Source organism: Lynx rufus, unplaced genomic scaffold (genome assembly GCF_022079265.1).
Source record: "Lynx rufus isolate CCGP_SWC_20201006 ecotype Redwood Valley unplaced genomic scaffold, mLynRuf1.p SCAF_9, whole genome shotgun sequence".
Taxonomy (NCBI): domain Eukaryota; kingdom Metazoa; phylum Chordata; class Mammalia; order Carnivora; family Felidae; genus Lynx; species Lynx rufus.
The window spans coordinates 73,065,444-73,327,705 of record NW_025814897.1 but is presented as its reverse complement, the minus strand read 5'-3'; the positions used below and the strand labels follow the sequence as shown (position 1 = coordinate 73,327,705).

Below are 262,262 nucleotides of genomic sequence, written 5' to 3'. Positions count from 1 at the left end.
TTGGAATCCCTAGGTAGCTATGCAGATGTTGGGTATTGATGGTTCTGGACCAAAAACTAGTTAATAGTAGGTGGGACATTTGATGTTTCAAAGCATGTATAGATTTCATTCCTTTTTTTGTTGTTGTTAACATTTATTTTTGAGAGAGCATGAGCAGGGGAGGGGCAGAGAAAGAAGGAGACACAGAATCCTAAGCAGGCTCCAGGCTCTGAGCTGTCAGCACTGCCCATCGCGGGGCTTGAACTCACAAACTGTAAGATCATGACCTAGGTCGAAGTCCGACACAATGAGCCACCCAGGTGCCCCTAGGTTTCTTTCTAATTGTAAGAAGTACTTGTGTATTTGTGATTCTTGCCATCAAGCCAACAATTAACTACAACTTTCTTTAAGGTTTTTATTTTTTGAGAGCACAAGCAGGAGGGGGCGGAGAGAGGATCCAAAATAGGCTCCATGCTGTCTGTCAGTGCAGAGCCCAACACCGGGCTCAATCCCACAAACAGCGAGATCATGACCTGAGCCGAATCAAGAGTTGGAAATTTAACCAGATGAGCCACCAAGGCACCCCCAGAATTACTGCAAATACAACTGCAAGTAGGAGGTTTTTAATGTCTTAAAAAATGAGTTTATTTGATATAGTAAAATGTAAAAACATCTGCAATTCTTTTAAATTGTGAGCAGAGGGCTCAAACTTGGTCTTCAGCAACAGCTCTGCCACTTAAAGGCTATGGGGGTAAAATCTAAAGAATATTGGGGCACCTGGGTGGCTCAGTTGGTTGTCCCACTTTGGCTTGGGTCATGATCTCATGGTTTGTGTGTTCAAGCCCCACATCAGGCTCTGCGCTGACCATGTGGAGCCTGCCTGGGATTCTCTGCCCCTCCCCAGCTTTGCTTGTGTGTGCTCTCTCAAAAAACTAAATAAATCTCTAAATTACTGTGAGGATTATATGAAGTTAATATGTAGCAGTAGTTGAGTCATTCAGAGAACTTTAGCAATTGATGTGGTGAACATCCCTCCAGGTAGCTACCTGTTAAGATACTCCAGAGACTTTTGTACATGGGCATCTTACTACATAGATCATCTCATCATTTTCGCTGGTTATGTCTTGATTTTGGTATTCCATGGTGCTGTGTACTATAATTTGCCTTGTTATCTTGAGATAAATCCCAGGAATGGGAACTTTGGCATGTATGTTTTATATTTTGCCAAACTGCATTTCAAAAGTCTGATAAAATTATCAAAAAGTCCATGAGTGTCATTTCTTCAGGTACCTTTCAAAAAAAAATTTTTTTTTTAATTTTTTAATTTTAGAGAGGGTGAGCAGGGGAGAGGGGCAGAGGGAAAGAATCCCAAGCAGGCTCCAAGCTCAGTGTGGACTCAATCCCATAACAGATATGACCTGAGCCGAAATCAAGACTTGGACACTTGACCAACTGAGCCACCCAGGCTCAAAACTTGTTTTTTGTTTAAAAAGGATATTCTGTTTTTTGTTTTATTCTGTTTTACTTATTTGATTAATGAATATTTAATCTTTCCTTTTTGTGAATTGCCTCTTCATGCCCTATAAAGTCTGTCTCTTTTGGAACATTGTTAGTCTTTTTTTCTTTTTTTTTTTTTTTTAATGTTTATTTTTGAGAAAGACCGAGTACGAGTGGGGAGGGGTAGAGAGAGAGGGAGACACAATCCGAAGCAGGCGCAGGCTCCAGGCTCTGAGCTAACAGCACAGAGCCTGACACAGGGCTTGAACCCACAAACCATGAGGTCATGACCTGAGCGGAAATTGGATGCTCAACCAATTGAGCCACCCTGGTGCCCCTGGAACATTGTTCTTAATCCTACCTATAACATGTATTACAAATATTTTCCCCAATGTTTTCTGTCTTTCCATCTTGTTTGTGGTATTTTTGCTGTAGAAGTTTAAGAATTTTATAATCCCTAATGATTTTTCTTTATGATCTCTTTTTAAAAAAATAGATCAGTCTAATAAATTGTTTTTTCTGCTTCCCCTTCTGTTTAATATGGTCTTCATCCATCTTTCAGACTTAGACATTTCTTCCTTTTTATTTTTTTTATTTTTTATTTAAAAAAAAATTTTTTTTTTTCAACGTTTATTTTTGGGACAGAGAGAGACAGAGCATGAACGGGCGAGGGGCAGAGAGAGAGGGAGACACAGAATCGGAAACAGGCTCCAGGCTCTGAGCCATCAGCCCAGAGCCCGACGCGGGGCTCGAACTCACGGACCGCGAGATTGTGACCTGGCTGAAGTCGGACGCTTAACCGACTGCGCCACCCAGGTGCCCCCATTTCTTCCTTTTTAAACGAAACTTTCTGACACAGTTGGAATCAGCATGTACATGTTATTTGTCCAAATCTATCCATATGTGAGCAGCTAGGGTTTGAAGGTTTCCTTCAACAACTGTTCTCTTCATTTAAAAATCATCTTTTCTGGGACACCAGGGTGGTTCAGTTGGTTGAGTGTCTGACTTTGGCTCAGGTCATGATTTCATGGTGGCTTGTTGGTTGAGCGTTCAACTTTGGCTCAGGTCATGATCTCCCAGTTCGTGAGTTCAAGCCCCCGTGTCAGGCTCTGTGCTGACAGCTCAGAGCCTGGAGCCTGCTTTGAATTCTGTGTCTCCCTTTCTCTCTCTGCCACCTTCTCCACTTGTGCTCTCTCTCTTGCTGTCAAAAATAAATTTAAAAAAAAAAATTAAAAACATGCTTTTAAAAAATAAAAGTATTTTTACCAGACAACTAAAAACAATCTTCCCTTTCATAGTCTGAAGTCTAGAGAAACTACTTTAAACTCAGCTGTTTTTTTTCTAACATATAATGCTTTCTTCTTTTTTTTTTTTTCTTTACTGTTTGTTTATTTTGAGAGCACAAGCTGGGGAGGGGCAGAGAGGAGAGGAAATCCCAAGCAGACAGGGATGCTGGGCTTGATCCCTTGATGAACTGTAAGATCCACAAGATTATGACCTGAGTTGAAATCAAGAGTCAGATGTTCAACTGACTGAGCCACCCAGGCACCCCTATGCCTTCTTATTTTTAAACAACATTCCTTTTAAAAAAAAAAAAAAAAAGAGGGATGCCTGGGTGGCTCAGCCAGTTAGGTGTCTTGATTTTGGCTCAGATCATGATCTCACAATTTGTGGGTTTGAGCCCCACATCGGGCTCTGTGCTTTGGGCACAGATTCTGCTTGGGATTCTCTCTCCCTCTCTCTGCCTCTCCCCTGTTGCTCTCTTGCTCATTCTCTCTCAAAAAAGTAAATTAATTAAAAAAAAAATTGAGGTGAAATTTACATAACATAAAATTCATCATTTTAAAGTGAATAGTTCAGTGGTGGTTAGTATATTTATAATGTGCAAAAATCACCCTGTCTAGTTCCAAAATATTTTTATCACCCCAAAATGAAACCACACTCAAAGCAGTTACTCTGGGGCACCTGGGTGGCTGAGTCAGTTAAGCCTATGGTTTGCTCTTAATTTTGGCTCAGGTCATGATCTTCATGGTTGGTAAGATTGAGCCCCACGTTGAGCTTTTCACTGACATAGGGGAGCCTGCTTGGAATTCTCTCTGTCCCTCCCCAGCTTGCACATGTGTACGCTCTCTCAAATAATATACATACATACATACATAGAAACATACATACAGTTATTCCTCATTCTCCCCACCTCACTCTGCCCTTGGCAACCACCAATCTGCTTTCTGTTTTGGATATTTCAAATAAATGGAATTCATGTAACATGTGATCTATTATGTCTGGCTTTCACTTAGCATCATGTTTTGGGGGTTCATTCACGTAGCATGTCGGTACGTTTATAGCTGAGTAATGTTCCACTGCATATAAGCATAATTTATGCATTCACTCGAAAGATATTTGGGCTTCCACCTTTTGGCTATTTCAAATAGTGCTGCTACAAACATTCATGTACATGTACTTGTTTTGAGCCCTTGTTTTCCATTCTTTGGGGATACATGCAAGTGTGGAGTTCCTCTAACATTTTTATACTAGGATTTTTTGCATTTTATTTTATACCTCTTCCCTTGGAATCCTCGTAATTATAGTTTTTGGTTAAATCAGTATTTTAGGTTTACATTTCTGTGGCTTTTATATAACAGATGCTTATATATAGTATGTGTAATTCTGTGCTTAATATTTCATGTAAATATGTTTACCTAAAATGTGTTAGTAGTTACCTTGTATGTTCAAGCATGTTTACTTCCTTTCTTTTTCTTGGTGATATCCCTCCCAGGGCCTGTAACTTCTAGCTCCAATTCAGACAGGTTACTCTTTAAAAAAAAATTTTTTAATGTTTATTCATTTTTGAGAGATGGAGACAGAGCATGAGTGGGGGAAGGGCAGACAGGGAGACACAAAATCTGAAGCAGGAGGCTCCGAGCTGTCAGCACAGAGCCCGATGCAGGGCTTGAACCCACGGACTGCGAGATGAAGTTGGACGCCCAAACAACTGAGCCACCCAGGCGCCCCAGACAGGTTACTCTTAAGACCCACAGGTCTGGGATCCCCTTTCTTCATCAATATGGGGATTCTTCCAGCCTCTAGTGTCAGATTCCTGTACTCACATGTCTTCTTTCTTGGTTTTCTCCTTCCTTTTGGTGAACCATCCTCTGGTAGCTCCCAAAGAAAAGGCTCACTCCTTGGAACTCATTTCTTTTCTGTTTATATCATCTCCTAGGTAATTTCATCTGGTCTTCCCTGAACTCCAGCCTTAGGTATGCATTGGCTTATTCAACATCCCCACTTGGATCCCTAATAAACACCTAGACTTTTGTTTAATCCCAAACAGAACTCCTGATTTTTGCAGCCCAGACCTGCTCTCTCCCCAGACATCTCCATCTCAGTGAATGGCATCTCATCCTCAGACCAAAAAGCCTGAGTCAACCTGGACTTTTTTTTTCTCTTACACCTTACAGGTACTTGATTACCAAATCCTCTTGGCTCTACCTTTACAACATATGCCCACAGTTGAACCCTTATGGCCTTTCCTACAACCACCCTAGCCCAAAGTCGCTTTCTACCCTTACTAGTGTAAAAGCCCCCTAAACTGTTCTGTTTCTACCTGTGAGCTCCACCGAGGTCTTTTCAACATCCAGCATGTAGAGTGATCTAAAATGTAAGTCACACGATGTCCCCTAGGCTCAAAAACCTCCAGTGTCTTCCCATCTCCTTCAGAATTCAATCTAAAATCCTTATCTTAGCCTATAAAGGAGTGTTAGGATCCTGGCAGAAAACAGACAGATGTCACACTCACATTGAGGAATTAGGCGAGAATCTACTAAAGGAACAGTTTACAAAGATGTGAGTGGGGTTTAGGGAAGCCACGGGGCATACTGTGTGCTAGTTCCTGGAGCTAGCAACCGTGGGGAGATATTAGGCGTTTCCACCCCCAGTCTGAAGAGTGCAGGTGAACTAAGGAGGGTCACCTGACAGAAGCTGTGGCCCTCAGTAAAGACTCCTGCCTTCTGATTTATTGCAGGTACCTTCCATTGGCCGAATCCCACAGGAAGCCAGAGGTCAAGGGAGCCTGTTGATGTGGTCCATGAACATCAGGTTCCCAGGCAGCAGAGAAGGTGGAGAGTGGGTCTGGAGGGACAAGAGGAAAATATCCAGTACAAAGGGCCCCCATGACTTGGCCTCCTCCAGCCACCTCCGTGTTCGCCTCCCGCCACCCTTTCTAGTCCCTGTGGCCTGGTTTCACAGACACTCTTCCCAGAGCCACTGGCCTTGTTGATTCCTCTGCAGGGAAGGCTCTTACCCCAGCTATCTACATGGCTTCATTCCTTCCCTTAGGTCTATTCAACTGTAACTTCACAGGCACTGTGTAAAAGAGGGCCCCCTCTCACTCAGCACTCCTTCCGTTCAATCCTGCTATTCTTCAGAGTGCTGATTACTACCTGACATGTTCATATTTTCAGATTAGAAGAGCCATTTGAACAAGGACCTTGTTTGTTCACTGCTCTGTCTCTGGTTTTTAGAATAATGTCTGGCATGTAGGGGGTTCTCAGTATTAATGCACATAAATGTTAAATGGATGCACATAAGAGTTGAAAAAAGTTTCTAAGATCTTGGAAAATGTCTTTTTCAACTCTCACTGCTGATTGGCAGAGAATTTGGGAATAGGGTCTAGGTTGGAAATCATTGTTCCTAAACATTTTTAGCACTTACTGTTTCTAAACTGCTGTTGAGAAGTCAGTTATCATTCTGATTGATTGCCCCTCCTTTGTCACCTGTTTCTTTTCTTTGTTTTTGACTTGATGTTCTTAGGATCATCTCTTTATTGCTTAGTGTTCTGAGATTTGCGATAATACCTGGGTTTTATTTTATTTTTTTTCATTTGTTCTGCAAGGTAACCTATTTCAGTCTCAAAATTGTCTTGCAGTTCCTGAAGATTTTCTTGAATTATTCCTTTAATGTTTCTTTCACATTATTTTCTATGTTCTCTTTCTGAAGCTCATTATTTGCTCAGACTTTCTGGACTGATCCTCTAATTTTTTCATCTTTTACCAACTATTGTCCATCTCTTTTCCTACTTTCTGGGAAGTCTCTGCTTTATCTTCTAATTTTACTTAGTGTTTCATTAATACCTTCTTATGTTTAATTTCCCAGAGTCAGTGGTATGTTGGTAAGTGTTATATGCATGTTGTTGTATGAATACACACGTGTGTGTAAATACACATATATGTTGTGGGTATACACACGTGTACATTGTTCACATGCATATGTATTGTGTGTTGGTATGTTGGCAAATGTTTAACTTTTGGCGGGGGATGACAACACTGATTTGTAGTGTTTACCTATTTCTGTGGTGTAAAAACTCCCGCTATGGCTGATTTCAAGCTCCCAATGTGATGTCACATGGAGTTGGGAAAAGATGCTTGGTAGTAGACCATCATATAGGATTGTGTAGGATTTCTCCTATACAGAAACAGTAAACATAAGTGATTTCAAGATTATGAATGATAGTAAAACTATAAAACAATCCAGAAGTGATGAGTTTTGAGTATTTACTAATGTTTATTTTTGAGAGACAGGGCATGAGTGGGGGAGGGGCAGAGAGAGAGGGAGACACAGAATCCGAAGCAGGCTGCAGGCTCCGAGTTGTCAGCACAGAGTCTGATGTGGGCCTTGAACCCACGAACCATGAGATCAAGACCTGAGCCAAAGTCAGATGCTTAACAGACTGAGCCACTCATTAATGCAGGTGCCCCTCATTAATGATAATCTTAAACTTTTTCTGCCTCTCATTTTCTGTTTTAGCTTGTTTGTCATTTACATTGGAGGCCTTCCTCAAATGTCCAGTAGTCCTTGCAAGAATTTGAATTGTTTGAATTGTATCCAGATGCAATTACTCTTTTTCATTACTAGGTGGCGTATATTGTGTTGTTGCTGATGCTTCTAACACTACCATATACCTGCAGCTTCTTATATAATTTAAATGTGCTCTCATATTTATTATTTTTTTGATTTTTCACAACTTTGAAAAAAGTTGACTGCAGATATTCTTGGAAGGAGGCTTGGCATAAATTCAAAAAATATATATATCCCATTTTGAAAATGAGGAAATTATGGTTCAGAAAAGGTAACTCAAACCAAGAGCATTAGGATGTCTGGTGTTCCTATCACTATACCTGGATGCCTCTCACAATCTTTCTTTCAAGGCTTTTTTTTTTTTTTTTTTTTTTAAAGTGAGGAGTGCAAATAATAAAGACTCATGTTCAGGGTACCTGGCTGGCTTAGTCATTATTGCACACAACTCTTGATATAGGGGTCAAACACCCATGTTCTTCTAGACAAATCAACTTAAAAATTATTAACAGTAACATTTTAGCTAAGTTCTAGTATGAAAATATATCCATTAGAGCAATCATATTTTTTTTTTTTAATTTTTTTTCAACGTTTATTTATTTTTGGGACAGAGAGAGACAGAGCATGAACGGGGGAGGGGCAGAGAGAGAGGGAGACACAGAGGGAAACAGGCTCCAGGCTCTGAGCCATCAGCCCAGAGCCTGACGCGGGGCTCGAACTCCCGGACCGCGAGATCGTGACCTGGCTGAAGTCCGACGCCCAACCGACTGCACCACCCAGGCGCCCCGAGCAATCATATTTTTAAATCTCCAGAAATGTAAGTGAACTTAGGCATTGCTTTTTTATAGTTTCTCTCTAATGTTGTTACCTGTAAGTAAAAATTCAGATTCTCCCAAGCTAAGGATAAAAGAGTCGCCTTTCAGCTCCAAGCAAGCGCTGTTGCCACATCCCAGCCTTACCTGCAGTCATACTGCTGCTCACACTATTATGTGTTGCTGTGGCTGGTAGTAGTAGTTTGGGACTGATAAACCCCCATATCAGGATAGTGTGCCTCTCCAGCTGGGAGGAGGTGAGCAGGGTTGGGCGGGGCTATGCAGTTTCACCTGTGTCTGTAATGCTTTCTTGTCTAAGCTAGGTGGTGGGTACAAAGGGTTTTTGTTTATAGTCTCTGTGTCTCTCTGTATGTCCAACATAACTCATTTCAAAAAGTCTCTGTGAGGTCTATAATTATAAACTCAGTTTGTTCACTCGGCAGATATTTATTGAGCACTTTTGGGAAAAATACTACTTCTTCTATACAAGCTGTGAACAGCAGTTCAGGGTCTGGATTCATCACTAATTCATTCAACACACATTCACTGAGCTCCTGCTGTGGGCACGGTGTCATGCCAGATGCTAATAAGATGACTCACACCTGATCCTGCCCTTTAAAAGACTCGCAGTGTGGGGAGGGGCACATTATCCAGTAATTATACAAACCTTGCAAGACAGAAATTAGCTTCAGAAGAGAGAGAGGTGTAGAGAAAGTGTTAGGGACGAATCACAGAATTTGGGAGGACTTCACAGAGGAGATGGCAGTTAAGCTGGATCACGTTGGGCAAGTGGGGAGGGGGCAAACCACAAGCAAAGAGCCTTCTGGGCAGAGGGAACAGCATGAGCAAAGTATGAAGGTGGGAGAGTGTGCAGCTTGAGGCTCTAGAGACTATTTTAGTTTGATTGGTGAACTCAGTGGTAAAGTTTGGGAAAGGAGTTAGGTCAACTCCCAGGGGGCCCAGGTCCAGGCCAAGCTGCTAGAATATTCTGTAGGAAACACAGAACTATTTGCTGTTCGTAAGGGGAACGGAGCCTGGGTGGGAACACAGGACCTGCCAGAACAGGAGCAGGTGGGAGACGGGTCAGAGTAGTCGAGTCCACAGAACCTGGCAGCTGTTTGAGTTTAGGTTGGGAGTGCTCTTCACAAGTGGTTTTTCAGTGTCTGCTTGAACTCCTCCAGGGATGGAAGGTCACCACTCAAAAGGATTTTGATAGCAAGTAGTCCCTCATTTGTGTACTAGGTCTCACATGGAACTCTACTGCACAGGAGTGTGGTAAGGGGGAAGGAGGTAGAAAAGGAGGAACTTGGACAAACAGAAAGCATGCTATCTCTGCAAGGGACTGTCCTCTCTGGTTTTGGTAGTCAGTGTGCCTAAGGGTGAGCCCAGCTGGAGTTTCTGAAGTGGGGGAGGCTGCTTTGGGGCTGTGTTCCTTCAGGCATTGACCAACAGGCTGGAGGTTGGGGTTCCTGGATTGTCTTTGTGGTCCCCATATGGGGATGCCATGGTGCTGGGATTGGAATGCCATACCTATGGGGGGGGGGGGCTTGGGACAGAGAGACTGTCTAGTGCTTCAGGTAAGGGGTGGTCTTTTGTCATCCTGGAGGTTCTGCTCTGCTGGCATTTCCTCTTCTAGTTTCAACTGATCTGAGATCCTCTCAGCAAGAGCCATCACATTGGCTCTCACACCCCACCAATATGGCTTTAGGTTCAAAGATTGGGTCAAGACTGGTCTTCCAAGAAAGACTGATTAGGTACTCTTTGGGTGTTATTAGAGCCCCTCCCCATTGCCCTCAGATCTCTCCAGCTAATTTATCTCCATCACTGGAGAGGCACATACATTTCCTAGAGGGTCTGACAGATTATTTGACAGCCTACTCTAATACGGTTATTTATTAACAAATTCACAAAGATTTGAAAGGGTGCAGCTTTTGTAACTTGTAAAGTCCTACGCTAAGTGTCATTATTTATGTGAATCATCCCTGAGCACTTCTGATTCAGGATCAGGGAGTTATGGAATACAAACCCTTTTGTCCCATAGTTTCTTTGGAGCTTTTTTTAAAGTGTTTATTTTTGAGAAAGAGAGACAGAGCACAAGCAGGGGAGGGGTAGAGAGAGAGGGAGACACAGATTCTGAAGCAGGCTCCAGGCTCTCAGCTGTCAGCACAGAGCCCAACATGGAGCTCAAACTCACGAGCCATGAGATCATGACCTGAGCCAAAGTCAGACCTTTAACTGACTGAGCCACCCAAGTGCCCCTGGAGCTTTTTTTTTTTTTTAATGTTTATTTATTTATTTTGAGAAAGAGTGTGTGCATGCACTTGAGAGCAGGGGAAGGGCAGAGAGAGAGAGAGAGAGAGAGAGAGAGAGAAAATCCCAAGAGAGAGAGAGAGAGAAAATCCCAAGCAGTGTGCACTGTCAGTGCAGAGCCCGATGTGGGGTTTGATCCTGTGACTGTGAGATCATGACCTGAGTTGAAATCAAGAGTCAGATGCCTAACTGTCTAAGCCACCCGGGCCCCCCTTTCTTTGGTTATAGCAACCCTGTGCTGCAAAAATGATTAAACTTCTCTTTGCCTCAGTTTCCTCCTATCAACTGGATGTAAAGTATCTTGCCCAAGGTCACATGACCAATATGAGGCCACAAAGACTGGACATTAGATTTTAGAAATGGAGGGCTTATTTCTTCCTCTTTTATCAAAGCAGCCTGAGGTGTGACACTCCCAACCCTGTTGAAGGACAGTTCTCTGACTTTTAAAAACAAGGTGAGGAGTGGGTGGGGAAAAAGAAGGGGAGACCCAGGCATTGTGGCTGGGTGTGTCAAGGCACCTGGAGTTCATGGCAGGAAGTCCCTGAAGAAGTTGAGCTGGGATTTTGGGGTGTGGCAGTTAGCCATTCAGGTGATGAAACTTAGGTCCCACTACCCCAGGGGGAAGAGCCTGGGATGGAGAGTCTGTAAATAGCATCGTCAGGATGGACCCCTGGTCTGTCAGTGTCTGAGGCTTGTTTTCTCTGTCCCTGCACAGCCTCCCAGTGGCCAACTCTCACTGTCTGGCTGGTCCTTGTGTGGAAAAGAAGGACATGGATCAGGTAGGCATGTTAAGTTCTGGAAGCAGGTACAAGTATTCAAGTCTCCAATACTTCCAGGAGACAGGCCCTGGGGCAAGGAGATGAGTGTTTCCAGTCCCAACGGAATCACTTTTTCCTGCATCCTAACAGATTCCTTTCTGGCCTCGTGCCTGCCTGAAGGGTGGAAAATTAGGTGTATTGTGAGTCATCTCCTGGGTTCTGCTCAACCTGCCCATTTATTCATTCCACAAACATTCTCTAAATGCTTACAACGGGCCTGGCACCTCTCCTCCCCTCTCTCATCCATCCATCTATCCATCCATCCATCCATCCATCCATCCAACCAACAATTATTAACTATGTGTCAGGGGCTGTTTTAGACTTTGGGATATAATAGTGAGCAAAGCCAGACATGACCCCTACCCTTGTGGAGCCTGCAGGGTTGAGGAGGAGAGTGATACTCCAACAATCACCATACAAATGTAGATGCCAACTGTAACATACACTACAAAGGAGACTGCCTAGTGCTATAAGACCCTACCAAGGTTGGGTGGGTGGATCTCACCAGGCAGGCAGAGAAGGCTTCCTAGAGGAGGTGGATTCTTGAGCTGTTATCTGCAGGAAGGGGGAGCAAAGTGGGAGGGGGTAAGGGCATTCCAGGCAGAGGAATATAAAGGCCTTGTGGCAGAAGGGAGTGATGGTGTGTGTGTGTGTTGGGGTGGAGAATGGGGTTAATGAGGACGGAGGGAGGCAGGACTTTGTATGCCTTTTAAAAGATGTCTTTTCTATTTACTTATTTAAAATTTTTTTTTTTTATTTTTGAGAGAGAGAGAGTGCAAGTGGGGGAGGGGCAGAGAGAGACAGAGAGGGAGACTGAGGATCTGAAGCAGGCTCTATGCTGACAGCAGACAGCCTGACACGGGGCTCAAACTCACAAACTGTGAGATCATAACCTGAGTTCCAGCCGGATGTTTAACTGACTGAGCCACCCAGGTGCCCCATGATCTGCCTTTTCTTTAGAACAACAGGGATAAAGGTTTTTCATCAGGCAGAGTGACATGAACAGCTTTACATTCTGAAACCATCCTGTCAGCTTGCTGTGTGAAGAATGCATGTGGGTGGATAGAAGGGCAACTGCGACTAGTGAATTTGCGAGACCAGCAAGGAGGCCAGAGTCCAAAGGAGAGATGATTATAGGTTGGAGTGGGTATTAGGGTAGACATGGAGAAGAGTGGAAAAATTTAGAGAAACATCTAGAAAGTGAATTTGTCAAGGCTTGGGTTGGGTGGGATATGGGGAGTGAGACAGAGAGCGAGGTATGAAAGAAGACTGCCAGACCTTTGACATGGGCGAGAGAAGGGTGGTGATCCATTCCTGCAGGTAGGGGACACCAAGCAAGGGGCAGAGGCGTGGGCAGCACATTATAAGTTCAGTTTTGGAGATGTTGGGTTTGAACTGTCTTTAAGATATCCACATAGAGGGGTGCCTGGGTGGCTCACTCTGTTAAGTGTCTGACTTCGGCTCAGGTCATGATCTCACAGTTCATGGGTTCAAGCCCCACATCAGGCTCTCTGCTGTCAGTGCAAAGCCCACTTAGATCCTCTGTCCCCATCTCTCTCTGCCCCTCCTTTGCTCATGTGCATACTCTCTCAAAAAAAAAAAAAAGACTCTATCAACTATATTCCTGATTAAAAAAAAAAAAAGATATCCACATAGAGATGTCATCTAATAGCTACCACTTACTGGGCACTTACATGTGTTAGGCATAAGGTGGAGAGTATCAATGTCTCCATTGTTCACAAGAACACACTGAGACACTGAAAGGAAAAGTAGGCGGGCAAGTAGACAACTGATCTGAAACTCAGAAGAAAGCTCTGGGTCGGGGATATGGAGTCATCAGAGAGTAGAAACCAAAGCCATGGTCAAATGGAATTGCCCACGGAATGGGGCAAAAAGGAGTCCAGCTCCTTTCCCTTCTTACCTCTGCCCCACCTCTCACTGGACCCCACTCAGGCCTGCCCTCCCATGCCGGGCAGTAAATGGGGTGCTGGATCCACCCCGGATGTGGTAAATTGTGTCAAAGATGGCCACAGCAAAAACTCCTGTCGCACTTGTCTTCTTGGAACCTTACCATTCTCCAATCTAGATGTGGTGTCTAATCATCCTCCACCTCAATCTGGCAGGCCTGTGGCTTACTTATAACTAATAAATTCTGAGCAGTGACACTTCAGGACTTCTGTAGTGAAGGCAGAAAAGGCCTTGTTACCAGGACGCTCATGCTTGGGGTCCTGAGCTGCCATGTAGGGCAGCTGGGACCCTGAGGCCTCCACGGTGAGAGCCTAGGCCACACGCAGAGGCCACACATAGGTGCTCTGGAAAACTGCCGCAGTTGTGGCCCAGGCAATAGCCAGTACTTACCTTGGGGCATGTGGGTGAAGATACTTCCACGTGACTCCTGCTCTCAGCCCTGGAGTCACCCCCAGTCACTGACCTCCCCAGCTGAGGTCCTGGACATTTTGGAGAAAAGACAAGCCATTCCTGCCATGCCCTCTGATTTCTTGACCTACAGAATCCTGAGCAAACTAAAATGGTGGTTTTGAGGCATTGAGTATTGGGATGATTTGTTTCACAGCAAAAATAACTGGAACTTTTTACTGAGGAGGGGAAGGCCCAGTTTCTACAGCTTCATGGATGCTGGAGGGACAGGGCAATGGTTTCCCTGCCTCTCGCCATTTTCCACGACTTACACTTCTCACCTCGTCTCACCCTGATTGGAATTACACATAGACATGTTTGTCTGCCCTGTCAGACTGGCTGGGAGCCCCGTGGGGAAAGGATGGCAGGGCTGTACTGGTGGCCGTATATCCCCAGCGCCCAGTGCAGAGCCTGACAAGAAGAGAATCAGTAAATGCTTGCTGGGGACATGCATGCCTGCAGTTGGCCTTATGTTTATTTCACCAGGGGTGGAGACCTCAAACTTCTCTCAAGCTCACAGGGGAGGTGGATGGAAGCTCTTGCTGGCTGCCTCACACAGATATGATTGGACGGAAAGCAGTTTTTCTGAAGGCATTCTCATGAATACAGCATTTTGATTGAAACAATGATTTGGTTGAAAAGAAATATTCCCCAGTTGTTTTTTTTTTTCTATAGTATCAGCTATTTTCATGCTTCAGAAGGCACTTTTCAACTAAGAGTTTTGAAGCATTTTTGTTCATTTTCAGAACTTTTTCAGAGCTTTCCCTCCTATTTGTAATCTGTTTTAGTCCACTTTTACTGCTTTTAAATATTTGTAGTGATTGAAAGTTGGAATAGTCTAAGGGTCTAATTGACTGCTTGGGACCACTGACTTAGAATCTCAGAGGAGGAACGCCAGATGGGGCGCTTTACTGGGGTACTCTTTTGTGTGTATGATACGTTGAGACTCCAAGAAGTAAGGGGCTTGCCCAGAGTCACACAGTGAGTTGACAGTGAGGACTAGAATCCAGTGTCCTGGTTCCTGGCCCAGTACCCTTTCCCCTCTGTTCCTGCTCTAGATGTGAGCAGAAACGGTATCTAGGTGAGATTGTTTAAATCTTTTTCATGTCTCTATTTTCTGATGTTTCTGACGGAGTATAAATTGCCTTTGGCACAAGATAAAACACAAAGAGTAAAAGAAAGAATAAAAAAATTCTAGCAAAGACATTTCACCTTAAGTACCCGCAGCCCCCACCTCTCTACCACACACACACATACAGACGGGGTAGTACTACTGCCCTCCCATACAGCACTGCTTCTGTTAAGACAGTGGCCTTTAGGGACATTCTGGCTCAGACTTTCGATCACACACATCCCAGCTCTGAGCCAGGGGTCCAGGAAGAGCCAGTATATTCTGGGTACACATTCCCTGGGGCGTACCCACCCAAGATGGAGTAGATGCCAATTGGGGAGAAGCAGGCCCTAACGAAGAGGGACGTGAGCCCCAAGGAGGCCCACCAGAGGGCAGCAGGGAGCTGGCTCACAGATTCCTATCAATTTCCCACCCTTCTAAGAATATCACTGGGGGGCTGGAGGCTTCATGGAGGAGAATTTAGGTTCTGAGGGAAAGGAGTGGGAAAGCTAGTTTAGGTTTGTGTATGGGGATGGCCTGTGTAAGCCTGGAGAGACAGGAATTAAGACAAAATTGGCAGAGGTGAGGTTGGGGATGAAAAGCTCTGTGCAGGCTGGGAGGGAGTGTGTCTTAGAACTGTGCTTAGAATACAATATGAATGAAAGTAAAATTTGTTAATCAAATGCACAAATGGAGATACTGTTGGGTGGGGGCAGGGAGGGAAGGAAAGGGATGGCAAATTTTTTTTTTTAAAGGGATCTTAGTAAGTTCTTAGTTTTTTTTTTTTTTAATGTGTTACTTATTTTTGAAAGAGAGCATGCAAGCAGGGCAGGGGCAGAGAGAGAGGGACAGAGGATCCAAAGCAGGCTCTGCGCTGACAGCAGTGAACCCGATGTGGGACTTGAACTGCAAGATCATGACCTGAGCCGAAGTCTGACCCTCAACCAACTGAGCCATGGCAAATGAGTGGAAGACAAAAAAGAAAGGAATTTTTACTTGTTGATTACCTATTTGTTGGGAAACATGCCAACAAAAAGCTCTTTATTTTACTTTTTTAATTGTATTTTTTTAATGCTTATTCATTTTTGAGAGACAGAGTGCAAGTGGGAAGGGGGGAGACACAGAACCTGAAGCAGGCTCCAGGCTCTGAGCTGTCAGCACAGAGCCTGACACAGGGCTCAAACTCACAAGCTCACGGATCATGACCTGAGCCGAAGTTGGACACTCAACTGACTGAGCCACCCAGTAAGAAGGTGCCCCACTAAAAAGCTCTTTAAATTCATTACCTCTTTTTTTCAAGTTAGTTTTTAAATTGAAAAATAGTACAGTAAAACCTTGGTAGTTCTCCGGAAACATGCTTGTAATCCAAGCACTTGTATATCAAAGCAAATTTCAAGAACCATTGGCTCAGTTGTGATCATGTGACATTTAGCGTCATATACTACTCGTATTGCAAGACATTGCTTGTTTATCAAGTTAGAATTTTATTAGAAATGTTTGCTCGTCTTGTGGAACACTCGAAGAACACGTTACTTTTAATCCAAGGTTTTACTGTACTGTATTATTACAAAATAAAACAAAAATTAAAAAATAAGTCTCCCTCTCATACCAGACCCTCAAAACTTTCCCAGAGGCTAATAGTGTCTGTTTGTTGGTTTGTTTGTTGGTTTGTTTGTGCATATCTTTGTAGAATTGTATATGCATTTCCTTTGAGGATTAACTGCTTCCTGCTGCATCTCTCTGAACCTCGGACTGAAATTGGAGTGGCATTTCTCAAAGTGTGGTGTGGGACCACCTTCAACAGAATCACCTGGTAGGGATATCACTTATTAAAATGCAGAATTTGAGGCTTCACATAGACCACCATAATCAGGGTAAGGGGATCCCTGATTTTAACTGCTGTGGGCGTTTCCTTTTTTTTCTTTCTTTTTTTATGTTTATTTTTGAGAGAGAGAGAGCGCGCGCGCCTGAGCACAGTGGGGGAGGGACAGAGAGGGAGGGAGACACAGAATCTGAAGCAGGCTCCAAGCTCTGAGCTGTCAACACAGAGCCCGACCGGGAGCTTGAACTCATGAATTGTGAGATCATGACCTAAGCCAGTCAGATGCTGAACTTTAACAGACTGAGCCGCCCAGGTGCCCCTAACTCCTTTTTTTTTTTTTAATGCTTATTTACTTTTAAGAGAAAGAGGGAGAGAGAAACAAAGTGCAAGCGGTGGAGGGACAGAGAGAGAGGGAGACACAGAATCTGAAGCAGGCTTCAGGCTCTGAGCTGTCAGCACAGAGCCTGATGCGCGAACTCGGCCCGAACTCACTGACCATGATCATGACTTGAGCTGAAGCTGGATGCTTAACTGACTGAGCCAAAAATTTCTTTTTCTCTTTCTTCCTTCCTTCCTTTCTCTTTCTTTTCTTTCTTCCTTCCTTCCTCTTTCTTTCTTTCTTTCTTTCCTTTCAGCCCTCTGGTCTTTCTTCCTCTTCATACAAGGACACCAGTTCTAATGGATTAGGGCCTTACCCTATGACCTCATTTAATATTAATTACTTCTTTTTTTTTTTTTTTTCCCAACGTTTATTTATTATTTTTGGGAGAGAGACAGAGCATGAACGGGGGAGGGGCAGAGAGAGAGGGAGACACAGAATCGGAAACAGGCTCCAGGCTCCGAGCCATCAGCCCAGAGCCCGACGTGGGGCTCGAACTCACGGACCGCGAGATCGTGACCTGGCTGAAGTCGGACGCTTAACCGACTGCGCCACCCAGGCGCCCCTAATTACTTCTTTAAAGGGCTGATCTCTAAATAGTCACATTAGGGATTAGGGTTTCAATATACAAATTTTGGGGGTACATAATTCAGTCCATAGGATCTCTTATTCTTATCCTCCCCCACCCCCAATTTGATAGCTTCCTCCTCAAGGCATGTCTCTCCCATTTATTCAGGTTTTATAAACCTTAGTAATGTATAAGGGATTTCTCTGTATTAAACTTTCACATTTCTCATTAGTTTATTGCTAAATATTTTAATATTTAATATTTGTTTTTTTTTAACTTTTCTACCCCACCTTTTTATTTGGAAAATGTTCCAATCTATAGAAAAGTTGCAAGATACACAATGAGTATCCATATTTCTAGATTCACCAATTGTTAACCTAAACCGTTTTCCTAAACTGATATCTTCAGGCTCCTGCGATGCTGCCCTAGCTGCTCCAGAGCAGCTCTGTTCTTCTGGCATTTATAGGACACACTTCTCCCACATCCTGAGAATTCTTGAGGGAAGGGACCATGGTGTGTGCTCCATTGCAGCTCTAGGAGTTTATACTGTCTACTGCCAGTAGATGTTCAGTAAATGAGAGAAGTGGCATGCCCAGGATGCACAGCTTAGTGAGGGCCAGCACCTGGAGTCACCTGCAGGTCTGACACCTCCAGAGTCCATGCTCTTCCATCATGCCACACTGTCTCCTTGAGAGTAATGCAAAGCTTTTACAGGAATATAGTGCATTATTAGTTACCTGGAAGCTAAAAATTTGGGGGCATTGTTTGGTTGACTGAATCACATTTTGATTCATCTTTGAGCATGAACTATTTTGCACTTAAGATGTTGGCTTAGTGCCACGTACATCAGCAGAGCTATCTAGTATAAGCTGAAGTCCTTTACTAGGGCTGATTAAGGGAAAGAGCCTCTGGACAAAAGCCCCTTTTATCATAGGTGGTAGTGATTTGTCCAAGGATAAATCAATTGGAAATGGAGGGCCTTGGACAGGTGTCAAAAGGTGTTTTCCAGTCTAGGCTGTGTTATGTACCGAGTCACACAATCTTAGGCAACCTACTTGCCCTCCTTGGGTGGGCCTCAGTGTCTTCCTCTAAAAATGGGGATAAAAACGCCCTGCCCACCTCCTAGAGATGCTGTGATCAGAAAGAGAAGACAGCACACAAACCTCTGTGTTTTAAATCCATCATAAATTCCATCCACTCAGAACCAGCTCAAATATTAGTAACTGTGCTCCAAGAATCATGTAAAACTTTAAAAAAAGAATCAATTACTGTACTTTGTTTTTATAAACTGAAAATTCTGCCACGATCACACCATAGGCTGGGAAAAATTCACATCTTGTTTTGATCAATCACAGGAGGTATCCATCCAGAATGGAACCAGCACCACATCTGTGCTCTCAGATTCAAATGTTACTTCTTAGCCTGTCAAGTACCTTTCTTAATTGTATGAAATGATAAATGTGAAAAAGGATTCTTCAGAGCTTGATAGCCCGAAGCCAATAGTGGTGATTATTAACCTTGGGAGTACATTAGAATCACCTAGGGAGAATCAAGATCATACCAATACTACCAACACCAATTGTATTTCTTAGGGTACAGCCCAGCCTTTTTTGTTTTTAAAGCTCACAAGTAATTTTAATGGGCAGTAAGGTCTTTAGGGTACATGAAAGTGTGAAATGAAAAAGCTCTAACAGTGCTGTCCAACCGAAATATAATGTGAGCCACAAAGGTGAGCAAATATATGTAACGTAAAATTTTGTAGTAACTACTATTTTAATAATATATTTTACATGACGCAATACATCCAAAATATTATTTCAACATGTAATCAACACAACTGTGAATGAGATATTTTACATATTTTATACTAAATCTTCAAAATCTGCTGTGCTTTTTATATTTAGAACACATAGCAATTCAGACAATACAGACTAGCCATAATTCATGGGGCCAATGTACTGCTTTGAGGAGTACAGAACTAGAATATATAACATAAATATTTTGGCTTATAATTCATTGGATGATATTACTAGTAATTGCAAGAATTTCTAAATCTTACCAAGACCCTTAGAATGCAGGCATTGCTTTTATTTATTTATTTGTTTTACATTTACATGTTTAAATTTGAAATAAAATTGTTATAACACTATTTTTCAGTAAAGCTTTTCAGTTTTGATCATATAGGTTTTACACATATATGTTTTGCATATGTTTTTTCATTAGGTTTATTCCTAAATTGTTTATATATTTGCTACTACTATAAAGGAGAAGAGTTCAGTGACTGCTTATCAAAGTATTGATTTTGTGGTATTATCTTGGTCCTGAATTCCCATATTAATTCTAAGAGTTTGAGGTTGTTTTCCACATTTAAAAGATCATTCCATATTGTCTACCAATAAGATAATTTTATTTCCTTCCCAATACTTAAATCTTTCACTTCTGTTTTGGATCTTATTATATTGGTAAAAACTTATTTTTATTAAAAAACTTTCTTTAACATTTATTTATTTTGAAAGAGAAAGAGAGAGTGTGAGCAGAGGCAGGGCAGAGAGAGAGGGAGACACAAAATCCAAAGCAGGCTTCAGGCTCTGAGCTGTCAGCATGGGGCCCGACGCGAGGCTCGGACTCACGAACCATGAGATCATGACCTGAGCCAAAGTTGGATGCTTAACCAACTGAGCCACCCAGGCGCCTCTGCAAAAACTTCTAAAACAGCATTAAATAATAGCTTCACTATAGGTATGCTTGTTTTTTTTTTTTTTAGTTTTATTTTATTTTATTATTTTTTTAATGTTTATTTATTTATTTTGACAGAGAGCATGTGTGTGTGCACAAATGGGGGTGTAGGGCAGAGAGAGGAGAGAGAGAGAGAATCCCAAGCAGGCTCTGGTCTGAAAACCCCTGACTCAGGGCTCAATCTCATGAACCTGATATCATGACTTGAGTGGAAATCAAGAGTCCAAGCTTAACAGACTGAGCCACCCAGGCGCCCCTTTTCTTATTTTAATGAGAATGTCTTTAAATGTTTTATTGTTAAAGAATGTTTCTATATACCTGAGAGAGAGAGACTCTCAAAAGAAATATTTGGTTATTTGTAGTTTTCTAATACTTTTTAAAAATTTCTTATTTTGAGATAATTATAGATTCACAGAATTTTGCAAAGACAGTAGAGAGGTATCTGTTTACTTTTCACCCAATTCCCCGATGGTGACATCTTATGTAACTACAGGACAATAGCAAAAGCAGAAAACTGACATTGGTACAATGTGTGTGTCTACTTCTATAGTCATTTGATCCACTTGTGTAGCCACCATTGCAAGCAAGATACAGAACTGTTTCTTCACCACAAAGACCTTCCCCATTCCATTCCTTTATGGTCACCTTTCCCCTTTCCAGTACCATCCCTAACCCCTGGCAACCACTGATCAGTTCTCCGTCTCTCTTTCTATTTTTGTTTGTTTGTTTATGTTTTTATTTTATTTTTGAGAGAGAGAGAGAGAGAGCATAAGTGGGTAAGGGGCAGAGAGAGAGGGAGACACAGAACCTGAAGCAGGCTGCAGGCTCTGAGCTGTCAGCACAGAGCCTGATGTGGGGCTTGAACTCATGGTTGGTGAGATCGTGACCTGAGCCAAAGTCGGAGGCTTAACTGGTTGAGCCACCCAGGCGCCCCTCTCTGTATTTTTTTATTTTGAAAATATGGTAGTATCAAATAATATGTAACCTTTTCAAATTGGCTCTTTCAGCATATTGCCTGGAGGTCCATTCAAGTTGGTGTATCAATAGTTTGTTCCTTTTTATTACCAGGTGGTATTCCATAGTACAGATGTACCAACTTTTGTTTTGTTTTGTGTTGTTTTTATTTATTTATTTATTTATTTATTTATTTATTTATTTATTTATTTTAAACGTTTATTTATTTTTGAGACAGAGAGAGACAGAGCATGAATGGGGGAGGGTCAGAGAGAGAGGAAGACACAGAATCCGAAGCAGGCTCCAGGCTCTGAGCTGTCAGCACAGAGCCCCACACGGGGCTTTAACTCACAGACCGCGAGATCATGACCTGAGCCGAAATCGGACGCTTAACCGACTGAGCCACCCAGGCGCCCCTTGCGTTGTTTTTTAAATATGGAAGACTTTATGAATTTGCAAGCCTCCTTGTGCAGGGACCATGTTAATCTTCTCTGTATTGTTCCCATTTTAGTATATGTGCTGCCGAAGTGAGCACTGTACCACAGTTTTTTAAACCAGTCACCTATTATAGAACATTTTGTTTCCAGTTTTTGTCTATTACAAAAACCTGCTCTTACCAATCATGCAGAAGCTTTTACAAGGATATATGCTTCATTTCTCTGAGATAAATGTCCAGGAATAGGATTGCTGGGTCATACTGGTAACCATGTATGGTTACCATGCTGGTTAAGTGAATGTTTATTTTTTAAAGAAATTCGCAAATTATTTTCCAGGATGCAGTTTCTCTGTATATTCACTAGCATTTGATATTGTCACTGTTTTTAATTTTAGATTCTAACATAATTTTTTAAATAGTGATAGTTTTATCAAATACATCTTTTGGCATTTATTGAAATAATTTCATGGTATTTCTTATTGGTTTTCTTGATGAATTATATTATTTTATCCTTAAATATACATATATTTTTTTCCCTTCAATGTTGCATTTTACTTTTGGTGGGGGTAGATAATAGGAGAAGGAAGAAGAGGGGGAAACAGGGTCTCACTGGAATCTCCAAAGTGTATGAGACTGGTAATATAAAGATGGGAGGAGATGGCCAGGCAGATTGGATGGGAGGCCTCAAGATTCTTTTTTCTACTGATTTCTATACTCTAATGAAAATGATATGACATATATGTAAATGCCTAAAACATGGTATTTGGTAAATGTCAGTTGCTTTTCCTAGCAGAGTTCTCCACAGGCTAGGTTGTACCTAGATGTCATCATCCTTCTCCATCCAGGGAAAGAAGCTCACCTAGAAAACCAGGTCACTAAAAGTACAGTAGTTCGGACGATGCATTTGGCTAATGGGCTCAGTGCAGGGTCTCACTGTCATCCCATCCTCCCCACTCCACTCTGCCAGGGATGGGCTGAGAGTAGTTTCCCAAATGGCTTCCCTGGGGCCTTGTCAGCTTTTCCCCAGAAGATTCCAAGTGGAGGGCTGTGGGTTGCAACTCTCCAGTGTATAGTCCTCTCCTTCACTTGTACAGAGAGAAGCAGACACGTGCTGATTTTGCTGGCTGTCTTCAGGATCTCAACAGCCTTGCTGTGCTCAATATCTTAGAAATCCACATCATTCACAGCTAGGGTTTGGTCTCTTTTCTGAAGTCCTGTTCAGTGTGCATCAAGGTCAGGAATCATCTTGAAAAGAAGTCACCTAGCTGGGAGGCCCTTCCTCTTTGGATGTTAAGTCCCAGCTGAGCTCCAGGGGGCTTTGTCAGTGTGAGGACTGGGGGCAGAAACTGTGTCTCAGCTCATCGCTGTAGTGTGTATGGTGTACTATCTTCTGAGGAGGAATTCATGCTGGGGGATTCTCACAGGCATGTAGGAAAACCGCCAGGTAGTCATCATGAAGAATCTGGCTGTCCATCTCCAAAGCCCCATCAGCAGGCCTCAGCCACTTCAAGCTCTGCTCACTGCCAATTCTACATATATGTTTTAATGGTAAAAATATCAAACAGTTCAAAAAGGGACACAAGGAAAAGTAAGTCTCTTCCCATTGCTATCACTGAAACAATCACCTTACCTGTTCTTGTGTTTTCATCTAGGGACTATACATATTTGTATTTATATATTAGTTTTATTTAGATAAAGTTGACAGAGTAAGTTTAACAAGTATAACGTGTTGATTTCATACTTAGGTATTGTGAAATGATTACTACAGTAGTATTAGTGAACAGCTCTGTCACCTTACATAATTACTTTTTTGTGGTGAGAACATTTAAGATCTAGTCTCTTAGCAACTTTCAACTATATAATACAGAATTGTTAACTATAACCACCATGCTGTATATTAGATCCCCACAACTTAAAACTGGATGTTTGTACCCTTTGATAAACATCTCCCCGTATCCCCCACCCTCTGGCATTTAGCATTCTACTCTCTGTTTCTATGAGTTATGAGTTTATATTCTGCATATAAGTGATATCACACAGTATTTATTTTTCTCTGACTTATTTCACTTAGCATAATGCCCTCAGGGTATATCCTTGTTGTCATAAGTGGCAGGATTTCTTTCTCCTGCATGACTAAATATTATTCTTATTTGTATGAGATATATATATATATATATATATAAATAAATATATATATAAATATATATATAATATACATTATTCTTATTTGTAGGAGATATATGTATATATACACATATATGTACACATATATACATATGTACACAGACATACTTACATATACGTACACACATATACATATGTATATACATATATATGCATATACATGTGTATATATATGTATATATCTCATATATCACTATATATGAAAATATATATATATTCTCATATAGATATGCATACCTGTATCTATAGATATCTCAAAACTTCTTTATTCACTCATCTATTGATGTGTTTTCTTGTTACTAATTAGTATCCTTTCATTTCAGTTTAAAGGACTCCTTTCAGCATTTCTTATAAGGCAGGTCTTCCTTAGCTTTTGTTTTTCTGGAAAATTCTTTATTTCTTCTTCATTTCTGAAGGATAACTTTGCCAAATAGAGTACTCTTGGTTGGCAGGTTTTTTTCTTTTAGCAGTTTGAATATATCATCTCATTCTCTCTGAGGCTGTGAGGTTTCTGCTGAGATTCTGACTGCCTTATGGGGGAGGTTCCTTATATGTTATAAGCTTCTTTTCTCTTCCTGCTTTAAAATTTTTTTTTTCCAACGTTTATTTATTTTTGGGACAGAGAGAGACAGAGCATAAACGGGGGAGGGGCAGAGAGAGAGGGAGACACTGAATCGGAAACAGGCTCCAGGCTCTGAGCCATCAGCCCAGAGCCTGACGCGGGAATCGAACTCACGGAGCGCGAGACCGTGACCGGGCTGAAGTCGGACGCTTCACCGACTGCGCCACCCAGGCGCCCCCCTCTCTTCCTGCTTTTAAGATTCCTTTTTTAACTTTGATTTTTGACAATTTTATTAGAATATGTCTTGGAGAGGATCTCTTTGAGTTCATTTGGTGACCTATGAGCTTCTTGAACTTGGATATCCAAATCTTTCACCAGATTTGGGCAGTTCTCAGCTATTATTTCTTTTCTATTTTTTTTAAGTTTATTTATTTATTTTGAGAGAGAAAGAGAGCACAAGCACAGGAGAGAGGGAGAAAGAGAGAATCCCAAGCAGGCTCTGTGCTGTCAGTGAAGAGCCCAACTCAGGGCTTGAACTCACGAGCCCTGAGATCATGACCTGAGCCAAAATCAAGAGGCAAACACTTAACCAACTGAGCCACCCAGGCGCCCCAGCCATTATTTCTTTAAATAACCTTTCTTCTCCCTTCTCACTCTGGAACTCCAGAATTCATAAATTATTTCTTTTGATGGTTTGCCATAATTCATGTAGGCTATCTTCACTCCTTTTCATCTTTTTTATTTTGTTCTCCTCTGACTACATAATTTCAAAGTTCCTATCTTCTAACAGATTCTCTCTTCTCAATCCATCCTGCCGTTGATGTGTCTATTGCAGTTTTCATTTCATTCATTGTATTCTCCAGCTCTAGAATTTTTTGTTTGGTTCTTTTTTGTGATTTCTATCTCTTTGTTAAACTTCTCATTTTGTTCATGTACTGTTTTCTTGATTTCATCAAATTGCCTTTCTGTGTTTTCCTGTAGCTCATTGAGTTTCCCTAAAACAGGTATTTCAAATTATCTGTTGGGTAAATTGCAGGTCTCCATGTTGGGACTGAAAGATGATTGTGACTGATGATTGAGACTGAAAGACCCCCATGTCGAGACTGGTTATTGAAAGATGATTGTGATCCATGTTTCACATTCCTTGAAGTTTTATATTGCTCTCTCCATCTTTGAAAGAGCACTCACCTCCTCTAGTCTTTAATAGCTGCCTTTCCAATGCATTTAAACTTGTGTTTTTCCTCCAGCTGTACGCTAGAACTTCTTTGCTGGAAACCTGGACTTCTACAATAAGACCCTCTCAGCCATAAGTGATTGTATAAGATGCTGTTTTCCAGGGGCTCCTGGACTGTGGCTGAGAGGGGAGGGAGTTGATTCACGGGCCACTGCAGGGTCCACACTGGGACCAACGTGTGTGAGCCTATTGCCCAATGCAACATGTGGATGAGACTTTTCCCAGGTCCACTGGCCTATGGTGCTGGATCCCACAGCTCCCACAAGAGCACTTTTGTCCATGGATAGATGCTAAATTATTGTTGTTGGGGGGGGGCACAAACAAGGGATATCTTATTCAACCATGATGCTCCCTATATATTAATAGTAGTATACCATATACTCAGTTCTGCATCTTGTGTTCCCCTTAATGTCTTGGAGACCATTCCATATCAGTACATAACATCTAGCTCATTCTTTTTAACAGCTGTATAGCATCCCATTGTAAGAGTATAATATAATTAAAAAAATTTTTTTTAACTTTTATTTTATTTTTGAGAGACAGAGAGAGAGAGAGAGAGAGAGACAGACCATGAGCAGAGGAGGGGCAGAGAGAGGGAGACACAGAATCCGAAGCAGGCTCCAGGCTCTGAGCTGTCAGCACAGAGCCTGATGCGGGGCTCAAACCCACAAACCCTGAGATCATGACCGGAGCCAAAGTCGGACGCTCAACTGACTGAGCCATCCAGGCGCCCCAAGTATGACATAATTTAATTTATCTATTCTTTTGTATTTAAATTGAGGCATAATTGACACATGACATTGTATTAGTTTCATGTATACAACAGAATGATTCAATATCTGTATATGTTGCAAAATACCACCATGATGTCTAGTTAACATCCATCACCACATGAACTTGTTCTTTTTTGATAGACATTTAGGTTGTATCCAGTCTTTTGTAACTATTGACAATGCTGCAGTGAATACTCTGGTACACAGGTCTTTGTGTCTCTGTGTGAGTACTAATGTAAGATAAATTTCTAGCAGTGGAATTGCTAGGTCAAAAGATATATGCATTTAAATTGTAATAGCTGTCGCCAAATTGCCTTCAAAGAGACAACCATTTTGTGGTCCCACCAACAAAGAATATGAATGTCTTTCTCTACAATGCACATTTTTGCCAACCTGATATCTAAAAAAAATACTATCTTGGGGTGCCTGGGTGTCTCAGTTGGTTAAACGTCCAGCTCTTGATTTTGGCTCAGGTCATGATTTCATGGTTTGTGAGACTGAGCCCTACGTCGGGCTCTGTGCTGTCAGCACAAAGCCTGCTTAGGATTCTCTCTCTCTGACCCTCCCCCACTCATTGTCTCCCCCCCCTCAAATAAGTAAACATTAAAAAAAATAGTATCTCAGTTTAATTTTAATCTGCATTTCTCCTATTACGAGATGTTTGAGTATCTTTCATTTGTTTAAAAGACACTTGTATTACTTTTCTGTGAACTGTGTTCATATCTTTTGTCTATTTCGTTATTATCTTAAATTAACATTTAAGAATAAAAACACAACTGGGGTACCTGGGTGACTGAAGTGTCTGACTCTTGACCTTGGCTCAATGATCTTGCATTTTGTGAGTTCGAGTCCTGCATCAGACTCTGCGCTGATGGTGTGGAGCCTGCTTGGGATTGTGTCTCTCCTTCTCTGCCCCTCACCTGTTTGTGCTCTATCTCAAAATAAATAAATAAACTTAAAAGAAAGGAATAAAAACACAACTTTCTTATTGTCATTTGCTCAAGCACCTCCTCAAAGGCAAGAGGTCCTTTCAGACAGGTGTTTAGTGTTCTCCACAATCACACCAACCCTTTCTTTCTTCCGAGATTTTGAAAAAATTTTATTTATTTAAGCATTTTCTAAATTTTTTTTAACGTTTATTCATTTTTGAGACAGAGAGAGACAGAGCACGAATGGGGGAAGGTCAGAGAGAGAGGGAGACACAGAATCTGAAACAGGCTCCAGGCTCTGAGCTGTCAGCACAGAGCCCGATGTGGAGCTTGAACTCACGGACCGCGAGATCATGACCTGAGCCGAAGTCGGACGCCCAACCGACTGAGCCACCCAGGCGCCCCATATTTAAGCATTTTCTATACTCATCGTGGGGCTCAAACCCATGACCCTGAGGTCAAGAGCCACACATTCCACAGACTGAGCCAGCTAGGTGTCCCCCTGCCCCCACCCACCCCCCCACTTATAACTCATACCAACCTCCTTCCCCAATACCACTGTTTGTCTCAAGGAAGGGAACCTTTATGGTCTCTTCAACATCGCATACCCTTCCCATGAGCCTGTGTTTGCTCTCCCATCCTTCTCCTCTGGGGTGCTCTCTTCTCAGTCAAACCTGAGCAGTCCTTCTGGGCCCAACTGATTTTCACCTGTCTGGGGTGCTTTTCTGAATAACAGTGCCCATACTACCTACAGTTTCCTCTTTCCACTAACTACAGCCTATGCCGCTTGAAGGTTCGGCTTGACCTCTCCCAGAGCCCAGCTTCCTTTCTGTTCATGCTCAGCGTACAGGGGTGTCAGTGCGGAAAGGGTTGTATGCACTTTTTCAGCATTTATTGAATGCACACAGGAGCCAGGCACTGTTCTAAGCACTGGGAATATGGCAGTATATGGGACAGAGCAAGGTCCCTCTTATCATGCAGCAGACATTTTAGTGTGTGTGTGGGAGGGAGGGGCTGATATACAACATACAAGGCAATAAACACACACACATGCATAAGAATATCAATTAAGTGCACACAAGTAATGGGATGGTGAAGGGAGGAGGAGAAGGGTCTCTTTTGGACAAAGGGGTCAGGGGACGGATCCCCCAGGAGCTGAGTTCCCAGCATAGGCCTGACTATGAGAAGGCTGCAGCCATGTAAAGAACTTCCCAGAGCCCCCACTAAAGGCCCGGACTGTAGGGTCTGCTCTTCTAAAGACAGACAGATGCAGCCAGGTCCACAGCGTCTCTTTCTGTCACTTGACAGGAATTAAAGGCAGAAGAAGCCTACAATCCCGGTAACTTCAGGGCTGTGTGTGTGTGTGTGTGTGAGGTGTGTGAGGAGAGAACCTGCCGTCTCCTGCTTCATATCCCAGCTGAAAACTTGGGAAAATGAAATCACGCTTGACCTGGCATTAATAGAGCACCTGCTGGGGGCCAGGGGCCAATCACTCTACACCATAGAAACTTCATAGAATCTACCCAACGATCTCTTGTGGTACTTACTATTGACTTTATTTTACAGAGGAAGGCACACACCGAGGCTCGGAATATGGATGGAACCTGTTTAGGTTTGCATGGTTCAGAGAGAACTCCAGAAGTTCCTGGAGGCACATTTGTCGTGGAAGTCGGGTGGGGCTTACTGGAGCGTTCGGGGTGCACCTAGTTTCCGGAGTTTGCCCGAGGCGCCCCAACAGCGGCCCTCGGCCCCGCCCGGGTCTCGGGGCCTCGGGGCCTCAGGGGCCAAGGGGCGCGCGGCGGGCGCGCCCGGGCCGGCCGGCGGGGGGCGGGGAAGGCGCGGGGACAAAGGCCGCGGCCACCGCGCTCGGGTCGGCCGGTGCGGCGAACTCCCGCGGCCGCGCCGTAACTGGGGACTGCCGGGACGTCGCCGCGCGCCGCGATGGAGCGCCCCGGGTCGCCGCCCGGGCCGGCGCAGGCCGAGCCCGCCGGCCCGCCGCCCGCGCCGCCCCCTCCCCCGCCTCCGCCCCCGCCCCCTCTCCCCCGCCCCGCGGCGGCCGCGGCGGCTCGGCGCTCGGCGAACATGGCGGCGGCGGCGGTCGGGCGGGACACTTTACCTGAGCACTGGTCCTACGGCGTGTGCCGGGACGGCCGCGTCTTCTTCATCAAGTGCGGCGCGGGCAAGCGGGCACGCGGGCACGCGGGCGGGGGCGCGGGCCGGGAGGGGTGCGGGGCCGGGCGGGCGCCCCCAGAGCGGCGGCGGCGCTAACAGGTGCACCTCTCTCCCGCAGTGACGAGCTCCGCCGCACGACCTGGCTGCACCCGCGCACCGGGGAGCCCGTCAACTCGGGCCACATGATCCGCTCAGGTAGGCGCGGGGCAGGCGGGGTGGGGGGCGGCACTCGGGGGGCGCGCGCCCGGGCGGCCCAAGTTTGACCTGACTCTTTTTGGCATTTCCGCAGACCTGCCCCGCGGCTGGGAGGAGGGCTTCACGGAGGAGGGCGCCAGCTACTTCATCGAGTGAGTGACCGGGGCGCCGCGCTGGGCTCGCACCTGTGCAGCGGGGCCCGACCGGTTCCCGCCGTGCGCCCCCGCCTCCCGCCTCCCGCCTCCCGCGCGGGTCCCGGGCGAGTTGGCGCGCACAGCGCCGCGGCCGCTCTCTTGTGGGGTTTTGTGTGCTGGAGTTGTGTGGCGGGCACGGGGAGGGGGTCGGTGGGGTCCGTATCTCCGCGGGGGGCCGGAATCCGGCCGGCAGAGGGGACGGGGGCCGCAAACTACCCGCTGGTCCTGTAGTTGGGAGGGATTCGGGCCCGGGTGTGAGGGCCCGGACACGCCTCCCCTCTGGGGTCTCGGGCCGCACGGAGCCGGGAGGTGCCCCACCGGGGTGGGGGGTTGCGCCTGGGGTCCGAGTACTGGGGGCTGGGGAGTGGGGAGTAGAGAGGGAGGGGAGCGGGGAGTAGAGAGGACGCTTTGGTTTCGACCTCGTTCTCTGGGACGGTGGCGGAGAGTCGGAACCTCGGCCCTCTCCCCATCCTGAGCGCGGGCCTGCGGGGGAGGGGTGAGCGTAGGGAGGGAACCCATCAGCCAATAATATTCCTCGAGCACTGTGCGTCTCTGAAAGCCGGCGCTCCACAGGGACAGTCACTCCTGTCTCCGCTAGTCAAGCGGTAGCTGTTCCGAAAAAGCCCGCGAGCGTTGTGCCACTAGCCAGGTTACCCTAGACCTGGGTCTGTAGAGATGAAATCCGGGGAGTCGTAAGCTAGGGCGCGGTGCAGCCGCGAGCACCAGTGTGGCCCTTACTTTCCCACTCTGGGCGTGTACCCGTGTTGCCCCGTTTCTCTCTAACCGTCTGCGTGCTCGCCGGTCAGCTCCATGAGGTCAGGAGCAGCTTTTGATCCTTTGCCCAGTGCCTGGCACAGAGTAGGCACTCGGTAAATCTTTGTTTACTGAATTAACTAGCCAAGGTCTGGACGGTGGTCTGACTCTTACTTTTGGAGGCCTGTGAGTCAGAATTCCTTTCTTCAACTCGGAGCACTGCTAGTCGGTAGCGGAGCAGCATAGTCGAAGCTAAGGTGGTCACAGAAAATCCCGGATCCTCCTATCCTGGTTTGGGCTCTTGCAGGATGTTTGAAATTCTGGTGGATGAGATTTATACAAGTGAACACTGGGACTGGCTGGGGTCCTGCTGTCCTGCCTCACCTCTGTGTTTGAGAGAGAAGTTGAGGAGCTGGCTGGAACCTTAGAACCTCCCAGTTAGTGGGCCTGTGTGGCTCATACTGCATTTTATTGATCTTTATTAGATTTCTCCTTATGTGTTCCTCATTGTTCTAGGCACTGGAAGTGCAGAAATGAATGAGGCAGACAAGATCTGGATGCTCATGGAGCTTGAAGTCTAGTGGGGAGAGGGAGCAGACAATAAGGAAAAAAAAACAAAACAAAAAAACTAAACAACTCCTCCCCCACCCAAACAAGAATAATGTCAGTGGTAACTACTGTGCAGAAAATGAAAATAGCATCATGTGATATCAAGTGACTGGGTGGTATGGTTGGATTGAGAGATCAGTGCTGTTTCTGAATAGGTGACATTTAAGGTAAAGTTTGGATGACAGGAAAGAGCCATCCTTGTGTTGATGAGGTGGCAAAGCATTTCCAGAAGAGAACAGCCAATTCTGTTTTTTTTTAATTGTTTTTAACGTTTATTTGTTTTTGAGAGACAGAGACAGACAGCACGAGCAGGGGAGGGGCAGAGAGAGAGGGAGACACAGAATATGAAGTGGGCTTCAGGCTGTGAGCTGTCAGCACAGAGCCTGATGTGAGGCTTGAACCCACAAACCGTGAGATCATGACCTGAGCTGAAGTTGGACGCTTAACCAACTGAGCCACCCAGGCGCCCCATAGAACAGTCAGTTCTATTAAAGTAAGGGCTGTAAAGCTTCAAGTTCAAGTTCGAAGAGTGGAGAGGCTAGTGTGGCTGGAATGTGGTGAACAAAGGAGAAAGTAGCAACAGAAGAGGTTACAGATAGGAAAGAGCTAAATGGTGTAGAGCCAGAGGAAGGGGCTTTAAACTTTATTTTAAGCCCAGCGAGAAATTATTGGAGGGTTTGAAGCAGGGGAGCAATGTGATTTGATTTGCATTTTTCGAAAGACCATTCTACCTGCCGTAGAGTGGACTGTATGTAGGTGGGCAACTGGTAGGGGCAGGATAGTAGTAGCAGGCTGTTGCTGTAGTCCAGGCAAGAGTTAATGATGATTTGAATGAGGGTGTAATACTGGAGAGAAAGAGAAGTAGTCAGATTCAGACTTGATGATTTGGATGCAGTCTGTGAGAGAAAGAGAAAAGTCAAAGATGACTCCCAGAGGCTTAAGTACCTGAGCGGATGGTACTCATATCATTGAGATGGGAGGACTGTGGGGAGGAGTGTTTGGAGTGGAGGAGAGCATGAGATCTTGTTTTGACATTTGAGATACGAATATGTCAACTAGTCAGATGCTCAGGAGAGAGAGGATTGAAGAGGTATATTTAAGTATTATAGCTGGTATTCAAGGCCACAAGATTAATTGAACTCACCTTGAATGAGAGTGTAGACAGAAAAGATGACCTAAGCCTTGGGACATAGCAGCATTTAGAGGTTGGGGAAAAGAGGTGGATCCAGCAAAGGAAACAGAAGCTAGGAGAAAACCCAGTAGAATGAGTGGGTCACAGAAGCTTAAAGGACAATACTTGACTGGAGTAGGTGGAAGAGAAAACAGGGGTATGGAAGTGGAAGAGAAAACAGGGGTATGGAAGTGGAGTCCATAAGTATAGATGAATCTTTCAGGCAGTTTGGTTATGAAGTGGGGTTGAGACATTAGCTGAGGATTAGAGGGGTTGTGGGTTTGAGGTGGGGGGGGTCTGTTTTTTTAGTGAGAGATGATAGAGCATGTTGTGTTTTTCTGGGAATGATCCAGGAGAGAGGGAGAAGTGGATGATGTAGGAAAGAGATGGGACAGTTGCTGGAGCAGTGTTTCTGAGGGGATGAATGGGAAGGGATCCGGAGCTTAAGTCTCACTGGTCCCAGCTGGGAATAGGGTCTTTCACCCATTTTACGGGAGGAAGGACTGTCCATGCCAGAGCCCATGCTGGGAGGTTGATAGGTTCAGTGAGGGGAGAGGTAGGTGTTCCTGTCTGATGGTATCTGTCTTTTCCATGAAGTACTAGGCTAAGTCTTGAGTTGGGGGACTTGAGGGCTGGGTAGGACTCTATCAGCCGTTACCACAGCCTCCCGAACTTCATCTCTTCTGCTGACTCTTCTGTGGTAACTCTGTGAAGTTCCCAGTGATTATCCTTTAGCAAGTCCTGGCTCCCCACCCCAAGGGTCCTCCCAGGCCTAGGGGAAAGCAGTATCTGTCTGGTCCCCTACCTTCAAAGGCCAGCCATATGGGAGGCTGGGACACTGTGGCAGCTGACTGTATTTCCTATCTCCTTTTGAGACAACTTCTTGAGAGAGATTTAAGGGCTTGGGAGTAATTGTTTTCCTTTTCCTCACATAAAAATGCTTTGCTTTAGTCAGTCAGCTTTCTTAGATTTGCCATGATCACTTCTGAATGCTCTTTTTTTTTTTTTGTATCCTTCTCTAATATGGCTCAGTGAGAGGGAGCATTGGAACAGCTGGGGTCCCCCCCACCCCCAATGGATCCTTGGTCTGGAAAGTTGTGTGAGGTTTTCAGGATCCATCAGTTGCTCCTGATATTTAGCAGATGTTTGATACCCTCCAGAGTACATTGCTGCTTCTTTTTTTTTTTTTTAATTTTTTTTTTCAACGTTTATTTTTTTTATTTTTTTTTGGGACAGAGAGAGACATAGCATGAACGGGGGAGGGGCAGAGAGAGAGGGAGACACAGAATCCAAAACAGCATCCAGGCTCCGAGCTGTCAGCATAGAGTCCGACACGGGGCTCGAGCCCATGAGCCGTGAGATCATGACCTGAGCCAAAGTCAGATGCTTAACTGACTGAGCCACCCAGGTGCCCCCACAGAACATTTCTTAAGCCATAAAAACTTGAGCTAAGGCAGGTACATTTTGGTTTTGGTTTCTGCACTTTGGGTTCACTTTTGGATTAGAGGCAAAACATAAGAGGAATCTACTCCTGGTTCCCCCAGTTCTAGACTTGGTGATGCTACTATCCCTTTTAAGAAGGCTTCTTGTTCTCTAAAACTTTTCTACTTTCCCATGAGTCTTTCATCCAGGTAGCAAGATATAATATTAATGGAGATAATAGTGTCATTAACAGCAACAGCAACAATAGTAGTAGCAATTATGTAATAGCCTCTTCTTTTCAAGTCTGAAAAATTCCAAGAACTGTTTTATAACTATTATGTGATTAAATTTCACAACAATTTGTTGAGGTAGGAGCTGTTACTAGTCCCAGTTTACTGATGTGGAAACTCATAGTAATCTTGGCATTCCAAAAGCAAAGGGCAGGTGGTTTTTTTCTGGTACCTTTTCTTACTTGATGCCTGTAGCAGCAGAAGAGCAGAGATTATCCTGTTCTTCAGATGATGAAACTCAGGTCCATGAGGGTTCAGTGACTTGGCTGGAGTGCTTAGACCTGGGACCAAAAGTAGGTCTTCAGTCTCTAATATAGTAACCACAGCAGTAGTGGTAGCTCTGACCCCAGGTCACAGGTGAGAGCCACCACTGATACTTGAAGGAGCCTGTGCCAGGTGCCATTGCTCTAAGTCAGGCTGTTCAAGGCTCACAGGGCCAGAGTTCTTCTTTGCTTTTGCTGAGGATTGAGGCACCTGAGAAAGGCAGCAGCTCTTGGTTTCCTGAGCTGATTGGTAGTGGTGCAAGTGTCTGATTAGTAAGCAATGGAAATTAATTATTAATTAGTAAAAGCAGTTTGGCAGGCACAGCCTTTTCAAACGTGAGACCCCAGAGAGTAAAGTTCTAGAACAGGCCTTGAATGCAAGAATGTTACACTGGGCTGGTCTTTGGGGGTTTTGTGGCACCCTGTGGGTTGGCTTCTCCTTACAGCAGTCTTTGAATAGGTCCTGAGTTGATAAAGAGAATGAATGGCAGAGAGGAGGGGTCTTGGCGACCCTGCCTGTGCCAAGATTGCTCCTTGAAGGCTGGTATCCTGTTCTGCATCTCTGAGACTTTGGTACCGAGCCCAGCTTTGGGCTCTGAGTAGGCACTTGGTATTTATTGAAGCAGTAATGTTTTGAGGGACTCAGTGAGTTTAGTAAATATTCCAGGTCTTGCAAAACTCCTTGTTGGAGAAGAGATCAGGGGTTTGGGGGGGGGACTGGGCAAGGTAAAAGATGCGAAGCAGCCCAGAAATATGCCTGTTACATCTGGTGCCTGGATCCCAGGCTTCTCGGATGTAGATGCTTGTTGTCAAGAACAGTGCTTGTAGGATCTGGCCTCCTCTGGCTTCTTCACCTCTAACCTCATGCTCTGCATCTGGAGAGTGGGATATCTGTTGGTGTTCCCTTGCTGGTTGTCTCCCTCCCTGGTTGCCAGGCCCTGGTGTCCTCTTCTAGCTTTAGGTTCCTCAGTTTTAGTTTTGGAGCTTTGCAGGGCCAGCCTATGTAGGTGCCATTCTCCTTGTGGGTGCCCATCCCCAAGTGAGACCGGTGAGGCTAATGGGAAAAACATTGCTGAGGCTTGAAGCAAGACCGACTTTCCCCTCCCCAGCCCTTTGGACTGCAGCAGGTCCTGGCTGCATGATTTGCAGGACTCCGTGCAAAATGAAAGTGCAGGGCCACTTGTTCAAAAAGCCAGAAAAAGGTGCCTTTAAATGTATTAAAGTATAAAACTTTTTCCTTTCTTCTGTAGTTTTTCCCTCAACTTGTCATGGTGTTTTTTTATTGGCTATTCAATGTCATACTAAGTAAAAACAGATAATAAAAATTTAAATTATTATCATGACTCTCAGGTTTATCTCTATATTGTGGAATACCATGTTTTGAATGCAAATATGAGGGTAATGACCTTGTACACTGAGCCACCACCACCATGCCCACTCTGACCCACCACAGGGCAAGAGTGCTGGTGGTCAGGCTCTCCTGGACAGGAATGAGGAGCAGGACGGCTGGGTGGGGCTTGGGGCTCTAGGTGGCTGGGAATTAAGAACATGTCCCAGGGAAGCAGGGAGTGGGGATCAGGCCTGAGCCAAGGCCTTAAGCTAAACTCCTTCAGAAGAGTTATTCTTCTAGAGATAATGCTAAATATCTAGAGTGTCTTTTTGTATTCGGCAAACCCATTTTCTCTGAAATTTAAAAAAAATTAATGTTTATTTTTGAGAGAGAGAGAGAGAGAGAGAGCGAGCATGAGCAGGGAAGGACAGCAAGAGAGGGAGACACAGAATCCGAAGTAGGCTCCAGGCTCCGAGCTGTCAGCACAGAGCCTGATGGTTCGAATTCACAAACCGTGAAATCATGACCTGAACTGAAGTTGAGACACTTAACCTTAACCGACTGAGCCACCCAGCCGCTCCTTCTCTGAAAGTTAGAGAGGAGTTGGGGAATGAAGGCTGAACCAGGGATGACAGAATATCAGCCCACCCTCAGTGGGCTGTAAGGCACCGAGTATAGAAGGCCCTTTGGAAAAGTCTGTGAATACTGGAAGGGCCAGGCAGCTGCCCTCTTGAGATTTAATTATGCCATCACGCAAGGGACAGTTTTCAAGGCCCCTCTGGGAAGAAGTCTATCTTGTCTGCCACATTTTTCTCCCCAGACAAATGTTGGACTTCATGTTAGTAAAATTTGTCTTATACAGTGCCAACCTGTTGGTTCATTTATATGCCATCTTTCTCATTTGTCATCTTTCTCATCGCTGGGAACAGTAGTCCCAGAAACTTTATTTCAAACCAGAAAGCAACAATCGTGTAAAGAATTTCTGTGAAACTGCAGCATACATCTACTTAAACTGGAAATTCTGAAGCCTCTTGTTGAAAGTTAAGAAAAGGCTCTCCCAGCTTGGCAAGTTTTGCCATAACCCCACACTTTACGTTTCGTTTCCTGGTTATTTTATCAAGAGTGAAAACTGGCGCAGGGATTGAAACGTTAGGTCCTGTGTATAAGGAACAACGGTGGTGTTGTGCAGAAAGCAGAAGGAAGGATTAAGAGCTGTGATTTGTATCACGCTCTCAAAACCATCCCAGAAAAGATCTGGGAAAACCTCTTTAAGAAAAACAGTTGCAAGTTGCTTCTTTATTAAGGCTCTTTACCCTTGGGAGGGATGTGTTTCAGAGAAAGGACAGGGATGGATGGTGGGAGAGGTGCTACTCCGGATTTACAGTGCTGTGTGTGTGAAGAGGGTGGGTGTAGGTTTCAGGTGCATTGATGTAACTTTGTCCATTCTCTCGATATTTATGGGAGTAAACTGTGGGCTTCTTAAAATAGGGCTTCAGAAAAAGGAGCCTCTTTGAGAAAGCACATCACAATGTGGATTATTTTGTGATTTAATGAGGTGTTGGCTCCCGTTTTCCTGTCTCTTCAGAAGAGAGCATGGGTTTGAATCTCTCTGCTCAGTAAACTGGCATGGTGTCTTGCATAAATATTGGCAGAGGGAGAAACGCGGAGGAATATGGTTTTATTTGCCTGTTGTTTTCAAGTGGCTGTCAAAACATTTGTTTCAATTTTCTGAAACGAGAAGTGTTTTGGGTTAATGTTTCATTGTTTACAGAGTGCTTCATGAATGTTATCTGGTTGGAGGCTCACAATTATTGCATTTTTTTTGTGCAGAAAAGTGGGCTCAGAGAGGTAAAATGACTTCCTAAAGCTGCATGCTGTGTTAGGTTAGCCTTTTCAGGGTTCAGAGAAGAGGTGGACAATTCGTTGTCTCAGACAAGGGCTTCTCAGATTTTTCAACCACAGACAAATGACAGAAGAGGATGAAGGCCAACTTGCCTGGGAGATTGGATGGTAGTAAACGTCCTCAAAATGTGGGTACTATCCAAAACTCCATGTAGACTTTACCCTCAATTTAACTTACTATAAAATTCCTTCCTGTATTTTCCATTAAGATCAGGATGCATCATGTTTGTTGTATGGCTTTGTGGTTTCCTAAACAGAAACATATACTCTTGGGTACACCAATTCCCCTGTTCAGTCTTAAGGGACAGGGAAGTGTAGGGAGACTGCTCATTGGCCTTCCAGTCTCTCTGAGTGATGCGTCTCCGAAGAGGAATGTACAGGCCCCAAGGAAGACAACATCAGCAGCTGTTGTGATCTCAGGTCATCTTTTGCCTGAACTGAGTTGTGCTAGACCACCCCTCTGTCTCCCATCTAGCCTACTCCCGGTCACCTGGATGCTGGCCAGGTTTTTCTGGAAGCCAAAGCATAGCACAACTTAATCATGAAGAAAAATGTATAGGGGTTGTATATGTGGTGGGAGTGTGTTTAAAGAGGCAGTGGGTACGTGCATGGGCAGGTGCATGGGCTCCAGATTCCCAGATTCTAATTCCAATCCCACCAGTTACAGCTCCCTGTCCTTGGTAAGTTACCTACTCCTTTCAAGCCTTTTCTCCTCACCAATGAAATAGGGATAAATGTGGGGATTGCGTGAATTAATTGATGTAAAGGGTTTTGCAAGTGCCTGGCACCTAGTAAATGCCCAATAAATGTGAGCCCCTCTTTGTACATGTACACAGCTATGAGGTAGGGTAGAAATGTGCATTCTAAGTACTAATTACATTCAGCTGCTGATGGAGAAATCTGGTGTCCTCAAACTGGGGTTGCCTGGGTTAGGATCATGCAAACTATAGGACTCAACTCAGAACTTGGACTAATAAAAACTGCATAACCATTATGGTTATTAAAAGGTTGTCTTCATTTTTGGGAAATACTGAAGTATTTGCTCTTAAGTGGCTGAGAAAAAACTGTGTGTGTGTGTGTGTGTGTGTGTGTGTGTGTGTGTGTGTTGAGGGGAGTGGATGATAGAACAAATGGCACAACATGTTAACAATGGGTGAGACTGGGTGAGGGGTATGTGGAGGTTCCTTGTGCTATTCTTGCAGCTCTAAGTTTAAAATGATTTCCAAATTCAAAGTTAGTTAAAAACAACAACACTACGTAACCTTGACCATCAGGGCTATGCAGTCCCAAGGCCACAGGTACCTTGTCCAGGCTGCAGGGACCTGGGAACCAAGAGCCCAGGGTAATGAGGTGTGAAATGCTCCTGGATTGGCTGTTTCCTGGGCATTTAGAAGGCTGCACAGATGTCTGCTCCTTAATCTGGGTGGCCACCTGGCTATCGGCTCTGACTGCTGAAAGACAGACTTATTGTCTGATGCTGCCTGGCCCACAGATGTCAACAGTAATAATCTTCATGGTGCTCTATAGTTGAAAAATATATACATTCCTTTTAGAAGCAGTTATTTTTATTATCCTCATTTTACAGATCAAGTAGTGGAGACTGGGGGAGGGACAGGAGTTCAAAGATCTTCCTGATGCCAGAGCATCAGTAGGGGAGCTGGGACTTGAACCAGAGTCATCTTGGCTCCAAGTTTGTGTGCTGTTTCTACCATGGTGTCTTCTGACCCCCATAGCCACTCGCTCTGTACTGAATCCTCCTGTAGAGTTATCCCCCCCAAATTGGTCATCTGTACCTTCCCCGATAACCCAGAGGCAGAATTCCTCTTGGGCCTCCTTCAGAAAGTCCCCTGCAGAGTAGATGAGTGATCAGTGGGTTGGATGGTCCCAAGGCAGAGCCAGTGGGCAGGTCCCTTAGTGCTCTGGGAGAGCAGACTCTTACCCCCCACCCTCCCCAGATGTCAGCTGACCACAGCTTAGGGGCTGATGAGCCTCTTAAGCCTGCTTAGAGCCAGGCTGTCTCTTTCAGGTTCTGCCAGAAGAGTGTTTCCAGCGTCACAGTCAGCGTTCTCAGGGTTTCTCAGGGGCTTTTTCTGCCAAGGCAGAGCCCTCACCCTCTTGAGGTCTGACAGCTTGGAGTTAGCATGCAATCTCTTCCAGGGCTGCTGGCTGCCTCTTGTGCTCCCCTGGAACAGTCTACAGGGCAGGTGGGGTGCAGTGTGCTCGGGGATAGAGGGGACAGAGGGCCCTTTCAAGGCCTCTACCCTAGGTACCTGGCTGCACAGCCTCCGGCATTCTCTCCCTGTGGGTGAAGGGGGAGGTGAGACAGTCTCCTTCCTAGCAGCAGTGGAGCCAGAGCAATGTTGTACATCAATGCAGTAACCTTTGCAATAATCATATCCTCTTCAGTTGCAAACTGAGTTGTCTGTGCATGTCCACAGATGGAACCAGTGGGCCACCTTGAGGAGTGGTGAGCACCTTACTAGAGGAGCAGTTTAATCAGACTCGATGGCTTTTGGTCCAGGATTCATCAGTTGAGTCACCAGACTCTGATGAGCCATCTCCTGATTGCCAGTCTCCACACTGGGTGCTGTGGAGAAAAATAGATGTCATCTCTGCCCTCCAGGAGTGCCCAGTCCAGGAGCGGGGGAGGGACCTTGGACAATTTCAGTATGGGTGACTGGGGCTGGGGTCCCTGAGGACAGGGCCCTGGGGAGATTCAGAGGTTGAGTATGAGGAAGGCCAGGTAGCAGTGGGCAGTCCAAGGCAAGAGAGGCCAGTGGAAGAAATTGGAAAGAGCTAGGGGGTGGGAGTGAAGGTGACGTATGTGTGTGCCTGTCTGCATCTTGAAGAGCCTGGTGCTAAGTTGAGGCATAGGGACTGGTCCTAGATAACACCCTTCACTAGTAGCTTGGCTTTAGCAGAGTGGAGTAATTGGAGATATTGTCCTAGGGGTTCCCCAAAATCCTGTTGCCATGTCAGGGGTTATCCAACATGAATTCTGGAGTCTGCATACCAGGGTTGAAATCTTGCCTCTGCTGCCAGCTTGGACAGATCACTTAAACCTCTGTGTCTTCAGATGTTTCTTCATCTATAGAATGGGATACAGCTGTACTGTTGACTTAGTGCCTGGCAAGCCACATGTGCTGTGTAAGAATTAACTATTATTCTTACTCCTAGAAAGGAAGCCCCTTCCCGTGGTGAAGTGTGACACAGTCAGCAGAGGAACTATAACTTGTTCTCTTTGGAGAAATTTCCTAAGATCAGGCTAGCAGGAGGGAGAATTGTATTTCCTTGTTGAGACTTGTCTTTAAAAGGAAGCTGGGCACTAAATGGTGCTAAATATCAAAGAAATGATTCTTCATCTTTGAAGCCCTGTGTGGCTGTGTCCAACCAGAGAGAAAATGAATAGCTTTCTCGTACTTACAATCAGCACATTTTCCAAATGGCAGTTTTGATATACTACCCTTTCATCCCCCACCCCCACCTCCTGGTGAGAGGGTTCCCAGATGTTAGTATTTGTGTTTGCATTGCCTGGTAGGGCATCTAGCTCTTTTTTTTTTTTTTTTTGAGGTAATAACCCTGGTTCTCTACTAGAGCATTTGATGAAGGAGTAGTGAGGGTAGACATGAAGTAGAAACTGTTCCAGAATGCTGAGTCAGAACTTTGGGGTGGGGGACTGGGAATCAGCCTCATTACAATTTCCATGGGGATTCTATGGACACTGAAAATGAAAACGCCTCAGAGCTTCAGCTTCCCCACAATGATGATATTGTACAACAATGATAATGCTGCTTTCCTTAGCATGATTGAGAATTTATTGAGAATCTAATGTGATGGCCTGTCTGCAGCTCTTGCAGCACATGGTAGGTGCTCAGGTTGTGAGCCCTTTCATTTACTGGAGGCCCTCTGTTGGAACTGATTGGATGAAGCTGGGGGAAGGACCTTGAGAAGGTGTCAGTAGGTACTGCTGTCTGTTAGTGCCCACGCTCTTGCCCAGAGTAGGTCACTGGCCCCTGGTGGGCCTCTGGTTTCCTCCATGGAGGTTGGGAATGTGCTGCTGTTCCCCTCTGCCCAGACGATGCTGGTGGTCCTAGAGGTAGGAGGTAGGGCTGGTCTTGCGGGTGACCACTGAGTGGCGACTACATCTGCTTGGGGTGAGGGTGGGTTGGCATATCCACATCTCAGAACCCCGTGACCACTTAGAGATCCTTCTGAGGGCAGAGGAAGGCCTGGAGTAAGGGGTGAGTTGTTCTGAGTGATTGACATTGAAAGCCAGAGCAGGCAAGCAGGCTGCAATTAAGTTGAGAAATGGGAATGCTGCTTTGGGTGGGAGAACAAATGTGTCCCAGCAGACAGTAGTGATGATGAGGAAGTTGTAGGGGTGTCTGGTGTTGCAGTCTTCCCTGAGCTGGTCTTGGGGGAGATGGAGTAGGGGCAAGATTGTGACTCAGTGTCATGAATAGCTTGCCGGCTCTTTGGGAACAGCGTCAGGCACAGAGCCAATACTCGACCAAATTGGTGTGGGTTGGTTGATCTGACATTTGGCATGACCTTCTTGACACTGGCAGACATACAAAGGAGAGAGGGTTGATTGGAGCTGGGAGTAAATTGGGGTTGGAAACGGACCACAAAATCCGTGATCACGGTCCCTGGGAGGGGAAAAGGTTTCCTTCCCTGCCCATGAAATTGTTCAGAGACATTTTTTTTTCTCAACACAATTTGACCCGAGAATAACAAAGATAGCCCCTGACTTATACTCAACACAATTTAAAAAAAATAGATGAATGCTGTGAAGCTAAATATCTATAATCACTGCACCCATTAACGCATTTCTAAATGGAATTGGTGGTACCTGAAATTACATCCATTTACCGAAGCTTTGAATAATTACATTTTTTTAAGCCCTGGTGTGTGGGCAGGAGCTGGAGTGCACTCAGTCAGCTTCTCTTAGCCCTCCTCACCTGAAAACGTGTAGACGTGTTTGTGTGTTTGGCACCAGATGGTTTATAAAACTCAGAGGGGATATTAATTCTTTGGGGGAGAGGAAAGTAATTGGCTTCCTATTCTGTGAATAGATAGATATTTAAATTAGAATCCAAAGCACACTTTTTATTTCAAAAGCTCCATGTGTCTTAGGAGCCTAGTGATTTAAGATGTAATAACTGTGTTGTGCAATGATCTTGCTGGGCCTTTCAAGGCTGCTCCTAGGGGCTAGGAGGACTGATTGGTGCTGATTGCCTTCTTGAGTCCATGGAAAGGTTTGAGCATTTGGTTTTTCTTTAAGGTCTATGTTGAATTTGGCTTAGGTTTGGGGGTTCAGTAAGCTGAGTGCTAGGACAGAGGGACTGTCACACTGAGAAGCCAGTTGCTTTTGTTGAGTCCTTATTTGCTTATTTTACAAATGTTTAGTTTTTACCACATGCATTGTTTTAAGGGCTTAACAGACATGGGCTCATTTAATTCTATCAACCCTATGAGGTAGGTATTATCTTATCTGATCCTCATTTTACTCATGAGGAATATGAGGTTCAGGCAGGTCAGGGAATACACAACACAGGTGTTAGGCGACAGGGCAGGCATCATTCCCTGCTGTCCTTAATTGGGAGTCCTGATGATCCCTCTGAGCCCCGCTTGGCCTTTTTCTACCATGCTTCATGATGGGCTGTGCTGAGGTAGGTAAGGGAAATACAGGGTTGAAGTTGAGCACGTAGGCTTGGCAATCAACTTTGTGGATGTGGAACTCAGGCGAGTTAACCTCTACACAAAATGGAACAAATGCTAATATTTGCCCTGTAGGTCTTTTGTAGTGGTTAAATGAGAATAACAAAGATAGCCCCTGACTTATACTGATTCAACTTGTGATTTTTTCACATTACCATGGTGGGAAAGTGATACGCATTCCATAGACACCATACTTTGAATTTTGAGTTTTGATCTTTTCCCCGGGCTAGCAATAGGCATTGCAACACTCCCTGGTGATGCTGGGCAGCTCCTAGTCAGCCACGAGATCATGAGGATAAACAACTGATAGACTTACAACCATTCTGTACTCATAGATCCATTTGTGTGTGTGTGTGTGTGTGTGTGTGTGTGTGTGTGTGTGTGTGTGTGTTTTACTTTTGACATAGTATTCAATACATTACATGAGATATTCAGCACTTTGTTATAAAATAGGCTTTATTATAAAATAGGTGTCAGATGATTTTGCCCAACTGTAGGCTAACATAAGTGTTGTGAGTACATTCAAGTTAGGCTAGGCTAAGCTATGGCTTTAGATATGTTAGGTGTATTAAATGCATTTTTGACTTCGATATTTTCAATTTATGAGTTTATCAGGACATAACTCCATTGTAGGTTGAGGAAGTATGGACATGTTAAATACTCAATTCCCAGAGCATAATATAGTTCAGTAAATTTTAGCAAGTATTTCCATGAACACTTTCCTCTGCAATGGCTGACTGGTCCAAGCATATTTGGGTAATTCCTTGACTTACATCCCACAGAGACTTCTACAGAAGGTAGTTGTGTACTGACCAACTTAGATTCTCGGTTACAGGCATTTTCTATAGAGGGCATTGAACATCCTGATGCAGTAAAAAAAATTTTTTTTAATGTTTATTTATTTTTGAGAGAGAGAGAAAGAGAGCGAGTGAGCATGAACGGAGCAGGGGCAGAGAGAGAGGGAGACCCAGAATCTGAATCAGGCTCCAGGTTCTGAGCTGTCAGCACAGAGCCCTATTTGGGGCTCGAACTCATGAGCCATGAGATCATGACCTGAGCCTAAGTTGGTTGCTTAGCCGACTAAGCCACCTAGGTCCCCCCGATGCATTTTTTTAATGTTTATTTTATTTTTAAGAGAGAGAAAGAGGTAGTGGGGGAGGGGCAGAGAGAGGGAGACAGAGGATCTGAAGTGGGTTTTGCGCTGACAGTAGAGAGCCCATTGTGGACCTCGAACTCACCATGAAATCATGACCTGAGGCGAAGTCGGATGCTTAACCAGCTGAGCCACCCAGGTGCCCCCCTGATACATGCATTTTGGTGAGGGTTAAAAAATGTCCACCTCTACTTGCTGTTTTTAACCACAGCTGTATCCTAGTTATGACCTTGGCTGTTACAGCTGATGGTTTAGGCAATTTGGATATAGTTGCAGCAAAGATTGTGTCAGACCCAAGCTCTGACTTGCTTCTCCTGGGCAAGGGGAGAAATAACTCTGGTGATAATGGGAAAATGGAGAGGGGAGTCTGGATTCAGTTTAACGTTTGTGTATCCATTTTTGCCTTGTACTGGCACCATATTTGTTCTACTCTGGGGGACGTCAGGAAGCCCAGGGGGCTGGTGAAGCAAGATATCTGCACAGCTTTATGTGATAGGATGGTCAAGTGGTATGTCATTAAGTGTCAGGTAAATAGTGTGGGGGCAGCATGGAGAGGAATGTCCAGGAGGACCCAATTCAGGGGTTGGAAGAGTCAGGGAAGACGTGGGGGGTTTTGTGAATTGGGATTAGGTGGGGACAAGATGGGGAGTGGGTGCCTCAGGGGAACTAGCATTTGTCATTCAAGGGTCCCTTCATTTAGCAGACTTTTCCTGAGCACTGTATGTGTGCCAAGCACTGGCCTGGACACCGTATACCAAATAAGTAAGGCAGAGTAGAGAAAATAGTATTGAGAGGTTCTGGCCCAGGTTTGGGAGCATGGTCTTGTACAGAATTGCCTGGGTTTGAATCCCAGCCCTGCCACTTACTAGCTTGTGGATTCTGAGCAAGTTATGTAATCTGGAGTGTCGGTTTCCTCGTCTATAAAGTGGAGATGATGATAATTGTGCTGGAGATTAAGTAAGTTCATGTAAAGTAGTCGGAATAGTCTTGAACGTAGAAAGTATTATCCTGTGTTGGCTATTATTATCAGTAGAATATGACCTCAATGAGGGCAGGAATTTTCTGTTGTGTTCACTGCTATATTGCTGGGTGTCAGAAGGTATCTGGTACATAGTAAGCATTCAATTAATGAATCAAAGTGCCATTGGTGTCCTCCAGGAACCTGGGAGCCTGATCTCTGGTGGGAACAATGGTTAGAGGTTACTGTACAAATGATTTGATAAGAAAAGCATGGGGACTGGAGGGGCACAGAGGAGGGGTGGCCAGGGAAGACTTTCTGGTGGGGAAGGGGAGCCTGAGCTAGACCTTGAAAAACAAGCAGGGATTTGTTGACAAGAGAGAGTCTGACATTCAAGGGAGAGGAGAAGCAGCATGGGCAGAGCTGTAAGAGAACATGACATGTTCAAGACATGAGAGGGGGAGAAAGGAGGTGCAGAAAAGGCTGCTCAGAGGAGCTGGGGCTTTGTCCTGAGGACAGTGTGGATCCAGGGTATAAGCAGGGGTGTGACTAGGGCCCCACCATGGTTGTGGGGCAGGAGGGTGGGATATACTGGGGGTGCTGGGCATCCACTGTGGTGGGGCTGGAGAAAGTAGGTTGGAGCCTCTGAGGGATCCCACCCAGCAGGTGAGGGGTTGGCCTCCAAAAGAGGAGAAGGCAGGTAACCCATACCACTGCCTGGCAGCACTCCTGCCTTAAAATAGAAAGAGATAGAGATAAAGAGTGGGTGGTGTGAGTCTCTGAGGGGTGACCTAGTTAAAACCTGACCCCCTGGAAGGGCAAGAGTCACCCTCACCCTCACACTGCTTATCTGGTCCCTCCTCAGCTCTGGGCAACGTGCAGAAGCCCTGTCCTGGGTGACCTCAGCCCCACCCAGCTTACGGGAAGTCTGGTTCCCAGGCTGCGTACTCAGTCTTCTGGGGGAAAGGGGTGGGCGTGGGGGTGCTGTAAGGGGCAGTAAGGGGAAGAAGCTAGAGTCAAGTTAGTAGAACCTATGTATTTAGCAAGTCCGATTGAAGAAGACTTGGAGGAAAAACTCTTTATATAGGTTTTTGTTCCTTATAAAGTGTCATAATTTCTCATAGACACAATTATCTGACAGATAGTAACACCCTTCCCCTCCCTTATCTCCCCACCCTGATTCCTGACTTCCCTAAATGCCACCCAGAGATAATGGGAAAAAGTAAAAGTGGTGGCTTTCACTTTCTTAGGCCCACTGCCTTATTTTCCTTTGGTCTGTCTGATTTCTCTGAGGCCTTTAGGACTTATTTCTGTAGCAGATAATTTCCATGCAGGATCTGCTGAAGGTCCTTGTGCAGGACTTTTAAACATATCCTGGGGTTGTGGTGTGCCTGGGTAGTTCAGTCGATTGAGCAGCAACTTAGGCTCAGGTCATGATCTCGCAGTCCGTGAGTTTGAGCCCTGCATCAGGCTCTGTGCTGACAGCTCAGAGCCTGAAGCCTACTTTGGATTTTGTGTCTCCCTCATTCTCTGCCCCTCCCCTGTTCATGCTCGCTCTCTCTCTCTCTCTCTCTCTCTCTCTCAAAAATAAAGTAAAAATAAAAAAAATTAAAATATCCTGGGGTTGTGAGTCTGACAAACTGTGAAGATGGCATGTGCTTGCTTGTGAACTGCAACTCTCTAGCCATTGCGCCTCATGGTGTTTTTGGCTTGCAATCTGATGTTAGGGGGTGCCTCATGCTTGTTTCTGTAATTATGTAACCACCACTTATTCAGCACCTTCTGTGTGCTTGCTGACCCTTCATGATGGCCCTGTGAGGCCGGTGCCACCAGCAGAGAGATCCCCTGGACATGAGGCAGCAGAAGCTGCCACAGAGGACCCATAGGTGCTGGTTGTTTCTAGTGAGCTGGAGCCTGAGGCCATGTGTAAGATGGCTGGGAAATCTTGCTCGGCCTGTAGGAGTGGGCTTCTGGTACTGAGCCTGACAGGAGGGAAGAGTGTGAGCTGGGGGTCTTCCTGATGGCTCAGCTTCCTCTCCTAGTGGGCAGGTAGGAAGGGTGGGGTGGGGCGAGGTGATGGCATGGAAGAGGTTCAATAGAATCAGATCAAATATCACCAACATTTTTCACACATCATTTGCTTTAATCTTCGTGGTAGCCCCAAAGGGGTATTATTCCCCTCATTTTTTTAAATTTATTTTTTATTTTTAAAAAATGTTTTTATTTTTGAGAGAGAGAGAGAGGGAGACAGAGGATCAGAAGCGGCTCTGTGCGCTGACAGCCTGACAGCAGTGAGCCCCATGTGGGGCTCCATCTCATGAACCATGAGCTCCTGACCTGAGCTGAAGTTGAAGTCAGATGCTCAACCGACTGAGCCACCCAGGCACCCCCCCACCTCATTTTATAGATGACAACCCAGAGGCCCAGACAGACTCTACGTGCAAGATCACACAACTAGGAGTGGTTGGTGTATTCTGATTCGGCTGTTGGCCAGCTTTTGTGTAGTACTCATTTAAACCTGATTTAAATGATTCTCATTTGCACATGTGGCTCTGAGACCCAGACTCAAGTGACTTACCTAGAGTTACACAGCAGGAGGTGCTGGATCTAGAAAGTGGACCCAGATCACCAAACTGCCTCACTGGCTTCCTTGTGAAGTTGCTCTCCTTCCATCTTGAGAAGCCAGGACCAGTTTGCCCATGAGCCACCCAGCCCTTCAGAGGCTGGAGGGGAAGGTGAGGGGCTGGGGGCAGGGGTGAAAGGTGGTGAGTCCTGTGAGGAGAGACCCCTCTCTTCACACACAAACCCAGAGTCACAGCTCTGCAGTGGTGCAGGTTCCCCACGTGTATGCTTACGCTGGGGGCTCTGGAGACCAAATTCAGTTTGTCTTTTGGTTTACTCAGTACAAGCAGCTGGTAATGCCCAGGACTAATTGGCATCAGGCACATTTCCAGAGAACTTTTTTTTAATATTTTATTTCTACTTATTTTTGAGAGAGAGACAGAGCGCAAGCAGGGGAAGGGCAGAGAGAGAGGGAGACACAGAATCTGAAGTAGGCTTCAGGCTCTGAGCCGTCAGCACGGTGCCCAATGTGGGGCTCAAGCTCACAAAGCGTGAGGTCATGACCTGAGCTGAAGTTGGATGCTTAACCAACTGAGCCACCCAGGCGCCCCTCCAGGAATCTTTTAAAATCCTGCCATCTCTACTTTGAAAGATATCTAGAATCAGATTGCACCCGTGACCTATTACCACCTTAGTCTGCTCCATTGTCGTGTTGCAATGCCCTCCTGACTTGTCCCTGGGCTTTTGTCCACCTCCCCCAGTACAGCAGCCAGAGACTGTTCCACAGTGGAATTTGGATTATATCACCCTCTCAAACCACCTACGGGCTCCCATCTTACACACAGCAGAATCCAGGTCCTCACAGTGGCCCTTGAGGCTCTGTGTCATCTGTTCCCACCCCGCTACCTCTATGACCTCATTTCTTCCCGCTCTCCTGCTGCTCTGCTCTAATCATGTTGGCCTCCTTGCTATTCCTCAAACATGTGAGCATAAACAGCCTTTGGGCCTTTGCACTCGCTGTACTCTTTTCTTTTTTTTTTTTTTAATTTTTTTAAAAGTTTATTTACTTTGAGAGAGAACACGTGAGTGGGATAGGGATAGAGAGTGAGAGAGAGAATCCCAAGGAAGCTCCACACTGTTAGCACAGAGCCCGATGTGGAACTAGAACCTACGCACTGCGAGATCATGCCCTCAGCCAAAATCAAGAGTTAGACACTTAACTGAGCTACTCAGATGCCCCTTAAAAAATTTTTTTTTTAATGTTTATTTTTGAAAGAGAGACAGGGCATGAGTCAGGGAGGGGTAGAAAGAGAGGGAGACACAGAATCCAAAGCAGGCTCCAGGCTCCAAGCTGTCAGCACAGAGCCCGACGCAGGGGCTGGAACCCACAAACCTTGAGATCATAACCTGAGCTGAAGTTGGTCGCTTAACTGGCTGAGACACCCGGGCGCCCCTGAAAATAAATATATTCTATCATGCTTATCCACAATAACCACAGCAAATTAAAATGTGTTGGCTTACCAGCTAACCATCAGGAGTATTTGAATGCTCGTTGAGTTCTCAAAGCCATACAGATACTTGTGGTGGCCAGAGGAGATACCATCCAATACCTTGAGGTTTTCATGCAGAGTTGGATTTGAGCCATGCCCAGGACAACAGTGTGATTCAGAGCTGAGGGTGTAATAGAACAGAAGAAAAGAAATGAAGGTTGAGTGAACACCTATTGTGTGCAGTACACAGGCATAGTATTTATGTAGTTATCTCACACTTAACCATGTCTCAACCTCGAGGTTCACAATTGTATGCCCATTTGATGGGATGAGGAAATTAAGGCTCAGAAGTGATGGACCAAGACTCTCACTGACTTCAGAACCTTAGGAAAAATTGGGAAGGGCTCTAAAGGGGAAGTCACCACCAGGCTGTTAAGGACCATTAGTATTTGGGTCATGGGGACAGTGTGTCATCTGGCTGTGGCACAGATGATGAGACAGGAGTGCTCTATCTGGTGTAGCTTGGATAGTTTTGAGACAGCCTGCTGAATATGAATAGATGTATTTTTCTTTTTCTTATTATTAATTACCTGGAAACCAGGGAATGATGTTTTTAATAAAGCCCCAGAGAACTGGGGCTGGAGAAACCCTGGCATCAGCTCTCCCCCACATAGGACTTATGCATCTTGGGGGCACCAGGGACCATCCCAGACAGTGCTCATCTGGCTACGTGCAGCTCAGCCAGGCTCTAGGAGCAGGTTAGAGCAAACCTTACCAATGTTGGAAGTCTTATGGCTGGGGAAGGCAGAACATTGCCATGTCTTGGGAGGGAAAGAGCCCAAAGAAAGAACTGGGGACTATGAAATGGGCTTCCTTATCTGGGCATGGGGGTTAGTGCTGGCCTGATTCAGTATGGGAAGCCCTTATGAGGTAAATGCTTCTTGCTACCCAGATGCTTGTGCTGGTGGAGTTGGAGCTGCTGAAAGAGGGCAAAAGGGGTGCCTACCTTGATATCAGTTTAATTAACTTGTTCATACAGTCATTCGCTCATCAGCATTTATTAGCTCCTACTCTGTACCTAATCTGACACCGTGCCAGATTCTGGGGCTATAAAGAAAGACAAAGATGTCTTCAAGGAATTCACAGTCCAGCGCAGGGAGAAACAACTAAAGATGATCTTCAATGGGTAAGGGCTGTGGGACAAGAAAACAGCCTGTGGCTGTAGCGTGGTGCCTAAGGCTACAAAGCTTTGGGTTGGCAGACTTGGGTTTGACTCTTATCCTAACTCAACCACTTAGCATTTTGACCATGGCATGTTCTTGGTCTGGGCTAGGCATTTATATACTTTGTCTCATTTATTCCTCAGCTCAGCCTAGTGAGGAAAAAGTTTTCCCCATTTTGTACTTGAGGAAATTAAAACTTGGAGAGAATAAATGATTTGCCTGAGTCGCTCAGTAAATAAGTGGCAGAACTAGGGTTCCAACCCAGGTCTGACTCCAAAGTTTCTGTACTTTCTGCTCTATCCAGCTGAGGAGAATGAGTTTCATTCATGCTCCTGCATGGCTAGTGCCCTCTGGGAGATGCAGCTCTGGGAAAAAGGAGTTTGCTGACCATGAACTCCATAGGAGTTAACCGGGTGATGTGACCATCCAGAATGCTAACTTTGTTTTAGGCTGCATTAATGGAAGTATAGTGCTCAGAACATGGTAGGTGATGGTGCTTCTCTGCTCTTGAAGATCACAGGGTATGGGGGCCTGTTGTGGGATTATCTTTCTAAGAGGGATGTGACCAGTTGAAGTTCTTCTGAGGGGATGACTAATGGGCACTGGAAACCTTGTCTCCTGAGGAACAGCTGAAGGAACCATGGGATTTCATGTGGGGAAGAGGAGACCTACAAGAAAATGAGGGCTGGTTGCAAATATCCGAAGGGCTGCCACATAGAAGAGCCTTATTCTCTGGGAAAGCTACAAGGAGAAAGGTTTTGGCCCTGGGTTTACAGCAGAACCTTCTAAAATATCTCTGTATGTAGTGAGTTCACTGTCACCAGAGGTAATCATGCACAGATGGAGGCAGTGGAGGGTGTGGAGTGAATGCTCTCTACCCTTCCTCCTCCCAGAGTCCCTGACTGTGGCTCTGTCTCTGCTGCTCTGGGGGTAGCTCCCAGGAATGGGTACAGAGTGAGGGGATTTAGATTAGGTGTGTCCCAAACCCAGATCTCAGTGGGCTCTAGGACTGCAAGTGCACCTTCGGGTGTGCAGGGTTAGGACACAGGGTTAGGTTTGGAATGAGAAGACCTGGGTTTGAATCCTAGCTCAGCCCTTTGCAGCTGTGTGACCTTCGACAGCATGTTTGCTATCTCTGTAAGAGAAGATCACATCAGTTCCTCTCCTGCTGGATTGTTGTAAGGTAGTGAGTGAGTAAGCTCTTTGTCAAGAAGAGAGGGTTCAAACACTGGACATTACCAGGTGTTGCTCTTGTCACCAGGAACATAATCAATTTCAAGGAGCTTGGCTTTCTGAACAGTGTCTAGGAAACTTCACCCAATGGTATTGAGGACTTGTTAGGTGCAGATGCTTTAGAGAACTGGCTCCAGGTTTGTGCAGAGCCCTCTGAAATATTCTGTGATAAAGTAAGTTCCCCACTGCTGGCAATGAATAAGAGAGTCCCCTGCCCTTGAGACCTGTTGAGTGGAGGAAGCAGGAGAAAATGGAACAGGTATTAAGAAGGAAGAGATCCAGGAGGGCTTCATGGGAGAGGTAACATTTGAGTGGGGTGTAGACATTATGTGGGGAGGGGGCAAGGCCTAGAGGAGGCACAGGCAACTGAGTACAAATGATATGGAGGGAGAGAACCAGATGCTGGGGTGGGGTGTTGCTTGCCAGCTGGAAGACTTTTCCCTTCCTGACAATAGAGCTTGAAGCTCTCTGGTAGTTGAAAGAGATCCAGGTTTACTGCAGTTTGCTGGTGAAACTTGGGGGAGAAATTCCTGGGAGACTTTTTATATTTTCTACATTTCTCAGAGGAAGGTGAGGCCTGAGATGGGAAGAGGGTTTCTTGGCCGGTATAGGGTAAGTTGAGGCTGGAACCCAACGCCCGATACCTCACCTGGGGGCTGTTTTCACTGGGCTCAATGGACAACTCTGCCCAGACTCCATTTTTCCTGGTTCTACCTCCTGGCAGGCTGTTACGCTTAAGAGAGAAAAGGAGAACAAAGTTGTATTTACCAAAGGGGCTGGTTGGGCAGGTCTTCTGGCTGAGGCCAGAGTCTAGGCCAAGGTCTGCTGGGTTGGATACTGGTGGGTGGAGGTGGGTGGAGTCAGGCACTGGAGGGCCACTGTCTGGGGGCTTTGGTTAGGGGTGACTACTGGTAGAAACTGAGGTTTGTCCGAGGCATTGCCCCTGAGCACAGTGGGCTGGAAAGATTACAGCTCACACATTCTTTCTCAGATTAGGGCCATGGGAGATTATGGGATACACAGGAGGCTGTAGGAGGCCTGTAAATTTCCCATTTGGGGCAATTAATTTGATGGATTGTAAAACAGCTCACCACTTCCTCTCCCCCTCCCTGGGCTGGGCAGTCAGACTGGCCAGAGAATGTCCCAGAGTCCTGCACTGCCTTCCAGGGCCTCTTGTTAAAATGTTCCCTGGGGGCAGGGGCTGGGCATGTCCTTTTTCTGCCTCCCCTCTGGTACAGGAAGAGCACACAGTAGGTGCTTTGTAGAGTCATGCAGAGCTGGTACCTATCTGATTGGAGCTTTTCCAGGATGCTGTTACGGGTGGGATAGGATGGGGCTTGTGATGGCAACTCTGGTTTATAGATGGGGAAGCTGAGCCCCAGGGGTGAGGTAACTTGCCCAAGGTCATGCAGGTCATTGGTAATAGCTGGGACTCCAGCCAGATTTCTCCACTCCTAGGGCAGGGTGTGTTCCCCCCGGTTCTGATGTGATCAAAGTGAAAGTGAAATACATAGCACTTTCTCTGGTTCTCTCTCCGGACTTCCTCCTTGCCCCCAGCCAGTCACTGCTTTGGTGATTGTGTACAAGGTGTGAGACATGGTTCTACTTCTATCTCCCCCAAGCAGTTTTACAGAGTACACTTTTCCTGCATGCTCACAAGTGTCCTGTGGTTCATCTTGGTTTCTCCCTTCTCAGTGAGGTCTGGTACCTGTGACCCCTGTGAACCAGGTGCTCTCTGGTGCCGACTAAAGGCCCTGCCCTCACCAGCTCACACTTGGGCTGGTGCAGTTGGTCCTGAAGGTGGTCGGGACTCCATCCTGTCTTCCCTCTAGGGAACCAAAGACTGCATCCTAATGTGCCTCCTGATCAGAGCCATGCTAGGTGTTCCTAAATTGGGGCTTCTCTCCATGTGGTTTGCAAAGAGGCGAGGAACACTGGAAGAACAGGCTTTGTGGGAGAGTAGAATGGTCAGAGGAGGCCTCTATGCAGAGGTAACATTTGAGTAGAGATGTGATCCCTACTGTTCATCTTGGCCTGAACGCAACTTAACATCACATTGCTTATAGCACTCTCCTGGGTCTCTGCCTTTGTTTTTGCAGTTTCCATCCCCAGCAATGCCCCCATGCCATCCAGATAGCTCCTGTGCATCCTTAAGGTGCAGACATTACCTCAGGAAGTCTTCCCTGACCACCCTCCTCCACCTGTGATATCCCTTCATTGGTGCTTTCATTGATTTATTCAGCAACTATGTAATGGCGTTATAGAAGTGCTGGGGAGTGTAGCAGTGAGCGAAATGAAGGTGCCTGTGCTCATGGAGTTTACAGCCTAGCATCTTCTCTTGCCATGTATCTCCTTAGTTTATACTAATGTTTCCGTCTCTCCCACGTGAGCCTGTGAGTTCTCCTGATGTTTTATTCATTCATCTCTCTGTCCCTAGCACTTTGCACAATGTCTGGCAAAGAAAATCGTAGAAGTTAATGTTGAATGAACGAGCAGGTTTCCCACCTCCTTGTCCTCTCCAGCCCAGCTCTAGGGTGTGCATGTCTCGCTGCCTGTGTGCAGCAGCGTCGCCTTCCCCCTTGTACCCCTGGCACTGTGTGTGCTGCTCACATGACCATCCTGCTTCATATTACACCTTTTTGTGTCTACATCTTCTCTTTCTCCCTCACATGGTTATTGATTTCTTGAAGGCAGGGTCCATCTCTAGTTCAGTTTTGTGTACTCAGAATTCCTGGCCTTCCTCATATTCAGTAAAATGAAGAGCAACATATGAAGTGGTGCAGAAAGAAAGAAAAATGTAAGGAGAGGGGCTCCTCAGGTGGCTCAGTTGGTTAAGCGTCTGACTCTTGATTTCAGTGCAGGTCATGATCTTATGGGTTCATGGGATCGAGCTCCGCACCCCAGTCATTGGGCTCTGCCCTTACAGTGCTGAACCTGCTTGGGATTCTCTCTCCCTCTCTGCCCCTCCCCCACTCTCGCATGCATGCATGCGTGTGTGTGTGTGTGTGTGTGTGCACTCTCAAAGTAAACAAATAAACATTTAAAAAAAATTTTTAACGTAAGGAGAGACTGAGTGCCTAGAGGTGAGTCTATTTTTTCAGAAACATCTGGTGGGCACCTGCTGTGTACCAGCCCTGAGCCAGGTGCTGGACATTTTTGATGAAGGAAGCAGAGGCATCTGCTTTGAGGAGCCCAGATGGAGGAACAGGAGGACGGGTGGGGTGTAGGATGACCAGACCCTCCCCTTTGGTGGCACCACAGAATTAAGATGTGTTTCAGATAGGCCTGGAATTTAATCCCATCTCTGTCCCTTGGTATCTGGGTGACCTTGGACAAGTGAGTCAACTCTCCTTGAGCTTCAGTTTTTGTCATCTATAATAAGGGGCTAGTAAGAACATCTCCTTTGTAGGGGCGTTCATGCACTCATTCATGAATGATTATTTATTGAGTTCCTACTGTGTGCCAGTCATTGTTCTAGACGCTGGTGATGGGATGGTGAACAAAGTCTACCAAAGTGTCTGCCCTGGTGAAGCTTACATCTCAGTGGGGGAAAGACTGGAAACAAAGTGGTTAAAATACATAGTATCAAAGGATGGCAGTGGAGGAAAAGAAGGCAAAGAGGCGAGGAACACTGGAAGAGCAGGCTTGGTGGAGAAGCAGAATGGTCAGAGGAGGCCCCTCTGCAGAGATAACGTTTGAGTAGAGATGCGATCAGGCATGTGGACATCTGGGGGCAAGGCATTCCACGAACAGGTAACAGCAAATGCAGAAGCCCTGAGGCTAGGGTGGACTTGGCACGTTGAAAGAATAGCAAGGAGGCCAGTGTGGCCAGGACTAAGGGAGTAGGGAGCTGAAGTTAGAGGTGTGTGTGTGTGTGTGTGTGTGTGTGTGTGTGTGTGTATAGAGTGGTTTGCAGACCTTTGAAGGGACTTTCAAAGGGACTGAGTTAGGTGGTACTCCTCACTTGGAAGTTTTTGAACGAAGGAGTGACATGATGTGTCTTTTGGTCCAGGAGAAGGATAATTCTGGTTGTTGTGCAGAGAATAGACACATCAGAGACAATGTAAGTAGTGTGCTCAGCACAGGGCCTGGAATAGAATAAGCCTTCATTAAGTGGTAGTGTTGATCTTGATGATAATGTTATTGAAGATTGACCTGCATGCTTGCTGGTCCTGGCCTGGGCGCTCATCCCATCTACCTTGTGCCCTTGGAGGAGCTGCAGCATTCAGGATGCTTTCTACCTGACGAGGAGAGCAATGGGTCCTGGGCTTGGGAATGAGGAGGGAGAAGATGTCTGAATCTTTGGTTGTTTTTTCCCTTGATCTTCTGTTCAGTAGTCATGGTGAGGCATGGTGGTGGCACTGGTGCAGGTGAGGGGGCAGGAGAAAAGTCCTGGGCTTTGTAAGCCTAGACTGGAGAGCCTGGCCTGGCCCTCGGGAGCTGCTAGTCAGTTGCATGGCCCACTGTAGGTAATGAGAAGCCAGCTGCCCCTGGAATGTCTGTCTTCTCCACCCCTCTGGTAGTCTAGGATTCTCAGGAGGATTCTCAGCACCCAGAGCTGCTCCTTTCCTCCCAGGACTTCACCATGAGCATCTTCTCCCTGCCTCCACCCCCAGAATCTCAGGCTTTTATGGAAAGGTCTGGGTTCCTGATGTCTCTGATGCAGTTTACTGGCTCACTTCAGAAAGGCCTTTGGCAGCATTGCTGATCAGACTGCCTCTAATCGATTACTTTGGATAGCAGGAGGAGTGTACCACCAGACAAGGCAGCCCCTCCATGAGTTACCACATCCTTATTGTTGGGAGTTCCATTTGGAAGTTGAAATCTCTTCTGCTCTGACTTCCTCCTTTGCCTTTAGTTCTGGGATATAGGAAGTGAGTTATGGTTCCTCTTGCCCCCCGGCTTCTATCCCCTACCCACCCTCCATTAGGCAAAAGTTTACTAGTTTCCCACAAGGCTCTGTGCAGTTCTGGCTCTGTTACTCAGGGACCAACTGGTCGGGGAGGTCAAGGAAAGCTTTGTAGAGTACATGGTGCAGGAGTGGGGTCCTGCAGGGTGAAGAGTTAGGCCGATCAGGAAGAGAAGAAAAGCCTTTGAGGCAGAAGGTAAGATGGTGTCTTTAAATAGTATGTAGAGTTCAGGAATTCTAGGTAGTTCAATATCACTGTAAGGGGTGGGCGGGGAGAAGGGAAGAGAGGGAGAGGGAGGGAGAAGTAGGAAGAGGGAGAGAGGAAGAGACGGGCAGAGAGAGGTGGAGGGAGGGAAAGGGAGAGGGAGAGGGAGAGAGCCAGAGAGAGAGAGAGAGAGAGAGAGTGTTTGTGTGTGTGCATGTAGGGTACTGGGTACTGTGAGGGAGGTGATGCCTCAGAGGTCAAGTCAGAGCATGAAGGGCCACCTGTGACCTGCCAAGAGTCAGGGACCTGAGGTTTGAGGACTACCTGGGAGGATGGGTTTTTGGGGGACCCACAGGTTTCTCGTTCTTCTAGAACTGATAAATGGGTTTCTGAGTACCTCTGACTCTCTTTTCTGCTGTGGCCTCGGGTTGCTGCTTAAACCTGTCCTTCAGACCTCTGCAGGGTGGAGATGGGTGAATGTGCTAGTTGCCTTGGACACCCTGTTTCTGAGTTCAACACACTGGGTGGCCTGGTTCTGGACCCCTGCCTTTTGATTAGCACTTTCGTGGGTTGAGGTGGAGGCCAGGATGCTGTAGCCATGGCTGGTCAGCTTCAGTTTGTCTCTGTCCCAAAGTTGGCTGGACACTGGACACGCAGGCCTGTCTCTGCCCTGTAGGGTGTCTCATTTATGCAGGGAGTCAGCATGACCAGTGTCTGGACTCCAAGCCAAACATTCCAGATTCTTTGGCCATAAACATTTTCTGTAGGGGCCTGGGACCCCAGGGCTTGGCAGTTTCTCTTTATGCCCCATGCAGATAGCTGTTTGTATCTGATTTTTATATATTCCCCAAAGTACTTTTCTAGCAGCCTGGGGGAGGCCTGTCTCTCCCAGCCTGGCCAGCAACTTGGGAATCTTCTGGCATACCCGCCTTATGCTGCCAGCATATGGAGTGTCCTCCCCACCACTGTCTGTCCTTCCTTGGTGTCTTGGATGCTGGAGGGCTGATGGTGGAGTGGGGCTTTTTGTTTTGTTTTTAAATAGGGGCGACATGGGTAAACAGAGCGGCGTTTCTGGTGCTGTTGGGAGGGCCAGGACCCCACATTCCGGTTCCATGACGACAGCCTGTTTCGTTGCTGCTTGTCGGGCTGTGGGCAGCAGCAGTTTAGACGGAGACAATGGTGGCTCTGTTGAAATGCTGCCGCTGAGCTCCAGCAGAATGCATTTTAATTGAACACTTTCCACCCTGAAATCTGCAGGGAACTGGTGGCCCACTCCTCCTCGTTCGTTCATGTTCTCTTTGCAACTCAAGAGCTGGGTTGTTATTGCAGGGCCTTTTCCCCTTAATATTAGTAGCCTCTGGGGGGGGGGGAATGGTGTTTCCAGCCTGGGGGTGGTTTGCCCTCAGCTGACTTGGTAATGGGAAGAGAGAGGAGGGCTGGGCATGAGGGCTGGAGGCGGCTGGAGACTTACCTGTAACCTGGTCTGGGTGTCATTGCAGGGCAGAGGCTAGCAGGTCCTCCAGGAAGCTCTCCTCCCCTGGGACCAGGATTGTCTGGTGCTTAGGAACACTGGGTCTGAAGTCAGACTGACTGGGTTGGAATCCCAGGGGTAACACTTCCCAGCTTAACCTCTCTGGACTTCAGTTTCCTCATCTGCAAAATGGGGATAAGAATAGTGCCTGACTCACAGGACTATTATGAGAATTATTTGAATTTAATAATATCAAGTGTTATGGATAATGGATAATACCTGGCACACAATAAATACCCAATAAGTACATTTACCATTATGTCATTTTAATATTATGTCCTGATCATCATTAATATTACATTTTATCCTGTGAGAGTTTTATCTGAGACTACAAGAGAGACAGCAATATTCTAAAATGCAAATTTGATCTTGTCACTTCTTGGCTTAGAAAGCCTCAGTGAGTCCCCTTTGACCACTCTGCATAAGGAGGAAGGAATTTCTGCTTATTGGAGGCCTACTGTGTGCTAAGTACTGCACACTTGGTATACCTCTGCTCATTTACAGTAAGTCCAAAGTCTACTGTAAGACCCTTCATCAATTGGGCCTATCTTTATTATTTATTTATTGAAAAGTAATTGACATGCAGTATTGTGTTAATTGATAATTACATACATTATGAAATGGTCCCTGCAGTTACCATCTGTTGCCATGCAAAATATTATAGTATTATTGACTGTATTGCCTATGCTGGACATTATATCCCTGTGTGCTATCTATTTTATAACTGGAAGCTTGTTCCTTTTAATTGGCCCTGTCTTGCTTATCTTTTCCCCCCTACTCTGCTAAACCAAACCAAACAAAAACATAATGCTACTTCAAAGGATGGCTTGTTCTTCTCTGATGTCTCCTTGGCTTTCATCCTCTATGCCTTTGTGTATATTCTGCCTTCTGCCAAGGATGCCCTGTGGGTGGTGGCTGGGGATCTGGGGAAGTAGACTGGACTGGGGAGAATTTGGGGACTCCCTGGATGGTGGACCCAGCCTGTGAGAGAGCCCGCTGGCCAGTCTGACTATAGGGGGCTGGCTCTGTCCCCTCCGCCACTAACTGTGTGGCCCTAGAGATGCCCTACTCATAGTGCCTGCTTCACAGGTTTGTGGGGAGGAGTTAATCCACATTAAGTTTTTAGAATAATGGCTGACATACTGTGAGTGTCAACGGATGTCAGCTGTTCTTATAATTCTTTCCACAGGTCTGATGTACCGTTTTTTCCGTTTGGAGTATTTCTCTTTCTAGGCCCAACACTGGACCAGTTTTCTTTGGGGGAAAGAGGAATTGGAGATGTTCAGTGGATCAGGGAGGTCTAAACGGGGGTTCCTTGTCCTGCTTAGCACTTCCTGGGGCCTTTGGCCATTGCTGTGGGCCAGGAACTATTTGCCTCATTCCAGTCTGTCCATGGCAGGACCCCTTTCTTCTCAGCCAGTGACTGTGCTCCTCAATGGGGCCATTCCTTATGGTGACAGCGATGTAACAGACACAGGATAGACTCACAATATGTACAGACCCTGTGTACACAGACCTGCTTGCTTATGGATGGATTTACCTGTCAGTGGATGGGCCACTTGGTAACCAAATGAGGAGAAATCTTTATGGACCAAAGCGAATTGCTCTGACTTGAAATTAGCCAGATAACCCATTTCTGGTCAAGAAGGGTGGTATATCTTGCAGGCACCTCTCATTGAAACAATGAAACTGGTGAAGTGCCTTAGAAAGAGCAAGGGAAACAAAGAGTGGGAGATTTCACTTCGGAAGCCTTGTTGATGTGTTCATGTCCCCTCGGTTCTCTGGTTATGGTGCTCAACAGTCAGGAGAGCTGGGGCTTTATCCTGGTTCTGTCGTTGATTATGTGACCTTGAGCAAGCTGTGTCTTAGATTTCATATCTGTAAAATGGGAATAACCATCTTGCTTTGCCTCATTCTCAGAGTGGTTTTTAGGAGCTAAAGGTCTTGTGTTCCTGGGTATTCATATTTGTTCACTCATTCAGTTAACTTTTGCTGGACCTGCTATGTCCTGGAGCCAGGCCCCTAAGGATAGACAGAATATGAACTCCTTGCTCCTGGAGCTTAGAGATGGAGGTCAAGGTGGGGAAAGTGTGTGAGTGGATAGCCATCATGAACATGACCATCTGGCAAGTGCTTTGCTAGAAGCATGTAGAAGGTATGATGATTCTTAACTCTGGAAGGTCAGGGGAGGTTTTCCAGAAGAGGTGACACTTGAGTGGGGCAGAGGTCAGCAGGGGAGGGGGCACGAGATGGAGGCCAACACAGCTTGGCACTGTAGACATGTGCCCAGGGGTGAAGGTGGGGTTGTGGGCATGTGGGGGAAGAGGCCACCTACAGATCAGACTGGAGACGGACTAAGGGTTGAGACTGTGCCCTGATAGTATCAGGGTTGGGGCAGAATGACGTGAGGGTGCAGAATCAGGATGGTATTTTGCAAATCTCATTCTGGTGGCTGTGTGCAGGGAAACCTGCTGGCTGCCCTGACCATGATCTCCCATGACAGTCTAAGCGAGAGATGATGCAGGCCTGAACTGAGGCTGAGGTGTGGGCACGGAGGAGGACACAAGGCACATTTATGTATGTACATATGTATGTGTATTTATATGTGTGTGTTCTGGGAAAGGTTAAAACCCTCTCTGTGCACACAGGATAGTTTCATTGCTTATTGAGATCATCAAAAGTACAGACACCTAGCATTTCCATTGCTATGGCTCCATCTTTCCAGGGTAGTAAATAGACAAATTGCAGAGGATTATGTACAGGAATGGCCACTTGCAGCCTTGTTTATAAAACTAAGAAATTGAAAACAACCTAACTGTCCATGAATGAGGAGTCAGATAACTAAGTTACAGAGACACACAACCATAAAACAAAGCTGCCGGCATCTGAACACGGCGAGATACATCTATCACATGAAAGAATAGAACGTATGTGCAGCACTTAGCCTGCTACCCCTTTGGCATTATTTTCCATGATTCAGAAACCCATTGAGGTTAGGTTTGCTCTTTTTCCCTGTGTATGACTTTCTGTCTTATGTCACTTGATAACTGTTTTGTGTCTGGGTCTGTATGAACAAGGACTATGCCTTGTTCTTGCTGCCGTGCTTCCCTTAAGCAACAGGAGTAGGTGGCCACTAATTACTGCAGAATTTAATTGAGGGATGTGAACAAAAGGCCTTGTTATCACCATTAAGTGATATTAAGCTATAGGCTGATTCTCCCTCTTATAAAAAGAAACAGTGTGTCTGGCTCATAAAGAAGCTTTTAAACTAAAGTTGTGCTAACAAAGACCTCTTCCAGAGACCTCCCTGCTTGGGGGGATCCAGAGTACATTCAGGCTTTGTTTCCTCTGTCTTAGGGAGCCAGCTGGAGGTGAGGGGAGATGAGGTGTGTTTGCTGTCCAACCGGTTTTCATGCACAACATCTGAGCTGGTGTGTTTTTGTTGGGGTGGCAAAGGGGCGGGGGAAGCTTTGCCTTACATCTACTGGGTGCTAGCACCTTATACTATCTTGTTCCATCCTCACTGCAGTCTGAAGATGAAGGAAAGACTCTACATCGTTTTGTAGGCAAGGCTACCAAGGCTCGGAGGTTGAGTAACTTGCTTAGGTTGCCCAGCTAGGAGTTGGTAGAGCCAGGAGTTGATCCCAGGTCTGTCTACCCTCAAACTTTGCTTTTCACTAGCTGCTGATGATTTTAGAGCAGGGTTTGGCACTGGGCAGTTTGGCACTGTTGCTGTGTGGTTTGGCATTGGTGGTGGGCAAGAAGTGGGCGTGTCTGGGTTGGGCAGGATGAGAGTTAACTGGTCAGTATTTATGCTGTGCATGCAGCATATGCTGGGTACTGGGGGACACAGAGAAGAGGCCAGGATGACACTCTTCTTGTCTAGTTAGTCATCTGGTTGAAGTCACTCATTCTTGCTTGGGGAGATAAAACAGGAGGTGGTGAGGGATAAATAGGGATACAGGAAATAAGAGGCAGAGGAAGTCTGAAGGGGAGCAGCCAGCGGGACGGAGGTGGGCTGGGAGAAGAGGAGGGTGGGGTGTGGGCAACAGTGCAAGGATGGCAGGTCTGGGCTGAAGTGGGGGTTTCTTGGAGGTGAGGAGCAGGAGCTTGGTTGGGAGGTCTTGGGCACGGGGCTGGGGAGTTTTGCATGATTCTCTAAGTAATGGGGAGCTACTAAGGCTTTTTAAAAATTGAGATACAACTGGGGTGCCTGGGCAGCTCAGTTGGTTATGTGTCTGACTTTGGCTCAGGTCGTGATCTCATGGTTGGTGAGTTGGTTCATGAGTTCAAGCCCTGCGTTGGGCTCTCTGCTTTCGGCGTCTTCAGATCCTCTGTCCCCCCCTCTCTGATCCTCCCCTGCTTGTGCTCTCTCAAAAATAAATAAACTTTAAAAGATAGACAGATCATTTGGTATACAACATTATATTAGTTTCAGGTACACAACACGATTACTTGATATTTGTAGATATTATGAAATGATTACCACAGTAAGTCTAGTTAATGTCCATCACCACACATAGTAACAGATTTTTTTCTTTGATGAGAACTTTTAAGATGCATTCTCTTAGCAACTTTCAAATATGCAACACATTAATTTTTTTAATGTTTATATTTGTTTTGAGAGAGAGAGAGAGGGCACGTGCAGGGAAGAGGTAGAGAGAGAGGGAGAAAGAGAATCCCAAGCAGGCTTCATGCCGCTAGCACAGAGCCCAAGTCAGGGCTCGATCCCACAAACCATGAGATCATGACCTGAGCCAAAACCAAGAGTCTGATGCTTAACTGACTAAGCCACCCAGGTGCCCCCTCAATACAGTATTATTAAATATAGTTGCCATGCTGTGCATTACATCCCCAGGATGTATTTTATTTATTTTATAAATGGAAGTTTGTAGCTTTTGACTCCCTTCACCTGTGTCATCTACCCCCTTCCTCCCCATCCCCCTGCCTCTGGTAACCATCAATCTGTTCTCTGTACCTATAAGCCTAGTTGTTGTTGTTGTTTTTAGATTCCATATGTAGGTGAGCTCATACAGTGTTTGTTTTTCTCTCTTTGACTTACTTCAGTTAGCATAATGTCTTCAGGGTCCATCCATGTTATTGCAAATGGGAAAATTTCATTCTTTTTTATGGCTGAATGATATTCCATCGTGTGTGTGTGTGTGTGTGTGTGTGTGTGTGTGTGTGCGCGTGCGTGCACGCACACACCACAATTTATTCATCCATCAATCAATACTCATGTTGCTTCCATTTACTAGTGTAAATGATGCTACAGTGAACATAGGGGTGCATATATCTTTCTGAGTTAGTGTTTTTGCTTTCTTTGGATAAATACCCAAAAGTGCAATTGCTGGATCATATGGTAGTTCTATTTTTAATTTTTTGAGGATCCTCCATATTGTTTTCCATAATAGTTGTACTAATTTACAGTTTCTACCAAGTAAGTGCACAAGGACTCCCTTTTCTCCACATCCTTGTTGATTCTTGTCTTTTTTTATACTAGCCATTATGATAGATGGGAGGTTATCTCATTGTGGTTTTGATTTGCATTTCCCTGATTATGAGTGATGTTGAGCATCTTTTCATGTGTCTGTTGGCTTTCTGTATGTTATTGAAGGCTTTTGAGCAGCGAACTGATATGAGGGAAACAGTCCTAGGGCACTTCATCTGCCCATGGCATAAATTGTGGAGTGATGGAGGGAGAGAGGGAGAGTTGCCTCACATCTCTAGAATGTTTACCTGTCTGTGAGAATGATGGTAGGAGGGGTAGGGATGTCCTGGCTGAGGTGGACTGGGTGTGTCAGCTCTACTTTGACTTGGATATATGATGGTCCTGACAGTGAGGAAAACAGCTGTGTGTGCTAGACCAGGGCATGTGTGTGACCACATTTAAAGAAGGGTTACATTAAAGAATGGTTGGCATGCATGTGTGCATGCAAGCATTCATTTAACAATTATTTATTGAGTGTCTACCTTTGCACTTAAGCTGGGCTTATGGTAGTGAGCAAAACAGACACGATCCCCTGCTTGGGTCTGGCTTTGAAGGTAAATGTCATGTGAGAGAAAAAGAAAAAAAAAGGACAGAAAAAACATCTGAGCTGCTCTAAGAAAACAATTTACTCCATAGCCTGTTAGTTCCACTAGAGTGAAAACATCGCTTCTCACTACAGATGAGGTCTTATAGAGGAAATTCCAGGACAGAGCTTTACTGGAGGGGTGGGGTTTTAGAAGCATCTAGTCCAACCCCCTTAATTTAGAGATGAGTTAAACAATGGGACATTTCAGAGGTTGGGGGAATTCCTGTGAGCTGCACAGCACATTCCTGTAAATCTCTGTGCTCCGGCCCCACACCATGCTGGCTCCTCTCCCTGGATCAGCCAGTCTTTCCAGCCTGGTTTCTGCCCCTTAGCTAGGAGAAGGGGCTGGAGGAGAAGAGGGGGATAGGGAGGACATTAGAAATGGAACAGGGAAAACGTTTCAAACAGAGCAAGCCACAGAAGAGCACCTTTGCTTCCTCTGTGGGTCAATTGAGATCAGAAGTTCAGAGAGGCTTTGGCTGGGCTCAGATCTTTACCAGTTGCCCAAGGTTTGACAGCTTATTTCCAGGGCTTGTTTCTGAAGGCTCAGGTGGTGGGGACAAAATCTCACTCACTTCAGAAGACCACACATCCAGAGAAACTCCAGTGGCTTTCCTTTGAACCTTGGGGCTTGAGCCAAACAGCCCCTGGTATAGCTGCGGCCTCAGGTCTCTTTTTAAGTGCCTTAGGGACAAGACCCAATCTCAGAGGTGCAGGACCTCTGGCTCAGTGAGGGGAGGTAACTTCTTGGAGTCTTTCAGTCAGTATGCCTCACTCTGTCTGCTTGTGGGCCAGCCCACCCCCCTCAGGCAGGGGCTGCATGCACGCCTGCCTCCCTGGGCCTGAGTGGCCCAGCCCTTGTGGGGACTCACCCAGAGGAGCAAGGCCTTGCCTGTTTGATACTCACAGTGGTTGGGGAGGAAGACCCTGGTTGAGTAACTAGAGGGCAGAGCACCAAGATGGGAAGGCTTGGACTTTGGAGGCAAACAGAGTGGGCTGCAGCCCCAGCCATACCCTTTACTGGCTGTGAGACTCCAAGAAGTCACTTAACTTCACTGAGCCTCAAGTCCTTATCTGGAAGATGGGACTGGGGAATATTAACACCACGGGATCGTTGGGAGGAGGAAACATGAGTTTGTTCAAAGCACAACAAGGCACAGGGCCTGGCGTAAGGTGCTCAGTGTAAGTTCCAGGACAGATGTGCCCATTAGTCCAGCACACAGGCTGTAGGTGAGAACCTTCTGTTCTGCTTCCATTCAGAGCGGAACCTCTCTCTTTTCACTGCTAGTCCACAGTCCACTTTTGTCCCACAGACCCATCGAGGTCCCTGGATTTGCTAGAGGCCTTGGGGTCTATGCGTCTTTGGGAAACCGTTTGTTTTATTACAGCAAGGTGTATGGCTACTGGCCAGAAGGTTTCTAATTTTTCAGGCATTTATGAAAATTAGTTGCTTAGTGACAGCACATGTGTATTGGTATTGTTAATGTCCATTCATCACATTGCTTGGGGTGTTTGGAAAACAAGGAGGCCAGATTTAAAAATATTCCTCTAGGGGCGCCTGGGTGGCGCAGTCGGTTAAGCGTCCGACTTCAGCCAGGTCACGATCTCGCGGTCCGTGGGTTCAAGCCCCGCGTCGGGCTCTGGGCTGATGGCTCGGAGCCTGGAGCCTGTTTCCGATTCTGTGTCTCCCTCTCTCTCTGCCCCTCCCCCGTTCATGCTCTGTCTCTCTCTGTCCCAAAAATTAAAAAAAAAAAAAAAAAAAAACGTTGAAAAAAAAAATAAAAATATTCCTCTATCTGCATTTTTCCTGGCTTCCAGAGAAACATTTTCAAAAACCTAAAATACTGGATTGAACTTGGATATCTCACTGGAACCTGGGTAGTAATAGTAATCGTGAGTATGACAGTAACAACAGCTTACGTTTATTGATTATATTCTATAGTCCTACACTTGGAACACCTAAGCTCAAAGGGTTGCTAAGGAGATTAACTATTTCTATATCAGAAATCAAATCAAACAAAAAACTCCTACTACTCATTGGCGATAATAATCATACAGTGAATTACTATGCATCCATTTAAAACAGTGCTGTAAAATATTAACTAATGATATGGAAAGTGTTCCCTGCACCTTAGTAGAGAAAAGAAAATTATGAAACAGGCTGGCATTTGGAGGTTCTTAATGAATGTTTAAATCTACATTCATACAAAGCAATACTATTACACTCCTCATTTTATTGGGAAGAAAATTTACTTGCCTAGGAGACACATAGGATTTTGAGTTTTTTTTTTTTTTTTTGTAAGAATCCAGCATTTTCCTTACTGTCTTCATCTGTTTCTATTTAAAAAATTAGACATTCTATAATCAACTAATTGCTGTGTTGAGAGCTAAAAAGACAAATGTGGAAGGGAGACCTGTTCAAGGGCCACATTGCTTTGTTTCCATAGCTCTTACAATTGGTAAAACACTTTATAGCATTGATAGTATATATAACTTATTCCTGATTTTAACAAGAATATGTATTTGTTGTATAACTGGGAAAATAGAGAAAAGCCCAAAGGAAAAAAAAATATTTATAATCTTTCAAGGGTAGTCATTGTTAATATTTTTTCTATCTTTTTCTTTGCAAATGTATCATAAACTTTTGTAAACTTGGGACTGTGTTGTACATGTGGTATTGATTCTTGTATCTTTCACTGATCTTTTGTAGACCTTTCTCTCATCATTAATTGTTCTTCTATAGAATCTAGTTTTTTACGAGTGATCCTCAAATCTTGGACAATAGTTTCCAGTTTTTTTTCATTATTATGCATGATGCTGTTATAAACACCCCCCTTCCTTGCCTTTATGAACATCTCTGGTCGTTTCCTTCAGATAAAATCTTGGAAGAGTCATTGATGTGTCCTAGGACATCATTCACTCTCCATTTACATTTTCTCTTTTGTTCCCTGAAATAACTCTCTAAAGCTTGTTTGGGAGAGATTTTTATCTCCATTGTGTAGATTGGAAGCTGAGGTTTATAGAAGTTGCAGTTTGTCATAATAAGGAAGTACTTTGGAATGATAAAGGGAATCGCTTTAATCCAGTGAGTTAGAACGAATACAATAGGGGATGGATTCAGGTTTATCAGTTTTGTTGAACTCTTCAGACTTTCCAGAAATTGCACGTTCTGTAACTTCCACCCATGTCATGGGTCTGCTCTCTGGCCCCACACAGAACAAGTTTCTTTCTTAACTATTCAGAGAGGCTCCCATGTGGCCATAAATGTGCCCTTTTCTGAGTTAAATCATCCTTGTTTGCTCATGAAACATGGTTTTTCATTTATTCACTGTCTTTGGTAAATCTTTGGACATACTGTACTTTATTGGTAATCCTCTCAAAGTGTGTATTAATCTGTACTTCAGGTTGGAAGTGACAGAAACCCAGCTCAAAGTAGCTTAAACAGAAAAGGAAATGTATCAGTTCTAGTAACTGGAAACTCCAAGGGTTGATCTGATCTGGCCTTTGCACTGTTGGACCCCAGAGGTCACAGGGACTTTGAGGGCTTTGCTTTTTCTCCATCTTTCAATTCTATTAACACTTTTGCCAAGGAAGAGAGGTGCTTACTCTCCTAGGCTCTGTATATCACTTCTTAGGGAAGATTTTGATTGACCCTAATTGGATTCTGGGCTCCCCCTTGGGTGAGTACCCCTTGGGTAGCCGACAGCTGCAACCTGACAATGTGGGGAGTGTCACTGAAGAAAAGTATGTAAACAACGCATGCCTATTATACTGTGATATGTAGGACTGAGCACTGTGTGCTAGGTGGTGTCTGGCCAGCTTAGAAGAGAGTAGAATCACCATCTCTGTTTTTGTTGACATTATACTTGTATTAATGTAACCTAAAATCAAAATAGGTTCCCTATTAATGTGTAGTCATGTTATGTCAAATGCTGCTGTTCAGCGTCTCTCTCCCCTCTTGTACTATTACTGCTGGGATATTTTGGACTCAAATTTACGTTTTTAAGCTTATCCCTGTCAGATTTCATATGGCTGTATTGGGTCCAGAGAATCAGCCTGTTGAGACCCTTTAGCCCTAAATCTGTCAGGTGGCATACTGGTCTCCTTCCAGCTCAGTGTACTCTGAAGTCAGGTGATAGACGTGATTGACACGTAGCGGGGAGGGGGAGGAGATGAGGGAATGCAGTATCTCCAGGCCATCAGCTGCATTTAAAGAGCCAGAGTCTTGGGGCGCCTGGGTGGCGCAGTCGGTTAAGCGTCCGACTTCAGCCAGGTCACGATCTCGCGGTCCACGAGTTCGAGCCCCGCGTCGGGCTCTGGGCTGATGGCTCAGAGCCTGGAGCCTGTTTCCGATTCTGTGTCTCCCTCTCTCTCTGCCCCTCCCCCGTTCATGCTCTGTCTCTCTCTGTCCCAAAAATGAATAAACGTTGAAAAAAACTTTAAAAAAAAAAAAAATAAAGAGCCAGAGTCTTCTCCTACCTCCTTCCACCACCCCCCCAAACCTCTACAGTTTTTGTTGTTGTTGTGACTTATGAGGTCAGCCTTCTGGTTCATGGTAAGTTAGAGCTTGCCAAGGAGGGCATCAGGGAGTCTGCTTTCCTACTGAAGCCCCAGATGGGCTTAAGTTGAAGTAGGAAGGATCCAGATTAGATATCAAGAACTTGTTGGTGTGGGTGGGTATGGGCGGTATACTAGAGAAAGCATAAGTCCATTTCCAAAGGCTGCCAGGCACTAGCAGTTTCCTGAGAACTCTTCAGCGGTGTAGGGTGGCAAGCAGGGGATTGGAAGTCCCTGTGAGCCTTGTTGAGGTTATAGGTTGATTGTGCCAGCCTCCTGCATGCAGGCATTCTTGATGGTGAGGGGGTGGCATGCTGAGTGGCTTTTGGCCTCTGTGGCTCTACCAAAAGCTCCACACTATTGTTCAGCTGCAAAAACAGTTTTCTTCCTTTGCAAGCAAGAAACACAAAGCGGCCCTTCAGAGAAGACGGCTGGGCGTGCAGCAGTTCTGGCAGTGTGTTGCACTAATCTGACACAGCATAGGACGAACCACCCCAGATGGCCGGGCAGAAGCAGAGTTGGACAGCAGCATCCGGAGGGACCTGGAGAACAGAGGGCAGTGGGGGGAGCCTTGCCCTAGAAGGTCTTCAGTCCATAGGCAGTGGCAGGCAGGGGGCCTAATCTAGGCACTGGCTTGCCTGTGAGTTGGGCAGGAATGACACTGGAAAATGGCCTTTTCTGTGTGGCCCAGCGGGTCTGGTGGGGCCTTTGTGTCTAGATCTGAGTCTGCGAGCAGTTCCCCTTTTGGTTGCTGGGAAGAGAGGGAGGCAGGTCTCTCTGAGGGTGAGCATTAGGGGTGCCTGGGGTCTCCTCACCTCAAGGTGGGTTTTCCACACCACTCAGTACTTTGGCAGCCTGTCCTCTTGCCATCCAGGTGACTTCCTGTGACTTCCTAGTAGCCCTCTGTCCCACTGCCTGCACCAGATCCCAGCTGGACTTTTGGTTTTGGTGTGGGCTGAGTGGGGTTCTGTCTGTTCATCCTCTCTCTTTCCCTTTGTCTCTGTCTCTCTGTCTCCCTCCCTCCTTCTCCTTCCTTGAGGGAGATGCCTTGAGACCCATTTCACCCCAAGGGAAGTGGGAGGTTGGTTAGACCAGGACCAACTTCCTCATATTTGGATGAGCCCCTCTTACAGGTTTAATGAAGGGTCCAGAGTCCGAGGTTGAGGTTGGCTGCTGAGGAGAGGATTGAGGCAGCAAGCTGGCAAGTCTGTGTGTCCAATGGAGGTGCCTAAATCACTCCTGGCACCTGGAGGATGTAAGACAAGTGCTTGTCTGGGGCTCGTTCTGGGTTCCTGGCCTGTCACCCCAGAGGAACCTGGTTTGCAGAGCACTTTTGCACTGGAGAAGAGAAACGAGTGGAGGGAGGTGAGGAAGAAGTGACAGCCGGTGGGCTGTACTTTTCTGGATTCAGGGTCCCATGGGCCCCTTGGGCTCCCTGGCAGGAGGTGACTTGTGGGTGGACCTCAGGAATGGAGGGTCTTATGGCATCAGGCAGAGCTGTTTTCCCCCTTCTCCTTCCCCAGCCTGGTGGAGAGCTGTACGTTTAGAGTGTATTTAGCATTTGTCCTTGATCAGCACTGCCCAGACCTCAGATACCCAGCTGAGGGTCTATTTGAATTTTGCTTACCTGTCTGCTCCAGGAGAACAGAAGCCAGTTTGAATAATCTGAGTGGGGGAGAGGAGGAAGTTGCTAGTTGAGGTTTGCCCTGATGAAATGCTCTCTGGGCCGTTCGTGGAGTTGCTGGAGAAATTATATGTTAATGGGAATGTTCTTTTCTAAACTTTAACTAGCAAAGCCAAAGAAGTGTTTGCCAGTTAATAATGTACCTGGTAAGCTGTTGAGCTGAACTTTCACAGCCAATTAAAAAAAAAAAACAAAACAACAAGGTAAGGAATTTAAAAAATAGGACATCCAGAGCATGCGTGTCCTGGAATGATTTCCATGTTTCTGTTGGAATAAGTGGTTTGTGCTGACTGGGAGGGTTTCAGGGGCCATGTTCTTGTTGGTGGCCTTTCTAGGAGGCTCTGATGCTGGGCTTCCTGTCCCTGAGAAATAATTTCCTATGCAGTCTATTGTAGATGAACCAGGAAGCCATCTCAGCACTTTGTGAAGCTGTAAGTTGGGGCAGCTTTTCCCACGGTGGGAAAGCCCAGTCGAAGTGGCTGAGGCAGAGCAGTGAGCCCCCAATCCTGTGCAGACAGAAGCTCCAGACACACAAGAGCAATAAAACCCTTTTGGCCCGACAAGGGTGGGGCTGGCTGAAGGAATAAAGCAGGGAGTGGAGTTTCTGCTCCAGTATCTGCGATGACAAAGTCCTTCTGCAGAGTTTACTCTGGAAAAGAGAACAGGTTAAAAAAAAAAATCTCTGAATGGAAAATTTAGGGAAATTGAAACAAAGACTCCCCTTGGATTCTGAGTGGTGTGTGTTACTGTAGGAGATCGGTACCTTTTGTTAGCGTCCCTGGATCTCAGTCAGGTCCTCTCTAAGCTTAGGCTCCCAACTTCACTTTCACACCCTGGCTACTGATTTCAGTACCTTGCTGTCTCTTTCTGGTGCCCCCGTGGGCTTGTGGGTCACAGTGTGGCACCCGGAAATGAGCTCAGAGAGTGGACTCTGCTTGGCTTGTGCCTGCATCCCTCAAAGTGCCTGACACTAGTGATTGCTCAGTGCATATTTGTGGAATGCATGGGGTGGTTTCTTACAGCTGTATGAAATGTGCGTGCGCACACACACACACACACACACACACACACCCCGTGCCTCCCTCCGCTCCTGCCCCGGACTCTGTCCTAGCTCCCCAGCCTCATGCAGAGTTCTCTTCTTGTGTCTTGTGCATCCTCATGTAATAACATCCTACCTGTGTTATTAAAAGACCTCATATACGCCAAGCAGGCGTTGCCCTAGTGCTTCATGTTGATGGCCTCATTTACTCCCCACAGCCACCTTAAGGTAGGTGCTAGTATCATAATGATGAGAAAATCAAGGTCAAGAGGGATTAACTAATTTGCACAGAAGTTAATGGTGATACCACCACTTATCCACAAATCTCTCTGATTCAAAAGCTGAGTTCTTAACTTCTAGGCTATAAACCTCTCTGTTTTGGGCTTTGAACTGGAATGGAGTAAGTGCCTCAGGGAGGAAAAAAAAAATGCTTCCATTGTCCCTCCCCCACGGCTCCACTGTCTAAAGACAGCTGTCTCTCACTTCCTTCTGGTGTAGGAGCCCCTGAAAGATGAGTTGGCATAGAGAAGTGTCAGGCTCTGAGGGGTTTGCAGTGGTGGGTTTTGTGAGTTTGTCCCCCCGTTATCATTATCATGACCATCGGTATACTATATAAAAAGCAGAAGGGAAAAATGGCAACAAAGGGAGAGGTTGGTCCAAGGTAGGAGTCTCCAAACTTTTTTATCATGTATATCTCACTAATAGATTAGCATGTACCCTAATATATGTATACTTGTTTATAAATTATATACACAAACTGCTGTGCTAATGGACCTATAAGACACACACATGCACACTTAAAAGGATGATATAAAAAAAAAAAAACAACCATGAATAGATGTTCTAATATGTTCTTCCTGAACTGCAGTAGGTCATATTGAGCACTTCAATGTTGAGTGCACCCTACTTTGGAGCCCCCTAGTGTCCCTCCCCAGTTATCTGATCAATGCTCTGCTGCTGTGGTGCCCTGTGACAGAGGGCACATCTAGCTGGACCCTGCATTTTTAGGTGCTTTGATTTTCAGAAGCAGCCTTGCAGCCCTCATGGTTTTTGGTTAGAATTTTACTAAATTGGAACCAAGGGGAAACCTCTTCTAGCTGCTGCTCTGGCTGTAGTCCTTTGCTGTTACTCCTGAGCCCCTCAGTCAGTCCAACAGCTTGCAGGTCATTCTAGGGTACGAGGGAAAGGCCATTTCCCGGGCTTGGGTACAGCCCAAGGATTGGCGAGGATGTGGAGAAGATGGGATTCTTATGCGCTGCTGGTGGGAAGTAAATGGTGCAGCCACTGTGGAAAACAGTTTGGCGGTTTCTCAAAAATCTAAATGATTAACCACATGATCTAGCAATTCAACTTTCAGGTATATACTCAAAGGAATTGAAAGCAGAGACCTTTCAATAGCCAAAAGGTAGAAGTAACCAAGTATCCATCCACAGATGAATGGATAAACAAAATGTAGTATATACATGCAGTGAAATATTGTTTGGCCATAAGGAAAAGGAAGGAAATTCAGACACATGCTATGACGTGGATGTACCTCGAAGACATTCTGCTAAATGAAATAAACCAAGCAGAAAAGAACAAATATTATAACATTCCACTTGTATGAGGTACCTAGAGTAGTCAAATACATAGAAACAAAAAGATTAGAAGTTACCAGGGCCTCAGGGGAGGGAGGAATGGGTGTTATTGCTACTAATGGTTATAGTGTTTCTATTTGGGGTAATGAAAAAGTTTTAGAAATAAAGAGTGGTGACGATTGCACAACGCTGTGAATTTAATAAATTAAGAAAAGTTTTAAAAAGGAGGAGGAAGCAAGGAGAGGGGGCTACGGGTTGGAGTAGAAGGACAGGCGGCCGGTTAGTTCCTTTGTCTGAATGTGGTGCAACTGTGGATCAGATGCCAGGCTGTCCCTATCCCTGTGGGCACCCGTGCCAGGCATTAAGGCTGCTAGAATAAGACACCGGTGACCACACCCTGGCCATTCTGACTGGCTGTACCAATAGCTCTCCAGGCCCCCCAGGGGAATGGTCATCAAGATTTAGGCCACGGAGTAGGTCCATTTGTCCCCCTTCTTGTACCCTCTCCCCAGTCAGCTGATGACAGCTCTGGTACTGCAGCCCGGCACCTGTGATTGAGGACACACCTGTCTGGATGCTCCCTTGTCAGAGCTGATTTTCAGAAGCGGGTAATGGTTTCCCTCTGAGGGTTGGAATCATGAAGTAGGGCAGACAGGTTCCTTTGGAGTTAAATTTAGGGCTCAGAATCCAGGGGTGGCTGAGAGAAGCTGTTTAACTCCTACCCCACCACCAAAAAAGAGGGAAAAAAAAAGTCCTAAATTAAGCATGGTACGTGGAACCTGAAGATCCCTCCACCAAATTGGAACACATACCTCTAAAAATAAAAGATGCTGAAATCTGGAAAATACCAAGTATGGCTGCTTGGTCAGGTGCTTGCTTCTCTGCTTTTCTATTTTTGCCACCCCCTGTCCCAGTACTGGAGCTGCACAGGGACAGCATCACCCTCCTCCCAGAGAATAAGGCCTTGTCTTCCATGATGCATGGTACCTGGGGTGGGGCATGGAGGCTGCCTGTTCTACACATGAGGAACCTGAAGCCAAGAAGTACTGTGATGACTGTCCATATGGGTCACAGTGTCTGACCCTGCTCCTCACTACTCGCTTTCCCAAAATGTCTGTTAGCCCTTGGTTCTCCTGGGGATGGGTGCCCTTAACCTCAGGAGCCCCCTTGGTACCACCTAGTTCCCAAGGCTCCGGTGGCCAAGCCCCATATCTTGGGCACTGTGATTTTTTTCTTGTTGCTCTTGAGCACTGGCTAGACCGGGGGTGCATGAGAGAGTCTCAGAAACACTGGTTCCAGGGACATATCATGGTGCCAGTGTGTAACGGGCAGAATTTGAGCTTGCAGGAGAGAGGGCTTGGAATTATTTTAGGAAGTGAGTGTTGCATGGACAAGATAATAACCGCAGTGCAAGATGGGCATTTACTGCGTATTGGGCCTGTCTCTGAGGGTCTTCATACAGATGTCCTCACGACAACTTTGAGAAGTGTGCACTGTGATCATGCCCATTTCGAGTGAGGAAACTTAGGATAAATATTCCATCCAGGGCCACCCAGCCAGCAAGAGGTAAAGATGGGATCCGAACCCTGTGCCCCTAGCTATGTGTAAGCCAGTCTTTTCTGCCAAAGCCACAGGGCTGCCTCCTCGCCGGAGGCACAGCATGGGGACTCAGGACCCCAGTGCAAGTCCTGTAACCTCCTGGGGGGTTCGGAAAAAGGACATAATGAAGACTGCCCTGTGCCCCCTCCCCCCACTCATTCCTCTTCTGTAGTGGTGGTTTGTGTCAGTGTGACTTTGGCAGGCAGACTTCTGCTTTCCATCTGGTACATTTTTGGGGGGGCCCAGAATGACCACATACTATGTGCAGACCCTTTGACAGGTGTTCACTCATATTAACTCACAGGAACCAAGAAGGTAGGTATTACTGCTCCCAATGTACAGATGAGAAAACTGAGGCTCAGAAAGATAAACAACTTGCCTATGCTAAATAGCTAATTAACGGCAGAAACTTAATGTGATCTCAGGACCATCTGACTCAAAAGTCTGTGGCCTTTTCCCCGTCCTCCACATGCAGTGGGGCTGGCGTGACCTTCCTCACTCTTGGCTCTGCCAAAATCCTATCTCTAGCTTTGACGATGTCAGGGTAGTTCTGAGCGCCAAGGTTGAAACAACAGTGCCCTTTCCAGCAAAGATGCCAGGGTCAGAGACAGGTGAGGAGGGTCCTCATGACCTCCCACAGGTGTCCTGCAGATCCTGTTTTGGGGGAGTAACAGCTAGGATGCCCCCCTTTGGGCGTGGCCAGGGGTTGGTGCAGGGCTGAGGGCCTCTTTTCTGGGCCACTTCTCCGGTTGCCTGTGGCCCGTAACTGTAAACTCTCCAGAGTTCTCAGCCAAGGGAAGCAGAGGGAGGGTCAGTGCCGTTGAGGGGCCAGAGGAGCTGTGAGAAGCGGGTGCTCTTCCCTGTCAGAGACGTGTCTGATGAGCTGCATGAAGCCGGCATCAGGATCACCTTGAGCTGGGGGCCGTTCTGCAGCCCTGCCTGGCTGAGTTGCTGAGACTCTGTCATTTCTTCAGGAGCCTTGGTCTTCCTGGTAAGTGGCAGAGAAATAAACTCAGGGCAGGGGTAGTTTGGGAGACTCACTGAGGAAACTTTGCTGAATGACCTGATTTTCCTAGAACTTGAGGGCTTTGTGTTTTGGGTTTGCAGAAAGCTGTAGCCAGAAAACGAGGAGAGAGACGTTTCAGAGAATCAGGCTCTTCAGCCAGAGCTCCCCAGGGCACACTTGACGGTGGGCTTTCTGGAGGGGTGAAAGGGGGAGGTGCTGGCTGGGTTTGTTCTTAGGGAGCACAGACCGGAGACATGGGGGGTGGGGACACAGGTGATGAGAGGAAGACCCAGGCTTGAGGACAAGTTTGGGTTCCCTAAGTTGGCCGGAAACTGGAGTAAGAGCTTCTTTCCCACCCTGGGCCAGCCCCCTGTGTGCCTCAGTGCTCCTGTCTGTATGTTGGGGGTGGAATTCTCTCACGACAGCGTTCCTGCAGTGAGGCATTGGAGGCCTCAGCTGCAGGGTGTAGCTGTTACTCAGTTGTTGTCATTATTTATTATTTAAGCACCTCTCTTGTGGCTGAGCAGGGGCCTGTGGGTGGAGTATCACCTTAGGCTGCGGGTCCCCTTTCTCTGCTGGACCCTGTGATCACCTGTTTGTAGTTAGCACCTACTGCCCGCCAGTTTCTGTGCCAGGTACTCCACAGGGGTCAGTCATAGAGGCCAAGGAGCCTTCCTGGGATTTCCAGGGAAGCTCTTCCCTCCTTTTGCGCGCTCCTGCAGCGTTTGTTTCTGCTCGTATGGGTGTGCATGTCCCTCTCTCCCCACGCTTGTCCCCCCTCACCAGGGACTGTTTCTCACTCTCATGGTGCCTGGCACACAGGTCCCTGCAACCGTCTAGTAAATCCAGGGGGGGAGTGTGGAATCTAGATCTTTAGGGGCTTCTCATTTCATTTATATTTCCTGGCCCAGCTCAGGCCCTGGGCCTCCTGCTCAGGGTGCCAGACACTTGGGGGCTGTGCTGGCCTCTCCTGGGGGGGAGGGGTTGTGCTTGGGGCTGTGATGGCTATGGGAGCAGGGGGCTGCCAGTGCTTGGGCATTTGGGACGAAAAGGAATAGGAGTCAGCATCGGAGAGAAAAGGCCACGGGAAATGAAAGGACGTGTGGCCCAAGGTGGACGGAAGGAAAGCCAATTCACAGCAAGGGGTATGGTTGGTGGAGCAATGGGAGGATGTGAAGGGGTGTGTGTGTGTATAGTGGCTCGAGTGGCAGCGTGGAGGGCTGCGGTGTGGAGTGCACGGGAGTTGGGGCCATCACCCATCCTTGGGTCATCAGTGGGTTGCTTGGGGCCAGTAGGTTTCAGCTCTGAAAATCTGTTGGTGTCATCTGGGCTCTCTCCCCTGGGTTTGACCTGGGGTGAGCCATTTGGAGGTTCTGGCCTCTGAGGGAACCCTCCACTCCCTCCACCCTGGAGCCACATTTTATGGGAGAGCTCAAGCCAGGAACAGCACGCTGATAAAGAAGTGTTTTCATTCTCGGGGATGTTAATTAACACCGATTAGATTTCTACTGAGTGGGCCTTTTGTTGTAGGACCCTTTCTAACCGAGGTGGTTTCAATACTACTGCGGTTTCAGTGAGCCAATTCAGGTTCATTACTCTGGTCTGTTACCACCTGGGATATTCAGCCCTGATATTATTACTCATGGCCCCACTGGGCCTGGTTTTTCAAACTTGGTTAAACTACTGGCCTGGCATCTCCCCCTAAGACATCACCCTCATGGGGTGCTGAGCCTGGAAAAAGATAACCCAAGCATGTAGACAGGTTTTCTTGGCTCTGTGAATTTTATTAAACATTTACAAACGTGTTTGCTTCGGTTTCCTGAGATAATCTGGCACAAACAAGATGGGCTCTGAATGTTCTTTCCAGTTTTCATGTTTATTTATAATTTCTATCGGTTCCCACTGTATTGAGACTGGAAACGAATCAGGCACTGGTGGTAGGGAAGCCAGGCTGAACGTAGGAATGGGTGCAGTGGCTGGTGGCCAGTCCCTGAGTGTTATAACAGGGAGCTCTCGGCTTGGGCACCCACCCACAGCCTTGATATCTCCATTCTTGTAATGGGTACAGCTTATGCTTCTGTGAGCTTTCACGCTCTTCCTTTTCCATACTCTTTCTCTGGCTACAGCTGCTGTGTCATTAAGGAATTAGCAACGAAGAAAATAAGTCACCCATAATCCTACCACCGCAAGATAATGATAGTCAAGATCTTACCGTATTTCATTCTAGATTTTGGGGGGGCATTTAAAAATACTATTGATGTCTTACACTCTCCATATATGTCTATATCTTTCACTTGCAGAATGGTTCTTTTTCTTATTACAGAAACAATGCATATTTGATTGTAGAAAACTTGAAAAATACAGAGGGAAAGCACAGAATGAAAAGTAAAAATTACACTGATTATTCCTCCATCCAGATCCAACCATTTTGTTTGTGACTGTATACGTACATTGGCAGTCTTTTTTTTTTTTTTTCCTGCAAGGTTGTACACATATCCCTCACCACAAATTGGGATCAAGCATATACAGACATCCTTTTTTTTTCCACTTTTTACTTAAAAATATCCCACAAACGTGTGTCTTGACACACTGTTTTCCTGAGACATGGTTTTTGAAAAAAATTATTTAGGTTTAAATTTACATAATGTGAAATTAACCATTAAAAAAATTTTTTTAATGTTTATTTATTTTTGAGAGACAGAGAGACAGAGTGTGAGCAGGGGAGGAGGGGCAGAGAGAGGGAGACACAGAATCCAGAGGCTCCAGGCTCTGAGCTGTCAGCACAGAGCCCGACGTGGGGCTCGAACCCACGAACTGTGAGATCATGACCTGAGCTGAAGTTGGATGCTTCGACTGAGCTGACTGAGCCACCCAGGCGCCCCTAAAAATAACCATTTTAAAGTGAACAATTCAGTGGTGTTTAGTACATTCACAGTGTTGTGCCACCACCAACTCTGTCTAGTTCCAAAACCTTTCCATCTTCCAAAGTAAGACTCCTCACTCATTAGGCAGTTTCTCCCCATTTCCCCCAGCCTCTGGCAACCAACTTACCTGCCTTCTGTCTCTGTAGATATGTCTATTCTGGATATTTCATGTAACTGGAATCATATAGGGGACATGGTTTTCAATGGCTGCATGGTATGCTTTTTATCTATTTGAACAGGCCCCAGGTCTTCCACATTCCAGAGCTGGGATTCTGTCATATGGATGTACCATAATTTATGTAATCCCTTGCTTTTGGACACCGAGGTAGTTTGTAGTTTTTTGATGCCTACAGGCAATAATGTGTTGAACATCATTGTGCGTAAATCTCTTTTTGTATTTCAAATTAGCGAGGACATGTATTCTTGAATATATCCATGTAATTTAATGTGTTGTGAAGTAAAATCTTTCTTCTTTGGGGGGAGGGGCGGGTCTCCTTGATTGAAACATTCTTGCCTGTAACCTTTGGGCTCCTCTTTTGCTTTTTGGAAAGTCTTATCTCTCGCATCAAAGCAGTTCCTTAATCAGGGTAACTGCCTTAAACCCTGCAAGGTGATAATGCCTCACGTTGCATGAAGGCAGCACTTAAACCTTCTGTTGGGATCATCTGGGCTGTTTTTGCAGAATCTTTCTGTTCTTCAAGGGAGCATAACTTTGCAGAGACTGGTTAAACTGCTTTAGATGGCATTGACAGGACTGGCCGGTGCTTGTGGAACTTGTAATCGCCAGAGACCTCAGGTAAAAATGATTTGCTGCTGCTTGTCTCTCTAGGGGCAGGAAGTGCCAGGGTAAGGCTGACTGTGAGATGTCCTGTGTAGAGACATTGTGGTAAGGGTACAGCCAGGAATAGGTTCCTGGAGAGGGTTCAGATCTCCTGCAAAATTCAAGACTGGCACAATTTCCTTTATCCTATCACAGACCTGGATTAGGTGTTACTAAAATATGAGCTGCCTTTGACTCCTGCTGTGGCATTGTGAGCCTGGGATCATTGAAGGGTGGTTAGCTTGTTCTGTGGCTCAGGAGAGAGAGTCCCAGAACCAGCTGATAGGGAGGAACACTGACGTGAAGTCTAATCCTTGTTGTGCCATTACTTAGCTGTGTGACTTTGGGCAAGGCACTGTTCCTCTCTAGAATCAAGTTGTCTGTACTTAAGTGAGTTCTGACTTGCCCTGGGCATTAGTGCCCACCTCAGAATTGCCATCATTGGGCCATGATTGATGACTGCTTTCTCCAAGCCTAGCACAGTGCTGGTACAGAGCGAGCATTCAACATGCTTCTGTGTGTGCATGCACACACATGTACACACTCCTCTGAGCTGCTCTATTATGACTATAGAATATATGTGTTTGCCTGGTCCCTATAGGGTACACACAAAAAGAACATGCTTCCACAAACTAGATCACTGGGTATGGTTCCAATGTTTGTTTATTTATTTTTTTTTAAAGTTTTTTTTTTTAATTTTTTTTTAACGTTTACTTATTTTTGAGGCAGAGAGAGACAGAGCATGAACGGGGGAGGGGCAGAGAGAGAGGGAGACACAGAATCGGAAACAGGCTCCAGGCTCTGAGCCATCAGCCCAGAGCCCGACACAGGGCTCGAACTCACGGACCGTGAGATTGTGACCTGAGCTGAAGTCAGACGCTTAACCGACTGAGCCACCCAGGCGCCCCGCCAATGTTTGTTTATTTTTGAGAGAGAGCAAGAGAGCGCACACAAATGAGCATGAACAGGGGAGGGGCAGAGAGAGAGAGAGTCACAGAATCTGAAGCAGGCTCCAGGCTCTGAGCTGTCAGCACAGAGCCCAACGCAGGGCTCAAACCCATGAACCATGAGATCATGACCTGAGCCGAAGTTGGACGCTCAACCTACTGAGCCACCCAGGCACCCCACTGCCTGCATTGATTTTTAAGTTGCTGTGTATGGTCTCCAAAATCTCCCCTTTTTTTTTTTTTCCTCTGTTACTGGCTCTCTAACCATGTCCCAATCATTTTAAATCCCTTGTGTGGGCTCACTAAGCCTGTCTTCATTTTAGATAACTAGGAGCAATCCTTAAAATCCCATCTTTCCTCCCACCCCCTGCCATTGTAGGGTTTTTTGGAGTAGTCTTTTCTATTCTTTATGGATGTTACGAACTGCTAGCTCATGTTTGACATGGCCTGGAGGAAAAAAAAACAAAACAACCTTAGAATTCTATCTAGATTAGTAATTTTCTTTAAGCTTCATTGATTCTGAACTTAAGTGTATATATGTTATCTTCCCTATTAGTCTGTAAACAACTGACTTAATTCAATTAATGCTAGGGAAATCAAAGATGAGTAAATCATGGTCTGTCAAGATGCCACAGTCCAGTAGGGACAAACAGATACACAAACAACTGTAATGTAACAAGTGTCCTCATGAGGATGTGCCTAGAATGCAATAGGAGTGTGGCGGAAGATGTGGGCATGGATCCATTCCATGGGATAGGTTCAGTAGGAAGCAACATTTGAACCAGGCCTTAAACGATGGATGGGTAGGAAGTTGCCATATTGATGGGTACAAGAAAAGTATTCTGGGAAAAACTTTCATTCCACTCACTCGCTCATCATTCATTCATTCATTCAACAAGTCCCGTGTTTACCTGCTGCAACCTAGGCCCATAGTTAGGAGTTTAGATTTTCCCCTTTGTATTCTCCAGGATGCTTACTTAGCATAGAGCTTTTATGTACCAGTTATTTGGGAAATATTTAAGTAAATTAAAAAAAATGCATCTGATAAGGGAAATAAAAATTATTTTGACATTTGTAGAAACTGACTTTCAAATGAAATAATGTGTATAAAAATAAAGCATTAGGCAATGTAAAGTATGCAGTTAAGATTTAATTCTCTTGTAAGTTGTTTTGTTTCTTTCAAAGAAATTTATTTGGAGGATTCTTGTGCTCTTTCAAGTAACTACAGCATCCTATATTGTTAGTTTTTTATTCTGCACTTTGATAGTGCTAGAGAAGACAACATTTATGGTAATGTTTTTATTTTATTTCATTATTTGTTATTGATTAACAAAATATACAGGGCTGGAAACTCTGCAACTCTCTCTAAATTTGTGGAATTTCCTTTGTCTTAGGTTTGCTTTTCACCCAGTGAAGCTCTGAACTTCTATTCTGACTCCTTGATTCAGTTTAGCTTCCTGTGGGTCTGAGGGGTCAGTGTCTGAACTTTCTATAAGTTTCTGTTTGGTGAGTCAACTTTCTAATCATGATAAAGGCCGAATTATTCTTTTAGAAACCTGGTACAATTTGGCACATTCCTGACTTACCAGTTTCTTGAAGGGGGAAGGGAAAGAAGAACACAAGCACCTTCTAAATCTGCTTTACATTTTCCTGCAGAGTAAATAGTAGACTTTTCATTTATTTGAACAACAAAAATAAACACAAACTAGAAAAACATTGTCCAATCAACGAGGTTAATTTTCCTTTGGTCAGTAGCTTAAATCATAGCCTATAAATGCAGTGCTATTCATTCAAGCATTAAAAAGCTAATTAAGAAAGAGTTCTCATGGAAAGTCTGTCAGTAGAAATTCTTTTACTTCAGTATAAAAGTATGTAGAGCATAAAATGAAATCTTATATTTCAGATGTGTTGCAGGGTCTTAGTGTATTACATTCTGAAAAGCTCTGGTTCTCACCATTTGGTCTAGCTTATTTAATTTTTAAATTGGGATGGTGTACATAATTGTTCTTATATATATTTTTTTGCACAAAATCTTAGAACTTTAAGGCTTCTAGATTACAGTCACATTAGCACTCAAAAAAGAACTTTCTTATAACTTTTTCTGGTTTCTTCAATTTTACTTTCATTCAGTCAATAAACTAAAATAAGGTGTTTATCTGATTAGGTTTAAGACTTGTCTGTGAAACTATATAATGCAGTAGAATCTAGGTGTATCATTTCCTTGCTTTTTCATATGGCTAGAGTGCTCTTTCTTTGTCCTCTCTTGTGCATCTGGCAACTTAATCCTTAGCCTTCAAGGCATAACTCAAGCCTCTGTGAAGCTTTCCCTGATCTCCCTGTGTCTTTCAGGGCAGTGATTGTCCAATCATGGGCACTCAGTAAATGTTATTTAAAAGAGTATAAGGGGCGTCTGATTCTTGTTTTTGGCTCAGGTCATGATCTCATGGTCATGAGCTTGAACCCTGCCTGCTTCAGGCTCTGCACTGGGCATTGAGCCTGCTTAAGATTCTCTCTCTCCCTCTACTCCTCCCTGCTTGCATGCACACACACACACACACACACACGCACGCACGCGCACGCGCGCTCTCTCTCTCTCTCAAAAAAGAAAAAAAATTAGTAATAAAAGGATGCTGGAATGTAGGTATGACTGGTTCCCTGCCCTCAGGGAGCACACAGTTTTGAGAGGGAGGCAGGCATATAATGGATGATATATACCCAGTGTAATGAGTACCAAAAATAGAAGGATTCTCTGAGTGTTGTGGGTTCTCAGAGGACGGAGTAGGTAAGGGAAATGTGAATAGGGAGGTGGGGTGAGGGGTGGGCAGGAGACGTTTGATGTGGGGGTGCTTAAAGGCCTGGGACTTAGAGGAGGGTACTCAAGTCAAGGAAATATGTTTGGAAAGATGTTTGCTACTCCATGCAGAATAGCTCTGTGTACATTGATTGGCCTGCTGGTGTGAAAGGCTCAGGTTGAGGGGATGGTTAGATGGTGTGTGTGGCTAAGGTGGGTGAGGCTAAACTGTGGGGACATTGTGGCAGGTCAGGCCAAGTGGGTACTTGTGCACTAGATTGGGCCTTGTAGACTGTGCTTAGGAGTTAGGACTTTATTCTGTATCCTGTGGGGCTCAAACCCACAAACCGTGAGATCATCACCTGAGCCAAAACAAGACTTGGACGCTTAACTGACTGAGCCATCCAGGTGCCCCTGGTAGAGGTTTTCTTTTATGGAAAAGAAAAATTGATCTGATCCTCCCAAAGGTCAGGAAAGTAGGGACTGGCTCCTTTCCGGATATGCACAGCCCTTTTGAGCTCTTGATGTCCTGAAACAGTTGCACCTCATATCCCCTTCTGTCCAGCTCCCTGGAATATCAGGGGCAGCTTTGTGCCAGGAGGGATGGAATCCCTGGAAGCTTCTCCACAGGGGCATCTTTTCCTATCACTGATGTGGGAACTCTTCTTCCATTCCTTTGAGGGGTTTTCTGCCTTCACCTGGGATTTCATCTGTAATTGTAGTCATGGCCCTGCCCATTGGTTCAACATCATCTCACCTCACAGATTCTAGAGCATGGTCTTTTGCAAGGACGAAACCTTTCTCAGCTCTCTGCTGGGCCTCCAGCTGACTCCTCTCTTCTCAATGGTCCTCCTCTGCCTCCACAGACTCAGTCACTGTCTCTTTAACCATTTGCTATCTGGTTTGCACCCTCTGCTCTGAGATCTGCTTGGCTTCCTGCTCACAAAGCCCAAAGGCTGCTGTCAGGCCTAGTTCCCTTCACTCTTTGTAGAGTGACTTTATTGACCACTTTCCCTCAAAACCTCATCTTGGCTGTTGTTCTGGTCTCTCCCCTCTGCTCCCCTCTCCTGTCTTGTTTGGTTTCTCTGCCTCTGAGTTCCTGTGGCTTATGATCTCTGTACTCTGATGGCATTTGTTAGTGTCTATATTTTTAAATTTTTATTCTAAGTAGGTTCCATGCTCAACGTGGTGCTCAAACTCACACCCCTGAGATTGAGTCACCTGCTCTATCGACAGAGCCAACCAGGCGCCCCATGTTACTGTCTTTCTTGTACAGTACTTTGATATTCTGTGGTGATTTATATTCATGTCTCTTAAGTCCTGTGCTAGGATCTTAGGGCAAGATCCAGTTCTTAATTCTCTTTACTTCCCCAAAGGTCTAGTGCAGGCATATAGTGGGCAGTCGGACATTGGAATACTGGAAGGAACAAAGACATTTTTGGGATTTGTTGTACGTTAACTGCTTAGTGGTATTTCTCAAAGTGTTTTCCACAAGCTGTCTGCATCAGATTCATGTGTGTATGATGTGGTGCTTGTTAAAAACACAAGTTTCAGGGCCCTATCCAGATTTACTGAAGCAGAATCTCTGGGAGTATGACTCTGGAGTCTTCGTTTTTAAGCAAGCACCCCAACCCCTGCCCCAAGTGATCTTATTCACATTGAAATTTGAACTTCTGGTTTAAGGGTCAAGTCAAGCTTATAAATGCATTTCAGCTGCTGAGCATCTGTGTCCTGGGAGGTGAGCTGGATCGCTGTCCATCCCTTCTCGCCTGTGGGGCAGATGGGACTTGGATGGAAGTCATGGCTTTTGTGAAGTGGCGAATGGGAGGGGAGCATGGAGGAGAAGGGGCAGGTCACACTGAAATGGGTGGACAGATAAGGCTTGCTAAATAGCGATGGAGAGAGTGTAAAGAGACGGGCAGTTGGGAAGCTTTCTGGGAGGGGGAGCCAATGTGAGCAAGGCATGGAGGTGAGAAATCCAGAGTGTGGGAATGACAAGGCGTCTGTGTTGGTGAATGGAAGTACATGAGGGGAAACAGAAGAAGACGGACTCAGGTCGTGAGGGCTTGAGCACCATGCTGAGGAATGGTGACTTCCTGCAATAAAGATGCTGCTGAGGAGGCTGAAGTGTGGGCATCCTTGTGCACCTGTTACCTGCTATTCCCTGTGTTGAGGGTGTCCCTCAGGAGTGGGGATGGTGGCAAAGGGCTTCTTGGAGGGGGCAGTGGGAACCCTGGTACTCACGATCAAGTTCTAAAACCCTTCCATCCATGTTTGATGTGAGAAAGTATCCATTTTTTAGTTTTGTTTTAAAGTTTATTTGAGAGTGACAGAGATAGCACAAGTGGGGTAGGGGCAGAAAGAGAGGGAAAGGGAGAATCCCAAGCAATCATGATGCAGGGCTTCAACTCATGAAACCATGAGGCCATCACCTGAGTTGAAACCAAGAGTCACATGCTTAACTGACCGAGCCACCCAGGTGCCCCAGAAAGTATCTTCTTGTTCCAAACTTATGTGCTTTAAAAAATCTTCTCCAGGTCCTGTGAATTTTCTGGAGAACCTGGGATGATGTATGTGTATGTGTCCCTCCTTCATCCTGCCTCACAGCTCCCCCAACCACCTGTATGCATGTGTGAGTGAGTGTGTGTGTGTGTGTGTGTGTGTGTGTACATGAACATGTGTATTTGTGCAGATACTGTTTTACCTATCCTTTCTTCCTCATTGCTACCACTGCTGTCACCTTCCTGGTGTGAGGGAAATGAAGGGGGAGGTAATGCAGGACATTCCGGTGCATTCAGATGTGCTTTTACAATCCACTAGTTGAGAAAACAGTAACCTATTTGGTGGGTCACCAAAGGGGCTTAATAATGCTACAGCTCCCCAGGTGTGGTGGGGCTGGGGTGTCTGTATTCTCTACAAGCTCTCAGGGGCACTTACTGATGCTGAGGTACCATCAGCCCAGATAACCCAATCACCTTGTCCTTTCACCCAGGGATTAGGGGCCTGTGAATTCCTCAGCTGGAACCGGAGTTTTTGAGCTCGAGAATGACTCCTCCTTTCTGCACTTTGATCAGGAGAGAGGAAACTACCTTATAGAGAAGAGAGGTGGCTGAGGGATGTTCCCCTAGGTCTGCAGTGTGTGGTGCATGTGTGTTGCCAGAGCTGGAGTCTAACAGAATGCTCATTAAGACCCACAGCAAGTTGGGGCCTGTCAGTAATGAGTACTCTTTGCTGTTTTCTACAGAAATTTCACTTCAAAACCTGATTTGCCTTCAAATACCCTGATTTGCCATTCTAATTAGGCACTGAAGTTGGGCTTTGTGGGCAGACTTGTGGCATCCTCTGTGCATCCTGATTCTGTGAACCTCTTGGGAGACCCTTGAAGTGAAATTCTTTGAACATATCAAAAAAGTCAACACAAACAAAAATTCCAGTGATTCCCAAACCCTAATAATTTGGGGTGTCTGATTTCAGAGTTCCTATCCCCTCTTCACTTTAAGGTGGGTGCAATCCTGCCTTGTGATATGAAGTGAGGAAAGAAGGTTTCACACTTTAAGAGGGGAGGGTCTCAGGGTTGTGGGCTCTGGCAGGTGGGATTGTCTACTCATCTTTAGGGCTGGTAATTCAGTGACTAGACTGTTTGGGAGAGGCACTGGGAGGAAACCCAGATGCCTCAGTCTCAGGCTGACTGGACTCTGGCTCACATGGGTGCCAGCTTCCCTGGCCAATTTTGCCCACCTTTCCACGTCTAGCAGCGTGAGGGCTGTTGGAGCCCACAGCAGAAGTGCCTCGTGGAGAGAGAGAGAGAGAGAGAGAGAGAGAGAGAGAAAGAAAGAGGAGAGGGTGGCACCACAGATGGTTCCTGCTGCCCCCGTGAGGAGGACTGGGGAAAGAAAGTGAGGAACTTCCCTGAGGTGGAGGTCTGGGTCCCCCTAAGTGAGGAGGCTGAGGAAACCATAGTGGAGGGAATCTGGCTGGCTCCTGTCTGTGGCTCAGTCATGAGCAGCCTGGGATTGCCAGTGGGGGAATGCTTTTTTTCCTTAAAAACAAAACCAAAACATGCCTGACCTAAATGAGAGAGCAAAGCAGTGATGCCCTTTGAGGCCAGAGAGTAGGAGATTTTGTAGGACTTTTGTTCCTAGTCAGGTCCTTATTGGGCCCATGGGCCAGACTTTTCCTACACCCAGATCCCTGATTCCTTTGAAACTGCCTCTTAATACATCATTTGCATTCTGGTGCTATGCCTTCTTACCTTCAGATCTGCTATCTGTAGGGCCCCCAATTCCCCTCCTACCATGTCCCCTTGCAGCCCCTCACCTCCAGAGAGTGCCAAATACTCCTGACCAAAGGTTTTATTCTGTTCCCTGCTTAGAAACCTTATGGAGCTTCTATTTATTTAGCTGATAAGGTCCAATGACCTCTCAGGCTTGTATCCATCCATGTAACACTCAATACTACAGGACTTCGTGAAGTTCCTGGGTACAGAGATACATGTGACAGAAAGAGGTATAATTCTCTCTCTCTTTTTTTTTAAAGTTCATTTATTTAATTTGAGAGAGAGAGTGCACAGACACGAATGGGGAAGGGACAAAGGGAGATTCTCAATCAGGCTTCCTGCTGTCAGCAAAGAGCCCAGTGTGGGGAACTGTGAGATCATGACTTGAGCCGAAATCAAGGGTCGGATGCTTAACTGACTGAGCCACCCAGCTGCCCTGAAAGACGTACAATTCTCTCTCTCTCTCTCCCTCTCTCTTTTTAAGTTTATTTATTTTGAGAGAGAAAGAGAGAGGAGAGGGGCAGAAAGAGGGAGAGAGAGGATCCCAAGCAGGCTCCACGCTGTCAGCACAAAGCCCAATGCAGGGCTTGAACTCACTAACTGTGAGATCATGACCTGAGTTGAAATCAAGAGTCGGATGCTTAAGCAGCTGAGCCACCCAGGTCCCCCAAGAGGTACAAATCTTAAAGAACTCCCAGGCTTCTGGAAAAGGCAGAAAATAGTCAAGTATAGGAGCAAGTTTGGTGGGCTGTGGGATAACGGAGGAGGGGCACCTATGTATAAAGGTGGGCCAGATCTGTTAATGGTCATCCATAGTATAAGATGAGAACACATTACATGCTGGAATGAAACCTAGCAATTTTGAGTACTAGGAGGGATAATGATAGTGAAGCTTTTCATACAGACCTACTTCAAATTAAGCTTGCTTAAAGGTGTTGACTCTTCTGAGCCTCAGCATCCTCATCTGAAAATTGGGTAAGGCATAATTATAGTCCCAGCCTTGTAGAGTTGTTGTTAGGGATTACATGAGATAATGTATATTTGTGGAACATAGTAACTGTTCAATAAATATTGGCTATTGTAATCATTATCAAATCAGGGAAGAAACTTTCTCCAGGAAGTCACTGAAAGTGCAGAGAAAAACATCTCCAAAAATTTGCTCAGCATGAATTCTACAAGTCTTATAAACCGGCCTGTTGCAACGTGCTTCAGCATAAGTGAAAGGAATAACACCAACAGTGCAATTCGGTGAAAGATGTCTGCTGGATGAAGAGTAATACCCTGTTTGTCAAGTGTGAGTTTTTATATGTTGGTTTTTTTTTGTTTTTTTTTAGGGAGAGGCATTTTAATACTTTTTTTTTTTTAATTTTTTTTTCAACGTTTATTTATTTTTGGGACAGAGAGAGACAGAGCATGAACGGGGGAGGCGCAGAGAGAGAGGGAGACACAGAATCGGAAACAGGCTCCAGGCTCTGAGCCATCAGCCCAGAGCCCGACGCGGGGCTCGAACTCACGGACCGCGAGATCGTGACCTGGCTGAAGTCGGACGCTTAACCGACTGCGCCACCCAGGCGCCCCCATTTTAATACTTGAAGATGGTTTGGTACAGTCATTCCTGAAGTGAGGAAACCTCAGAATCACCTGGGAAATGTCTAAAAAATACAGATCCTGGGGTCCTGCCTTTCTCTCCTGCCCCAAACTGATACAGTATATCTGGGCAGGACCTGGAAGTCTGTGATTGATTGATTGATTTAGAGAGAGAGAGAGAGAATGAATATGAATCCCGAGCAGGTTCCACACTGTCATCGCAGAGCCCTATGTGGGGCTTGAACTCACCAACCGGGAGATCATGACCTGAGCTGAAGTCAAGAGTTGGATGCTTAACCAACTGAACCACCCAGGTGCCCCCAGAAGTCCATGTTTCAAATAAGTGCCTCCAGACAATTCTGTTTTGTGGCTCAGTTAGGGAACCTGGGACAGAATCCAGGGCTCTGAGGCCAAGCACTGGGCTTAGCTTCTCCTGGTCCTGCCTCTGTCTACCTGAGTGACGTGCTGGTTACCAGGCCCTCTGAGTCCCAGGCTTGTCAGGTATGGGAGTCTGCTGAGAAGATGAGAGCATGCGTATGTGGGCTCCATAAGTGTAAAGGGTTATCATCCCTATTTATTTATTATAACAGACTCTTCCTCCCAGTCCCACTCCTGCCCCTAACAATTAAAAAAATTTTTTTTTAATGTTTATTTATTTTTGAGAGAGACAAAGACAGAATGCGAGTGGGTTGGGGCAGAGAGAGAGGGAGGCACAGAATCCGAAGCAGGCTCCAGGCTCCCAGCTGTCAGCATAGAGCCTGACACGGGGCTGGAACTCACGAATCGTTAGATCATGACCTGAGCTGAAGTCGGATGCTCAACCAACTGAGCCACCCAGATGCCCTATCTTCCCCTAACAATTTAACCAGAGTTACCAAGGCACACATTTATCTTTTAAGCCTGTGGTTGCTTCTTGTAGGATTTGATGTTGTAAAATAAAGAGCAGGAGCCTCTGCTTTGACCCAACAGCAATTTTTTTTTTTTTTTTTTTTTTTTTTTTTTTTTTTTTGCTGTTAAAAGGCCTGTGATTCTGAGGTTAGGTCTGTCTGCATACTTCCTTGTATCAGGTGGAGGGAGGGACTATGCCAGGAGTTTATGATTAAGGATTTGAAAGCTTGAGGTCTGTGCTGTCCTAAAAGGTTGCCGCTAGCTGCACGTAGTTTTTGAGCACTCAAAACTTGGCTAGTCTGGATTGAGATGTACTTCAAATTTGAAACATATCCCAGATTTAAAAGACTTAATGAAAAGAATATAAAATATATCAATAGTTTTTATGCTGATTGCATGTTGAAAATGATAATATTTTGGAAATATTGAGTTAAACTGTACTATTAAAATTAATCTCACTAGTTTTTACCTTTTTAAAGATATTTATTTTTGGGAGAGTGCAAGTGGGGGAGGAGCAGAGAGCTGGGAAAAGAGGATTTGAAGCAGGCTCTGCACTGACAGGCTGACAGCAGTGAGCCGGACATGGGGCTTGAATTTACAAACTGTGAGATTGTGACCTGAGCCGAAGTCAGAGGCTCAACCCACTGAGCCACCCAGGTGCCCCGTTTTTACCTTTTTTTTTTTTAAATGTGGCTACTGGAAAACTTAAAATTGCATATGTGGCTTGCATTATATTTCATCAGACAGTGCTGCTTTGGGTTTTATTTTTTGTTATTAAAAAATTTTTTTAATGTTTATTTATCTGTGAGAGACACAGAGAGAGCATGAGCAGGGAGGGGCAGAGAGAGAGGGAGACAAGAATCTGAAGCAGGCTCCAGGCTCTGAGTTGTTAGCACAGAGCCTGACGCGGGGGCTTGAACTCACGAACCATGAGATCATGACCTGAGCTGAAGTCGGACGTTTAACTGACTGAGCCACCCTGGCACCCTGATTTTTTTTTTAATTTGTTTTTTTGCTTTAGGTTTTAAGTCAATCTTGGGGACCAGTTCAAAAAGTTTACAATGTTTACTCTGTTGGCCAATTCAAAAGGTGAGTTTTACATTTGAAATGGACATCCAGAGGGACACCTGGGTGGCTCAGTGGGTTAAGTCTCTGACTCTTGATTTTGGCTCCTGTCATGATCTCAGGATTCCTGAGTTCCAGCCCTTCATGGGGCCCCACGCTGGCAGTGTGGAGCCTGTTTGGAATTCTCTCTCTTTCCCTGTCTCTCTGCCCCTCCCCTGCTCGCTCTCCCATACTTTTTCTCCCTCTCAAAATAAACTTAATATAAAAATGGACATCCAATGCAGTTATTCCACATCATTTAACTTGACCTTGAATGTTTGCAGTACTGTTTTTGCTTTTTTCGAAGTGGGGATTTCATGAAATTCTGTCCAAAGGGCATTTGTGGCTTATCTACTATTTTAAAAGAGAGTCTTTTAACATCTCAAGGAGAGGCAAGAAGAAAGCCTAAGTGGAAAAATGGCTTTGCTCAGATTGGATTTTTATTGCAGAGCTGCAAAGCCCAGAAGACACGGTGGATAGTGGACATTGCAGTTCATTTTTTAACTGTGGGCTTGGGATGCAACTGCTGTGATATAGCAATGAAAACACGGCTTACCCTTTTCCTAATCATTTTTGGCCTCTCCCTGGCCCTCTGCTTTCTCTCTCTCTTCCCCTGATGTGGTTGTGTGATTACAGTGTGTGAGACCCAGCCAGATGCTTATCAGCAAGGTTGAGAAAAACATATTTAGCAATGGCCAAGTTGGAGTGGGCAGTGGTCACTGATTTTCTCTCTAAATGGCAGCATTCCTGGGAATTCAGAGCATTTTCTTCATCTCTGAAGTGGCAGTGCAAAAAGCTCTTGGGTCTACCTCATGGTGGAATTATGAAAAATAAAAAGGAGAAATAAAAGGCAGGACATCAGGTGCACAAATAGTTGATAGTAAAAGTTCAGCTCCTCTGCCATTAACTATTTCTGTGGCAGTCTCTCTTCTGTAGGCTCAGATCTTTCTCCTGTTATAAACTAAGGAACTAAAATGGCTCAATACAGTTAAAAGGGCATGAGTTTGACCCCAGATTGAGTTTCAATTCTGCTACCTCCTTGCTGTGTGACCTTAGGAAACCTATATGACCTCTCTGTGCCTCACTTTCCTCATCTGTAAAATGGGGATAATAGAACCTCCTATGAAGTTAATCAAGCTAATAAACCGATTCCTAGAACAGTGCCTGGAAGATAGTAAACACTCAGTGAACGTTGGATTCATTCAGTCAGCAGTATTTTTTCGAGTGTCTTTTATATGCTAGGTGCTGTTCTAAACACTAGGCACAGTAGTAAAACAGTAACCCCCCCCCACCCCCCCACCATGAGAGAGGTGCTTGGCGTAGGGGAACTCAGAATGTATTTATTAATTGTAATTACCAGAGTATGCCACTCCCTTTAGGAGCCCTCACAAACAGTACTGCTTCATTTTATTTATTGGATTTTGATGATCAGATCTTTTTTTTTTTTTTTTAAGAGATCTATTGTTAAAGCAAATACAAAACCTTGGGTTTCATTCCTAGCTCCCCTAGTACCGTGTGACCTTGGACAAGTTCTGTTAACTCCCTGAGGCTTCATTTTCTCACGCATAAAAAAGTTAACAAGTAATATCTTACTCAAAGGAGAGTGTGAGCTTTAAATGTAAAATGTATTAAGTGAGATAATGCCTGTAAAGCTCTTAGCATATGCTTAACTCCTAGTAAGCACTCTATAAATATTAGCTATTATCACCATCACTTCTAGTTGTAGAGATTCTGGAAGTCAGTGGTTCTGAGTTAAAAGTTCCCTAGGCTGGTGGAAAGGGAAATTAAATCATGTTCTCCTGTGTGCCTACAGTATAAGCCAGGTTGTTAGGAATGCCTTGGAAACCATATTCTCTTTCAGAGAAAAACAGTAGAGATCCAGAATTTCATTAGAACTGCCCAAAGATGGAGCGGGTTTCTCTGAGAGGCAGTGAGTCACTTTGGTGGTGTCTAAGCCGGGCCACCAGTAAGCGGGGATGTGTGAAGGGATAGGTCTGTGATTGTGACGACTGCTTCTAGCTCTGAGGTTATGGGGCCTTTGTTTAATCCTTAACATATGATCCAACCGTGTAAGAAAACCCTAGGGAGGGGCACCTGACCATCCCAACACCTTGGGGTACCCATTACAAGAGGGCAGCTGGTGACCTTAGAACCACTCTGACCCACCCAGCCAGGTGGGGCACTTGCTGTGATAGACATTGCCTCTAATACTTTTCTACTCCTGAGTATAGTTATTTCTTGGAGGCAGACACTAGGGCTGAGTTGGGGAGAGGCAGGTCACTGCTTCACCACACTGTTTATCCAGAGAGTAGAGGGCTCCTGGTCGTGGTACCACACTCATCCTTCAGTCTTCTCTGGGGATGGGGTAGGTAGAGATGACCTCAGAGCCAGGTGACTAGTGGATGAACATGCCTGTGTCTGGACCACTCAGCCAGCCCTGGGGAGCCCCAGCCAGCTTTTAATTTTGGTCTCAATCATTCCTCCATCTGTTTGCCACCCGGACTTACCTACAAGGAGTGAAGAAACAAAGGCATTTATTTGCTGGATTCATTTGTTCTTTTTTCTTAAAAAATGATAATTATATTAAAACAAAACAAAACAAAACACATACTGGTTATATCAGGCAGTTTATATGGTTTTAAAAGAACTATTTCCTGAGCATTTTCCAATACAAAGTACCTGCTAGCCACCAGAGGGCAGAAGAGAAAAGATGTGACCTTTCTTCTCAAGAGTTCTTCCATTCCCTCAAAGGGCCTACTATGTACCAGGCACTGTGCTAGCCTCTGGAGATACAGGGCTGAGAAGACACAAGTGGTCCTTCTCTTAGAAGCTATAGCCCAGCAGGGGAGACAGGTACTGAGTCAGTAATTTTAAGGTCCTGGTTGTTTGTGAAGGGGAGACAGACCCACATAGACAGTCTGATTGGTGGCTCTTCCCGATCCTTCTTGCTCTGGGTCCTGGTGGCCCTCGCTTTGGTTTGGCAAACCCAGCACCATTGTCTAATCTTCTGGATTTCTGACTCACTTCCTGTGGCAATATCTGGGTCTCGGCAGGTCCCGGGTGTCAGTGAAATGCAACTCGTCTTTGTCGCCTCACCCTGGTCGGATACCTTGTTCAGGCAGATCAGGGAAATCCCCTTCACCCCCACACATGTCTGCTCTGCCAGGCAGCCTTTCATCCTTCATAATCTTTGCAGCAAACTAGGAATCCTCTGGCTCGTAAGAGTGACATGGGGATGTGTGTTGCCAAGCTAGCTGGTCTGGAGAAACACGAGAAGAGAAAAAGGGGGAAAAAGTGCCATTGAGTGAACTGCTTTATGAGAGGAACTTTAAAAAAATAGATTTTATTTTTTGAGCAGTTTTATGTTCTCAGCAAAAATGAGCAGAATTTACTCTCCCGTATATCCACAGCCTCCCTCCTTATTAACATCCCCACCAGAGTGGAGCGTTTGTTACAATTGATGAAGCTATAGCCAACATGCCATTATGGTCCCGGGTCTGTAATTTACATTAGGGATCACTCTTGGTGTACATTCTATGGGTTGGATATGTGTATAATGACTTTTAGACTGTATCTATAGTGTTTAAAACCTACATCCCCTAGATATATCCCCTGTGCAGTGCTCCCTAAACTTTGGGCATTGCCAGCTTTGTGCATTCTTGTTCCTCTTGTGCATTTTTGCAACAGCCGTGTACTATTTTTCTTTAAATTGACACACTTAAGACCACTAAGGTGAATTTATTTTTTATTTATTTTTTAATTAAAAAAGATTTTTTAGTGTTTATTTTATTTTTTTTTTAATTTTTTTAAATGTTTATTTTTGAGACAGAGAGAGAGCATGAACGGGGGAGGGGCAGAGAGAGAGGGAGACACAGAATCGGAAGCAGGCTCCAGGCTCTGAGCCATCAGCCCAGAGCCTGACGCGGGGCTCGAACCCACGGACCGTGAGATTGTGACCTGAGCTAAAGTCGGACGCTTAACCGACTGAGCCACCCAGGCGCCCCTAGTGTTTATTTTTGAGAGAGAGAGAGACAGACAGACAGACAGATGGAACATGAATGAGGGAGGGGCAGAGAGAGGGAGACACAGAATCTGAAGCAGTCTCCAGGCTCTGAGCTGTCAGCACAGAGCCAGATGCGGGGCTTGAACTCATGAACTGCGAGATCATGACCTGAGCTGAAGTTGGACACCCAACCAACTGAACCACCCAGGCTTCCAAGTTTATTTGTTTTGAGAAAGAGAGAGAGAGAGAGAGAGAGAGAGAGAGAGAGAAACAAGCGGGAAAGGGGCACAGAGAGGAGGAGAGCAAGAGAATCCCAAGCAAGTTCCATGCCACCAGCATAGAGCCCCATGTGGGGCTCGAACTCACTAACCATGAGATCATGCTGTGAGCTGAAACCAAGAGTTGGATGCTTAACTGGCTGAGCCATCCAGGCGCCTCATAAATTTATTTATTTTAATTTATTTATTTTGAGAGACAGTGCAAGTGGGGGAGGGGCAGAGAGGGAGAAGGAGAGAGAGAGAGAGAGAGAGAGAGAGAGAGAGAGAGAGAGAATCTCAAGCAGACTTTGCACTGTCAGCATAGAGCCCAGTGCAGGGTTCAATCTCCTGAACCATGAGATCATGACCTGAGCTGAAATCAAGAGTCAGATGCTCAGTCAACTGAGCCACCCAGGCACCCCTGAAGTGAATTTAAAGACATGATTTCATATTCATTTTTTATTAACCTTCATAGCTCTTATCGACATTGCATGTAACTATTATTTGTAGTATTTATATATTTTTTTCAAGCATTCTTGCCACATGCCTTCTCAAGCATCTAGTATTTGTTCCATTCTCAAGGAGAGTACTCAATAAGTTAATGAGTGGACTTTCAGGAAGTCCTTGAATCCCCTCAAACAGTCCAAAATTGTGTTGTTTTTTTTCTGAGTAAAATAGTTCCGAGTTTTTATCATACAAAGGGGAGCAGGACCAAAAAGAACAGACTCTCAATTTGCAGTTCTTGGATTATGTCTAATTATCATTTACAAAGATTTTATTTTCCCAGGGAGAAGAATGGAGTTTTCTACAAAAAATGGATCTTTTACTCATAAAACATTCTATTTTTTTAATGGTGCAGATCAGTGGCACACTGAAAATCAGTAACCGCCTGTCTCCCTTCTCCTCATCTCTATTCTGTTTTCAACCTTCAACATGAACATTAATTTATCACAAGAGGACCATGACTGTTTTTTTTTTTTTGATTTAAAAATCGTGAGGAATGGTCTGTTGAGGGATTTGTTTGTGTATATCATGCCTTTCAGAGGTATAAAGGGAATACTCCAGTTATATATTTAATGAACTTCCTTCATTAAACAGAAAATTATAAAAAAAAAACAAAAACAAAAACAGTGGGGAGGAGGGGAGAAGGGAACTCTTATCCTGGAATATCCAGAATATAGGTACACTATAAATATAGGTCAGTGAATGTTTCAGGGAAAAATGAGCTAAAAGAAAGCTGCTTGTTAGGGCAAAAATATAACATGATAAAGTGGCTCTGGGAAAAAGCACCATTGTGCTAGATCACACAATCACAAGGAACACACTGCTTGTATAAAAGTGGACCAAGCCACATGTCTTTCTCTGCCTCTGGGCTAACACGCCAGGCAGAGACACAAAGGGCACTCTGTTAATTCTTTCCATCTCAGCCCCTTAGCCTTAGAAAGAGTATTAGTAAGTCTCTGTATCCTGCTTCCTTCCATCCAAGATCCATGAACACTAGATATGATGATAATATGCAAATAGGAATTTGAAATCAGGATCAGGGAAAATATAAGGAAGTGGAAGATGACAAACATAGGAGAGTGGGGAGAATATGAATACTCGTGCGTTAAGGGTTTGTATTATTGTTGAGCTTCACCTTTGACTTAGAGCTTCCTGGCAGCCAAAACAAAAAGGGGACAGTGGGTTTTCTGGATTTTACTGTTAGAAAGGAAAAGCATCCTAGTCATTAAGAGGAAGCCAAGAGTTTCCTAGCTTATTCCTTTAAGTTAAGTATTTTACGTAGAGCCCACTGAGAGTGTGAAGAATGAGACCCTCTTCAGCTTTCTTCTTTGTCTTTGCCAAGCCCTTGTCATCCTACATCTCCTCAGACTGGGCCAATTTCCTCATTTTAGGTGGCCATGTTACCTCTCCTTTGTGTACTCATCACAGATGTACATTTACATCTACTCATGTGTTTATTTTGAAAGCTAGTTGTCTTATTAGACGATCAGCCTCAAGAGGTCAGGGCCATATTGTCCTCAGTACTTGGCATAATCCTGGCACACTGTAAGGTCTCAGTAAATACTTGTTTGACCAAGTGAAGAAGGCAAAAGCAGCCAGGGATTTTATGTGACTGATCCTTGTAGGTCTCACAGAAAACTGCGGCCCTTTCAAGGTTGCAATCTATCTTTTGTGCAGAGAGCTTGACCACCATGGTACCCAGCACATCCCCAAGTTCATTTTACTCCACTGTGCCCTTCAGGGATTTTTAATAAGAATAGCTCCAGTGTATTGCACTCTTGCTATAAGTCCAGTCCTGTAGTAGCCACCTGGTACATCTTGCTGCCAGTCCTATCAAAAGAGGGCAACTGAGGTTTGGGGAAGGAAACAGCTAGTCCAAGGTCACAGAGTGGGTAAAAGTCAGAATGTTGATCTATCTGACTCCAGAGCGCATGCTCTTTCCTTTCTGTCTGCTGTGTCTGAGCCTAAGCCACAAGTGTCTGTGTGAGTTATGGGTTCTTATCTCTTGGCAATTAGAGCTGCACAGCCAGAGTATTTCTGGCACAGGCCATTGCTGCTTTCTGACAGCTGTTACATTCCAGTCTCTCTTGAGTTTGGGGAAGGAAGGCCTACACCTGGGGTTGGCAAAGGCAGTCTCAGATCTCATTTTCCCTGATTTTTGCACACAGAGAATATGTTTATTGCACTTGTCACATAGTCTCCTGAAGTGCAGGAGCATTAAAGTTGAATATTATTTTCATAAAAGTCACTAGGGAGAAGAGGAGAGGAGATGCCTAGTTTGGTTGTCTCCAGGAATAATTGGATTTGCCCAATGATTGGTAGAGTGCAGGTGGGAAATGACAGCATGCCAGGAAAGTACATTTTATGGTGCTTTTGATAACACATTTGTCAGGCATGTGTTTTTAATGACTTTGTGCCTGTTGTCATTATTTTAATAGAGACCTAATTTTTAGAATGGCGTTTATTATTACATTAAACTTTCTCTATTCAGCAAGGTTGGCAAATGGAATATTCTCATGGCTCAGTGTTGCCACCTACTGTGTTCTGTGTGGAGTGTCAATCTCCAAAAACCTAGAAGGCAATAAAGCACATTTCAAACTACAACAAGGCATAATTTGATCTGTCTGTTCTTCTACAAGGTTGCAAGTCCTCAGGGTGAACACTGTAAGCATCTGTCATCACTGTGTGCTCTAGAGTGCCAAGACACTGGTTCCAGCAACTTCTGATGATAAAAAAATGTTAGTCAAAAATACCATTCTTCCTTTGCTCCCTTGAGAATGAGCCTCAAAAACATTTGCTGCTTGCACATGGGGATCTGAATAATTGCTACATTCAGGTTTATGTTAGAGAGAGTGTTCAAGAAGAAGGCACTTAAGGGGATGTTTGTAAATGTGATGAGGCTTTTGGTTCTATCTTTGGCCCACTAGTCTCAGTAAAGATTTTGGCTCATGTCAGTGATTTAGAAAACCTAATAATTTTTATGTCTCCAAAGTTGTGTTCCCAGGCTGCTGGCTATTTCATATTCTTGAGCTTGTTTCTGCATTTAGGAGAACACCAGAGAATAGCAGTAGGCATTGTCGTGTGTTTACCTCCCCATGCCAAGAAAGGACTGACATTCCAGCTTTGTTTGTGGATAGATTTAGGTTGAGTCTGATTCCAATCTCCTTCAGTGGCTTTGACAGTTTCTTATGTGGAAGATGAAGCATCTCGGTTATTGACCTGGCATCCTGTTCCCAGTTTGAATGGTAAGAGCCACAAAATCAATGGTACCTATGTAGGACATAAGATTTTACTCCTTTTGCCCCATAAATTATTGTTTAGACAATTAGGAACAGAAGAATATGAAAAATACACGTGTTAATTATTACCAGACTCTTTTTTTTAACATAAGGAGATCAAAACATTAAAGTGTTTTACATATTAATTTGGGTGTTTTCTCCCCCTAACCTCCAATTAATATTCACGATAAACAGCCTTTATTGATGATGTGGTTCTGTAAGTTTAACATCCAGGATGGTCAAGACTGTGCACTATTTGTCTATTCATCTACTGCTTTACCCTATTCCACAGTGGATTTGAGGCAGCTTATGAGAAAGGGATAAAATGTGAATAAAAAATAAAACAACAAGGACCAACCAGAGTTGAGTATAAATTATGTTAGGAGATTAAGCCTAAGGATACAAGGAGAATGAGAACAGCCCAGGTCTATTTCTGTTAAACTAAAAAGCCATTTCATTGGACAAGTTGATGTAGCCATTTTTTAAAAGCTCTTGGAAGCTGGTCTCAGTTTTGGAAAGCTCTGTGTAAACATGGGCTGCTTCGTGTTCCTGACATTTCAGCTGAACTTTAAAAACTGCCATTTTTTCTTTCTTTCAACCTCTACCTGACCTCTAGCATACACCCATTTTCTCTGAGCCACGGAGGTGTCAGTACTGAAGGTATTTTATCAAGCGAGGTTGCTGTTTTTCTGGGAATGCTATAGCCTGGATGCCAGCCAGGGATTTGGGAAGCCTGAATGTGGGAGGCTTATTTTGGAAACCCTTTCATTATCATCACACTCAGGCCCTTGTGAGCAGTTCCAGGGACTCACACCCGGATGGGCTTCAATGATAGGAGGACTGAAAAAAAAGTGTTGAAGCAGAAGGGAGGGATTCAGAAGTTCCCTTCTCACAAGCCAGCAGGATGCCCAATAATCTTCCTTCCACGGTTCCTATTTCCAGCCTCTTCTTCTGAACCTCCAGGCTCTGCGTTGCTTCTCAAAGATCTGGTACCCAGGAAGCTGGCTCAGAGAATGGAGCTGGGATGCAGACTTCACTGGACCACAGAGGGTGGGCTGCGTAGGGTGCTTTCAGCCTCAGAGCAAGTTGACATAAGGCTCTGCCCTTGCTTGTTACAACCAACCAGAAAGGTCTGTAACTGGGAGAGTCCTCTTCCCCCATCTTCACCAACACACAGACCCTAAGGAGTCATGTGATGATGAGATTCCCAAGTGGAGATGACCACAACTTACTGCCGTATGGACTTCTCCACTTGGATATCTAATAGACTACTTAGATCTCATGTATCCAAACCAGAGTTCTTGATTCATTTTAATGCCTCCCCTCCCTTTGGATTTGTTCTTCTTACAGGCTTAATCATCTCAGGAAATTGGCACTGGTATCCACTCTGTTGCTCAAACCAAAAACTTGGGAGTCTACTTTGCTTGTCTCTTTCCTTCCCCCCGTCATAAGTCCTGTCAGTAGTGGAATTGGCTACTGCCACTGAGACATTTTGTACAGCTGAATCTCCCTCAGCATTGATGATGTAGTCATCTTGCCAGCCATCTCCCTCTCTTGCCTGTACTCCTGCAGTGGTGTTTTTACCTAGTCTCCCTGGTTTCCCCCATTTCTTTTCAAGGCTTTGGAGTGGCATTGCAATCAGACCATCTGGATTTGTATATTGGATCCTCTACTCACTGGGATGGGCAAGTCTACCTAATCTATGACTATTTTGTCATCTGTAAAATTGGGATAATAATTGTACTCATATTGCAAGTTTTCATGAGGATTAAATATCATACATATAAAGTTCTTTGGACAGTTCAGAGCACATAGTTTAAACACTAAGGAAATATTAGGTTTTTATTTATTGTTCCAATCCCCAGGCCATTCTCCATATAAATGCTACAGAAGTCTTTTTTTTTTTTTTAATTAAAAAAAATTTTTTTAAATGGAGCCCATTGCAGGGCTTGAACTTACCACCCTGAGATCAAGGCCTCAGCTGAGATCAAGAGTCAGACGCTTAACTGACTGAGCCACCCAGGCACCCCTACAGAAGTCTTTTTAGAAAGAAAATTAGATCATGCCTCTTCCATGGCACGGTCTTTTCTTATAACCCCTCCCATGGCTTCCTATTGCATCTGGAAGAGAATCCAAATTCCTGCCAGGTATGATATGGCCCTCCATAACTCCTGCTATCTCACTCTTCAGCTTCCCTATTACTGTCCTCCCCACTGGTCACTGACTTCTAGCCTCACTGCCCTTCCTCCATCCCAGGAATGTACCCACCTGGGTACATTGGTTTGTTCCCACCTGCTCTTGTGCCTGGAATGCTTTTCCCCTAGATCTTAGTTTAAGTGACACATCTTGAGCCCCCATTTCACACCATCATATTACAGTTTCATTTTCTTCATAGCACACGCCAATCTCTGAAACTTTTTATTTACTATCTATATATTTGTCTCTCTGTCTCTCTTATCACTTACTACTGGCCTGACTTGTAAAAGGCCCTAATAAAGGTTTAGCCATTGAATGATTGATAGCCACTATTTATTTAGTACCTACTATGTCCCACTTACACAATTCTGTTTTTTCATCCTCATAACAATACTGTGGGGTGGGTATTTAAATCCCATTTTAGGGCTGAAGAAATAGTGGCTTAGGGAAGACAAAGTGTATCCACAGCCACCTAGCTGGCATGTGGGGTGAGCCCAGATTTTAACTGAGGTCTGGCTGAGTCTGTGGAGTTTTTAGGTGATAACACTAGTGAATTCAGAGAGCTCTTACCTGGCTTATGAGTAGAAGGTGAGATGAGACAGGTATCAAAAGTATACTATCCTCATCCTTTATTTATTTTCTAAAAGTTTATTTATTTATTTTGAGAGAGAGGGAGCACAAGCAGGGGAGGGGCAGAGAGAGAGGGAGAGAGAAAATCCCAAGCAGGCTCTATGCTTTCAGTGCAGAGCCCAATGTGGAACTTGATCAGGTCATGATCCCAGAGTCATAGGATGGAGCCCTGCCTTGGGCTCTGTGCTGAGTGTGGAGCCTGCTTAGAATTCTGTCTCTCTTTCCCTCTGCCTCTTTTCCCTACTTGCATTCTCTCTCTTTCTAAAATGCATAAAATAAAAGATAACAGTTTTAGAGCATTTCCTATTGCTAAATGCTTCTGTGTATTATCCCTGTACTGGCATTCTTTATCATGCCCTAGTTTTGTTGTAATTTTGTTGAGGTTTGACAAGAGGTATTAATTGGATTCATTCAGATTCTGTTTTGAATTGATTCAAGCCTACTTGGGTGATGCCCACTAGAAGTCAAGGGGAGACAGGTGTGTTAGGCCCTCCTGGCCCTTTAGCATCAAATATCTCCAAGTGTGAGCTCCAGACTACACACAGCCAGATCACCTGGGTGCTTGCTAAATGCAAATTCCTGGGCTCACCCTAGACTTTTTTCATGAGATTCTCTAGGGGTTGACACCTGAAATCTATTTTTTTTTAATTTTTTAATGTTATTTATTTATTTATTTATTTTTAAATTTATTTTTTATGTTTTAAAATTTACATCCAAATTAGTTAGCATATAGTGCAACAATGATTTCAGGAGTAGATTCCTTAGTGCCCTTTACCCATTTGGCCCATCCCCCCTCCCACAACCCCTTCAGTAACCCTTAGTTCTCCATATTTATGAGTCGCTTCTGTTTTGTCCCCCTCCCTGTTTTTATATTATTTTCGTTTTGTCTCTTAAAGTCCTCATATGAGTGAAGTCATATGATTTTTGTCTTTCTCTGACTAATTTCACTTAGCATAATACCCTCCAGTTCCATCCACGTAGTTGCAACTGGCAAGATTTCATTCTTTTTGATTGCTGAGTAATACTCCATTATATATATATATATATATATATATATATATATATATATATATATACACACCACATCTTCTTTATTCATTCATCCATCGATGGACATTTGGGCTGTTTCCATACTTTGGCTATTGTTGATAGTGCTGCTATAAACATGGGGATGCATGTGTCCCTTCAAAACAGCACACCTGTATCCCATGGATAAATGCCTAGTAGTGCAATTGCTGGCTCGTAGGTAGTTCTATTTTTAGTTTTTTGAGGAACCTCCATACTGTTTTCCAGAGTGGCTGCACCAGCTTGCATTCCCATAACGTTTGTTTTTGAGAGAGAGAGAGAGTGAGAGAGCGAGCGAGCATGAGCAAGGGAGACAGAGACAGAATCTGAAACAGGCTCCAGGCTCTGAACTGTCAGCACAGAGCCTCATGTGGGGCTCGAACCCATGAACTGTGAGATCATGACCTGAGCTAAAGTTGGACAGTTAACTGACTGAGCCACCCAGGCACCCCAGAAATCTGGTTTTTTTAAAACAATCACTTGGAGGTTTTACTGATTAAAATGGATGTATGAAGATCACTGGTCATAGACATGTGTTCTAGCTAATTAGCTATTTCATGATTTGGCTTTCTCTATTAAAAAAAATCTATAAAGTTATATGTTTGGTCATTCATTTTATCAAAACTTATTTGGGTGGCTTTGGTCTCTGATCATGGAGCAAGTAGGCTCCCCACCCCCCCAACCCCGTCTTAATGATCCTTAGGCTCCAAGTCCCAGGTCCAAGTTAGCTTCCTTGGTCAGTTTGTTCAATATTTCCCACTTAGGTGAAGTAGAGTGCCTTGTTTCTGTCCCTAAGCTGTTGCCTGACTGTGGGGGGCTGGTCTGTTCTCAAGGGGGCTGGATGGTTGTACAGTAGTGGACCTTCTGAAACATTTGTCCCTGTTAGAGTTATTTTTATACCTGGTAGTGACTCAGTCTCTTTTCCTCCCATATTCTTGAGGTTCAAAGTCCTTTGGCTTCAACCCTTCTTTGTTTGAAAGACGCAGGAAGTTCGGATCCCCCTACTTTTCGCCACGTTGGCCCCTCAGGCCAAGAAACAGGCTCTTAAGATTAGAGAACAATCTGATAGTACCCTAGAGTTATTTGTAGAAATAGGGTTTATTCTTATTTCTTCTCAGAAACAATTCTGGAATGATCAAAATTCCTAGCCCTTGATGTCTATGCTTTCCTCCCCTCTGTTCACTCTCTAAACAAAGGCCCCATGTTTAATAGATACCATAACAGTAAAATTAGCTTTATTAGACTCTAGGTGGATTTAAAATGTAACCTAATGGCAGCTGTCTCTGGCTTGGAAGTCATGTTTTATTTTGAGCAAAGACGGAGGGTAGTTACAATGCCTGGTAAGGGATTAAATGATTATTGAATTTAAGTGACCAAATAACACAAGCATCCCTCATCTTTAGATCCTGCCCTGGTGGTTTTTGCCCATTGTGTTTTTGAGGAACCTGGGGTACCACCTACCTTCTGTCCTTGACTTCAGAGTTCCTGAGTTGTGCCCTGGGAGAAGTCAGCACCGTTGTCTTATCCACCTCCACTCCCACATCTAGTGTGTGTGCACCCAGCTTCTTGGAAAGCTTGAATGGTGAGACTAGTTGAACTTTACCAGCCTTGTGTCAAAGGACCCAGAGCTATCCAGTTCCCTTCTCCCCAACAAAGTCCCAGCATATACTTTCATTAAATAATAACATCCTACACTGAGGCCCTGCTGTTCACTTTGTCCTAATGCTTTTATACCCACCCCCTTAAAAGAAAAGAGCTTTTATTAGGCTATTTAACAGAAGAGAATCTGAGGCACAGATCACCCAACTAGTTACTGGCTGAACCCAGTCTGTATTATGGCTTGTTGTTTTTCTTCTGGTCCTTACCAGTGTGCTTGGTGGCGTCACCAGGTCTGTGAAAAGCAGACTAAACAGCTTTTAGTCCTAAAGACAAAACGTATGTGCTGTACATGTTCTCTGATGATTTATCTGGTAGAGAGTTTCAGGAATAGGGAACAGCTCCATTAGTGGATGGTCATGGCTGCTTCATTTTGGACCCTTTAGTCTAAGCTTCTAAGCATCATTATAAGCACAGCCTAGGAGGTAAATGTAAAAATAATCTTCTTGCCAGGTTTTCCTGCATGGTATCCTAGCGACGATGTACTGTCTGTCCTTGAGTGTTGGGGCACCAACTGGGGCAGTATCGGAGCTTGCAGAGGGGAGTAATATGAAGGGCATAGTCAGAGGCACCCCTCTTAACGTCCAGGCATAGTTTCTTTTTATGTTTTGGAGCACTTTTAACCCACTTATTTTTAAGAAACATTTTATTTTCTGATTAAAAATATTTTTCTTGTCAGATAACTTGGAAAACAGAAAATCCCAAGGAAGGAAATAAAAACCAACTGGAATTCCAATATTGTTAGTATTTTGGTAGATATCCTTCTGGTCATCTTCTTTCTTTCATACCATGATTAGGTTCTAAACTCAGAGTGTAAGGGAAAAAAAATCTCATAAAGTCAAAATTACTCTAAACCACCATGGACAGCACTTTTTATGCACTCTAAAGTTTGTAAACCACTGCACTAGACTCAAGGAAAGGACAACTAAAAAATCTATATGAAATTAGAAGTCTGGGGGAAAAAAATCAGTCTGGCTTTAATATTACTATCAAATCCCTGATGATGAGTGGATGGTGGTGGAGAACTGAACTGCGTTCCTGCCTGCCTCATTTCATTCTGTTTTAATATTAAGCTTTTGTAATATTAAGCTTTTGTGAGTTGTGGGTTCATAGATTTACCTGTGAGGATAACATGCCATAGTAGCATCACATTTAGCTCCAGGGGGTAGGTTCTGAGTCAACAAGTAGGAAAAATGAACACAGTGCAACTCCACCATAGATTCCTGCTGCCTCCATCGCTGCCCCAAAATGCACTTGCATGTGTACATACAATTGGATCATTTGTTTTGTAACCTTTGTTTTGTTTAATTCAGTAAATATTCTATGTATCACTTTTACTTAAGTTTATTTTGAGAGAGTGTGTGCACATGTATGGGGGAGGGGCAGAAAGAGACAGGAAGAGAGAGACTCCTAAGCAGGCTCCATACTCAGTGCAGAGTCCAACACAGCTCCATCTCACAAACTGGGATCACGATCTGAGCCAAAATCAAGAGTTGGATGCTTAACCAACTAAGCCACCCAGGTGCCCCTGTGTGTATCATTTTTAAAGTTGCATATGTAAATGAGAAGGAGTGAAATATGGCCTTTTGTAGCAACGTGGATGGAACTGGAGAGTATTATGCTAAGTGAAATAAGTCATACAGAGAAAGACAGATACCATATGCTTTCACTCTTATGTGGATCCTGAGAAACTTAACCAAGGACCATGGGGGAAGGGATGAAAAAGAAAAAGTTAGAGAGGGAGGGAGCCAAACCATAAGAGACTCTTAAAAACTGAGAACAAACTGAGGGTTGATGGTGGGGGGGAGGGAGGGGTAGGTGGGTGATGGGTACTGAGGAGGGCACCTGTTGGGATGAGCACTGGGTGTTGTATGGAAACCAATTTGACAATAAATTTCATATTAAAAAAAATAAAAAACCACTAAAAGTAAAAAAAAAATAAAGTTGCATATGTATATTTAGTGGTAAAGATGTTTATTAACCAGTCGCTTGTACATTTAGTTTATTTCTCCAATTATTTGCTGTTCTAAAAATGGCAAAGTGAACATCCTTGTGGATAAATCTTTGTGTTCATCCATAATTATGTCTTGAGGATAAATTCTTAGCTGTGGAATTGATGGTTCAAAGGATATGAACATTTTTAAGTCTTTTAATTCATATTGCTAAATTGTCCCCAGGAACATTGTATGCTTCTATCAAAGTGTCTATTTCCCAGCATCACTGGAAATTAACATTCAAGAGTCTTTCACAATATGCCTTCTTTTTTGGATGACCTAGGGCTTCTCTTCATTGTGTGGTCAATTTATCCTGGAAGGAATGAACAAAATGAGACTAGAGATGAAAAGTGCTGGTGGCCAGGTCTATGTGGGAGGGACAGGGACAGATAACAGGAAAGGGGTAAGCTTAGAGACCATTTCTTTACTCCTGCCTCCAGGTCTTCAGCAGGTATCTAAAGATAGAATATTAATATTTAAAGGGCATGTGTAGTTTTAAAAGCATTTTCATATTATAATTTTAGATTTTGAAAATGATTTGATGTCTTTCATTATAGACACTGCAGGACAGGAACGACATTTGTATATCTAAAATGGAGTATGTTTAAAAAAAAATAAATGGAAAAACACTGTCCTAATCCAACACTCATCTTAGAGAAACTGAAACCAGAGAGTAGAGGGATTTCTGTAGAGCTACACAGCAAATTGATGATAGAGTTGAAGCCAGAAGTAAAGGTTGTCGACTGCCTGTTCATAGCTCTTCTGTTGAGTTGGGACATCATGGTTCAGGAGGAGATGAAAAGCAGATATAAGGTCCCCTTTGGATAGATGGCCAGGCTTTCTTCCAGAGCCTGTGAGCTGCCCCATACCCCTCCTGGACAAAGACCCAGGTGTCTCTGGCATGGCAGTTCACTTCTGCTTGAACATTTCCGGAGGGAGCTTGCACTTTAATAACCAGGGCTTTTGCCTGAACTTTCCTTCCCCTTGGATAACTTCTAACTTCTCTTCCTGCCTCAGCATCTTGAATGTCACTTCCTCAGGGAAGTCTTTCCTGACTGCCAAGATAGTTTAGGGTCCCTATGTGCATTCTTATAGCACCTCTTACGTTTAACACCTTGTCACAATTATAATTACTTTGCACTGTATTTAACATCTCTCTCCCGGACTAGACTATATGTTCTATGAGAGTAGGAATGTTGTTTATCTTCTGTTGCTCTTGGCCTAAGCATCAATAAATGCTTGAATGTTTGACTATTTGGATGGATGTTAATCAGTGAATTGGAAGTGTGTGTGGCTGCTGGGCAGTGCTGTTTCCCATTGCCTGCAGGATCAGGAGAGCTGTCCCTCATTGCCAAGGGCGTTGAGAGAGTTGAGAAAGGAGACTCCTTTTTAGGCTGCTAGTATAGAGACAAGCCAAAGGGTATGATCTGCTTTGCTGGGTGCCCCATGGCGGCCTCCTGGGTGATGGGGTCAGCAACCTAATCCAACCAAGCATTCTTTCCTGGCTTGTCAGGATCAGCCCCAGCAATTTAGTAGTGGTGGTTGGAGAGGAGCCTCCTCGATTCATTCTGGGGAAGAGAATTCAAGGTCAGGGCTCTCCTTGGCGGGGAGAAAACAGCAACCCGGGTCACCTGCAGCCTGGTCTTCACAGTAGATGGGCACTTGCAGCAACTGCTGTAAGGTCTGCTTGTGGCTGGCTGGGCGCCAGTGCAGCGCCGCTGTTAGGCGGCAGGTCCTGCCCCCTCTGCCGGTTTCCCTCCCCCTCCTCCGTCTCCTTACCACTCCAGCTTGCTGCATCCTCTGCAAGGAGAGGAATGTGCCGCGCTCGGACGCGCCGTCCTGGCGGCGCGGCGGCACTCCGGGCGCGCTCTGGACCGCCGGGGTCTGCCGTCTGGCGCTGCGCCACGTGCTTTGATCCGCGCTGATGTCAAGTGGGTGTGGGCTCTTAGGGAAGGCCCAGGCGAGGACGAGGAGGGCGCGCGATGCGCCGCGGGCGCGCTGAGGCCACAGCGCGCTCCGCCGCCCAGCGCTGCTGACCGGTGGCCGGCCTGGGCTCAAGGAGCGGGCGCATGGAGCGGCGGCGCTGCCCGGCCGGGGACGCATGCCCCGCCGCCCTGGGGGGCTGGCGGGGACCGCCGCGGGGGGCCTGCAGGTGTGTCCTCGCGCCGTAACTTTCGGGGGGCTGCGGGCCGGCAGGCAGCAGGGGCTGCATCCGGGGTTGCTTTTTGTGGCTGGGCGCTGGCGTGACGGGAGCGGGTTCGTCCCCGGCTGGCCATCCGCGTGGGAGCCGCAGCTCGCCGCGGGAGTTTCAGCGAGGGAATTCGTGGGGCGGGCGCCGGGCTAGGGGTTACTCATCGGGAAGGGCGCCGAGGGAGCAGCCTTGTTGTTTTGAGAATTGGGTCTCCAAGTACAGCCTGCGTTCATGGTAACAGGATTAGCTCTCAGCAGACAGCTCTGCTTCCCGAAATCGGCGGTGGTTGGGGGCACTGATCGGTGGGGGTTGGGGGGGGGACTGGGCAGAAGCTATCTCTTCTCCCCTTATCTGTCTCCCACCCCCTTCCTGATGGGAGCCAGCTAAGGGGGAGGTAAGGGGGCAGCTTCTTGTCGTTTGACAGGTCTGGTTTCAGACACACCTTCCCGGAGGAATGCGGAGGCTTTGTTACAGGCGTCCGTCCCAGCCCTGAGCCCAGAAGCTTGCGGGCATGGGGCCGGGGCTCCGGTGCCATTACTCATCTTTTATGGCAACACGGGCGGGCTCCCGGGTAGGCAAGTTAATTATTAATGTGTCTAGCTGGAGAGAGGGAATCTGGAGATGAGATTGGTGGGTTGCAGGTTTTTCTTTCCCTTTTTTGGCATTGGCACTCAAGGTTTAAGCCCAAGGTATTGCAGCCAGTTTCCTGAGAAGGATGCTGGTGTTCCCCTAGTGACTGGCACTCTGCGGAAGGGATCCCCTTTCCCTGTCTGTGGGACAGCACCATCACCCCCCACCCCTGCCACCCCCTGGGAGGGCAGAGAGGGACCAACTCTGGGTTTTTATCTACTTTTGAACCAGCCTGTACCTTTCCTCTGCTTTCTGAAAGCAAACACACTCCCACCCTTGTCCCAGGGCAGCTTTCTGATGAAGCTTCCAGGCCAGGTGTGTGAGACCTGGGTCTTCTGCTGACCATCTGAAGTTTTCTGGAAAGGGCTGCCCTACCACAGCCCCAGTACCTGAGAATTCTGCACCTGTTCAACAAGTGCCTCTGGGTCTGTTTCAACAATCTGTAGACTGTTGGCCAAGGCAAAAGGGTCTGCCAGGTCATTATCTGGCCTGTCTATCCCAGTGCCCTCAGTGCCTACTGGAAGGAGGAGGTCAGGGTGGAGAAGAGCTGAGGGCAGAGTGGGGCTCTTCCCTCAGATGGTTTCAGTTTCCCTCCCCCTTGGCTGGGGAAAGGTGGATTCGAAAGCTGCTAGTCTCACAAAGTGTGCTCTATGTGTGCTGGGCATTTCAGGTGTGCCCCTATTGAGCGGGAATGGAAGAACCCAGGTTTAAATCAAGGGCTGTGGATGGGGCTTGGCTCTGGGAGAGGTGTGTTGGAGGGGGCCAATTGGAGGCAGGCCTGAGGAGATTTTTGCCCCAGTTGGGGCCTGTGGAGAGTTGCCAAACTCAGTCTTCCAGGCAGCATTGTGCTTTAGAGACCTGAGAAACTGTTTTTCTTGTCAGCTGAGGATAGAGTACTCAGCCTTGTAAACTGAAGGGTTGAGTTAGGGTGAGTAGAAGATGAGCACATCTTGGAAGTTGACACTAGTAGGAGTGCAAGAAGGGCTAGGCTTTCTGGGGACTAGGTGTGGGGAGGGGGATCGCCCTAGGAGAGTGGAAAGTGTCTAAAGGGCGGTGGGTTTATTGGGGGTATGCAGTGCAGGGAGGGAGATTCTAGCCCTGGTTGTGGGCTGTGCATGGTGTGAGACATGGTGTGCATGGTCTGAGACAGGCTGCTGCAGTACCCCATATCTCTCCCCTCAATTTTCTATCCCCTACGTTGGTGACTTGGCTTGCTGGATTCACCTTGCCCCTGTCTCTGGTCTCCAGGGTGGGACTGTTCTGATGGCTGCCCAGGGACACATAGTCCCCATCTCATTCCAGCCTTTCAGAGAGGCCGCTGACCCTGCTACCTGGGTCACTGGGGAGTCCGTGCCACCTGTTCTTCCACCCGCCTACATACTCAGTGGCACCCTTCCCCCAATATACATGCTTTTCGAGTGCCACCTTCTCCAGCAGTGCCCTGATCTGCTGCTGATTTGCCGGCACTCTGCAAGTTGAGGGTTTGGAGATGGCCCTGATAAGGAGCAAGTTTTTTCTATCATGGGAAATCTGCTCATGGATGCCATCTAATGTCTGCTTCCCTTGCAGCCTGCTGGTCATGGCTGAATATTCATTGATAATGGCCTGGCCACTGCCTGGGGAAGCTACTCAAGGTGATACTGTAAAGAGTAGGTGGGTAATACGGTCCCTGGGGCACTGTGAGGTAAATGGGAGATCAAGGGGTTGTGGGGGAAAGTGAAGCAGTTATCAGAAAGGTTGTGGGATTGTGGGGTTAGTAGGCAGGAGCCAGAATCCTCACGGGCTGTAGTTTCAGAGGACTGAGCAGGGCTGGTTTGGAGAGTCCCCTATGTGTCCTGTTCCTAATGTCTGTGCTGGACACAGCAGGTTGTGGTGAGTTCATCAGTAGCTAAGGCCTCTGTCCTGGGGCCTGACTGCCCCTCCAACCTGGAAAAAGAGCCATTTTGTTTATGTATACCAGCTCCTGGGCTTGTCTTCTCCCTTCCCTCTTAAAGGAGACATTGAGGCTGATGGTGGCTGTGACTGTTCCTCAGCCCCAGCTATAGCAGGGAGCCTTTTCCTTGGCTGGACAGCAGGGAGAAAGTACCCAGGCTAAGAGAGAGGTGTCCTGAAGATTTGTTCTGAGTCGGATATTATCAAGAGGAAAAACAGAGTGAAGACCCTGGTAGCCTTTGCAGTCTTGGTTTGCAAAAGTACAAAATTCCTCCCTAGGTTTTATACTGTCTCTGAAGAGAAAAGAGGCCTGTATTCCAGGCCTGTGCTCTGGGGGTATCCAGGAGCAAGGGTTAATTGAGGCAGGTGGTGTTTGATTTCCTTGCTTGTTAAAGAGGGATAAGGATACCTCTCTTCAATACCCTCTGCCCCCCAAGGATAATTGTGAGGATTATGAGATGTTTGTAAAGGATTTAATACAGTGCTTGTTAATTGGTAGCTATTATTATTTTTTTATTAATTAAAGGTAACTGAAGGATCCTTGGAGCAGCAGCTGAGAGAGTATTATGTAGAAAATGGGAATGTCAAAAATGCCTTTTTTTTTTTTTTTTTTTTTCTGACCCCAGAAGCCATACCCGGGCTCCTAGGGTCAGAAGTGAGACCTGCCCTGGCCTTCACATCAAACCTGTTTTCCAGCCTCAGATCATTCAAAGAGGCCATGGAGACCTGTGAATCCCTGACTACAGGCACAGCTGAACTAGAAAGGTGGCATGCTGAGACTCTTGCTAATGCAGCCATCTCTGGGCCAGCCATGATTATGGAATGTTAGTCCAAAGAACAACCAGATACCTGGCACTTTTTAGCTATGTCACTCTAGACAAGTCCTCTTATCTCTTTGAGCTAGTGTCCCATGAGAATAGTAAAACCTGCCTCACACAGTTCTTATGACCCAATGGGATCATGTATGCAAAACTGTGATGTGGTATGCAAAGAATTGATAACTTACTGTGTACCAGACACTCTTCTAAGTGCTTTCATGTGTTATCTCATTTAATTTTCACAACAATATATGATGCAGTTAATTATTGATTAAGAAGTTGATGAAGTTGAGCTGATAGGAATTGTAATTATTGGCTAACCAACCCCCTCTGGAAATCATGCTTCTGAAGACCTGTCTCCCACAGTAGGAATAAACCAAAGTTTTTGCAAATGTTTGCACACTACCTTTTTTTCCACTGACCTATTCTAACTTCCTAGGCTAATTCTCAATGTTTCTAAAATGAGTAAAAGAGGTCCTTATTGGTCAGTTTGGTTTTTTGGTGTCCCTCTCTTGTCCTCTTTGCTCTTCATCCATAAGCTCTGTGGGGCTCATAGACACATCATCTTCTTGGCTTAAAATGACTTTCAAGTGTCATTTGTGTGGGACTATAACCCTCTTGTGCTCATTCACCTAATGGTCCCTTTTAAGAATGAGATTGCTGGTGGATCAGAGTTGATACTAGGTGTGGTAATGTGAGATATATTAAGGAGATTGTACATTAGCTTACCTCAATGCTGGGCAACGCTTAGATGCTAAGGGTCAGTTTAATCTCCTTCTGACTGGAGTGTAATTCATATAAACAAACCAAATGTTTGTGGAGAAAGAAGGAAAGGGGTTGCTAGTTTCATTTGACTTTAGGCAAGAGAAATGTTTGGTTTAGAGCCAACCATTAGACTGCAAGTTTTCAACATCTCATCCTTCTTTCTGATGGTTCTAGTTAGCTGTTTTACCTCCTACCTGCTGCTCCAAACTGTATCTGCTAGTGAGCACTCAAGTTTGAAGTTTTATATGTGTTCAGAAAAAGAGAAAGGAAGAAAGAAACACCCTGTGAAAATAAGGGCTCACGGCTGGTGGTGTTTCCAACATGGGTGGTGCTCATTAACAGAGAGTTATGATCACAGCTTCGAATTCATCCTCATTACTTTTGTAGCACATTTATAGGATAAGAAAGAGGCTGTGGCTTTGTGGGTTATTCTGTCTTTTTATGACAAGGATAACATTTATGAGGGTATGACACAAATAAAGGAATAAAGGTCTGGTTAGGAATGAAAAGTAAAAAGCAACTGGTGGCATTCCAGGCATGCTCAGAAGATTCTAGAGCTCTCATTAGCGGAGGTAGGGTTTTTTGTGGCATGGACCTGAGTGTCCCGGCTCCCACAACAGCCTGGTCATGCTGTCAGAGTGGGTATTGTTACTGTCATTTTACTGGAAAGTGGAGTGACTTGCCTGAGGTCAGGTAGCCAGATTTGTAAGGGCAGATACTGGACCTCATGTCTCTGACTCTCTGACCCCAAGGCTAACAACCTCATTTATCCTTGTAATAAGCTTTTTACTATTATGCATACATTTTGGAATATTTAGAATATTACAGAGGAAGATTGAAGGGGGCAGGGAATCATGACCCAAGGACTGAAGACAGCATTGTTTACATTTCAGTGGCTTTCTCAACTTTTTATTTTATTTTATTTAAAAAAATTTTTTTTTTTCTTTTCCAAACGTTTTATTTATTTTTGGGACAGAGAGAGACAGAGCATGAACGGGGGAGGGGCAGAGAAAGAGGGAGACACAGAATCGGAAACAGGCTCCAGGCTCTGAGCCATCAGCCCAGAGCCCGACGCGGGGCTCGAACTCCTGGACCGCGAGATCGTGACCTGGCTGAAGTCAGACGTTTAACCGACTGCGCCACCCAGGCGCCCCTCAACTTTTTATTTTTATTATTATTATTATTATTATTATTATTTTAGGAAGAGGGAACATTTGTTTTTGTCAGGGAAGATTTGCTTGTCATCTGTACATCTCTGGGAATATTCAGTTTCCTGTCTTGGAGCAGGAGCTCTTTCTGTAAGAGTTGATTCCCTACGTATTCAAGTCGAGTTCTTTCCTTTTGTATACAACACTGCTAGGCACTGTGGGGGAGAAAAAGATGAACAAGGTATTCCTGCCTTCAGAGAGTTTATAATGAAGTGGAGACGCACATGTGCCCTCAGTCAGTTAGTCCGGGCCTGGTGGCGATAGCAAGTGGTGATATTCTCCAGCTATGTTCCCAGTACCCAGACACGTTACTCACAATCCCCAAACAGCCTCAGGGAGGAGGTATTACCCACTTTACTCATTTTACAACTGTAGAAACTGCAAGGTTAAATGACTTGCCTAAGGTGATAAAACTAACAACCACCCAAGCTGAGATTACAACACCAAGTGCCCTCTCACGAAGAACTGATGTAAGAAGTTCCATTAAGGAGAAGCACAAAGTCAGAGGCGTACAGCCCTTTGTCATTCTCTTTCATCCTTTTCTTCTCTCTGATTTTAAGACGGATGATTCTAATTATATTCCATGGTATTCGTTACCTTTAAAAAAAATTCCCTGCCCAGATTCTTTTGCTTATTCAGACCACTTGATAATAAATCTCAGAATCTTGGAACTGGAAGGAAATGGAAAGGTGGTCTAGACCATTCTCTTTATTTTCTTATTTGGCAGAAACTGAGCCTCAGAGAAGGGAAATTACCTGGGCGCACACAATTTAGTTAAGCCATGTTTTTTCACCAGAGTTTCCCAAAGTGTGAATGCGTATGAGATAATACAGGGGTGAATGTTTTTAATTTTAATAGCTTTGTACACAAGTGTATAATTTTTCATGTGTATTCGAAGAGAAATATAGTTACAACATCAAAATCATTATTTGACAGCTATTGTTGTCTATGTAGTCCATTTAAAGAAAAAAGTGGAGATACAGGTTGGGCAGGGCAGAAATCACAGAGGTGGGCATTGTGTGGATAACTGTGCATATACACCAATTTGTACTTTCCTAGAGGAGTTACTTGCCTTGCCAGCTTTATTATTTCAGGGGCAGGAAAAAGGAGGTCATCTGCTAGTGAAAATATACTACCTGCTAAGCATTTTACCTGTGGGTCAGTATTGGTGGTCTCAGTTGTTGTGTATATTGAGAGAGCTCAGAGAGGCTGACTAATAAGCCCAGGGTAACACAGGATAGATTGGAGAGAAAGGATTCAGATCTCAGCTTGGGTTCCTTCCATCGCCAAATCCTAGCCACCTGTCATATTCTGTAAAGTGAGTGAACCCTCGACCCAGCCTGCTCCTCTTCTCAGGGATCCTAACATCATTTTGTTTAGGTACCAGGCTCATGTGGAAATACATGTGGTTGGGTTGCTAGGTTGCTACTATAACCTGTTAGTTTAAAGCATGATTTTGATAGAATTTCAAAGAATGTGCTGTATTTATAATATGTGATATTTATCGAATCTGACTCATGCTGGTAAGTGATAGAACCCTTATCTTGCTGCCTTTTGGCTTCTGTTCACATTGTGATGATGCCATGTGGATTGTGAGCTCTGGGAAGCCATCGACTGTGCCTGTCAGTCTACGCAAAGGGCAATTACCAGATGCTTTTTGAGACTGATTCATCCATACTTTCAGGGTTCAGAGAATTAACTAGTAGATTTTTACCTAGAGTGGAGGTATGGAGATGTAAGTGTGGGCTACTTCCAAGTTAGCTGAAGAAATCTGGAGTTGCAGGTTATGGAGAAAGGGCCCTTTTCGGAGATTTTGACTAGAATGGAGGGGACGTGTCAGGCTTTGGGACTTTCCCAAACCAGCTGAGAAGATTCCACTTCTCAGTGGTTTAGGACCAGATGGAGCGTAGCCTCTTGCATGAGGCAGGCAGTCACTGCCCATTTGCTGTGTCCTAGATGCTATGATAGTGGGGTAGGCCGAGTGATTCCTCTCCCCACTCCCAAAGATGTCCATGTTCTAATCCCCAGAACCTGGGAATATGTTACCTTAAATGGTAAAAGGGACTTTATAGGTATAATTAAGTGAAGGATCCTGTAATGAGAGATGATTCTGGTTTATCTAGATGGACCCAATGTAATCAGAAGGGTTCTTACAAGAGGGTCCAAGTGAAAGAAGGAAACATGATGAAGGTAACAGGTTGGAGTGATGCAGGGCCATGAGCTGAGGGATGTGGGTGGCCTCTGGGAACTGCAAAAGGTAAGGAATGGATTCTCCCATGGAGGAGGAGTGCAGCTCTCCTGATCAACTTTGACTTTAGCTCAGTGAGACTGATTTTGGACTTCCGACCTCCAGAACTGTGAGACCATACATTTGTGTTGTTTTAAGCCGTTAATTTGTGGTAATTCATTACAGTTGCAATAGGAAACCAATACAGATAGGTGCTGAAGATTGAACAGCGAATATAGCCGCAGTCCCTGCCTTCAGTGTAGTGGGGGAGACAGGCAAGTACACAGCCAATGTGGATAATAGTGGTGAGCATCTGGTAGGGCTGTAAGTCCAGGAATCTATAGGACCTAAACCAGTCTGGGCAGATAAGGGAAGACCTCCTGGATGGAATGATCAGAGGTGCCACTGAAGGAGGGTTGGAATTAGGGCCTGAAGTGGGACAGAGGCTTTATGGGGAGAGAAAAGCGTGTTCAGCATCATCTCAGTAAGACATCAGAAAGCTAGGTGCAAGCTACTGGCCAGGCCTTGCAAAGCCGAAAGCCGGTTGCATCTAAGTTGGTGTGGGCCCTCATGGCCCTGTTTTCATTTTTTTTTTTTTTTTAATTTTTTTTTTTTTTCAACGTTTATTTATTTTTGGGACAGAGAGAGACAGAGCATGAACGGGGGAGGGGCAGAGAGAGAGGGAGACACAGAATCGGAAACAGGCTCCAGGCTCTGAGCCATCAGCCCAGAGCCCGACGCGGGGCTCGAACTCCCGGACCGCGAGATCGTGACCTGGCTGAAGTCGGACGCTTAACCGACTGCGCCACCCAGGCGCCCCATGGCCCTGTTTTCAGACAAAGCCTTTTGGACCTTGCATATTAGGGAGATAAGATGGAAGAGTGTTAGTGCTATGCCTTCAGGGTTATGTGAATATCTACCTGCTAGTTCTTTTACATGTATTATCCCATTTAATCCTCATAACAACTGTGCTAAGTAGGGACTGTTATTTTCTTTATGTTGCAATGGAGCAAAATGAGACTTAGATTTTAAGTAATGGGCCCAAGGTCACACAGTTTGTAGGTAGCAGGGTGGAGATTTGAATCTGGGCCTTCAGGCTTCAGAGCCCAAGGTAGAGAGATCTCCTCTGTGGTAGAAAGATCACTGGGCCAGAAATCAGACAACCTGAGTTCTAGTGTTAGCTCTGCTGTATTAGTATTAGACTTAGTATTAGTCTAGTATTAGACTTAGAACAGGTCAGCCTGCTTTCCAACCTCAATTTTCCCATCTGCAAAAGGGGACAAGAGCCTGACTTCTTCAGAGATGTTGTGAGCATAAGGGAGATTCTCCTTTATGAATACAGGAATATTCATAAATATTCTCATCAGAGTTTCAGACACCCCTAGAGAGGGCCTTGTTAGTGAGCCTCATCTTGCAGTGCTGGGTCATTCTTAAGGGTCATTTGGCCACAGTAGGTCATTAAAGTGTCCACATGGGGGGCGCCTGGGTGGCTTAGTCTGTTGAGCGTCCGACTTCGGCTCAGGTCACGATCTCACTGTCCGTGAGTTCGAGCCCCGCGTCGGGCTCTGTGCTGACAGCTCAGAGCCTGGAGCCTGTTGCAGATTCTGTGTCTCCCTCTTTCTCTGCCCCTCTCCCACTCATGCTCTCTCTCTCTCTCTCTCTCTCTCTCTGTCAAGAAGAAATAAATATTAAAAAAAATTTTTTTTAAGTGTCCACATGGGGCTAGAGTGTTTGCATCCATAGGTAGTGGTGGGAACAGAAAGTGGCCAAGTAGCCGTGAGTGGCCTGTCTCAGCTACCAAGGGTGGGGGTGTAAGACTGCAAGGAAGAAGTGTGTTCTGCATCTTGCTCCCTGCACAGATGCTGATGTTAGAAGTGATTAGGGAAGAAACCTTTCTTGACTTGGAGTTGGGCGAGCAGCATTTAGTCCCAGCCCTGCCACTTACTGTCTATGTGATTTGAGGCAAGTTAATGGAAGTTCTGGAGCCTCAGTCTCTTGTATAAAACAGGGCTAATGATTCCTACTTGGCAAAGTATGTGAAGGCATCCTGTCCAGTTCCTGGCGGATAGTGGACGTTGAGTAAATAGCGGCCATCTCTAAATCTGGCAGTTCAAGACTTCTCAGGGTTAATCCAGTAAATCCCTGTTCTTTGCGGGATTCCACCTTTCTCCCTTGCCTTTCAGACTCACTTAGGTGTGTTGTAATTGGATGTGAAGGGAGGGTCTGGCCTCAGAATGAGAGCCCCATGAATCTTTGAGAGGGAAGACCCCGTACTTCCCAGTGGGAAATGGTGACAAGTGGTTTTCAGGTGGCTGCAGTGGGGATGCTGAGCCATTTTGGAAGCGAGAATGTGTTTGTCTTGCCAAGTACAAGATTGAGTGTCACCGTTTTGCTTTCTGGGAATAATGTCCACGTAGATGAAGTAGATTTATGGCGCTGAGGTACGTCAGAGAACAGTTTTCTTTTCTTTTTGAATGCCTACAGTTTCTGATTATTAAGGTAATGTGCTAATTTTATAATATCTGGAGAATACCAAAAGAGGAAATTAAAAACGTTTACGTCCACACTCAGAGATGATTACTGCTAACATTTTGGTGTATTTCCCTCTATTCTTTTTCAAAGTGCCCATACACTGTTTTTCTAAAATATGCAATTTAGTATGCTTTATTCCCTTCACATTACATCATGTCATGTGTGTTTCCCAGATTATTACCTATCCCTCAAAAACATTTTTTGCCACATAATAGTCTGTAGAGTACATGTGCCATAATTTACTTAATTCTCCATTCAGTAGTTGGGCATTTAGGTTGTGTCCACTAAAATACATAAATGCATATTTCCCCTAAAATACACAAAAATATTTGACTAAGGATTTTAACCATTTTCTTAGATTCCTGGAACTGGAATTCCTAGATCAAGTAATAAGTACATTTAAAATTGCATATTTGTGGGGATTATCAGACTTTTCTATTTATCTTACACTAAAAAGCAGAAAAGCGATGGCATGTTAGAGGGCTGTGGGTCACTCCAGCGAGGTCCCTGCTTCTGATCACTGTGCACAGAAGGCTCCCTCTTCACACAGCTCACTTGCTTCCTGGCAGACAGTACAATCAGCCTCTTGTGGCTCCCCAGTGAAATTTAAGTAATGGGTCAGTCTTTCCAGCGCTTCCCTCTCTGTCAGGAAGTTCATCTGTGAATCTAACCTAAATCTCAACTGCTGTGTTTTAAATCCTCACCCTCTGCTGGTTCCCCTCAGTGTAGTGGAGCAGAGCGGAACTGTGCAGTCTGCAGGCAGCTCACTCTCTGCGCCCCCCCCACCCCCCGCCCCTGCTGCCTGATCATCAGGGCTTCGGCCACCAGCCTTATGTTACCCTGGAGGAAACTTGAGGGTCTCTGGCTACTGCTGTCTCGACTGGGAGGGCGGTCCCTGCATCGAGTTGCTGACGATAACGCCAGGTAGGGTTTCCGAACCTGAGAGTGCCCATGCTGTGAAGGCCAGCCTCCAGGCCTCTCCCGTGCCCTCTGCAGAACCTGTGGGGGCAATTAGCATTCAGAGTGGTGCTCCCTTATTGACACTGCGGGTCTATCAGATTCATTCTCTGGGAAAAAAAAAAATGAAATGTGGCTAGAGCAGGGATTAATTATGTTTCGGTCCCAAGCGCATTGGCCTAGTGGTAAATGTGCAGTGAAAAAAGACTGCCAGGCAGGGAGGGGCATTCGAGTGTATTCTGGTGATAGGAAAGCTGGCTGTCAGTGTGGAGGGCTAGGGTCTTACTCTGGGCTTCCCACCCTTGGCATCAAGTAGCTGCTGTGCCCTCTGCCTAAATAGCCTTGGCCACCTTTCTTAGCCAGCACCCTTTGTTGGGAGCTGACAGCTTTATTATGGGGCAGGAGGATGTTAATTTGGAAGGGAAATGAATATAGCTGCAACTTCGCAGGCACTAAGAGGCCCCTTGTGTCCCTCGCTTAGACATTTTAGAGCTGGCTGGCAATAGGCCAGCAGGGTGGACCGAATCATATAGGAAACAGACTGGGAATTGAGTCCTGCAGCACCTGTGGGAGTATCTGAGCATGGCTGGAAGCCCAGAGGAGGCTGGAGCCAGGAGCCCGGAGCCCAAAGCGCCCCTGGGGCCGGGCCCCAGCTGTCTGACCTCCTCCAGCTCCTTGCCCTCCCCTGTAGGTAACACCAGGAGATCCTGCCTTAACATGAGCTGCTTCATGCTTCTAGTTTTACTTCCTGGGAAGGTCTACACTCTTAAGACGAGATGCCTTGTTTCACACTTTGCTGTTTCTTCTTTCAGGGTCTGGTACAGTTCTAGCGCTTGACTGAAATAAACATTTAGGGGTCAAAACCCAGTGGTTTTATGCACTTGGTAAAGAAGCTACTTTTCTGCTGTTTAGCTCCTATTTAAAATTTCCATGACAGGGGTGCCTGGGTGGCTCAGTCAGTTGAGCGTCCAACTCGGTTTCGGCTCAGGTCGTGGTCCCAAGGTCATGGGATCAAGCCTAGTGTGGGTCTCTGTGCTGAATGTGGAGCCTGCTGGGGATTCTCTGTCCCCCTCTCCCCTCCCCCCTCCTCCCCTCCCCTCTGTCCTTCCCTGCTTGTGCTGTCTTTCTCTCTCTAAAAATAAAATAAAATTTCCATGACAGGTCGCTTTTCTTCCTTTTGAAGAAGGGAGGCTTTTTCTTCTGCCTCCTTTTATTGTTTTTCTTTTAATTTTTTAAATGTTTATTGAGAGAGAGAGAGAGAGAGAGAGAGAGAGAGAGAGAGAGAACATAAGCAGGGAGGGGCAGAGAGAGAGGGAGACACAGAATCCGAAGCAAGCTTCAGGCTCTGAGCTGTCAGCACAGAGCCTGAGGTGGGGCTCAAACTCAGGAGCTGTGAGATCATGACCTGAGCCGAAGTCAGACCCACAACTGACTGAGCCACCCAGGCGCCCCTGCTTCCTTTTATTGTTATCCTAAACCTACTTTGGGGCTGAATGTCACTGGTACTTTTAGTTGGCAAGTTGGAGCCCAGTGTCCCCACTATGAGACCTTTGCTTGGTGGATGCCATCCCTGGCCATAGAATCCCTTTGGAGCTTTTGAAAAATATTGATGCCTGGGATCCAGTGCCAGATATTCTGATTTATTTGGTCTAGGTTGGGACATTGGCATCATGGGTTTTAAAACATTCTACAGGTGATTCTATGTTAATTATTAATGTTCAGGGACTTTCCCTGAATAAGGAGTGAGATGTGTCTACCCAGTCCTATCAGCAATTTCCCTTTATGAGAAGATCTGTGTTAGAAGCCTATGATATCTACAGTCGTAGTTTGCTTCACATCCTTTATGGAGGCAGAAAGGCTGAAATGACAAATGAGAGGATTGTGCTACTCCTTTCCTGTGTGGTATTGGCTTGCTGAGAAGTCCCTATGGATGGACCTCACGCCCCTGTCTATGACCAGGGTGTACTCTGGCTGTGTCACTCTGCCTGGTAATTAGGCTGGGGACCTGGACAGGATAAGGATGCCTTAGTGAAGGTTCAAGATAGAAATAAACAAACAGGGTATGAATCTGTTTATATTTTGTTCACTAGCCAGGGCCTGGGTTTACTTTTCTCAAACTTGTGAAGGAGGTGGCAGGAAGGAGGGCTGGGGAACGGGGCTCTGAGTGACTAGCAGAGGATGGCTTTCAGCTTGGGTCTAGAGGGCAAACAGGGCAAAGTAGCAGGTGCTTATAGTGAAAGTTCAACCCTTGTAGGCTGGGGTCCCTGAGGCCTCACTTCTGCCAGGTTCTTCTTGAGTGTTGTAGAGATGTCTTCACAGAGGAGTTAATAAGGGACTGAATTATTGCTGTGAGTGAATGAGTCCCTTCTCTAAATGTATTTGGGTTTGCCCTTGTGTTCCTTTATGTGATTTGAGAATGGTTATGTTCCTTGCTGGCTAATGCATTTGTCTTGGTGTTCTAAGTCCTACCATCCCCTTCCCCAGCCTCTCTGGAGTGTGTGTGGCTGGGGCTTTGCTCCATGAGCAGCTTCTCAGGTTGAGGGGCTGTTCTTGTAGTTTCAGCTGCCCCTTAGCTTGTCTCAAGGTGGGGCTGCTTCCCAAGCCCTGGGCCTTAGAGAAGCTGGAGCTCCCTTGAGAGAGCTGCCATAGTTTTCCCACAGGTAAGGAGGCCCCTGGATTAACTCCTGGGGTGCTGGTGGCACCATTCCTCAAACTTACAAATCCTGCTTAGACAAAACCACACACATTTTATTTATTTCATTTTTTAAAATTGTTCTTATGCTATTCAAACTACTTTTTTTAACTGTTTATAAGAGATTCCCCTGGGGGTGCGTATTAAAAATGAAGAATCTCTGGGAATGAAATCTAGGAATTTTGCATTTTAGCCAGAATCCCAGGCCATTATCAGGTACAGAAATGCTTGAGAATCAACTTTGTTAAAAAAGTGTTCCACCCCTACCTCCTCCTGCCTTGTTTTACAGGGGAAATATGACACAGATGGGTCAAGTGACTTGCCTGGGATCACACAGTGCATTAGGGCTAGAACCCAGCCTGGAAGGAACCCAAAGTCAAGTCCAGAATATTAATACTTCCTGATAGGTGTAAAATGCAGCTCATCTTTCTGTTCCTCTTGTTTGCTAAGATGCAGTGTGTCATCCGTCATCTGTTTTGAAGCAGATTATTCCTTATTGTGGGGGCTGTCCTGTGCATTGTAGGATGTTTAGCAACATCTCTTGCTTCTACGCCCTGGATGCCGGCAACATCCCCCAGTTGTGATGATCAAAAACGTCTCTAGGCATTGCCACATGTCCCCTGGGGGCAAAATCACCCCAGTTGAGAACCACTGCTTTAGCGGCAGAAGCCGTGTGTCAGGGATGTTCCCTAATGGCATCCTATGACATTTATGTTTGGGGACTTCACTTTTAAAATTTGCATTGTTGGCTTCTCCCCGACTTGGCTCCCGGTGCTGGTTACACACACAAATGAAATCACGCTGAATGTGAGCTCTCCTCCTCTCCATTTTGGCTTGCAGAAGGCAGGCATAAAAAACCTGGAAAGACCACTGAATTTGGACTCCAGGCCATGGTTTGCCTGCCAGCCCTGCACTTCCTAGCTGTGGGATCTTGGGCAAGTCACTTAACCTCCTCAAACCCCTTTCCTCATCTGGTTACGATAGAAAGAAATGTTTGTTGTGAATGAGAGTTAAGTGACACCTGAATGTGTTTGTGTTTATAAAACATTACTCATGTATTAAGTGGTGATGATAAAATTCAGGTCTAATTACCAACACTTGAAGGTTTTCTCAAATTCAAAAGTGCAGAACTCAGCACAGCAATTCTAGACTTGTACTTGGCCGGGTATATTGTCCCTGTCATCTTTCTGCCTGTCATGCTAATCTAACCCACTCTCACTTTAAACTTCACCTCCTCCTCCTTGTTGGCCATCGCAATACCTCTTTTGGGTCATTGTCCCTGCAAGATTGGTTGTTAGTTTATCATCTGTGATTGGTAAGAGCTAGTTTCTTTTTATGGTGAGATTTCTGAAGGGCTGTCAGATATTTTCTGAAAATCAAAACCAGTGCCACCTTCTTTGCCCTCATTGCTGGTACCCAGAGAGATGCAGAGTAATGGGTTCATGAGGCTTGAATGCAGGCCGTGAAGCCAGCACCGGTCTGCAAAGATGCATGCAGAGGAACTTGGAGATTAAAGGTCTCTGGGGCACACCAAAGCTCGGCTAGTCCAGCACTTGTTTTGCAGACAAGGAAACTGGGCCCAGAGGGAGAACATATCAGAGGCGTCACGGTGGCAGAGTTTGATTGCTGCCCAGGCTTTCCAGGTGCCAAGACCATTGGTGTGGTATGCACGCATGTCCCGGCTGCTGCCTCGGCTGGCGCGGAGGGGAGCAGGCTCCACTCCGTATCCAGGGTGTTGTGGCTGCCTTCTGTTTGACTTTAGGTGCTGCCTTGTAGGTCTTGTGAAATTGTCTTTCTCTGCTCAGTAATTTATGGGTGGAAATTCATCAGAATTCACACAGTGCATGACATGATTTTTACTGATTCTTTATAGCAGGACATCTTGAGGGGAAAAGGCACTGAATATGAAGGGACTCCAGTGACTGTGTGAACATATTGAAGATGAAAAAGACTGAAAAACTGAAGGTCCTTTTGTTTCTTCAGTAATCTTGAACACTGTCTCTTGTTCTCCCACTGTGATATGCTCTTCTATCACTCTAATATTGTTAGTATAATTTATACTTGCTGTTGCCTGTTGAATGGTTACTGTGCACCAGTCCATGTGAAGTGTTTACCATGATAAACATTTCAGTTGATCTATCCAAAAATTCTACAAAGAGGGCACTATAACCATCTTTGTTTTGTAAATGAGGAAACCAGTTAAGTAACTTATTCAAGGTCACAGAGTAGGAAGGGGAGGTGGGATTTAAACCTTTCCAATTTGTGAAGCCTGACTAGGCTTGTTCCTGGTCTGTAGTTCTGGACTCTCATGGGGGCGGTTATTGGAAACCCCAGCAGCCAATCTTCTGCAGCTGGTCAATGCCTCCAAGGACCTGCTGTTTGTTAGATGGCCTATTTGAATGCCTAGGGATGTCCGTACTGGGTGGCACCCAGCTTGCTAGGCCAACACCTTCCCCAGACATGTCCTCTCAGGCTGTGCCAAAAGCCTAAATGAGGACTGTCCCTGACTTCAGAACCTAGATGCCTGCTGTCAAGGGTGGCACAGCCTTTAGAGACTAAGCCCTGGGCTTTGGCTAAATGGATCCACTAACCTTCCAGAGAGTCTCATCTTCCTCAACTAGAGAGTGGGGGCGATTCCAATCTCATGGGTTTTGTTTGTTTGTTTGTTTTGAGAGTGTCAAATGAAACACTTCATTTTGAAAGTGGTTATAAACTCTGGGTTTAGGTGGAATTGTGAGACTAATGATAGTAGGTTGCAGAGGAGGGGTTGCAGTAGAAGCCTGGGGAAGAATGTTCAGGGGAAGGAAATACAGGGACAGTTGGGGGAAAAGAAGCAAACTAATCTCTGTTGCCAATCATTTCAAAGGCCTCCTTGCCCAGCCTTAACCTTCATGCCGTACCATGACATCATCTATGGATGTGTTTCTGCTTCCCTGCCCCGTCTGGAGGAAGTGCTCTCAGGTGTGGACTGGGGCTTGGGGTTCCTGCAGGCCCCTCCCGGCAGATATTCAGCTGAGGGCTCCAACCTGCCATTCCCTGGGGCTCTGTAGCAAAGAAAGCTGCCTGGGGGGACTCAGTTGTTTAAAGGGAAGTTGCTAATAGATCCTTTGGATTATGGTGACTGTGATGAAAGCATAGAATTTTTAACGTTATTTTTTTCATCATCAAGGTAGTGTAACTACATTACTTCCAAAATTGGATGATAGAGAAGAGGGGAAAAAAACATTCATTTCATTTCACCTTAATTTTTTCTGGATTTTGGGGGGGCAGGTAGAAGAAGAATTTTCATTTATTTTATTTTATTTTATTTTATTTTATTTTATTTTATTTTATTTTACTTAAAATTTTTTTTATTTTTTATTTTAGAGAGAGAACAGAAGCAAGGGAGGGGGGCAGAGGGAGGGAGAGAGAGGATCTTAACCAGGCTCCATGCTTAGTGTGGAGCCCGACACAGGGCTCAATCCCATCCCATGACCCTGGGACCATGACCTCAGCCAAAATCAAGAGTCAGACACTCAATTGACTGAGCCACTGAGGTGCCCCTATTTTATTTTTTTAAAGTTTATTTATTTTGAGAGAGAGAGGGTGAGCAGGGGAGGGGCAGAGAGAGAGGAAGAGAGAGAATCCTAAGCAAGTTTCATGCTGTCAGCACAGAGCCCAAAGCAAGGCTCAATTCCACGAATTCTGAGATCGTGACCTGAGCCGAAATCAAGAGCTGGACACTCAACTGACTGAGCCACCCAGGTGCCCCAATTTTCGTTTATTTTAAGTAGCTATACATAACATGGCACAAATCTGGCGGTACAAAGCAGTGAAAAATAAGTCTTTACAGAACATGCTTTTAGTCATTTTGTGCATACGATTTTGACTTTTCAGTTAAAATATTCATGTATTATTTCTCCCCATGTTAAAGATTTTTAAAAATTTTGCAAGCAATACATGCAAACTATATTTATAAATTTTTAGTCTTACATAAACAGACAGCAAAATGCCAAATTGGTAACAGTGGTGAAATGTTACAGGTGACTTATTTTTATTTTTTATGCTTTTATTTATTTTCTAAATTTTCCACACTGAGCAGGGATATTCAAAGAAGCGTGCAGAGAAGATATTGTTCATAATCTTTAACATTTTGGCCTATTTTTATCCATTGTTATTCTTTGCATTTCATAAACATAGTTGAGATTATATTTTATAACAGTGTGTGTGGGTCCTGCTTGGTTTTTATTTAACATAAGCACTTATTAAGCTTAGATTTTTCACAAACTTTGTTTTTAATGGCTGGGCAGTATTCTACCAAGTAGAAAACACCGTATTTTGTTTAACTATTTATTCCCTTATGGTTGGACAGTTTGGTTATTTTACTATTAAAAATAATACCATAATGAACTTAGGAAATGAAACATTTAGAAGTGTTGACCCTGAAACAGTCAGTCTGGTGTTTAGAGGAACTGTATTCTCAAAGGATGCATATACAGCAGGCACTCAGCAGTTGTTCATGCTTAGTGAATCAGGAGACATATGTGAAGGGGTGTTCGGCTGATGACTTCAGTAAATGATAACATGAAGAAATAAAGAATGTTTTACAGCAATGCAGGGCTGTCAAGAGGGGCCCCACAAAATGGACCAGAAGATCCAAACCTGTCATGCTCTGATACTCCCAGGTCTTTGAGAGTATCTTGCAGTTTGGGCCATGAAGGATACTGGGGAAAGATAGTGATTTGCAAAGCTGTACAGCAGGAATGTAGGGCTTGCTCTGTCTTTGCGCCATGTTGGAGAATCCAGTGGCGGTAGTCCTTCTCCAGTCTAAAGGAAAGGAACATGGCAAGGACAGAAGCCTAAGAGGCGGTTTGTTGTCTGTGCACTGCCCCAAATGGCTGCTGAAACCAAATCAATTTGTGGAAGGCTCTGAGGATTTTCTTGGCTTGACTCTGTCTTCCAGAACTGAATAGGAAAATAGATTTTCTCTGAAAAGTGTCTCTCTGTGTTTGTGCCTGGAGCGCTCTGTAATTTGGACCTTGTCAGAACAGCCTGTCTTTATTTTGAATTTGGAACCACTGACTCCCCTTTTCTTTACACTGTGAGCTATTTATATGCCAAAAAGCATAAGTGGAGGCCTTTTCACCTTCTCACTTCCGACTTCAAGAAATAAATAAAGGAAAGCAGCATTCTCTAAAATCTATAATCCTTAAGTATTAGCAATAAAGAGCTGAAAAATGTTGTAATGTAGACATCTGTGCAGCAGTGATGGGCTCTGGATTGGGCAGTGAGAAGTTTGGCTGCTGGGTCTTAGGTACTGTTTCTCAGCCTTTTTTAGGACTTTTGGGGAAGGGGTCCTCAATCATCCAGCTGAGCATATATCCCAAACACATTCTCTGTCCATTTATTTGCGTACTCATTCTATTTGGTTCACTTTGGTTATTGATCACCTAATGTTCTTTGTCATGCAGTGTACAAGGCCAGAGTGATACAGCTGGGATTAAGCCTGCCTTCCAATTTCAGTCAGGGTTAAATGGCAGTAACAGGAAACTAGCTATTCTAAACAGAAGTGGATTTAATACTGTGAATTAGGTGCTTATATCATTGGAAGGGTGGGAGAACAGGATCAAAGCTGGCCTTTGGCAGTGACTCCTAAAACAAGATTCTGAAAGTGGTCTGCTAGTCACTGTTTTCTTTTTCCTTTTTTCTCCCTCTTTTGAACTCCCCTAGCCTCCTGTTCCCAGGTTCTCTCTCCTAGATCTTAGACTGTCACCTTATGGGACGAACTGCTTCAAAGAGTTAATGGAATGTAAAGTGTTAATGATCAAGTGAGTTGTTAATAATAATAGCCGTCACTTGCAGATTCTTTACTGAGCGCCCAGCTGTGTGCTAAGTCCTTTACATGCTTTATCTCAATTTTCACATCCTCTATTAGGTACTTAGTAGTAATACAGATAAGGAACTTGGAGCTGGTAAAAGTTAAGTGACTTACCCAAGATAAGTCAGTTAATAAGTAACATTTGAGTTCAAGCAGTATCCCTGTCCAGAGGTTCTTAAAGTTTCAAAGAAAAGCTGAGCCAAAGAAGATACACAAACAAATGGCCATGAACATGTGAAAAGATGCCCAGCATCATTAGCCATCAAGGAAATGCAAATTAAAATCATAATGAGATACTACTTCACACACACACACACACACACACACACACACACACACATACATCTGGATCTAAAAAGATAATGAAAAAGTGGTGGTAAGAATGTGGAGCGATTGGGGGGCACCTGGGTGACTCAGTCGGTTGAGTGTCTGACTTTGGCTCAGGTCGTGATCTCTCGGTTCATGAGTTCGAGCCCTGCATCAGGCTCTGTGCTGACACCTCAGAGCCTGGAGCCTGCTTTGGATTCTGTGTCTCCCTCTGTCTCTGCCACCACCACCACCACCCCCCCCACCCCCCACCTTCTTTGGCTGGCTGGCTGGCTGGCTCTCTCTCAAAAATAAACATTAAAAATTACACTTAAAAAAAAAAAGATTGTGGAGAAATTGGAATACTAATGCACTGCTGGTGAGAATATGCAGCCATGTTGGAAACCAGTCTGTAGGTCCTCAGAAGGCTAAACATAGAATTACCATATGATTCATAAATTCCACTCTTAGCACATACCTAAGAGAAATGAAAACACATGTCCACATAAGAACTCATACATGAATGTTTAAAGAAGCATTATTCATAATATCTCCTAAGTGGAAATAACCCAAATGTCTACCAGCTGATTAGTGGATAAATAAAATGTGATATATCCATATAATGGAATGTTATTTGACAATAAAAAATGAGGTACATGCTATAAGGATGAACTTTGCAAACATGATACTAAAGGGAAGAAGCCAGTCACAAAAGAAGACAGTGCATGTGAAATGTTCAGAATACGGAAATCTATAGAGATAGAAAATAGATTAGGGTTGGCAGAGGGATGACAGCTAAAAGGGTATGTATGGAGTTTCCTTTTAGGGTGAGGGAAATGTTCTAAAATTGGGGTTATGGTTGCACAACTCTGAGTATATGAAAGCCATTGCATTGTACACTTTAAGTGTGTGAATTGTTTGACATGTTTATTACGCCTCAAAAAAGTTACCAAGCAAAAAAAGAGAAGAAAGGCTAGGAAGGACAATGCTTACCCAAATAAATAAATGGCTACTGGTGGAATTTAGGGAACAGCACAAAAATCCTATCTAGTTCTCCAAAATTTTTGGCTTATATTAGTTTATCCTGACTAGAATCTGGTTGGTGCCCTTAGAGGTGATTTATTTTTTCTCAGTTGTCTGTTTTTCTAGGTTTTTTGATTTTTCTCTAAGGGGTATGTATTACTTTTTATAAGTAGGGAACCAAAAAAAGACTGTGTCATAAAATATGTATTCCTTTGGGTTATGCAAAAAGATCATGACTTCCACATGTTGTGCCACTTGAAGTAGTCTGAGGATTTTTGTCCTAGAAAAGAGATTTTGGGGGGGGGGGGAAGAGGTATCACAAGTATTTGTCCCTGAAATGAGCTGGTGTCAGAATCTAGTCACTCCTAGAAACCACCTACCTTTCACCCTTTCATTTCTTACTTACCCTTTTCTAAAGACCACCAAGTTTTTAATGATCACAATTTTGTGCACACCTTTTGTTTTGTTTTGTTTTGTTTTGCAAGGAAAAGATCATGGAGGGTGGTGGTGGTGGTGATGGGTAGTTACGTCAAATTGAATGAGTAAAGGGAAGAAATGTAGTGGAGTGTCTGTGCCCTTAGGTAATTTGTTCCATTTTATTTATCCAAGTATAATTGCTGATGCCAGTATTTCATAGTCTACTTGTAACCCAGTTAAATACCTCATGAAAGTTATAAGACCTGCACAGGAAGAGAATTCACTGATGTAAGGGCCAGCTGGACCATGGATATGCTTTTTTTTTTTTTTTTTAAACAGGATTTATGGATGAGTGAAGTGAAATTTATTGAGATTCAACTGTATGTTTGAGGGCAGAATATGCTGTCAGGCAGTCAGAGTAAAGCTGAGGATTTACAACCTGTGAGAGGCTTAAAATGCGGAGAGTTCTTTCCCCATTACACAGTAAGTTGGCAACTTGGAGCATGACCTGGATTTCTTGGGCTCTGAGGCCTTCTCATTTAGTGTGTGCACATGTGTTTGTCTGTTAAGTAAGGTCCAGGTGCCTTCCAGGTAAAAGGGGTATTGGGGAGTGAGGGTTGTGGGAGTATATCTGCTAGATGCCTCTCCTCCCCAACCTTCCCGTGAGCCTGCCAGCACTTTGCTGCACACACCTGGCACCTGGGCTCTCTGTCTCCTTGCTGATACCTGGGACTGCTAAGAACAGGCCTGGAGCAGCTCACAAGTATGGAAGAAAGAGAAATCCCAGAAAGCAAGTTTTGGGTCCTTACTCTACCACTCACAAGAGGTCTTTGCCTTTGGGCAAATCACTCTCCTTAAGGGTTTCCTAATCTTTAATAGAAATAATGCTAGCCACCTTACCTGCTCATGAGGAATATTAAAGGAAAACACATACATGGTGCTGGAGACACATTAGGTCTTTGGTAACGATCATTACCTCTTTCTCAATCTGCTTTGCTTCTTTGCCTCCCCTTTCCCAGGCTTGATTCCTACACTAGGTTGGCAGAGAAAGTTACCCAGTTTTTTCCACCTCCAGTCAAAGGCCACCTGTCAGTGCTTTCATTAACATATTTTCTCCCCGCCTACCCATTTTTGTGCTAAATTTGTATTAAACACATTTCTCCAAAATCAAACCCATTGAAACAAAAAATTGTTTCCTCTAGAATAATCTTGCCCAGTAGAATTTTTCTATGGAGATGAAATGTCCTTGGCTATTCTTGTCCTTTTGCTCTTTAACTTGGATTTAAGATGGGTTTGTGAAGCTACATGAAAGCCCCATGAGACCTTGATTGGTTTCACATTGAATTTATAGATTAATTTAGGGGAAGAATCAACATCATTACAACATTGGGGTTTTCTAGTTCTCCTTTCATTTAGGCCTTTTAAAGTATTTTTCAGTAATGCCATATTTTTCTCCATGAAAGTTCTGTCAGAGGTTCATACAGAGCAAAGTGACCAGCATAGTTCTGGATTTTAGAATATCAGCTGGGTGTCCATGAGGACAGTGGACCAGAGAGAGTGGCATCTAGAAACAGGGAGATCAGTGAGGAGGCTGTTGAGAGAAGATGAAGTTTGGATTTAGGCCTGTGTGAAGGGAGAGGATCCAACACATGCCAGAGATGTTTCCTAGGAAGAGGGGATAGGGCCACCTTAATTCTCCCAGGGCAAAATAAGGCAGAGTGATGATTACACTTGTTGCCATTTACGGATAGCTCACTGCTACTGGCCAATGAACATGCCATCATGTTATGGCCATCATTGCTTCTCGTGATGCTACAAGGTAGCCATTATTACTTCTGTCCTCCAGACGAAGAAGCTAAATCTCAGAGAGGTTAAGTAACTAACCCAAAGTCACCCAGCGGAACAAAGCATATGTTTAAATCTAGATCTACTCCTGCTCAAAGGCCACTGAACACCCGTCTAATCTTGGGTCCTTTCAGAGTTTATTGGAAGTACTTTATGAAAATATCCCAGACCTTTTGAATTTTATGACTGAAATAAAAATGACTAAAATCCTGTTCTCAATCATAGTCAGAAAATTAAATTTGAATGTTTACCTAGTTTTATAATGTTTGATAAAAGATCTAGACATGTCTGGATTTATGAGATCTATAAAATTTGAGTTGTGGAAGGGGCAGGAGGGAGGGCTTTGGGGGACGTAGATCATGTGACTCAGTGGAAAGCAGCAGAAGTATTTTTGAATTCTGAAAGTGTTTCTGGTCATGTATTTCTGGGTAACATTTTGTTGATGTTTTTCTTCCATTGGTCAGACCAAAAAAATGAATAGCCTTAATTAAAATTTCTATTGTCTTTGCCACAGAGGAAGGAAGCCTTTCCGTGGTTGTCATGGTGATGTCTGAATGACACCGTTGAAGTGGGTAGTGATTGCCATCCAGAGCCCTGAAATGAGCATTTATCATTTTCCTTGCCCACTGAGAGGCTTGCGGGACGAAACTGCACATTTCCTTAATCGCCTCTTAAATTCACATTTGAGCCAAATGCATGTGTGTGCGTGTGCGGGGGAATACACTCTGCTGCAGCCATGGTTAGAATCATCAAGTCTGAGACCCCATTTCTATTTGCTTTGTGCTTCTGAAGCAAAATGGCATATGTGAGGTGCTCATGAAAACTCTCAGAAAGTAGGAACTACCAGCCTTTTGCGTGGCACAGCGGGACAGCTCATGAGGGAGGCCTCCTCCCTGTCCCAGCTCTCTTGCCCGGCTCCCAGGCACTCAACAGTTTTGCCTGACACACCTTCTCTGTAGGCAGCCCATTTAAAGGGGCTTGCACTTAATGCCTGGCAACTTTAAATGCTGCCACTTAACCACCCATCCTCCGCTGTCCCTCCCTGCCCCCAGCAGCCTCACTGGAGCCGTCATGCTGCATGCAGCCACAGTGCAGCTGTTTCTGACAGTGAAACCAGGCTCTTTTGCTGGTTTTGGGATTTCTGCACAGTGTGTTTGGAGTATAGAAAGGGGAATGGGAGAAGAGTGATGTACAGCTGGATAATCTGGATGGGTTTTTCGGTTCTGTATGTGAGGTTGCCCTCTACCCAGGCCTGAGAGGATGGAACAATGACTCCCTTCCTCCCCAATGATGCCATGCAGCTGCATATAATGTAGTTGGATTTTCCAGAGCTCTGTCTGTAGGTGAGATTTCCCGCAGGTCTAAAGAAAACAGGCCTATGACACCTCCCACCCGCAATTAGATATCTGTGCTATAACCTTTCACTTAGAGTGGTGTTGTGACAGAGGGTAAAGAATTTGCCATCAGAGAAGCTGGTGCAAGTCTTCACTCCACTTCCTGGCTAGCCATGTGAACCTGGACAAGAACGTAACCTCTCAGAGCCTTAGTCTCTTCTGTAAAATGTAAAATGATAACAATGACAGTAACTATCTTTCCAGGCCACTGTGTCTCACGAGATGATGCTTTGTCAGCTGTAAGTGCTGTATAAGCTGTAAATTCTAATTCATAATGCTTATATTGTATACTAGGCTGTGTGCTGTAGAGTCAGAGCAACTGACAGGCAGAGTAAGAACAATCAGAATAAGATGGTAAATGTGTGATCCCAATGTTGTGATCCAATATGCACCCAGCAGGCACTTAACTCTGCCTGGTGTCAGGGAGGGCTTTTAGGAGGAGATGACCCTTGTGCTAACTTGAAGGAAAGATAGAAGTTAGCCAGAAAGAGAGACAGCCTTCAAGAAAAGGGAATGGTGCTCGCAAAGACACTGAGGCACCACTGGAACCTAGGTATCCTCAAGAGAGAGTGGTAAACCATGAGGCAGGAAACAGGAGAGTGATGCTTGCCTTTATCCAGAAGGTGAGGAGAGCCATTGGATAATTTTGAGACAAGGAGTGACATAACTTGTAGGTTTAGAGATATGTGTGGAGGATTGTTGAAAGTTAGTAAGGAATAGGTGGGTGAGTACAGAGAATGATGACCTTAGAGGCTGCTGTAGTTATCTCAGTGAGAGTGCTACGGGGATGGAGAAGATGGACTAGTTGGTGATATGGAAGTAGAGTTGACTAATCTCTGACAGGGAATGAGGAAAAGAGGTAGGATAATTTCTGGCATTTCTAAATAGTGACCCTATTGGCATTTGGAGAGGGACAGATTTTCATTATGCAGGACACTGCTATTTAGCAGCCTGGGTCCCCTCCCCACTAAATGTCACATAATTATTGTCACAACAAAAATGTTGCTGCCATTTTTCCAAATGCCCCTGGTTAAAAACCACAAAGGTGGTGGTTTACCACCATGGGTATGGTAGGAAGGGCTCCATTTTGAAATATGTGGATTTAATGGTACCCATTGTTGTACAGCTGGATAATCTGGATGGGTTTTTCGGTTCTGTATGTGAGGTTCTATATGTGAGGGGACATCTTGGTAGAGGTGTCCTGTAAGCAGTCGGAGGTAGGGATCCAAGGCTCAAGAGAGTGGACAGCACTGGAGATAAAGCTTCAGGAGTCATACCGATGGCAGTGAATGAGATTTCCCAGGGAAGACAGCATGAGAAGGGGGAGGTGGGTGGCAGAACCTTGGGGACCATCATGTATCTTGCTTGATCTTGTGAGCTGGAGGGGGAGTGAGTATTCCAGGACCCATAGGGAAGGGGAAACTGAAGTTCAGTGAGAGCAAATGACTTTTCCTAGTTTCTCTTTTAATCAGTTTTGGCACAGTCAGTGTCCAGATGAGGCTGAGGAGAAGTGGATTTTGCCCCTTCAGTTGAGGGCTCTTTTAATGTCTTACTTTATAGCCAATTGGACCAAGCGTCTCAATGACTGGGCTGTTCGTACCACTGTCTCACCTTGGGTTTAGAAGTCTTTGTGTCTTAGTAAGGAGCCTTCTCAAGATTTGCTTTTTTCCCTGCAATGGCGAATTTTTCCTTGGCACCCTCTGTTTCTTGGTTCACTGATTAATAGACACTTGAGGAATTGCAGGGAGGCCTTTAACATGCATTAGATACCATCACTAGCAGAGAAAGTGATTCACTGAGCTCTCTCTCTGCTGTCTGCATCTCTCCCCGCCGACAGAGTTTGATGTTGGGAAATTGAGTCTGGACCCGGAAAAGCACAGTATAAACCTGTGATTCAGCCAGCGGACATGCAGCTATGGCCCAAGTAGGGGGTGCTGGGGAGAGGTGGGTGGTGAGGAGGCTTCTACTCCCATGTCCTTCACGTTACCCTCCTCACAGGTAGGAGTCATTCTGGGTTAAAGATCACTACTAGCAAGTTCTGGGCTCTGACTTCCAGGCTTTCCACCAGTTTCCATATTTTCAGCCAGAGTGTTGGGACTTCTGGAGAGGGATGTAGAGGGCTGGTGGTTTATTTTTCAGAGATTCTAATAAGAATGACTTCTTCTATTAAGCCCTTATCCAGTAGCAAAGTTTTCTTCTTGCCATGGAAAAGTAAGAGCCGATTTTTCTGTTCGTCTTCATGGGAAATGGTCTACCCTTTGACTCCAGCTCTGCAGTTAAAGACCTACGCTTGAAACTTGGCTCTGTCCCTACTTAGCTGTGTCATGTTGCACAAACCCCTTAAGTTTTCTGATCTGTAAAATGGAGATAATAGTACCCACCTCCTAGGATTATACTGAAGAATGAGATCATGCCTGCGGAGTGCCTAGAATATAATATGCTCATGGAAGTTACAGTTTGGGTTGTCTCTTTGATGTGGTTCTTTGTCCGCCACTTCTCCTTGCTGCACGTGTTTTTGGCTCTCTGCAGAAATCTGGCACTCCGGTGCAGTGGCCCACTATTTAGGGATGTAGAGAGCTAGTAGGTTTTCTTTAGGGAGAAGAGACTTCTCCAAGACCAGCTACCCTTATTGTTTGTCTCCTTGATACCAGGAGCCTTGTAGAAGGTCTTCCACAAAGCTGTGGGGCTGCAACTGGAGCCCAGCTCTGGCTCCAAACCCACACTCTCCTACTGTCTCCCCTCTCTCAGTCCTGCTTTACCCCCTGCCCTAAAAAGTCAAAAAGAAATAACTAGAATAAAGCCAGAAAAATCTGTCAGGATATTCCGTCTGGGTTCAGTGGTTCACTGGAACCACTGAAACTGGTTTCAGTTTGTTCACTGGAAAGTCCGGGTACTCTGGGTCCTGTGGGTCAGGCGCCTTCTTCCTGCTGTGTTTCTTGACCTGAGGCTCCCTTCCTGAATGGGCATCACTAGGAAATTAAGAAGGAAACTGGTTTGGGTGGGGGGTTTCCGAAATCATCCCATTTCGTCCTTTTCTAGAAGTGACATAGGCAGAGAGAGCCCCTCCCTGACCGGATGTCTGGAGTCCTTCTCCTTCCCTCTACCCCCTGCACTGTGGGTGGAATGGTCCCCCTGTGTAGGGTCATGGAGGGATGGAGGGATGCTGTGTGTTTGGGCCTCCAGAGCCCCTTTGGTCCGTTAACACCACTGCTAACAGACCCTTAAAGGGGCAGGAGTGGCCAAGTGAGAAAGCAGCCCTGGAGGCTGGAAGGGTGCCCTAACCAGGACAGCTACATGAGGCTCCTCCCACTGGAATGTGGCTGGACTACTTTACCTCTCACAACCCACCAACAGCTTTATCTTTTCCAAACAAAGAGCCTGTGCTTTAATTCCTCATGGACATCCCCTGGGCTCTGGGCACAGCTAGCCCTCAGATCTGTGTGCTGATACTTTACAGCACACCCCTGGTTTATGGAGTAAAGTACTAAGTGTCCAGATTTATGTGGGTCATTCTGTGCTGCGCACCTGTGAGTGAGCTCATATGGATAACTTTGTGCCTGTTCTTGGTTTCCTCCTTTCGTTACTGCCCTGACCTGAAGGTAGCATGGGAAAAGTTGCTAGCTGGGTCCATTACCAGAGAACTACCACTTCCCTGTCAGCACTTGCTCAGCCTTACCAGTGTGGAGGTGACAAGGAAAAAGGGAATCTAGTAGAGCAGCACCTAGGGCTCTCTGTGTTAATCACCTCCTAGCTTTACCCATTTTACAGATGAGGTGACTGCCAACCACACAGAGTCTGGTGCAGAGTCATGTTTCTTTGTTTTCCCACCAAAATATCTCCTAATGCTTAGGATCTCTTCATCTTACCCATATACTTCAGATTTCACATAATTGCTAAATGGAATGTTTCATGGGTTTATAGATTCGTAGAGCAGGGAAGGAGCATAAGGCCATCTTGGCAGATTACAGACCTGGGGTTTGTGTTCTTTCTTTAGCAACATCATGCCAGATGGTTTTTGGCCTAGGCTTGAGAACTTCCACCAACAGGAGGCAGCCAGTCAGTCTGATGTTCAGAAGCCACTCTGACTTTGACATCGTTGGACACATAATTCCTAGAAAAATATGCTTTCCAGCGATTCCACCCACTGATCCTTGTTTTAACATGTTGACCCTCAGGGGACAAATCAAATTACTCTCTTATGATAGCTCTTCAGAGATGACAACAGTCCTGTGCCCTGAATCTTCACAGACCATAAAACTCCTGCTCCTTCAGTGATGTGGCTTTGACCCATTATGCCCTTCACAGTTCTGGTTTGTCTCTCCTGGACAAGCTCCAGCTTTTCACTCTGGCCTATATGTGTGGTTACCAGAAGTGAACTCAATATTCGGGTGGGATCTGATCAGTTCAAGCTAGAACATTTTTACCCCTCTTATTTTGGACTCTGTACTATTGAGTCCCAAGGTCCTAGTAGCTTTGTGACAGCTTTCCACACTCTCGACTAGTTGGGTTTGTAGTAGATCAAAGCCACTAAACTAACACAGATTCTGTATTGTTTCCTAGGGCAACCATAACAAGTTAGAGCATCAACAGTATTGGTTGGAAGCTCTGAGGGAGCATTTGTTCCCTGCTTCTCTCTTTGCTTCTGGTGGCTGCTGAGAATTCTTGGCATTCTTTGGCTTATAGATGCTTCGCTCCAATCTTTGCCTCTGTCTCCACATGGCGTCCCCCACCCCTCCCTGTGTGTGTTCTATATGCCACTTGAATCCAGACCAATAGCTCTGAATTTCTGTGTAAGATCTTTTTACCAGATACAAGGATTCTCAGCAAATGTATTTTTCATGTTTGTTAGTAGATATTAGTCACTGAAAAGATGGATTTTGTGTAAGGCCTGAAATTAATTTTAAAACAATGTATGATGCTTTTTCATAATTCTTATTGCCTTGTTTTCAGGAAGCTAGTGTTAATTTACAATAAGTAATAACTATGACCTTGAGCAATTCCCTGACCTCCTCAGACCTCAGTTTTATCATTTGTAAAACAAAGAGATTGGGTGAGGCAAGCTCTGTGTCATTTTTAGCACTAAAACTCAATACTGTGATTTCTGGAAAGCAAGGGTTACCCTTTGTGATAAAAAGGTTTCAACCTGGCTTAATAAACTGAAATTTTACAGCTCTTGACTAAGCAGGCAGATTATGATTCATGAATCTGAAAATCTGAAAAACTCTACCCTTTTGTTCACCTTTGACAGGATGCAGAGACTAAGTTATTTATTACATGTTTCCACTCTCTTGATTACTCACATAGTATAATATGGGATTGGCATGTATTTGACTCTCAAATATTTGTTACATGAATGAATGAATATCCTTATATCACATACCATTAGAGGGAGCAAGTAAGGCAGTATCATTCTGGTCTCATCTAGTAAGTGTGGGCCTTTTAAGATTCCGGATGATGATTAAAGGCTCCATGCCCAACCTGGGGCTTGAGCTCATGACCCTGAGATTAAGAGTTGCATGTTGTACTGACCGAGCCAGCCAGGCACCCCCTGAATGTTATTTTTAAAAGACGGTGGCAATGTTTCAAAGTTGCTTTCTGGAGCAGTTTCCTTATCTGTGATATGGGTGACTATTGAGGTCTGGACTCCAGGGCTTATGCTCTAAACACCACAGCAGAATGTGCATTTTTCAGGTTGAAAGAGATCTGTGACCTTGTCCCAGGCATCACTTGGTCAGATGCTTTTCTGTTGCAGGAGCCCCACCTGCTATCATTGGCCCTGTGGGTCTCCATAAGCAGTTGCGGCCACTGGTACCTCTCTTCCTTTGGATTCTTTAGGGACCTTTATTGACAGTGCCTCTTTGGGTTTTTCACTCTGTGGAAAAAAATAGTCTGTTGGCTATCTTGGGTCTTACTTTTTTCAGGAGACCCTACAGGGAAGGCTAAGGACAAGTTCACTTGCCATTATTGTTAGGAAGAATCTTCTTCTAAAACCTTTTTCTTTTCTTTTCTTTTCTTTTTAATGTGAGAGGGACATTTTGTGGCCTCTGTTTGCCATCTTCTTTCAGTTCTCACTCTTATGCAAGCAATCTTCATTCTTTAAAACAGGTCTCCTGGGGGCGCCTGGGTGGCTCAGTCAGTTGAGCGTCTGACTTCGGCTCAGGTCATGATCTCGCGGTCTGTGAGTTCGAGCCCTGCGTCGGGCTCTGTGCTGACAGCTCAGAGCCTGGAGCCTGTTTCAGATTCTGTGTCTCCCTCTCTCTCTCTGCCCCTCCCCTGCTCGTGCTCATGCTCTGTCTCTCTCTCTCTCTCTCTCTCTCTCTGTCAAAAATAAATAAACATAAAAAAAAATTAAAAAATAAATAAATAAAACAGGTCTCCTTCCTCAAAGGAAGAGCTTTTCTAGAATCAGTGGTGGTGGTCCAAAATAGTACAAAAATTCAATGTTTGTAGTGGATAACAAAAAAGTTGATTATGTTTATGCTCTCCAATTTGTTTTTGGAATACTCAGCCTATTCTGTTTATCTTTGATTTTCTCCATTTTGGTTGAAATATGGGTACAAAGAAATTGCTGTCCTGTAGGTAAATTAGAAATATAGGTGTGGGGCTCCTGAGTGGCTCAGTCGGTTGAGCGTCTGACTCTGGCTTAGGTCATGATCTCACAGTTCCTGAATTTGAGCCCTGCATTGGGCTTTGCACTGATAATGCAGAGCCTGTTTTGGATTCTCTCTCTCCCTCTCTCTCTGCCACTCCCCTGCTTATGCTCTCTCTCTCAAAAATAAATAAACATAAAAAAAAAAAAGAAATACAGGTGTGATGATAAATAGTGCTAGGTGTACAGTCTCAACATTGAGAAGCAGTAGGGAGTGGTAGGGACTGCACTGAACTAGAAGGGCCATTCCACTTCTCATGGTGGCCCATTGTTGCCACAGTTTTGGTTTTTCCAAAGCAAGCTAGATTTTTATATGAAGTGCTCATATTTTTTAATGCCTTTTAAAAACTTTATTTATTTATTTTGAGGGACAGAGACAGAGGGAGAATCCCAATCAGGTTCTGCACTTACAGAGCAGAGCCCAACGCAGGGCTCAATCCCATGACTGGGAGATCATGACCTGAGCTGAAACTAAGAGTTGAACACTTAGCCAACTGTGCCAACCAGGCACCCTGAAATGTTCCTACTTTTAAACTTTGACTCAATTTAAATAATCTGTAGTGGCTCAAATAAAAATAATTTTGGAGACAAATGGGTTTGCAGATCATCAATTTGAAACCTCTAATACATGTTTGGGACAAACTGACATATGGATGGGCTCCTAGGTCATCTCCGTCTATAGGTTGGGCTGGGCTGGTCTTGTCTCGTGCAGGGTCCTAGGGAAGCTATGGAATAATACATACAATTTTATTCTATGTATGTAATTTTTTTCTAAAAAGACGTGTATGTAAAATTTAAAATGCATTTAAAAGTTTCAGAAAGGCAAAAAAACCAAACGATACTCAAGAAACTAGTCAAGGTATTGCTCCTGAGATTGACACAGAATTGGAGGGAAGAAAGGGAACTTCTGCTTTTTTATATTTGTTTGTTTGTTTATTTATTTATTTATTAAAAACATTTTTTTCATGTTTATTTTTGAGAGAGAGGCAGAGAGATCAGGGGAGGGGCAGAGGGAGTGGGAGACACAGAATCCGAAGCAGGCTCCAGGCTCCAAACTGTCAGCACGAGCCTGATGCAGGGCTCACACTCACGAACCACGAGATCATGACCTAAACCGAAGTCAAATACTGAACCGACTGAGCCATCCAGGTGCCCTGAACTTCTGCTTTTTTCAGCCTTCTATAACACAGTAATTTTTGGAAGGTAAAATGGGGAGAGTCATTGGGATGTATAATTGCTTCATAAAGACTGTGAGCCTTCAGTGCTGACAGTGTTGAGGAAGGAAAGAAGTAGCATGGTTCAGAGTGATCAGGAAGGGCTGCTAGAAGAAGAAGGGGCCTTGATGGTTGGACAGAATCCACTAGGGAAGACAACAACAGCAGCCAAAGCCCAAGGGTAGCCCAAGGGGACTGGGGAACAGTTGCATCTGGCAGAAGCCAAACTAGAGAGAAGTGGTAAGAGGTAAGGAGGCTTTCGAAGTGAGGAGGGTGGTGTCTAGCAGGAGATAATGGAATGCTTGCTGTGCTCCAGCATGATCCATCTGGCAACAAGGACAAGGGAGTCTGTAGGCAGGGCCATAGGGTAGGAGTCTCTCATGAGGCCTCTTCTGGCTCCCAGGCAGCTGCCAATGATCCCTTCTAGGGTGTTGCCTGGCGAACGGAGGCTATATCTATATACCTGGTGAATAAGCTCATGGCACTTCCTGTTCCTCCACTCCCAAGAGTGTGGACTTTGGAAACTTGCCCATCTCTGCTGCTGCTTGATGTGGTTCCTCTACCTCTGAAGCCAGCATGTCTCTCCAGACATTTTGGAGATTCTGTGGAGCCACTGGCCATTGATTAAAATGTAGCTGCTGAGAAGAGGCCCATACTTTGGAGTCAGGTAGTTCAGGACTTGAATTCTGACCTTGCCGGTTACTGGTTATGTGGCCGTGGGATGGCACTTGATCCCTTTGAGCTTCAATATCTTCTGTGCAAAATGGGGATAAAGTGATTTACCTTCTAGGGTTGTTGTACTTGGCAGCTCAATACCTAGCAAATAGATGTGCCTTCCTTTACTTTTATATTATGGTACCCAGTCTGATCTGTAGTTATAGATTTGTATTATTTACATTTAATATACAAAATATATACTTTTTGTATCTATTTATGACTGTATCGGTCTATTCTGTTGGGTTATAAGCTCCTACTCAGTGGGGGTAATTATGTTCTAATCATTGTTTTACCTCAAAGCACTCAGAGTGCTAAGAACATAGTAGGTCTAAATAAATGCTGGATAAGTGGAGTCTGTGTTCTTTAACCTACTCCAGTCTTTACAGCAATTGACTTGTGATCGATCAGGATGTGTTTGTAGGCTAGGGCATATCTCCCATGTAGTTAAAACAAGTTTTGTCAGGCCAAATGCCCTTGTTAGGATGATGTATCAGGATGGCTTGTGAGTCATTTATTATTTCATTCCACTGTGGCACATCTATAGTTTGTGGGCCTTGATGTTCATATAATTTAGAAGGTCTTCTTTTAAAATATTTAAAACTTCAGGGCTTCCTGGGTGGTTCAGTCAGTTGAGTGCCTGACTCTAGATTTCAGCTCAGGTTCTTTGAGACTGAGCCCCACGTGGGGCTCCCCACTTCAGTGTGGGATTCTCTTTCTCCCTCTCTTTCTCTCTGCCTCTCCCCTGCTTGTGGCTCTCTCTCTCAAAATACATATTAAAAAATGATTAAAATATATGAAGTTTCAGAAGGCATGTAAACACACTGCTAGGGCCTTTTCCATGGCCTTAGAAGGGACTTGTGGAAGTGAGGGGTGCTAATGCTTGAGCTTCATTAGTTTCAAGGAAACCATCTCTTCATTTAAAGGTTCATAGAACACTCACTGTAGGCAAAAGTAGGAATTATGAAGGATAAGGAGATTTCTAAAAGGGAAAAAATGGTGGTAATGATTACAGGTTTTAGTAAAAATGTAGACATCCAAGTAGACTCAGAAGAAAATCTCCTGTATGTATTTGATATATATTCAATATATATTGAGCACCTGCTGTGTGCTAGGCACTATGTAGTCATTGGAACATAGCTATGAAAACAGTCCTTGTCCCATGGGGCTTATATTTCATGTGGTCACCTGCATCATGACTTGTAGACCTACTTAGGCTGCAGTCAAGAGCCAGTGTTGATCTGAGGCTGTGGCACTAAAGCCACAGGCAGTAAAAGCACTTTAATGCCCTAGTTTCCCTTTCTGACTTTTCTCCATTCTCCTCTCCAAGCGTCTTCTGAGAGGGAGAGCCACATGGTTAAATCTGTGCTCAGAGGAGTTCAGCCATCCCAAGCTGTGATGAAAGAATCCTAGACTGTTACCAGGGGGAATGGGTATGATGGCTTGTAACCACTCAGCCCCTTCCCTGCCCTGACCATGGGATATAGTGATAAGGGAGCCATCATTTCTCCACCAAAGGTTCTGTGTTGGGGCTGATTTTAGCCCAAAAAGGTAGCAGATCAAAACTGAGTGAGCAATTCATTCAGACTCCAAAACTCCTATGTGGAGGTGTTTCTTATGTCCTGCTTCTAGAGGAGCAGCCAACCCCACAGTATCCAAGAAGGACAGAAGAATCAGGAGACATGAAGTGCCTGCCTCCCTGTTTACCCCCAGCCGGTGCTCCGCTTGGCCAAAGCGGGGTGGTGACTCAGAGCTGGAACAGTGTTCCTGTGTTGTTGCCAGATACTGCGTGGGGGCTGGGGAGGAAGGAGAATGAATGAGTAGGAGCAAGTGGCTGCTGGATTTGTAACACCTTGGGAAGCAGCTGCTCCAGAACTGAAATTGAGAGTAGGCGGGCTGTGAGCCTCCGCTTCACCTCTGCAGGCAGCTGGGCCCTCCTTCCCTGTCTGACCGAAACCCGGGTTTTCATAAGGCTGAGGCTGGGCAAGAAGACACAATCCTTCTGAACATGGAGCTCAAGGAGAGAGTGAATGTCTCTGCCACCTTTCCCGGCGAGATTGGGAGAGCAGGTTAGTCTTGTACGGATTCCACAGGGACTCAATTCACTGCGGTGTTTTCTGATTCATGAAAGTCCAGTAATGACTGAAAGGGAGTTTTTGATGGCTTGGTTGGGAGTGCCTGCAGTTAAAAAGAAACCCCCAAAACCAAACAGTTCAATTTAATTGAGAATTAATAGGACAGAAGTACCATTAAGTACACCTCCTTGATGTCATTACAAAGGATTTTCTGTTGGCAAGTCAGATTGGGGAGGATAGCTGTTCTGCCTCGTTCTTTTGTGTTTCAATTCTGTGTAGTATTGTTTCAGTTCAGTCTGTTGTCTCGGGCAGTAGTCAGAGATGAACCTCAGCATCTTAGGATGTTACAGTTGGAAGAGCTCTATAATATCACCTGGTTCATCCTTCTCATTTTACACTTGAACCCGACATACTGAAGAATATTAAACAGAAGCATAGAGCTGGGTGTTCTCTGAGGTCAAAAATGTTTCCAGTGAAGTTTTAAAATTTCTGTCAGTGTGTCCCTGACTCAGTGCAGCTTGCTGGGGAGGTGGTTTTTCTTGGGCTGTGCTTTCTGAACCTTGGGACTTGACCCCAGTGAGGGACAGAAGTGGGGCTGAAGGCAGGCGCCTACTGATCTTAAAGTACTTTGCCTGGCAGGCAAGTTCTTTAAATAGAAGTTTAAACTGGAGGCCCGGTAGTGTGCCTTAATTCGAAAGGAAGAAGATGTGTTCTGGAGCCGCTGTCCTATGGCAGGCTAATAATGCTTGAGTTTGCAACATGGAAAAAGGCAAAACAACTCTATTAGTGTGGAGTTTTAGAGCTAGCAAAGGAAAACTACAACAGAAACTAAACAGTGAGTGCTGCAGGCCAGGTCCATTATCAGTACTCTTCACAACTGCCTTGCAGAGTTGGAATTGTCTTCTCTTTTTTCGCAGATAAGGAAACCGACACTCAGAAAGGTCACCAACTCATTCAAGGTTGTGCCCTGCCAAGTGTGCAGAGGAGCTGGGATTTGAACCACAGTCTGTAATGACTCTGAACAGCAGCCTGGGGTTCATGCTTGGCAGGCCCCATGTGGCCTCTGCAGATGCAGAGTCTAACCTCATTGGACAGATGAGGAAACCAAGACCTAGAGAGGCTGAGTGTTTGCTGGGGGGTGTGGAACTGTTTGGTAGTAACAAAGCTGGTACCTCAGCTTCTATTACATTGCTTCTTTGCCATATTTCTTTAAAAATAGAGCAGGAGGCTATCTGGGTTTGATTTCCTCATTCTGTCAGGAGTTTGGCTTTAATATTTTCATGGTTATTGATGTCCTGTGAAGTCAAAATTAAAACTCCCTATTAACCAAGTAGCAACCCTAAGTACAGGGGCCCCATGTGGGAGCTCAGGAAGAAGGCAGGTCTTCAGCATGGGCTACTGTGTCAGAAGAGGTAATTTATGGAATGAGTTGACCACTGAGTGGATCTGAGAACATCTGGAGAGTCTAATGAAATACAGAGCATTTCAAATCATGCTGGAAGACTTCAGTCTGTTAAATCCAGAGTTTGGAAACGATAGCTCTTTTTGCAAGATACGTGAGCTTTGAGTTTGCTCGGTTGTTTTGTGACTCCTTTTATGCCCAACTCTGTCTGTGCCAGGCTCTGCCCCTTTAGCACTTTTGGATGGGAGAGCAGGTACTGACTGCTCCTTCAGGTGGTAGGTCTGGTGTTTATCTGGATTTCAGTGTCTGTGCTTAGTTGGGTATGTGAATAACAGTCAGGTATGGACATTGTGGGAGTTGGGAAGGCTGTTGCTTGGTCACCATGCTCCCCAGAGCTGGTGAAGTCTATCAGCCTGGCTGTAGGGGTTTTTATCAGGGCCTGCAGACCCCTATCTCCCCCACTCTCTCTGGGAGAGCCATGATGGGTGGGGCTGCTGCAATCAGAAAATGAGGTGGGTTTTGCACAGCCTCTCCCTGAAAGTATTGTGTTTGTGCTGAGGCTATTGAGATTAAGGAGTTCAAGTGCTTGCTCCATGGGTATTACTGTTCTGTGCTGCAAGAGATACACAAGAAATAAGTGAATGATGGCTCCCAGCCCTCCAGGAACTTAGGATCTCACTGGGGGTAGGGGGAGAGGGAGGAGAACAAATACACATGAAGTAAGTAGAGAGCAGTATAAGAGATAGCATATAATCAGTCACCAAATTGTAGGTTTCATACCAAATACTCTCCCAGTTCACAAAAGGGAGATACAGGTGATGTTTGTATTATCCTCCTGTGTGTTTTTAATCACTCAGTAATTTCCTCTCGGGTGTTTGCATTCCGTTCTTTGATTCTCTCTGTTGAGTGTATTAACCTCCTTTGCGGGGGTGGGGAGGGGTTGCAAGGAGGGGCTAATTTCTCCAAATTATATTGTAACATGTTGGGAGAGAGCCAAGGATGAAGCGTTCTTGGCATGTTGGTGTCTCATCTTTCTTTCCTCTGTCACTAAGAGCAGAAGCCACTGCCCTCTGATGGCTACTGATCCTTTAGATTCTTGTCTCTTTGTTACTTTCGTCCCGACTTCTGTAGGTTTAGCTGGCCTATTTGGAGGCATGGTTGCACTTTAAGGTAGGAATCTCCTTAGTCATTTCTCATTCATTCATTCAGCAAATATAACAGTGCCAGATGCTGTTATAGGTCAATAAGGGCAGTGAAAAGACAGACAAGGTCCGTGCTCTCCTGGAATACACAAATTAGCCAGGGAGACTGACAGTTGTCAAAACATATAAGTAAGAAAAATGACAATAATTAAAATAGGGTGACTTGATATGAAGTGACTGGGAGCATACCCCAGTGGGTGGTTGGGAAGGGCTTTGAGACAGTGATAATTCTGCCAATGTCTGAATGACAAGGAGGCTGTTAGGAGAGTATGAGGGAAAGAGCTTCCAGGCTGAAAGGATAGCTAATACAAAGGTTGTTAAGTCAGGAAGAGCTTGGTGTTCAAGGAGCAGAAAGGGGGCCAGTGTGGCTGGGGCGGAATGGGGCAGGAGGAGAGAAAACATACATTGTACAAGATGATGATGCAGCTTGTCAGGGGTCAGGTCACCTAGGGTCAAGCCAAGGTAGAGAGCTTGAATTTTACTCTGTGATGTGGAGCCATTGTAGGGTTTAAAGGAGAAGTGTGACATGATTTAACTTGCATTTGAAAAGCCTCACTGGCTTCCAGTAAGGAGAGTGGGTGGTCCAGAGGCCAGGATGGAAGCAGAAAGAGCAGTTAGGCTGTTGCAGTATCTTATCTAGAGATGATGAGGTGTTGGCTGTAGAGCTGGGGAGAAGTGGGTGCATTCAGAGATGTCTTGTACATTGAGGACACGGGGCTTGTAATGTAGTGTGTGTGCAGGTTAAGGTAGAGCAAGAAATGGAGAGTGACTCCTAGGTTGCTGGATAGTGATGATGCTGTTAATAAAAATAGGGAAGCCTGGAGAAGGAGTACCCGGTTTGCTGGGGTGGGGAGAGGAGGCTCATTCTGGTTGTGCCCTGTTAAAATTTGGTTGCCTGTTAGTTGTTGCCATAGTCAAGGCACATGTTCAGGGCCAGCAAATGTTAACTGAGAACCTTCTGTATGCCATTCATTTTGCGAGGCTCTTTCGTATATGTCCCTCATTTATCCTCACGACAACTTTTTGGAAGGATATTATTACTGTTCCCTATTTTCAAAAAAAATTTTTTTTTAATGTTTATTTATTTCTGAGACAGAGACAGAGCATGAGTTGGGGAGGGGCAGAGAGAGAGGGAGACACAGAATCAGAAGCAGGCTCTAGGCTCCGAGCTGTCAGCACAGAGCCCGACTCGGGGCTCGAAATCACAAACCATGAGATCATGACCTGAGCCGAAGTCGGTCACTCAACCGACTGAGCCACCCAGGCGCCCCATTATTCCCTATTTTCAAAGGGAAGAACTCAGGCTCGGAGAGGTGAAGTGGCCTGCTCTGGTTTGAACCCAGATCTTCTGACCCTGGGGCTCAGGGTGGACATTGAAGGAGGCTGGTTAGTGCAGTGTTGATGGCTTTCATTTGGAGAGAGGTTATGTTGGCTCATCAAGGCCTGATTCCCATGATTCTCAAAGAAGGGCCTATCAGAGTAATGCCCATGTGTAACGAGCTGTTGAAAATCTTGACATTTTCAAAATAGTGCAAGCTCTAAAGACCATTTGAATAAGATTCCCAGTCCCCTTAGGAAATGCCACTTTATACTAAACGAGCACGTGACACTTTGTACTAAACGAGCAATTTTATAAAAGTGTTAAAAGGAACTTAGAAATGTTGAGGGGATGTAAGGATGCTGTTTCAGCCTTTGGTTGCCACCTCTTTACTCTGTGGCCCCAGGAGGAACTGAAGAAGACGAGGAGGCAATTTCTTGTGTTCTTGGAGTTTTGGTTACCAGTTTTAGGACTTAAGTAGGAGCATTATTAGGTTACCGACGGTCCTTGGTTTTCTTGAGACATTGGGACTTAGAGCAAAGATACTAAGTGCCTTAACAAGCCTGGAGGCCACGCTGCTTGTGGCATCAGACCTGCAAGGTGATACTCTTACAGTATTGGGGGAGCCACACTGACGAGCCAGAGGGGCCAGAGTGGCAAATGCTGCTAGCATACCAATGAGAAGAGCCTTTGATAGAGTCCCTCCTTAAGCTTTGAGACTGGATACTTTCTCACATTTTAAGGTGTTTCTTCTCTTCATATCTGGGTCAGATCAGAGCCCATGCTGACAGTGCAGATTTGTCCCACACTCAGCGTATCCCACCACTATCAGAAAACCAGATTGATCAGGGTGCTTTGAGCACCAGTCACATAACTCCAGAACTTCCTGCTATACCAAAAGAAATTGCCATGCTAAGTAGTTGGAACCTTCATATTTAATGGACCAGAGTCTTGCTGCTCACATTATAGTCAAAAACTATATGAATAGAAAATTAATCTTGCGAGAAACTATAGGACCTGTTTACATTTTACTAGTCCTGTCTGTGATTGGAGGCAGGTTCTTCCTTATATTGAGCTCAAATCGTTTTCCAGCTCTCTCTGGTCCTCACTCTGTCATCCTCTTGTCAAATCTCTCGTGTTTGCTGTTGGACTTCTTTGGGGCCTAGCCCAACTCCTTTCAGGTCCAGGGCTTGTGAAGACGTGCTTATTTATGTGGATGGTTACCTATGGCCTGCCTTCAGGGGGATCATCCTTCCCTGCAACCTTCTGTGCTCCCTGGTCCTCTCCCAGGTGAGACTGGCTGCCATCCAGCTTGGAGGGGCTGTTCCTGGGAGGATGAGCAGGGTCTGAGAATGAAGCCTAGCTTATGTTTTACCTCATTTGCCAAGTTACTTACTTTCTCAGTAGCCTGAAGAGAGATAGAAGCCCTTGAATGGAGGAAAGAGAGTTTTTGTGCTCCCTTGAAACCAGCCACCTGGCTCCCAGCCGGGCCATCTCCATCACTATGAAAGTGCAAGGTGGCAATTCAGGTTTAAGAACAGGTATTTCAGGGGATTTGTCTGTGCCTGCTAAATGTGTCTTGAGACAGGATGATAGGACATGAGATTCTTCATGGATTTTAGAAAATCAGGAAATGGAGCAGGGTGGGGGCTTTTGGGCTGAGGTTGGGGACAGCAGGTAAAGTCAAAGGACTTTGCAATCTCCAAATGGGTGTAAGGACCCAGCATTGAGCAACCTTTGTTTGGTGAGGGTGAGCCTGGGTCAGCAGAAGGAGACCAGAAGGGTGGTGGTGTGCAGGAACGCAGGACGCAGGAGTTGGCTGCCATTGTGGGCAGGTCATCCACCCTTTCTGAGCCTCACTTCCTCACCTGTGGTCTGGTGTGATGAAACACAGCCTGCCTCGCTGGGTATTTGGGAAGATTAAATAACCCAAGTACCTAACACTTCTTTCGCTCAAAAAGTGCTGAACCAGAAGCTCTGCCATTAGCAAGCTGGGCGAGTTTGATCAGAAATAATCATATTTTAAGACCTCAGTATTCAGGAGGTATTACTCTGGTTTATCTCTTTTCTCAGTGTCTGAGCCCCTTTTTTTTCCCTTTAATTCAGTGTTCCAATAACAACATATAACCCAGATCCTCAGTTCCCTTATGTGTAGCATGGGAATAAAAATATCTTCCTTGCCCACCTCAGTGGGGGGTGGGAGGGTGAGATATGATGAATATGACCATACTTAAAGCTTTATGGAAATTCAGGAAACGGTAGTGGTGACGCTGTGGTTGATAACTTTTTTTTTTTTTTTTTTTGCAAAAAGGGCAGCATCTATATCAGGGAAGAAAGGTTGGGGAACTGCTTCTAGATCTGATCAAATAACAGCTCTATTTTTGTCCACTTTAAAAATCTATCTTTCTTCTAATGTTGGAATGCCAACTTCATCTTAGTGTCTAAACCTTTCAGCTCCAGATTCATTCACCCGAAACTCTGGGCTTATTTAAGCTAGTACAAGTTGGGTGTGGGGAGCCCAGGAGTTGCTATTAAGGTCATGCAGCATATATGAAGTGGTTGCTGGATGCTGGATGCTGCACGCTGCTCCAGGCATATGGGAGATTCGCTCTTTGTGTGTTTATCAGAGATCCACCTCGCAGACCTTGAAGTAGGACCACACAGGTGCTGTCATTCAGAAATTTGGTCCTGGGCACAAAAGGAGGAGGGAAGTGCAGAAGAAGAGGGGGAGGGAATAGCAGTGGATGGTACTGTTTTTCTGATGCTTTGTCTTTAGGGATTTCTGGTCTGCCCATAGACTCCTAAGGGAAGGGGACAGCAGGTTATCATGCAGAGAACATCAAATCTAGAAAATCGAAGACCGGGATATATGTCCCAGTCTTATCACTTATTGATGAAGTTATCTTTTTTTTTTTATTTTTAAATTGAACTTTACTGAGGTATAATTTACATGTAATAAAATGCACCATTGTAATTTTAGAGTTGGATGAGTTTTGATAACTGTGCATTTCATGTTAGCACCATCAAAAACAAAACACAAAACATTTCTGTCACCTCTGAAAGTTTTTCTACTCCATTCCACTCAACCCCCACCTTTCACCACTAGTCCCAGACAATCACTGATCTTTCTTCTATACCTGTAATTTAGATTTATCTTCCTGGAGTTTTATAAAAATGAAATTATACAAAAGTATTTATTCTTGTTGACCTTCATTTGCTCAGCATAAATTTTTTGGTGGTTCAGCAACAAAGCAGTTCATTTCTTTTCATCCCTTTGTAGCATTACACTGCATGAATAGTTTGCATAGCATGTATTTCTATTTACTTTTTGGTGGACATTTGGGTTGTTTCCAGTTTTTTGCTCTTGCGTATAAGGTTGCTATGCATATTGAAGACAAGCCTTTGTGTGGACCTCTATTTTCACTTCTCTTAGATACCTCAGAGAAGGTATACAAGTGGGTGTTTATAAGAAAATGTCAAGTTGTTTCCAAAGTATTGGCACCATTTTCTATTCCTGCCATTGATGTATGAGATTTCCAATAGATCCATACCCTTGCTAACAACCTTTTAAAATTTTAGCCACTAGGGGCGCTTGGGTGGCGCAGTCGGTTAAGCGTCCGACTTCAGCCAGGTCACGATCTCGCGGTCCGTGAGTTCGAGCCCCGCGTCAGGCTCTGGGCTGATGGCTCAGAGCCTGGAGCCTGTTTCCGATTCTGTGTCTCCCTCTCTCTCTGCCCCTCCCCCGTTCATGCTCTGTCTCTCTCTGTCCCAAAAATAAATAAACGTTGAAAAAATAAAATAAAATAAAATTTTAGCCACTCAAGTATATGTATAGTGATATCTCATTGTGGTTTTCATTTGTATTTTCTTGATGACTGATAATGTTTGGTCATTTGTGAATCTTCTTTTGTGACGTGTTGAAATGTTTTTTCTATTTTGAAAACCAATAGTCTGTCTTAATATTACTGAGTTGTAGGAAGTCTTTCTATATTCTGGATACAAATCCTCTGGTATTTGTATGTATTGAGACTATTTTCTCCCAAGCTGTGCCTTGCCTTTCATATTTTTAATAGGTAAGAGACTATAGATGAGTAAGGTTCCCAAAGTATAAGAGGCCATGAAATAATTTGAATGAAACAGAAAATGTTAAATGTATATATAAAATGAGTAAATTTTGTACGCCAATCATAATTTCGTCCAGTCCAAGGCTATTTCTTTTTTTTTAATTTTATTTTTAATTTTTAAAAATTTACATCCACATTAGTTAGCATATAGTGCAACAATGATTTCAGGAGTAGATTCCTTAGTGCCGCTTACCCATTTAGCCCATCCCCCCTCCCACAACCCCTCCAGTAACCCTCAATTTGTTCTCCATATTATGAATCTCTTCTGTTTTGTCCCCCTCCCTGTTTTTATATTATTTTTGTTTCCCTTCCCTTATGTTCATCTGTGTCTCTTAAGGTTCTCATATGAGTGGAGTCATATAATTTTTGTCTTTCTCTGACTGACCAGTTTCACTTAGCATAATACCCTCCAGTTCCATCCACATAGGTGCAAATGGCAAGATTTCATTCTTTTTGATTGCTGAGTAATACTCCAGTGTGTGTGTGTGTGTGTGTGTATACACACCACTTCTTCTTTATCCATTCATCCATCGATGGCCATTTGGGCTCTTTCCATACTTTGGCTATTGTTGATAGTGCTGCTATAAACATGGGGGTACATGTGTCCCTTCGAAACAGCACACCTGTATCCCATGGATAAATACCTAGTAGTGCAATTGCTGGGTCGTAGGGTAGTTCTATTTTTAGTTTTTTTGAGGAACCTCCATACTGTTTCCAGAGTGGCTGCACCAGCTTGTATTCCCATTGATGAAGTTAACTTGAAGAAGTCACTTAACCTCTCTGAGCCCTTTCCCATTCATAAAATGGGGGTCGATGGTGTTAATAGATAAGAGGTATAAGGAAAGGTTTTATAGACTGGGGAATCCTTGAAAAGTAATAGTGGATAGTGCTGTTGTTGCTTTATTATTACTCCCATTGTGAACAGAGCATTTTTTTTCTTCCAGGTGGCAATGAGGCAGGGAATTTAAAATTCCCTGGTGAATGGAAGTGACTCTCTAAAAGAACCTGGATATTTAAAAAAAAGGGGGGGGTATTAAGCCTAACCCTTGAACATGGTGCACGTGTTTAAGTTTTTTTTTAATGTTTATTTATTTTTGAGACAGAGACAGAACATGAACAGGGGAGGGTCAGAGAGACAGGAAGACACAGAATCTGAAGCAGGCTCCAGGCTCCGAGCTGTCAGCACAGGGCCCGATGTGGGGCTTGAACTCACGGACCGTGAGATCATGACCTGAGCCGAAGTCCGACGCTCAACTGACTGAGCCACTCAGGCGCCCCAAGTTTATTTTTTTAAGTTTATTTATTTATTTTGAGAGAGTGCATGCATGTGAGTGGGGGAGGGGCAGAGAGAGAGGGAGAATCCCAAGGAGGCTCGCACTGTCACTGTAGAGCCAGAGCCTGATATGGGGCTCAAATTCACCAAACCATGAGATCATAACCTGAGCCGAAATCAAGAGTCGGACAGTTAACTGACTGAGGCACACCATTTTATTTAAAATTGGTGCAAGAATTTCTGAACCAGGTGTTGCCAGGGCCTGCTTCACATCCTTCTCTAGATGCTCATGCCTTAATTCTGCTTTTTTGTGAAGATCTGAATGTTTTCTGCCAGAGAGAGTCCTAGGATTCCCGAAGACTTGCTTCAAACCAAGAGCTGGGAATTTGGAAGCTGGAGTGGTTGGGAGGGGTGAAAGTGTGCAGGCAGTAGTACACAATCACAGGGCCAAGGAGCAACCTGTCCTGATGGCTTTGACCGCTTCACATTTAGCTTATTAGAATTCATGAGGCTCTGAACTCAATGCCAGCTTACCCCAGACACCAGAACACAGGACACTCTGGCCGGCCGCCAGGGTAGAGTAAGAAAATCTTTGTAGGTGTAGAGACTTTTCCCCCCTTTTTTTAACCTTTATACTATGCTCATTAAATCTACTAATCTCTGGGTAGCCCCATGCTCAGTTTGGAGATGGGGCTAATACCTTAACACTAATAAACTGAGATGATAGTGAAAGCATTTTAATCATTTGTATTAGGAGCCTTAAAAAATGACCATGCCCTTTGATTAAGTAATTTTACCTGTGGAACCTTAACCCAAGGAAATAATTTGAATTGCAGGAAAAGCCTGTACTAAAAGATGTATAGTGCACCTAATATGTCCAGCAGTAGAAGAATGTAAATCTTTCTAGAATGTAAGCACCATGGGGGGAAGGGCTTTTTGTTCACTCCATCTCCAGCACTTAAAGCAGTGTCTGGCACACAGATGGCCAATGAACATTTTTTAATGGTTATAGAAAAAAAATTACATCCATATGATGAAACTATTTTACAGGTTTAACCTATCTGGAAGTAGAGCATTCCTATGAAACTTTGTGTGTGTGTGTGTGTGTGTGTGTGTGTGTGTGTGTGTGTATTTGTCAAATTGGTTTCCATACAACACCCAGTGCTCATCCCAACAGGTGCCCTCCTCAATGCCCATCACCCACTTTCCCCTCTCCCCCACTCCTCCATCAACCCTCAGCTTGTTCTCAGTATTTTAGAGTCCCTTATGGTTTGCCTCCTTCCCTCTCTGTAACTTTTCCCCCCCTTCCCCTCCCCCCCCCCAGTCTTCTGTTTCTCAGGATGAGTGAGATGAGTTTCACATATGAGTGAAAACGTATGGTATCTGTCTTTCTCTGTATGGCTTATTTCACTTAGCATAACACTCTCTGGTTCCATCCACATTGCTACAGAGGGCCATATTTCATTCTTTCTCATTGCCACGTAATACTCCATTGTGTATATAAACCACAATTTCTTTTTTTTTCAATATATGAAGTTTATTGTCAAATTGGTTTCCATACAACACCCAGTGCTCATCCCAAAAGGTGCCCTCCTCAATATCCATCACCCATCCTCCCCTCCCTCCCACCCCCCATCAACCCTCAGTTTGTTCTCAGTTTTTAAGAGTCTCTTATGCTTTGGCTCTCTTCCACTCTAACCTCTTTTTTTTTTTCTCCTTCCCCTCCCCCATGGGTTTCTGTTAAGTTTCTCAGGATCCACATAAGAGTGAAACCATATGGTATCTGTCTTTCTCTGTATGGCTTATTTCACTTAGCATCACACTCTCCAGTTCCATCCACGTTTCTACAAGAGGCCATATTTCATTCTTTCTCTTTGCCACGTAGTACTGCATTGTATATATAAACCACAATTTCTTTATCCATTCATCAGTTGATGGACATTTAGGCTCTTTCCATCATTTGGCTATTGTTGAGAGTGCTGCTATAAACATTGGGGTACAAGTGCCCCTATGCATCAGTACTCCTGTATCCCTTGGGTAAATTCCTAGCAGTGCTACTGCTGGGTCATAGGGTAGGTCTATTTTTGATTTTTTGAGGAACCTCCACACTGTTTTTCAGAGCGGCTGTACCAGTTTGCATTCCCACCAACAGTGCAAGAGGGTTCCCGTTTCTCCACATCCTCTCCAGCATCTATAGTCTCCTGATTTGTTCATTTTGGCCACCCTGACTGGCGTGAGGTGATATCTGAGTGTGGTTTTGATTTGTATTTCCCTTATGAGGAGCGATGTTGAGCATCTTTTCATGTGCCTGTTGGCCATCTGGATGTCTTCTTTAGAGAAGTGTCTATTCATGTTTTCTGCCCATTTCTTCACTGGGTTATTTGTTTTTCGGGTGTGGAGTTTGGTGAGCTCTTTATAGATTTTGGATACTAGCCCTTTGTCCGATATGTCATTGCAAATATCTTTTCCCATTCCGTTGGTTGCCTTTTAGTTTTGTTGATTATTTCCTTTGCTGTGCAGAAGCTTTTTATCTTCATGAGGTCCCAATAGTTCATTTTTGCTTTTAATTCCCTTGCCTTTGGGGATGTGTCAAGTAAGAAATTGCTACGGCTGAGGTCAGAGAGGTCTTTTCCTGCTTTCTCCTCTAGGGTTTTGATGGATTCCTGTCTCACATTCAGGTCCTTTATCCATTTTGAGCTAATTTTTGTGAATGGTGTAAGAAAGTGGTCTAGTTTCATCCTTCTGCATGTTGCTGTCAGTTCTCCCAGCAGCATTTGTTAAAGAGACTGTCTTTTTCCATTGGATATTCTTTCCTGCTTTGTCAAAGATTAGTTGGCCATACTTTTGTGGGTCTAGTTCTGGGGTTTCTATTCTATTCCATTGGTCTATGTGTCTGTTTTTGTGCCAATACCATACTGTCTTGATGATTACAGCTTTGTAAGGCTAAAGTCTGGGATTGTGATGCCTCCCACTTTGGTTTTCTTCTTCAATATTACTTTGGCTATTGGGGGTCTTTTGTGGTTCCATGCAAATTTTAGGATTGCTTATTCTAGCTTCAAGAAGAATGCTGGTGCAATTTTGATTGGGATTGCATTGAATGTGTAGATTGGGTTGTATTGACATTTTAATAATATTTATTCTCCCAATCCATGAGCATGGAATGTTTTTCCATTTCTTTGTATCTTCTTCAATTTCCTCCTATGAAACTTTTTGTAAGACATAATGGTGTAAAGTAAAGCAGCAACTATAAATTATATGGAAAAAAATTTGAGCATTCCCAGATCCCCAAAATAACCTCTTAGGCCTTTCTTTCTTTCTTTCTTTCTTTCTTTCTTTCTTTCTTTCTTTCTTTCTTTCTTTCTATGTTTATTTATTCATTTTTGAGAAAAAGAGAGAGAAGGAGGGAGGGAGAAAAAACACAAGTGGGGGAGGGACAGAGAGAAAGAGACAGAATGTGAAGCAGGCTCCAGGCTCTGAGCTGTTAGCACAGAGCCCATCTCTGGGGCTTGAACTCACTCACCACAAAATCATATCTGAGCCAAAATCGGATGCTTAACTGACTGAGCCACCCAGTTTCCCTTTTTAGGCTTTTCTGATACCTTAGGACACACCTTGTTAATAGATGCACAAAATAAATCGAGATAAAACACAGATGCTCACAGACACAGTTCAGAGCTGTGGCAGTTTCATGCTGAGATGCTGAGTGTGGTTCCCAGATAGGGAGCTTGGTGGTGCCACTCGCTGCTCGGGTGTTTGCTGCCTCTGTGAGGGCTCCCTGCAAAACAAACACTGAATGCTATTTTTGCTTTTCAGCTTTTTTTTTTTGTAAAAGCAAAAATTCTTCTCATATTTCTTTCTGTTAGCGAAAACAGGTACAGTGTAGGTCTTTCCTAAGTGAAGTGGTATAACGTGAACTTTCAAAAAGCAGGGGACACCTGGACTCAGCTATTTCAAATGAAGAAGTCTTAAGGACATAGGAAATTTCTATGTTAATAGGTTGTGAGCAAAGCAGGATACAGATTTCTAAATACAGCAAACTCATAATTTATTTTGTAATAGAAAAAAACTAGGGAAGGAGAAGATAGCCGGGTTTATCTCTAGGTTGGTGAGATCATGGATGGCATTTTTTCTTTTTATATTTCTAAAATTTCTAAAAGAACAGTGATGTTTTGATTAGGGAAACTTTTAAAAGTAAATCACATTCTTTGAAAAAGCAGGACGTTGGGTTAGTTTATTCATTGAGCAAACCAGCAGACTCTAGAGCCAGCTCCTCCTCCCTTACAAAGAACCAGGCAGCCTTTGTGAATACACAAAACACCTACACACTTTGGTTGTGACTGTCAGCCTGGTGTGGAAGCTGATCCCTCCTAACTTCAAAAGGGTGATAGAAACTCTTCAGTGTTGAAAATTGTGCAGGCCATGTTGCAGAGACATGCCCATGCATTTATATCCTATCATTGAGGTGAAGGCATTTTATATTAGGGAGAAGAATTTTAAGAAGATAGTTTTTCTGGGTGGGTGGTTAATTCTTGGAATTCTTTCCCTGGTTGATGGTTTCGGGAAGCTGTTGAAAGTACTGTCTGCTTTCCTTCATTCTTGTTTTAGCTCGTGCCATCTAAAAGTAACTTTTTGCTCAACAGTTCGGTTTGTTGGAGTACGTACTTCGGGGAATGTCTCTCGAAAATGCAGTGTTCTCTTGGAGCCAAGACTTTCCTAGAGTTAAAATCCCTGCGTCTTAGGTGGGCTTTGACACCTGAGCTGGAAAAGTTCGTGTTTTTTTAATGCAATGGAATTCTGACAGATCAAATGCATCTCAAAAGAAAGGCTCACTCTCTCAATGTGGGAGGAATCTGTAATGATCCAGGGGTCCTCAGACATTACTGACTTGTTGTTGTGTATGTAATCCTTTCCATTCACATGACTTCTCATTCATTATCTCTTTTTCTTTCTCTCTAGCCATAACCAACAGACCACAGCATTCAGGCACCCTGTGAGTGGGCAGTTTTCTCCAGAAAATAGCGAATTTATTCTTCAAGAAGAGTAAGTACTTCTATATATTCTACTTTTCCAAGCAGAGTTTCAAGAGTTTAAAGGCATTTGCTCAAAACAAAGCTTGTTGGACTATTTTCTCGCCCAGATAGAGGGGCTTGGAGTGGGTTGGTTGATACTAGGTGGAATGCAAGAATTTTGTTTTTTAATCTCTGGACGTCTCTAAGTGGGAAGATGTGGAAGTGGGGAGATGATACGGGCTTGTGCCATGATTGGTACTGTCAGAGCCTGTTACAAACTCTTTTCCCCCTGAATGAACCCTCCCCCATCAAGTATCCTCTAACATACTACTGTGCTCTGAGAGGACCCACTCATCTAGAGTGAAGTTGCCTTAAATACAGCCTCACACCAAGCTGAACCAGCCTCCCATAGACGCCTCAAATAAGAGTCCAAAGCCAGGGCTTAGAAGGGAGGAGGGCTGTGGCATCCATTGTCCCTGAACATCTGGAGTTCTTTCTGCTTGCTTTTTCCAACGTGGGGACTTTCTTGCTCCTCAGTCCTATTTCAGCAGGGCCCCGGTGTGCTCCGAGGTAGGTTCTACCACCCAGGGCTTGTCTACTTAAAAACACATGTACAGCCCAAGCAAGATGTGTTCTTCTCCCAAAAATGAAGGAAGAGCAATGTATGCAAGTGGCTTTGTTCCCTTCTGCTCATCTGAGACCATTCTGTTTGAAGAAAATGATAGTGTTTGAGAAATTCATAGAGATGTTCGCTTCCCCCCTTTATATTATTTTTCTGTTCAATCTCTAGACCAACTATGATCTTAAATTATCAGTATTTTTACAGCATTTCCCTCCCTCAGTACTTACACCTTTAAACTTTGGGTTATGGAAAATTTCAAGCCTATGCAAAAGGAGAGAGAGTATTATCTCCCATCTTCAATTTCCAAAACATGGCTGATTTTATTTATTTCATCTATAGCCTCCCCCTCACTACCTGGATTAGTTTGAAGCAAATTTCAAACACATCATTTAATTCCTTCAGTATTTTCAGCTTAGAGTCATTATCTTACAGAAGTTTTAAAACTAGAAATCTATAATTATGATACGACATTCCTTACATGTGTACTCTGTGCTGAGGGTTTTACATATTTAACACAATAGTCCTGAGAAGTAGACCATCATCATCGTTTTAAAGATGAAGATGCCAAGACTCAAAGAAGTTAAGTCACTTGCTCAAAGTTGCATGACTGGAAGTAGAAAGAGCTAGGATGTCACCCCCGTTTGATCTCTTTAGTCAGGGCTAACCCTTGGTACTAGTCAGAGGCTACTTACTAAATTATTATTATCATTATTTTAAGCAGACTTCATGCCCAGTGGGGAGTCCAATGTGGGCCTTGAACTCATGACCCAGAGATCAAGACCTGAGCTGAAATCAAGAGTTGGATGCTGAACCGACTGAGCACTCCAGGCGCCCCTACTTGCTAAATTATTTTGATGCTGGTGGCCCATGGGTCCTGATGGCCAGTGTGGAGTTGGGGTCTGACTTTGAAAGCATTAATACTATTAGTGGATGGAAGATAAAGATGGTCTTGTCTCCGGCATGGAGATAGAACTGCTATGTAAAGACAGAACCAGAATGTGGATTCTCCACATTCCAATTCAGAATGAGTTTGTTTATAGAATCCTGAAGGTCAGAAGCTCTTGGGAGGTCAGCTCAGCCCCCTTCCTTAGGCATCCTAGAGACACAGGTGCTTGTCATTTTTAAAGGTCTGGATGGAGAGTCCATTAGAACACCTAACTTGGGAAGTTACCAACTTTAATAAAAGCTTCTGGAGAAATGCAGACTTCCCATCACTAAACACCCTTGCCCCCCCCCCCACTTCCTTTTCCTGACTGTTACAATTTTGTCCGCTTTTGAGATGGTAGTCTCTTTTCTCCTCCCAAAATATCTCTGTAGCTAATCTCAATTCCATCCACTTTTCAAGGAAAAGGTACTCATTTTTTTCAAGGGTCACTTTCCCCCTCTATAGATAGCATTTTCTGGATGTCCTAAGGACTGCTTGCTTGTCTTAAGTGGTGGGTGCAATGTCGGGGTGGCCAGACGTTCCTGGAAGCAGGCACAATGTGCTTTAGGCATTGAGAGGAAGCGAGGATTCCTATGAACCGATGTGGTGATTCCTGCACTTATTAAATACTTACTAAGTGCCTATATTGTGTCAGAGGCTGTGACAGACTGCAGTTACAGCGGCAAGCAAGACAAATGTGGTCCTGTTTGTGAAGAGCTTATGGTTGAGTAGGGAAGATAATTAAACAAGAGCTTACAAATGTGATAAATGTTCATGGTAGAAAAAACATAGGGTTCAATGGGAGTTGATAAAAGAGGGTTCTAACCTGGCTTAGGGATTGTGGGAGGCCTCTTCATCCTGGGAAGGGATGTTGTTTAAATTGTCTCAGTTGTCCAGTCAAGGTGCCCCCACCTGAGCAAAGACGGGGGTGGGGGGGTAGAGTGTGGAGGATCTATACTAGTTGAGTTAGAAAGAAAAATGAAGCACACCAGATGGATTCTGGAGATACTTGGGAGGTAAAATTGACCAGACTTGGTGATTGATTGACTGTGTTGGGGATGAAAGAAAGGGAAGACTTTCCTGAGGTGTCTGGTCCTAAATTGGAGGAAGGGGGGATTTAGATAAGTGTAGATAAGTGTGCACGTGTGTGCCATCAGTCACAGCTGAGGGAAGGGTGATGAGCTTTGGTGGGGTCGGAGGGCAAGAGGGACTGACTTTTAGCAGAGGTTTATGAAGGGGAGTGTGGAGATAAGGTGGGAGAGGGAGTTGCAGCCAAGTATCTAAATTGCTTCCTCCTGAAATACACCCAGATTTACCCTCTGATGGAGCTCTCAAGGGTGAGTGAGGCACAATTTCACCTCACAGAAACCCAGTTTTAAAGATGCCAACAAATAAGATTCCTGATTTGTTCCCTTAGGGGAGCTTAATTTTGTTGTGTAGTGTGTTATGTGGTGAAGAAAAAAGACTGAGATGACCATTTGTGTGTCCTTTACACATCAGCTCTCAGATTAATGTGGGTGGAAAAAGGAAAACTGGCTCTTTTCTTTTTCTTCTCGAAAGAGTGTCTGTTAAGGCGTCATTGACTCCTTTCACCAGAGCCTCCACTCTGGGTTCTTTTTTTTTTTTTTTTTAATGTTTATTTATTTTGAGAAAGAGAGAGAGTGAGCATGTGAGCAGGGGAGGGGCAGAAAGAGAGGGAGAGAGAGAATCCTAAGCAGGCTCCACACAGCCCAGTGCAGGGCTTGATCCCATGACACTGGGATAATGACGTGAGCCAATATCAAGAGTCAGATGCTTAACTAAGCCACTTAGGTTCCCCTCCACCCCCCCACCCCCGCCAACTCTGGCTTCTTGAATTGAATTGAATCCTTCCAGAGCAGTGGTTTTCAGGGTGGTCTCTCCACCAGCATCACCTGCGAACTTGTTAGAGATGCAAATTCTTGAGCGCCACTCCAGACCTACTAAATCAGAGTCTCTGGAGGTAGCACTCCATAACCTGTATTTTAGCAGGCCTTCAGGTGCTTCTGATTCAGGTAAAAGTTTAAGAACCACTGAACAACTTGCTAATCCCTCCTAAATTACTCCCAGATTCTTCCTTTCATCCTTAAATCTCCTCCAGATACCTGTCATTCTCTGGGCCGTGGTGACAATCTTAGATGGATTTTAGTCAAATAATTGTGGGCTCCTTCTTGTATGGGAAGAAAAACAAACAGGTCCCCATGGTAGCTTCCTTTAGAGCATTACTGTGTGAACAGGTAACACCTCTCCTCCAGTGTTGGCAGGTGGGGTTTACCAAAGCTGCTTGGTGTAACAGGTGCATGCCCATCAAAAGATGATTTCCCGCCTTACATATTGGAAGCAGGGAGAAGAGAAATAATGTGAAAGCTATGATCAGTGGATCCAGAGGGCATGAGCTCTGAGCATTCTAGTTTCTGTGTCAGTAATACAGGATAGGCTAGGGTCTGCTGTGGTAACAACAACAAACAATCTCAGTGATGTGAAACAATTAAGGTTTATTTCTTGCTTGTGCCCCATGTCCATCACAGGTCCCCTGAGGGATTCTGCTCTATCATCTTTACTGAGGGAAGCTCCATCTCTGTGCTTCCATGATTGGCAAAGGCAAGAAGAGGGGAACTTGGTGAATTGTGCACTGCTCTTTCACATTTCATTGGCTGAAGCAAGTCAAATGGCCACTTTAAGGAGCCAAGAAAGTACATTTCTATCATGTACCTGGGAAGAGTATCAGAAATATTTCTTGGCCATCACTAATGACTACACTTAATGATCCACAGTTCAGATTTATTAAGGGAATCAGGACCTTCTGAGTCTGTCACTGACAAGCTTATTTTGCTGCATGATTAGAGGGTTTGATTTCTCATTTCACCTTTTCTGTTCTTTGTCAGAACCCCCAAGGCAGGTGGGTATCAGCCAACAGGTCCTACAGGCTTGTTCCCCAGGGGACGCTTCTATACACCAAAGCCACCAGGCACATGGAAATCTCACTTGGAAGAGCTAATATGAGCTCAGGCTGCATTAATAAAAGTACAAGATGCAGAGAAAGGAAGACAATACTTCTGGTATACTATGGTGATTGTGGACTACTTCACTCATTCATTCCAAGTTTATGGAGCATCAAAGACATGCCAAGCCCCAAACATTTTGATCTGGGTACTAAATTTTAAGAGGGATGTTGAACAATTGAGATTGCCCTGGGGAAGGGGACCATTATGGTGAGGGGTCTGGAAACCCTGTCCTGTGACCTCTCATATTTAGTCTGCATGAGAGAAGATGAAGGAGGATGTACTATAAGTCTTCAAGAAGGGCTGGCACGCAGAAGTGAGGTCCATTTGTTGCACGGCTGCCGAGGCAGGCATCAGGTCAATGAGAAGAATTATAGGCGGGCAAATTTTAGCTCAGTTCATAATTTTCTAAGAAAGAGATTTTTCAACAGCCCTTGTTTCAGTATCTAGAGTTTCATCTTTAACTTTAAATGAGATAAGCTACCTCCTAGAATAAGACTTGACTTTTTCCATTAATAATAATATTGTTATTATTTTTACAACGAACACTTAGAGCCCTTATTATTTACTGCCAGGTACATTTCTAAGTACATTTCCCCAACAGCCCTTATTATTTATTGCTAGGTACATTTCTTTTTTTTTTTTTTTTAATATATGAAATTTATTGTCAAATTGGTTTCCATACAACACCTAGTGCTCATCCCAAAAGATGCCCTCTTCAATACCCATCACCCACCCTCCCCTCCCTCTCACCCCCCATCGACTCTCAGTTTGTTCTCAGTTTGGTTTTTTTTTTTGGGTATTGACCTATATATTTTTTTTTTATTATTTTTTTCTTTGTTCATGAGTTTAATTAATTTATTTATTTTGTTAATATATGAAATTTATTGTCAAATTGTTTTCCATACAACACCCAGTGCTCATCCCAAAAGATGCCCTCTTCAATGCCCGTCACCTACCCTTCCCTCCCTCCACCCCCCCCTCCATCAACTCTCAGTTTGTTCTCAGTTTTTAAGAGTCTCTTATGCTTCAGTTTTTAAGAGTCTCTCATGCTTTGGCTCTCTCCCACTCTAACCTCTTTTTTTTTTTTTTCCTTCCCCTCCCCCATGGGTTTCTGTTAAGTTTCTCAGGATCCACATAAGAGTGAAACCATATGGTATCTGTCTTTCTCTGTATGGCTTATTTCACTTAACATAATACTCTCCATTTCCACCCACGTTGCTACAAAGGGCCAGATTTCATTCTTTCTCATTGCCACATAGCACTCCATTGTGTATATAAACCACAATTTCTTTATCCATTCATCAGTTGATGGACATTTAGGCTCTTTTCATAATTTGGCTATTGTTGAGAGGGCTGCTATAAACATTGGGGTACAGGTGCCCCTATGCATCAGTACTCCTGTATCCCGTGGGTAAATTCCTAGCAGTGCTACTGCTGGGTCATAGGGTAGGTCTATTTTTAATTTTTTGAGGAACCTCCACACTTTTCCAGAGCAGCTGCATTGCCAGGTACATTTCTAAGTACATTTCCACAACAGTCTTATGAGGAAGATACCATTATAGTCATGGATACTGAGGCACAGAGAGGTTAAGAGTCTTGCCAAAAGTCACACAGCTAGTAAGTGGCAGTTAGGATTTGAATCCAAATGGTTTGGCCCCAGATGCTGTGCCTCCAACCACTCCAATACTGCCTCTCATTTGAGTGGTTTTCAAGAGATAGTCCTCTTCCTTGGCTGTACTTAAGTGTTGGTGTGCCAAATAGGCTAGAGATTTTAATTGTATCTGCAGTAATGACATTTGATCTTATAACTTCATGCTTGCTTGAAAGACACCAGGTCTCCTTAGTAGTCTTTTCTCCAGAAAATGTTCTCAAGCCTTTCTACAGGGCCTCATTTCCAGTGATTGGAGCATTTGAGCTCCTCCTCTTCAGTCTCTTTTCCTGATTCTCTGTGGTTCTCTTGAATTGGAGCTTGTGGTTGGCCTTTGTGGCTTCACGGGACACAGGCGGGAGCCCTCCTAAAGAGATAGCCTTGGCACAAGGAACTTCTAGGCTGCGGTTCTGGTGGTTGGCGCTATGCACAGGAGCGTTTTCTCCTCAGAGCCGGGCTGTCCAGGAAGCCGCTGACAGCCGCCTCCGCAGCTCTTGGGGAAGAGGAGAGAAGCATTCCGGAGCCGTGACGCTGGCAGCTGACTGACAGCAGGCTGTGTACACTGATCCCCAGGCTCTGTCAAGCGTTTGATGTTGAGGTGGGGCCTAGTTGAGAGAGAGTATGTGCTCTGGAAGTTCAGAAGCCTGCTGCCACGCTCAGAAGCCAGCTGTAAGGCACCCAAAATCTCCCAGATTCCTTAACCCCAAGGGGACCCGTGCCTGGCCTGCTTCTCCTGACATCCTAGTGAGGTTAGCTTGTTCCTTCCATTGGAGTCTGAGCAGCCCCCGTTTTCTCATTGGATTGTTTGGAAAAGAAACCGTAAGTTGGAATTGCCTGGAATGTCATGAGTGGTGTTTGGAGGATACCACTCCAAAAGATATCTTGCTGAAGGTAAGAATTACCTTCAGCGGTTCATTTTGCGGTTGCAGGGCAAGACTCTTCAAGGCATGTGCAGACTGTGGGACTGGGGATGGGCTATCTCCTGCTGCTAGGAGACGAGAGGCTGACTCCTGTTCCTCCTGCGGTTTCAAGTTGGTAAGAATTTGCAGTGAGAGATAAAGAGCACAGGATAAGGGTGGGGGCACACTACAACTCTGAGCTTGGAGGAGTCTGTCCTGTTGTTCATCTGCTGAGCCCCGGACTGTGTGGCTGATATAACCAGCACCTTGTCTCTCCAGAGTGGCAGTCTTGGGCTAGCTTTGCCTGTTGCATTTGGTTGCCATGGCAGCAGAAAAAAATGATGAAAAATGGAAACACCTGGCAAGCAGATGCAGAAACTTGACTGTTCAGTTTTCCTTCCTGGTCTAGGAGTCGGCATTTGTGACAGTCACAGGTAGGGGAAGAGGTGGTGATGGTGTTCTTAGTTCATTCAGACACCTGGTTTTTGACTTGGCTTTTGGTGTCGATGTTCCCAAGGGCATTAGCACCGGGGATGCAGTCATTACCAGGCAGCAGTCACATCTCAGGCTCTGTCTGTGCGGGATGAAAATGCTGCAGTGGTGGCTTGGCTGTGTGTGGAGGGTAAGCTGCTGCTTGCAAACAGTCATTTTGTTTCTTCCCGCGAGTACCCTTCTTGTCCTCCTCTTTTATTTCCCGAGTCTGGAAAATGCCCAGATCTCCATTAGAAAGGGCTGTTTTCTAGTGAGGGTCGTGGCTGCCTGGTAAACCAAGAGAAGCTGATATAGGCTAGAGGAGGGCTTATAAGTGTCTTGGGTTAGAATTTTAGTATCTCTGAAATAGCAAAGCAAAAGTGAAGGGAACAGTAGAGGTCAAGGTCTGATTCTTTCCCAGCACAGATAGAAGCATGGAGCCTGGACAGTAGACAGCCCAAGAAACTGGTCCAAGGTCACACGGCTGAGCAGGACTCAGGCTGAGTTCAGAACAGTGTTTGGGTTTGGGGATGGGGAGGGGAGCCCATGAGGCTCACTAGGTTATTTTCATGCCAGGTGAGGGGTGCTCTTTGGGCTGGTTTCCAGCTCCTGAGGTGGGGTGGGATGAGGGTGTGTTCCAGAGGGGAGTTGCGGGGAGGGGAAAGAACACAGAAAGCCATAGTTGAGTAACAAGGCCACAGTTGCTGAATGAAAACCCGTGTCAGACAGCCTCCCCCAGGGTGTTGGGAGTATACAGTGAGCGTTGGCGGTCTGTGTGTGTCTCTTTCTCTGAGAAGAGGGGGTGTGGAGGTGTCTGCCTGCTTGGGACAAGAACTTTCTTTTATTACTGCTTTTCATTGTGCATTGCTTTCCCCAAACCCCTTAGGTGGTGGGTGTGAGCACTTTAAAAAATTTGCTGGTTGTTAGTGAGTATGCCTCTTCTCATACACCCTGCTGTCATAGCATTAATTTTAGCTGAGCTCTCTGTGTGGAATACTTGAGGACAGAACATGAATTTGGGGACCTATTTTCCCCCCAAAGAATTGATGGGATACAAGTGACATCTAATAACATCTTCTCAATAAAGGATTCCCAATTCCCAATAGCTTTCTAACCTCCTGGGGAAAGAATAGGAGCCCAGTTCCCCACAAGTTTATTGTACTTTAAAGGAGCCCCACGTGGATAAGGTGCTCATAGAGGTGTTTATAGGAAATGATTGTTTAGAAGTTAATTGTTTGGCACTTTGAATTTTCTGGAGAGAAGTGCCTTGGAAATAAAAATAGAATGTACCTGAGATTTAAATTCTGGCGTGTCCACTGGTAAAGCCATGACGGTGCTTTTCATTTAGTGCTGCGTTCATAATTTTTAAGATGTTCTTTCACTCCACACAACCACCTTGTGAGATGAGAGTAGTTTTCACCCTATTTTGTAAAAATGGAAACTGAGGCCCAGAGAAATGATGTGACTTGTGGAGGAGAGACTAAGCTGCGGAGCTTTGTTGAGACCCAATTATTCCGGGCTCCTGGGCTTTCCACCACTCCAGGATCCTCTTAGTTTGGGGATTGGTCCTTGGGGCTGAGAAGAGCAAAAGCCTGCTTCTGTCAGACCCTGGGACTTGCCATGGGATGGTGTCTCTTGTGAAGACCAGGTTTTGGAGTCCAGCTTCTGTCTTGGGCAAGTTATTAATCTGTCTTAGCCTCAGTTTACCTCACCTGCAAAATGGAGATGGTAAAACTGGCTTTTCAGGGTTAAGTGCAATAATGTAGTCTAACTGCCTGGCACACAGTAGGTGGTGGGCAAGTACAGCTCCGTCCCTCTGCTTGCTTGACTTTGTGTACTCACATTAAGGGTTGGTGATTCTTGGCTTGGTGACATACTTATTATGACAGCAATAGGGTAGAAAAGGGTCTTGCTGTGATCCCACTTCAGCTTGCTCCTATTCATAATGTTAACCAAGAGGCAGCCAAGGATCCCACTAACCAAACTCACCTAAATTCAGACCCAACAGAAAAACAAATTCTGAATTCATAACCTCCCTCTTACTACATCTGTCAGTGTTCTATGCATTTACTCCTGGATGTGCAGGTAGCAGAAGCAGTTCCTTTTATAAAGGGGGAAATTGAGGGACATAGAAAGTGATTTCCTGTCCAGGCTCACTTGACACATCCTTGAGGAAGTTTGGAGTAGAATGAAGTCACTTTCCTACTGGCTTTCTCCAGACTGATTTTTGTCTAGTCCTAACTTCTTTTTTTGTTCATTTCAGCTGAGAGGCAGTTAAGACTCTAGCTCACTGTTTTGAACTTCAGCCCACACCCCTCCAGCAAAATAATCAGCATTCATGTAGCCCAAGCCAAGGAAAGAGATGCCTTTGTTCAGATCGTTCCACTGTACTTTGGGAATCCAGATAGTACAGAAACCTGGCAAACAGGCTTTTAAGTTAATAGATTTTATTTAATGACACCAAGAGTCTGTCTTCCCATAGCGTGTGCAGGTTTTTTGGTCTCCTCTCTTGGGATCTGTGTGACTCATGTGCCTGAGGGCATGCTGTTAACTGAACCACCTTTCACAGCGGCTCAGCTCAGGGGCACAGGCACTTCTCTGGGGGAGGGGACGGTTTTTGAGTGAAACCTGTCAGGAGATACCTCAGTCTGAGGAACTGAGGACAAGTCAGTGTCTGCCCCACCAGGCTTTTAAGTGGGGAACACACCTATAAGGTGATTCTTTTAGTATCTCTCTTCAGGAGGCTATACACATAACACTATTTATATTTCCACTTCTCAAAACAGTGTGGTAAACAACCTCCAGAACTTTCCATCAGAGCCAGCTTTTCAGCCAAGTCAGAAAATTGTTTTTGAGACTTTTTTAAAAAGTCTATTTATTTTTAGAGGGGGTGGGGAGCAGGGGCAGAGAGAGAAGGAGAGAGAGAATCCCAAACAGGCTCTGTGCTGCCAGTGCAGAGCCTGATGCAGGGCTCAAACTCATGAACTGTGAGGTCATTACCTAAGCTGAAACCAAGTGTCAGACTAAGCCACCCAGGCACCCCAAGACTTTTTTATATCCTTGTTTTTGGGTACCAAATGGTGTCCCAAGCATGACCACCACCTGTTTTTGTTTTCTTTTTTTCTTTTTAACTAGTTGTAATTCCAGATAACATCTAATTATTTCCAAAAGTCATATTCACCCTTGGAGGAGACCTGGGAGATCATTACCGACACTGAGGAGATTCAGAGGAACATCCTCTGAAGGCAGATCTTGCCACTTGACTGAGTGAGTAGCTGCGGGCACCTTGTTCTTTCAGAGAGCAAGGTCAGGGACTGCCAGCTAGAGATGGAGACTGTTGCTCCAGCTGGGAGCTGTCCCTGCCCATGGAGAGCCCTGATGAAGACACTGTTTATAGAGACAACATGGTTCCCTCTCTGGGGCAGATTTAGTTTGGGCTATTTCTCCTAATAAGCCAGCTTTCTCTGAGTGTGGCTGAGTAGAGGTCTCTATAGAATGAGGAATGGAATTGTCTTCATGGTTTTCCTCCTCCTCCTCTTGTACTCTGCCCCCCCCCGCCCCCCCCCCCCCCACTGTGGTCCACTGTCCCTCACTAATGTTCAGTGTTGGGACCACAGCCAGTCCTTCTCCAGCTGAAATCTGTTCATAATTGGCTTCCTAGGTGGTGATTGTAACCCTTTCCTCATCCACCCAAGTCTGTAGGACAGCACTGTTGTCTGGAGGAGCTTCCTGGCCAGCCAGCATCCCCGAATGGGATTGGGGACATGAGACTAGAAAGCAGGAGGTGATTAGAGTCAGAGCTCAAGATACAGAAGTTGTGCAAATGGCTGTCCATCCTGGATTTTCTGGACCAGTCACACATCCAGATAGTCTTTCCTTTGTCTCACAGAGGAGGAGCATATGACTCTTGATCTCGGGGTTGTGAGTTCAAGCCTTATGTTGGGCATAGAGTTTATTTAAAAAGAAATAAAAATAAAGAAAAAATAAAATGATGTGGATGTTTTCAAAATAATGGAGAAAATGTTTACATTATGTTTTAAAAATCAAAATGCGAAATCATAAACACAGTGTGATCACAGTTATATAAAAAGAAAAAAACACTCTTCTCTCCCCTACCCCCCAAAACCCAGACGTATAAAAAAGAATGGAAGTATATATACCAAGTGTTAAAAATGGTTTTCCTTTGGGTAGCTAGACTATGGTAATTTTTTTTTCTTTTTGTTTAGCTTTTTTTCTTATATTTCCCAAATATTCTATAATAATCCTCTATCAGTATTTTAAGTGGGAGCAAATTAAACTTGATAAAATCTCAAATATTGTCGGACTTTGTGTCCTGAATTCTGGCTCCGAGATACAACTGCCATAACTGATGCATCCTGAGAAGTCATCTTTGTCTCAACCTCTGGACATCTGAAAGTCAGGCAAGACTAGGTTCCAGGCCGACGTTTTGGGCATAGTTCTGCCTGGAGGCAGGGACTGGACAAGGCAGCCTCTCAGGGCCCTTCTCACCCCCGGTTGGCGATTATCTTTTTGCTGCATGCAGCCTCTGCCAGCAGTGAGCTGAGTGCGGTGACATTCTCTGAGTGGGGAGCAGTAACAAAAGTCTGGCTGAGATGGAAGCCGGGGGCGGGGAATCTGGGGTGAGTGCCTGAGCGGATAAGGAGCCAGTAATCTTTCTGCCTGGTGGGACTTGCACCCCGAGCTGCCAAGCATCCGGCAGAGCTCAGCCCTTTGGAAAGCCAGTCCCACTGCAGTGGTCCTGCCGCTGGCACAGTGTGGAGAGCATGGTGGCTACGGCTACTTCTGTGAAGAAGTAGAGGTGCAGGGTTTCGGGGCTCTGTCTTGGGGCGCAGGAAGGATCACTTATCCTTAGAGCAGTAATGGTTTTGAAGGAGGCAGCACATCTCCAAGGTGGAAACTAGGACTTTCCCTGGTGGCACCTGTGTAAAAGTGAGCCTGGTGAACGGACACCCAGAGGGCTGCTTCCTCACTGCGTCCTGTCTGGATCCTCCTTCCTCTCAGGCTCCTAGCCCCGGCCTTCAAGTCAGATTGTCTCCGCTCCTCAGGGAAGAGAGCCTCAGTTTACTGCAGCTGCCTGGGTCCTGTTGCCTGTAGAGAACCCAGCCACAGAACAATGAGACGTACGCTTTGAGGACGGCTTGCTGATCCTGGAGTTAGAGTTTGGGAAGCAGGCATCAAGCTGTTTGAGGATAGGCATTGAATTTGTTGCAGGCATTTGCTGCTACCCGGGCTTTGAAAGACTCTGGCAAATGCTGGGGATCTGTGGAGGCAGGTGAGAAGGGTTCTCTGTAGTGTCTCTTGAATGTCATATGGAGATGTTCCCAGAGATCTGGCTCTCCCAGGGCAGGTGGAGCTTCTCGATGGGAAGCATGGTGTCACTCGGTGCTGTTGGGGATGCACTAAGGGGGATCTTCATTGGGGACCCAGGCATGTCTCATTGCTTCCTGTTTCCAGGCATGGCACAAGGGGTTAATATCTCTGATGGTTCTATTTTGGGGTAAAAGAGTGTTCCTAGAATAGGACTCTTTGTTGAGTGATCTATTTTGGGAGGCAAGCCCCACTGGCGTTTATGTAAGTGATTTTCTGTATGTATCTAGGGGTGTGGATGTGTGCGCAAGTGATTTCTTGTTACTAATTATAAACAGCTTCTTTTGGGAGCCAGGGAAATGGAGGGGTGTGTGTGCGCGTGTATGTAAGGAGTATGGGTTGTTTGTGTAAAAAGTGGTACAACTGTTGGTGCCCATGTGATGGGGCAGTTGCCACAGATAACCTGAGTAAGAGCGTAAATGTGGGGACCTTAGGACAGCAGGCAGGAATGATGGCCTTGGCCCCTTGGTGGGTTGTCAGGCCATGGAGGTGGACCATCTGTTATCCTCTAGACTCCCTGAAGCACATGGACATTGTGGTCTTCTGGATGCAGTCTAGACTCAGGTGGTCTCCAAAAGATCAGTCGTGGGTTGTCTGAGGCATATCAACCGGTTCTTGTCTGTGATAAATCTCAGATTCCACTTTCAGTGCAGCCTGGTACTTACTGGACTTTCCTGTGTTTTCCCACAGGCCACATCCACATATGTCGAAGCAAGAGAGAAACCAAAGACCGTCCAGCATGGTCAGTGAAACATCCACAGCTGGAACCACGTCGACCGTGGAGGCCAAACCTGGCCCCAAGGTGAGCTCCTGGCCACTCATTCCTTCTTTCCACCCTTTACTATTTTGCAGATGCCCACTGACTGTCACTATTATTTTGTGAGGGAGGCTTGTAAGAAGTATCCTCCCCAAATGACAGATCAGGAAATGGAAACCAGTTGGGGTTATGTCACTTGTCCAAGAAAACAGGTGATTGCTGGCAGAACCAGGATTGACACCTAGGTCCCCGTGTGCATTCTTCATTTTTCTGGCTTGTCTTGGGAGGGCCGTGCCTCTGTTCACAGGTGTGTTAGAGACTGCCTGGTGAGATTTGTGACAGGTGGTCCTGAGGAAAGGTGAGATGTGGGAGCATTGAGGAACAGGGAAGAGAACCGGCATTGCAGAGAAGGGGTGAGTGCTAAGGACTGAACCCAGATAGGAAGGGGTAGATGTCTGGAAATTGGCAAAATTTGTGACTGAAAAGTAGCTTTGCTCCAGAAAGACTAGGACATATTAGGACCAATAGCTGCTGGTGAAAGTTGATTGAAAAATCCCTTTAAATGTTTTTTTTCTCTGTGAGCCGGATGGGAAGCTTGCTAGGTCTTGGATTTGCCTTTTAATTGAAATGCTGTGGCCATGTGCCCACCTATTCCAGTCTCTTTCGATCAAGGTGCTGCTGCTTGGAGTAAGGCAGAGGAGCCCGCAGCTCTCTTATCATGCAGGTGCTTTTTGTGACTCCATAATTTCCCCTGCTGCTAGAATTCAAGTCTGCTTTTTCCTAGATCATGAAGTCCAGCAATAAAGTCCACAGCTTTGGGAAGAGGGACCAGGCCATCCGGAGGAACCCCAATGTTCCGGTGGTGGTGAGGGGGTGGCTGCACAAGCAGGTGAGGAGACTGGGAAGGGAGAGTGAGGGAGGGGAATGACTCTTGCTGATTGTCTTCCTTATTCTGGCCCCTGGGAGCTGCAAATAGACTCCTAATAAGCTCTCTCTTCCTGAGTTCATCTGAGGCAGGTTTGTCTGCCCAGTGGTTACACCTTGCCTCCCCAAACCCACTTGACCACATGGGCCCCCAGTGCTACTGGCTGCCCTGGGACCCAAGCACTAGTGTGGGTGGGTCACACAAATCTAGCCTTCCTGCCAATCCCCTGCCGGCACTTGCCTTTGTTATCATTTGGCCGAAAAACCCCATCTTTTCCTCTCCCCTAGTCTAGCACACATATCTAGCTCCCCTAGCCCCTCAGATTCCAAATCAGCCAAATCCAGCTCATTGCCTCCTCACCCCAAAACAGACACATCTCTCACCTGTCCTATTATTGCCCTCAGTCTCTCACGTATCATACCATCCGAAAAACACACATCAAACACCAAGGGCAATGATGTGGATTTTTACTAAAGGCTCTACAAGAAGACAGAGGAGGGCATTATGTTGCACGCCACACAGAAGAAATCCCTAGAAGTCCCCTTGAAATCTATCTCTCTCAGTCTCCCCTTGGTAACTCCCATAGCTCTCCAGCCTCCTCTGTCAGACACTGTGCTGACACCTCTCTCAATGGTACCCTTTTCCCTCATGGCTGTGTCTCTTTCCTTGCCTCTCTGCCCGTCTCTTTTACCTGAGTAACCTGGCTTTCCCATCTGCATCCTCATCCCCATTAAACAAAAGCATGCTCCTTTGAAATGTGGAGGGAGAGGGAAAGGGCTATAAGTAATTCTTCTCCCCAGCCCCCACTGTGGCTGTGCTGGAACTCTAACAGCGACCTGTGTGGAGTACTATGGACACACAGCACAGAGAATGTAGCTCTCTTTGGGGGGAGTCCTGAAAGGCTTCCCAGAGGAGGTGACATTTGCACTAGGTGTGGAAGGATGGAGAGGAGTTTTCCAAATAAAGCAAGATCTTAGAGATAATGTGGTTAGTGCAGAAGATATAACCAAGAAATGTATGAATTCAGCAAGTTAAATTTGTTTTTAGCACTTTAGTAAGTAGAGAATGAACAAACTTCATCTTGTGCTTAGGTTTAGAAACTGTAATAACTTTGTTATTTTTTTTAAATTTAAACTTGTTGAAAACTTTTGCAGAAGGAAAACAGTTTTAACAGCTAAAAGCAAGTTCTGGAATTTTCCTAGATTTGGAAGAAAACGGACCTTGCAACACTACTGTTTTCCTGCTCTGGCCTAGTTTTCTTAGAATTTTCACAATCACCTAAAATATTTTTAATAAATGTATTTTTATTTTATTTTACTTTAAAGTTTATTTTGAGAGAGAGAGAGGGCATGAGAATGTGTATGAGTAGGGGCGGGGCAGAGAGGGAGACAAAATCCCAAGAGAATCTCTGTGCTATCAGTGCAGATCCTGATACAGGGCTCAAACCCATGAACTGTGAGATCATGACCTGAGCCGAAACCAAGAGTCAGATGCTTAACCAACTGAGCCACCCAGGCGCCCCTTGATTTAGATTTTAGATGAGTAAAAATAGATTCACAGTATGAGACAATTAGATAGCAAGATAATCCAAGTCTTTTTACACTGAGTGGAAGGCAAATCCATGACAAAATCAGCCCCTTATGATCGAGAATTGAACTCCCATCAAATGAGAACTTTGCCTCAATGATTAATTAGCTAACTTAAATTCCTTTGTTCCATACTATGTAAATAAATTTTCTCATCAGCATAAATATTTTTACAGAATAGCACCCAAGTAAATAAATAGCTTCCTTTTTGTTAAAAGCTGATTTCTTTTGTTTTTTAATTATTATTATTTAAAAAAAAATTTTTTTTAACGTTTATTTATTTTTGAGACAGAGAGAGACAGAGCATGAACGGGGGAGGATCAGAGAGAGAGGGAGACACAGAATCTGAAACAGGCTCCGGGCTCTGAGCTGTCAGCACAGAGCCCGACGCGGGGCCCGAACCCACGGACCGCGAGATCATGACCTGAGTTGAAGTCGGACGCTTAACCGACTGAGCCATCCAGGCGCCCCTAATTATTGTTATTTTTAATGTTTATTTGCTTTTGAGAGAGAGAGAGACAAAGTGCGAGTGGGAGAGGGGCAGAGAGTGGAGACAGAGAATCCGAAGCAGCTCTAGGCTCTGAGCTGTTAGCACAAAGCCTGGCACGGGGACTCGAACCCACGAACCTTGAGATGGTGACCTGAGCTGAAGTCAGACGCTTAATGGACTGAGTGAGCCACCCAGGCTCCCCAAAAGCTTATTTCTTTCATGGAAGAACTGTATTTTTGAATCCATATCTTCCTTTCTAAAAGAAGGATACTTACATTAATCTGTTTCCAGGACATACATAAAACTTCCTTGGGATAAACCATCATTGAATCTAAATTTTCATGTCCTATAAAAAAATGGCCATGCAATAAAAATTCATTAATTCATTAATTTATTGGATGAAAGAGTGGATATGGGTAAGTCTTGGTTGCAGCATCATGTCGTGCATGATTGGGAAGGGGGAATAGTGTGCTCACATATTGTCTGAGTAGTTTTCTTTGCTTTGCAGGACAGTTCTGGGATGAGGCTGTGGAAAAGGAGGTGGTTTGTGCTTGCCGATTATTGCTTGTTTTACTATAAAGGTGAGCTGCAGCTCAGGCCACCAAGGGCTCTTTGTGCTGGAGGGGGTGGTGAGGTGATAACAGGTGGTTATGTTCTCAAATCCAGTGAGTGGACCAGTGGCCTGAGCTAATTTAGAACCTATTTACTTGCCCAAGTGTTCACTTTTACATATGTGGGTGGTTGGTCACTTCATTTTATACCAGTCCCTGCACTGGAGGTGCCATTTGTTGAGTTAAAATAAGTAGGATCCAGTTTGTCTGCTACTTAGGGTCTCCAAGTCTGGAGTTGTCTTAGCTTCTACCCTTTTGAGGACATAGGTATACCTTTGACACAATCTGGAGAGGTGGGAAGTATAGATAAATCATTGTATTTTGTAACCTGCTGTCTGGATCTATCCCCTACTATATTTATATTGGATGGACAGCTGGTGAGTTGAGTTGACCACATGAACATTTATGGAGCCCCAGCACATAGAGTTAGGGGCTGTGCAATAGTGAGAAAGAAGTAAGGCTCGAAACATGGAGGAAGAGAGAGTTTACTTTTTTTTTTTTTTCAACGTTTATTTATTTTTGGGACAGAGAGAGACAGAGCATGAACGGGGGAGGGCAGAGAGAGAGGGAGACACAGAATCGGAAACAGGCTCCAGGCTCTGAGCCATCAGCCCAGAGCCTGACGCGGGGCTCGAACTCACGGACCGCGAGATCGTGACCTGGCTGAAGCCGGATGCTTAACCGACTGCGCCACCCAGGCGCCCCGAGAGAGTTTACTTTTAAGACAGACTAGTCTGTGTTAGGTGCTTTAGAAGGCATTCAGTGTGCTTAAGCAATTCAGGAGGAGCAAGAAATTCCATATTGGAGAATTTAAGGAGCGTTTTTAGAACAGATGGGATTTGAGTTGGGCTTGTAAAGGTGGGTAGAGCTTTGCTTTTGCGTATGGGGGAGATGGACATTTCAAGGAGAGGAGACAAGTTGAATAAAGTTCTAGAAGCAGAAGAAGGTGGAATGACAGACCTGTGAGGCCCGAGTGAATTTTGCATGCAGGACATACTAGGAAAGAAGGCTCAGGATGTGAGTAAGGACCAAAATGCAAGAGGGCTGTGACACCAGGCAGAGGAAGTTGGGTTTCATTTTGCATCCAGTGAGCAGGCAGCAAGTGCTTTTGAGTAGGAGAGTGACAGGACCAACTCTATCATTAGGAAGTTACCTCTATAATGAAGATGGTTTAGAAGAGGAAGAAAATAGATGTAGAAGGTAGGATGTTTTGCACGTGCTCTAACTTTGCCTGTGAGGTTTGCTCCTCACAGAAGGCCCTTCCCCGTCCTTTAAAACACTTTAAATGTTGCCTTCTGAAGACTTCTCCACTTCCCCAGACTGTGTGCCACTTCTGCCTCTGTGTTCCCACAGCATTTTGTAAACTGTTGTATTTCAGGAGTTAGCAGGTGGTGCTGAGCACGTTTACATGCCTGCCTCTGCCTCTGTCTGTTTCACCTGTGTCGTTCCAGCATTAGCACAAAGGTCTCCAGGGGGCACCTGAGTGGACAGTCAGTAATTGCAGTAGTCCTGGGAAGACATTTGGAGTCCTGAACTGGGGCAGTGGGATGGACCAACCCAAGGAAGGTGCCACAGCAGGCTATTCTGATGTGTTTTTTTTCCATTCAAAGACAGCCGAGAAGAAGCTGTCCTTGGGAGCATCCCTCTGCCCAGCTATGTGATCTCGCCTGTGGCCCCTGAGGACCGTATAAGTCGCAAGTATTCCTTTAAGGTACTGCCCCTTCCCATCTAGTACAGCAATTCCACCCTAAGAAACTTTGTTTTCCCAAAAATGGCTTCATAAAAGCAGTTGTTTTCTGTGGGGAGAAAGGAGAAGTTAAGAAGCTAGAGCACTTCCGGTGCATGTTAACAAAGTTATAAATTCTTTAAACAAGAATAGCATCACAAGTGCTTTCATTTGTATCTGAGCTTCTGAGTCCCCCACCCTTGCTCAAGTGTTCAGACCCCTCTTTTCCTCTCACTACTAGTCCTGTGATTGCATGTGGGTTCCTCCTCATGTGTTCTTATCACTGTAATCAGCCAGTCTAACTAGTATCCAGCCACTTAGTGCAAGTGATGGTCCCTCATAATGGACTTACGTCAATTATATTATGAAGACCTATATTCAGGGTCAGTGGCTCATGTTGAAGGGTTTTTGAGTTTGTCCACTTTATCTTGTTGAAAAGCAAGTAGAGTCAAATTTGGTTTATTTTCTGGATCCCGGAAAAAAAATCCCTCTGGATCCCAAGGGAAATCCCTTCAACAATAGAACCCCCTTTCTACTTTGTCATCATGCCATGTGGAGTGAGTGCGGCCATGATAATTGATGGCAGTCCTTTACACCCTCTAGCATCTTCAGAGCCAGGTGTGGAGGCTCCAGGAAGGTGGTGGTCGGGCCCAAATTTGGGGAATCCTGAGGCCATCTCCTTTAGCGACCTCCACACATTCCTTCACTGATGCTGTTTCTTGGGTCCTCCAGGGATGGTGAGGATGGGGAAGTGTTGAAATTATACTTTACTGACAGCTGAGTGGAAGTCTCAGCACTGAAGCAGCAGCCTTTGGTGCTAGTAGCCACGGGGAATGCCCTCTCACACTGCTCAGGATGCAGGGCAATGATGAGCCTTTCAAGTGGGGTAGCGGCTCCTGCCCCCACTACTTATGTAGCTTAGCTATTCCCATGTTGAAGGTATAAGATGAGTACTAGATGGTGGGTACTAAAGCAGAGGTTGAACAGAGGTCAAGTTTGCCAGCCAGAGATAGTTGAAGGATCATGGAAAAGCACATGATAACACAGCCACTGTTCTCTGTAAGGGTTAAAGAAAGCATTGGTGTATGGTGTCTATGGTATCACTGGAAGGTGATAATCTGCATCAGTGTCTTGACTGGGAGTCCATTGTGGGGGTGGTGGTTGGAAAATCAGTCTCATCTTTTACCTTTCTTTTCCGGGCTGATGCTTCAGCTTTGTCCATTGCCAGGTTTGAGCTGTCCCTCTCTTTCCCTTGACTGTCACTATCCCTGATGACTCCAGAGTTGCTGTGGGTTGAAGCTCATTTAATGTTGTGGAGAGCCAATGGGTGAGGCCAGTATTATTAGCTTCATTTTATAGCTTAGGAACATGAGGATTAGAGTGCTTAAGAAACTTGCTCAAAGTCACAAAGCTGGGAGATGATGGTGACAGAACTTGAACATGAACTCTATTCTCTTTCAATTGCATTGTAAAGGGAGGGAGGACAATTTCTTTTTCTTTCTCTCTGCTTTTCTTCCATGTCTGATTTTGGTCACCTCCTGCACACACATTGCAGGAGGTGGAAGGTGATTTGAACTAATGTTCATTGTTGTCATTTTAGGAATACTCTTCTCTTTAATAGTTCAGAAGCCTCTCCTGCTGATGACTGGCTTTGAAAACATTGTGTTCGGTGGGTTTCAGACTGGTCCTTTGCAGCCTAAAAGTCTTCCTCAGAAAGCCTTCCTTTCTGGGGTTCAGTGTTTTTGCTACTAGGCCAACAGTAAGGATAATGTATGTAATTTTTTAGGACAGCTTTTGAAGTATGGTCAAAGTAACTGATTGTAACTATATATATTTCATCTTAACACTTCACTGGGAGGTGTGAAAACAGATTTAGAAAAACATCCTTAATGTGTCATAGATTCTTCTCTTTCTGAAAAAAAATTTTTCTTAGAAAGACTTCACCAAGAGTGTTCCCTAAATCTTTTGTCTCAGAGATAGAAGGCATGCGTGTGTTTGGTCGGGGGTGGGGTGGGATTTCCCTGTTGTGGGGATCCTCAGGGTCTGAGAGCAGAGAAAAGCTACTGCAGACAAGTCTAGTGGTTTTCAGCTGGTTCTCCACAGAGGGTTGTGGTTTCCTTCGTGCGAAAGAGTTCCCTTTCCTTTGGGTTGAAGCATTGTTCTTTTAGGGGCCAGAAAGTGGACCCCTTGGGCAGTACAGCATCCATGTTACTGGGCATACTGAAGAATGCATAGTGTTTTGTGCTCTGGGCCTTACACCTGTCTCTGATGTGAGTTCTTTCCAGATCTGAAATTCTCTGACTGTTGCTAGGGCACCTTGCTTGAGATTGTTGAGAGTATCTGTAATGGTAGATAGGCACCGCCAGAAAGGTTATATGGACCTTTCCTTGTCTTTTTCGACTGTGCCTGCAGCCTGGCAGCCCCTGTGCATTACCAGGAAGGCTGGTGCTAGATGGACACAGGCCTTTTATGCTCTGTTAGCTCACCTGGGGCTCCTCCCCAAAAAGCTCCTATTGGATGTACAGCCACCCTTCACCTCCTGGTCACCTCTGAGCAGGCTTGCCCCTCGGATCCAGGATCTGGAGCAAAAAACATCCCTGTGCAGCCAAGTGTCCAAGGATTTTCAATGCAGAGAAAAGCTTTTATTACTCCCTTTGAGCCATTCTTCCTCCCTCAAGACCAAGGTTTCCTGACCTGAGCTCTACAGACCCCCAAGGGTCAATGGATAAATCACATCTTTTTTTTAACCTACAATGTTTTCTTTGATTAAGAAAGCAGGCAACAACAGGTATCCATAGCATCTGTGCCTTGGTCACCCTAGTAACCAGAGAGATCTTCATATCACATTACGACTGTTGTAAATATCTTGAAATAGCATTATGCTCATTGCCACTTTGAAGTGACAATAATTATTACTACATTTCTTATATAATGAATTATTAAAGAAGCACCTATATCACTATACCACATTTAAGAAAATTTTGGTAACTGTATTTCAGTATAGCATATTTATGAACACTTAGAGACATCCTGAGAAGGGTTCTTAGGATTTATGAAACTGTCCAAAGGGTTCATGCCCCCCAAAAAATTAAGACCCCCGCTTTAGATTCTGGCTAAAGGCCAGCCAAGATGTGGTTTTTCACTTATTTATATTCACCCAACTTTCACTGAACTCCACTGTTCTACCTGGTAGGATATAGATGCTAGGGATAGAACAATGAGAAGGACAAAATCCTTGCCTTCGTGGAGCTTATATTCTAATTGTTTTAAATGTTTATTTCTGAGAGAGAGAGAGAGAGAGAGAGAGAGAGAGAGAGAGAGAGAGAGAATATGAATATGAGCAGGGGAGGGGCAGAGAGGGAGGGAGACACAGAATCCGAAGCAGGCTCCAGGCTTTGTCTGAGCTGTCAGCCCAGAGCCTGACACAGGGCTCCAACTGGTGAACTGTGAGATCTTGACCTGAGGGCAGAGTTAGAGAGGGCAGAAAAGGGTCTTTCAAAGTTTCTAGAAAATTCATTCAGTCAGTCACCTTAGATTACTCAAGTGACTAGTCCTATAATAACATCAATTAACATCTTTTGAGCCTTAAAAATGGTAGGCTGTGCTGTAAGTTCCATATGTGCATTATGTCATTTAGTGCTCACACAGCCTTAAAAGGTAAGTACCATCATCACCCACCCATTTTAAAGATGAGGAAATGGAGGCCTGGAGAGATTGAGCAGCTTGCCCAAGGTTGCTCTGGGGTAAGAAGCCAGGCCCACCATGCACGTCAGGCTAACTCCAGGGCCTGAGCTCTTACCCAGTTCACTGTGCTGCTCATAGCCCAAAGGTTGGGCACCAGGAGTTCCTTCTTAATGTCAATAAATGTGCACCACAGTCTGCGTAAGTTGGAAACCTGACAGTCTTATCCTTGACAGTTGCGGTTCTCAGCTCTCCTGTCCAGTTCATCACCAGGTCCTGCCGATATTACCTGCTAGTTTTGTCCAGACACTGGGTGCTCCTCTCCTTCTCAGCCCCCACCACCATCTCTCACCTATACTTCTGTAATGGTGTCCTGCCCCCTATCCCCTCATCTGCCCCAGCTCAACTCTGACCTCTTCAGACTGCAGCCAGAGTGGTTTTTCCAGACAAAAATCTGATCTTGCCACTCCCCAGCTCGAACTCTTTAATTGCTTCTCCTTGTTCTTGAAAATGAGACAAAACCCTAACGTGACCACGTGGCCCCGGTCACCTGGCCCTGCCAGCTCCAGTGGCCTCATTTCATCCTGCTCTCTCCTTTTCTCTGTGCCAGGCATGCCGGCCTCATCCTTGAATATACTCTTGTCTGTCTTGGGGTCCCACACATCCCACTGCGCTACTTTTACTAACATATCTGCTTACTATGTAGAAGGAAGCTTAAATGTCACTTCCATAGGTAATTCCTTCTCCAGGTCAGGCCAGGTTCCCCTGATGTCCTCTCTCATAGCATCCTGAACTTCTTGACAATGCTTATAACAATTGTAGTTATTTGTCCGTAGTCTTTCTCTTCTTATGTGATTGTAAACTATCTTGACGTTGATTAAGGCTGTTGCTTCAATTTCTGGTACAGTACCTTTCACATAAATAATCAATGATAAATTATTGTTGAATGAATGAATTAGAGAATGAGTCAGTTGATGGGCCCTGGCCTTTGGAGTGCTCCTACATTTCCTCACCTAGGCCTCTATGTTCTAAAGGCTGATGCTGGGGGCTTGGAGTGTGAGCATTCTAGCTTTTATCTCTAGTGCCAGATCAAGACCAAGGTCCTAAGGGCCAGGAGAACAGTCCTATCCCGGGGGGATTAAGTTTTTGAGGTAAAATCATCCTTGCATACATCTCCATTTCCTTTAGCTATAGCCTAAAGTTTTCCATTCGGTCATGCAAAGTTGCCTAATAGGACTGTTGTTTGGAAAGTGAAGAGCAGAGGGGAAGGGAACATCTTTGAGATAAGACTAGGAAGGGGTGAGGAGGCTTCTCATCATCTTGGTTTTGGCATCTTCCTCTGGCTCAGGGCACTTTGGACTTGGGTCACGTGGCCAACTCCCTGCACTTCTCACTTTTGCAGTAAATACATCGTTTATGCCCAATCACAGGCAGAATGTGGCTAAGAACCTGTTGGTTAGAACCAAGGGCAGCTGGATACAGCACATATTGGCAGTTTGATTAGTGACTGAGGTTGTTTGTGATCATGTTAGCTCCTCTGTAATGCTGGATCTAACTCCCAAGGTCCATTTGTGAACACACACGCCAAGTCCCCCTGTTTGAAGGGTGTCCCGTGTTGATTTCCTAGACAAGGCTGGCTCCACAAACACTAGTATAGCAGGAACATGCTCTATCTATCATACCCTTGAGGGCTAGCTATGCTTGTGAGTGGCCTTGTGTCTGGTGGGGTGGGTGCCTGTCCCACCTGTGACTGGGCAGAAAGTCTGGGAGGAGGTATCAGAGATCTTATGGGGTCATTGCATGGGGGAGCTTTTCCAAGAATTTCTGCTGATTGACAGACACAACAAGTTCCTTCTCATTCTGTTCTCACTGCCACGTGTCCACCTGCTAAAACAGGAGGAATCTGGGACAGTGGATAATCCCTTAAACATGCAAGGAAGGAAATCAGGTTTGCTTTGGTCACTGTAGGGACCCTTACCTGCAAGCTAAGTTTGCCTGTACTCTCTTGGAACTAGCTGGATAGATTCAAGTATGTCAATATTAGTAGCAGATCCATAATTAATATGCATTTTGGACCTATATGTTAGGGTGGGTCACAGAAGCAAATGTCGACAGTTTATCAGAGAGTTTTCATCTGTGACCATTAGTGGTTCTAGAAGCATGTCATTTTTCAGCTCCTAATTGGTTCTTTCATTTTGTTTTCTCTGGCTTATCCTTTCATGGGGTCTGCCTTTCTTTCTGGATCCACATTTTTGGACCAGTGATCTGTGTAATCATGCTAATATCTGGGCAGGACCTAGGAGCATTATATAGAGAAGCTTGGGCTTGGAGTCAGATAGACTTATGTACAAATCCTGGTTCCAACTCTTCGTTTATTCCACAAACAATTATTAAGTACCTACTAGGTGCCAGGCACTGTTCCTGGGGATACCGTAGTGACAGACAAAGTCCTTGCTGTAATGGAGTTTATATTCTGGAGGGAAGAGACAGATGATAAGCAAACTAGTATATAAAATAAATGATGCCAGGTAATATTAAATACTATGAGGAATCCATTACTGGGCATGGAGATCTGGGAAAGTTACTTAACATCTCAGACCTTCATCTGCCACATTTGTAAAATACAAATTCTGTCACTACCTCTCAGAGCTATTGGAATTAAAATGAGATTAAAGTCCTGGAAGTAACCAGGAGACACATAACAGGCACTGATCAGATTTGCCGATCTTCCTCTATTTTTTTTTTTGGTCTTCCTTTTTATACCATCTTCCTATGTAGATTTGATGAGGTTTTTCATTACAACTTTAAGACAGGCCCCTACTTATCAGAACACAGTGGGGAGAAACTGGTGTTTCCTCTTGTTTGTACCCATCCTGGTTACTTTTCAGTGATCATTTCCATTACCTCTTCACGGACTCTTTGCAAGGATACATGTGAAAGCACTTTGAGGCTTCCTAGCACATAGTAGGTGTACAAGGATTTTCAGTCAAATGTTAGCTCTGTCAAACTCTGTAGTGCCTCTTTGGAGAGCCAGAAGAGCAGCAGCGTTGATGGGCACTCATCACATGTCATGCCCGAGTGGTGAGGCACAGTGAATATCTGCACCAAGCCACTTGCTGTTATTGCTAATTTTTGGCTCAATTCCAGTAATTGCGTGCTTCAGAAGAGCCAAGACAAGGATTCCAGAGAGTCTGCTTCTACAGAATGAGGGTTTTGAAAAACTCTTTCTCACGCAAGCCTTGACTGTGTGGCCCTCCCTAAGCAGGAGTAAGATAAGTAGGAATAGGTGCAGCTGCCTGGCTTTGACCATGGGGACTAGACACAGCTATCACTGGGTCTGACTGTACCAGGAAAGGGGAATCCAGCTGTGATGTTTTCTAGGTGTGGGAACAAGCTGGGTGGTACTTGGGCTTTTAATATGGAAGAGGGAAGAACATGGCCAGAGTGTCTTCTTGTTTTTGCTCCCAGAAGTGAAATGTGCGCTGACCTCTCTGACCTTTGTTTCTGCCTCATGTTTACAGGCTGTGCACACGGGGATGCGAGCACTCATCTATAATAGCTCCACAGGGGGTTCTCAGGCCGAGCAGTCAGGCATGAGGACCTACTACTTCAGTGCCGACACCCAGGAGGACATGAACGCTTGGGTCCGGGCCATGAACCAGGCCGCACAGGTGCTGTCTCGATCATCACTGAAGAGGTCAGTCCCAATGGAGGGTCCCTGTCAGAGCACTTCTCACACTAGGATGGGGATCCAGATAAGAACTCTTAGGTGCCCCAAATTCCACCATTCATTCACTTGTATTAAGCCCTGCCCTTTCTTTGAAGTCCTATTTAACAATGAATTCTGTTGGAAAGATAATGCATACATGGTAAGGTCTCGCTCGCAGAAGTTATCTGGACCTCTCTTTGTTGAGCAGAGAAATGCCAAGGCCTGGGGGCGGGAAGTGACTGCTTGGGATATGGAGCCTTGGAACCTGGTGTGTGTGTATTTCTCATTTTTCCTTCTCTGATGTGTGGTGAGATGGACAGCCTTGGGGCACCAGATTGGGAAAGGGAGAGACAGACAAGAAAGACCTTACAAACTGAAAATGTGCCAAAGGCACCATGTTGCTGAGGCTAGCTGGGAAGCTATTGTCCAGTCACCCCTTTCCTCAAGTGGACAAACCAAGGGTACAATCAGGGATCTTGAAATTCCTGAGTCTTTTGGCTGTGGGTGATTCCCTGAGAGAAAGCACAGGAGGACTATGAGTGGAGTCAGGGGCTCAGAGAAATAAGGTAACCCTAGAAAAGTCAGGATGTGCCTTTAGCGAGTCCTCATCTGACATGGGCCCATTTTTTTCTTTTTTTCTTTTTTAATGTTTGTTTATTTTTGAGAAAGAATATGAGCGGTGGAAGGGCAGAGAGAGGGAATGAAAGGGTCTGAAATGGGCTCCATGCTGACAGCACAGATCCCAATGTGGGGCTCAAACTCACAAACTGCAAGATCATGACCTCAGCCGAAGTTGGATGCTTAGCCGACTGAGCCACTCATGTGCCCCCCATTTTCCACTATCTGAACACGTTGCTGTGTTCAGAGGCCTCTTTGAGTATGGTCTTTCAGTGAGGCCTCAAAACAAAAGGTTATTCTCCAGCAACCTAAAGGTGGGATTTTTTTAGTGACTGTAAATGGATTTCACATGGTGTATTATAGCTTGTCAACCTTTTCCAACTCACGTGTATGTGACTTTTGGTATTAGTGGTACTTCCTAGCTTCATGCCGTCTTTCTTGAAGCAAACAGAGGGTGTAGTGTGACCTCCTTCAAGGGGCCAGCCTGGGGTCTGGCCCTACTCTTGAAGCTTCCATAATACCTCAGTCAAGCATTTCCCATGCTGTTTTTTTTTTTTTTCCACCTTCTGTATAATTCTCAGTATCCTAGACTTCAGGGAGGGATTGTCTTTGTATCTTCTGCACACTTGACACAGAGTAAGCCGTTAAATGTCTGTTGAGTGAATAAGCGAGTGAAAGAATGAATGAATGTGTTAGATAGGACAGGAAGAATGACTATGCTGGAAGTTCCCACATAGACCCTGAATCAGTAACTGCAGGTGTTCAGTCAAATCTGACTCTACCTCCTAGCATTGTCATGCAGCCTGCATTTGTCTCTTGTGTCCATGATGATGATGTGAAAGCATCTGCCATTAGCCTGTGGGCACTCTGTTTAGAGTGACATCGGTATTTCTTTTTAGTTTTTTCCAGTTTTTTTTTTTCTTAAGTTTTATTTATTTATTTTGAGAGAGAGACAGAGCGAGTAGGGGAGGGGCAGAGAGGGAGGGAGACACAGAATCCTAAGTAGGCTCTGCACTGTCAGCATGAAGCCCAGTGCGGGGCTTGAACTCAAGAACTGTGAGATCATGACCTGAGCCGAAACCGGGAGTCAGATGCTTAACCAACTGAGCCACCCAGGTGCCCCAACATTGGTGTTTCTTTGCTACGTCTTATTCCTAGTGCACATGCTGGTTCCTAATGCTGTTTCTTAGTTTTTGTTTTTCATCCTTAAAAAAACCATGTATGTATGTATGTATATACATATACATATATGTATGTATATACACACATTTTAAATAAAATTATACAATAAATGACATTTTTATTATAAAAAAATGCAAAGAGTAAAGACAAAATGTCCTTAATCACCTTCCTAGGGTAATCTCTGTTATCAGGTTAATGGGCATCCTTTTTAACTTCACTTAAATTCATTTATATACATATGTGCACTTAAAGAAATATGTATTTCTTTTGTGTTTTTTTAAAGCACGAATGATAACATCTTGAAAATCTTTATCAGTGTATGTGGATCAGCTTTACTTTGGACTGTTGTATATGGTGTTTTATAAGACCATAATGCTCCAAACCTTAATGGTTTATTTTTTCTCATCTTTTACTATTATAAATAGGCCTGCAATGAAAAACCTTCTACAAGCGTCTGCATGTGTGAGTCTTTCAAATTGCTGGGTCAAAATACAATGTATTTTTAATTTTAATTGATACACCAAGATGCAGTTTAAAGAAAGCTGTATAGTCCACTACCCACATCTTTGCCAGTAGTTGATATTATCAAGATTTAAAATATTTTGCTGAGCTGCTGTGTAGTTAAATAGTATTTCAGTGTATGTCTCCACGATGCTGGGGATCTTTTCTGTTTTTTGGCTACTTGTATTTCCCCTCCACTGAACTGCCTCTACCTTTCCTCTGCCCATTTTTCTACTGAGTTGTTTGCCTTCTCTCGGTGCTTCCTTCCCTGTGTGCTGTGACATCTCCTCAGGTTAGGATGTGGCTTAGTCCCTTGCAGAGGTTGCTTGCAGGCTGTCCACTCTTGTGGTTAACGGAACAGGATGCTGTTTGCCAGTCTTTAATATTCTGGCCTTTTTCCTGTTCTCTTTGATTTCTCAGACATCACCTGAGAGATTTCCTGAGCCTGTTTCTGAGTTCCCTGAGGCCCTGGGGTCCTGATGGCTGGGTCTTTCCCATCTTCTTCTCCATCTTGGACTTTTAGTCTCTTTTAACTAAGGTTGTTTTCTTTTTCATGAAGAAGATCATTCTTCTTGATGAAGTTATGGAACTCAATCTAGAAGTTAAAGAATTTGCCTTTATTTATACTACATCATCTATCCCAGGCAGAGATACTTACATCTAATCATATTCTTTTAAAGCCCTCCCCTTCTTCATTTTAATTCTTTTTTTTTTTTTTTGGTATGATCTTATTTATTTATTTATTTATTTATTTATTTATTTATTTTTAAAATTTACATCCAAGTTAGCATATAGTGCAATAATGATTTCAGGAGTAGAATCCAGTGATTCATCCCCTACATATAACACCCAGTGCTCATCCCAACAAGTGTCTTGCTTAATGCCCCTTGCCCATTTAGCCATCCCCCCACCCACAATCCCTGCAGCAACCCTCAGTTTGTTCTCTGTATTTAAGAGTCTCCTATGTTTTGTCCCCCTTCCTGTTTTTATATTATTTTTGCTTCCCTTCCCTTATGTTCATCTGTTTTGTATCTTAAATTCCACATATGAGTGAAGTCATATATTTGTCTTTCTCTAATTTCACTTAGCATAACACACTCTAGTTCCATCCATGTTGTTGCAAATGGCAAGATTTCATTCTTTTTGATTGCCGAGTAATACTCCATTGCATATATAAACCACATCTTTATCCATTCATCTGTTGATGGACATTTGGGCTCTTTCCATACTTTGGCTATTGTCGGTAGTGTTGCTATAAACATTGGGGTGCATGGGCCCCTTCAAAACAGCACACCTGTATCCTTTGGATAAACACCTAGTAGTCCAATTGCTGGGTTGAGGGTAATTATACTTTTAATATTTTGAGGAACCTCCATACTGTTTTCCAGAGTGAATGCACCAAGTTGCATTCCCACTGGCATGCAAAAGGGTTCCTCTTTCTCTGCATCCTTGCCAACATCTGTCGTTGCCTGAGTTGTTAATTTTAGCCATTCTGACTGGTGTGAGGTGGTATTTCATTGTGGTTTTGATTTGTATTTCCCTGATGATGAGTGATGTTGAGCATCTTCTTATGTGTCTGTTAGCCATCTAGATGTCTTCTTTGGAAAAGTGTCTATTTATGTCTTCTGCCCATTTCTTCACTGGATTATTTGTTTTTTGGGTGCTGAGTTTGATAAGTTCTTTATAGATTTTGGATACTAACCCTTTATTGATATGTTGTTTGTAAATATCTTCTCCCATTCTGTTGGTTGCCTTTGAGTTTTGCTGATTGTTTCCTTTGCTGTACAGAAGCTTTTTATCTTGATGAGGTCCCAATAGTTCATTTTTGCTTTTGTTTCCCTTACCTCTGGAGACATGTTGAGTAAGAAGTTGCTGCAGCCGAGGTCAAAGAGGTTGTTGCCTGATTTTTCCCCTAGGATTTTGATAGCTTCCTATCTTATGTTTAGGTCTTTCATACCTTTTGAGTTTGTTTTTGTGTATGGTGAAGAAAGTGGTCCAGGTTAATTTTTCTACATGTCGCTGTCCAGTTTTCCCAGCACCACTTGCTGAAGGGACTCTATTCCATTGGATATTCTTCCCTGCTTTGTCAAAGATTAGTTGGCTATACATTTGTGGGTCCATTTCTGGGTTCTCTATTCTGTTCCATTGATCTAAGTGTCTTTTTTGGTGACAGTACCATATTGTGTTGATGATTATAGCTTTGTATTGTCTTTAAGTCCAGAATTGTGATTTCAGGAGAGAGATAATCTTGAGCAGGCTTCACGCCCACCACAGAGCCTGATGTGCAGCTTGATCTTATAACTGTGAGATCATGACCTGACTCGAAATCAAGAGTTAGACACTTAAATGACTGAGCCACCCAAGTGCCCCTCATTTTAATTTTAAGAAAAAGAAAAAGTTTGTTTTTGTTTTGCTTTAAATAAACCATCTTCAGCTCCTTCCAGACTCTGCCCTTTTTGCCATCATTCCTGTGGGCCCATTCCACTATAGATCTGTGCTTGATTTTTGTGCGCCAGCTTCCATTTCTTGTGCATGTCCTTTTATAACTTGAGCTCTGAGAGATGCCTGTGTTGTTATACTGGCTTCTTTATTATTAAAAAAAATTTTTTTTAATGTTTATTTTTGAGGGGGGTGAGGGGTATAAAGAGAAAGACGCAGAATCTGAAGCAAGCTCCAGGCTCTTAGCTGTTAGCACAGAGCCTGATGGCAGGGGTCGAACGCACGAACTGTGTGATCATGACCTGAGCTGAAGTCAAACGTTTAGCTGACTGAGCCACCCAGGCACCCCTGTACTGGCTTCTTTAGACCAGCAATGGCAAATTAGTTCTTTCTTGTGTTCCATCTTTGTTCAGTTCATCAAGACTGATTAGGGCACTGGGTCAAAGATAACCTGAGAATGAAACCAAGTTTAACAGGAAGAAGTGTTGTGATTGAAAAGTGATGTCTTGCTTGAACCATTCAGGATTAATTTGCTACCTGAGATTTGGCCTTTTTTTTTTTTTTTTTAACTTTTTCCTACCTAAAGATTTTATAATTAACTATCAGATTCTGGTTTGTGAGGGGCTCCATCCTTTATCTGTTGGGCTGCCTTCCTTCCCTTTTAGGGTCTCAGGTCATTGTATTGTCCCTAGTTTTTCTCTGAACTTGTAACATTTTTCTTATTCTCTTAATAAACTCTTAAAATCCCATAATCATGTTTGCCTAAGTTTCCTTCCTTAAAAAACAAAACAAGCCAAAAAATTTGTCCTACCTTCTGAGTCAGAATAAAGGCAGAATAATATTTCCTCTTAACTTTCTGAGAGATTATCAGCTAAGCAAATCCAGACTCACTAAATGTTCTTTCCCCAGAATAAGATGTTCAGACATTTGGTTAGTTAGAATTATTCATTAGGCAGTACTTAATCTTCCCTTTCCTTCAGTTTTGTGATCTGCATTGGAAAATCTCCATCTGTGTTAAGTGAGGGGCCCCGGTGGTCGTGTAACGGTCTTGGTCTCTTGGGTTGGATTCATTCTTCAGCTCCATGTGGAGGTTCCTGGCAGATCTAAGAAAGATCTGGTGGCAAAATAGCTGCAGTAGCCCTGGACTCCTGTCGTCTGGCTGAAGAAAGTCCAGCAGGAAAGAGCCAGAGTCTTGTCCAGAAACTCTTGTCCAGAGAGAGGCATTCTGATTAGACAGGCTTAGATAATATTTGAACCTTAAATCATGTACTGTGGACAGGGAATATACATGCTGATTGGCACCGATCCAGGATACATTCTTCACTTCTGAGAACCAGGCCACAGGGACTGCGGGCAAGGTAAGGGTGGATGCCCAAGAAATGTTAGGGCTATGGGCAGAGGAAGGAGAAATGACCCATTGGAATGGGATAAAGGGGGTGCAAGCAATTAATGTCCAGGCCAGCTGATTGATTCACCCCCTCACTTCCTACTGTATTGGTTTCTTTTACCTTATGTTCTCCTCCCAGAGCTTAGTGTCTGAAGTCAGATAGACATGGGTTCAAATCCTATCTCTACTACTTTCTAGCTGTGTTACTTGTACAGATTGAGAATGCTTTTTAAACTTTTTCTTAACGTTTATTTTTGAGAGACAGAGAATAAGTGGGGGAGGGACAGGGAGAGAGAGAGACAGAATCTAAAACAGGCTCCGAGCTGTCAGCACTGAGTTTGATGTGGGGCTCGAACCCACAGAACATGAGATCATGACCTGAGCTGAAGTCAGACACTTAATTGACTGAGCCACCCAGGTGCCCTGGGAATGCTTTTTAAACCTCAGTTCAGTGGGTGGTGGGTATTGAGGAGGGCACCTTTTGGGATGAGCACTGGGTGTTGTATGGAAACCAATTTGACAATAAATTTCATATGTTGAAAAAAAAATAAACCTCAGTTCATAGGGCTATTACAAGTGTTAAGTTAAATAAATGAATGTATAACGTGCTTACTTAATAGGATGCCTAAGATACTTTGTATTGGGTATGCTGCCTTCCATAGGGTTTGGTTTGACAATGTCATTGGCCCTTTTTTCTTTACAACCACCCAGTTTCATCAACCATGCCCTGGATCACATTGATGATGAGTCTTCTGTGAGCAAAATGCACTCTTCCTTGTCAGAATGTGCTCATCCCCTAGCAGGGTCATGGTGGTTCTGCTCTGCTCAGGCTCCTGCAGCACCATCCATCCACCTGCCTCTCACCTCCTTCCTCCTCCAGCCTCTTCCTACATCATTACTCTGACCCAGGAGCAGAGTTGAGCACCCTTGCTTCAACTCCTTTCTTTATCCTTTTGTTTCCTACACAGGCTTCAGAGATCTTTGATAGAAATTCATTCATGTATTCTTTTTTTTTTTTTAACGTTTATTCATTTTTTGAGAGACAGAGAGTGAATGGGGGAGGGGCAGAGAGAGAGGGAGGCGTAGAATCCAAAACAAGCTTCAGGCTCAACTGACAGCACAGAGCCTGACGCGGGGCTCAAACTCACAAACCATGATATCATGACCTGAGCCGAAGTTGGACGCTTAACCGACTGAGCCACCCAGGCGCCCGATCATTCATGTGTTCTTAAGATCCCATCCCATACACTATAAGGGGCACCAAGCAGTGCTGCCCAATCCTGCTCTCTATCTCCTTCTGCTCATAATTTCTACCCTCCATTTCCATGTTCTCCCACTTGCCAGACTTTGGACTGGTTTTTGATTCCCTACAGCTTCCTTGAAATCTGTCTTCCCAACTCTGCCATTGGACTGCTTTTTGTCTGTTGTCTAAGAATGTCTTGTCCTCTCCAATAAGCTAAAACACTAAGCAAGCAAGAGGTCAGCTTGCTTTCACAGCTCACAAAACTGACAAGCAGCTCAAATAGGAGGGCCTATCAGAAGACAACTTATCTCTTTTCTCAGTTTCCAAATTTCTCTGGTCTCTGTGTAACTGGTAGTCCTGTCTTTGGACTGTAGGAACTTATTGTCTAATCACCTTTGGAGTAAAAACCATTTTCCTTAGGGCATTTGAGCACTGTATGGGTTTAGTCCCTATTACACCTTTGGACTCATGTCTCACCATTCCCCATTCTCTATGCCCCAGCCATACTGAACTTCTTGAATTGGGTGCATTTGTACTCATGCATTCATCTATTTAGTCTTTTATTCTACAAGTATTTATTGAGGGCATACTGTGCAGCAGATACTGTTAAAGATGCTGTGTTCAAAGAAAGAGGCAAAGTCCCATGCATTCTTGGGTAGGAGAGGTAGACATAGACCATAAACAGGTAAACAACAAGACAATTTTCTATCATGATCTATGCATGAAGGCAGTAAAATAGGGTGATGGGATAGGAGGAGTGAGGGGGCAGAGAGTAGCCACTTTTGTTTGGATGGTCAGGGAAGGCCTCTGTGGGAAGTATATGGAAGTGAGGCCTGATTGATATATGAAGGTTAAGGATGCAAAACTGAGGTGGAGTGCTTAAAACAGAAGGAATGGGCCCTTACAAACACCTTGTGGCAAGAAGGAGCTTGGTTTGTTGGGGAAACAGAAAGCTAGGGAGTGTGGCTGAATCTAAGGGAGCGAGGGGTAGAGTAGACTGTGATGGGATCCAGGTGAGAGATGGAGGTCCATCTCATGAGGCACCAGGATCCATCTGGGCCTTGCTCATCTGCCTCTCCAGTCCTCACCCTTACTAGGAGAACTTCAGCACATACTTCAAGCCTTAGCCTAAATATTCCTTAACCCTTCAGTGTGTTAGATACCCCAGTTTGTAGAACTGTGTCATTCCTTTTGCGTAGGACTTTCATGTTCAAGGTATGTTGGCATGCTTTTTCTTTTCTTTTTTTTAAACGTTTTATTTATTTTTGAGACAAAGAGAGACAGAGCATGAGCAGGGGAAGGGCAGAGAGAAAAGGAAACACAGAATCTGAAGCAGGCTCCAGGCTCTGAGCTGTCAGCAGAGAGCCCGACGCGGGGCTTGAACTCACAAACTGCAAGATCAAGGCATGCTTTTTCATTGTCACCCCTACTAGTCTGTAAGCTTCTTGAAAATGGAACATAGTAAGCAGTTCGTTAATGAATGGGTGCATGGATGTTTAGCTGGCTGGGCAGGTGGGTGGAAGGATGGATGGATGAACAAAACAGTTACAAAAACTCTACCTGTAAATTGTTCAAATAAAGATTTGGGATGTCAGGGGGGAGTCGGACAACTGTTGTGGGATTGGTGTGTGGGGAACCAGCCCGCTCAGAAATAGCCCATACATTGCTGGCTGTTTGTAGTCTCTTCAGAGAACTAAATACTTGGCTTTCCAAACGCTGATCACTTTGAGTAAAGTGTAGCAGGAACACCTAAGGTTGGACAAGCCCCTTGGATCCTGAGCAGAAGTAATTTGTGGAGACGTTTTCAGTCAGGTGCAGGTCAGATCAGATGGGATTTGAATCCTGTGTATGTCACTGGTTGCATGATTCAAGGCAAGTTGGTTAACCTCTTTCAGCTTCACTTTTATTACCTGTAATGAGAGAATAATAATATCCCTAGCCTTGGAGGATTTTACAATGAGAAGAAGAGGTAATCTATTTAATTTGCTTAGCTCAGGGGTTTGCATTTAGTTAGTGCTCAGTGATCACGGTTGCTGCCATCGTTCCTATTCTTCAGTAGAGAAACTTATTGTAGGTAATCTGGTACTTACTGACTGCCCTCAGCCTCTCTGGGCTTGACAGTACTGGCCTTGCAGGATTGTTGTAGGGATTAGGGATGGTCTAATCTCTAATTCCTGGCACATATGAGGACCATACCAGCATATGGTAATAATAACCAAGCATTAGCCACAAAAAAATGAATGACCCAAAACTGTGGCTGCCATAGGGAGATGGAAGGTGAGTGAACTTGGCCAGAACTCCAGACTGGGTTGGGTTGAACTGTGATGGTTGAGCATGACTTACTCAGTAGAAAGAAGAAGGAAGGATTCTCTAGGCAGAAATGAACAAAGTGAGGGGACCCAGAGTAACCAGACTTCCTTTGTCTGGTTTGTCAATCCTTAAAACTTCCCAAGGGACTTTGCCAGTAGCTACCTCTTTGAGGCAAGAGGCATCCCAGCTTGGCAGTCTGGTGTTGCCTTTTTTTTTCTTTAGCTTTGCTCTTCTTTAGGGTGGGACAGTGTGGAGAATTGGAGACTGTGTCTTCAGAGCTGTCAGGCCCTCTATTGTTAATTTAGAGCAGAGCCTGAGAGGGAGCCAGATATCTGCCCCAACCTGCCCTCCCAGGGGGACTGCCCTAGTTAACTCTGGGGGAAAGAAGAAACAGACTCCTGTCTGCCATTTCTCTCCAGCCATTTCCTTCCTCAAATGTTAGGAATTTAAGTGAGCAAGCCTGCCATAGGCTCCCAACATACTTTGTGCCCCTTTCTCTTCAGTCTTTTGTACAAGTCTATGGAGAGTGCCTAGGGTCAGTTCTGACTTTGAGCCCACTGCCCTCCTGAGACCGGGGTCAGTGCTCAGGGCTTAGCATCAGTCAACACAGGCTGCACTGGTTTCTTTATCCAGGGCAGGACTTCTGCCACCTGACCTGGCTCAGACTAAACTCTCTAAGAATATCGGTGGCCTGGCCCTTGTTCTTGGGCTCCTGGTTGGGTCATTTAGGTGTGGTGAGTAGGGAGATATCCTCCAATGGAATTGTGACAGAATGGCTGTATCTGCCCCTGGACCAAAGTCCAACCAAGGCTCTACAAGCTGTCATTCCTCTTCCCACCCAAGTCTTTGAGATTTAATGTGTGTGGTGTGTGCGTGTATTTAGCATTAAGACAGAAGGAAATGTTAGTTCTTATTTCCAGGTGAGATAAAAGGGTTTAGAGGCAGAATAAAATAATAATTAGTCCTTGGTGTGATCTGTTGACTTCCAAGTTCTTGTGAAGAAAAGGAATAAGAAAGAAGTATCCCCAGACTGAGGTGAGTGTTTTTCCCACTTGCAGGAGGAAACAAGAATTTGCTCTAAACAGACAAGTAGCATTGCTGTGATGTGCTGAAAATGGAGGGACCCAATCCCTGCTAATGATGTTTAGCCCCTTCTAACAGTTAGGGATTGTGTTTGGTGGCTAGTGACAGAACGGCCTAACTTAGGATGGCAAAATCAAGTTGGGTTTCACATAACGGGAATCCCGAGATAGTTAGTCTAGGCTGGTATAATAGCTCCCTGGTGCCATCAGGGACCTGGGCTCTTTCTCACTTTCTACCCAGATTTTAGCAGGTGGCTTTTATTCTTATTTTTGTCACCTTCCAATGCAACATGGAGTCTAAGTTCCAGGCAGGAAGAAGGGAAGGGTTAGCTAAGTCAGCTAAGTGTGACTTTTTAAAAAGACTTTCCCGGAAGACCCACCCAGCAATTTCTGTGTACATCTTTTAACATCTTATTGGCTACATCTAAGTCACATGATCACCCTTAGCTCCAAGGGAGGTTGGGAGATGGGAGTTTTTTCCTAGATACATTACCACTTAGAAAAAATTGAGTCAGGGACGAGGGAGAGAATAGATGTAGTCAACAGATTTGTATTTGAGGGCATGCTGTTTGCCAGGCACTATGCTGTGCTCTTTCTGTGCACTCTCTCCTTTAGTCCTCACAACAGCCCAGAGAAGCAGTGGTTGTTGTCCCCATTTTACAGATAAGAAACTGGAAACCAGAGAGGTCACAGACTTGCTCAAGGTCACCCAGCTTGCATTGGGTGGAACCACCTCTTGAATCTGGGTCTGACTGGCTCTTAACCTTATGCTCTCTGGCTTTGACGCATTTGGCCAAAATGGTCACTGAATGCCAAGAATTCCGTTTTTGAATAGTCACTGAGTCTGGGTACTCACAATGATAGTAATGACCTGCACTGGAAAGGCTTGTGTCATCTTAGCTAAACCTGTGTGCCCTGTATGGCCATCTTGTCTGAGTGACACAGTCATTGAGGGCTGAGGGGTGCTTCATTCTTTCCCATCATTGTGCTAACTGAGCATTGCAAATCTATTTTGTGACAGGTCTCCTGATTTGAGAAGTTGTGGGTTAAATTGTAGGGAATATAGGGAGACAGGGAGAAAACAAGAAAACATTTTTGCCTTAAATCCTATAACTTCATTAAGTTAACTGTTTAATAAATCAGTTGAGGTGGAGGAGTAGAGGACATTACCTTCACCTTTCTTACCTGCAGCCATAGCCTGAATATTTGGGGCACAAAGCATCTTATGTTAGTCCTAGCAGTTAGAGACCAGGAGCTGTTCATAATCCCAAGTTTGAGGGTCTAGAAGGCTGCCAGGTAGCTAGCAGACGTCCATTCTTTTAGCCACCCTCTTAAGGTTTGTTTTGCAGTAAATGGTGGTATTAATCTGAGAAAAGGATTTGTCATTGTCTATCAACTTTATTATCAGGAAGTACTGGCATATGTCAGGGTGTGTCCATCATATGTGCACACACAGTAAAGACTAAAGTTTATAGTTAGAAATTGAGCTCCAAGGTTAAAAAGACTGGAAACCTCCATGGTTTTGGGTCAGTTAATGAGAACAGGATTAAATGTGGTTACCATGATTAAATTGGGCTTTAGGGTTGTCTGGCTTTGATGGCAGAGACTGTTTTTTGTGCTATTTTCTTATCTCTCCAAGTGCCTGCCCCAGTGGAGATAGATAGTTGCTCAGTAAATACATGGAGGTTGATAAAGAAAGGAAAATCCCCCTGCCGTTTGGTTGGGCTGAGGCATCATACCCACAGTCTTTGGTTTCTGGAGTTGAGAAAACCCCCTTTTCCTTTCGGTTCTAATATCATAACATGTAGGTGGCATGTTTGTTTTACAGCCTGGTTTTTGTGACAAAGTACTGTTATCTTTGGGGTGGAAATAACAAGGGGGTACAGTTACTTAGATCTCACAGCTGGAGTGACCAGGTTATTAAGCTTCGGTGACTTGTCTGGGGTCTGACCCAGAGTACGGCCAGAGCTCTAGTCCTCTAGGCAGCAGCCTTAGCAAAGCCTGCATGGGTGGTTTCCCGAGTTTGAGAAACAGTAAAGAAGATAAAGACCAACTCAGGCAACCCGAAGGCTACTGGCTGGAGTTACACTGATGCAGTTATGGAGGATTAGAGGAAGAAAGGAAAGACAGAGTTAAAGCCTATAATGTACCCTGTAGAACACAGTGGTCCCTGAATGAATGCAGAGTAAGAATTGCTTTTTCTTAAAGAGTAATCCCCAAATATTTCCCATGTATTCCTACTACTGGAGCTTACAGACCAACTGAACGTTAGGAATGGAAGGGCCCTCAGAGATCACAATCTAAATATGTCATTATAAAGTGATGTAATAGGACTTCTTCGGCAAAGAGTAACAGAGACCAAACTCAAACTGGCTTGAGTGAGAAAGAGAATTTATGGGTTCACAACCAGAAAGTCCAAGGATATATCTGGTTTAGTTATGGTTAAGACTCAGAGCTCAGGTTAAATTTTTAGGATTGTTTCTCTCCATCTGCTTTCCTTGGTGTTGGTTTCATTCTCAAATAGCTGATTCCCATATAGTTATAGCAGCTCAAGACCAGCTCCAACCAAAGTCCCAGAACTAACTCTGACAGGCCTGGAAGAGTGTCAACCCCTGAACTGATTACTGAGACTTGGAGCCTCAGCTGGATAGGGACTAGTAGAGTCAGTAACACCCAAACCACATGGATCAAAAGTGGGGGAAGGTGGTCCCCAAATGGAAATTGAAATGCTGAAATTGATTTTTATTTTTAAACAAAGCTTTGTGTCTTCATGGTTAAGTCAGGAGAGTGCCTGGGCAGTAAGATTTGTGATTGCTTTTCTTAGTTACTTTACATTGACATTTTAACTGTCTCCCAGACTGGATCGATTCTGCCCTGAGTCTGTGCTGGTAATTGGTAGCTGAGGTTCCTAGGTCATTGCAAGGATGCCTGGGGTCTGGCCACCAAGATGTAAATGCAGCAGCATTTCCATTGTATGCTTTCAGGTGAAAATGAGAGAGCCCTCTGGCTTGGTCATTTGAGGAGTGATGGATCTCCTGGCCAGGACTTTTTTTTACTTTCCTTTTTTTAAAAAACAATTTTTTTTGAGAGAGAGAGAGAGCACATGAGTAGGGGAGGGGCAGAGGGAGAGGGGGAGAGAGAGAATCTTAAGCAGGCTCACACCCAGCATGGAGCCCGACATGGGACTCCATCTCACAACTGTGAGATCATGACCTAAGCCAAAATCAAGAGTTAGACACTTGAACCACCCAGGTGCCCCTCTTTTTCAAATTTTTATTTAAATTCTTGTTAACATACAGTGTAAAATTGGTTTCAGCAGTAGAATTCAGTGATTCGTTAGTTAAATACAACACCTAGCACTCATCACAAGTGTCCACAAGTACATCAACAAGTGTCCTCCCTAATCCCCATCACTCATCTCCTCCCACCCTCTTCTCCTCCAGCAACCCTCACTTTGTTCTCTATCATTAAGAATCTCTTGTGGTTACTTCTCTTTCTTCTCCTTCCCTGCCTTCCCATATGTTCATCTGTTTTGTTTCTTAACTTCCACACATGACTGAAATCATATAGTATTTGTCTTTCTCTGACTTATTTTGCTTAACATAATACACTCTAGCTCTGTGCACATTGTTGGAAGTGGCAAGGTTTCATTCTTTTTGATGGCTGAGTAATATTCCATTGTATATATACCACATCTTCTTTATCCATCCATCAGTCCATGAACATTTCAGCTCTCTCCAAAGCTTGGCTATTATTCATAATGCTGCTGTAAACACTGGGGTGCATGTACCCCTTCGAATTTGTATTTTTGTATCCTTTGGGTAAATACCTAGTCGTGCAAATGCTGGATCCTAGGGTAGTTCTATTTTTAACTTTTTGAGGAATCCCCATACTGTTCTCCTGAGTGGATGCACCAGTTTACATTTCTACCAACAGTACAACAGTGCACGACTAGGGGAGGGGCAGAGGGAGAGAGAGAATCTTAAGCAGGTTGTCCTGCTTAAGGAGGGGGTTCCTCTTTCTCACATCACCAACACCTGTTGTTTCTTGTGTTGTTAATTTTAGCCATTCTGACAGGTACAAGGTAGTATCTCATCATTGTTTATATTTGTATTTCCCTGATGATGAGCTATGTTGAGCATCTTTTCATGTGTCTGTTAGCCATCTGTATGTCTTCTTTGGAAAAGTGTCTATTCATGTCTTTAAGGCTGGGATCTTTTTTCCAGGGATACTGGCTGCCCCATCCAAGGGTCCTTGGCAATTTTTTGGTCCTGCTGGGCTGGGGTGTGTTCTCCTTTCTCCCTAATCTAAATTCTGCAAAGCTTATGGAGCTGTTGCTATGTCCCTGGTACCAGGTAATTGGGATGCAGACATAACTAGGATCCTGACCCAAGGAAGGCAGGGAGAAAGGCAGCTTGCAATAGGAGACAGGCGATGAAAGGGGAGTCCTTCTCTGTGCCTCAGAAGTTCTTCCTGTAGACTCCGTTCATGTCCTGACCTATGGCCCCCACCCCATTCTCCTTTATAGTTTCTAGGTCTGCACATATGTAGGCCATGGACATACATATGGAGAGGCATTAGAAAGCACATGGGCTCTGCAGCCTGGTTGGGATTAAGCCCTGGCTCCACTCTTTCCCAGCAGTATGGTCTTGGACAAATCATTTATCTTCTCTGTGCCTTAGTTTCCTTGTCTCTAAAATCTGACTGTTTAGAGGATTGTTAGGTCAGCATTCTTATGGGTTCCTGTTTGAGAAATAGGTAAGAGATTACATAAAGAGGTTGCTGTGCCTATTTAATCACCATCTTGGAAGAATGTTAATTATGCTGCTAATTGTCCTTTGGGCTGTGCTAGATGCCAGTGGGAGAGATACTGGGCTTAGGAGCCTTCTATCCAAGCTGGACTGCTCCAGACAGATAATCGGACAAAGAGCAAAAGAGAAAAGGAATAAGATCATTTATTTGTTCAGTAGTATTTATAAAGCATCTACTCTACACCAGTCATTGGACAGAAGTTCTAGGCATATCATAATTGGCCAGATGGGCCTCTGGTCTGAGGGACCTCATAGTCCACTTGGGTGTTAGATGAGTGAACATACAATTATGGTCCAGTGTATTAGTATGACATGGAATCAGCAAAGGTCCCAGTCTAGACTGGGGATATGTGTCTGGGTGGCTTCCTGGAGGAAGTGACATGTAGGCCAGGTCCCAAAGCACTAGAAGTCAGGCAGGAAGAATGAAGGACTAGGTGTGAAAGATGTTCCAGGCAGAGGGAATAGTCCATGCAAAGGCCTGGAGGAAATTTGAGTGTAAAGTCTATTGTTCTTTGGGGAGTCTTGGCTGCCACTGGTGCTGTCTGGAATGGGCTGAATGTCCCTCTTTCATTGCAGGGACATGGAGAAGGTGGAGCGGCAGGCGGTCCCCCAGGCCAATCACACAGAGTCCTGTCGAGAGTGTGGCCGTGTGGGACCTGGACATGCAAGGGATTGTCCTCACCGCAGCCATGAGGATTCCTTTGGCTTCGAGAGGCGGGAGCAAGAGGAAGAACGTTACCGTTCCCAGAGGGACCCACTGGAGGGCAAGCGGGACAGGAGCAAGGCCAGGTCCCCGTACTCACCAGCTGAGGAGGATGCCTTGTTTGTGGATTTACCTGGTGGCCTGAGAGGCCAGCAAGCGCAGCCCCAGCGGGCAGAGAAGAACGGAGTGCTGCCCACCACATATGGCCCAGGAGAGCAGAATGGGACCAGCGGGTATCAGCGGGCCTTTCCTCCCAGGAACAACCCTGAAAAGCACAGCCAGAGGAAGAGCAGCCTGGCCCAGGTGGAGCACTGGGCAAAAGCCCAGAAGGGGGACGGCAGGAGGTCAGTAATAGACTCAGGATGGCTGCTACTAATGAGTGTAATAATGTAATAACGGTAGCCATCATTTACCCAGCACGTGCTGGGTAAATGCTGGCCTTAAACTCTCCACCTCCATTAGCTCCATAAATTCCTGTAACAACCCTGCAAGGAGGGGATGATGTCCCCAGTTTGTACTGGGGACAAAGAAACTGGGGCTTGGAGAAGTGAAGGAGCCTGCCCAGGGCACATGGATAAGTGCCAGAGCCAGAGTGCAGACCCGGGTCTATGAACCTGCCAAGTCTGTATGAGATTATATCAGGTGGCTTCTCTGTTCCCTAACAAGTGTGTCTGGAGACAGTCAGCATGTAGATAGTAACTGATCTCTTACTCTGCTACTTCTCTACATCCGGGAAATATTTGTAGAGTAAACACAGATCCATTTTTAATTGCAGGCACACAGAGAAGTGCTTAGGCACTGTTGACAGGAGGCTTTATCATACCTATTCCTTCAAGAAGCAGTTTTAATGATTCAGAGGGCATGCATCTTTTGCTATTTGCAAAGCACTGTTTGTATTTTATTATAATTTTAGATTAATAAGGGCACTTTTCTGAATGTGAAAAATTCAGGGTGACCTGGCTTCCCCATTTTGTCCTCCTTATGAAGACAGTAAATTGTGTCACCATCCCCAGGCTTCAAAAACAAACCACTGACTGCAGAAGAGTTAGCAAGGCCCTCATGCATTCAGAAAGCTCCTCAGGGACTAGAGGGGCTGCAGTGATGTGTCACAGCTCAGGCCAAGTCTGCCACAGACTTATCTGCCTGTGATAAACATACTCTAAAATGCCACACTGCATTCTCCCTGTTGGTGGGGCCCAGACTTTCCCCTGTGGACTGTTGTGGCAGGAGTGCTCCCGAGGGAATAGCTTAGGCCTCCTTCTAGGTGTGTGGGTGTTGTGTGCATGTGTAGGTAGCATAACCTCTTTAATCTGGTCTCGGTGGGCAGTTTGTGAGGGTAGATGCTGGAGAAATTACAATGGAAATCCCCCAAGGAATTGGTAGACATTGTTGTGGAACAGACTAGGAAAAGGAAGTCCTTTTGTGTTGTAGCTCTCTTCTCATTCCCACCTGGGACTGGCCAGGTGTCAGTTCCATTTGTTCAAATTTTGTGTCTTATTAAAAACAGAAAGCTACTTCCCAAGGACACGGAGGTGGGAAGCTTCTATTCTTGGTGCTGGGCTAGATAGACGCCCCCCTGGGAGGTGATTTTAAGTGCTCTCCCTGCTGAGCGAGGTTGGAAAGTTAGCAGGCATTGCATCGTCCAGGTCCTCCTACTCTTTGTTAAAAAAAAAAAAAAAATTGGATTTTATTTGAAACAGCAGTAGGGGAGCCACTGGAAGGTTTAAAACAGGTTAACTGATGTGATCTGATTAATGATTCAGAAAGAAGAGCCCAGGAAAGATGCTGTTGTAATGGTCTAGGATGGTAACAGTGGAAATAGAAAGAGAAAGATTTGAGATACATTTTGGAGGTTGAAACAGCAAAGCTTGTCAGTGATTTGGATGCTCAGGATGAGAGAAAAGGATGATCCCTAGCGTTTTGACTTGAACAGCCAGGTGGTTACTGAGATGGGGAAGGCTTAGGAGCAAGATCAGGGAGGTGTCAGTGTTCCCATTTTGGTAACCCTGTTTGAGAAGCCTATTAGCTATCCAGAGGGAGATGTCAGGTAGGCAGTTCGGTATGGATTGTGGTGTTGAAACCCGGTTGGGAGTAGTCAGCACATAAATGGTACCTCAACACTAAGAAGTTAGCAGCAGAAGGGGGATCCGGCAGAGGCAAAAGGTGTGGTTAGAGAGAAGCTACTCATGGTAAGTTAGCTATTTCCTCTTGCATGCTGCAACTGCTACGAACTGAAGTAAATATGGGGCAGGTTAGGGGAGGTAAAGGCAGGAGAAGCTAGAGATAGTGGCAGATAGGAAAGATAAGGATTTAGCCCAGATGAGCCTGTATATCTTGCTAAAAATTTTGGGTTTAGTCTTGGAGGCCTGTGAAAGCCATCAATGGTTTGAAGAGTACTGGCAAGAAAGAGGCATCAGGATCACCAGGGGAGATTTTCTAGCTGAGATGGTCCTTACTACATCCCAGTTCTAATACAGCAGGTCCATATATATGGTGAAGAAATCAGCCACGTGATTCTGATGTGCCCCAATCAAAGTGAGAATGGTAGTTTTAGTTTCCCTTTACTCTTATAATATTTTTTTATTAAAGCAGTATATGCACATAGTTTAAGGATTTAAGTAGTATGACCCCCATCCATCCCTACTTTTGATTTTTGTCCCTTTGAGGCAACCACTTTCAGTTCTTTCAGTAGTTTTCCCAATTTACCTGAAATCAAATAAGATACTTACATTGCTCTTTCTTGATTTTTCAATTTTAGTTATCAATCAACATTCTACTCTAGAAGATAAAGATTGAAGTGTCTTATACCCCACTCTGCCTTTCCAATAGACATACACTTACCTGTATCCTAGCTTCGCAATATAGCATAATTTTTCTAGTCAGTTTTTATATTATGACAATATAAATATTCACAGCTGGGCCATATAGTATACTATTATTTCATTTGTACAATTTTTGTTTTCTGGTGTTGATAATTTTCATGCTTATAGTTTGCTGTGTTTTTTTTTAAGTGTGTTTATTTATTTTGAAAGAGAAAGTGTGAGTGGGGAAGGAGCAGAGAGAGAGGGACAGAGAGAGAGAGAGAATCCCAAAGCAGCCTCTATACTGCCAGTACAGAGCCTGATGTGGGGCTCAAACTCATGAACTGTGAAATCATGACCTGAGCTGTAGTCGGACGCTTAACCAACTGAGCCATCCAAGCATCTCAAGTTTTCTTCATTTTCTTTGCACCAGTTACTAATTCATCACCAAATTCATAGTTAGTTCCATGTGTAAATCTCCCTTTGTTCAGTACCTCCAAATCAGTAAACCACTCACAAAAAAAAAAAAAAAAATTCAAATACCAAAGGATAAATAATGAAAGATAAGTGTCCTTCTACTTTATTTCAGAAACCTACTTTCAGTCCCTAAACACCAACCACTGTATTAAGAAAAAGAAACTCTGTCCTTCACCTTGCTTTTTTCACTTAATGTGTCAGTGTATGTGCAAGTCTATATGTAGATATTTGAATATCTCTTTCCATATCAGCACATATAGACATATATCATTAATTTGGAGTAAGCAGAGTATTCCATTGTATGGATCTGCAGTGATATTTATACCATCTCCTACTGATGGACAGTGAGGTTGGTTACAAACATTTGCTGTTATAAACTATGCTGCAGTGCATATCCCTGTCCATTGTCTCTGCATATCAGTGCATGTGTACTTAAAGAACAGATGACTTTCAGTGGAGTGACTGGGTCAAAGGATACATGCCATTTTAATTATGGTAGTTATTACAAAATTGTCCTCCAACAATGCTGTTTCAGTTTATACCTCACCCAAAGTGTCCTTGTCTGTCCATCCCCATATTGGCACTGGGAACTACTGTTTCAAGTTAACTCCTTGCTCTGATGACACTATGGCAGCGTTTAGATGGAGAAGAGCCTGAAAGAGGAAATGATTGAGTGTAAGCTGGTCCTACCTTGGGTAGGAGACGGGGAGGACCCAAACCGAAGCAGTGAAGATGCTGAGGATTGTGAAGAGGGTTGGGAGGATACACAGATGTTGAGGTTGGGTAGGTATAAGAGTTGGTAAACTGCTTCATCGAGGCCTGGAAGGTGAGGAGGGCCACAGGTAGAGTTAACGTTAACAAGTTTGGCTTGGCAAGTAAGTAGATGTGGTACAGCCTGGATGTGAGGTGTTGTAACAACACTCCCCTCCTCACCCATACCCCTATGTGACTCTAATGTGCAGCCAAGCTTGAGAACCCTAGCTCAGAGTGAGCCACAGCAGAGGGCCAAAGGCAGAATGAGGAGGACTTCCAGCCTAAGGGGTGGACAAATCAGTCTCCATGAAGGAGGTGAGCAGGAGACAGGTGATGAAGGAGTTTCATTTTGAAGGAGTCTGGTTTGTGCTGTGAATGAGGACTTCTCCTTGGTGGGTGGTGCCTTCCCACAAAGCTGGGAGGCACTGAAAGAGTATCTGGAACCTAAGGTCTCTGATCAGTCACTGGGGCTTTTGATTCCACTGAGATTCCTTTTATTTTATTTTATTTTATTTTATTTTATTTTATTTTATTTTATTTTATTTTATTTTATTTTATTTTATTATTTTATTTATTTTATTATTTGAGACAGAGAGGATACAAGTGAGTGAGGGGCAGAGAGAGAGGGAGAAGAAGCAGGACTCACCCTAGGAAAGGCTCGAACTCACAAACCTTGAGATCATGACCTAAGCTGAAGTCAGTTGCTTAAGTGACTGAGCCACCCAGGCTGAGCCCCTCCACTGAGCTTCTGGATGAGCTTGCATGGGCAGACCTGATCTGCCCTTCTCAGTGGAGCTAGGACCTTCAAGTTAGGTCAGGAGGCAGAATACTATGAGAGGAAGACAGGAAGAACCCAGAAATGTGGCCTGGCCAGCGAGAAACTCTTTGTGGCAGGGGCACAGAAAGGACTTTCAAAAGCTGTGTGACTGATATGCAGTTGTAAGTTGTTGGTTGACCTGTCTACATAACTGCTTCCGGCAGCCCACAAACCTATGTCATTCTGCTACACACAATGGCCGGTACTTGGGGCCGGAGGGGCACACAGGAGAGCTAAAAAATAAGTGAGTTGCAAGGAGATGACAGGGTTGGGGAAAGCGTCGAACTGTCCTTAGATATGAGCTGGGAGTTTGAGCCTTTCTTATCTATGGGGCAAGGTGACATCAGGTCTGTAGATGAAAACAATTCATTGGCCTTGAAGGTCATTGAGCACACAGCGAGAGAAACTTCAGTCTAGTGATGGAAGTGGATCTCAATGGGCTGAAAGGTGAAAAGTGAGGAATTGAAGACACCCTTTTGAGAAGAAAGCTGTTAGTCTCTGAGCACATGAAGTGCACAGTCTCTGATCATTCACTTGTATCTGGAAAGGACTGCATCTTGCATTCCCCGAGTTGTTTTCCTTAAAGGTATATTTGTAATCTCTCACAGTCAAGTGATAAGTAGATCTGGCTGCTTAATAAAAAAGCTTCCTCCATTTGAAAATATAGAAGAGGGATGTCTGTGCTTTATATGATTCAGACTGTACTAATCTTGTTAGATTGAGCACATTAGACATTGCAAGGAGGGTTATTTGGACTGTAATATGATCTCATATTTGTGGCTCTAGACCACACAAGAAATTATTTCTAACTGTTCTTTTAGTACTTGGAGATACGTATTTTTGTGTTTCACATCATTAAACTCCTTTAGAATGATGTCTTTCGAGGATAAGCTGATGTACCCTTAGAATTCTACATTCTAAGAGATTGTTGTGAAATTCTAGCCTTGCATTTTTTTCTGGGTATTTAAAGTAATTTACATACCCATAAAATAAAAAGGCAGGGGTGGGGGTGGTATCAGGGACTCAGATATTACAATAAGGAACAGAGTTGAAAGTGAAAGTCTTGCACAATTGATGTGGAGGTTAGGGCGAGGAATGTCTGTTGCATAAGTAATTGGTTATGAAAAGTGATTTTACATTTCGATATTACCACTTTGTAGTGGCTGTATCAGAATATCCTCTTTAGTGCCTTTTGGAACAGGGAGGCCCCATGGCACAGAGCAGGGTAATGAGGGCAGGAGACCTTGAGCTTTCTTTTTTGGGTAAGGCTGGGGTTGGGGGCCGGCAAATGGATCTGCTGTTGGGGGCAGCGCTGCTCTGGGTGTTCTTGCCTATTTCAGGCAGGATCTTTACCTTTCCTTACAAACCTACCTCCTGCAACCCTCACTCCACCCTTGGTTAGTTACCTTGATTTGGCCTCCGGAGCTCACCATTGCACTGAGGTCTTTGGGGTTGCCCCCAAATGGCCAACCCTGGGGAGTGGGGGTGGGGGGATGATAGTGCATAAGCAGAGCCCATAGGCTAGAGGACCAGCTGAGGCATTTGGGGGTAAAGCGGTGTGGGGGTACTCTGGGTGACATAGGCACTGGGAGCAGGCTGCAGAACCAGACCAAAGGCTTGTGCAGGTGGGAGCACAGCAAGGACATACTTTGCATAGTCTGAGTTTTGCTTCAGTCAGAGTGAACAGTAGTTGGTGGAGTCATGAACTCCCCAGTGGAAGCCTCTAGCCTGGTTTCTGCCACCAATGCTGTTTGAGGATTCAGCCACTGCCCCCTGCTCAGAGACACATTCCCCTCTGACTTTGGGAAATCAGTAGCAAACCTGCCACCTAGTGGAAGCAGACACACTAGATGGACACACTAGACAGGTCTGGGCCGAAGAGATCTTAAAATTACCTTCTGTAAATGCAAAGGTAATGATGAAAAGAGAAGAAAGCTACCATTTTTGAATGACAGCTATTTCTGATCCCTGCAACAATCTATTATATTCTTAGTATCCCCATTTTATAGTAGGGAGAGTGAGGACATAAAAGACAAGAAGGAAGTGCTTAAACAAGTTGAATTTAAGATGAATTTAAGAACAACTAGAACGGCACTCCTCAAACTTTGGCCACCCAGAGGGCTTGTTAGAACACAGGAGGCCTGACTCTAACCCCAGGGTTTCTGATTTGGCAGGTCTGGGTGGGGCTCCGTAACCTGCATTTCTAACAAGTTCCCAGGTGCTGATGCTGCCTGCCCATCCATGACCATACTTTGAGTAGCACTGGCTTAGAACAATATCTGGCTGGTTATGCATCAGGACTTTCTCAACCCTGGACAGTACCACAGAATGTGAGACATAGTTCCTGCCTTCCGAGGATTTACAGCTTATCTGGTGAGGAGATGCCTTATGAGGATGAAAAGGTTACATCAATAAAAAGACCTTGGACAAGTTTCCTACCGCATAGTCACTAGGTCAGAGCAGAGCAGGAACCCTGAGAGCTGCAGTATTGCTGACGGCCTCCATGTAAAGGTCATGGGACTGTGTTGTGGAGAATGAGTGAGATTTGGATGAATAGGGCAAGGGGAGCCCATACAGATAGGGGAGGCAAGAACAATAATATGAGAATAAGGAAAAGTTTCTGCAAGGAGGAAGCTGAGGCTCAGAGCAGTCCGGTAAGCTGCCTAGGGTCATATAGCCAGTGGATGGTAGAGCCAGCATCCAAACCCGGGTCAAGCTATCTTTGCTTTTTCCACTCTGAGAAGCTGTCCGGGTGTGTAGGAGGCCAGATGGGATTAGTGTGAGGCTCTTAGTCCCAGGTTCCAGCAAGTGCAGGGATGCATCTATGCATCTGAGCGGAAGTACCTCTAGCTATTGGGCTCTAGATGCCTGACCTGCCCCAGCCCAGTCCTGGTCCTGGTTGGAGAAGCAGTGAGAAAACAGCAGGACTGCAAGGTGGGTTGGGATCAGGTGCTAGAGAGTGGCGACCACTAAAGGGTTTGGGTTTTATTTTGTAAGCAGTGGGGAGCCATTGAACTTTTTGGAGCAAGACAGTAATTGGACCCAAGCAATTGACTGTCTACAGTGTGGACACTGGTTAGGAAGGTCTGAGTTGTCTGGGGGAAGATGATTAATCAGTATCTGGACTAGAGTAGTGGAAAAAGAAAAGAACTGGTACTGGCCACTTCCTTTAAGAACCTCCAGAACTTGATGTGAGGATACCAGCAGAGGGCAAGTCTTTATGACCCAGAGAATTAGGAGGCATTTCCTAGTAATAGGCACGCCTGTTTGGAAGAGCTGATGAACAGCAGGAGGGAGAGGAGGGGGCAGGTTCCCTCATCTTGCACTTGAAGTGATGGGTGTGGGGCAGCCGGGTTGCTTGGAAGGGGGGGGTTGATATTCCAAGGTTGTTGGAGAACAATGGTTTTGGAGTCCTCTGCAAAGGGAGGGAGTGACTGAGGTCCTGGGGTCTGCATTGATCTTTGGGGTTCTTAGCGGGCTCCCTCGTGTGCCTGGCATTGTGGATTTACTTAACTATGTTTCCAAACACCTGGCAGATGTCATGCTGTTCATCTTACCCATTTTTCTCCTTTTTCCTTTCTCCTCAGCCTGCCGCCGGACCAGACCCTTCCCCGCCAGGGCCCCAGCCAGTCCCTGTCCTTCCCGGAAAACTACCAGACCCTTCCTAAGAGTACCCGACACCCCTCAGGGGGCTCCTCGCCCCCTCCCCGCAACCTGCCGAGTGACTACAAGTATGCGCAGGACCGAGCCAGCCACCTGAAGATGTCAAGCGAGGAGCGCAGGGCACACCGGGACGGCACCGTGTGGCAGCTCTACGAGTGGCAGCAGCGCCAGCAGTTCCGGCACGGCAGCCCCACGGCACCCATCTGTGCTGGCTCGCCAGAGTTCCCCGACCAGGGCCGGAGCAGGAGCATGCTGGAGGTGCCCCGCTCCATCTCTGTGCCTCCGTCTCCCTCGGACATCCCTCCTCCAGGCCCCCCGAGGGCCTTCCCACCCAGGCGGCCACACACGCCGGCAGAGAGGGTCACCGTGAAGCCGCCGGACCAGCGGAGGAGTGTGGACATCTCGCTGGGGGGTTCTCCCAGCAAGGCCCGGGGCCACACCACCAAGGTGAGACTCTGGAGGGCTGCCCTGCAGCTGGGGTTCAGCCCTAATGCTCAGTTTGAACCCTCACGTGGTTTAAACACAAATTTGAGCGATTTTGAATAATAATAGGTGATACCTGTGCAGTACTTTTAGGGCCAGGTGTAGTACTAAAGGCCTGACTTTAATGCTTACAAGAGCCCTGTGATGTAGGTGCTGTTATCATGCCCACTTCACAGATGAGAATAAGAGATGAAGGACCATACAACTGGAAGTCTGCTTCCTTGCAGCTTGGAAGGCAGAAAAGATACCTGTGTTCAGTTGGTTCAATAATTTTTAATAACCCCAACTTTAGCTTTATCTCTCCAAGGGGCTTTCCCAGTTTACACTGTTATATCCTGGTGAGAAAGATGTGGAACCCCATTTCACAGATGAAGAGGGATAAGTGCTGTGTGGCAGCCTGTTCTGGTGGAGAGGGGCAGAGGTTCCGGACCGCAGGGTGACTGCCTGTCTCTCCACCGTAGAACTCTTCTCATGTGGACCGACGCTCCATGCCCTCCATGGGCTACATGACCCACACTGTCAGCGCTCCCAGTTTACATGGAAAATCGGTAAGCCGCTCCTCCTCTCCCTGCCACCCCCACCCCTACGAACGGGATGCAGCCTGCGAAGTACCACCTCACTGAGTTTGCTCTCCCCACCCCCACCCCACACCAGTTAAATGCAGTGTGCAGGGCAGCTGTCAACCCCCACTTTAGAAGTGAGGAAACCGAGGGGCGCCTGTGGGTGGCTCAGCAGGTTAGGTGTCCTACTTTGGCTTGAGTCATGACCTTATGGTTTGTGGGTTCAAGCTCCACATCGGGCTCTCTGCTCTCAGGGTAGAGCCTGCTTCAGATCCTCCGTCCCCTTCTCTCTGCCCCTCCCCTGTGTGCGTGCGTGTGCTCGCTCTCTCTCTCTCAAAAATAAATATTAAAAAAAGAAGAAGAAATGAGGAAACTGAGACTCAGAGAAATTGAATGACTGGCTCCGTGTTATCCAGTTGGCATGGGTCCCCAGATCAGAGGAAGAGCTTGGGGGAAGTGGAGGAAAACGTGGACTTTTCCTTTCTTTCAGGCAGCATTTTTTTGCCTGTAGCATTTTCCAGCCACCCGACTTTCTCCCATTAGCTCCTCTCCTCTCGTCCTGGTCTTTGCTTTGCTTAGTTAACTTTGTCTTCAAAGCTTGAGTCTGGGTGAGGTTTCACTGTTGGTTGCTGTTTCCTGAAAAGAAAAAAAACAACAAAAAAACCCCGCTTCCTGCAGCCTCTTTTCTGCCAGTGCCTTTGTTTGTCCTAATGACAGAATTAATGCAATAATTACTTCATGGTGTCACATCAGTGCTGTCCCGGCACCGGGGTGAAGAGTAATTATAGCGTCGTGCTCCTGCGGTGGCTAATTTCCTCATGATGTGTCTACACACCTGCAGCTGGAGGAGCTCTCACTGCTTCTCACCCGGTTACGGCGGCACCAGGCCAGGCTGGCCAGCGTGCGAAATCTCGCCGTCGGCCAGTTACTGCAGCACCAGCTGACCTTTCCCACCTGCCAGGTCAGCGCCGGTGGGCTCTCTCAGGGCCGGGGCCCCCCTGGGGGCAAGGGAGTGACATGCTGGCTCGTGTTGTTTCGTGCCCACACTCTAGTCTGTATTTGCTGTCTGGCTCTTTCCCTTGCTCCCTGCCTGTTTGCTTCTGGATGCTACTGGCACACACTGTGCAGTGGTGGTGGGGCCCACACCTCTGGTGCTGGGGAGGAGACTGCATGTGGTGTGAGGGACCCGAACTGTGGCTTCTCTGGCTCTGAGTAGTTAATGCCAGGCTGGTGTGCTGGTCATGTCCAAAGAGCTGTGCTGGCTGTCATTCTTGTTGCCACCTTGGGCACTCCTTGGGATGCTGAAAGGTGTGCTTCGTTGGTGTCAACCTGGAGGGGAAAAGGCAGAGTGTCTTCTCTCATCCGGGCAGTGCGCTGACGACTGATAAAGCATCCTCACATCTCTTATCCTAGTGAACCTCACAGTAAGTTGGGAGAGGTTAGGCAGGACAGGAGTTACTACCACATACGAGGCACTTGATCTAGAAGGGAAAATGACTTGCTTGGGATCCCTCAGCCAGAGGCCTGCAGGCTGGAGCCAAAATTCAGGTCCTATCTGGCATAGTGTTATAAACCTTCCAGGACATGGAGGTTTGCAGGCAAGCTTCTAAAGGAGGGACCAGAGAATTGCTCTCCCAGGCATCTTGAGCAACTTAAAGAAGATGTTCACACGAGGCTGGTCCCTCTGGGCTACAGAAAAGTAGTCAGAGGACAGGTGAGGGAAGTGACAGGATTGTCACCTTCCTTAACTGTCCTGTTTTAGTGAGACCTGAGGGACTCAGGACACGTACTTGGAAAAATGAATGTGAGGGAACACAGGCAAAACCCCTAAGTTGTGAATTTGGGTGATTTTAAATAATATTCAGTCCTCTTACTGCTGTTCAAAGTGTATAGGGACTGGGCTGAAGGGGAAGTAGGGATGGGTAAGGGGACAGTTTAGGGATAGAAATAGCATCTTGGAAGTCACTTAGTGTCCCTGACAATGGTACTTCAGGTCTTCTCATGCTTAAAAGCACAGCCTGAACATCTCACATTGCTTATTTGTGTTACATCAGAGATGTAAACAGGGCCTTCTCCCCCAGCCCTGACTTGCCTTGGTTTGCTGGGAGGCCTCTTATCCTGCTGAGAAAGTGGTATCTGAGCCATTTTTCTTAAGCCTTTACAGCCCCTCTGCCTAACAGCTTCTGTGATCTGTTACATGGGAAACACAAGTTCTAGAAAATCAGAGTCTTTTGCCTATTCTCACTGTTCCTGGTAATTACACTGAAGAACTCAACAGATTGTCAGAGACAATGCAAGCAGCCAGGTGTGACCCTGGAACTTCCTCAACTCCTGACATGGTCCCATGCTGAGCAAAGGGAGCCAAAACTTCCAGCAGCTGCTGGTGCTTAACATCATGGAACCCAAGGTCATGTCAGTCAGGACCTACCTGTGTCCCCACATCCTCTCCCTGCCCTTCTAGGCATTTAGCTGCACTAATGAGAGGGTCATTTTTTATGACAAGGATTGGAGCATTGGTGATTCATGGGACCCTAACTCAGATATTGCATGCTCTTCTAGCTAGACTGTCTAGTTTTGTCTCAGAAGCTCACCACTGGCCTCAGCTGCACTGCTGTCTTAGTGGTGTGTGTGCTGTCTCCCTCTTCCCCCCGAACTGTCCCTCAGCTAACTGATAGACCAGCTGGCTTTCTCCACAGTGACCTGCAAGGTCCACCATGCTGAAAGAGGGCTTTGAGCTACATTGAGATATTTGTGCTTCCTTTGTGGCCCTGGATGTGTTGGCCTGCTGTAGTTCTTTGACCCTGAATCTGTGCAGTGTAAATGGTTCACACACGAAGCCCTGAGTTTTAGAAACCCTTGGTGTTCATAACTGGCTTTTTTCTCTGTGTGCTTCCATTGAAGGCTGACGACACCTACCTCCAGCTGAAGAAAGACCTGGAGTACCTGGACCTAAAGGTGAGTGACGACGTGAGGACATGCACCCCATGTGCATGCCTCCCTTGGATGTGAGGCATGCCTCCCTTGGACATGCACCTTTCTGAGCGTGTCAGCCTCATTGAAGCCAAGCTCAAAGGCCAAGGCTGTGCGGGTCTTATCAAATCTGGATCCCAAATGAAGATGTCTCTTGTCTGAATGAGAAGAGTTTTATTTCTTATTGCCTCAAACCCTGAGTGCAGTTCCTTGATAATTCTGCAGTAAGATTTCTGGATTATGGGATGAGGGCATAAGATCTTGATCTCTTCCTATCCTTGGTAAGGACCCAAAAGTGCTTTTAGATAATAACTGGTTGCTTCCTCAGAGCCTCCAGTGTGAGTGGAATTGGGTTTGGTTCATAGGGTGCCACTGATGTGTGTCATCAGCTGTGAGTAGTTTGGTGGTTTTTTTTTTTTTTTTTTTTTTTTTTTTTTGGTTTTGTTGCTGAGGGAGTGGGTTCCACCTGGAATTGTGCAGCTCTGAGGCCTACATGGTCTCCCATATGGATAGTCTCCCATCCACATTCAGGAGATGAGCGCTGGGCCCCTCCCTGTAGGTGATGAAGCTTCAGGCTCTAAATCAGCCTTCATAGCGCAGAGAACCAAGAAAGCTGGTGTACAAGTGTGAGAGGCATTCTGCGTGAAAGAGAGCTGCTATTGTGTGATTCCCACAGCTCTCTGAAAGCTCCCACTGTGAAAAGCACTTCTTATGCCTAAACCATGAAATAGACTCAAGGAATGTGACCTTTAATTAACTGTGGGTGTGAGAGAGTGGGAGGGCCTGGAGGAGGACACCCAGGCGACTGCCACTGGGCAGGCCCCACCCCCCAGCACCCCTGTGTACCTGGCTTGAGATATTTTTAACATGGGGTTTGTCATCAGCCTTGGAGAAGCAAGAGTGTGAACACTATGACCCGCGGCAGCCGATGGCGGACCTCCCTACACTGAGACAAGATCAGAGACTTTGTTTAGGAATTGACTAGTTAACTTTTGTATCTGTGGAGTATGTGCTGTGTAATCAGCTCTGGAGAAGCCTAAGGGAGATGCAAGAGAAAAATTGAAACTCTCTGGCCCTGAGAATCTCCCAAATAATCTGGGTTAGAAAAGGAAAGTCTCCCAAAATAACACAGACTTGTTTACAATGAACTTACAGAGATCTGTCTGGCCTAGTGCTCAGAGTTGAGGTAGTGAAGATCACTGTGGGCTGCGATTCTGGGAAGGCTTCTGGAGGAGGTGGCGTGTGTGTGTAGCCTTGAAGAGCCAGAGGGTTTGAGTTGGTTGAAATTAAAGGGACGGGAACAGTGGGAGTCAAGGAGAGCCAGGGTGAGGGTGGTGTGGCTAGGGCTGGAGGAGGCAGACTGTCCATGTTCCTAATTCTTTACACAGGAAGGTGCAGTGAACAAGAGGCAGACTTGGCTTTCTGACATGAGTAAAACCAAGAGGGTTCTCTCAAAACCAGGACATTTTCTAGCTTATGTGTCAGTCAGGTCACACAGAGCGTGAGCGAGTATTTTAAGTATGGTTGCAGTGTCTCAGGATGCTAAATGTGCAGTCCAGCCTATCCTGCTGTGCCCTGATCCTGGGCAGGGTCCTTCCACCATGCCCACCACCCCCACCTGACCTGGAGAGAGGTCCACCCACCTTCACCTGCTCTGTGTACCACCTCGTCTCCATTCCCTGCCCTCCCAGATAGCCAGTCACCATGCCATCTGCTTGGCTCTTCTCGCCCCTTCCTGGGGGCCAGTCAGCCAGAAGTATCTGTGGAGTATTCACAATGTACCTTGCATGGGTGGACCCCGAAGCGTTCCTCAGAGTTCTTGGTGCACAGTGCAAGAGAGAGCTTAACGTGCCTGAGCTGAAGGAATAGGAAATACCTGTGTCCTGATTCCTGTTTGTACTGGATAGCAGAAACTCACAGTTGGTCCTGGAGGGAAGATTCAGTTCAGGTCAATTTTATTTCAAGATCATAGAATTGGAGTTAAAAGGGATTTAAAGAGAGAAGCTGAGGCACAGGGTGGCAGAGCAGAGCCAGGAGTCCTTGGATGTCCTGACTCCAAACAGAAGTTTAATAACAATAGAGGGTACCACGTATGACAGTCACTGTGTTTTACTTCTGTTAACTTATGTAACTCCCAGAGTGGCCCTGGAAGGAAGGTGGTTCTTATCTTTTTTTCACTGACTGAGGCTCAGAGAAGAAAATGACTTTCCCAAGGCCACATAAGTAGTTCCCGAGGATTTGGTATTTAGGTATAGCTCGGAATCTGAAACTTGTGCTCTTTATCACCTTGCCTCCTAGCCTCTCTTAAAATGCTGCTTCTATCACTGTGGACCCAAAGGCATTCAGTTTCTGATGGAGCTGAGCTGGGGTCATTATCCCAAGAAATGCATTTGATGTGATAGAGATGTATCCTTGGGGTGTTTCACTAGCTAGGCGCTGCCTATGCCCAGAACATTAGTCTTTCTGGAAGTTGTCATGTGATAGAAAACAGCTGTGTTGATACCAGAGTTCTCCAGTCTTATAGTTGTTACTCCAGTTGCTAAGTTCCTCTCAGAGAACTTTCACCCCAGATGAGCTGCACTTGCAGCAGGGAGGTGCTGGGGTTTGTGCTGTGTGTGAGTTGTCTATCTGGCATAGCTGCCAGAAAGGTTGGTACTGCCTTGGCCTCTCTCCAAGGTAGAGGGTACTCCCATCAGGGAGGCAGTGGGCCTGCTCTGCTCTGCTCTGCTCAAACCCAGCTGGGGTATAGGGTTCCCTCATTTCAGGATCCGGACGAGGAAAGGGCTGGAAGCAAAGCAGAGGTGTTGAGGGCCTATAGAACCATGGCTGAGGAGTGTATTAGGCAGGATTCTTTTGTTTGCAGGTGTCTGAAACCCAAATCAACCTGCGGATAAGCCAAAAAGGGAATATACTGGTTCTTTTAGCCAAGGGCTACATCCCAGGGGCTCAGGCCACATCATCACTGTTCTACTTTCCTTGGTGTGTGGGCTGCTTCCATATGGCCAGGGAAGGTGGCTACCTGCAAACCCAGGTTCACTTCCTTCCAGCTTAGTGTCCCCATGGGTGGCCAGTTGCAAACCTAAGACTCCCTGTGGAATGAGGGAGGGGTTCCCTAATGGGAAGTCTTGCTAGGAAGAAACAAGAAACACAGCAGCAGTTAGCACAGCTGCAGTGCGGAGTGGTGGAAAGAGTTCTGGGTAATTCAGGAGACATAGAGACAGTCTACAAAGCTCTAAAACATTACCATGTGTCTTCTGTGGCTGTAAGGGAGAATTAAGACAAATCAACTGTACTTCAATTAAAAAAGAGAGAGAGATGTGGATAGCAGCTACAAGTAGAGGGATTTCTAAAAGGGCCTGCTCAAGTTGTGGTGAAACACTCCCCCCTCCATCTCTAGGGTGCAACTGAAGCTAGATGAACACTGCAGGGCAAGAGGGATGCGTGATTATATCAGGAAAACCCTAAGGCCCATTGGCTCTTGAGATTGAGACATACTAGACAAAATGAGCTGATGCTGAGCTCAGCTGGGGTCCCTGAGATGAGGACCTTTATGGGCAGAGTTGAATGGGCCCTGTAGCCCAGCCTGGGTGTGGGGACAGCAATGAGCACAGCCCCACTGTGACCAGCTGCTTGTGAGAGGTCCTTGCGGGGAGAGGAAGGAGGTGAGCCCGTCTGGAGAAAAACAGCCTCCCTATCCCCACATGGTTGGTCTAGACTCCCCCATGGCCCTGTTCCAAAGGCCACAGGCTTAAGGATCCAAAGCTCCTGCCATCACCAATCAGCTGATGCTCAGCTTTCAGAATCAGTATTTGCTTCCCCACATGTTGTGGAACTTTTTCTCCCTAAAGTGAGCATTTCTGCTGTTGTACCAAGTGATCAAACAAAGGTGTATTCTAGTCTTTTAGAAGATGCTCTGTATTAATGCTCTTTTTGGAAAATGTTTACCCTTCTGGCATTTTACTTGGTGGTGCCAGGGTGGAAAGGACTCCACCTTGATTAAGCATCTGTTCCTGCCTGGCAGTGTTTGGGTACATGTTCATTATCTCAATCCTCTAAGCAGCCTTGAGAGATAGGAATTATTACCCCCGCCCACATTACTAACCAAGAATCCAAGTATCAAGAGAAGTCACTTCCACAGTAATGTGTGTGGAATTTGAACCCAGTGTCTAACTTTACACCTGCCTTCTTTCTTCTGTGTACCATGTACTTTGCCCACCCTAAAGTTGTATTCACTGAATTGTATTTCTGGCATCATAGTTCTGTTTTTCAGCACCCTATACCCTAGCTAGGTCTGAAGAAGCAGGTATGGTGGTCACTGTTATTGACAGCTTAGATTGTTTTTATGCAGCTGTGAGGCACACCTGGGAAGGGGAGGTGGAAGGGAGGGTATCTGCTGCTGGTCAGGTGGTGTCGTTGTAGGTAGAGCAGGTTGCAGTCAACCCCACAGAGACTGTTTGTTGTTCCTGGTTGTGGGATGTGTCATCAGTGGCTCCGGGCAGTTGCCCTCCAGACTCTTCCTGACTGAGCTTGAGATCAGGGCTTCTCTGTTAAGGGTTTATTTCCTAAGTTAGCTTCTAGAGCAAAGTTTCTTAAGTTGTGGTCTAGATACCACCTACCTCAGGATCACCTAGGAGCTTGATTTTTTTTTTTTGAAGTACAGATCTTGGGGGTTCTGTTGAATTAGAACTTCTGGAAGTGGTGCCCAGAATTCTGCATTTTTTAAATCAAGCTCTGGGATGATTCTTGTGCACAAAGAAGTTTGAAGTCTGTTGTTCTGGAGCAGAGATTATTAATCCTGGCCATGAACTAGAATAACCAGGAGAGCTTTTAAAATGAGTATCAGTGCTTTGATCCTACCCCTTAGAGATTCTGATCTAATTGGTAATACTCCGGTATCATTCTTTAAAAACAAATAAACAACTCTGTAGGTGTTTCTAATATATGGCCCATATGGTTGAGAAACATTATTGGCCAGGGTTGAGAAACATTATTTCAAAGCAGTGGTTCTGAACATGTAATTCCAGACCAACAGCATCAGTAATACCTGGGAATTTGTTAGAAAGGCAAAATCTTGGATCTCACCCCAGACCTGCTCAGTGAGAACCTCTGAACACAGGGCCCAGCAACAGTTGACCCTTCAACAGTGTGGGAGTTAGGGGCATCAACTCCTGTGCAGTTGAAAATCCAGGTAAAACTTAACTCCCCAAAACTCAACTATTAATAGTCTACTTCAATATAAACAATCGATTAACACATATTTTGTATGATATATGTATTACATACTGTATTCTTATAATCAAGTAAGCTTGAGAAAAGAAAATGTTAAGAAAATCATAGAAAAGAGAAAATTTATAGGGCTATACTGTTTTTGTTGAAAAACAAAAATCCATGTATAAGTGGGACTTCATAGTTTAAACCCATAGTTCAAGGGTCGGCTGTATTAACAAGCCCCCTCCAGGTGATTCTGAAGCATGCTGAAGTTTGAGAACCACTTTTTTTTTTTTTTTTTTTTTCAACGTTTATTTATTTTTGGGACAGAGAGAGACAGAGCATGAACGGGGGAGGGGCAGAGAGAGAGGGAGACACAGAATCGGAAACAGGCTCCAGGCTCTGAACCATCAGCCCAGAGCCCGACGCGGGGCTCGAACTCACGGACCGCGAGATCGTGACCTGGCTGAAGTCGGACGCTTAACCGACTGCGCCACCCAGGCGCCCCGAGAACCACTTTTTACAGTAGTGGTTCCCAGTCTTGGCTTGCACATCAGTATCACCCAGGGGGGCTTTTAAGGACCCACTCCAACGAATTATATCTGAGTCTCTTGGAGTAGGACTCGGGTATCAGTTTTTTTAAAGCCACTTGGGTGATTCGAGTGTTCACCCAGGGTTGAGATCCACTGTTTTGGTGGGTAAGGACAGTGTTCCCTCAAAGGAGCTCTAAGCATTTGGGATCATTGGTAAGACATCATTATTTAGATGAACATAGGTGTGGAGATGAGGGTCTGGGGCACTGAAGGTGGAAAATGTGGGGCAGGGATGAGACTAACGCATGGCACCACCCTAGTGATTTGATGTCTTGCAGTGTAAGGTGAGGGAGGACGAAGGAAGAAGCAAAGTCCCTTCTTGTCTTCTGCAGGAGAAACAGGAAGGAAATGGGCACCGACATTGGCCCTCTCATGTAGACTAGCCTGCACTAAGATCCTTCAGGCAGAACTTATTTCCCCCCATTTTATAGGTGAGGGATCTGAAATCTGGAAAGGCTCAGCAGCTGGGAAGCAGCACAGCCAGACTGAGACTCAGTCATTTGAACTGCACAGCACGCGTCCTCCCTAAAGTTTCCCCTTACCGATTCCCCAAATTCTGGCTCCTTCAAGTGTCTTTTGATGTCTCACCTGTTACGTTTTGTTATATTTGCCTTTTTGTTTGGAACAGATAAAAAATAATGAACCTTTGATCAACGTGCTTTACAAAGTGCTGAAGAAGTCAGCACGGGGCTGTCGGCCCAGGAGAAGCGTAAGACGATCTGATCTGTGTCTCCAAGCGGGGCCATTCCATTGCTTTTGGCTCAGTGCCGACTTCATCACTTGCTTAACCAGGGGCTCTCCTGACCGCCCCCAGGCTTCCTGCAAGTCATCTCGGTTTATTTTTTTCTCCTGTTGAAGCTCCCTTCAGCATTTTGGCTGGTGCACCAAGCTGAACCTCTCACATGCGGTGTTCTGTGACTCCATCTTTTGTGCTGCCGCGGGGGTGGGAGGGGCTTGCCTGGCTTGCCACCAGCTTGTGTTGTGTTCCCATTCTCTCTCTGCCTCCATGGCGAGGACTGACCTAGACAGAGACCAGTGTGGTCTATGGAGTCAAGCATGAGTTCTTAGGAAGAAGTTAGCAGTTCCTGGTCACCTTGGAGCCTCTGGCATATCCTGAGATTCTACCATGGCCTTGGGATTAGGCTGGCTCTTCTTCAGGGCAGGGTGTTGATATTGAAAACAGTCTAGAGCTGGACTAGAACAAAATGGGCCACCCCCTTTCCCAAGTCCCCCCTTGGACTGATGCAGAAGTAGTGCCTGAAATGTAGCCAACTTTTGTAGCATTCCAAGGGAGGCTACAGGTTGGGAGGCAGGTGCTATGTGCAGTCATCCCGAGCCCTGAGAAAAGGTGTGTCGAGATGTGGTGGAAGGGAGGTAAAATGCCTGAGTGGCCTTCAGTTCCTTTCTGGTGCACAGACTCTTTCAAATGGATGAGTGCCCACTGAATTTCTCTTTTTTCTGGTGACAGAAATGCTGGAGACACATAGTTGATATTTCAAATGGATTTAAACATTGCTATCACAAAACACAGTTTTAAAAGGAAAATTACATGTAATATACTACTTGTGGATATTTCATAGCAGCCTTGACTCCAGAACAAAGCTAAATTCAGAAGTTTAAAGGGCCTTTGAGCTGTGTAAGTACTTTCATGAAGCCCATGGTCTAAAGCCTATAGGAGTAGGAGCCAACTCACATGATTTTGATACGGTCACAGGTTCATCAGGCAAACACTTCCCAAATATCCTCAATGTGGTGGGCCCTGGCTGGACTTTGAGGATACAGAGAAAATATGTCATAGTCCCTACAACCACCTCTCATCAGGTTACTATCTTTTGAGGGGAGAGAGAGCACATCATCTAATATACTAAGGCCCATAGTTGTGGGAGACATCAGGTGTGGGAGGACCTCCCCTGAGGGGCACCAGACCCAGTTGGAGGTGAGGGAGTTAGGGAAAAGCAGCAACTGTCCCTCTGTTGAGTCTCCAGTCCTAACAGACTCAGTCATTTCAATTCCTAACTCACAGCACCTTAACCGCAGCCATTAAAAGGGGACAAGAGAGAGTTACTTCTTAGAAAAGAGGGAGTAACCTAATGTCCTGAGAGAGAAAAGAAACATTATGTGTCAATCTAAAACGGAAATGAAAGCACAGAAATTTAGAAGAATTTAATCAAGAGGCAAATGGTCCTAATACACTTAACTTCTAAGAAATTCCATATTACTGATTTTTATAATGACTGATTCATCCCCGAAAAGGTTGAATTTATATTCAGTTCTGTGAAGGCAGTCTAGGATTTACTTCTAGAAACCTTTCCATCAAAAAGTTGAAAAGGTTCAGCTTTCTGAAAATGCCTTTTTTTGTGGCGAATACGTCATTCCTCATGGCGCTGGATAAATGAGGCATTGCTCAATTAGATTCTCTGCCTTGCTATTTCAGTATCAAAAAGATATCATCTGTTAAAAGCTTCAGTGAAATCAGGGGAAGAGTTTTGCTAGGAGGAAAAATCCCCACAGCATATCTCAATTTGAAAATGATTTCTTCCTGGGAAGTGAGCCAAGGGTCAGCCCTTTGGAGAGTAGACCAGCTCATTGTCCTCTGCTTTAATGGAGGACTGTGACACAGAGTGACCTCCCTACCTTTACCTGCTGGGTTCCCCTGAGTTTGGCCCAAGTCCTTCCTGGAAGGTCCAGCTGTTCGTGGTTCACCAGATTCATTCCACCCCTCCTTCTCCTCCCTATCCTTATTCTCCCCACCTTTCCTGCCCCTCTGTCCTTGCAGGAGCCAGCAGTTTGTTTGTGGATTGTGGCAGTAGTCCATGTGTTCCGTGACTGTGTGTATACATGTATGTACACATAATCTGCCAGTCTGAAGAGCAGAATTTGGCTGGAGTTCTATTTTTTCCAGGATGCTATAGCACTGACCCACATGTGTTTTACCTTTGACCTACCTGCAATGCAATAAGCATTTTCCCAGTGCCTTCCAGTGTGCCAGGCTTTATGTTCAGGGCTGACTTGACCAAGATAAATAAGACATCTGTCCCTGCCATCTACTGTGTGACCAAAAGGAGCATAGGAATGGATGGGGGTGTGTCTGCAGCCAGACTCAGTCCTCAGCCCAAGGCCTAGAGATGGCATTGTCCCTTGACCTTGACCTTCGCATTTGCCAATGATTATAGGAAGAAGGAGTGTAGGACAGTTGGGCACATGAGTGGCTTGAGTTCTAAGGAGGATGTTTGCCAATATATTTTTGCTTCTTATTTACACTCACAAACTTAGTGGACCTCTCAGGTGGAGTAGGGAGAAAGTGAGGGCCATCTCTCCAGCAATTGTCTATCCATCCACACTGGAACCCTCTGCATAGTATACACATCACCTATCTCAGCTATGGTTGACTCCACCCTGTTTCCTTGGTCATATCTGCAAAATGGAGTTCAGCAAGATGGTCTTCCTTGCATGGGGCATATTTGACCTGGCTCTCCCTGACCATGACTTGGCCAGGGGGGTGCGTCTGTGGAAAAGTTCCCCCCACCCCCACCCCATACAGCTTTTGGCATGAAGGAGATTAGGGGGGAGTGAAAACATGGGCTAAAGAGTTGGGTTTAGCTTTGTAGGGGTTAGTGGGAGATGGCAGCATGGTGCCCACGTGGGGTCAAGGGAAGGATGGACAATGTTATGAATGCCCACTGGCTCATAAGGTTGGGTGATTTTTGTCTACTGCTTCTTGGTTTCCTTTCTTGAGAGGACAGGTTAACTTGTGACTTACACAAGTATGACCTAGCCTCAGTTATTTAGGGATCAATTGAAAACCCCAGCCATCCAGGTTCCTTCATCCCTTGACCAAATTCTCTTCCCAAATGGTATAGGATGAGATAGGCTGACCTTGCTCATGGGGAAGTAAGCTGCTAAGAGGCTTCCTTAAACTAAGGCTTGACAGTGCTCCAGGGGCTCACTGGTTCCTCCTGGTTCACCTCACTGCCCTGGGTGGGGGGTCACATTTTCGATAGCTAAACTGTGTCTTTTAAATCTTCCAGGATTCATACTGGATTCACTTCGGGCAAATTAAGCTTCCACAGTCAATGAGACTATATCTTGGATGCCTACTTTTTCTTTAGTTTGAGGAATTTACAAGTGCTTCTTGAATCACAAAAAGGCTTTGGTTTTTCCCTAAAATGAAACAGGCATACAAATGAGGTAGCATCTGAATTTTTGCCCCTTTCATGCTATGACCCTACCTGTAAAGACTTCCACACTTGTCCATTGTGGGGCTAACTCTCCTTCTCTAAGTCTAATCCTGAACGTTGCGGTTAATCTGCTTTAAATTGTTCACCTCCCAGATGACAGGCAGGGATCTCGTCAAGGATCGAAGTCTGAAGCCAGTGAAGATCGCGGAGAGTGACATTGACGTGAGTAAACAGGGTGACAGGCTGACCCCCCGGCTGCCTGCTGCCCCCAGACCCAGGGTGGGCGGGCAGCTTCAGGCGGGGTTTGGAGGGATTGGAAGGCCAAAGACCTTCTGATCACACTTCAAGGTTGTGCCCTTTTCTCATCATCCCAGGCCTTCTCCCACCTGTTCTTGCTCACAGGTCAAACTGAGCATCTTCTGTGAACAAGACAGGATCCTCCAGGACTTGGAAGACAAGATCCGAGCCCTCAAGGAGAACAAAGTATGCGTCAGTTTCACATAATCTTGGGATGGCTGGCAGGGGGTTTTGTCATTCTGTATTTTCCACAGATACAGATTGGACTGTCATGTCACAGGTATTCATTTAGCCAGAACAGGTACTTGTTTATCTAGAACAATGTGTGGGTTTAAAGGGTGCTTCCAGGAGGGTTTCTGCCTAAACCTGGAGGAAATCTTTTGGGGAGACTTCAGACTGCTTATTCCGAGTGCCACCTACCCCTCCCCCACCTTAATTCTGCTCTGACTTAATTCTCCTGAGAGGCACCATGAGGTTAGCCTGGGAGAGGAGGGCTCCACTGGCTTGTATGTGATGACCCCAGGCCCCTGAATTCCATGCAAGGGGACTGCCTTGGAGAAAGTGGCCATACTTATAATAGGACAGAGGCTATCACTTTCTAGAGCTCCTTTCCTCCTAGGATCTGGGCTATGGAGGAAGCAAGTCTAGATGAGAGAGGAGGAACAGGCCAGGGGCTGCAGTGTTTGGTTTCTTGGACCCTTAGTGTGATATTTTTTTTTTTTTTTGCACTTTAATAAGGCATTGTATTTGTGATGCTGAAGGTCTATAACATGTGCTGATAAAACAAGAGAATTTTCCATCTACTCTTTGATGTATCCTTATAGTTTATCCCATAAAGAGTGGATGATCTTATACCCACTTCACAGATGAGGAAGTTTAGGCACAGAGCTGTTAGGTGACTTGTCCTAGGAGGCCACCCAGTGGGCAGAGTTAGAGCTGGAATCAGAGGCCCTGACTCAGGCTGCAGCTGGGCAGTAGGTCCTTCAGCCTTAGATCCAGCAGATTTATTTAGTTCCTAGCATGGTATGGGGAGGCCTTCAGGGACTGTCCTGCTTTCCTCTTGCTCTTTGGCCCTTGCCCGATGTAGGACCAGCTAGAGTCCGTCCTGGAGGTATTGCACAGACAGATGGAGCAGTACCGAGACCAGCCCCAGCACCTGGAGAAGATTGCTTACCAGCAGAGGTTGCTGCAGGAGGACCTTGTCCACATCCGGGCGGAGATCTCCAGAGAGTCCACTGTGTGTAGAGGGTGTGGAGGGTGGCAGACACTCCCCCGCCCCCATTCCTCCACCCAACCCCCCACGATGGGCTGGGCAGGGGGCTGCTTCTCCTATCTCACAGCTGTAGTTGAGTTGGTGGCCGGGGACAAGAGTCTTGATATAGTGACTCCTGTATGGCTACAGTGAAACACCAAGGGGACCACATTTCTCAGAGCAGCCTGCAAGGCCCTTCCCCTGAACTGTGTACAGTTAATTCCAGCATGTCAGAATTTCTCTTTTTTTATTTGTCCATCTCGTGTGGTGCAGGTGCTTTCTGCCGGGGTGGGGGACCAAAGCATCTCCAAGTGTGGGAGAGGGAACAGTGCAGGTGGCCTGGGTCAGAGCAGGAATGAGAAGACAAGCCCTGTCTCTCTCGTACCAGGCCTGCCTGAGACCCTCTGGGACCCCCCTTTCCTCTTCCCCTGGCTGGGTCAGCAGTGGTCAAGAGCACAGGTGCTCATGGGCCCATCTTGGGGTCAGGGGATAACTAAGAATCAGAAGCATTTTCTTGGCCCACAGGAGATGGAAAATGCCTGGAATGAATACCTGAAGTTAGAGAGTGATGTGGAGCAGCTGAAGCAGACCCTGCAAGAACAACACAGAAGAGCCTTTTTTTTCCAGGTGACCCAAGGGCTCTTCATCCCTTCTGAAGTCTGATCTCTTCTGAGAGCCTTCACCTGTGGGGCTGTGAGCCCTACCCAGGGGCTTTTTCCTCCCCCACCGGGACTCAGCCTGCTTCCCCCCCCCCCCAACCCCCCCTCCGGCCAGGCTGTGATGAGAGAACTCACCTCAGCACCCCCTGCCTCTTGGGCATTTTTGCAAGCGTTTTGCTACGGATCATTTGGAGGAAATGGCCCTGAGGGGAGAGAAATACCGAGCTTGAGAACCTTACAGACACTTGAGAATAATCTGTTCCCGTGATTCTTGGTTCCATTTTGGGGCTACTCACTTAGACAGCAGCAGAAAGCCCCACCTCCTTCCTTCCTCCCTTCCTTCCTTCCTTCCTTCCTTCCTTCCTTCCTTCCTTCCTTCCTTCCTTACTTCCTCTGATTCCTGAAGATAGATGTTATCAGTCCTTCACCTGAGGAGGCAGTGTGACTCCAGGTCCATCTAGGTGCCTCTGGTCTCCAGGCAGTTATTTGCATTTCTGGAGCCAGGCTGGGAGATACCCATCACTGTGGCCACTGCTCTACTCAGGAAAGGCAGCCTTAGAGCCCTGCTTCCTCTACCCTTAAAACCAGGCCACTCCATTGATGGCTGCCTCTGCCCCCAAAGGTGAGAGAAGAAAGGCCCTATGTGGTCTTTATTCTTCCAGGCTGGGTCCTCCAGCTGCCCAGTGTTTCCCCATTGTGGTGCCCGATCAGGCTTCTGCCCACCCTCAAATTTTTAAAAATGGAAAATAACCTGCTTTTGAACCCAACTTCAGATCTACTGTATCTCTTCCATCAGTTCCCTGACATCAATTCAATTTATTTGAAATCAGCAAGCATTCATTGAGACATCTTGTGCATGAAGCACCATGCTAGGCCAATTTTGACGCTAAGCTTTCTAATCGATGGACTGGTTCTAGCCAAGGCTCTTCCTTAAAGTGACTTCATATACGTACTGACTTTGGATGTTAGTGAAGGAATACAAGAGGTGAACTGGGTTTGTGGCCCTGGAGATGCCTGCTATCCCTCCAGTCACCATTGGGGGCCAATTCCCAGAAACCTCGTCTAAGACCATGTGGAGAAGACTCTTGCCTGTAGCTCAGGGCTGGGCTGGCCTGCTAGGTCTCCCAGAAGTTGTCTGTCTCTTGCTGCTGTTTTTTTCCCCCATAATTTCCCTGAACCCAAGCTAACCTTTTCCTATTCTTTTTTGGTACCACAGCACTTGGCATAGTGGCTTGAAAATACTAGTGAATACTGTTGACAAAGTCCTTCAAGTGATTATTTCTAGTTACTAGTTCCTTAAAGTGTTCTGTCCCATTATACTTATCTTCTTGGATCTTTTTCAATGATCTACATTAATTTTAGCAGTAATGTTTTTTAGCTTTTCATTCCTTGTGTTTCTATAATTATAAAAATAATACATGAATGCATCTCTCTGTAAAGGCCAAACAATAAGAAGAAAAAGCAAAACATGAAATAAAAGCCCCTCTTCCCTCCCTTCTCCTTCTGCTCCAGTCTGTCACCTTCTCTGTATGTAATCAGTGCCATCAGTGGGTGGTATTGTCTTCCATACCATTTTCTGTGCATTTTCAGACATGTGCCCATACATAAAATAATTTATTTGGGGGTGTGAGTTGGGTGTACTTAGGAGAGGAATCATACTTACACGTTCGGTTACTTGCTTTTTTGTCAGAACTTTATGTTATAGAAATCTTTCCAGGAAAAATAGCCCCAAGTTTATGTTGCCTGATACAGTAGCTATTTAAGTGTAAACATAAATTAATTGAAATTAACTAAAATTAAAAATATATTCCTCAGTCACACTAGAATCATTTCAAATGCTCAGTAGTAGCTCACGTGTGGCTGGTAGATACTGTATTGAACGGCACAGATTATAGAAGATTTCTATAATCTCAGAAGGCCGTGTAAAGTAAAAGAAATTAGTTCTTAACAGCTGCATAGTTTTCATAGTCTAGATATTCCATACCTTAGCCATTCCTTTCTGATGGGCATTTAAGTTATTTGCAGTGTTTTGCTTTTATAATGGTACCACAAAAAACATCTGTGTAACTGCCTTTTCAAGCCCATTTATAAGCGTTTATCTAAGATAGGCTTTTAGGAGTGGCCTTGCTCTGTTGAAATGAGTGTACATCTTAAATGTTGATGGATGCTGCCCAGTCACCCTCTAAAAGGCCGCACTCATTTGCCCTCCCACCCACAGTGAATGAGGGTGCTGAACCCTGTTTACCTACAGCTCCTCCAGCACTTGATGTTATCAGTCTCTTTAGCTTTTGCCATTCTGCTGGCTGAAAAGGACATCTTGTTTTAATTTGCATCAATTTAATCACTAGTAGGGTAAACATCTTTTTATATGATCATTGGCCATTTGTGTTTCTACCGTGCCTTATTTCATGGTGATTTAACTTGCAGCAGTCCCAGAATCCCTTTCTCTGCTCTAAAAAACAAATGAGTACAATGTATAAGTCTTGTCACAGACTCCCTGGAGAACTTAACCATGTAAGTTATAAAGAGCTAGGCTAGATTGAAGCCTAGGCCCTGCAGCTTGATGTCTACCTAGGCTGGAGGCATTGCTCATGCTTTCCCTGAGTGCCAAAGTGACCTCGGAAGCTCACAGAGCCCTTCTTTGAACAGCCTTTGTGCTAACTTCTTTGGTGTAATTCTAGACCAGACAAGCTGTTAGAGTCCTGATATTAGACTCCAGAGTCATTAACACTGGAGATACGCTTGTAGCCACATATGCAAATTCTCAGCAGTGGAACTTGCTTGGAAACTTGCCTCCCTTTAGCCAGGTTTGCCTGTGAGAAAATTTGTAGGCTTTTCAGTGAAGATGAGTGGATTTGTTTATAAAGATCCTCATGACCACCTGTGCAGGGAAGCCAGCGAATAAAGAACATCCAGGTAACTGTGTGAAAACTATGTGATAAGTGAGGCTACCTGTATGTGTTCTTACTTCTGGACAATAAATTCAAGCCTTTGCTGAATGCAGTACGTAGTAGCCTTCCCTGCCCAGCATGGTGTGAGGATGCAGGAATGAAAACCACCCCGTGCTCCCCAAAAGCTTCCTTGACTTTGTCATTAAGTTCTGAAATTCCATTATCCTTGGAGAACCTTAGAGATTCTCTGGCTTTCGCTTGTTGTTGCTCTTTTCTTACATACAAGGGTGGCAGAAAGGCAAAATGGGGGCAGGACTGTAACCTGACAGGTATGTATGCCAGGTAGACTGCCAGAGGAGAGGGGAAAGGGTTGATTTTAATCTGATACTCCTCCTTTACCTTTCTCCCAGCATTCTGCTTAGTCTGCTCCAGAGATAATCTTGTTAGCTTACACACCCACTCTGGGCTCAATAACATGTCTGTTTTAGGGCACTCATGCTTTGGTGTGGCGCTAAGCATCAAGCCCATTCCTTGTTTATCAGCCCTGAGAGGATGTGCGTTGGTGTTGGAAGGATGGAGAGAGTATGAGAATGTGAGCTCCTTTAGGAGACATCTGTTGTCTCAGCTGTTGGACTTCATTTGGTCAAGGAACTTTATGTGATTGGTCCTTTTTTCACTCAACATACATGTACTGAGAGCCTGCTGGGTCCCCAGCCCTGTGGGGATATACCAAGGAGCACATAGTCTACTTGCAGAATCAGGCAAGTCCTTAAGTACCACACATGCAAGAATCCTTCCACTTGAGGGTGACTGGGCGCCTCGAGAGCAGATGTGGTATGAGGACTTTGCTTTTAAGCCCATGGAGGAATGATCACAGCTAAGTTCTCCCATGATAGTTTAAAACTTAAAAGAATACTGGGACGCCTGGGTGGCTCAGTCGGTTAAGTGTCTGACTCTTGGTTTCAGCTCAGGTCACGATCTCAAGGTTTGTTAGATTGAGGCGGACATTGAGCTCTGCACTGACAGCACAAAGCCTGCTTGGGATTCTGTGTCTCCTTCTCTCTCTGCCCCTCCCCTGCTCCTGTTTTCTCTCTCTCTCTCTCTCTCTCTCTCTCTCTCTCTCTCTCTCAAAATTAAACAAACATTAAAAAAATTAAAAGAATACTTTCATGTTCAAACAACTCTATTAAAAGTTGCCCACAGGTTAATATCCAGAATATATGAAGAACTTATAACCCAACGCCAAAAAAAAACCAAACTTTTTTTTTTTGAAAGAAGCCATACAGTATCACCTTATACTTCTCAGAATGGCTACAATAAAAAAGACAAGAAATAAATGTTGGTGAGGATGTGGAGAAAAAGGAACCCTTGTGTTCTGTTGGTGGGAGTGTAAATTGGTATAGCCACTGTAGAAAACAGCATTGAGGTTCCTCAAAAAATTAGAAATACTGTATGATCCAGTAACTCCTCTATTGGGTATTTACCAGAAGAAAACAAAAACACTAATTTTAAAAGATACATGCACCCCTATATTTATTGTAGCATTATTTACAATAGCCACAATATGGAAGCAACCTAAATGTCCATCTGTAGACAAATGGATAAAGAAGATGTGTTATACACACACACAATGGAATATTACATAGTTATAAAAAAGATGAGCTCATGCCTTTTGCAGCAACACAGATGGTATTTATGCTAGACGAAATAAGTCAGACTGAGAAAGACAAATACCATATGATTTCACTCATGCGGAATCTGAAAATACAAAAGAATAAACAAAAAAGCAGACTCAGACCTGTAAATACAGAGAACAAACTGATGGTTGCCAGAAGGGAAGGGGTTGAGGGGGATGCACAAAACAGGTAAAGGGGAGCGGGGGGAGGTATTGGCTTCTAGTCAATAAAAGAATAAATCATTGGATTAAAAGGCACAGCATAGGGAACATAGTGATATTGTAATAGCATTGTATGGTGGTATCTTGACAGACAGTAGCTACACTTGTGGTGAGCATAGTGTAACATATAGAGAAGTTGAATCACTATGTTACCTGAAACTAACGTAACATTGTGTATCAACGACACTCCATAAAATGCCCACAGTCCCTTAATCCTGATAAAGTCTGCTCACCTCTTTTTAGTATCTCTCCCTGTCCGATTTCTATTGTAACTTGTCAGAGTATGCATATGGTTGGGTAGCCTGGCCCTTTTCCCATTGTACTTTTAAAAAAAATAAGTTTTGTCACATAATTCACATACCATAAAATTCACCTTTTTAAGGTATACAATTCAGTGGTATTTAGAATATTTAGAATTGTGCAACTGTCACCACAGTTTTGTAACATTTTCATCATTCCCCCAAAAGAAACCCTCTATCCATTAAGAGTCACTCCCCATCCACACCCCCACCTCATCTACATTGTGTCTCTGTAGATTTATCTCTTCTGGACATTTTGTATAAGTGACATAACAAATGGCCTTTTGTGTCTAGCTTCTTTCACTTTGCATAAATGTTTTCAAGGTTCATCCATGTTATAACATGTATTAATACTTCATTTCTTCTTATTGCCAAATACTCGCTGCCCATTGTACTCTTAACTCCAAATCCCAGGATTCAGCTCTGTCTTTTAAAAGATGTTCTTTATGGGGCACTAGTCTGGCTCAGTCAGTAGGGCATGAAACTATTGATCTTGGGATCATGAGTTCACACCCCACGTTGGGTGTAGAGCCTACTTAAAAAATATGAAATAGTTTTTTTAAAAGATGCTCTTTATATTCTGGGGATAGTGTAACCTCTAGTCCTTGCCTTCTCTTCCCTTTTGCCATGGTTGCCTAAAACAGTCTATTTTTTTTAACTGTGATAAAATATATATAACAAAGTTGATTACCTTAGCCATTTTTAACATATGGTTGAGTAGTGTGAACTACATTCACGTTGTGCAACCCATCTGCAGAATTTTCTTCATCTTGCAAAACTGGATCTCTGTACCCATTAAACGACAATCCTCATTCCCCTCTCCACCCCAGCTTCTGGTAACCACCCTTCTGTCTCTGTCTTTGATTACTCTAGATACCTTATAAGTGGAAGCATTTCCATAGTATTTAAGGCAGTCTTTTAAATTTGGGAGAAATAGGCAAGGTGAATATGTGAAAGATCCTCTGAATTTCTCCCCTAGATCTTGGGCGTTTTCCATGTGTGTGGTACCCTATGAAGCTTCGAGGCAGGCTTGGCTCTAGCCCTGGTGGGGTTTCCAAAGGGGATGCTGCCCCACACAGGGTGAGGTGCTGTGTCTGAAATGATAGCGTAAGTCCTAATGAGAAACTTCTGGTGAGGATCTGAGAGGGAAATGAACCACCACCTTGTCTTTCTCAGGAGAAATCGCAGATACAGAAGGATCTCTGGAGGATTGAAGATGTCATTGCAGGCCTGAGTGCAAATAAAGAGAACTTTAGAATCCTGGTGGAATCAGTCAAAAATCCAGGTGAGCAGGCCATCTTCCTGGAGTCAGGGGGTTGGAGGCCAACACCCAGGTATGTGGGCTGGCCCTTGCAGAGGTCAGATCTTTATGGTGTAAGCCCCTCCCCTTGTCCTCCAGAGACGAGGGTCTTTGTTCCATTCCATCCTTTGTTTGCCTCCACATGCTTTAGAGAGAAAAACGGTGCCTTTGTTTCCTCATCCGCCTGTGCCTTCACTCTCAACTTCTGAGAGCAAGCCACCCCCACAGTCCAGCCCTCCCACCAGCCCCGTGCGGACCCCTCTGGAGGTTCGACTCTTCCCCCAGCTGCAAACCTATGTGCCGTACCGACCTCATCCACCCCAGCTGAGGAAAGTGACATCCCCTCTTCAGTCACCAACCAAGACGAAGCCCAAAGTTGTAAGTATCGATGGCCAGTTGCTGAGCGCTGTTGTCCCTCTGTCTCCTCAGGTCAGCTTCTGTTGGGAGAGAAGCTTTTGGGAAAACCTGGGAAGACAGAACCAGCCAGAGTCCTGAGCTATGAATAGTTAAGGAGTGCTAGGGCCTTGCTGTTGTGCTTCAGACTGCCAGACCGGGAAAGGGCCTTAGAGAGGATCTAGCCCAACCTTCCCATTTTGCAGGTGGGAAAACCGAGGTCCAGCAAGAAGAAGTGATTGTGTTAAGTAGGGTGGAATTTGTGATATGCATCATGCAGAGGTAGGTAGCCCCACACAGGACTCCTTGCAAACCTGGAGTTACACAAGCCTGTGGGTGATGAATTCCTCTCAGCAAGAGTATTTTGTCTTCATCAGCAGCTGAGCACTCTGTGGGTTGTAGAATACAGTTGATCTTCACAATAACCTCATGGAGTATAGACAGGAAGGTCTGTATCCCATTCTACACATATGAGAACTGAGGCCCAAAGGTGTTAACGTTTGCTTGAGATCTCCATGTTAGTGGATCCAGTCCACATCTCCTGACTGTTCTTTGTGCCACCTGCCATCTAACTGGACATTCAGCCCAGCTCCTCAGATCAGTTTTGTGGCCATGTGGTTGCCTGAGCCAACACCTTGGCTTGACTGGCAAAGAGAAGGGCCAAGCTTTTGACAGAATCTGGGAGCAGACTTTAAGGAAATAGAAGATGTGGTCAGGTACTGTGATGGTTCGTGTCTCCAGGGCCAGGCCAGCCTTGGCTGGAGAATACGAGGGATCTAGCCTAAGTGACAGGGAAGCCATAGTAGAGGGGACCTTGAGATGGGGACCTTCAGGTTTTGCCAACAAAGGCTTAGAGGAGCTTTGCCTGGGCACTGGGTGTGCCTAGGACCTGTGACAAGGTTGGTGTGCAATGGTGGCTAAAACACACAAATTCCCATTCCCTAGTCCTCACTGTCCACCTGCTTCCTGCTGTAGCCCAGGGCCCAGAGCTGGAATGACAGGTGCTGGGACTGAGTTGCTGTGAGTTTCTTCATGTTGAGGTCTCTTTCCCAATTTTATATCTAAAAGGCAATGGGGGTACCAGCCACAGAACAGAAAATAGCAAAACAAAAAGCAGGAATGGCTGGGGCAGAGAGCTCCTGACTTAAGGTGAGACGCCTGCTAGCCAGGATGGGGAGCAGAAGGAGGAGGTGGTGTCCGGGGATCTGTGCTGGATTCCAGTTCTTGTTCTCTCACTGGGTTCTTGGGCAAGGCCCACCCCTTCTCTGGGCTTCTTCAGTTTCCCCTGGTACAGAACAAGCAGCTTGGGATAGATGGTCACAGAGGCTCTTCACAGCTTGGTCCTCTGTGGCTTGCAGACAGGGCTTTTCAACCTGATTGAGCATCAGGGTCACTGCCTGGGGGTGGTCTTCTTTCCTTTCATTTACCAGGTTTACCATATTTTATTGTCGTTTGCTTGTTTTATATTTATATTTGTGAAACAATGATACCCTGAAATGGACGTAAAACCTAAATATATGATTTAACAAATGATAAAGAGGCCACCTGTTTGTACCAACACGCAAACCGAGAAATAGAACTTTGTCAGCAACTGGAGCCCTATGAGTCCTTTTGTGCCACTATCACTATCTTGACTCGGACAATTTCCTTGCCTCTTTTCTCTTTTTAAAATGTTGCTACCTGTGTCTAAACACTTTAATTTTGCCTATAGGTGATACTGTATTCTTTTGTATCTTGCACTTTTTCATTAACATTGTATTTGTGAGACTTATATTGTTGTGTGTAGCTATAGTTCTTTCATTTTTATTTGGCTTATTTTCTTGAATTTAATATCATTTACTTTTTTTATTAGGTAATACTCTCACAGGACACAAAATCAGAATATACCAAAAAAAGTATATAATAAAGTGTCTGCTCCCACCCTCCATCTCCAGACATTCTATTCCCTTTGATCAAAGGCAGTTTTGTGTTTGCGACAGTGTTTTGCGTTTATCTTTCCAGGGAGCTTTTTAGAAATTGGTGATTCCAAGACCTTGTCAGGGTTGGAAGCCACTGATGCTTAGAGGGCCTGCAGGGATCTGGGACAGGCAGCTTAGTTTTCACACAACAGTGAGCTGTGTCACTTTACTAGAATGCTGATAAACCTTTGTAGAGCAAGCTTCAGTACCCTTTTCTGACCTCTCCCAAATCCTGAAAAACAAAGCAAAATTAAGTTAAGAAAGGGGGCGTTTAGGAAGGAGCCCCGGTGGTCATTGATTCCAGAGGTGGGTGTTTATGACAGTCAGGGGCCAGGCTGTTGGTCTGTGCAAAAGCCACAGCTCTCAAAGAACATTGTTGGGGGGTGTGGGGGTCCGTTTCAAGAAAAATAGTTACATTCATCACCGCCAGGGAGTGGGCTGACGGGAAGGCAGTGAGTCACCCATGCTGACTACTTATTCATGCCTGAGTCAGGAAGGAGGAAATATTTTGTAACCACGCACATTTCTGATAGAAAGGGCAGGACGATGTAGACTGTCCTTGCTCAGATCCCAATCTGTTGAAGGGTCCAGAGACCATGTGGGGACAGCTAGTCAGCTCAGCGTGAGCACCAGGGAGTGGGGTAGATGGGGGGGGGGGTTCTGTCAAACATACAAATAAGCATGGAGTTACCAGCCTGCTCCCCCCATGGTGCTTTCTGGCAAGTGAAGTAAGACCATGGACACAGGAAACCTGAGTTCTGGATTTTGTACAGGTTATGCTTTGAAGAATGGAAAAGGAGTGAATGGAAGGGAAGAACAGGATCAGAGCAGAGGCATTCCCCTTCTTCACAGCTCATCCAGGGGAAATGTTGGCATCCCTGGGCCGAAGCAGTCATGCTCTGCAGGCCTCGTGTGGCCTGCTCTATGCCTGACGGGGAAGCATCCTCCCTCCAGCTCCCTCTCACTGGGCACTGATTCTGGTTCTTTTTCTGAGCAGGAAGACGAGGCACCTCCCAGGCCCCCACTCCCCGAGCTCTACAGTCCAGAGGACCAGCCCCCGGCCGTGCCACCTCTGCCAAAGGAGGCCACCATCATCCGGCACACTTCAGTGAGGGGCCTTAAGCGGCAGTCGGATGAGAGGAAGCGAGACCGGGAGCAGGGGCTGTGTGTGAATGGGGACTCCAGGGTGAGCAGGGAGGACCCCTGGGGCTGTCCCATTGTGAGCGAGGGGAGGGAAGGTGGTATGACACTGGGCAGGTATGACAGCCTCAGACTCTGCCCACAGGTAGAGCTCCGGTCGTACGTTAGTGAACCCGAGCTGGCGACTTTCAGTGGGGACATGGCCCAGCCCTCCCTGGGACTTGTGGGCCCTGACAGCAGGTACCAGACCCTGCCAGGCAGAGGTAAGGCAAAACTCCACGGAGGCTTTTTGGGAACCCCCACTTCTACCATACCACTTGTTCCCTCGCCCTCACCTGGTACCTCACACCCTTCTGCCTGCAGCCTTGGGCCTCAGCATGGGCAGCAGCTGTTGGGGAGACTCTGGGCTGCAGGGAGGGCCTGTCCTTCCTTCCTCTGGCCCACATCCTGATTCTCTTTTATTACATCTGCCCCCAGAAATAATGGTAATAGCAATTACTATGAAGTACAGCCCTGTTTTAAGCACTTCATATTCTTTTAGTTAATATTTGTAATAATCCTATGAAGGAAGTACCATTATTATACCCATTTTAGAGACAAGAAGACTACGACTCAGAGAAATTAACTGACTTACCAAATAGTAAATACATGAGGGGCCAGAATGCAATCCCAGTGTTGTGGCTTCAGGCCATTGTACCCTGCAGGCAGGGATGTTGGATGACTGACTCCAGTATGGCCATCCTAGGCCTTCCAGGGGGATTTTGCTCTTCTGTGTCACTCTGAGACTCCACGAGTCCTTTCTTTAAACAATTGGGCATTGTCCTCACTGTCCTCTCCTAGCTCTTTAAGACGGAGATGGGAACATACTTAGGCCCTTAGGCTCACCCATCCCCCATTTTCCCCGTAGCCAGACCCTCTCCTCAGAAATCCCCTTCAAGGGAGGTCTCTCCACCTTTTTGCATCTGGGTCTCCTGGAATCCCTGAGCAGGCTGACCATGCACCTTCATCTGTTCCTCCCCTGATCCCCTCCTATCTGCTCCCCATGGTGGGCAGTCAAGTGCTTTCCCTCTCTGGTAAGATGCAGAAGCAGAGAGAGACACAGCTATGGTTCTAGCACTTGTGGGGTTATGGGACTCCTGGCCCACCATGCTTCCTAGGCATGCTATGGCCGGAGCTGGTTCTGGAGGGCATAGGCTCTGGATTTCGCTGAGTGTGGGCCGCAGCAACCCTTGGCACTGTGCCCAGGGGCACTGTTCCCTTAATTCGTTGTGGCCTAGAGATGTTTATCAGTGGCACTTAGGGCAGGACATTTCTTTGTTGCTCAGGATTCTTTTTGCATTGCAGGACATTAATCATTCTTTTCCCTACATGCTAAATGCTAGCAGTGTCCTCAGTCAGTGTGATGTCCATTTCCACATGTCAGGGACCACCCCTGATAAGAATTGGTGTTAGTGGATAAAGCATAGGTGGTGGCTCCAGCCAGCCAGGGTGAGATGATTTCTGTAAGCTCTAGGACCCTAAACATGGGAAGCACATGGCCGATGATATTCCTACCATGTGACCTTGGACAAGTTCCTTGACCTCTCTGAGTCTTAGATTGTGCATCTCTACAATGGTCAGGTAATGCTTCCATAGTAAGGCCAGTGGAACAAAATCTAGTTATAAAACACCTAGCACAGTGCCTGCCTGTTACATAGTTAAGAGCTCAACAAATACCTGGTGCTGCTGCTTTCCGTTCATTCATTTATTCAGTCAGTCAGTCAGTCAGTCAGTCATTCAACCAATCAGGCATTGTTGAATTTGCAGTCTAGTTGAACAGGTATGTTGACATTGTGGTCAGTGCAGTAACCAAGGAATATACTGAAGGATATAGAGGATAATAGATTCTGCTGGGGCATTTGAGAAGGCTTCACAGAGGCAGGGCATCCAAGTTGGGCCATGTAGTGCATCAGGAAGAAAGGATGAAGGACATTCCTTCCCCTTCATCCTTTCTACCTGCCAAGCTGTCCAGGTCTTCTGCATGTGAGGGAAGACTAGGGTAGTCTGCAGGTCTCCAGGGACATTGTTCCCTATTGGGGACAGAGAGCACTCCTGGGCTGGCCTCTATCTGGGCCTGCTCTTCCTTGCCCTAGGGAAGAAGAAGAATGGGTTGTTGGCTAGGTCCTCATGGCCCCCCTCACATGAGTGGGAGGTGATTAGGGAGGGGCTGGTAACCTGTCCACCCCATCACAAATACACTTGCTCTTCTGTTTCCTCACCAAGGCCTCTCAGGGTCCACGTCAAGGCTCCAGCAGTCGTCCACCATTGCTCCTTACGTCACACTCCGGAGGGGTCTCAATGCCGAAAGCAGCAAGGTGACCTTCCCTGTGAGTGACCTTGAGAAGTTCTCAGGGAGCACACTGCTCCCTCACCCACAGAGGGAAGGGCTCTGAGGTGGATGGACTGGCAATCCTGTGAGCGCCGGGGATGGCCTCTGAGATGACCTCAGCTGAGCTCAGGGTCCCTGTCATCATGTGCTCAGTGATACCTTTTCCACTGCCCACCTAGAAGAGCATCATACAGCTCTCTCCATTTCCTATGGACCCTCCACATTTCTCTGCATCCTCTCAGGCTCCCAGGAGGGTACCCAGGAAGTCTGCACCCTGAGTTCTGGTCCCATCACGTGCTGTATGTGTGCCCAGCTGGACGAACCTGGGCCTCAGTGTCTGCATGTGCAGAATGTGGTGCTCCCCAGAGAGCCTTTGAGAGTCAGGGATATTGTGTCCATGAGTATGCTTAGAGAAAGGGGTTCTCTATGGCTAAGAGGAGCCCAACTAGTGTGTGTGTGTGTGTGTGTGTGTGTGTGTGTGTGTGTGTGTATGAGAGAGAGAGAGAGAGAGAGAGAGAGAGAGAGAATGGGAGTGAGAAGCCACAGGGTGGCTGTCCTCTGTGTCCCAGCCTAGCTGCCCTGTCTCTCACTCTCCTGCTCCTCAGAGACCCAAGAGTGCCTTGGAGCGTCTGTACTCAGGGGACCATCAGCGGGGCAAGATGAGTGCGGAGGAGCAGCTGGAGCGCATGAAGCGGCACCAGAAGGCCCTGGTCCGGGAGCGCAAGAGGACGCTGAGCCAAGGAGAGAGGACGGGCCTGCCCTCGTCCCGCTACCTCAGCCAACCTCTCCCCGGAGATCTCGGCTCAGTATGTTAGGAGGGTCCAGGCAGGAGGGGCTGGGACAGGAGCAAAGCTTCCCTGAGTTCCCCGAACATAAGAACGTCACACCTTGGAGAGAGTAGGCCTTCGACCAGGATGGTTCAGAAAACACCCCACAAGGCTGTTTGTCCACAACCCAGGCCACATGTGTCACCTGGTCAGAGGGTGATCCAGAATCAGAGAAGGAGTGAGGATGTCACGGCAGGAGCCTGGGAACCAGAGAAAATGTCCCAAGTTTGTTCTCCAAGCTGAGCTTGAGAGAGGCCATGGTAGCATTTGGAGTCTCAGCTCAATCAAGGACTTGGGTGTACAGAGTTCAGGAATGGAAGAGGAAGATGATGATACGATTTGATGAGGGGGAGCCCAAGCCAACTTGCCTCCCAAACCTCTAAGTGATGCCCTGTGGAGCAACTGAGCACAGGGTGGTGCTCCACAACCCTGAGAGCACGTGGTCTCCCACAGCTTGTGGTGCTGGCAGGCCTCATGGTGTCCCTAGAGAGCTGGGGACTCTGTGCTGCCTCCTGGTGGTGCTTCCAGGAACTGCACCCTGCCCTCAGTCCCCTTCAGTCCTTTTGGGAAACATTCCATTTGACTTTTCCCTGTTGTTTGAAATCACGTGTTTCCCTAGACCTCTAGCCAGACTGTTCTTTCCCTAATTCATTGCACAAGCTCTTTTGCTTTTAGTGTTACCGCTCATTGCCTCTCTAATCCTGCCTGATTGTGTTTACAGAAGCTTCTAATTTGCATTGAACATTCTCTAACTGGCCTGTGCTCTTTGTTACCAGGCTTGTAATAGCAGCTCTTGTCTCCATAGCCTAGCTAGCACTCCCATGTGTCACTCACCTTTCTGCTGCCCCCTTTATGTAGGCCTACTGACTCATAATTCACTTAACCCAAAAGCTGCCCCGTAAGGCTGAGCCAACCCCGCTGCCTGAGGGCCATGATCATGGGCAGAGGTCTGGGCATTATGAATTTATCCAAGTCCATGCCTTACACCTGGACAGCAGATACAGACTTCAGAGATCACACGATTAAATAAATTCTACCAATCCTAAAGTGGTTCAGTTTTAATTCCTCCAGTCCTATCGCACAATTTCTTATGGAAAACTTTCTGTATTTTTAGTATTTAATAGTTTGAATGGATGGCGAGATATATTATGTTCTGTATTCAGAGGACCTCTCTGCAGCTGTTAGCACAGACACCAAAGGGGTAAGACCCAGGACACTCCTAGCTTCAAAAGCTGCAAAGCCGGTAACTTTTAAACTTTATAAGCAAATGTCATTTGGGGGTAACACTGACCTTTTACAACCTGATGTCTCAAATGTAGAAAGATTATCTAAAAATCGTAACTTGAATATCTTGTAATTTTTCTCTTAAAAAAGACTTGTGTAAGTCTCTGCATCAACGCCAATAAACGTGTTGCTTAATGATAATGGATTGGCGTGGTTCTTCCCCAGGATACATCATAGAATCTAGTGAACTTTTTCTGTGAACTTCAGTGAACTTTTTCTGTTTGTGGAAACAATCAGGCTGGGTTTAAATGAGGACTTGTCTCTATTTGGGGCACTTGTGAGCGTGTAAGAAAATGTGAATTTTCTTTGTGAATCATTAAATTAATTTTTCATCCTTGAAACTTCAAATGCCTAATCCTTTCATACTGTAATTGGAAACCATCACCTAAGAGCAATTACACTGGCTTGGAGTCCATATTGAGAGCTTGTGCATGAATGGGTGAAATGTGCTGGTATAGCAATGGGTTTGGGGCTTTGGGGAGGACTTGAGGAGGCATCAAAGATAATCATGACCATTTGGGGCTCTGTGAGATGTATAGGGTGGGAGGGAGGAGGTGACCTGGGATGGAGAAGCATGTGCTTGGTGTCTGCTCAAGAAAAAAAGAGCCTTTGAACCTGTTTCCTCCTCTCAACAACCTGCTCAGGGTCAAAGGCAGTGTGTAGGCCGCAGGGATGATTTGAAAGGCCCCTGCAGAGTTGCGTAGTTGTGCTTGAATCTTAAAATGGCCAGTTTGGTTTTCCCTCTGAAGAGATGATTTGTTACATAGTTGATACTGAGGAATAGCCTTGGATATGTTGCATTTGGTTTAGCATTTCAGTTTTACATAGTTTCTTTTTTTTTTTTTTTTTTTTTTAACTTAAAATATCTGCCCCAAATAGATGCCTGGGTAAATAGCAGTTTAGCTATTCCTGCTTGGACCTTCCTGGCCCTGCTGAGGGTGCAATATCCTCCACCCCTAAGTGTATCCTCTTGGGAGTACCTGTTAGAGAGGGTCTTGGCTATTCTACTCGCTTACCAGGGCCTCACAGGGCTTGTTTTTCCATCATTTCTGGCTGCTGAACCAGAAAGCCTTCCACAAGCTATGTGGCAGCAGAAGGGACAGTCCCTTCTCTGGAGCTGTATCCCAAGTTCTGTTTTGGGGTCACCTTCTTGGACCTGGAAGCCTCCTGTATCCCTGGAGAGCATTATGGGTCTAAAGCCATGGGTCTTAGAACTGGGCCCTGGAGGTACATGTGTGAATTTTCTGGGGGCCCAGATCAGAGAGAAATCAGCAGTCTGGAATCAGGCCATATAAAAGGGGTAGAGGCCTCATTCTCCATTACACAGGGTTATAGCACCCAGCAAGGTGTCCATGGCCACACAGCTTTTCCGTAATGGGTCACAGGCCCTCTTTCCAAGGACCCCATTGCCTGCAAGCCCCATCCAAAAGGGCACAAGCATGGCTCTTTTAGCAGTCAGGAAGTGACTACATTTAACCTTCTTGTTCTGTTGCCAGTGGAAGCGTGAGCAGGACTTTGACCTGCAGTTGCTGGAACGGGCCATGCAAGGGGAAAGAAAGGACAAGGAGGAGAATGGCTGGTTGAAAGTACAGGCCATGCCAGTCACTGAGTTGGACCTGGAACCTCAAGACTATGACTTGGACATCAGCAGAGAGGTGAGGGCAGGGGCTTCCTTTATGTTCCCCCAGGAGAACCGGCCTTTGGGCTCGCAGCCTGACCAACCCTTCCAGTGGCACTGGGGGGTGTTGTCCTGAATGGGGACAGGGGTTCAGCTTCAGAGTGGTCAGGAGAATGTATGAATAGCAGCTCGAGGCAATAAAAAGAGCCAGGTATTTTGATGATGCAGATTCAAAATCTGTCTCTCTCTATACTTTACAGCAAGTCATTTAACTTCTCTGGGCCTCAGCTTCCTCAACGATGAAATGGGTTGTGGTGAGGAGTAAAGTGACTCAGCATGTTACCTGGAGGATTAGCAACGGTCAGAAAGCTATGAGCACAGGGCCTGGCACATAGTAGGCATGTGATGAGGTAGTTGTTATTGTTGGGAAATGTTTCCTGGAAAACTAGGAGTTGGCCTTAGCGACTGGCCAGTTTGGCCAACTTGAGCAATTAGACTTGGTGTGTGGGTGGGGGGTGGGAGGCGAGCAGGTCTGAAAATCACAAGTGAAATTTCCAGCCATGGCAGAGCTTAGGAGACCTGCATAGCTTTGGTCTGAGTTCTTCTATTGCCCTCTGGTGGCACAAATGCATCATGACTGGCCAGGCCTAGGAAAGCAAGAAACCCCTGGGTCTTCTATAAGTCAGGACTATCTCTTACCCAAGGAAAGAGCAAGGAATCAGAGGGTGACAGACTCAGGGTCTTCAAGACATGGGGCGGTCTTCTGTGGCCTATATTGTGCCATTTGTAAGCTCTGTAGAATGGTGTCTATGGCTGTTTGGTTCACCTCTGTGCACTTAGTACCTAGCACAGGGCCTGGCACATAGTAGGTGCTCTGTAAATATTTCCTGAATGACAATTCTGTTGAATGAAGTGCACAGTGGCCCACAGATACCCCACAAATATTTGTATGAGGACTTGGCCTGCACTGAAACTGCACAAGAGGAAATGTTCTCCCCACATGAAAGACAGATTTAGCAGGGTATGGACAAATTGACACCTGTGGAGTTGCTGAGTTCTGGGGTCAGCTGGAGCTCCAGGGATTAATGAAGCCAGTCCCCTGCCCTCAGACCTTTTCCCTTTGGCACCTCTGAAACAGCCAAAGGTCTGTGCTTTCTCAGATTCACACAAGAAGCTTCTGCATGTTGCTTTGGCAACGGAAGTATGCTTCATGGTGTCCTAATTGGCCTGCCAGCCAGGGGAAAAAGTCCTTTCTTATCTCTAACCTAAATCCCTCCTGCTACAATGTAATCTACTTCCTTCCTCTGGATCTGTCCTCATTGGAAATAACAGAGAAGAGCTTATTTCTTACCGTCTTTCACCAGAATGAAAGGTCTGCATGGGTTTTAATTCAAGTCCAGATTTACCCTGGGATTGGATTTAGCTTTTTAGAAGCTTCAACCAACCCCATTTTAGTGTCCCTTTGTAGTTCGAGGAGGAAGAAATTCCCTGGGATCAGGGATCATAAGTTGCCTTTAGCATTCTTAGTCTAAGCAAGGTTTCACCAGGCTGAGGTTGCTGCTGGGTTCACGTAAGAGACCGGTGGGAGGGAGTTGGGGGACATTTTCCTCTCACAAGCAGTAGACACCGCACGGCTGCCTCCTGTCTAGATCAGAGGAGCTTTTGTAGGCGCAGAAAGCATTATCACTTTCTTTCATCCATCAATCCATCCACCCATCCAAGGAGTATTTGCTGAAGGGCTGCAGGGTGCCAGGTCCTTGCGCTAGACAGCAGAGAGAGAAACAGAAAACAGGAGGGGGTATCAGGGGCCGGGGTAAGGGGGAGGGTAAGGAACAGGGGAGACTTCTGGAGGTGAGGTCCAAAAGGTCAGAAAGCATGGAGCAAATGGAAGAGCATCCCACGCAGAGGAAAGAGCCGGGGAAGAGGCCGCACGGTGGATCAGTGTGGCTGTGGAGGTAGGCAGGGATCAGCTCATATTGAAGGCGGCATTGAGAATGATCATTTTTAAATCTGGAGCGCTTCCAGTCTAGCTGTTTTGTCTTCCCCTTCCCTTCCCTTGGCCTGTAGGAGGTTGTCTGGTGTGGTAGAAAGAACACAGGCTTTGGAGTCAGATCCACGTTCAGATCCCGACTCCACAGTGGACTGTTGTTGATCTCAGCAAGTTGCTTAACTCTGTGGGCTCCATGTTCCTCCTTGAGCTAGGGGACAGGCGAGAGGAGCAAGTCCCAAACCCGATATCTGAGACCCCCCCCACCACTGCCCGGTCCTTTCCTCAGCTGTCCAAACCAGAGAAGGTCTCCATCCCCGAGCGTTACGTGGAGCTGGACCCTGAGGAGCCGCCCAGCCTTGAGGAGCTGCAGGCGCGGTATCGCAAAGCCGAGAAGATCCGCAACATCCTTGCTCGCTCCAGGTCAGCTCTTACGATGCCCGAGTCCTGACAGCCTGCTAGGCGGACCCCAGGGGTGTCTCAACTGCAGGGGCCCTGGGCCAGGCTAACTAGGGTGCGTGTTTTGCCAGGCCTCTGACTCAGGTAAGCCCTGTTTATTGCGAAGGGCAGGCTGGCTCTCAGCACGGCACCGATGGATCTGTGAGGAAGCTTGCTAGGTCGTCTGGGAAGTCCTGAAATCCTCAATAGAGGGCCATCCTGGCACTTTGCCCCCAGATCTATGTCTTGTGATGTTGGCAAAGGTAGGAAGTGGAGCCAAGTGTGACAGTGAGGTGGACACAGTTGAAGATCAGCCCCAAGGGTGGCCCTCTCAGTTCCTCACACAGATCCCCAGACCAGAGCCAACCTTGTTCTGATGTGCCAGATGCATTGCCTACTTTCCTGGAGGCCAGGACAGAAGGCTTTCCTGTCCCCTCAGCCCCTGGAGCTTCAGAAACGTAAACCTGGTATTTGATAGCCTCTCTTTCAGAGCTAGCTTAGCCTTTTCACTTCAGGATTTAATAGGAACCCAGTGCTGTAACTCTTCTTAAGGTCCATGATCCCCCCAAAGGAGGGACAAAGCTGGGAGAAGCACATACACCTTTGTCTGGAGAAAAAGTACTCTCTGTTTATCTGATGCCCCCTCAAAGGGTGAGAGTCTCCAGGCCAGGGAGACCCTCCTCTCCTGTGGCAGATGCCAGGGATGGTGGGGGCCCATAGCTTGCTTTCTGGCCCTCCTGCAGCATGTGCAACCTGCAGCCGACATCAGGCCAGGACCGGAACAGCGTGGCCGACCTGGACTCACAGCTGCAGGAGCAGGAGCGCATCATCAACATCTCCTACGCTCTGGCCTCCGAGGCCTCCCAGCGCAGCAAGCAGGTGGCAGGTGAGGCCATGGATGCCAGCCTCCAAGTCCGGCTCCCCCTCACTGCTTCCTGGGCTCAGAGTCCAGCATGGCTTGTCAGGGAGTCTGGAGAAAACCAGGTGTCAGGCTTGGTAGTTGAGAGCCAGTTGGAATGTCCTCCTGTCCCTCAGGGCTTGGGAGGTGAGATGGGGCAGCACAGGTGGTAGAGAGAACCAGAGCTCAGGAGGGTCAGAGGAAAGAGGCCCAGGAGAGGATGTCTTTAGCTCATTCTTAAATCTGGGAGTGGTGCTGCTATTCAGCTTTCTCTGCAAATGTGGGTTAAAAACAGGTTTTTCAGGCCCCTGAGCCAGGGGGCCCAAGGCTAAGGTTTCTGGCCTCACAAAGGGGCAGGAAAGCAGTGGTGCTTGAATTTCTTGCTGGGGTGAGGCAAAGGGAGCCCCTGCTTTGTTCCCCAAATCAAAGCCACTGTCCACTTTATCAGGGTGGCCTATGCCAGTGACCAGGACTTGGGAAGTGGACTTTGCTGGTCAGTGGGGAAAAAACACGGTGGGATGGGAAGGCGTGTGTGGGCACATGCACACATGTGCGTGTCTGTGTGTGTAAAAGGCTTTCTCTCTCAGCCAGGAAAGAGGCTCATGGCTTCTCCCTTCACCCACATCTCCCCTCCCCATGTGTGCCCTCCCGGTTCACTTAGTAAGATTTGTCCCCAGATGCAGAGGGCACTGTGTGTCTTGGCTAAGTGTGCTCCAGGCCTTCTGGGGAGGGAGTGATCATAGAGCATGAAGTGGTGTCACAATACACCCCCCCACACACACACACACACACCAGCCCTCCAACCCTGGCCAGCGGGTCTAGAAGTGATCAAGGGTTGGGGCTGCTGGGCCCTGAGGTGACTGGCCCTGGGAGTCTGGTCTGGGGACCAGAGATTAAACAGCACCTGAAGAAGTCATGGGAGTGACCTTGGACAAGGGGAGGCCTATTCTCCATCTCCCCCACCCCATGCTCTGATCCTGCAGAGTCCCTGAATTCCCTGCTGTCTTCTCTCCCTTGAAGACCTGCTCAATGGGCTGAGAGGTGGTTAGTGAGGCATCTGTGGCTGGGGAGACAGTAGATGACTCACCTAGACCCCTCCTCCAAATGATCCTGGGGGCTCCCTGTGGCCCATCTTAGTAATTTTGACTCCTCTCCATGTTGAAGGGTCTAGCATGGAAAGTCTCCCCCAAACCACCATAAGGTGCCCTCCTGTCTGGCCTGTGCTTGCCCTACCCACCTGGATCTCTGCTTCCTCACTGCGGGCAGGCAAGCATGCCCACACACCCTGCAGGCAATTAGCAGGGCTTTCCTCACCTCTGCACCAAGTGGCCACCTTGGCCACAGCCTTTCCATACCCTTGCTCCCTCTCTCCAGCTCAGAGCATATCTGGGAACTGCAGGCCAGTCCCAGCCAGGCCCCCACAGGCCCCAGGGCACACCACCCAGGCCGTTAGTGGTGGGTGGTGTGGCCCACACTACTCTAGCCCCGCCATGTGTGGGGCGTCTGTTGCTGCAGGAGCAGACAAGGAGCCTAACGCCCCGCTTAATTCCTGTGTGCCCGTCTAGCGCAGCAGCTGGCCCTCCTCCCGCCTAAAGCCCCCCTGTCCTCCAGGACGGTGCCACCTTACCCCCCCTTAAGCAACGGACTCCACTACACCTTTGTCTAACACCTTCCAAGTAAGAGCCCTGCCTGGCCTGCCACTCCCCTAGCATTGAGCATGCTCTCCCTGCTCTCTCTGCTGCTGAGCTGATTACAGTGCCGTCTGCTGACACTTCCTTCTGCTGGCAAGGCGGCCGCTGGGGAGACTGACATGGACTGGCAGGTGGGTGGGGGTGGATAGTTTTTAAGAACTCCGTTCTCAGTGGATTCACCTCAGTTAAGAGTATGTGGTCCAAGCCCCCTGCCTCCCTGAAATAGAAGCCAGAACTGTACCCCTTCCACGCAGCTCTCTTTTCCACAGGGAGCCCAGTGCCCCAAGGGCTCAGTGTAGGCCAGGCTGCAGCTTGAGATTGGGGGTGTTGGAAAGGAAGCGTTAGTCTCGCTCGGCCTTTCAGGGTTTGGCCGGAGAATTAGAAGAACTGGAAGACTAGAAAAAAATCCAGGTTTACAGATGAGGAAACTGGGACCCAGTGAGGAGATGTGTTCTCACTCTGGTGTCCCTTTGCCTTTGCCTCACAAAGGGCAAGGACTACGACTGCCCTTTTCATCACTTCAGGAAAGGGAGAAGAAGGGAGGCTTCATGGGGAGGCCACCCAGGGTAATGTGAAGTTGGCCCTCAGCTATTCAGAATGTTCTGGTACCACTCTTTCTGGGTCCTGCCCATGAGAGCAGTTAGTGACGAGAGGCAGGGAGAGATTTTGGGAAGGCGCACCGGACTGGGAGCCCGGAGGCCCCAGTGTCTGGTTCAGTCTTATGGTGAGTTTGTGGCCTGAGGCCAGTTGCCTGACCTGGACAGGGGAGGGTCCAACCAGAAGTCTCTGCAGTCCCCTTCCTGACGTTCTATATCACTGGCATTTTGTAGGGTTTTCCCTCTCTTTCCTTTGTATGTACTTACAGTTAGTACCTGTTGAGTACCTGCTATGTGCCAGGCATTGTGATAAGCATCTCCTTCGATCCTCACAACCACCCTGTAAAGATACTCACCCCCATTTTATAGATGAGGAAATGAAGCTCAGAGACCTTGAGGGACTTGCCCAAGGAGTTGAAGCTGTAAGTGTCAGAGCCAGAGTTTGAAGTGCAAGTTCAGAGCCTTTGTTTTCCATCACCATGGACTCATCTGGGCCACCTCAAGGCACTCTAGGTGTCTGGAGAAGGGAGGGATGGAGAGTGTGTGCATTGGGTTGGGGTTGTGATTTTCAGCAGGTGTCCCCCAGCCTGGGTGCCCCGCCAGCCTGAGGGTGGAAGGAAGAGATTGGTCTACTTGGGCCAGGTTCCTGGGAAGTGTGCATTGGAGACCCCGTGACTGAAGAACCACAGGAAAATACTTCAGCCATGTCCTTTGTAAAGGCCACAGGGACCTGTTGGGGCCACAGTAGGGTGTGTAGATTTCTCCTGGAGATCTGAGTTTGGTGACACCACCCCAGGCCACAGGGAGGCAGGGGAGAGGCTCTGTTCCTCCTGGCTTTTGACACCCCTGTCGTTGTGAGATAGGTCTTTAACACTTTTTTCGGAGTGCATCCACATTTGTGTTTACCTTCGTGTTAGGGTAAATCCTCATTAGGAGGTGGGTATAACCACTCTGTTTTTAGGTTAAAAAAACAAGACCTATGGAGGCTGAGAGCATTACAGAGTCCCTCAGTGAATGAAGGGCAGGGCCAGAACTGGACCCCAAGGTTTTCTTTACTTGGGCCTTTTGCCCTGTCAGATCAGGGGTCACTATGCATCCGGCAATCCTTCTAGAAGTGGTAAGGGTAGAGAGAGGGTGAGGCCAAGTGCCCATGAATCCTAGAAGCTGAGGGTCCCCCAGCGGCGGCCGTATTGCCCCAGTCCCCTGCTCTTGCTGCTCTGTCTTGTTAGCCTGCCATTCCCTGTCATGTGTGTGTTCAGACATGCCCACTGCCTGCTCCTCAGACGTGGGCTGGGATCCTGCCAGGCTCTCACTGTCTCCTGTGCTTTTTGCCAGCCCAGGCAGTGACTGACCCGTGACCCAACGTGCAAAGGAGAAGTCTGAAGCCAGGGGCCCAGTGGAACCAGTTTCCTCCGAGAAGATTGATCTTCCTTCCCCCAAGGAAACCCCTTCCAGCTCAGCAGGGGTTCTGGCTGGAGGAAGGAGCAGCCACAACTTCACTGTAGGGCTGGGTCCTAACCACCACCCCCCCGGCCCCCCACCGACTTTAGTTCAGACTCCTTTTTACATATGACAAAGGCACTTTTGATACACACTGTAAAATACTGATGCTGTATTTTAGAATCAGAATATATTTTCTACTGTTCACCTCAAGGGCTGAGTGGCTGGAAAGGTGAGGATGCAGGATTTTGGAGCTGCACATACAGATTCAGGTACCATTTGGGTGGTAGGTATGGGTAGGGGAGAAGGGCGGGCAGAGGCCAGTCCAGTATCCAGTGAACTCAGGTGAAGGTTGCATTTGAGATGTGCTTCCAGGGGAGCCCAGTGTTAGGCTTGTTGGCATGTTATCTGGGGGAAGAGGGGCCCTTAGCTGCAGAGGTCAGCTGTCCCTGACCTGGCTTGGTGACCAGCTCTGGAGGGGGAGATTCCACCAGGGTGGCATGTGGAGCCCAAGTCCATACCTTGGCCCTTGGGTTTGGTTTAGGGGCAATAGTGTATTCAAGAGGTTTGGTTCCAGACCTGTCCATGGGTTCTCTCAGAAAAGGGCTCTTCTTGGGAAAAACAGAACAGTTTGCTTTAATTAAAAAAAAAGTTCATATATATATATATATATATATATATATATATATATACACACACATATACACACACATACACACACACACACACACACACACACACACACCCCTTGAAATACAGAAAAGGTGAGAGGAAGCACCTTTTATTGTATCATAAGCAATAAACTTCACACTGGGTGGTGTCTACCTAAAACTCCCTGACTCCACGCTGGGCTGTGATAGGGGTTTGTTGCCTGCCCTGGAGAACCTAGATCAGCTTCCCCAGGACGTGGGTCTGGTGGCCAGAGGACAGGCAGTGTGCCCCCACCATCCCTGAAGGCCAGCAGCAGGACTTTGACTTGACTTCCAGCCTCTAGTGAGGCTGTGCCAAGCCAGGCACAGTGTTTGTGGCCCTTTATTTAAATCATGAGCTCGTGATATTCTGCATACAGAAAATGATGTTTAAAGGAAAAAAAAAAAAAACTCCATTGGGTGGGGCCACACTTTAAATGAAAATTTGTCCTTGACTGTGGTCGGAAAAAAAAAAATCTTAACTATATTTAGAAATTGCCGTCTATTTTTAACTAACTCCATATGCTGCCAGTATCAACTTCATGACATTTGCCAAAATAAGATTTTATTTTTGCCTTTATAAGATTTTGTTGGAAAAATGAAATTAATATTTTGCAAGAAAAAAGTTAATTTAAATAAAGGTGTAATGGTTTGCAAAAAAAAAAAAAAATGGCGATGAACAGATTAAAATATTAACCCGATATGCTTCCTGCTTCTTGCTGGCTATATATTCTCATGGGTGGCCTGTGTTAGTTTTTTTCCATTTCTTTGGAAAATCCCCAGTGTCCGCTCTCAATCCTGCTTGTGTGACCTATGAAAAGTTTCTCCTGCTGACAGTTCCTTGACACTTGATTGACTTTGGAGGCCCCGGGGGGAAGAAGGCCTGTGTTTGGGGCCCTTGGCTGGGCTTCAGCAGCTGCTCACAGTGGCCTTCCACCCAACCCTGGTCGAGGGGCTGCAGGGCTGTGGACTCCCATGTGGGGTTGGTTTGGCAATCCAAGATAGCAGGAGTGACGCCATGGGCCGCTTTCCAAACCACACGCCTCCAGCTCCTTCCAGTGAGGCGGGTTAGTGACGGACCATTGCAAACTGGATTTGTATTTAATTCGTTCTGACTTGTGATGTAGGCTTAAAACAGAAGCCAAGGAGCCAGTTCAGTTTAGGGATGTGTGTGTTTCCAAGTTTGTTGTTATGGCAGTTTTTCTCTATTGCCAAAGAAGAGCACCCAAGGTTTAGAGTGACTTTCCAACTATTTAAACTGGGGAAAATAGATTCCAAAGCCTTCTGAACAGAGGACACTGCTGCTTTTTAGCTACTGATCTCTTTTTGAATTTTAAAATAAAAAATACTCTGGTTTTAAGCATTACTTGGAGATATCCCCATAACAGATGAAAGAGGTTGGGCAGGGGAGGGGGAGGTGGTGGGGAGAGTGGAGATTCCTCAATAACTGAGTGCAAAAGTTAAAAAAGGTACAGGAGCCAATGCACACAGGGTGGCTGTCTGTAGACATAGACACTTTTTTTTAAATTAGTGTAGCCTTGGCTTCAGGAGTAGAACCCAGTGATTCATCTCTTATGTATAACACCCAGTGCTCATCCTGAAATGTGCCCTCCTTAATGCCCATCACCCATTTAACCCATCCCCCCTCCACCTTCCCTCCAGCAACCCTCAGTTTGTTCTCTGTATTTAAAGGTCTCTTATGGTTTGCCTCCCTCTCTGTTTTTATCTCATTTTTCCTTCTCTTCCCCTATGTTTCTCTGTTGAGTTCCTCAAATTCCACAAATGAGTGAAATCATATGATATCTTTCTCTGACTGACTTATTTCGCTTAGCATAATACCCTCTAGTTCCATCCATGTTGTTGCAAATGGCAAGACTTCATTCCTTTTCATCGCCAAGTAGTATTCCACTGTGTATATATACCACATCTTCTTTAGTCACTCATCAGTTGATGGTCTCAGTTTCTGTCTCACACATATAATCCTGTGTAGGAGTGAACATGGTGACTGTTCTCTCCAGCTTCAGCCAGGAGAAGGGGTAGCCTCTTCTCTAAGAATTGTGAACCAAACTTTCATCTACAGAGGGCATGACAGGCCTTCAACTCAGACTTCATGAAGAGCACGTGTGGTTTAGAAAAGGCATGCTCCAACCACAACATGTGTCAGCAGGCTACGTGGCCTGGCCCCTTCTCAACCCCCTCAAGAGGATTCATTATTTGAGGTAAGATGGGGCTATTTGTGCAAGTACGTGCTCACCAGGACCCTCCAGGAGGGGACCACTCTGGAAATGATTTGAGCTTTGCTTCTTAACAAGACCATGGGACCTGAGCAGAGTTTTAAACGAGGGCATTGTGATTGACAGTGTGAGTGTGCTGCTCCTGCATCTGTTTGTGACATCCTCTCCTGAGTTGTAACTTTAAACTGGCCCAGGCTGAGCCCAGGATGTCTATCTAATTTTAGCAAGAACCAATGAGAACACTTTGGGGTCTAGTCTGATGAAGCTGAGATGTACGTACATTTATGAGTGCATGTGAAGTAGATGTACCCAGGCTGATATAGTTGCTGAAAACCTTTTGTTTGCTCCCCATCATTCACTTTTCTTCCTGCCTTCGTGTCTGGCTGTGAGAATAGAAACTCTGCTTAGCCTATTTGCTTCGCTCTACCCACCTGGCTGTGGTCTTCAGTTAAACTGGGTTCTTTAGGATTTTCCTGGCTATTATAGGTTGCAGCCCAAGGCCAGGAAAGCCTCTATATGCCCCAAGTCAGTTTGGGGATGACAGGGGTGGGGGGTGAATGTGGCCCCTGGCTCAGCTAGACAAGAGCCCATTTTGGGCTTTGGAAGTTTTCCCCTTTTCCCCAACCGCAGTCCTTTTGTGTTTGCACCAAGGGTGGGAAAGAAGCAGCAAATTATTTGTCTAATCCACAAATCACATTTCTGAGACATGGTAGGCAAATTCTGGGAGCCCTCTGCTTCTGATTCAGCATCAGACGCTGGGGCGCGCGAGGGACTTTGCCCATGTGGGTTTCAAGCCGTTATGAAAAGAACAAAGAGACAAGGCTGGGGGGCTGTGAAAAATGGCAGCCCCTCCCAGCCCCATAAACACGCCATTGCTTTGCCGCCTCCACTCCAAAGGCTATCACTTTCATTGCTCTCCGAGCAAAGAAACCTTTCTTCAGAGCAAGTGGCAGGGTACAAAGGCAGAGTACAAAATGTGTGCACATCACAGTCCCTGCAATTCTGTTTGAACAAGCATATTGATTGGGTCTGACCCTGTTACATTTTTTCCCTATTATTTGAAAAGGTGCATCTAAGTGTAGTGAATTGAACCCATGGAGCTGAACTTTCCATGAAAACTTCTCGAGATATTTCTTTAGTTCAAAGCTTTTGAATTTTAAAGGGCATTTTTAATATGAGTCTGTTGAGTATTCTCTGCCACAGCCCAACAAGGGATGTTAAATGCAGATGAGGCTGGAGCCAGGGCACATGTGGGGTGGACCTGCCCGCACAGCAGAGGGTGCACGTCATGGTCGGAGGGTGCGGATGAGCCCAGGAAGGGCTGTGCTTTGGAGAAGCACCCTAAAAAGGACCTCTCTTGGACTCACTGGAGACAGCTCAGGGGACAGAGAAGAGGCTTCCCAGCTGAGCTTCTCAAAGACTTTTACATGGAGAGCTAGGAAGCATTTGCTAAAAGCTCCTCCTGATAAATGAGGGTTTGGGCCTCATGAATAAGGGGCTCCTTACTGCTCAGCTGCTAGCTTTCTCCCACGCTCTGCTTTAGAACCGAGAAGGAATGAGACACAGTCCTTTGGCTGAGGTCACAGAGTCAGACATGAGGCTGCCATTGTCCTCAGTCCTTGGGGTTGACATCACTAATCAGTCACAGATGCTTTCTCACTGAGCCCTGAGCTGCATCTCAATCCTTAACTGACTTGATATCTTGGGACATTTTGCTAGTTTTGTGGGCTGTAGCAGTGGTCCCTCTTGCCATTTTTGTCCTGGGCCCTGGAAGCTTCAAAGTCTCGTTTTCCCTATACATAGCAAGGCTCTCCTGGCCCACTGAAGGCACACAGCCCCCTTTGACTAAGTCCCTGGCTCGTTGTTGGTCCAAGTCCCTGTTTGCCTCTAGAGGTCTCCTGGATCTAGAAAGCACCTCCTTACTAGACCTCAAATCCAGGTTCAGAGGCAAAATTGTCTCTGGAAAGAGCTGGAAAATTGGGTTCTATGTCCAGAGAATGTAGAGTCTGGGCATCTCAGCAAAACTTTTTTTAGTATCCCTGCCAAATCCCCAGCCATAGAAGACTGCAGCCTGCGGAGTCAGAATCACAGTAGTAAGCAGTTCTTTCGGTATCTTCTCTGCCTACAATCATGGGAATACCAGCCCTCCCCAGATTCCTCTTGCCTAATTCTGGGAGCCCCCGAAGGTGTTTCACGTACACTCTGACATTTTCTTGGCTATCACTTTCAGGCCTTCTCGCTGGTACCTGTGTTTCCTAGGACCATGCTAGACAGGTGGGCACACATGAGGTCCTGATGACCATAACAGCACAGCTTTTGTGGCCTTTGCCCCCTTCTGCCCACAGTGGGGGTCCTCTGCCCAGGTCTTCCCTGGTCATTTCAGAGAGTCCCCAGACATATCTAACATGAGCTCACAATAGTCCTGTCAGGTCGGAGCACTTCCACTTGCAGCTTCTTGATGCCTTTTGGTCCCAAGGCCACCACCCCGTGCTCTAGGAGAGATGCCTAGCTTGCCGCTCCCTCTCCAGGCTGCAGACCCCCAAAGTGCCAGATGAGTGATTCTCTCTACAGAGTTCTCTCTGGCCAACCCCGGGCCACATTCTATATATGAATGGGAGATCTTATGCTCCTTAATTTTGTGACTCCTGGGCCCCAAAGCAGGGCTGTGCATGCTCTGGTTCACTCTCGGGAGAAGCTGCTTCAGGCATTCTTTATGACTCCTCCCCTGCCTCAGGGACACATTCCCTTCTTTCTATTGGTGTGTAAGTAAACTGGCCCCAGACCATGTCTTATTTCTCCTGATTCTACATTCTGGATTGGACTCAGCTGGGCAGATTTTCTCGAAGTGACTGTAGGCATGGGATGTCCAAGAGGGATTCTTCACTCAAGTGCCTGGCACCCTAGCTGGGATGGTTAATGAGCTGAGAGCTAGCTGGGCATCTCCATCTTTTCACACAGTCTCTCCAAGTGGCTGCTTGCTCTTTGTTACAGCAAGAAGGTCTCAGGGAAGTTGGACTTTGGATCTGAGCTGGCTTCCAAGGGCAAGAAAGCTTCCAGGCCTTTTGAAGAGTAGGTTTGGGACTGGCATGGCATAAGGTCACTTTCTCCGCATTCTCTTGAGCATGGCAAGGCTCAAGGCTAGTCAGATTAAAGGAGAGGGAAATAGAGTCTGCCTCCTGAAGGGTGGAGTGGCATGCATGTACTAGAAGGGAAGGAATGGACGGTGTCCATGTTTGGAGACTCTACCATGAGATCCTTTTCTCATTCTCCTACAGCCACACTGAAGCATTTAAGAGCCAATGTGCTCCCTCCAGCTTTCTCTTCCCCTGCAGTGGCCATCTGGGAGTCACATATTCTGAATAGTGCAGCCACAAGATGCAAGTCTTGTCCTAAGTCTCCACTTGGGAGGGACTGCCCAGGAGAGGCCACAAGGTCCACAGCTAATTTTGCAGGAGTGAGAAATAAACATTGATTTATCCATCCCCTGAGACTTTAGGCTTTCTTTGATCCTGTCACATAATCTATCCTACCCAGGTTGTAGGTATTATTATTTCCGTACTACTGAGAAAACTGAGGCACAGTGGTTCCAAGACTAGTAAGCAACTAGTAGAAGTTTGAGCTTGTATCTGGCTCCAGAGAGCTTTCAACCACTACATTGACTGCTGTTACCTTGGAAAGAGGAGCTTTTCTGTGGCCCTGGATTCTGGATCACTTGAAATAGAGTTGCCTCTGGTAAGAACGATGAGCTCATGGAAAGCCTGCAGAGAGGCCTACAGGAGGGTGCATCACACATTGCCTAGTGAGTAATACAGCTCAGCAAGTGGAAGCTGCCATCATGGCTGTGATTTGGCAGTGAGCATCTCCTGGGGATCCCATGGAGAAGTGTTGCTTTGGCATGCATGACCATGCATCGGTCCCTGGGTTTTTGGGGGCTTGGAAACCAGATTTTTCAGCATCAAGAGCTGGGCTGCCTCTCGGGGCTATGATCATACTCACTGGGCTCAGAAGCCAGATGGAGAAAATAGGGTGAGAACCCAACTGCCAGGCTGCTGGTGTTCATTCACACACACACACACACACACACACACACACACACACACAATTAATTGACTTCTCGAGTCCAATTCTTCCTTGGAAGGTTGCCTGGCACAGTCTTGGTACCAGGGCAATCTTGGACAGTCCTCATGGCATTGAGCAGCATCAGCTGAGGTCCTATCTCCGCTGTAGGATGTCCCCATCCTACAGACCCGATGCCCATGTTTCTGGCCAGGGCTTCTTCTCTGGAGACAGAATAAGATGGCTCCACCCCTCAGGTGCTTCCTTTCTATGTGGCCATGACTTAGCCAGTCTCTTATTAGTAGGTTGATACCATGGAAAGGAGGCAGTCAGGAGGCAGAGGTAACAAGCAAAAGCTCTGGAGCCAGGCTGCCTGGAATCTAACCCTGGTTGCTCCATTTTGCCAGCTGTGACGTTGGGCAAATTACTTAATTTTTTCATACCTTAGTTTTCTCACCTGTAAAATAAAGATTTATATTGGCAGTTACCTGAATAGAGTTGTGAGAATCAAATGTTATTACACAGAAAATGCTAAGCACAGTTTGTGGCCACATAGGAAGCACTAGAAAAAAAAAATCCATGTTATTTACCTGCATTTAAGTTATAATCATTTAATACATATCATACTTGTATTCTTTACTTGTTTGCTTATTCTCTGTCTTCCTCACAAGAATATGTGCTTCATGAGAGCAAGGGCATTGTCTTGGTCAAATTATCCCTAGGGTCCAGAACAATGTTTGCCATAAGGGGCTAAGAAATGATTTGTTGAATGAATGAGTGAATGAAAGAAGTCAAGGCCTGTTGGCCAGGGAGCCTCCTGTCTTCTTCGGATGACTTTACCTATCTCTGCTGTCTTCTGTTATTTTATACTCTAGCCCCCAAAGAGCCTGCCTCATACCCTCTTTTTAACCTTGAGTAGTAGGTAAGAGTAGGGATGGTAGAACTCAAAGCTATCCTTATTAACTCTGACCTTCAGCAAGTTGCTGAACTTCCTCCCTAAGCTTCTGTTTCTTCCTCTGAAAGATGGGGATGATAGTACTTCCCTTGCATGGGTGATTGTGAGTGCTGAATGAGATCATCCGTAAGCACTGTCGCTGGTGTGGGAGCACTCAGCTAATGCTCACCATGCTGGTTTGCCCTCGTGTATGACTTTTACTGTGAACAGCAGGGCTCTGGGTGGTTCTTCCACATTTCTACTGTCTCCTTTCCCTGATTTGGCAGGATAAACAGGTTTGAGGTCATTTGCCATCCCCAATCTGCTGCCCTCCACTGTTGTCTGCCATTTTAGACAGGTTCCTGCAGCAGGTAAAAATGGCCCAGGGCTTTTGAAGCTGGGATTCACAAGGCTGTGCCACTGCCAGGCTATGTCCCTGAACTCTCCTGGGGCCGAGGACAGGAGAATCCTCTGAGGCCTCCCCCTGCAGCCCTGCGGCTGTCCACCTGACATCAGATCAACTCGTGCCTGCCCCTTTGATGTCAATTCCCAAACTGGAGCCTTGTGCCCTGTTCTGAGGACCTGGGCTTTGAAGTTGGCCTATAAACTGAGCTTTCAGGAAGAAAGTTGTCTGTTGTGCCTCAGAGCACGGCTGGCTGGGCCCTATAAAGGCACTTGGAGTGCCATGAACACCTGATAAATAATTCTTTCTGGGCCCAAGAAAGATTCATTCCATTTAAAGGGGAGGAAAATTCCCTTGACCTTTTCGTTGAAGTTCTGGTGGGGGGAGGTAGATAGAGAGGATTTTCACAGCTGCTTGCTGAATTCATATGGGGCAGGCAGGTTGTCTCTAAGAGCTGAGCCCCAGTGACTGTTGGAAAAGGGTTCCCTATCCCTGACTCCTGACCAGAGGTCCCTTCAACCATTCCTGTTCCCCTTTCCATTTGCTCCCTCCTGCCATGAACTTGTGAGAGACTGGACCCTCTCGGGAGGAGAGGCCAAACGCTGCAGCAAACGGCAGACCTTCCTTTCCTTCCAGTGCCTGTGAGGCAGACAGGATTTCCCGCCTGTGGCAGTTCTGAAATGGTCCTGGCTCATATACACGGAGCACTTAGGCCAGGCCCCTTTTCTGGGCCCCCTCTGGTGCACGGCTGGATAAGAGGATGTGTGTAGTTTTGTGAAAGCTTTCTTTAGGGTAAGGTATAGCACACGTATATAAGGTACACAAAATAACAATGTACAGTGCAGTAATGATCAGAAAAACTGCTACTTCAGTCAAGAAATCAAGGTTTGCTAGAAGACCCTCCCACTCTCCTTCCCACTCCATAGGCCTTTCCTCTCCCATGAAAGACTACTTTTGTGGTAATCACTTACCTGCTTTTTCATTATAGTTTTGCTATCTAGGCAGTCATCCACCAAATTCTTTTTTTTGTTTTTAATTTACATCCTAGTTAGCATATAGTGCAACAATGATTTCAGGAGTAGATTCCTTAATGCCCCTTACCCATTTAGCCTATAACCTCTCCCACAACCCCTCCAGCAACCCTCTGTTTGTTCTCTATATTTAAGAGTCTCTTATGTTTTGTCTCCTTCCCTGTTTTTATATTATTTTTGCTTCCCTTCCCTTATGTTCATCTGTTTTGTATCTTAAATTCCTTATATGAGTGAAGTCCTTATATGATATTTGTCTTTCTCTGACTAATTTCGCTTAAGATAATACCTCTAGTTCCATCCACATAGTTGCGAATGGCAAGATTTCATTCTTTTTGATCACTGCATAATATTCCACTGTATGTATATGTGTGTGTGTGTGTATACACACACACACACACACACACACACCACATCTTCTTTATCCATTCTTCTGTTGATGGACATTTGGGCTCTTTCCATACTTTGGCTATTGTTGATAGTGCTGCTATAAACATTGGGGTGCATGTGTCCCTTCAAAACAGCACACCTGTATCCCTTGGATAAATACCTAGTAGTGCAATAGCTGGGTCATAGGGTAGTTCTATTTTTAGTTTTTTGAGGAGCCTCCATACTGTTTTCCAGCGTGGCTGCACCAGCTTGCATTCCCACCAGCAGTGCAAAAGAGATCCTCTTTCTCCACATCCTTGCCAACATCTGTTGTTGCCTGAGTTGATAATGTCAGCCATTCTGACTGGTGTAATGTGGTATCTCATTGTGGTTAGGCATCACCAAATTCTATAGCTTAGTTTTGTTTATTTTCTGAAATGTGTATGAATGAACTAATAAAGAATGTATTCCTTTGTGTCTGGATTTTTTTTCACTAAACATTATGATATTCATCCATGTAACTCTATTTCACTCATTTTGCTGTTGTACAGTATTCATCGTGGGAATATTTGACAAATATTTATCCATTCTACTGTCAAAGGACACTTGGGCATTTCCAGTTGAGAGCTATTACAAATAATATTGCTATAAACATTTTTGTCTGTGTCTCTTGGTGCATGTACATTCATATTTCTTTTGGTGTATACCTAGTGTAGAGTTGCTAGGTTGTAAGATAAGCATATCTTCAACTTAGGTAGGAAATGCCAAAACTGTTTTCCAAAGTAGGAGTACTAACTTATAGTCCTACCATGAATGTATGAGTTCTTCTACATCCTCACTGTGGTGGCAGCCTCTGAGATGGCCCCCAATGATCTCTGCCTTCTAGTATTTGCACCCTGCATAAGCCTCTCCCACTAAGTGTGGCCTGGAGCTGGCAATTCCCTTCTAATGAAGAAGATAAAACAGAATACAACAGACGTTACTTCCAAGATGAGGTTACAAGAAGACTAGCTTCCTTCTTGGACATCCTCCCTTGCTTTCTCACTAGCTTACTGTGAGGGAAGCCATGTTGAGAGCTAACCTATGGAGAGGCCTGCAGGGCAAGGAACTGATGTCTGACCAACAGCCAGTAAAGACCTGAAGACTGCAGCAGCCTGGGAAGTGGGTCCTCTCTCCCAGGCAAACCTGGAGATGATTGTGGCCCTAGCTGACATCTTAATTATAGCCTTGTGGGAGACCCGTGGCCAGAGGCACCCAGCTAACTAGATTCCTCCTGACTCATGGAAACTGTGTGATAAATGTTTATTATTATTATTATTATTAATTTTAGAGAGCGTGAGCAGGGGAGAGGGGCAGAGGGGAAGAGAGAGGATCTTAAGCAAGCCCCAATGTGGGGCTTGATCCTATAACCCTGGGATCATGAGCCAAAATGAAAAGTCAGATGCTCAACCCACTGAGCCACCTAGGTGCCTCTAAATGTTTATTGTTTTAAACTGGTAAGTTTGGGAGTAACTTATGCAACCATAGATAATATATGCAATAGAACTTTCTTTTTAATTTTAGCCATTTTGATGTGTATGAAGTAGGCTTATTAGTATCTCTCTGATTAATAGTATTGAGTATCTTTTCAAATGTTCATTGACCATTTGGATTTCCTCTTTTGGTGAAGGACCTATCTGGACTCTTGTCATTATTCTATGGAATTGTATACCTTTTTACTGTTGATTTGTTGATTTTTCTGAATATAAGCCTGTTTTAGCTTGGGTTACCCCTAGAAAGCAGAGCCTGAGGCAAAAGCTTGCAGGAAGATAGTTTATTTGGGAAATGATTCTATGGAGCAGACATGGGAAGGAAAGAGAGGAGACCAATAGAAGTCTTTTCAACCTGGTCACTTTTGTGGGAAACTTGGGCTCAATCTTACTGGGGCCTTCTGAAGAGCCATATAAAATGCACCTCAAAATTATCTGAGATATGAAAGAGAAAACCATTTATCTTCTAGTACAGGGCCCCCACTGACCAAGGGTTCCCCGACAGGGTGTCCCTCACATCTCCAGATCCCACGTTTCCCATATGAACCCTGTCTTAGGGCAGTCAAGAAGCTGCAAGGTGAGAGGTGAGGCTAGATGAGATCCAACAGCAGTAATAGCTAGAGTAAAATGGTGATGTACAATGGAGTGCGAGACAGGTACTTCTTATTGATTATATGCATTGCAAATATCTTCTCCCACTCTGTGGCTTGCCATTTCAGTGTCTTTTAATGAATAGACCTGACTAATTTTAAGAAAATCAAGTTTATGGTTTTTTTCCTTTGTAGTTTTTTTTTTTTTGCATCTTGTTTAAATTCTTCCTATACTAAGTCATAAAAATGTTCTCCTATAATTATTTTTTCTATAGTATTTTCTAAGAGCTTTATTGTTTTACCTTTTACAGATCTACAATCCACTGGAATTTTTTTTTAAGATATGAAGTGGACATCAGGTTTCATTTTTCTATGTAGATATTCAAATTATTAAAGAATCTACTATTTCTTACTGCTGTACTGTGCCACCTTTTTCATAAATTTAGTGTTTGTGTGTGTGTGAATCTATTGCTGGGCTCTTTTTTTTTATTCCACTTTCTATTTGTGTATCATTATATCACACTATTTTAATTACTGGAGCTGCATAGTAAGTGTTGATACTCAGAGAAGCAAGGTGTCTTGTTTATTCTTCACAAATGTCTGTCCTATTTTTGGTCTTTTGAATTTCCTTATAAATTTTGGAATCAACTTGCCAACTTTCACCCCCCACCCACAAATGGATTTTTTTTTCCTATTGAAAATGAATTACACGTAAATTACTTTAGGGAGAATTGTATCATCTTTATAATGTTGAGTATCCTAATCCATGAACATGATATATTCCCTCATTTATTTGGCCTTTAAATTTTTCTTTCCAAATGTTTTATAGAAAGAAAGAATTCTGCTTCTAGCAATGGTGGACAAAGTAGATGTGAATCAACTTTCCCTCTGCAAACAAATAGAAAAAGAGGCTAAAGTACAAACAAAACAAAACAAAACATATTTGAAGCACTGGAGAGCTGTTAGATTTCTGTATGGAACCAAGATCCAGAGGAAAGGTAGGAAGCATGAGGTAGGCATTTGGTACCATTTTCCCCTCAAGGTGCATTCCATTTCAATAATTGTGGCT

General features: G+C 45.4%; 1 protein-coding gene and 1 non-coding gene across 3 annotated transcripts; one reads left to right on the top strand and one right to left on the bottom strand.

The window, feature by feature from the left end:
• Positions 1–21,680: 21,680 nt before the first annotated feature.
• LOC124506517 (U6 spliceosomal RNA) lies at positions 21,681–21,786 on the bottom strand. The gene has a single exon (XR_006960779.1). It is a non-coding gene; the product is annotated as a U6 spliceosomal RNA (small nuclear RNA).
• A 7,665-nt stretch (positions 21,787–29,451) lies between these two features.
• PLEKHA7 (pleckstrin homology domain containing A7) lies at positions 29,452–250,045 on the top strand. Of its 2 annotated transcripts, XM_047072237.1 has the most exons (28): positions 29,452–29,537; positions 29,660–29,736; positions 29,831–29,888; positions 158,836–158,919; positions 172,555–172,666; positions 173,406–173,510; positions 176,131–176,203; positions 177,844–177,944; positions 185,162–185,337; positions 201,499–201,969; positions 210,061–210,583; positions 211,081–211,167; positions 214,081–214,134; positions 224,282–224,350; positions 224,531–224,611; positions 225,513–225,662; positions 226,203–226,304; positions 232,600–232,708; positions 232,875–233,101; positions 236,072–236,260; positions 236,360–236,477; positions 238,477–238,580; positions 239,188–239,388; positions 242,190–242,348; positions 244,588–244,721; positions 245,480–245,622; positions 247,200–247,310; positions 249,257–249,332. In XM_047072237.1, exons 1-27 carry the CDS (start codon positions 29,452–29,454, stop codon positions 247,298–247,300), a joined length of 3,894 nt encoding a protein of 1,297 aa, XP_046928193.1. In that variant the 3' UTR covers positions 247,301–247,310; positions 249,257–249,332. The 2 variants fall into 2 exon arrangements, with proteins under 2 accessions (XP_046928193.1, XP_046928194.1); XM_047072238.1 differs by lacking the exon at positions 247,200–247,310 and having other exon boundaries at positions 249,257–250,045.
• The last annotated feature ends 12,217 nt before the right edge of the window (positions 250,046–262,262 follow it).

Coding starts and splice junctions, on each gene's coding strand:
- PLEKHA7 (XM_047072237.1), top strand. CDS start 29,452: ATGGCGGCGGCGGCGGTCGGGCGGGACACTTTACCTGAGCACTGGTCC. Junction 201,970..210,060: donor CAGAAGGGGGACGGCAGGAG/GTCAGTAATAGA, acceptor CTTTCTCCTCAG/CCTGCCGCCGGACCAGACCC. Junction 211,168..214,080: donor CCAGTTTACATGGAAAATCG/GTAAGCCGCTCC, acceptor CTTCCATTGAAG/GCTGACGACACCTACCTCCA.